This window comes from Lutra lutra, chromosome 5 (assembly GCF_902655055.1).
Source record: "Lutra lutra chromosome 5, mLutLut1.2, whole genome shotgun sequence".
Classification (NCBI taxonomy): Eukaryota; Metazoa; Chordata; class Mammalia; order Carnivora; family Mustelidae; genus Lutra; species Lutra lutra.
The window spans coordinates 46,609,917-46,898,274 of record NC_062282.1 but is presented as its reverse complement, the minus strand read 5'-3'; the positions used below and the strand labels follow the sequence as shown (position 1 = coordinate 46,898,274).

Genomic DNA, 288,358 nt, shown 5'->3' with positions numbered 1-288,358 from the left:
CTCTGCCTCATGGCCCTCTTCTTGCTGTGTCTCTGCATCTTCATGCGGCTTTCTGTGTTCTGTGTCTCAATCTGCTCTCCTCACTAGGACAGCAGTCACTTTGGGTTAACAGCCTACTCTGTTCCCCTATGACCTCATCATAACTGGACGAGTTACAACAAAACAACCAAAAAGCATCGCTTTCTGAGCTAGGACGGTCAGGACTTCAGCGTCTTCTGGGAGAACATATTTCAACTCATGACAAGTGGTTGGCTCAATCTTACCAAAAAGACTTCTTTCTAGAACTTTTCCTGGGAATAATAAGAAAGATCAACCTCACCCCAACAAGGTTTGAAGTAAAAATTATGTAAGACTAGAGCTGTCAGGGCCCGTCATTGTTGGAGAGGGACTGGCAAAAAGCAGAAAAGAAAAGAGCAATGGAATAAGTCCTCATGACATTCTCTGAGCCCCTGGATCCAGCCATACCTGATGTCCATCTCTCCAGTTATGCAAATAATCTATTATATACATATTATCTATTAATTCTCTCTGTTCATTGATCTAATATAATTGGATCGCTTAAAACCAATAGCCATAACTAACAGAGAAAATAGAACCAATAAGATCTGACAAGCATATGACAGCACTAAGGAGAAAGCCAAAGCTACCTCCAAACCTGAGTTATGGGGAAGAAATAGAGATGAGGATAGACAAAAGAAAGTCTATAGGGAAAGTGGATTTTGGAGGGAAAATAATGAAGCTAGTTTTGGATTTCACGAGCTTCAGATTCAGGGATAGATGGGGCTATATTCTCTAGGACATAGAAAACTTAAGATCAGGAGCCAGGAGAGAAACATTGTTACCTGTCTTAAGTATGATTTGTGCTAACACAGAGGAATGAGTTAGGGTTCAGGGCAGAAACAGAGATCACTCTAGGCATGTCAGGAAGAAAGATGTTTAATGCAGGGAATTACCTCCTGGGTAGGGGAGCTACCAGAAGTCTAGAAGGAGCCAAAGTAAGGGGGTCCCCCAGGGACCGTAGAGCTCAAGGACAAGCTACCGGAGCTACAATTCAGCATCAGGAACCTGCTGCTACCACTACCCCTTAAAGTCCTGGAGGCTGGTGGCCAGCCATTGGAATAGTAAATCCAGTCACCACGGCTATCCCCTACCACATCTCTACTGCCTGTGCAAGGATAGCTAATTGGTGGAGCTTATCTTGCATCGGGAATCCTCAATGCAAGGAACGTGGGTCAGCTTTCCAACCTCCCCAGATAGAAGTAAGAAGAAATGGCCATTGAGGAAGTCAAGTCACAGATCCCACCACAAGTCATCTGTATAAATACTGTGAGAGACCAGGTAAAGGAAAAATCCATTGCCGGTGTGATCACTGCACAGCCTTTAACAAGTGCCTACCACACTGAACCTCAGTTTCCCCATCTCTAAAATGAGGCAACTGACCCCTGAGGTTTGTAAGGGTCTCTTTAGCCCAGTTCTTTCAGAAGTCTGTGAGAGACACCCTAGCCCTGACCCAAAGATAAACAATTGTCTGCCCGGGAGTATTATCTTCACAGCCGACAGGCCAGCCCCACACATTAGAACATAATCATTAAACACCTAGCAAGAAGTGCCACCCCACGTACAGTTAATAATTCACATTCCAATCCAATTACTGCGAGTTTCATAAACAAGTGCTTATTAGAATACAGTCGTTTCCTCTGAGCAAGCAGGGTTTTTAGAAGGGAAATTACAATGATTATCTTCAAGATACAGGCATGAATAATACAATCATTCCTTCTCTCGCCTTGTTTTTATCATTTCCCTTCCCTGCTGGCATAGATGGGAGGCTTAACTCAGCCACTTCTCCCACTCCGGACCCTTTTATCCCCTTGGCATAAGGTCTTCACCATCTCTTCATCAAAACACATCTGTCCTGGGTTCTAGAGGGGGGTTTGCTAAGGATTCTACTACTTCCTTACTCATCTCTGACTCATGATTGCATGTGAAGTTGGAGGGGGTTTAGTGGGGAGACAAGCAGCAGACGGCCAGTGGGGTGACTATATGGCTTGGGCATTTGTGACCTCTGAGTCTCGAGTCCCCATGTCTAAAATGAGGGGATTGGTTTAGACCAGGAATTCTTAACCTGGGTACCTGGGCAAGCTCTGAGGAATTTAAGAATAAGCTTAAATTTTATGCAGTAAGTTGTGTGCATAAGGGACCTCCATGTCCCCAATTTCTATTTAGAAAATAATGTGGTCCCAGGCACATTAATTCTATATCAACTCCATGGCCAGACAAGTGACTGAGCTAAGGTGATCAGTGCCTCTATTTCCCGGCCAGGATACTGATACAGAGATGAACCATGTACCTAAAACTTACAATCACATAAAATCTTACAACCTTCGCTGGGAATACTGAAACATAGACAACTCTTTTCTGTTAGATGAGAACAAGTAGGAATGAAGATCCAGGAACTCCCACTAGCATCTTGGAACCCATAGGGCTGGGATGAAGCTGACACTGTAGGAGACTAAGCCTAGAAAGAGAAGAAATGAGAATCTTGGTGAAATTGTTGAATTGCTAGATCAAGCTTCACCTGATATCCCTAAAGCTTTAGTTACATGAACCTCCACTAGTTAAGCTGTTTTGAATAGGGCTTTCTGTTACTTGAAACTAAAAGCAACTTAATTGATAGTACATATATATGTGAGCTGTTCTGAGGGGAGAAGTCATAGGTCCTAGGAAAGCTTCAAAATATTTTTTGATCCTTAAACTAGAAAAATCTCAGTACAAGCAACTAAGAAACTTCAATACTCTGAATACTATTAGCATCCTGTAATCTTACAAATCTGTGAAGTTCCAAATTGTTGACTTGACTGATAATGTGATAATGTGTAACCCTCGCCCTTTTTTTTAAGAGTTTTTCCAACACAAAAGAAATACATGCTTATTAAAGAAAATTTATAAACTATGGTGGAAGAATAAACAGAAAGACAACCACTATTAATATTTTGGAAATTTCCTCCCAATTTTTTCATTTTCCTATGCATACTCCTAGGGAGGTTTTAATATAGCTGAGTTCAAACTATGTGTGCAATTTTGTATCATGCTTTTTTCACTTGACATTGTCATATAATTCCTACATCATTACAAAACCTTTGTAAACAGCCTTTTTTAAAGTGGCATCTTAACATTCTGTGGAATGGATATTCTATTGTTTCTTTTACCATTCCCCAAGTGTAGGACAAAATGAGGCTGTTCCCAGGTTTTGTTTTTGTTTGTCTCCTTGGTTATTTTGCCATTTTATTTCCTTATGTAACAAAGAACTCCTTGCCAATGTAATTGCAGATGTAAAGGAAGGAGGCACCAGCTGTGGCCCTCACCATGTCAGATCATGTGGGGAAGGAGGGAGGAGCACCATTTAGATATGGGGGAAGCCTCTGCCTTGCCATGGACACAACCCCTGGGGCCTACATCAACCCAGTGTTAAGCCACCTCCAGCCTTCTCGTGACCTCTATCAGGACAGAGCTCTGTTGATAGTGTTCCTGGCCTCTCTCCACCTGGAGGGTGAGTGCCTACCCTGATCGGTGGGCTTGGGAAGGAGCCCTCAATGGGGGACAGCACACCCCTCCATTCTTCATGCTGTAAGTTTAGTGGGGGGGCCAGGTCTGGGCAGCTCTACAATCACCCAGCTGTCTATGACAGAATGCAAAGTCTCATTCTGGGGTTCAGCCATATGAACTCCCTTCACTGTCCAAAATCAGCTTAATTGGTATAAAGGTGATATTTCGGTCACCTATCTTCTTAGGTTCTACCTTATTTTTCTACTGGTGTGGGACTCAGGCAAGAAAGGATACTATTTATTGGACACCTTCAAAACCACTGAGACGATAATATCTTCCACTGTTGCTGAATCTCTTCTCCCCGCCCCACAAGTAGTCTGTTGGACTTGGCTCAAGTCACCTCTGGATCTCAGCCATCAAGACTATGTTCAGGCAGATACAAAAGATAATAGAATCATTATTTATAATAGCCACTAGCACTTATTGAGCAGTAATAAGGTACCATGTGAGGTATTAAATGCTTTACCCAGTTCATACTAGCAAACCCTTTGAGGTGGATATTGTCACCTCTATACTGTAAGTAAGGAAACTGAGGCCCAGAGAGGCTGTGTAGCATTTAGAGTCACACTGTCGCCCATGGCCAGGTCAGGATTTGCAGTTAGATTAAGGTCCCTAAAAGCCTAAATTCTTAATCTCTCTGCACTGGTGCCGACAGTCTTGTGAGTTCCTCTGAAGCCAGAGAGGAAGGGCAGACAGAAAGAGGGAGGAGCCCCCCACACCCCCATAGCACTCGGACTGGCTAATTCCACCAGACTCAGAGTCCAACCATAGTCTTGATCTTTCCAGAGGCTACCTCGACAGTATCAATGTGGTTGTAAGGGACTAGGGTGAAGAGAGGGTATTTTTGGCTTCTGTGTTCTCAAAATTCGCATAACATAAAACTCACCATTCTGCATTATACAATTCAGTGATACTTAGTACATTCACAGTGGTGTGCAATCACCACTGTTATTTAGCTTCAGAACATTTTTACCACCCCAAAAGGAAACCCTACTAAGTACACACTTCCCATTTCCCCCCTTCCCCCAACCTCTGGTGATCACTGATCTGCTTTCCCCTCCTAGAGGTTTACTTATTCCGAATACTTCATACAAATGAAATCACCTGTAGGAGATTTCTCATGGGTGACAACAACTCTCACAAGTCAGTCATTCTGTAGACACAGGAGAAATTCTCCAAGCACAGGATGAGTGAATTCTCCTTTCACTGCCTACCTTGACTTCCTACTTGGCCATTGTGCTACCTCTTGGTTATTCTCTCCTTGACTGGCCATCAACATCTCTTTCCCATCCTCTCTCTTCACATTCTCTCTGAAAACTCTTCCCAATGAATGAGCCGAGGACTGTGCCTCCTCTTAAGCAGATAACCTTAGAAATCCAACGATTTTTAGATCTCTTTTTCCTTTCCTTTTCGCTCAAGAGGGTCAAAACCAAATGGCTCTGATTTCAACTGGAGTTCACCAGTTAAAATACTAACTGTAAGCGTGGGCTCCTACAGGAGTCCTCAGTCAATGAGCACATAATTGAACTGTCACCTCCCTCTACCTCCTCCTCCACTAGGCTTCCCCCTTGGCACAGGAGCCCTGAAAACTGCATACATCCTTATAATGTATCACCTTTTCTTTCGATGAATGCTGGCATTTCCCATAGTAGCTACAGCAGTGAGCAGTAAAACTGGTCTCTCATTCCCACCTGTGAATGTTTTCCCTTCTGGCTGGAGAAGGAAGAGGAGAACTTCAAAGCTACCCAAAATTCTATGTCAGAGTGCAGAATGGGAGAGGCAGAGAAGGAATGACTGACGGAGAGGCAGGACCAATGAGGTCAACAGGGGATTGAGGGATTCTGTACTGAAAAAGGACTCCTACAACTCTCAGCACCATCCTGCAGAAACATGAATTAAGACAGAGCCATCTGGCTGTCTTTGGGAAATATGGCCATAAGACACAACGCTGACAATATTCTCCTGGTCCTCACCGGACTCAAAGAAAGAAGCATTCACCAAGGGCTTACAAATCCCAACAATTTCCCAAGTCTGTTCCATTTTCTCTGTATCTCACCCCAACAAGAAAATACCTATATTCACATGACAGGAAAGGGGAAGGAGGAACAACTGAGGCATATGAGACACAGTAGCCCTTGCTTTCTGTCTTACCATGACCCCTCTTGTCTTTTCCAAGGGTGCTCTTGGCATTCTGTGGTCCTGAATATCCACTCATGATTATGAAGGCTCCTGGCTCTCATTAATCACGGCACTTGTGTCTACCACCCAACCAGCAAATGCACACATGTGCACACAGACACACACACAGACACACACACACACACACCCCTCTAGCATCACTAAGTCATTAGGCAAAGGTCCAGGCTTCTCTGGAAGGACATTCCTCAGCGGCTCTATTCATAAATAAGGAAATGAATGTTCTATAGCTACCAATCCTAACCATAGTTGCTCAGATGGGAGCCCAGAACTCTCCCGGCCTCCCCACCCCCAACGGATACCCTCTGTACTAGAGTCCTAGGGCTGCCATAACAGATCACAAAATTGGTGACTTCAAACAACACAAACTGATCATCTCAGAGATCTGGAGGCTCGAAGTCCAAAATCAAGGTGTTGCCTCGACCATGCTCCCTTCAGAGTCTCTGGGGAAGAAAACTTCTTGGTGTTTTCCAGCTCCTGGGGGTTGACAGTACCCTTGACCTTGTTTGGTTCACGGTAGCATCACTGCAATTTCTGCCTCTGTCTTCACATGGCGTTACCTGCCATGTGTCTGTGTACAAATTTCCCTCTTCTTATAAGGACACCAGGCATTGAATTAGGGCTCACATAAATCCAGGATGACTGAATCTTAACTTGAGGACATCTGCAAAAACCCTATTTCCAAATAAGGTCACATTCATAGGTACTGGAGACACCTGAATACATCTTTTAGGGCAATGCAATCCAACCTGCCACACTCTCATAAGGACCAAACCAGAGCCCTGTGGCACGTTAGCAATAAAAAGATCTTCCTATTGTCAGTTCCTGGAGCCCCGAAAATGTATTATCACCAAGATGACAAAATATCAATATTTACCAAGTACTTAACTGCCAAGCATCATGCTGTTTTGCACGGATTTTCTTGTTAATCCTCATATTTACCTTATGAAGTAGGAACAACTACCAACCCCAACTCACAAGGGAGGAAACTGAAGCTTTAGAAAGTTAAGTAACTTACCCAAGGAATGTAATGATAGATCCAGGATTTGAACTCAACTTCTCTGAACGCAAAGCCTATCGAAGTTCTTCCATGCTTCACTTTCAGGTAAAGCTGCGTGACTTTGAGCAAATTGGCACCCCTCTCTGGGCTTCGGTATCCTTATCCTGTCGGTTTCTAACGGCTCTTCCCACTATGAGTCCGCAGCTCTGTGAGTCTTTTCATCTAGGTAACCAGTAACTCTGGCCAGCTGATCTACATTTGATCAAGATCCACTTCCTGCCCCGTCCCTGCCCCAAAAGCAACCAGATGACCTGCATAGTATGTTTACACAGGATTCAAATACATAGGACTTCAAATACCTTTCCCAAATCCAACACCAGGCTCTCATGGCCTCATCGGAAGCGGTGATCATTTCCATCCAAATTAATGCTTCAGGAAGAGCCTAGGTGACCCACAGGGAAAGCCCAACTCTGCCAGCAACACACATCTTGATGGCCTTGGGGAAAACTCGCACTTCTAATTTGTTTCTTATCAGCAGTATCCTTCTGGAACTGAGTAACTGAGTGAGAACATCAAGTTCACAATGTCTTTCGCTGGACTTAAATGAATATTTCATATTCCAGATCTAGAGACCAGGTTAATGGAAGGGCCTTCCTTATTTCCTGACTCTCCCCCTCTCCTTCTTCCTAGCATGTTTCCACTATTTTTCATTGCATTTTCAAACAAAGCCACATTACGTGGGGCCCTAGACATTACGACAGAAGCAAGCAAGGGAAGGGAGTGGGCAATAACGAAAAGATTAGGGTCAGTAAGGGAACTGGTGGAAAGATAAAGAACAGTGCTTAGAGCAAGCTGGAGCCAAAATGATCACAAAATCATAACATGAATCACATTTATTGAATGTTACGAGTTTCAGGCACATTTTCTCTTCTAGTGCCCTCGGCAATTATGTGGAGCAGCTGTGTTATGATCCCACTTTGCAGATGCAAAAAACCAAGGCTCAGCTGGTAAATGAGATTCAGGACTAGGGTATGGGTGGTTCCAAAGCCTCTTTCCCCTAAAACCCAGGGGCCCGAGGATCACAAAGAATAAAACAGTCACCTCCTTCTTTGTAGAGTTTACACTACCGTGGGTGGTATAGCTGAGAGCTGCCAACTTCCAAGAGTAGGTACAATTTCTATTCTTTTCAGGGAGGAGGAGACAAGCTTTTTTTTTTTTAAGATTTTTTTTTAATTTATTTATTGAACAGACAGATCACAAGTAGGCAGAGAGGCAGGCAAAGAGAGCAGGGGAAGCAGGCTCCCCACTGAGCAGAGAGCCCGATGCAGGGCTCGATCCCAGGACCCCGGGATCATGACCTGAGCCGAAGGCAGAGGCTTTAACCCACTGAGCCACCCAGGTGCCCCAGGAGACAAGCTTTAATTCTAGTGATGCCGAAAATAATAAGACTGTCTTAGATGTGGCGTCTTGGACAGAATCAATGCTTGAGAAGAATGTAGGGGGAAGGGGGGAAGTGGCCCTCATCATCTTCATCCTCCTCCCTCCAGCTCCTGCTGCATGGTCAGAACCAAGGGCTGAATGGTTCTGGCCATCTCCCAAAGCTGCAAGACCTTCCTCCTTGGAGCTGAGTCCCACTCCTCCTCCCCACAGAGCACTCAAGTCACACAGACCTGGATTCCAGCCCTGGCTCTTGGAGCTTCCCTTCTCTGTAAGATGCAGGTGATATTAGTACCTATATACCTTGAATCCCACCACTTCTCCGTCCCTTCACCCTCCAGCCCTGTCGAACTCAGTCCCCTACACTCTCCCTTCTCCCACTCTTTGTTCCCCAGAGCCACCTTGTCTGCCCAGCAGGCAGTTATCTTTTTAAAATATAAATGAAATCACGTAAGTGTCCTGATCAAAACCCTCTCATCTCATCTTTCTTAGAATGTAAAAAATTATGCCTGCTCCCCCTACACTCTCCCCCTTGATCCCTCCATGGCACCACATAGGCCTTCTAGCTCCGCAAACATGCCAAGGTCATTAGTGTCTTGGAGCTGGTTGGTCCCTCTGGCCAATGTGCTCTTCCCCTCAACTTCACACTCTTCCTTCCTCACTTCATTCAGGTCTCTACTCAAGCGTCCTTTCTCCAGAGAAATTTCCTTTCCCTTCCCATTGGAAAAGCAGCTTTCCTATCACATTCTAGGACTTCGCTTACCTCATTTTTCTCCATAACGTTTATTACTACTTGAAATTCTACATGTGTTTAAATCGTTATTGTCTTCTCCACTACAATATAAGCTCTCTGACAGTAGCAACCTTATCTATCTTGTTTATCCAATACTTGTCAGACAGTAGGTGCTTAATAAATATTGGTAGGATGAATAAATGAATGAATGAGGCCATATAAGCTCTAGCAAAGACTGCTAATTGTCCCCAGTATCCATTCTCCCTTTCTCCCCTCCAGTAATTAAAACCCCAGGTTGTAGTTGGACACAGTACTGTCCGCCTAAAGACAAGGTTTTTCCAGACTCTCTTGAAGCTAGATGTGTCTATACAACGAGGTTCAGGATAATTAAGGTTGCCATAAAAAATACAGGATGCCTAGTTAAATTTGAATGTCAGATAAACAACCAATGATTTTTTTTGGTGTAAGTATTTCCCAAATTAAAAGTTCAACAATTATACAGCATTATTTGCCATAGTCAAAATATGCAAGCTGCATAAGCGTCCATCAATAGATGAAGGGATACAGAAGACGCGTCATAGGGGTGCTGGGGTGGCTCAGTCGGTGGAGCATCTGCCTTCAGCTCATGATCTCAGAGTTCTGGGATCGAGCCACACATGGGGCTCCCTGCTTAGCAAGAAGCATCCTTCTCCCTCTGCCCCTCTCCCTCTCAAATAAATAAAACCTTTTTTTCTTTTTTTTAAATAAAACCTTTTTTAAAAAATGTGTCTCATATATATGTGTGTATATATATATATATATATATATATATATATATATATATGCACACACACGCACAGGAATATTATTCAGCAGTGAAAAAGAATAAAATGAAATCTTACCATTTGCAATGACATGGATGGAGCTAGAGAGTGTAATGCTGAGCAAAATAAGTCAGTCAGAGAAAGACAAATATCGTATGATTTCACTCATGTGTGGAATTTAAGAAATAAAACAAATGAACAAAGTAAAAAGACACAAACCAAGAAACAGACTCTTAACAGCAGAGAACAAACTGAGGGTTACCAGAGGAGAGGTGAGGAAGGCCGGGGAAGGGCATGGGTGAAACAGGTGATGGGGATTAAGAGTACACTTACCGGGGCGCCTGGGTGGCTCAGTGGGTTAAAGCCGCTGCCTTCGGCTCAGGTCATGGTCCCAGGGTCCTGGGATCGAGCCCCACATCGGGCTCTCTGCTCACCAGGGAGCCTGCTTCCTCCTCTCTCTCTGCCTGCCTCTCTGCCTACTTGTGATCTCTGTCTGTAAAATGAATAAATAAAATCTTTCAAAAAAAAATTAAAAAAAAAAAAAAGAGTACACTTACCATGATGACTCCTGAATAATATGGAATGGAACCACTATATTGCACACCTGAAACTAATATGACTATGTTACTATATGTAACTATATATATATATATATATATATACGTTACTAATATGTTATAGTATACTATACTGTAATTAAAATAAAAGTTAAATTACAATTTTTGAAAGTCTAATCATTGTGTTAGTACAAATATGCCCTATTCAAAAAAAAAAAAAAAAAGTTATTAGTTGTGTTAAAATCAAATGCAGAGAGAGACCCGACTTGAAACCTCCCTGAGCAAAACTAGTCCCATAACCAAAGCTTCATTTAACTTATTTTGCAGGACCAACGGAGCTAACTTGACCTGGATCATTTCTTGCTCATGCCTTTGAAATCATAAGCAAAACTTAAATCGTTCCCCCAAAATGGATATGAGGTAACCACTAACTGATTTCCTGTCATTTAAGAAAATTCTCCCATTGGAACTGATCACTGTGGAAAACAGTCACTTCCCCACACCACACAAGCTGCTTTCTGAAACCAGACATCTCCCCTAATTCTACATTTTGGTTTCAGTACCCCTGCTTTGCAAATTGACTTTTTGGTGGGTGCACAATGAACTTTTACTAATTACTACTGCAGGGACCGATTCATTTTACTTGTTGGGTTTCTTTTTTTTTTTTTTTTCCTTCTGAGCTTCTGACCATTGTTTATCTGAAATTCAAATTTAACTATGTGTCCTGTATTTTTGTTCGCTCTATCTGGCAACGCTATGGCCTAACGAAGGATAAGGCAAAGTAACACATTCCAAGGTCACAGCCTTAAAATTACCACTCCAAGGTCACAGCCTTAAAACTAAGGACATGTCCTCACTTACCGGTCCCCTTCCCACAGGCAGGAAAGCCATTCTAAGCGGCAGTCTGAGTCCCCTGTGACCCCTGGCCCAGGGCAGCACTCTTGGATGGCAGGAAGCCAGAGATGGAAAGGAGCCAGTCCCGGGCGCACATGGTGGAACAGGGAGACTCTACTTCCCCTACTAGCTCCAATTTTTAGATGACAGGAAAACTACCTTCCACCTCATTAAAGACTCTGTTAGTTTGTTCCCCATTAAAGCAGTTAAACCAATAGCCAAACAAATGCAAAATTATAAATAAGTTTTGGTAATTTGGTAGCCTGATACATCAGAGAGCTTCAATCAATGTTTACTCCCTCTTGTCCTCACTAACCGAGTTGCCCCTTGGTACCAAATGTCACAGCCCTTTTTGGTAGGAGTGTGGCATCTGTGTCCTTCACTGGCAGCTCCTGACGCCCTCCCCGGTGGTTTCCGAGCACCGGGCCTGGGGCAGCAGAAATTCAGCTGCCCACAGAGGCAGGGGGGCCCTCTTGGCCTCTGAGGAGAGGGGCTCCAAGAGAGGCGTACTTACAGGGCCAAATGAAGCAAAGGGACCGATAAGATTTTCTGTTCTCCCAGCATGGATCTCCATTGGCCTGGAGATGCTCCAGAGTTCCATATCACATCACTCTGAGCTCTTGAAATATGGTCATCTCTGGAAACCCAGGGAGAAGAGAAGAAACCCCAGGTCTTTCTGCACTGGGGCTCCCCTGGCTCAGCCAGAGTCACAGAGGCCCAGGGCAGGGAGGAGCCTTCTGGGAAGTTCTTCCCTCCACTGCCCGGAGCACTCTTCCCCACACCTTCCCGTGGCTGGTACTCTCCCCCATTCAGCGTGGCCACAGTGTCACCTCTGAGGAGGCCTTCCCTGACCAATCCAATCAAAAGAGAAGCCCCTGTGGTCTCCCTCCAGCTCCAGGCCTGGTTTTCCCCTAAAGCATCTATCACTTCTAACTTATCCTTCTCTATCTCCAGGCTCATTGTCTGCTGAGCCCACTGAAAGGTAAGCTCCATGGGAGATCTGTCTCTTGTTCACTGCTCTATCCCCAGCACCTCAAACCATGCCCGGCAGGAACGAAGGTGCTAGATAAACATTTTTGAGTAAATAAACAAATAGGAGAGGTGGATACAGATATAGTTACGGATATGGACACAGACACAGAGATAGATCAGGGTCACCCACAAGTCAGGCAGATTTTACCAATGGCTTCCTTCCAGAGGGTGACAGGGAAAGTGACAAAACCTCCACGTGCACAATGACGCTGATGCTTCCCTGAAGAAAACTTGGCCTTTTAGCGTCAGGCTTGCCTCCCTGTTGACTTGGGAACCTCTGCTGGGTAGAAGTAGTATTTCTGCAGAATGTTAGCTCTAAAGCAATCTGAAGTTCAAGCCCTTGGTGGGGAAATGGACCCAGACAGGGGGTGAGCCGTGCAGACAGCAGCAACTGAGGCCTGCAAAGCACTGCTCACTGCAGCAAGCGTCTTCCCATCCTTGCCTGTACTTTGCTCTGCACAACAATTCTACTGGGCAAGTGGCAGCAAGATTGGTGGCATTATAATTACATTTAAATATAGTTTATTAGCCTCCCGAACTGTGCATTTAAAGACAGGCAAGATGCAAACGGTGCAAAGAGCCAAGATGCCCTTCAACAGACGAATGGATAAAGAAGATCTGGTCCATAGATATAATGGAATATTACTCAGCCATCAGAAAGGATGAATACCCAACTTTTGTATCAACATTGGACGGGACTGGAAGAGATTATGCTGAGTGAAATAAGTCAAGCAGAGAGAGTCAAGTATCATATGGTCTCACTTACTTGTGGAGCATAAGGAATAACATGGAAGACACTGGGAGATGGAGAGGAAAAGTGAAAAAAATGGGAAATCAGAGGGAGAGACAAACCATGAGAGACTGTGGACTCTGAGAAACAAACTGAGGGTTTTAGAGGGGAGGGGGATGGGGGGGTGGGTGAGCCTGGTGATGGGTATTAAGGAGGGCATGTATTGCATGGAGCACTGGGTTTTACATGCAAACAATGAATCAGGGAACACTACATCAAAAACTAATGACGTGGGACGCCTGGGTGGCTCAGTTGGTTAAGCAGCTGCCTTCGGCTCAGGTCATGATCCCAGCGTCCTGGGATCGAGTCCCACATCAGGCTCCTTGCTTGGCGGGGAGCCTGCTTCTCCCTCTGCCTCTGCCTGCCATTCTGTCTGCCTGTGCTTGCTCTCTCTCCCTCTCTCTCTGACAAATAAATAAAAAATCTTTAAAAAAAAAACAAAAACAAAAAAACTAATGACGTACTGGATGGTGACTAACATAAGATACTAAAAAATAATTAAATAATTAAATAAATAAATAAAAATGGGCAAGATGGTAAATTTTATGTTGTGTATTTTACCACAATTTTTTTAACATTTCCAAGTCTTTTATTTTATTTTTTATTTTTTTATTATGTTCAGTTAGCCACTCTACAGCACATCATTAGTTAATCGATGTAGTGTTCAATGATTCATTAGTTGCATAGAACACCCAATGCTCAGGTAATGGGTATTAAGGAGGGCATGTGTTGTGATGAGCACTGGGTATTTTACCACAATTAAAAATAAATAAAAAGCACCCGGCACATGGCACCTGGGTGGCTCAGTGGGTTAAAGCCTCTGCCTTCGGCTCAGGTCATGATCCCAGGGTTCTGGGATCAAGCTCCACATCGGGCTCTACATCGGTCTCTCTGCTCAGCAGAGAACCTGCTTCCCCTCTCTCTCTCTGCCTGCCTCTCTGCCTACTTGTGATCTCTGTCTGTTAAATAAATAAATAAAATCTTTTAAAAATTTAAAAAAAAATAAAAAATAAAAAGCATATATATATAATTTTTATATTTATATATTTATATATATACATATATATATGACATATACATGTATATATATAGTTATTAACAACAACCTTATTTTGCACATGAACCAAAGGCTGTGATTTATAAAAGTCATACAACTACAACTAGGGACTGGAGAAGCTAGGCTTAACATGAGGACTTCAGAGTCCAGCTTGGACCTCCTCTACAAGGGAGAGGGAATATTCACTCCACAAACATGCCAAGAACTAACCTCAAGCTAGAAGATCAGTGCCCTGAGCTTTCCAAGAAGACTTCTTTTTTTTTTTTTTAAGATTTATTTATTTATTTATTTGAGACAGAGAGAACGAGCAGAGGGAGAAGCAGACTCCCTGCTGAGCAGGGAGAGTGACTCCAAGCTTCATCCCAGGACCCCGAGATCATGATCTGAACCAAAATCAAGAGTTGGACACTTAACCGACTGAGCCACCCAGGAGCCCCATTCCAAGGAGACTTCAAATGTGCTGAGACCCATCACAGCTGGTCACGCCACTCTGCTGCAGAGGCCTGCCTCTTCCACGATACCATGCCGAGGGGTGGCTGATCCAACAGATAAGAGCTCAATACAGATCATGTGTCATTTACTCTCATTGTGTGATGATTAATTTGCTTGGGGACCAAGAGAGTTCAGTGGTTACATTAACGTGCAAAGAAAAATTAAACATTGATGCGTCCTTTATCTCTTCATTTCTAGACGGATAAGTCCTGTCAGTGTCTGCAAGAGATATTCTCATTGACATTGTTTATCTGTTCCACTTTACGTCAAATTACACTTGAGAAACAAGAACTAACACACTGCGGTGTTTTTATGCAAAGTGGTGACTGTAGGGGGCCAGACATTAAAGAAAAAAAATATCTAGCCTGAGATTCTAGCGTAGCATAAACTCGGTGCAATTTGACACCAAGAATCAGGCCCAAACAGGTAGGAGCTCAATAAAGTCTTCTTGGAAAATCCCTTCTGGGTTCCTTGAGCCCCAGTTTAATATGCAGCATTGTGCTGGGGCTGCAAAAGGGCTCCACCTCAGGAGCCAGCTTTGCTCTAATGTCCACATTCACTGTGTTGAAAAAGAGTCAGAAGCGGGGTACCTGGGTGTCTCAGTCAGTTAAGTGTCTGCCTTTAGCTCAGGTTGTGATCTCCAGGTCCTGGGATCAAGCCCCGCATCCAGGCTTCCTGCTCAGCAGAGAATCTGCTTCTCTCTCTCCTTCTGCTCCTACCCCCTGCTCATTTTCGCCCTCTCTCCAATAAATAAATAAGAATCTTAAAAAAAAAAAAAAAGACGGAAGCCTCATTAGAAGAATTACAGTTATAGCTCAGAGCAAATTATTATCAACTGCATGTCTTCCTGTCCTCCACCAGCTCTCCCACTTGACTTAGGTCATGCTTCTCTCGTTCAGATGGGCTGCCCTGTGCCCATGCAATACTGGGCTTCTCAAAGTAAGACAACAAAAAGATGCACTTTTGCAACCAGAGACCTGCAATGGAGTCTTAGCTCCATCATGTACTACTTCTAAGACCTTGGGAAGTGACCTAACATCACTGAGCCTGTTTTCCCATCTCAGAAAATGGGATAATAATATTGCCTACCGCAGAGGACTGTTGTGTGACTTAAATGAGATGATGTGTGCAAAGCACCAAGTGTGGAGTCTGGTGGCAATAAGAGTTCAGTACATGCGCTGATATTAATAGATGCCGCACAATGTGTAGCACTGTGTTAACCACATAGTACACTTGTAGTATTAGCAGTTATCTCACGGTCATGAGGATGAGGGATCTTTTCGTTGATTTTTACTATATTTCATTAAATACTAGTTAGAACTTATCAAGTACGTATAACGTGCTAGCCTCAGCCGCATGTGTTTCATGGGTCTTAACTCATCCGATTTTCATACACTTGTTGGGGGGAGCAAGAACGTGCACGCAGACAATCTGGCTCTACTACCATGACCCTCACTGCCACTGTCAAAAACAAGCTGTTACTTCTTAATTAGAAATTAAGTACTTAATTAGTAATTAGAAAAACAAATCACGAGGCGTCTGGGTGGCTCAGTCGGTTGAACATCTACCTCAGCTCAGATAATGATCCCACAGTCCTGGGATCGAGTCCTGCATTAGGCTCCCCGCTCAGTGGGGAGACTCGTCTCCCTCTCCCTACTACTTCCTCCTGCTTGTATGCTCTCTGTGCTGAAGAATAAAATCTTTAACAAAAAAGAAAGAAAGAAGGAAAGAAAGAAGGAAAGAAAGAAAGAAAGAAAGACAAATCACAAAACTTCTATAATCAGAAAAGCTATTTTTTAAATGATTAAGATGTTATATATGCATTTGTTCAATGATTATCAACTCTCATCCAAATCTGTAAGAACATCAAGACTGAGAGATTGACACTTCTTTTATTTCAGAGGAAAAGTTTTCATGAGAACTACTCTGCAACCCACAATTGCACTACTAGGTATTTATCCAAAGGATACAAACATAGCAATCCAAAGGGGCACCCGCACCCCAATGTTTATAGCAGCAGTGTCCACAGTAGCCAAACTATGGAAAGAGCCCAGATGAATATCAACAGATGAATGGATAAAGAAGATGGCATATTTATATATGTGTGTATATGCACACACACACACACACCTATCACACATACACATGGAATATTACTCAGCCATCAAAAAGAATGAAATCTTGCCACTTGCAACAATGTGGATGGAACTCGGGGGTACTGTGCTAAGCAAAATAAGTCAGTCAGAGAAAGACATATACCATATGATTTCACTCATATGTGGAATTTAAGAAACGAAGCAAAGGATCATAGGGGAAGGAAAGGAAAAATAAAATAAGATGAAATCAGAGAGGGAGACAAACCATAAGAGACTTTCAGCTATAGGAAACAAACTGAGGCCTGCTGGAGGGGAGAGTGAGGGGATGGGGTAACTGGGTGATGGACATTGAGGGCACGTGATGTAATGAGCACTGGGTGTTATATGCAATTGATGAATCACTAAACTCTACCTCTGAAATTAATAATACATTATATGTTAATTAAATTGATTTTAATTTTTTTTTTTAAAAGATGCTATGGAAAGTAGAAGAAATGATGTCTTCCCCGTAGGGCCTTGTACATGTGGAAAGTGAATTCTTATTGTTAATAGCTGGTATTCATTTACCACAGACCATGTGCCCAGCCACAGTGCTGAAAGCTTTGCCTACATTGTCTCACTCAATCCCCATAAGATATTAATGAGATAGGTACGATTAATATCCCCGTTGTGGAAATGAAGAAATAAAGCCTTGGGGTTCCAAGAGGGAAAATATGCATAGGCTAACTGCCACGTGGTTGCCACAGGCAGTGATTTCTGTCCATTTTTCTTTGCCCCACTATCTTAAAAAGCAGGCCCCTGGATAGGTACTTGAAACATTCCTGGCAAAGTGAATACCAACTTTTTAATCCACTCCCGTCACTAAAAAGCGGTGCACTTGCCAGACATTAAACTTTACATGCACACTTCCAGAGCTAGTGAGTTCTAAAGAATCCCACTCTCTGAGTTTATGGAGCTCTTCTTACACCCTCCCCCCGAGCACCTCCTTTCCCACCTGCAGCATTTGAAGATGGGCGAAGATGGGCCTGAAATGGAGAAGACATGCTGTCTCTCTGCTCTCGCCTGCTAATTTTCAATTTCAAGATGTTCTATTACACCTGATTTATGGCCTGACAGGGCTCATTCTAGCCCACAACCTTGAGCTTGTAAAATGCACTGGGGAAAATTTACTAACGACCATGTTCATCTTACTGCAAGGTAGGGGATTTTTTTTTTTTTTTTTTAGGGAAAAAGCCTCAAGAAGCAGGGACATTTCAAACCGCCAATTATGAATAACAATTGTTTGATAGCCGAGTGCAGTAGATCTTCCAGCTCATTCAGTTTTCATCTAATTAAATCTTTCATTTCCATGGGCAGCACGCCGCACATGCTTGTGCTTCCCTTTGTCAGCAGGATATAATCAATAGGAGAAATGTGGATGCGTTTCAGCATTTATTAGCAGCTCAATTGGAAGTTGTTTTATTTTAATAACATCCTTGCCTTCATTCTCTTCAGGGTAAATCGACAGCTTTGATGAATAATAGATGACAGAAAACTGGCTTATGTTATCCCATTAAGAGTAAAGAAATCAGAGAATGAAAGGAAGCTGAGTGAGAAATTGAAAAACACTTTAAGGCTGCATTTTCTTTGTTACAAAACAAAAGAAAAACAAACAAAAATGCCTTCCACTCACTCCAAAAGATCATCAAACCTATTTGACTTTACCTAGATATACCTCCCAAGAACATGGTGATAAATTCCCTTTCTGAAGCTTTCCACCACTTTTATTTGCAGCTCATAGTTAGTTGTTCTTGGTTAATTTCCCCTGGGAGTGCAACATGGACTCGAAAGGGGAAAACCAGTACAAAATGTTATTTGTTCACCGGAAGTGAATCCAAATACCCAAATGCTCCCATCCTCAAATAGAGATGCGTACTGGCAGAGAGAGGACAACTTAACAACAAACATGGAAACTCCACAGCAATGGGGTGTTCACAAGAGCCCACTGCACAGCATGATCAACAGAATTCAAAGTCATCTGTGGGTCAGTAGACCATTCTTTGGAAATCCTACCTGGTATGGCGAACCATTCACTTGACAGCACCATGTGAGTACCTCTCATCTAAAAATCTGAGTGTTTTTCCACAATGAGATACCACTTCACACCCATTAGGATAGCAATTATCAGAAAAATAAATAAATGAACAAGTGTTGGCGAGGATGTGGAGAAACTGGAACTCTTGCACACTGTGGGTGAGAATGTAAAATGGTACAGACACTGCAGAAAACAGTTGGGTGGTTTCTCAGAGTATTAAATATAAAACTGCCATATGATCCACTGACTCCACTTCTGGGTACAAGCTCCAATGAAGTGAAAGCAGGGACTGGAACAGATATTAGTACACTCATGTTTATAGCAGCAATGTTCACAATAGCCAAAAGGTACAAGCAATTCAAATACCCATGAATGGATGAATGAATAAATAAAATGTGGTATATACATAAAACAGAATTATTCAGCCTTAGAGAAAAAATTACAACACATGTTATAGCATGGATGAACCTTGAAGACAGTGCACAGAATGAAATAAGCCAGTCCCAAAAGGACAAATATTGTATGATTATCTGAGGTTCCTAGAGCAGTCGAATTCATAGACAGAGAGGAATGGTGGCAGCCAAGAGTTGCGGGGAGGGGAGCATGGAGCTGGTGTGTAATGGACACAGTCTCTGGTGGGGAAGATGAAAAAGTTCAGGAGACAGACGATGGTGATGGTGATGGATGGCACAACGGGAATGAATGCCACAGAAGTGTACATTTAAAAATGGTTGGAATGGTGAATTTTGTTACATATATTTTGCCACAATAAAGATAAACAATATTTTAACCCTCAGAAAAAGTTGTCCTTGGATAGTTACCACCTGAGCATACAGCACACCCATTCACCCAGTTGCTCAAGCCAGAGAAGTGAGAACCGACCGGGTACCTCTCCAAGTCCTGGCCACCCCCAGCAAAGTCTACGGCCTAAATGAAAGCCACATCAGTCTACTTGCTGCCATGTCCTGCCATCTCCCTGAGTGACTATCCTCTCTTACTTGGATTCTCTAATGACCTCCTACCTGGTGTCTGGGATCAGCCCAGGCCCCGCCCCCTCCAGGCCACTCTCCACCAGCAGGGGGGCTGAGCTTTTACAGACAGAAACCAGGTGCTGTCGTTGCTCATCTCCAAAGCTTCCTCTGCCACTGAGAACCAAGTCGGGTCTCCTCCCCAAACCTACCAAAGCCCTGAAGCCAGGGGACCCCACTCCCAGGGGTCCCCTTGTGTCACCGTCTCCCTCACTCAGTACTTCTGTGCCTCTCTGTACACAATGCACCTCCACTAGCTCCTCAAACTCATGATGGTCCATTGTCACACAGGGCTTGGCCCATGGCACCCCTTTGCCAGGAATGTTCTTCCCTCGTTGTTTGGTCAAACACTCCTGGGACCTCAGGCCTCATTACAAGTGGCATTCCCTCAAGGGTCCTTTGCAGACTTTGCATCGCAAAGAGCCCCCTGGTCTCCTCTCATGCACTTTTGTCTTTGTCCCCATGGCCCTTTTTACACTTCTGAATGTGTATCATGCTCCCCACCCAGGGGACAGTGAGATCCCTGAGGGCGGCACCCATGTGTGTCTTGATCCATATTCCCAGCCACTCAGTACGATATCTGGCACACAGTAGGTGCTCATTTGTCAGGTGAATGAATAAGTAAAGGAATGCAGGTTCTTTCAGGTCATGCCAACAATGGGAAGCAGAAAGCCTGCCTCTGACCCAGACAGCCTCCACCTTTGACTTTCCTGGAGAGCTGGGCAGGCCTGGGCATCTGATCTGAAGCCCACCTCGCCTGACGCCAACCCACATACTCACTTGCAACCACTTAGCGATGGACAGATGCACCCAAAGGTCCTCTGGCGAAAGGGTCTGACTTTTCCCCAAGAAGGGAATTGGAGTAACACTTGTCACATGTCGAAGACGAGGTAGCTGCTTGAGTTGTTTCTCACAATGACATAAATTCGTTGACAAGTGCCACAAAGCTGTTCCTGTTCCTTGGTTTTCCACGGCATGCTGCCTGCTGTATTAGTGAACAAATGCCTTGAAACAACATGACATCGGCAGTGTAGATGGAATGTGAAATTGTGTCGGCCATTGTCAAGCCCCCCAGGGCAGTCCCAAACCCTTTCCTCGGGGTGGCAGTGAGAAAGTCTCGGCTCCCTTAAGGGCTTTCCCCCTTTGGCAAGCCGTCTTCCCCTAGGTAACACTCCACCAAACAGTAGCTTGGGTAATGACCAATGCTACAGTGATTATTATTGTTATTATGGACTCTATTTTATTCTCATTTAATTAGTAATTATTTTAGATTATATGGCTGAAGAGCTGCTACAGTGAGTGTTTCCTGGCGGTCAAGGGCTAATTCTCCATCAAGGCAGAAATATGGGCTATTTTGAGTTCAGCCGTTGGAAGCTGTAGTGATAAACGGCTCTCGGTGCCATATGGCGCAGTCTAAACCCAGTGTCTCTCCACAACAATAGTTTCACTTCTATTACCATTAAGGAGAAATATGTAAAAACTGTTTTCCCTCCAAACAGAGCTCCCTTGCTGGCCGGCCCTGGAGTATCCGGAAGAAGGAAACCCAGCAATCCTGCCACACCTATCAGGGCTAGCCCCTCTTGGGGAATCCCCTAGGGTGGGGGGCAGGTTTCCAGCTAATGTTTAATTGACTATAAAACACACACATCTTCTGTTGGAGTCAACGCCTAACGAATCAGAGAACCAACCTGCGGTGACATCTGAAAGCCACGTAGCTACATGGTGGGTGCACACAAAGCCGGCTGGCGTGCCCTGTTTTTGCATTTCAAACATTTAGCCCTATTGCCATAAGTAAATATGCTGTCTTCAAATCACTGAATCCAGGATGAAAATAAGATGAGCCCGGAACCATCTTTTTGTGTCATGAAGTATGGAAGTGCCCAAACAGTGACAAAGAAATGTCAAGAGGACACAAAAACCAATGTGAGGCAGCTTCTACTGCCTGAGTCTGAGAAGTTGTGAGCATCTAAATAAATAATGATTGTAACAGATTAGAACCCCTTGGATAGAATAGTACCCATAAATCCAGACTGATAGAAACTGAAGCATAAATAAATGAGAAGAGAAAGCTCTTCTTTATAGCAGAAAGTTAGGTAGTTAAATGCAGGAGAAGTGATGAGGGTATTAGAAAATCACCACTTGGAAACCATCGTAGTAATCATCTATTGATCAAGAAACATCAATGGGCGCCAAACCCCAGTGGAGGAGAGGCTTATGCCTAAAGAGATATTTACATAGTTTCAAAGTATCTCCTCACCAGTTACTTATGAATCACAAAAGGACTTTATAGTGAGACACCTGGCCAGCCCCAGCATCATGAATGATCGAAGTAAAAACCACCAGCAACCAAAGAGACGTCGTGTGCCACCCCACAGGGCGTGATACAACAAAACACAGTATCTGTGACCTTCCAGCCCAAGCCATCGCCTGACTCTAACTAAACTGAGGGAGGGTCTACAAGATGACTGGCCTACGGTCTTCAACCCTGTCCATGTCATGAGACAGAATTACCAGATGATCCAGCAATTTCATTTCTGAGTAAATACTCAAAAGAAGTGCAAGCAGTGGGAGTCTGGGTGGCTCAATCGGTTAAGCATCGGCCTTTGGCTCAGGTCTGATCTCCAGGTCCTGGGATAGAGCCCTGTGTCGGGCTCCCTGCTCAGCAGGGTGCCTGCTTCTCCCTCTGTCTGCTGCTCCCCCTGCTTGTGCTCTCTGTCTCTGTCTCTCTCTCACAAATAAATAAATTAAATCTTTAAAAAAAATTAGACGAAGTGCAAGCAGGAACTCAAACAGGTATTTGTATGCCCGTGTTCACAGCAGCAATAGCCACAAGAGCCAATCAGTGGAAGCAATCCAAGCGCCCACCACTGGTGAGCGGATAAACAAAATGTGATATATACACACAAAGGAATAGTGCTCAGCCTTAAAAAGGAAAGAAATTCTGACACCTGCTAGAGCATGGATGAACTTTGAATTAATTGAACTTAATTAAATAAGCCGATCGCCAAAAAAGACAAATACTGTATGATTCCACTTGCACGAACTACCTAGAATGGCTCAATTCACAGACAGAGAGTAGAAGGGTTGTTTCCAGAGGCTGGAGGTTGGAGAACTGGGGACTTCACGTTTAATGGGAGCGGAGTTTCAGGTGGGGGAAGATTGAAAGTTGTGGAAATGGAAGGTGTTGGTTTCACAACAATGTAAACACAGCTAATGCTGCAGAACCATACACTTAAAAATGGTTAAACTGGTAAGTTTTGGGGCGCCGAGGTGGCTCAGTGGGTTAAAGCCTCTGCCTTCAGCTTGGGTCATGATCTCAGGGTCCTGGGATTGAGCCCCGCATCAGGCTCTCTGCTCAGCAGGGAGCCTGCCTCCCCCACTCTCTCTGCCTACCTCTCTGCCTACTTGTGATCTCTGTCTGTCAAATAAATAAACAAAATCTTAAAAAAAAAAAAAAAAGTGGTAAGTTTCCTATCATATCTATTTTACCAGAATTAAAAAAAAAAAAAATTCAAGCTTTGGAGTCAAAGCTTTTTGAGGGTGATGGGTAAGTTTGTGGCACTGACAGTAATATTGGTTTTGCAGGTGTATACTTATCTCCAAACACATCAAGTTGTATACACTAAATAGCTACAGCTTTTTGTATGTCAATCATAGCTCAGTAAAGCAGTTTTTTTAAAAATGTGGGTTCAAATTCTGACACTGCCACTTACTATGTGATTGTAGGCCAAGTATTTATTGTCTTTGAACCTCAGGTTTCTCCTTTATAAAATAGAGACAGGATAGGATGGGCATGAAGCTAATACCTTTAGCACAGTGCCTGGTACACAGCAGGCATTTGATAATATTAGTAAGTCTACAAGTGTCCAGAGACGCGAGATAACATGCCATCCGTGTTTAAGAGAACTAAAGCTAGTTTGGTGTGGTTGGAGGATGTGGTGACATGGGGAGATGCTAGAATGAAAAGTGGTCTTTTGTGCCAAGATGAAGAGTTTGAACTTTGCTCTGAGGCCGGTGAGGGGTCACTGGAGGGTTGTAAACAGTGCAGGAGAACATTAGAGAAGGAGATAGAGAAGGAAGGGGGTAAATATTAAGCTCAGTTTTAAGGACATGGACATCTGATCATTTCACTCAGCCTGTGGGTTTTCTCTTCCCAATTAACACCAGTAATTAACACCAGTGGCTTAAGCGAAAAGAAACCATGCCACATTTAACACTCTCACTTTGCCTCCAACACCTTATCAGAACAGGGAACTCAGATACAGAGGAGGAACTAGCCATGTTATGAAGTCAATTTAGGCTTAAATATGGACTCCAAAAAGCCTGCTCTCTCCTTATCTCCCCCCTTAATCACTGGGTGGAGGGCACGGGGGTTTCCCACTGTATTCTCCATCTGTTCTCTGCCCCGTGCCAAGCTTTCTTTAAACCCCAAACATCTGTGAGGAGCAGGACTGGGTCAGAAGACAGTTTTGCTCAGGTTACAACCTGCACATGGATGGCCCATGTCACACAGTTCCTCTTGTTTCCACATTCTAATGGGATCATTTCCACCACTATCGCTGCACGTCATTCTAAACAGTTGCTCTCCGCTGATTTTTCTCTCCATCCATAAAGTTTAATCTTTTATAGGAAAACTCAAAGTAATGAAAGTAGCCAAAAGCCTGCAATTCTCCTGGGTGAGCTGTATTGTTGAACTGGTTCTGTCCGGCCTTTTAAATGAGATTTATTTTGGATTTAACTGGGTGTTTTTTTTTTCTAATTACCTAGATAATATATATTCCACCCTGAAAATATCAAAAGTATAGAAAAACACAAAAAGTAAAAATAAAAGTTGCCTATAATCTTATCAACCCGATGTAAAATCTTAAAATCTTGGTATATATCCTTCTAATTTTTTTCTAGTTTTCTTTCTATGCATATATTACTTATTCTTTTTTAAGCTGGGCCTGTATATACACTGAAAAGTTTACATTTAAAATAATAGCTCTTACCAGGCAGGACGAGGGACGCAGCTGTAAGCTTCCTCCAAAGTTTCCCCAAAACTAGCTTGGCTGAGGGGCTCTGGCAGTAGCCAGATACGGAGGCTGTGCTGATCAGGCAGGGCCTGGACCCTTGGCATCTCTGAGAGCTGCCTGTCTTGGTTATATGGCTCTGGATTAGGCTTCTCCCTGGAACACCCCACTGTTAGTTTGCATGCAATGTCCAGGGATCTAAAATGCCTATCCATGAGAGCGTGCCCAGGTGCCCGAGGATGAACAATTTTAAAGGCTTATTAAAAATATGTATTCCTGGGCACCTGGGTGGCTCAGTGGGTTAAAGCCTCTGCCTTCAGCTCAGGTCATGATCTCAGGGTCCTGGGATCGAGCCCCGCATCGGGCTCTCTGCTCAGCAGGGAGCCTGCTTCCTCCTCTCTTTCTCTCTGCCTGCCTCTCTGCCTACTTGTGATCTCTGTCAAATAAATAAAATAAAATAAATCTTTAAAAAGAAATATGTATTCCTTTCCTTAAAAATGGCTTATCTGTATTCCTTGCCTATTCTGCTATTGGTTTTATTGATTTTAAGGGCTCTTTCGATTTCAAGAATGTTAACCTGTTATCTGCCATGTATTTTAAAAATATTTTCCCCAATTGCATGTTGTCTTTTGATTTTGCTTTGATACTTCAAAATTTGTATGTCATTTTTAATGTGAGAGTAGTTGAATCTATTGATCTCTTCCTTTATGGCTTCTGCCTTTACTTTGAAGTTTAAAAGGCTTCCATCATTCTAACTCAGATTGCACCATTTGCTCATTTTTTTATTAACCATCTCATATCTGTAACCTCGGTCCTCTTAAACTGGCCTTGGTTTATAAGATTCAGAGTATGATAACTTGTGCTAAGCCGTGTGACTGCTTTGGCTAGCAGAGCATCAGATTGGGAGTGGAGAATCACACTAGGTAATGGGAGAAATTAATCTTCAACAGACTTGGCCTCTCCGTGCCTAAATCCTCTGTGTGTAAAATGTAGAAAATTACATTTGGACCCCAATTTTACCTTTCTTTCTATGATAAAATGTGGTACATATACAGCAGGCTGCACAGTGATAACTGATCATAAGACAACCATCCATGTAACTATCGTCTGTATTACTGAGATGGAGATAGAGACAGAGGGGAGAGGGAGAGGATGGGAGGAAGGGGAGAAGGGAGAGACAGAGATTCCCGCAGCAGGTCCGTTCTCAAGGACACACTCCCCTTACCTCTGGGCAATCACTATCCTATGTATAATCACTGTGATAAGATCTTCACTTCCTTGTTGTGTTTTATGTTTTTATTCCCTGCGTATATTTCCTATATTTCCTATATTCCCTGTGTATATTCCTATATTCCTACATTTCCTGCATATTAATGGTTTGATTTTTTTCATTCATGTCCATAATCTATTTAGAAGTTATCTTCTTTTAAGATGTGAGAAATCAGAAGTTATTCTTCTTCAGATGGTTTGATGATGATTGAGGCATGGTGTATGGCACAACCCTTTCTTCCTTTGTTGTCACCACCAGGAGCGGGACATAGAGATGGAATATTCCCATCATCCCGCAAAACTCACTTGAGCCCTTTTGTAGTCAGCCTCGCACTCCCACACCCAGGCCCCTGGCAGCAACGCATCTGTTTGCGGTCCCTACAGTTTTGCCTCTTCCCAATGACCGACCCCATATGAGCACACAGCAGGGAGTCTTGAGTCTGGCTTCCTTCACTTAGCAGGATGCTTCTCAGGTTCATCGGTGTTGTTGCTTGTATCAGCAATTCACCCTTCTTACTGATGAGTGGTATTCCATTGTATGGATAGGTCATAATTTACAGGTTCAGTCTTTCACCCCTAAGGATGATGCTGGCTACAGAGCTGTGGTAGATATCCTTTATCGGAGCAAGGAAATTCTAGTTTGCGGAGAGTTTGTGAACATCACAAAGGAATGTTCCATTCTATCAAGTGCCTTTTCATGCACCTACCTTGCTCGGCATCTCTGTCTGTCTGCCCTGGGAGTGAGAGACTCCACCCCCCCTAGAGAGTGGAAGCTTTAGTGGACCTTCCAGGGAACATCTTCCAGTGAAGTGGGCAGGGCCTCGCGCCCCACCTCACTTTGAGTCCTGTGAACCAGTGAGTTTGCTGTCCTTACCCCTGGGAGCTAAGTCTTTTGATCCTACAAGAGAAGAAAGCAGGGAAGTACACGGCATTCTGTGTCCCCAACAGCCATGACTTGCCTCTTCCCTGCCTGCACCTCCAAGAAGGGCTTGGAGGCGGTCAGTCTGGCCCCAGTGTTACTCGCAAGCACCTGGTGGAAGTCTGTGGGAAAGTTCCCTGCTGAGTGTGAATTCCTTGGCTACCTCAGCTATTCTGGGTATGCATATAACACACTAGTGGATTTGACAGGGTTACGTTCTGCTGCTTTCTGGCCCCCACAGGGAGGGCTGTGCCTCCACCTCTTATGCTCCAGGGGAGTGTAGAGGCTGTGAAGCCCACCTCACCCCAGAGGGACTGGTGTCTCTTCTGAATCAGCTGACCCCTCCTCCCAGGCTCAACAGAAGTTGAGATTTTGTAGGTTATCTGTCGTGTCCTCATTATTAGGGCAGGAGTGATGTGCTTAACAGCTTTCTACATCTGAAGCAGAAGCTAAAGAACATTTAAATCCCAACTTATCCTGTACCAAATGTATATACTTGAGCCTCGTTGGGGGGCTATTTTTATTCTTACCCAAGAACCATGCTACTTTGATAATAAATCTTTCTTTCTAGCAGTGTAAGTCACCCTTCAATCTTCCAAAAATTCTTCAGCCTTTTATTAATCTTCCCAGGTGACCTTAGAATTATATTGTCTAGTTAAAAAAATACTTTTGACATTTTTATTAGAATTGAAATGGCAGAATTATTGAGTTATGCCATCCAAGAATGTGCTATGCCCTCCATTTATTTAAGTCTTCACGTCTCCCAGTGAAGTTTTAGTTTTATTTATATGGGTTCTGCATACTTTTCTTATGTCAAGTTTATTCCTAAATATTGTCTATCTTAATGTCTTTTTTAAATTGTATTTTCTAACTGATGACTGCTGATTTAAAAGATATGTGCTGATTGTGTATACTGGTTTTGTAACCAACTGCCTTATTAAACTCCTTACTTCTAATAATTTTTTGGTTGATTTTCTTGGATTCTCAGGTAGGCAAATATATGCATGTAACAATTTATCTCCTCCATTCTGAAGATTTTTCTCTTATTTCATTTTGTCTCACTGCTTTCACTCAGTTTCTGGGAAATATTAAATGACTATGGATAGAAGGCATACTAGACTTGTACTTGACCTTAGTGGGAAACACCAGAGTTTCACCATTAAGTACAATGATACCTGGGGCAAATACAGTAAATTTGCTTTCTCAGCAGCCACTCTGGTTCCCTCCAAGATCACACTTGAGAAAGAAAAGAGCAGCCTTTGACATTTGGAAGCTGGTCAGGCACTCAACAGTAAGCTATGTTGTTCTCCTGTTGGCCATAAACCATCTCACATAATACTAGCTCAGACAGGGTCACTCTGAGACCATGATTAAATGAGATAAAGGAAGTCCATACCATAATTTTGTCTAAACAGACAAAAATAAGGTCACTGTGCCACCCACAAAATACCAAACATATCCCTCTCTTGTCTAAAATAAGTGACTATTAATTCTTTACCAATGACCTCCTTTTATAGTTTGCCTGTATATAAAATTTGTTTATTGAGATATTCAATCATAAAATCCCTCTACACATAACTTTCCAATGGCATCCTACCTAGAGTGAATCTTTGGTTCCTTGGACCCTCCACAAATCACTCAACCAAAGGCCAAATCCTGTAATAGGTTCTATCTAACTCCCTCTTGTGGAGGGGTCCCCATGGTTCCATAGGATGTGTGTTCTCCCTCGCTGCCACAAGTCAGGAAAATCCACCTTGTGCAGTTATGACTGTGTTTACAGTAGTCTCTAGCTGGAGGACGGGGACATGCTTTAAGAGCACAGAAAATTAAAAAGTACTTTTCTAGACACCCTTATAGCTAGGGTTCAAGTCATAACATTCCTGTCCATCATCTATACCCATGAGAAATTCAGAAAAGAAAGAGAACAATGTGAAGAGGTGGTCAAAGACTGCGAGAATATGTATTTTAGAAAGCACAGTGCACTGACATCTGACCCTTTTAGGGTAGCTACAACGGATCCTGATATTGAGTCCCTAGCATCATGGGCCATCTTTCCACTAGAACAGTCCTGTTGTGGTAGAGGGAGTTTGTTTGTGGCTGGACCATCCAGCACATTCCTACACAGGATTCCTCATTTTCTCTGCATGCTTTATGCCTCTTTCTCATACCCATTTTTTCATTTGCATTTCTTAATAGGACTTACATGAACTGTCCATTTCAGGAATTTTTTTTTTCCTCTTTTCAAAGAACAAAGAGGAGTGTTCCATTATCAAGTAGATTATGTTTAAATTTTCTTAAAAAGAACAAAATTTCTAGTTTTAAGGCAGTAGGATTTTTAAAAGCAGTCTACATAATTCTTATTTTGGAGAATCTACTGAGGTCTTCTTTGTAATAGGCCTGGAATCAATTTTACAAATTGATTTCTAAATCAAAGCCATCTGATACAGATAAGTATTCTCTGTGGAGTACAACGTTTGAAATAGTTCTCACAGCTATTATTAGGTAACAAACCACCTCAAACCTCAGTGGCTTATACTGTAAGAACTTACTACTCTTCATGAATCGATAGGTCAGCTGTGGTGGTTTTTTATTGTCTCAGCTGGATTCATTCATGCTTGATTACCAGTTTTTGGTTAGGAAGAGAGCTGTGCTGATGTAAGCTGGGCTCTCTTGTATGTCTAGTGGTTGGCTGGCTGTAAGCTGGGGGCCCAGAACTCTTCCCCACGGTCTCTCATCCTCCCTCAGCTTAGCCTGGCCGTGTCACCATGGCAGAAGCAGAGATCTAAGAAAGAAAGAAAGGAAGCACAGAGGCCTAGGCTGGAAACTGCAAACTGTCACTTCTGGCACATTCTACTGCCTGAAGAAGTCACAAAGTCAGCCCAAGTTCAAGAGGTCACTTAATAATAAGAGGACCTGCAAAGTCACATTGCAAAGTGCACATATATAGGGAAAGAGCAAAGAACTGTGGCCAGATAGATAAACAAACTTAAATCATTCAAGTGAGAATTTCTTACCCTGGAGTCCACTATAGATACTTGGGATTTATCAATGACCATCGAGAGATTTAGAAATTCTCTCAAATTGAATGCAGAATATGTCCTCAATATGTGTTTTCAACAACCCTTTTAGTTTTATGTAATGCCTTTTCTTTATGTTCCACTTTGTTTAATATTAATATTGCCATCCCTTGCTTTCCAGAGTGGAATTTTCATGAGTCTCCTTGGGACATACGTGAAAATAACAATTCATTCAAGTCCCTACTGGACAAACGTTTAAAAAATTTTTACTTGGAAGGAGGGCTCTGGCCAGGTTGCCCACATGAAGTGGTGTAGGGACCTCTGGAGTCGCACTGGGAAAGAAGCTCTCCTTCCTGGAGTACATTTGGAAGAGGGTATATTGCCTCTCCAAGGACCAAAGACCCTGGAGGTGCCAGCAAACGGCCTTTCAGCGGCAGCAAACAAAGGCACATGCAGAGGCTGGATAACATGATAGCTGCTTTTGGTGGTGCCTCAGCATAGAATCCATGCATCATGTAGGATGGGGGCTGTCTTTTCTGGAACAAAGGGTGTTAGAGTCAACGAGCCTCTCACCTAGTTGAGGGAGCAAATCTGAGCAGTGTGGGCTCCTTTAAGATTTGGAGTTTTGAATCCCAGCCACTGGAGATAAATGCACAAGAGTGGGCCCTTACTTTCCTGTGATGGTTTCCTGAACTACATGGGGGTAGGTGGGGGGTATGAGATCCCCTGTCCAGGGAGAAGAGAGTGAGGTGGTGCCAATTTATGCATCTACCAACATGGTGGGACATCAGAGAGCAAATCAGCAGCCCCCAGTGGAGGTAAGAGCCGCTCAAACCCTGATCTTTCCCCCCTTCTCCGTCCTGGCTTGGCAAGTGCTGTTTTTACTGGGGCAGGATTGACTCTGAGCCAGCATAAGGGGCTTCCCCCCAGAAAGCAATGCAGGCAGCAGCCCACGCCCCATGTCTACTGGTCATACAGTACCCTAGAGCATCCCCTTCAGTTCTGGTGGAAATGGGATGAGGCTGGATTTTTTTTTTCTTTTTTCTTCTTCCTTTGGAATCAGGCTTATAGTTTTTTGTGTGTTTGTTAGTTTGTTTTCTCATTTCCTTCTATCTCTTTCTCTTTTTGGAAATAGACTTCTTTTTTTAATTTTTTTTTTCTTTCCTTTTCTTTGGAATCAGGCTTATAGTGTTTTTGTTTTTATTTTTTGAATGTCTGGTTTGTTTGTTCATTTGTTTTTTCATTCCCTTTCCTTTTCTCTTTTTGTTTTTAAAGGCTTTTCTTCCCCCCCCCTCTCTTTCTCTCCCTCTCTCTTTTTCCTCTTCCTTTCCTTTTTTCCCAGGCCTTTTTCAACCAGCAAATCAAACCACACCTAGATGAAGGTCCAGACACTCCCCACTGCAAGTAAGGAGGAACTCTACAGAGGACAGACCCATAGGAAAGAGCAGCCAAAACACAACAGCGGAGTGCACACAGTATACACAAGAAACACTTCCTGAAGTGCCAGGCCCTGGACAGTGTATGACCCTTTTTTAATATAACATTACTCTGAGAATAATGAATAACTTACAGGAAGTGTAACAAGCTTTAATGATACACAAAGGAAAGAAACTTAGCCAAAATGACAAGATGGAGGAATTCTCCCCAAAAGAAAGGTCATGAAGGTATCACAGCCAAGGACTTCCTGAAAACAGATATAAGCAATATATCTGAATAAGAATTTAGATCAACAGTCAAAAGACTACTAGCTGGCACAGAAGACAGAGAAACCCTGGCTATAGACATAAAAGACCTAACAACTGAAATTTAAAAAATGGTATAACTGAGAAGCAAAACTCACTGGATGTAATCTCAATGAAGAAGGATGAAGCAGAGGATCGAATAGGTAATATACAAGATAAAATTACGGGAAATACTGCAGCTGAAAAGACGAGGAAAAAGAAAACTATTAGATCACAAATATAGACTTAGGGAACTCAACAATTTCATAAAGCAAAATATATCTGTATCACAGGAATCCCAGAAAAAGAAGAGTAGCAAAAAGGGCAGGTTTATTTGAACAAATTATGGCTGGGGAAGGAAACAAGCATTCAAGTCCAAGAGACACAGAGAACTCCCATCAAAATAACAAAAACAGGTCAACTCCAAGACATATCCTGGTGAAACCTGCAAAATACAAATGTAAAGAGAGAATTCTGAAAGCAGCTAGGGAAAGAAAGTCCTTAAGCTACAAGGGTAGACACATAGGCTGGCAGCAGACCTGTCCAGAGAGACCTGGCATGCCAGAAATGACTGGCATAATACATTCAATGTGCTAAATGGGAAAAACATGCAGCCAAGAACACTCTATCCAATAAGGCTATCATTCAGACTAGACAGAGAGATAAAGAGTTTCTAAGACAAGCAAAAACTAAAGGAATTCATGAACACTAAACCAGCTCTGTACGAAATACTAAATGGGACCCTTTGAGTAGGAAAAAGAGACCTAATGCAACAAAGACTAGAAAGGCACAGAGACAATCTATAGGAACAGGGACTTTACAGATAATACAATAGCACTAAATTCATATCCTTCAATAATTACTCTGAATGTAAATGGACTAAATGCTCCAATCAAAAGATATAGGTTATCAGAATGGATTCAAAACAAAACAAAACAAAAACAAGACCCATCTAATGAGACTCATTTTAGACCCAAAGACACCTCCAGACTGAAAGTGAGGGAGTGGAGAACAATTTATCATGCTAATTGACATCAAAAGAAAGCTGGAGTAGCCATCGTTATATCAGACAAACTAGATTTTAATTTTTTTAAGATTTTATTTATTATTTGACAGAGATCACAAGTAGGCAGAGAGGCAGGCAGAGAGAGAGAGGAGGAAGCAGGGTCCCTGCTGAGCAGAGAGCCCGATATGGGGCTCCATCCCAGGACGCCGAGATCATGACCTGAGCTGAAGGCAGAGGCTTTAACCCACTAAGCCACCCAGGCACCCCTAGACAAACTAGATTTTAAACCAAAGACTATAATAAGAGATGAAGAAGGGCATTATATCACAATCAATCCAAAAAAGATCTAACAATTGTAAATATTTATGCCCTTGAGAACAGCCAAATATATGAGTCAATTAAAAACAAACTTAAAGTGGGGCGCCTGGGTGGCTCAGTGGGTTAAGCCGCTGCCTTCGGCTCAGGTCATGATCTCAGGGTCCTGGGATCGAGTCCCACATCGGGCTCTCTGCTCAGCAGGGAGCCTGCTTCCCTCTCTCTCTCTCTCTCTGCCTGCCTCTCTGTCTGCTTGTGATCTCTCTCTGTCAAATAAATAAATAAAATCTTTGAAAAAAAAAAAACAAACAAACTTAAAGAAACTCACTGATGAAAATACAATAATAGTAGGGAACTTTAATGCCCTACTCACAGCAATGGACAGATCTTTTAAGCAGAAGCTCAACAAGGAAACATGGGCTTTAAATGGCTCACTGGATCAGATGGATTTAACAGACATATTTAGAGCATTCATCCTAAAGCAGCAGAATATACATTCTTTTCAAGTGCACGTCTCCAATATTATCCAGAATAGATTGCATACTGGGTCACAAATCAGGCCTCAACCAGTACAAAAAGATTGAGATCATACCATGCATATTTTTAGACCACAATGCTATGAAACTGAACTGAAGTTAACCACAAGAAAAAATTTGGAAGGACCATAATACATGGAGGTTAATGAACATCCCACCAAAGAATGAGTGGGTCAACCAGGAAATTAAAGGATTTTTAAAATACATGGAAGCAAATGAAAATGAAAACACAACAGTCCAAGACCTTTGGGATGCAGTAAAAGCAGTCCCTAAGAGGGAAGTATATATCAATACAGACCTTTCTCAAGAAGCAAGAAAGTCTCAAATATATAACCTAACCTTACACCTAAAGGAGCTGGAAAAAGAACAGCCAAGGGAAAAAAAAACAAAAACAAAACAAAACAAAACAAAACAAAACAAAAAAAAACCAGACAAACAAAAAAAAGCACTTAGCAGAAGGGAAAAAATAAAGATTAGAGCAGAAATCAATGATTTTTTTTTAATCAAAAACAAAACAAAACAAAAAACAATAGAACGGATCAACAAAACTAGGAGCTGGTTCTTTGAAAGAATTAACAAGACTGATAAACCCCTAGCCAGACTTATCAAAAAGAAAAGAGAAAGGACCCAAATAAATAAAGTCATGAAAGGAAGAGGAGCAATCACAACTAATATCACAGAAATACAATTATAAGAGAAAACTATGAGAAATTTTATGCCAATAAATTAGGCAACCTGGAAGATATGGACAAATTCCTAGAAACATGTATATTTAAACTGAAACGAGGAGAAATATAAAATCCGAACAGATCCATAATCAGCAAAGAAATTGAATCACTCATCAAAAATCTCCCAAGAAACAGGGGTCTAGGGCCAGATGGCTTCCCAGGGATATTCAACCAAACATTTAAAGAAGAATTAATATCTATTCTTTCAAAACTGTTTCTTAAGATAGAAATAGAAGAAAAACTTCCAAAGTCATCCTATGAGGCCAGCATTACCCTGATCCCAAAACCAGACAAAGACCCCACTAAAAAGGAGAATTACATATCAATATCCCTGATGAACATGAATACAAAAATTCTCAGTGAGATACTAGCTAGAAGGATCCAATAGTACATTAAAAGGATTATTCACAACCAAGTGGGATTTATTCCTGGGTTGCTGGGGTGGTTCAACATCCGCAAATCAATCAATGTGATACACCACACTAATAAAAGGACAAGAATCATATGATCTTCTCAACAGATGCAGAAAAAGCATCCAACAAAATACAGCATCCTTTCCTGATAAAAACCTTCAAGAAAGTAGGGATATAAGGAACATACCTCAACATCATAAAGGCCATATGCAAAACGCCCACAGCTAATATCATCCTCGATGGGAAAAAACTGAGAACACTTCCCCAACATCAGGAACATGACAGGGATGTCCATTCTCACCACTGTTGTTCAACATAGTACCAGAAGTCCTAGCCTCAGCAATCAGAAAACAAAAAGAAATAAAAGGCATCCAGATCAGCAAGGAAGAAGTTAAACTTTCACTCTTCCCAGACGACATGATACTCTGTGTAGAAAAACCAAAAGACTCCAACAAAAAAATTGCTAGAACTGTTAGAAGAATTCAGCAAAGATGCAGGATATAAAATCAATGCACAGAGGTTTGTTGCATTTCTATAGACCAACAGTAAAGAAGAAGAAAGAGATATCAAGGAATTGATCCCATTTATAATTGGACCAAAACCCATAAGATACCTAGGGATAAAGTTAACCAAAGAGGTAAAAGATCTATACTCTGAAAACTATAGAACACTAGTGAAAGAAACTGAGAAAGACACAAAGAAATGGAAAAACATTCCATGCTCATGGATTGAAAGAACAAATATAGTTAAAATGACTGTACTACTCAAAGGAATTGACGCATTCAATGCAATCCCTATCAAAATAACACCAGCATTTTTCACAGACCTGGAATAAACAATTCTGAAATGTGTATTGAACCAGAAACAACCCTGAATTGTCCCAACATTGAAAAAGAAAACCAAGGGTGGAGGTATCACAATTCCAGACTTCAAGCTGTATTACAAAGCTGTAATTGTCAAGATAGTATGGTACAGGCACAAAAACAGACACCTTAACTCTATGGTCAACCAATCTTAAACAAAGCAGCAATAAATAGCCAACACAAACACACACACACACACACACACACACACACACACACACGACAGTCTCTTCAACAAATGGTGTTGGGAAAATTGGAGAACCACATTCAGAACAATGAAACTCAATCATTTTCCTACACCATACAAAAATAAAATTCAAAATGGATGAAAGACCTAGACGTGAGACAGGAAACCATCAAATTCCTAGAGAACACAGGCAGCAACCTCTTTGACCTTGGCCAAGACATCTTCTTACTGTAATTCTTACATCTTCTTACATCTCCAGAGGCAAGGGAAACAAAAGCAAAAATGAACTATTGGGACTTCACCCAGATAAAAAGCTTTTGCACAGCAAAGGAAACAACCAACAAAACTAAAAGGCAACCTACAGAATGGGAGAAGATATTTGTATGGGAGAAGATATTTACTAAATAAAGGGGTAATATCCAAAATATATAAAGAACTTATCAAACTCAACACCCAAAAAACAAAAAATCCAGTCAAGGAATGGTCAGAAGACATGAGCATCCATTTCTCCGAAGAAGACATCCAAAGAGGGGGGCACCTGACTGGCTCAGTGGGTTAGGCCTCTGCCTTCGCCTCAGGTCCTGGTCTCAGGGTCCTGGGATCAAGCCCTGCATCGGGCTCTTTGCTTGGCAGGGAGCCTGCTTCTGCCTCTCTCTCTGCCTGCCTCTCTGCCTACTTGTGATCTCTGTCTGTTAAATAAATAAATAAAATCTTTAAAAAAGAAGACATCCAAATGGCCAGCAGGCACATGAAAAATGTTCAGCATCACTCAGCATCGGGGAAATACACATCAAAACCACATGAGATACCACCTCACACTGATCAGAATGGCTAAAATTAACAACTCAGGAAACAACAGATGTTGGTGAGGATGTGGAGAAGGGGAACCCCCTTATACTCTTGGTAGGAATGCAAACTGGTACAGGAACTCTGGAAAACAGTATGGAAATTCCTCAAAAAGCTAAAACTAGAACTACCCTATGACCCAGCAATTGCACTACTAGGCATTTATCCAAAGAATACAAAGGTAGTGATCCCAAGGGGCACATGCACCCCGGTGTTTATAGCAGCAATATCCACAATAGCCAAACTATGGAAAGAGCCCAGATGTCCATCAACAGACAAATGGATAAAAAAGATGTGGTGTGTATATATATATATATATACACACACACATGCACACACATACACACTAGAATATTACTCAGCCGTCAAAATGAATGAAATCTTATCATTCACAATGACATGGATGGAACTACAGGGTATTATGCTAAGCAAAATAAGCCAGTCAGAGAAAGACAAATATCATACTTTATTCATATGTGGAATTTAAGAAACAAAACAGATGAACACAGAGGAAGGGAAGGAAAAAAAAAATAGGACAAACATAGAGAGGGAGATAAGCCATGAGAGACTCTTAACTATAGGAAACAAATTGAGGGTTGCTGAAGAAGATGGGGTAACTGGGGTAAGGGCACTTGAAATAACAAGCACTGGGTATTATATGCAAATGATGAATCACTGAATACTACCACTGTGACCAATAATACACTATATGTTAACTAACTTGAATTAAAATAAAATCTAAAAAAAAAAAAAATGTTTTACTTGCATGCACAAGTGTGATTCACCTAATGATATTTCTTCTCTTCCATCCAAGGTATTTCAAATTCACAGTAGGCTGGTTTGACTTAAAAATAAACAAACCTCTTTCATATAGAGATCTGACCCTTGACAGTTACATCAGAGACAGAGACCTAAGAAAAGGAACCTAGGGGTGCCTGGGTGGCTCAGTGGGTTAAGCCTCTGCCTTCAGCTCAGGTCATGATTTCAGATCCTGGGATGGAGCCCCATATCTGGCTCTCTGCTCAGCGGGGAGCCTGCTTCCCCCTCTCTCTCTGCCTGCCGCTCTACTTGTGATCTCTGTCTACCAAATAAATAAAATTAAAAAAAAAAAAAAAGAAGAAGAAGAAGAAGAAGAAAAGGAGCCTAATCCAGAAGTGTTAATAATGTCACCTACACAACTTTCTCCTGCTTTGGAATCTGTCTGAAAGCTCATCTACTCCAAAAACATTTCCTGTTTTAAACCTACATATGTGATTGGGCCCATTCATCTTAATCAACTAAAATCATCATTACAACCTCTGTATTAAAATTAAAAGAAGGAGTCAAGATGGCGGAGGAGTAGCAGGCTGAGATGACATCAGGTCACAGGAGTTCAGTTAGTTATCAAACCATTCTGAACACCTACAAATCTAACAGGAGATCGAAGAGAAGAAGAGCAACAATTCTAGAAACAGAAAATCGAACACGTTCTGAAAGGTAGGACCTGCAGAGAAGTGAATCCAAAGTGACGGGAAGATAGACTGCGGGGGGAGGGGCCAGCTCCCAGCAAACGGCAGAGCAACAGAGGACAAAATCAGAACTTTTAGAAGTCTGCTCCACTGAGGAACATTGGTCCAGAGGCTAAGTGGGGGTGGAGCCCTCGCAGGGACAGCGTGGTATCAAATCCCATGGGGTTACAAAAGGATCAGGGGTGTCTGAGTGTAGAAAAACTTGCAGGTATTAGAGCGGGGAAGCTGGCTACAGAGATGGAGCCAATGAGTGAGCTCTCAGCTCAGGGTTACCTTAAACTGATCCGTGGCACAGTTAGGACACTGATCTTTGAGCAGGGACCCCACAAGTGGCAGATCTGGAAAAACCTACCTTCCTGCTCTAGAAGCAGGAATTGGCTGGGTTTGGAGACTCCAAATGGGGCTGTGTGCCAGAAATAGAAATGCTCAGTCACAGGCCGGGTGAGCTCCGAGCGCGGCCAGAGAACAGGGAGACGGGAGTGATTGAGTGCTTTTCTCCGAGGGCACACTGAGGAGCTCTCAGCTCCTCTGGGCTGGATATTGGGAGGCCGCCATTTTCATTCCCATCCTCTGGAGCTCTACGGAAAGCATTTGGGGGAAAAAAGCTCCCGAGAGCGAACCCGAGCAGAGCAGATTACTTAGCCCGGCCCTAGCAAGGGTGGAGCAATTCTGCTTTGGGCAAAGACACTTGAGACTCACTACAACAGGCCCCTCCCACAGAAGATCAGCAAGAACATACAGCCAAGACCAAGCTCACTGATTAAGGAGAACAGTAGAGTTCCAGAGGGGAAAGCAAAGCATGGAATTCATGGATTTCTCCCCATGATTCCTCAGTCTTGCAAAGTTAATCAAATTTTTTTAATTTTTCTTTTCTTCTTATTCTATTTTTTTAACTTTTACTCTTACCTCTTCTAACATTTTTTAACTACTTTATCTTAACAATACCTTTCTTTAAAAAAAATTTTTTTTGAACCTTATTATACTCATATTTTATCCTTCATTGTATCTAACGTTATTTTTCGTATACATATAGGGTTTTTTCTTCTAAATATTTTGGGATACAACTTCCTCTAATAGATCAAAACATACCCTGAATCTAGCACAGGGCTTTGCTCTAGTCTTCAGCCTGAGCAAATTCTCTCCACTTTCTTTTTCTTTCTTTTCCCAACCAACTTATCAACTCCTTTTTTAGAATTTTTTTAAAAATTTTCACTTTACAGTCATATTCATCCCTTCATCGTGTTTACCCTTATGTGTGTGTGTGTGTGTGTGTGTGTATGTTTTTCCTTAAAATTTTGGGAGGTAGTTTCTTCTAAGAGACCAGAATATACCCAAAATCAAATGGGAGGCTCTGTTCTATTCACCAGTCTAATTTTTTTCTTTAATTTTTTAACTTCTTTTTACCCCCTATCTTCTCCCCACAATTTGGGGTCTCTTCTGATTTGGTTAACGCACATATTTCTGCGGTCTTTACCACTCTTTTAGCATTTTACTCTCTTGTTCATATATTCTTATCTGGATAAAATGACAAGGTGGAAAAACTCACCACAAAAAAAAGAACAAGAGGCAGTACCAAAGGTTAGGGACCTAATCAATATGGATATTGGTAATATGTCAGATCTAGAGTTCAGAATGACGATTCTCAAGGTGCTAGCTGGGCTTGGAAAAAGCATGGAAGATATTAGAGAAACTCTGTAGAGAAACTCTCCTTTCTGGAGAACTGAAAGAACTAAAATCTAACCTAGCTGAAATTTAAAAAGCTATTAATGAGGTGCAATGAAAAATGGAGGCTCTTATTGCTAGGATAAATGAGGCAGAAGAGAGAATTAGTGATATATTAGACCAAATGACGGAGAATAAAGAAGCTGAGCAAAAGAGAGACAAACAACTGCTGGACCACGAGGGGAGAATTCGAGGGATAAGAGATACCATAAGACGAAACAATTTTAGAATAATTGGGATTCCAGAAGAAGAAGAAAGAGAGAGGGGGGCAGAAGGTATATTGGAGCGAATTATAGTAGAAAATTTCCCTAATATGGCAAAGGGAACAAGCATCAAAATCCAGGAGGCACAAAGAACCCCCCTGAAAATCAATAAGAATAGATCCACACCCTGTCATCTAACAGGAAATTTTACAAGTCTTAGTGACAAAGAGAGAATCCTAAAAGGACCTCAGGACAATAGGTCTGTGACACACAATGGTAAAAATGTTAGATTGACAGCAGACTTAGCCACAGAGACCTGACAGGCCAGAAAGAACATTCAGAGCACTAAATGAGAAAAACATGCAGCCCAGAATACTATATCCAGCTAGACTGTCATTGAAAATAGAAGGAGAGATAAAAAGCTTCCGGGACAAACAAAAACTAAAAGAATTTGCAAACACCAAACTAGCTCTACAAGAAATACTGAAAGGGGTCCTCTAAGCAAAGAGAGAGCCTAAAAGTAGTAGACCAGAAAGGAACAGAGACAATATACAGTAACAGTCACCTTACAGGCAATACAATGGCACTAAATTCATATCTTTCAATAGTTACCCTGAATGTAAATGGGCTAAGTGCCCCAAACAAAAGACACAGGGTAGGGGCGCCTGGGTGGCTCAGTGGGTTAAAGCCTCTGCCTTCGGCTCAGGCCGTGATTCCAGGGTCTTGGGATCGAGCCCCACATCAAGCTTTCTGTTCAGTGGGGAGCCTGCTCCCTCCTCTCTCTCTGCCTGCCTCTCTGCTTACTTGTGATCTCTGTCTGTCAAATAAATAAAATCTTTAAAAAAAAAAATAAAGACACAGGGTATCAGAATGGATTTAAAAAACAAAACCCATCAACATGCTGTCTGCAAGAAACTCATTTTAGACCCAAAGACACCTCCAGATTTAGAGAGGGTGGAAAACAATTTACCATGCTAATGGACATCAAAAGAAAGCTGGGGTGGCAATCCTTATGTCGGATAAATTAGATTTTAAGTCAAAGACTATAATAACAGATGAGGAAGGACACTATGTCATACTCAAAGGGTCTGTCCAACAAGAAGATCTAATGATTTTAAATATCTATGCCCCTAACATGGAAGCAGCCAACTAATAGACCAATTAATAACAAAATCAAAGAAACATATCTACAATAATACAATAATAGTAGGGGATTTTAACACCCCCCTCACTGAAATGGACAGATAATCCAAGCAAAAGATCAAATAAAGGCCTTGACTGACACACTGGACCAGATGGACATCATAGATGTATTAATAACATTCCATCCCAAAGCAACAGAATATACATGGAACATTCTCCAGAATAGATCACATCCTGGGTCACAAATCAGGTCTCAACCATTACCAAAATATTGGGATCATTCCCTGCATATTTCCAAACCACAATGCTCTGAAGCTAGAACTCAATCACAAGAGGAAATCTGGAAAGAACCCAAATACATGGAGGCTAAAGAGCATCTTACTAAAGAATGAACGGGTCAACCAGGAAATTAAAGAAGAATTGAAAAAATTCATGGAAACAAATGATAATGAAAACACAACCGTTCAAAATCTGTGGAACACAGCAATGGCAGTCCTGAGGGAAAGTATATAGTGATACAGCCTTTCTCAAGAAACAAGGAAGGTCTCAAATACACAACCTAACCCTACACCTAAAGGAGCTGGAGAAAGAACAGCAAATAAAGCCTAAACGTGGCAGGAGAAGAGAAATAATAAAGATCAGAGCAGAAATCAATGAAACAGAAACCCAAAAAAACAATCAAACAGGTCAATGAAACTAGGAGCTGGTTCTTTTGAAAGAATTAATAAGATTGATAAACCCCTGGCCAGACTTATCAAAAAGACAAGAAAAAGGACCCAAATAAATAAAATCATGAATGAAAGAGATCACAGGGCGCCTGGGTGGCTCAGAGGGTTAAAGCCTCTGCCTTCGGCTCAGGTCATCATCCCAGGGTCCTGGGATCTAGCCCTGCATTGGGCTCTCTCCTTGGTGGGGAGACTGCTTCCTCCTCTCTCTCTCTGCCTGCCTCTCTGCCTACTTGTGATCTCTCTCTGTCGAATAAATAAAAATCTTAAAAAAAAAAAAAAAGAAGAAGAAGAAAGAAAGAGGAGAGATCACAACCAACACCAAAGAAATAAAACAATTATAAGAACATATTATGAGCAACTCTACGACAGCAAATTTGACAATCTGGAAGAAATGGGTGCATTCCTAGAGCCATATAAACTACCACAACAGAACCAGGAAGAAACAGAAAACCTGAGCAGACCCATAACCAGTCAGGAGATTGAAGCAGTCATCAAAAATCTCCCAACAAACAAGAGCCCAGGGCCAGATGGCTTCTCAGGGGAATTCTACCAAACACTTACAGAAGAATTAATTCCTATTCTCCTGAAACTGTTCCAAAACATAGAAATGGAAGGAAAACTTCCAAACTCATTTCATGAGACCAGCATTACCTTGATCCCAAAACCAGACAAAGACCCCATCAAAAAAGAGAATTACAGACCAATATCCTTGATGAACACAGATGCAAAAATTCTCACCAAAAAACTAGCCAAGAGGATCCAATAGTACATCAAAAGGATTACTCACCATGACCAAGTGGGATTTACTCCTGGGCTGCAAAGTTGGTTCAACATCCACAAATAAATCAATGTGATACAATTCATTAATAAAAGAAAGAATAAGAACCATAGGATACTCTCAATAGATGCTGAAAAAGCATTTGACAAAGTACAGCATCCTTTCTTGATCAAAACTCTTCAAAGTATAGGAATAGAGGGTACATACCTCAATATCATCAAAGCCATCTATGAAAAACCCACAGCAACTATAGTTCACAATGGGGGAAAAACAGAGCTTTTCCACTAAGGTCAGGAACACGGCATCAATGTCTGTTATCACCACTGCTCTTTAACATAGTACTAGAAGTCCTAGCCTCAGCACTCAGACAACAAAAAGAAATTAAAGGTATCCAAATTGGCAAAAAAGAAGTCAAACTATCACTCTTTGCAGATGATATGATATTTTATGTGGAAAACTCAAAAGACTCCACTCCAAATCTGCTACAACTTGTACAGGAATTCAGTAAAGTGTCAGGATATAAAATCAATGCACAGAAATCAGTCGCATTTCTAAACACCAACAACAAGACAGAAGAAAAAGAAATTAAGGAGTCAATCCCATTTACAATTGCACCCAAAACCATAAGATAACTAGGAATAAATCTAACCAAAGAGGCAAAGAATCTGTACTCAGAAAACTATAAAGTACTCATAAAAGAAATTGAGGATGACACTAAGAAATGGAAAAATGTTCCATGCTCATGGATTGGAAGAACAAATATTGTGAAAATGTCGATGTTACCTAAAGTAATCTACATGTTTAATGCAACCCCTATCAAAATACCATCCTTTTTTTTTTTTTTCAAAGAAATGGAACAAATAATCCTAAAATTTATATGGAACCAGAAAAGACCTTGAATAGCCAGAGGAATGTTGAAAAAGAAAGCCAAAGTTGGTGGCATCACAATTCCAGACTTCAAGCTCTATTACAAAGCTGTCATCATCAAGACAATATGGTACTGGCACAAAAACAGACACATAGATCAATGAACAGAATAGAGAGCCCAGAAATAGACGCTCAACTTTATGGTCAACTAATCTTCGACAAAGCAGGAAAGAATGTCCAATGGAAAAAAGACAGTCTCTTCAACAAATGGTGTTGGGAAAATTGGACGGCCACATGCAGAAGAATGAAACTGGACCATTTCCTTAGACCACACACAAAAATAGACTCCAAATGGATGAAGGACCTCAATGTGAGAAAGGAATCCATCAAGATCCTTGAGGAGAACATAGACAGCAACCTCTTCGACCTCAGCTGCAGGAACTTCTTCCTAGAAACATCACCAAAGGCAAGGGAAGCAAGGGCAAAAATGAACTATTGGGACTTCATCAAGATCAAACGCTTTTGCACAGCAAAGGAAACAGTCAACAAAACCAAAAGACAACCAACAGAATGGGATATTTGCAAATGATGTATCAGATAAAAGGCTAGTATCCAAAATCTATTAAGAACTTATCAAACTCAACACCCAAAGAACAAATAATCCAATCAAGAAATGGGCAGAGGACATGAACAGACATTTCTGCAAAGAAGACATCCAGATGGCCAAGAGACACATGAAAAAGTGCTCCACATCACTTGGCATCAGGGAAATACAAATCAAAACCACCATGAGATATGACCTCACACCAGTCAGAATGGCTAAAATTAACAAGTCAGGAAATGACAGATGCTGGCAAGGATGCAGAGAAAGGGGAACCCTCTTACACTGTTGGTGCAGCCACTCTGGAAAACAGCATGGAGTTTCCTCAAAGAGTTGAAAATAGAGCTACCCTATGACCCAGCAATCGCGCTACTGGGTATTTACCCAGAAGATACGAATGTAGTTATCCGAAGGGGGCACGAGCACCCGAATGTTTATAGCACCAATGTCCACGAGAGCCCTATGGAAAGAACCTAGATGTCCATCAAGAGATGAATGGATAGGGGCGCCTGGGCGGCTCAGTGGGTTAAAGCCTCTGCCTTCGGCTCGGGTCGTGGTCCCAGGGTCCTGGGATGGAGCCCTGTGTCGGGCTCTCTGCTCTGTGGGGAGCCTGCTTCCTCCTCTCTCACTCTCTGCCTGCCTCTCTGCCTACTTGGGATCTCTATCTGTCAAATAAATAAATAAATAAAATCCTAAAAAAAAAGAGATGAATGGATAAAGATGCGGTATGTGTATACACACACACAATGGAATACTATGCAGCCTTCAAAAAACCCGAAATCTTGCCATTTCCAACAATATAGATGGAACTAGAGGGTATTATGGTAAGAGAAATAAGTCAATCAGAGAAAGATAATTATCATATGATCTCTCTGATATGAGGAATTTGAGAGGCAAGGCGGGGATCCAGTTATAGGGGTAGGGAGGGAAAAAATGAAACAAGATGGGATTGGGAGGGAGACAAACCATAAGAGACTCTTAATCTCAAGAAACAAACTGAGGGTTGCTGGGGGTGGGGTGGGGAGGAGTGATAGGGTGGCTAGGTTATGGACATTGGGGAGGATATGTGTTATGGTGAGTGTGGCAAATTGTCTAAGACTGACGATTCACAGTCCTGTACCCTTGAAGCAAATAACACATTATACGTTAATAAAAAAAATTTTTTTTTAAGTAAAAATGAAAACAAAACAAACAAAAAACTCTATCATATGTTAGAAGTCAGGATAATGGTTACCTTGGGGGAAAGGAGGAGGGTAGTGACTGGGAAAGGGAGGAAGGGGACTTCAGAGTTACTATCATGTTCTATCCACTGGGTTACTTCAGCACGTTCACCAGTTGATCATTTACTGAGCTATATACCAGTAATTAGTGCACTTTCTGAATGTGCTACACTCCATCATTATCTGATCAAGCAAGAAGTTACAAGCATTCAGAGATTGCCGTTAAAAATAATTAACAGGGGGGCGCCTGGGTGGCTCAGTGGGTTAAGCCTCTGCCTTCGGCTCAGGTCATGATCTCAGGGTCTTGGGATCAAGCCCCGCATTGGGCTCTCTGCTCAGCAGTGAGCCTGCTTCCTCCTCTCTCTGCCTGTCTCTCTACCTACTTGTGATCTCTCTCTCTGTCAAATAAATTAATTAATTAATTAATTTTTAAAAAAAATTAACAGGGGTGCCTGTCTCAGGGGGTGGCACATACAACTCTTGATCTCAGGGTCATGAGTTCAAGCCACAAGTTGGGCATGGAGGTTTCTTTAAAAAATAATAATAATTAACAGACATTGTTTCTGAACTTATGAAGTTAAACTTTAAGAACCAAAGTGTTCGTTTATGTCAGAAAATGCAGTCTTGGCCATGGAAACTAACCAGAAGTACACTGCACCAGTTGCAATGGGAACGATTCATTGAGGGGATGTACATAAAGTTCTTACAACAGTGCTAAGTACATAGTGCTATATGTTAGCTCTTATTACACTTTTTAACACATCAAAAGCATTTCCAGATGAATGAAGACTTCAGCTCAGGTCACAGCAAATTTCCTTCATTTCCTTTGCCCTTAACCCTTTCAAAATAGTTATGGAGTCCACATCACCACCTGGTTTGTTTTAGTCATGCCTGAGGAATTCAGAAGTCCCAGGCTAAGAATCATGGAACATCTGCCTGAAAGAGAGCACAGAGATCCTCTGGTCCAATGATTCTCCAGTATGTGTCACTGGGGCACTGTTAAAAGTTCAAGATTCGTATTCACTCAGTATGAGAGTAGCACCTAGGAATTTGCATTTTTTTTAACCCGCTCAAGTGATTCTGAAGGTGATCTACAAGAAACAAGGAACCTCTTGTTTTGTAGATGAATAAAATAGAGGTCAGGGAGGGAAGAGACCTGCCCAGAGTCTTCTTTCTGGTTAGTGAGTATGCCAGGACTAGAATGAAGGTAGCCTTTTACCAGTCCAGTGTCATTTCCATGAATCCATGCCCCAATAACTTATGACCCAGAATGAATCTGTCCTAAGCCTTGGTGTCTTATTCCACTGAGCCCTCTGTCTTTTCACCCATGCATTTCGTTAACTAGATAGGCAAAACCACCCACCTATACATTCATTAGGTATACAGAAACAGGTACTTTAGAAACCTAGTTTCTAAATCAATCATCGCTCTGATATTTTTACACACTGTGTGACACTGAGATAGTTTTTTGAATTCTACGTGCTTTAGTTTCTTCCTTTATAAAGCAACAAAATAACACCTATGGTTTGCAGGATATTGTGAAGACTTAATGTAAAATACTAGCACAGAGCTTGGTAAATAATGAGGTTCCAGTAAACAGTAGCTATCATTAATGCCATCTTAAAACATGGCCCTACAGCCACATTCTTCAGACTAGAGGAGTATTCTCAAGTGTGGTTCCCTATAAACAGAACCATCTAGAAGTCCTCATTGTTTTTAAAATACAGACCTCTGATACGCACCCCTCACAAGACCTGGTGAATCAGAATCATGGGGGCGAGACCCAGAAGTCTGTATTAACAAGCAAAATACCCCAGGTTCTTCCTCTGTATACCAAAGTTTGAGTAACCCTGGACTAGGGCTGTGGACCAAACGCTTCTTGTCAGTGAAAACACTCTTTATCAATGAGAGCCAGCAAGCGGGGAACACTCACTCTAATACTAACAATTTTGTTAATAAGAGGTAAGTGAGTGCCACCTACTGTCTTATTTTAGAATGCAACCCTCAGACTGGTTCAATTCTCTCAGTAATTGAATTCACTCTGAAAAATAAATCAATCCAGAACAAGATATCCAAGCAATAGAAAGCATTGTTGGAAGGAGACATGAAAACAGTCTATTTAACTAGAAGAAAACTTTCTCAGTTAAAGGGTTCTTGGAGTTCTAGATTAATGTATCTAATAAACTTCTGTAATTCCAAGGTGAAAATATAGAATGCCTCACCCATTGGCCTATGCCAACAGTGAAAGCAAAAACGCAACTACAGAATACCCTAAAATACATGTATCTATGCTCACCTCCACCACCTCCTCCCCAATCTCAAGAAAAAAATCAAAGGAAACAAGGACAAGCTTTCTTACTCTGCAACATTCTACTCAAGGCCAGTATCTAAACTGCCACCTGCAGGTGGCAAGCTTACATCCCCTTCCAAAGGTACTCAAAAAAGCCTTCTGAATTATACTGTTTAAAGCTGATTTCTCCTTCCAAGTTGCAAATGCATAAATATACCCAAAGGTTCAAAAGGGACGGGCAAAGCCTTATAAATATTCATATAAAATTAGCAATTATACTTCATATTGCACTAACTCAGTACAAACCATAAAAAGCATTTGTCTTTAATTTCTGGTTTATAAGAAATAAATGGCAAAGTAGATACACTGCGGAGTCTGAAAGCCCATCACAGAGTGTGAATAATCGTCCGGTTGCGGAGCTCCTGAATATACTCTTTGGCGTGGGTGACTGCCGTCTTCGGTGCCTCACGTGGAGGTGGGGGACCTTCCACCAACTTCACAAAATAATGGCAAAAAACCTTCTCCATGATCCCGAAGCGACCTCTGCCATGGTATCGGATACGTTTCAGGTACTGGCCTCGCCCTGACGTCGACTCCGCTAGACAGGGAAGACAGAGAGAGTTACAGGAAATGACTGCATCCCCAAGACTATAGCTCATCACCTGAGCAATATCTGTCCATTCCTCGACCGGATTCTAAGACTCCATGAGTTCACTGGCTGATGAGAGCAGATCAGTCTCAAAACAAGTATCTCTGAAGTGCTTATTAAGGACCAGCCTCTATTCTAGGTGTGGAGAGAAAAGAGTGAACAAGACTAGCCAGGGCCTTGCCTCCACGCAGTGTACATTCTAGAGGAGAAAGAAAATAAACATGATCATTCCAGTTAGTGACAAGTACAATGAATTAAATAGTGATGTGGGAGGGGCACTTAGGTGGCTCGGTACTTAAGTGTCTGCCTTCAGCTCAGGTCATGATCCCAGCGCCCTGGGCTTGAGCCCCATTGGGCTCAGCAGGGAGCCTGCTTCGCCCTCTCCAGCTCCCCTGTGCTTGTGTTCCCTCTCTCGCTCTCTCTCCATCATAAATAAATTAAAAAAAAAAAAATCTTTAAACAGTGATGTGAGAGAGACTGATGGGGTGCTGGAGGCAACATCAGACCAGTGGGTGTCAAGAAGCATCTCTGAGGGGGCGCCTAGGTGGCTCAGTGGGTTAAGCCTCTGCCTTCGCCTCAGGTCATGGTCTCAAGGTCCTGGGATCGAGCCCCGCATCGGGCTCTCTGCTCAGCAGAGAGCCTGCTTACCCCCTCACCCAACCGCCTGTCTCTCTGCCTACTTGTGATCTCTGTCAAATAAATAAATAAAATCTTTAAAAAAAAAAAGGAAGCATCTCTGAGGAAGAGACATTCAATCTAACTAAGACCAAAATCCATGCAAATATCTATGGGCATGGTATTCCAGGTAGAGGAAAAGCAAATGCAAAGACGCAATGGTGGACTTTTTTTATTTTTTATTTAATATCTAATATCTAATGTGCTTGGCTTGTTTTATTTTTTATTTAGATTTGATTTAATTAACATATAGTGTATTATTAGTTTTAGAGGCAGAATTCAGTGATTCATCATTTGCGTATAACACTCATTGTGCATTACATCACGTGCGCTCCTTAATGCCCATCTCCCCATTACCCCATCCCTCCACCCACCTCCCCTCTGGCAACCCTCAGTTTGTTCCCTATAGTTAAGAGTCTCTCATGGCTGTCTCCCTCTCTGTTTTCATCTTATTCTTCCTTTCCTTCCTCTATGTTCCTCTGTTTTGTTTCTTAAATTCCACATAAGAATGAAATCATGTGATACTTGTCTTTCTCTGACTCATTTTGCTTAGCACAATACCCTCTAGTTCCATCCATGTCATTGCAAATGGTAAGATTTCATTTTTGATAGCTGAATAAAAATGCCATTGTATATATGTATATATATATATATTTTTTTTTTTCTTTATCCATTCATTTGTTGATGGACATCTGGGATATTTCCATAGTTTGACTGTTGTCAACACTGCTGCTGTAACACTGGGGTGCAGGTGCCCCTTCAAATCCCTATCTTTGTATTCTCTGGATAAATACATGGTAGTGCAACTGCTGGGTCTAGAGTAGCTAGGCTCTTTTTTTTTTTTTTTTTAGCTTTTTTTTTTTTTTAAGATTTTTTTTATTTATTTGACAGAGAGAGATCACAAGTAGGCAGAGAGGCAGGCAGAGTGAGAGGGGGGAGGCAGGCTCACCATTGAGCAGAGAGCCCGATGTGGGGCTCGATCCCAGGACCCTGGGATCATGACCTGAGCTGAAGGCAGAGGCTTTAATCCACTGAGCCACCCAGGCGCCCCTATTTTTAGCTTTTTGACAAACTACTCCATACTGTTTTCCAGAGTGGCTGCACCAGTTTGCATTCCCACCAGCAGTGTAAGAGGGTTCCCCTTTCTCTGCATCCTTGCCAACATCTGTCGTTTCCCGACTTGTTAATTTTAGCCATTCTAACTGGTGTGCTGACTTGTTTTAGAAACAGAAAAAATACCAGCCTGCCGAAGCACAGTAAACAAGGCAAAGAGTGGTACAAACAGGGGAAAGAAATCAGTGTGAAGACAAGGTTACCAAGAGCCCTAAAGGCTGAGGTAAGGAGTTTTTATTTCATTCCAACTATGATGAGAAGGCCCCTGGAACCAAAAGTTCCCAAATGCTGGTCCTCTGGCTACATCAGACTAACCTATGAAACATATTTTAATGCAGCTGCTGAGACCCCATCTCTGAAGATTCTAATTTACTGTATTTGGGGTGTACCTTGAAAATTACATTTGAACAAACACCAATCCTCTTCCCCAGTAACTCTGATTTATGGCCAGTTTTAGGAACTCCCACATCACAACTGCTCCCTCATCTCCCCTCCCCAATTCTGCGCATCAATGTCTGACCCTGTAAAATTAAAAAAAATTTTTCAAATACTAGTTAAAAAGAAATCTGTTCACCAGTTTTCACCCACAGTGAATCAGAGGAATATCCACCTTCTGCTATTTTCTGAATTTATTCAGTCAGTAACTCCTTGAGTTAATAAAGCCTTTTTAAAAAGCCAAAACCTATAGAAGACATATCAAATTAATCCACTTCAACACTCACCATTCTTATATTCTTACTGTGAAATAACTTTATAAATACAGGGACGGTGTCAAAGTATATGCTTGATAACCCTCTAACTACAGTCCTCTCATGAAATGGGATTCGGCAGAACCATCCTATCTTGGCCAGAGAGAAAACTAAGGATGAGAGTGGTTAAGAAAATTGCCTAGGGACTCTGTGAGATAAGGAAAGAGCTACTGTCCTTACACCAACTTCATCACTGGACACTAAAGAAATGTGTTTGAGGAATTACCAAAGAAAAAGCCAAATCACACAAATCACTTTAGAATGAAGTACCATTAGTTCCTCTGGATCCACCTGTCAGGAGGAAACTCACAAATAAGCACAATGACACTAGAAAAAGTGTAGAAATCCTCTAAAAGGCATTTTACAAACACAATGGCTGCTTCTATCCAAAATTGCAACTCTACTCAATTTGAGCCCCATTTCCAAATAGCCTGAGGAAAAGGAACACTACTCCAGTGAAAACAGTATCTGAATTAGCTAACTATGCAGTACTACATAACCTATCCAAGCACAATGATCGGCCTACCGGGGTCTGTGTTAACCACCATTTTCCATCTCCCCCAAATACGTAAGAGCAATCATCAATAACTGCTAATTGCCAGTCATGATTTCATCCTAAAGCCATAAAATACCATGTGCTTATCTTGGAGCACATAATGCCACATTTTCTTATACCAGAACAAAAGCATCAATTCTTCTGAACCACCAGGATTCTTTAATACACTGTAATGGTAATATGCAACACAGCCACCATGAGGTCAGAATGAAATCAGGACTTAGGAGTATAGATTGCAAATTGGTTTCTGGTCTACCCTCCTTTTACTAATTCTGTATGTGAGGAGTTTAAGTGCATTTATATAGAACCATTTCAATGAAAATGAAACAATAAATAGAAGCCCACCATGCTGTGGCTCTGTTCTAACCAAAACACGAGTAGGGAGAGATCCAAAACTGTGCCATTCATTCACTCACCAAATATTTCTAAGTTCCTGCCGGGTGCCAGGCTCTACCCTGGGCTGCACCCTTGCCCACAGCACAATTTAAAAACCACTGCTTTAGAGTTAATAGTCTTAAAACACTGCCTTAGTAACGTAAATCTCCTACCCCAAAACTTTCTGTGCATCCTCTTCACTATCATGTGAACCAAATTCCACAGCCTGCCATGCTCAGCCCTCTGGATCTAGGCCCAATCCACCTTTCAGTTTTATCTACTCAAGGTCAACCCTCTGCCTCCTTCAACTATTCTACTCACTGGACCACACAATCACGGCTCATTCCAACCTATGTGCATTAGCTCCTGTGCTTACTCCACTCTGAACATCTTTCTCTTTCAGATGCCCAAACACTTATCTTCCAAAGCTAAACTCTTCTAGAAAATTACCATCACTTTTCTAACCGACACTGACCTCCTCTTCTCTACTCCCGCTATTTACCTATATTACTCTTCTTGGTCTCAAACCATATGCTACCTTATCTGAATGTTCATGGTTAATCTGTGAAAGTGACTTCTTCAACCAAACTTCTGTATGTCTTTTGTATTTCCCCTAAAGTTCATATGCAACAAGGAATAGAAATGATTTTGAAATTACAACCTCTGCTAATTAATATTTTTTCAGTATAGCTATCTGATAAATTTGCTCAAATTCTAAAATAAAGTTTCAAAGTTTTCCAAGTACACACAGTACTAGTAACATGTATCACTTGTTCCAACTCAGAAACACAATTTTTAGATCCTTCCAAAGGCCTACTACTGTCAAAGAACAAATAACACTCAGTGTGCATTTCAAAGAACAAAACTATATGAACTAAATGTCTTAAGTTGCTTTAATAAGATAGACCATCACCTAACTGTATGGACAGTATGCACGTGGAAGGTACTCAAAAACTTTCTGAATCAGAGAAAAAACATTAAGACACCTCAGAAATGGGAACAGCCTAAAGATTATGCCAACTCCCTGCTCAGCAGAGAGGCTGCTTCTCACTCTCCCACTCCCCCTGCTTGTGCTCTTTCTCACTCAATCTCTCTCAAATAAATAAATGAAATCTTAAAAAAAAAATTATGCCCAAGATGATGCTCACCTAAAGATGATGCCCCATAGGTATCAAGAATATTTAAAATACTGTCAATATTTCCTATATACTAGAATTTAGGTAAATGTGAATCTTGACATTTTAAAATTGGAAACCCTCTTCCCCCTTCATCACTCTTCGCCCAGAAGACTGATTTACAAAGTCAGTCTATCACTTTCCCTAAAGTAAATCACTTTAGATGCTATGAATCACTAAGCAGTGACATTTTATTAGTCCATGTCCACTTGTTAAGGTCGGTTCACAGTGCCATTAGTCATCATTATAAGTTTGAAAAGGAAATGAATTTTCAAAATCTGTGGTTATGCTACACCAGGTATTAGCTTTAGACTGATGACAGGCATCTGAAGGAATTACCATATAATGAGAACACACACTACCAAAAAAGCACTTCCCTTAAAATGCCTATACTTACTTATGTCAAGAGACCGAGGAGCCACTGCTGAGCTGAAATCGTAGCCAACAAGTGACTAGTCTTTCAAAACTCTAAAAGACATTTATCCATAGAATGGAATGTCTAGGACTTTTCCAAGAATACGATGAGAAAAATCATTTTCTTGTATTTTATAGGTACAAATCACTGGGATTTTTATTCAACAAATAGCTCTCCAAGCCTCTCCCCTGAGGTTTCAGACCCAGTGGGTCTGCGGTGGGTCCTGGGAATCTGTATTTTTTTTTTACTAAGACCCTCACATGATTCTTATGAGGGAAGTTTGACAAAACCAAAGATAAAATGTCTGACACGTCACAGTAAGATACTTCATCTTCCTAAGGGCACTCCTCTCTTTTACCTTCATAAAAGAATTAGGCATCAAAATACTTAGCAAATGAGTTTTTACAATCATAAGACAAATCAAAATTTATCAGCCCTACTCGAGAAGAGATTTTTACACAAAACTAGATGAAAAAAAGGGCACAGGTACAGTAGAGATTTTTCAGTAGAAATGTGCATAAGGAGACGGATGAATTAAATGCCCATTCATGTAGGAATGGTTAAGTTTACTTTTGTGGACTTTGCTCCATTTGGGAAGACAAGATTAAGCTCCTCACCTTTTCTCACTTTACTAAAATTACTGAAAAGGATTTAAAGACAAATTCTATTTCATTTGTATCTGAGTTCCATTACAAAGTTTGTCTGTCAGCTAAGAAGACCATATTCCTATGGAAATGAATAAAAGTAATTAAGTCGGATTTGATATGCAGTCATAAAGCAGGAAAGGTCACCAAGAGGTTTGAAGCAAATGGTCTTGCTCTTCATCCATTTCATCTCTTCCAGTGATTCTGGGACCTCCCTGCATTATTTATTCATGCTGTTCTCAGAAGAAAAAGCTCATGAGTAACTACTATGGCCCTGCATCTTCTGAGATGCCATTTTGATTTCTCTCTGTATCTATTCATGTATCAGAATATCATCAGTTATACAACAGTCAGCTTTAAAATAAGATATTTCAATTGAAAATCATAACTCATTTGAATTTCAGGAGTAGGTATGGTTGCCAGCATCAATTCCAGGTGAGCTGAGGTTAAGATTTTAACTTCACCAGAATAAACATCTCCAGTAAGGTGGAATTGCAACAAAGTAGAAAATTAGATGATTTGTTTTTACCCTAATTGTTAAAAAATCATAATGCACAACTAATTTCTCCCATAATGATTCAGCCTTTTTTCCTCTATTTGGAGAGTAGCAGTAACCCCTATCTTCAATTTAAAATATCTTCAGTTCTCCTTACACATAGGTTTGGCAGACTGCGAAAATTTTGCGTCAACATCAACATCACTGTTTGATTACAAAATTGCTGAGGTTAGGAGTAATTGCTGCTGAAGTGAGAGGAAAACAGCAACTCCACCCACCGCTTCGCTTTACTCTGGTGCTGAGAGGGGGGCAAGGGAGCTTTGTAATAAGCTTTGTAATAAGCGTTCATCTCTTTAGAAAGAGCTGTACGAAGGTACGCGACAAAAAAAATCCCTCACATTTGTATGGTGCATCATGCTTCCCAAAGCATTTTCACTTACATTAATTTAATTTGATATGGAACAAGTACACAAAACCTGAGATAATGCTTCAGAATGTAGTAACAAAGGAAACCAAACACATCTGGATCATCTGAGCCTTGGGTTTTACAATTCAAAAGATTTCCCATTCTGGTGATTGGAAGGTTAAATTATGGGACACCTTATGGATTAGGCACCTGGCTTGGCCCATCATAAATAAATACTCTTTAAAATCCACCCGTGACTCTTTATTTACCTCCTTCAGGAATGACAAAGAATTTATTTTTTAAAAAATCACTCTGGGGTGCCTGGGTGGCTCAGTCGTTTAGTGTCTGCCTTCCACTCAAGTCGTGACCTCAGGGTCCTGGGATGGAGTCCCGGGTCAGACTCTGCTCAGCGGGAAGTCTACTTCTCCCTCTTACTCTCCCCCTCTTCTCTCTCTCTCTGCTCTCCCTCTCTCACCCAAATAAATTTAAAAAAAAAAAAAAAAAATCTTTTAAATAAATAAATAAATAGTCAGTTCTGTTCCTTCTTCGTTTTATCATGATTAAAGGACCCCTCCATGTACCATCATCTTGGTACCCATTATTAAGTAATTATTGGCAAAAGGTTTCATGGTCTCATTCACATTACAGGACAGGTTATTACCATTTATAACAGACTAACATTAGCATGCTGAAGGCAGAAGAATAAGCTATTACCAGCAATTTTCACTGGCAAACCCAGTCCTAAGTAGTTAGGTATCAAAGACTATTGTTAGATAATGAACTCAGCATCACTATTGGAAGACATTTCCCAATGCTAAGAATATTAAACATCTTACCTATATATAAATTGGATCTGAATTCCACATTGTGGTCTCTCACTGCCATATCTTGTGCTTCTAAGAGAACCTTAAACAAAGAAAAGACAGGCATTAATATGGCTGACCCTGAACTAAAATGGAATTAAATTTCTCATTTCTTACTGTTATCTCTATAATATGACCGCTAATCACATGCCTCTGTTTTATAGCCAATTTAAAAAAAAGAATATTAAATGATAACAGTACTAAGGAGAAGGGATACACTGAGCTTTCCTTCTTCAGACAAGAAATGCAAATGCAGGCAACACTGCTAAGTGTACATCCTGCTAAGTGTACAATGGAATGTATGAGCTGGAAAGGAGGAAACAGCAGCACTGGTAGCAGTACTGTTGGTGATAAGCATTATGCCTCTGAGTCAGAGATTGTCAAAAAGTTCAAGAAGCTTAAGAGCTAAATCATATGGAAAATTCTTAAACTTTGGATCCAAAATAATCATTAAACATCAAACAAGTAGAGAAAATCATACTTGAAAATTTTAAGAATTATTAAATTTACATCTAGATATTTTTAATTAAGTTAACCTGCTCCAGAACACATTTTTTTTTTTTTGAAGATTTTATTTATTTGACAGAGAAATCACAAGTAGGCAGAGAGGCAGAGAGAGAGGGGGAAGCAAGCTCTCTGCTGAGCAGAGCCAGATGCGGGGATCCATCCTAGGACCCTGAGATCATGACCTGAGCCGAAGGCAGAGGCTTAACCCACTGAGCCACCCAGGTACCCCATCCAGAACACATTTTTAAAAATAACAGAAACCATGGGGTGCCTGGGTAGCTTAGCTGGTTAGGCAACAACTCTTGATTTCAGCTTAGGTCATGATCTCAGGGTCGTGAGATCGAGCCCTCTGTAGACTCCGTGCTCAGCAGAGTCTGCTTGGGATTCTTTCTCCCTCTCCCTCTGCCACTCCCCTTGCTCGCTCATGTACGCAAGCGCTCTATTTCTCTCTCTCCTCATTCTCTCTCTCTCTCAAATAATAAATACATAAATCTTAAAAAAAATCAAAACCTAGATCTTTCACTCATTTAAAGATAAAGAATACAATACAAAGCTGAGTACACACGTACACACACACAAAAAAATACTTAGTCATTGCTTTCTGAACTAAATTAAATATAGGCATTACAACGGAACCTCTTGAAGTCTGAACCAATCGATCTCAACTGCTGAACTAAACTAAAAAGAGTCTCATTTTAAGTGAACTAAACTAAAAAGATCTCATTTTAAGTGAGAACTAACTGATATGGAGAAAATACTGCTGATATCCCCAGATGTCCTCAACCCAGCATTTTGAAATAAAAACACCATTATCCACATTGAGGAACGTAGGAAGTGCAGGGACATGGTTTAGGGTAGAAATGGATTACAGGTGCTGCAGAGGAGAGGGAGCCATTGTTGCAAATAGAGTGAGAGAAGAGTACATGGGAATGCACAAGAATGTCTCCCTACAGCCAATGGCTTGGAAAACAAGAGGGGCTGAATTTTGTAAGTTCTTACAACAGTGGGGCTTAATGCCTGTACTTTTAATGGTCATCAGGGTTGGCTGGGAATAGACCCCAGAGGGTACTGTACCACCCCTGGAGAGAAGGCAGGTAAACAACCCAGGGGAAGACATCATGGAAATAGTGATCTGAAGAGCACCCAGGGCACACAGTGGGGAGATTATTCACTTTTCTCAGAGCACTTCCCTGAGAGGCAGCATTCACAGAAAAATCTGTGAACAAAGGAACAAACAAAAAATCTGTCATTTTCCCTCCCCAACCCTCAGGATAAAATCAGAACCACCTCAGGGAAGCACTAAGCACCAACAATGACTGCCTAATTGCCTCCACCAAGACTCAAACCCCCTGTGATCTGGTGGGACTGCCCCTCTCAGTGAAGCTTGCCTCAGACCCAGTGGGGCAAGCCCCTCCCCAGAAGACCAGTACAAACCCCTGTCTACATCATGTCTCCCTGTATCGCAGGGACTTAGTTCCAGTGGAGATGGTGACACGTCTCATTTCACAAAGCAGACCAGAGCCATCTAGTTAAAACTTGCCACATTCAGGCAAGGGACCAAACACTGCCCACAACAGGCAAGGAGAACCTCTGCAGATGACCCAAAGGATAGGACAGCCAGAGCACAACAGAAGAAGGCACAAAGCACACACCAAAGACACTCCCTGAAGCACCAGGCCATGGGCACTACTTAATCTCTTCTTCATAAAGTCATTACTTCAGGAACAGGTTATGTGTTTCCTAACACATAAGAAACCAGAGAATTAAACAGAATTCAAGATGGAGGAATTTATTCAAATGAAAGAACTAGATAATAGATAAGGCCACAGCCAGAGATCTAAGCAAAACAGATATAAGTAACATGCCTGACAAAGAATTTAAAGCAATGATCATAAGGACATTCACTGCACTTGAAAAAGAATGGAAGACATCAATGAGACCTGTAGCACAGAGATAAGAGCTAAAAAAAAAAAAATCAGAGATGAGAATGCAATAAAGGAGATTGGAAACAGGCTTGATGCAATGAACAGCAGGCTGGAAAAATCAGAGAAATGAATTAGTGACCTAGAAGACAAAACAATGGAAAACAATGAACCTGAACAAAAGAAAAAAAGAATAATTAGGGGACATGAGAAACAAACTTAGGGAACTCGATAACTTCATCAAACATAATAACATTCACATTGTAGAAGTCCCAAGAGAAAAAAAAAAGAGGGGGAAGAAAATTTACTTCAAGAAATGACAGCAGAAAACCTCCTTTATCTGGAGAAGGAAACAGACATCCAGATCCGGGAGACACAGATAACTCCATGAAAATCAACAAAAGGGTGGCCAACACCAACACTTATTATAATTTAATTCACAAAATATAGTGATAAAGAAAAAAATGTCAAAAGCAGCAAGACCAAAAGAAGCCCTTAACTACATGGAAAACCCATAAGGTTAGCTGGAGATCTCAACAGAAACTTAGCAAGCCAGAAGAGAATTGACATGATATAATTCAATGTGCGCTATAAGAAAAATCTTTAGCCAAGAATACCCTTCTAGCAAGGGTATCATTCAAAATAGGAAAGATAGGTTCCAGACACACACTAAAGGAGTTTGTGACCACTAAACCAGCCCTGCAAAAAATTGTAAAGGGACTCTTTGAGTGCAAGGAAAGATGAGAAGTAACAAAGACAAGAAGGATCAGAGAAAATCTCCAGAAACAACAACAAAACAAGTAATAAAATAGCAATAAATATACATCTATCAATAATTACTTTAAAAGAATAAATTATTACTTTGAATGTAAATGGACTAAAAGCTCCAATCAAAGACAGGGTGTCCGAATGGATTAAAAAAAATCCTATTTATATGCTGCCTACAAGAGACCCATTTTAGTCCTAAAAACATCTGCAGTTGAAAGTGAAGGGTAGGGGCACCTGGATGGTTCTGTGGGTTAAGCCTCTGCCTTTGGCTCAGGTTATGATCTCAGGGTCCTGGGATCGAGCCCTCCATCGGGCTCTCTGCTCAGCAGGGAGCCTGCTTCCCCACCTCTCTCTGCCTGCCTCTCTTCCTACTTGTGATCTCTCTTCTGTCAAATAAGTAAAATCTTTTAAAAAAAGAAAAAGAAAATGAGGGTGGAGAAACATTTATCACACAAATGAATTTCAAAAGAAAGCCAGAGTAGCAATTCTTCTATTGGACAAACTGGACTTTAAAACAAAGACTATAAAAAGAGACAAACAGAGGCATTATATAATCATAATCCATCCAACAAGAAGATATAACAATTGTAAATATTTATGGACTGAATATGGGAGCACCCAAACACACAAAACAATAACAAACATAAAGGAACCAATGGATAATAATACAATAATACTAGGAGACTTTAACAGCCCTCTTACACCAATGGATAGATCATTTAAATAGAAAATCAACAAGGAAAAACAGTTTTGGATGACACACTAGAATAGAGGGACTTCACAGGTATATTCCGAACACTCCATCTTAAAGCAGCAAAATATACATTCTTTCCAAGTGCACATGGAAAATTCTCCAGAATAGATCATATATGAGGTCACAAAACAGGTCTCGACAAATGTAAAAAGACTGAAATCATACCATGCACCTTTCCTAAAGACTATAACATTATGAAACTAGAGGTCAACCACAAGAAAAGATTTGGAAAGACCAAAAATACGTGGAGGTTAAACAACATGCTACTAAACAATGAATGCGTCAATCAGGAAATCAAAGAAGAAATTTAAAAAACACAGGGAGAGAAATGAAAATGAACACACAACAGTCCAAAAACTTTGGGATGCAGCAAAAGCAGTCTTCAGAGAAAAGTATATAGCAATATAGGCCTACCTCAAGAAGCAAGAAAAATCCCAAATAAACAACTTAACCTTATACCTAAAGGAGTTAGAAAAAGAACAAACATGACTAAAGCCAACAGAAGGAAGGGGATAATAGAAATTAGAGAAGAAACAAATGATACATAAACTAAAAAAATAATAGAACAGATCAAAGAAACCAGTAACTGGTTGTTGGAAAAAATCACATGACTGATAAACCTCAACAAAAACAAAAAAACAAACCAACAAATGCCATGTGTCTAAAATGAGTCAGCACAAATGCCATTAGCACATTTGCACAAACTGATTCAGCTACATTCAGCTACATTCAGAGGTGGAAGGGTCTTCAGAAATCTTTTAATCCATTCCACCCAGTTTACAAATAAGAAAAACGGAACCAGACAGGTTATGCTTTGCCCATCATCACATTACAAACTGTCACAGAAAAGACAAGACTAGGTCTCCAGAGTCCCAAAAAGTGCTCTTTCCATCCAATTACATATAAATCATAAGCTCTCAGTTACGGAACTGGCCAAAACAAACAAATAAAAAATCAATCTTCTAAAAAATCTATCAAGTCTCAAATCACTAAAACAAAGATTTATCATACAGATACAGTAAAAAATGAATAAATGTCTGGTGCAAATAAAAGCATCTCCAGAAAAAAAAAAGTATTTAAGGTACAACATTCCTAAGGTACAAGGACACTAATAAAACTGAGTGCCCTGAATCTGTATTATATGAACTATGCCTTTACACCAAGGAATTCAGGATTTAGGCTAAGCTTACTAACACCAGCAAGACAGCTATGCACTCCTTCCCCACATATCTTAATTTACCTCTTTAATTATTTGGGCCCCCTTTTTGTCACTGAATTCTAGTTGAGCCAAAGCCTGGTCAATGGACATTCCTCGTATCTAGAATTAAAGGGTAACAGACAAGAAAGATGAATTAGTTTACAAATCAAATCTCCCTTTGCAATGAGAAGAAAAGCCTTACATAATACAAACAACTTCTAAGAATAGTTAACTAGTTATATGTCAATTACATCTCAATAAAAGTGGAGGGGGCACGATTTTAAAAATTAAAACAAAAATAGCTAACAAAATGTAGGCAGAGAAGAAGAAAACAAGTTTGAGAAGGGATGGCACCCTCTTTAAGTCAAAAATCAAACTTAAATATTTTAACCATAACACCTCGATTATAAATGTTTTAGTAATATTGAGAGAGCAGACATAACAGAAATCACAGAGTGGTGAGCACCACATTAGGTGTGAAAGTCATCTTCTTCTACGGGATAAGTGTATTTTATTTATCTGGGGCTTCGTCTTCTCTCACAGATTAATTTTATCCTCCCAGGAAAAATCTTAATAAGCAATGGTTTTGAAATAGGTTGAATCAACTTTTAAGATAAATGATCTTGCTTCCTAGATTCTCTTAGCTTACAGATTCCTGATGCTTTGGGCTAAATATCTATGTATCCAACGTGATTTGGTTTCTCAGAAGAAAGGTAAAAATTAAGCAAAATCATTCATCTCTGAGCAATCATTTGTGGATTACCTACCAACTGTCTAAACATGTAATTATATTCCTCACTTTTGGAGAAATCAGGACAAATTTTTTCATTTTTTAAATCCTGGGCAAGAATTCATAGCTTCTTTTCTTAAGTATTATAGGGTAATGTCATTTTGGCTTACCAATTTTGCCAAATACCACATCTTATCTTTGCTGTATTTTATTTGCCTTCGACAATGGTAGATTTCCTTGCGAATAGGGAGAAGAAAAAAAAGAAAGTTAGCAAATTATCAAAATAACAGTAACATACACTGTTAATAAAGCTTTAACTTTTTATGCCTAATGAAAATGCTGCCACAAAAAATAAAGACACTAAGTTGTATTTTTCCCAAGTCTCACTATGTTAAAAAGATTATTAGTCTCACTATGTTAAAAAGATTATTGGGGCGCCTGGGTGGCTCAGTGGGTTAAAGCCTCTGCCTTCGGCTCAGGTCATGATCCCAGGGTCCTGGGATTGAGCCCCGCATCAGGCTCTCTGCTCAGCGGGGAGCCTGCTTCCTCCTCTCTCTCTGCCTGTCTCTCTGCCTACTTGTGATCTCTGTCTGTCAAATGAATAAATAAAAAATCTTTAAAAAAAAAAAAGATTATTAAGGCAGTGATAGAAGCCACAAAATGCTACTTTGTGCCAATATTTGCAACATTTCTATCCAGAGGAATAATAAAAGATCTAAACGAAAACATTAAGCTAGATAAAAGAACAAAAGAAAAGGTACAAGAGAAAAAGTTTCCTATCAGTGGGGAAAATAAGAGAATATGGTGAAATTGGACAAAATAACTGGTTTCATAGGACACTGAGGTATTTGGTGAAGAGCACAGGTCCTAGAATCAGACAGCCTGGGTCTAAATTCTAATTTTCTCATCTACTGGCTACAGAACCCAAGCTCTTTAACCTCTCTGCCTAAGTTTCCTCTTCCTTGAAATGAAGATAATAGTACCAACCTCATAAAAATATACTGAGAATTAAAGAAAATAATCTATGCAAAGAAAGCATTATGCAGTGCCTAGTACCTGGTAAGATCTAGTAAATGCCAGTTTTTATTATCTTCTATTTAGAGTAGTAAGTATATCCCATTTCATTTTTTTAATCAATCATCAATTATACAATTTACAGTTAACAGAGTACTTTTCAAGCCCATTTATTTCATTTGATCTAACTCTAGAGTTGGGAGAGAAATCACTTTATGATCCTTTCACAGGGTCACCTGGGTGGCTCAAGCATCAGACTCTTGGTTTCAGCTCAGGTCACGATCTCAAGGGTCGTGGGATGGAGCCCCATGCTCGGCTCCACACTCAGTGCAAAGTCTGCTTGAGATTCTCTCTCTCCCTGTTCTTCCTCCCTCCTCTGGTCACTCACTCTCCTACTCTCTCTCAAATAAATAAATACATCTTTTAAAAAAAATAATTGAACATCATATCAAGAACTAATGATATACTATATGTTGGCTAATTGGATTTAAATTAAAAATAATAATAATCCTTTCACAAAGTAAAAACCAGAAATAAAAAATCAGAAAAATCAAATGACTTATCTAAGACCACAAAGTTTGTGAGAGACAAAGCTGCAAGTCAAAGTGCCATACAGGAAGTATACGAAGTCTCTAACACAATGTCTGACAAGTGTATCTTTAAAGTTTCCCTAGGACTATAAAACCCACATTCCTTCCACTACACCATATTGCCTCTTTAAAACAATTAGAAAACATTTGTCATGGCAAACAATAGCAAGGAGACCTCAGAACTTTCTAACATTCTGACTCCTGCTGGAAATTTTCAAATGCCTTAGAAACAGCAGTTTCGCAAGTGGCCATCTTTTAATATGTAGCAGATTTCATTTCAGTTGCAACAGAAGCTGACAGGCTGAAAACTGTAGCAACAGCCCAATTATGTTTTCAGCAATAAAGTGTCCAAGGGAGCACTGGAGAAGAAAGAAGAACTGTCATGACTGATAATATTCACCTGCAAAAATTAATATACACAATAAAATCTTTTATATAGAAACCCTTCAATTCTTGGTTTCCCAAGATGGGCTACCTCCAAACATGAACTGTATATGATTATCTTCAAATTCTGTAAAAAAGATATTGTACTCCTAGCAGGAGCATGGGGAAAAAAGGAATCAAGTATTTACCCGAAAAGAAGAAAGTTATCCGATCATATTCTTTTAAAACAAAAAAGCTCAACATTTCCTTTAGGCAGGTGCAATGTCTAAAGGCATTTTCTAAAGATAAACCAGACAAACCTATCATAGCAAATCAATAAAGTGGCAGAGCTGGAGGTCAGGAAGTCCAGTTAAATGTCACTATTAACCAACTTATACAGTAAATTAGATAAAGTTAGGATACAATATGCAAGGTAGTAATTCAAATGAAGTAAATTAAGTCTAAATTATGAAATGTCTAAACCAGTAACTTTTAAAGAAATTGATTTTAAAAAGCATATAATAACTCCAATGATTAAAAAAAAGTGTCACCTAATGGGGCACCTGGGTGGCTCAGTCAGTTAAGTGTCCAATTTGTGATTTTAGCTCAGGTCACTATCTCAGTGTCATGAGACTGAGCCTCATATGGGGCTCTGTGTTGGGCGTGGAGCCTGCTTGAGATTCTCTCTCCTCTCTCTAACCCCCTCCCCCACCCCACCCTCCACACTCCCACACTCTCTCTCAAAAAAAAAAAAGTGTCACCCAGGGGTGCCTGGGTGGCTCAGTGGGTTAAAGCCTCTGCCCTCAGTTCAGGTCATGATCTCAGGGTCCTGGGATGGAGCCCCACACCCCCTCTCTCTCTGCCTGCCTCTCTGCCTACTTGTGATCTCTGTCTATCAAATAAATAAATAAATAAATAAAATCTTTGGGGGAAAAAAGTGTCCCTAGTAAGAATCCAAACTAGGGCCTTATGGGATTCACATGACTTATAAGTATGACTTACTATCAGTATGTCAATCCATAAATTAAAAACATGCCTCCTACTGAAAGGGTTGTTGAAACAGTTTTGATATTGGCTCACTATATTTTTAGTTTATTTAACATAGCTTTCTTCATAGATATTGCAAAAGTAAACCCAAGCCCAAACTAACAAAGGCTGACTATTAAAGCCATTTAATTTCTCTCTGGCTCATTTTCTTCACCATGATGAAGCCGCAGGTAAGATAAAAGTCTACATGGGATTCTACATTGTTTGGAAATTGGGGCTAGCTAAATTGGGAAAATAATCTTAAAGATAACAGGAATGGCCTAAAACATGCCTAAATTGGTGACATTCATTTTAACTTACTGCTATAGATTTACTCATGACTGATCCACTGTTCTTCTTTTTTAAAGATTTTATTTATTTACTTGCGAGAGAAACAAGAGAAAGAACATAAGCAGGAAAGGGAGAAGCAGGTCCCCGACAAACAGGGACCCTGATGCGGGGCTCAATTCCAGGACGCTGGGGTCAGGACCTGAGCCAAAGGCAGATGCTTAACCAACTAAGCCACCCAGGCGCCCCTGATCCACTCCACTTTAACTGTATATTTCAATGCTAAAGATCAGAATGAGTTAGAATGGTAAATATTACCTGACTCCTCCTGATTTTTTTTCTAAGGTTTTATTTATTCATGAGACAGAGAGCACAAATCATGAAGAGGAGCAGAGGGGGAGAGAGAATCTTAAGCAGACACTCTCTGAGGGCAAAGCCTACTTCTGGGCTCAATCTCACATCCCTGAGGTCATGAACTGAGCCGAAACCAAGAGCTGGACATTTAACCACTGAGCCACCCAGGCGCCCCTGTCTGACCCCCTTCTAAATTAGAGATAAAACTAATTTTTAAAATGTTTGCAGTTAGCAGACTGTCAAGGTCACACTGCACATAATGACAGTATAAGAACCATGTGGCTAGGTGTGCAAACTACTCCATTATTAAGCTAGTATTTAATGAAAGGCATTAATATTTCAATCATAACAGGTATAAATGATGCACCAAGTCAATTTAACAAGCACTATTTAAAGTCAGAAAATGTTAAAGTATTTTCTAAAAGTCAGTTTGTTCCCAAAAGGATTATTCACACAAACAAAATCTGTGATCTACTGTTAACTACCTGAATTTGCCACTAGAGATATATCCTGAAGTGCATTTAGTTTAATATTCAAAAGGGTAGTATTATAAATACAAATTTTGCTTTTAGATTCTGGACCTGACAAATGTTGTTATGAATTCTTTCTCAATTAATATCTAAGTTCAAAGAGCTCAAGCAAGAAGTAAAGAAAGCTCATTAATAATAGGAAATATTTTTTATGGGGCGCCTGGGTGGCTTAGTCAGTTGGGCGGCTGCCTTCCGCTCGGGGCATGGTCTCGGGGTCCTGGGATCCAGCCTCGCATCGGGCTCCCTGCTCAGCGGAAAGCCTGCTTCTCCCTCTCCCTCTGCCTGCTGCTCTGCCTACTTGTACTCTCTATCTCTGTGTCAAAAAATAAATAAAAATAATTTTAAAAAATAATAATAGGAAATATTTTATTTATATTTGTAGAAATATGTAACTTTTCCTAACTTTGTTTAATTATAAAATGGAATCAATACCTAACAGCACACACTCTGTCACAAATCTAATTTTTAAGTTCTGATGGAAAATAAAATATGAAAGTTAGAAAGTTATTTGTTTAAACTATAAGCATCTCTATTCCCCCAATGAGGGGAGGGGGCTCTTTAAATCAATAAATTAACTCTCCTAAATAAGAAAAAAAAGAAAACATAAAACTGTACTAACTCAGACCAATACTTATCAATTGAATCCTAATGAAAGGCAAGCTGTCAAATCCATACAAAACTAAGCAAATGACATTACTTAGATGATACTGATTATACACCACCTTAAATCCCAAAGGCCCTTAAAAGATGTTTTCTGAACTGAATGATTTATAATTAACAACCACTGAATGTATTAATAAATTATTAATTATTCTATTTTGAAGCACAATTTATTTTCTTAAGGATTCAAATGCTTCCATCTTGTTTATGCTATCATTACTTATTTAAGCTTTTTAACAGACACCTTTGTATTCTACAGCAAATTCACATTAAGCTAGAAATTAGTCTTATATATCAGACTATAGCACTCACAAGCAGTTTGGAGAGGGTACAAGAATTCCAAGCAGCTAAAAATGAGATAAAACTCAGTATCTCTGGGGCGCCTGGGTGGCTCAGTGAGTTAAAACCTCTGCCTTCGGCTCAGGTCATGATCCCAGGGTCCTGGGATCGAGCCCCACATCGGGCTCTCTGCTCGGCAGGAAGCCTGCTTCATCCTCTCTCTCTGCCTGCTTCTCTGCCTACTTGTGATCTCCATCTGTTCAAATAAATAAATAAATCTTTAAAAAAAAAAACAAAAAACCCTCAGTATCTCTGAAAGGAATCCAATGATTAAATTCAACTAGACAAAAAAATCACAACTAAGTGTGTCTATATTCAATTTAAGACTTTGGAAAACCATATGATTTTAAACATGGTCAAGGGTTTAAGTCATCTTTGCCAGCTCCTCATGGTTCACTACCAATAATGCATTAGCAAGCCTCTTAAAGGTCAAAATCTATCAGTATGTCTCAAGCTATTAGCTTAGTTAGAGAGTTAAGGCCCCCAAACAGAAGGTTAAGTCAAGGCAAACAAGTAAAACACAATCTTTTAAAACTACCAAGAAGATAAATCTAGAACGTCTCTGCATCTCTAATGATCACACAAATGTGGTTATTTTTTTCCCTTTCTTCACGTAGAACAATAATCAATGCTAGCCACATAAGAGTAAGTGCTCTAAGAGATAATTTCTTTAAAAAAAAAAAAAAGATTTCATTTCTTTTAGAGAGAGAGGGCATGCGCTCAAGGAGGAGAAGGTAGAGGGAAAGGGAGAAAAACTCTGAAGCAGACTCTGCACCACGCTGGAAGCCCAATGCAGGGCTCAATCCCACAACCACGAGATTAACCTGAGCTGAAACCAAGAGCTGGATGCCCAAATGATTGAGCCACCCAGGCAACCCAAGAGATTATTTCTACCCACAAACTTACTGCTGGTCTCCGAGGTTCTCCAGGCAACTGTGGAGGATAAACAATTTTATTCTTCTTTTCCCATTTTCGAGAAATATCCAGAGACCCACTTGTGTGGATATGTGATTGGGGTAAAATATTATGAGATGAAAGAAGCCTGTAAAACAAGACACTCAGTCTTTTCCACAAATCTCCTGAACCACATCAGCTCCATTTTGATCCAAACTCTTAAGGATCAAAGTGGAAACAGTCTAGATGTTCATTAAGAGAGACCAATTTAAACATAAAATACCTGAGCTAGTTCACTGAAGCTAAGAGTAAAAGCTGATAACCAGCATAAGTCAAATAATAAACGCTATAACTCACGATCTCTTGCCCTGACTGGCCAAAAAATACTGACTCTCTAATATAAGCCAGCTTGGTCCTTAAAACAGACTTAAAGAAGCATACAGTGAATTCCTAACTTAATCTGTGGAGTTCCCGTTTTGTGGAGTAGGCAAGACAAATCACAGTATTTTGTAAACCCTAAGAAATTAATAGATAAAGCTGGCATCACATGCCTCCTGAGGAAAGAAATCACTACCCACCATCCACAAAGTAGTCTTTCTGCAAGAAACAAACCTGATTAATGGAGCTTCTAGATTCAATACAGGAAAATGCAGAGACAGGGAACGTGTTAAACAATATGAGACGCATACACTCAGCAAAATCCAGGCTGTACAAATTCTACAAGACAAACAGCCTACTTTCACCAACAAATAAACTACAAAGGGAAAAATAAAGAGCTAAATAAAGAACCTACTGATTAAGAGACTTAAAATATCAACTAATTTCAATATGTTGATTGCAATTTAAAAGTATAACAGTATTTAACCATTGGAAATTTGAACATTAACTGGCTATTTGATACTTTTAGTGAGATATATTGTGAAATATTTATGAATTAAATAATATGGTGTCTGGGATTTATTTCAAATATAATAGGAGATAGTAGGGGCCATAGAGAAAACAAGATTGGCCATGAGTTGAAGCTGGTTGATAAGTTCATCATATTACCTACTTCCCCCAATTGGTAGGGGGGGCTCTTTAAATGTCTGGGTATATCCAAATAACACACAGGACTTAGGTGTTTCCCTGCTGTGCAGAATACAGAGTCTAAATTCCTAGTAAGACACACAAGGCCTTTTCTAATCTAACCCTGGCCATCTTGGTCATTCAGCTTATGGGCTGGCCACACAAACCTTTCCTTGTTCTCTGAACAAACCACATACTTTCATATCTTTATACTTTTTGATTATATGGTTTTTTCCTCATCATCATCTCCTGAATGAAATGCTTATCCTGTTTTAAGCTCCAGCTCAAATGTCACCTGAATGCAAGGCATCAACTGATCCCTTCTCCCAGACAACCAACCATTCTCCCCACTATCTTCGTACTCTGTTCTTGCCAGCCGTGCAGCAGCGAGTTGGGACTATGGTACTAGAAGGTGGCTGTAGAAGAATGAGTTCCTGTAGTAAATGTGCATCTGAGCATTCTGAGGGCAAGTATACCATCCTCTGTAATCTAGCACGAAGGACAATATCCGGCACACGGATACCAAGTAAATATTCAACCCAGACTTAAATATTCAAAATTGTTGTAAACTGGCAGATTTTCACACAATTTATGCAATTGGATAATACACTTAGCAAGGCCTTTGTTTTTAGTTTTTAAACCATTCAGACTAAAAGAATTTTTTTGTAAGATTTATTTCTTTCATAGAGAAAGAGAAGGCAAGCAAGCGTGAGCAAGGGGAGGAGCAGAGGGAAGAGAGAGAATCCTGAAGCAGACACCCACTGAGAGGGAGCAGAATCACCCTAGGCTCCCCCAGACTAAAGAACTTTAAGATCTATTTTCCTGAGGCGCCTGGGTGGCTCAGGGGTTAAAGCCTCTGCCTTCGGCTCCAGTCATGATCCCAGGGTCCTGGGATAGAGCCCCACATCCAGCTCTCTGCTCAGCAGAGGCCTGCTTCCCCCCCACCCACCGCCTGCTTCTCTGCCTACCTGTGATCTCTGTCTGTCAAATAAATAAATAAAATCTTTAAAAAAAAATCTATTTTCCTCCTAGCTCATTTCTCCTGCTCTACCTCAAGTTCACCATTTTACAGTACCATCAAATACTGACAAAACCTTTGCCATCCACATTTAGGTTTCGCTATTTTAACTGAAAAGCACAAGACTAGGATACATAATGTTAGCAGAATTTCCTAAAAAAAACCAACTATAAGCCAAGGGATGAGAACAGAGACTGTGGAATCAAGTAAACCTGAGTCTAAATCGTTTTTTTTTTTTTTAGTTTAATTTCTTTTCAGTGTAACAGATTTCATTGTTTATGCACCACACCCAGTGCTCCATGCAATACGTGCCCTCCTTAATACCCACCACCAGCGTCCCCCAACATCCCAACCCCCTCCCCTTCAAAACCCTGAGATTGTTTTTCAGAGTCCATAGTCTCTCAAGGTTCATCTCCCCCTCCAATTAACCTGAGTCTATATCTTAACTCTAATATGATATAAATGACCTTAAGGAAGTCACGTAACTTTCCAGAGCTCTGTTTCTCATTGGTAAATGGAGTAATAACCATAATACCTCACAGGCTTCTTAGGAGCTCAAATAAGATACTTTAGTAAAATACTTAACCTGACACTTAAAAGGGCTCAATAAAATTGATGTTATTACTTTTAGGATGAGAAGAATAATGCCCACTTTATTCTGTCGGTGGTGGATAAATAATTAATGTACTGAACCCTAGAGTGCCCAGCACATGATAAACGCTGATTAATATTTATTTTAAATCAGATCCTCTGAAGAGTTCCTCTCTCCTGTTCTCTAAAAAACTAAACACTGTGAACTGTAAACTTTATATTACACAATTTCAAACCTTCTTCTCAAGTTTGTAATCATGACTGCTTGCTTCTGTGCTGCTGTAATTCAGGGGTACACTAAGTTCATCAACTCTTTGGGCCTCCAGTTTTTTATGAAAAGAGGAATTGGAGTACATCATCTCTAGGGGCTCTCTGAACCTTAATTCTATCTTGAATCTCATGGTTGACACAGGATTACAGGAACACAAATCCCGTGGCTTCTATTTAAGTCTTCTTCAGTGAAATCACAGTTACACCAACCAGTCTGAAAAAATGCTCGAGGGTAAGACCTGTGCTTTCTGTATCCATCATATCTAGCACAGTGTCTTATACTCAAATCAATACACATTCAATGAATTAAATATGGTGCTTAATAAATTAAATACATTATGAATAAATAAGGACAAAGATGTCTGAATACGTACAATACTTTCAGGGCTCAAATGGCTCATAAAATGAATTATCAAGTGAATACTAAACAACTATAATCAAATTAAATTAAAGTATTACTCCAGGGGCGCCTGGGTGGTTCAGTGGGTTAAGCCTCTGCCTTCAGCTCAGGTCATGATCTCAGGGTCCTGGGATCAAGCCCCGCATCGGGTTCTCTGCTCAGCAGGGAGCCTTCTTCCCCTCTCTCTCTCTGCCTGCCTCTCTGCCTACTTGTGATCTCTCTCTGTCGAATAAGTAAGTAAAATCTTTAAAAAAAAAAAAATTACTCCAAACACAGGACTTAATTCAGAAGTGTATTAAATCAAAAGCTCTCTCCTGATCAACTGTTGGAATAATACCAAATTAAAGTAGAAAATGAAGAAATTATAAAGTAAATCAAAAATCTTTAATTCAACACTTAACTACCTAATTCAAAACCTACAACTTTTGAGACCTTCTTAAGTAAGAAATACCGTGAAGACTCACTAGAGAAAATGAACTCAAGAAAGGAAATTTGGGAATTAACAAAGGAGAACCTGAGTTATTGCTGGGATCCATTTCCTTCTGTAAAATTTTTTCCAACAAATATTAAATTTTAAGTCTGCCTAGCACCCTAGTTCATTGTTGGCATTCTAAAGAATCAAACCTAGTTAAAACCTTTTTTAAAAAACAAAAGGCATCCAGGACTAACTTTTAGTTAGCTTTCATTTTGAAAGTCAAGTATCATTACTGATATTTATTATATCCTTTCATTTATTGGGAAGTTCAAGTCCTTTTAGCTTCAGGAAGGTAGGCCTGAACCAATTCTCCAAAGTCCCTGTACACACATGCTGTGTATACACACGGGTGCCCACACTGTGGTGAGACTGTCAGACCTCAAACAGAAAGTAGGTGGTAAGGGTGCCTGGGGGGCTCAGTGAGTTAAAGCCTCTGCCTTCAGCTCGGGTCATAGATCCCAGGGTCCTGGGATAGAGCCCACATCGGCTCTCCGCTCAGCAGGGAGCCTGCTTCCTTCTCTCTCTCTCTCTCTGCCGGCCTCTCTGCCTACTCGTGATCTCTATCTGTCAAATAAATGAATAAAACTTTAAAAAAATAAAGTAGGTGGTATACTGAGACTAGCATATGAACTTCCTTACTCCTGTTACTCTCATGTCTTCCATCTACCAATATTTAAGGATTCAGTTTGAGTGTCACTTTTCAAATTCTTCCCATAGTCATTAGACACGGAAAAGTAGCAGATACAAAGCCAACTTTAGGATTAAGAATTCAGATAAAACAGTATCTGAGTTTCTAAAGTCACAATTTGAGGGGCACCCAGGTGGCTCAGTCACTTAAGCGTCTGCTTTCAGCTCAGGTCATGACCCCAGGATCCTGGGATCCAATCCCAATCAGGCTTCCTGCTTGGCACAGAGTCGGCTTCTCCCTCTGCCTGCCACCATCCCCCCCCCCCTCGACAGCTCCAACCCACGTGCTCTCTCTTTCTCTGTCTCTCTCTGTATCAAATAAATAAAATTTTTTTAAAAAGTCACAATTTGAGAAATAATACTTCCTATCTATTGCTCAAAGTTCATTTTAACTTTAGTACAAGGTACACCCAAATCCCAAGTGAAGATAATATTGGCTCTGGCTCACATGAGAATATCATGTTATTGTTATTACATGCACCAGGTAAAAATTCTCCGTTCTCAATTTACTTCAGCTAACATTAAGTTAATTGCACACTTGAGAGTGAAATAAAAGAACATTCTCTATCTTGCCTCAGTTAGAATCTAAAATAAAGGACTGAAGTGATACATATATTGTCATAACTCAATATAATTTCATTTGTGAAAGTCAAGGACAATCAAACAAGGAAACAAGAGTTAGCAAACAAACCCAAAAAAAAAAAAAAAAAAAAGAAATTCCAGCAATTTTGAACCATGACAAACTCAGAAGTTTCTCAACCTCTCTAATATTTATACTGTGGGGCCAGATCATTCTTTGTTGTGGGGACTGTCCCGTGTCTTGTAGGATGTTTAGCAGAATTCCTCACTTCTAGACGCTAAATGTCAATAGCGCCCTCCACCTGAGTTGTGACAACCAAAAACGTCTCCAGACATTGCCAAATGTCTCCGGGGCTGAAGGTAGTGGATGGAGGCAATATTGCCCCCAGGTGAAAGTCACTATTAGCTAAAGTGACAGGAAAAAGGGGGGTCGGGAGGGGCAGACAAGGGATTTTGCAGTCTAAGGAGCATGAATTCTCTGTTCCAAAGGTTCTTGTTATCATGTCATACCCATGTGGATGGTTAATAAGCCAGATTTTCAGGGAGCCTGGGTGGCTCAGTCAAGTGAAGTGCCTGACTCTTGATTTAGGCTTAGGTCATGATCTCAGGGTCCTGAGATCAAGCCCCACCTCTGGCTCCATGCACCATGGGCAGTCTGCTTGGGATTTACTCTCCCTCTCCCTCTGCCCCTCCCATCTCTCTCTAAAATAAATAAATAAATATTTTAAAAAAGAAAGTCCAGAATAGGGATTCATAAAAGTATGTAACTTCAGGGCTAAAAAGAGCCTTAGGGATTATCCAGCAAAATCCTGTATTACATAGATAAAAAGACTGAAGACAAACTGCTTAAGTTGTTGCTCAGAGCTGCCAAGTGTAAGTCAGTGCAGGACAGTTTAAGCCAACAAACATTACCAAATATTCACTTTGTGCAAGACCCTAACCTGGAACTATAAAGAGAAACGAGAACTGTTCATACTTATCCAGGGTATACGAGCTGGTAAAGGGCACAAAAACATAACATGAAGCCACTATTCGAGACACACGTGCTAAAAGAAGAGATTAATTTCTTTCCTTTCCAATGAGATCTGAGATTATCTACATAAGAAACATATGAACAGGGTTTAAATAATTAGAACTCATATTATAGACAGGAAGTGAAGGTACAGCATGAAAGCCAAGAAGCAAATAAATAACAGCATATTCAGGTGAAGTAAGTAAATTAGCATAGCTAGGATGGAATAATAAGAGACAATCTTAAAAAAATGCAAAGTATAGACAAATCCTAAGGGGCATTGCCTCCCATTTTCTTCTTTAGCCCACCTCCTGGGTCTCCTGACCAAAGAACTGGAAACAGAGCTAAATATAATTGTGAACTCAGTAACAATTTATAATGATTAAAAACAGTAATGGCAGTTAGAATTTAGAATGGGATTGTTACATGCCATACACAATACTAAACACTTCATATGCATTACCTCATTTAATCCTCATAAAAAATCTATGACATAGGTACTAATATTACTCTCCTAGCATATGTATGTACTAAAACTTAGAAAAGAGAAGTAACTTTTCCAAAATCATACAGTTTAAAAAGTAGATACACACCCAATTTATCTGTCCTGGAAGCCTATGAACTAAACCAAAATAAATTCCAACAAATGCGCCGATCAGATAATTTATACTCAGATTATCAATCTCCAACTATCAATAGCTGTACTGCATAAGAGGGTAAGAGGGACAAGAAGGTGGCAGATAAAGACTCCTTGACAGTTCTAACTTAACTGCATTCCCTAACCTTAAAAAAACGCATTTGTCCTGAGGTCTAAGAATGCTCTAGAGAATACAGTATAAAGCTTTAAAACTTCCAGTGATTCGGGGAAACTTAGGAAAAGTCTTTTTTTTTTTTTAAGATTTTATTTATTTGACAGAGAGATCACAAGTAGGCAGAGAGGCAGGCAGAGAGAGAGAGGGGAGGAAGCAGGCTCCCTGCAGAGCAGAGAGCCCGACGACGCGGGGCTCAATTCCAGGACCCTGGGATCATGACCTGAGCAGAAGGCGGAGGATTTAACCCACTGAGCCACCCAGGCGCCCCAGGAAAAGTCATTTTGCTCTTCAATTTCCTTGTCGGAAAAATGGGCCCATCAATACCTACACTATGCAGATATTATGAGAATGAGATGATGCATATAAAGCGTTTATCACAATGCCAGGCACGTTGTAAAGCGCGGTGATCTACAGCACAGTCCCTGCTCAGGGAAGCAAGTAACCAGAGAGGTAACTGGAAAGGTCGGACGCTCCCAACACGGTTGGGAGGAGTGTAACCATATTCAGAGATTATTTAGAGAAGAGATTTACAATGTCCCCAAACAGGTTATCCTGATTCCCTCAGAGCTACGGCGATGGAATGATGGAGTGACCAAGCAGAGACTGCCTATCTCGTTGGCTTCTCCAGCCCCGGAGCCTCAATGCCCTGGGTGGCACACTGGCGCTCAGTAATTAACTGACAAACTGGGAAGGAGGCCTCGAGCCCTCTGAAACTCCGATGTGAAAGACTTACCCTAAGGCCAGCTTCCCCCTCAGATTCTGCATCCATAATGTACCTGAAACATTAACACAAGCGGTCAATTCAGACTCCCACCTCCACTCCCCTCTACCGCTCCTAAACCACTAAGAAATCCCTACCCATACGTTCCAGCACTGACGCCGCCATCTTTCTCCCTCCCCCGCTACGGGAGCCTCCGAGTTCACGCACTGTCTGGACAAAGCGCATGCGCAGTCCTCAATTTGCCCTCCCCCGCTGGAAACGCAGCAGTATTTACACCCGGGATGCTGTCATGGAGACGACCGCGAACACACCGCCTGCGCTTTGGGTGTGATGCGGCCAGCCTTGCATGGGAATGAATGACTTTAAGAAAGCCCAAAACTAGTGAGTTTCCGGACATTCATCGAGATGAAGAAAGATTGAGAAACCTCACCTCATAAATGGCCGGAAAGATTATAGAAAAGAGACGGTGAACCAGCCACCTAACCTGGGTGGGCCTCAGTTTTCTTCTCAACAAAACAGAAATAACTATCCCTACAACACAGGCTTGTTGTGAAGATCACTAGAGATAGTGTGGAAAGCTCTACAAAGTACAAACAGCTCAAACACAAAGTATGATTACTAATTCCCATATTAATCTCCAAGCTGACCTCCAAGAGATAAATTAATACTCATCGGCAACTTGCTACCATATATGCCTGGCAGGCGTTTCACTAAATCTATGTATTCCTCGTAGCAATCCAACAAGGCATGGATTACCATCTTCCTTCAAATGAGGAAACAGATTAGGATAGATTAAAGTCTCTCCAACAGCTGGCAAAACCACTAATTCAATCTGGGGCTGGATGCCTCCAAAATTGGTCCTCCTACCCACAGCCAAAATATATGCTTGACCTCTCTACATAAGGACAGCTATTTCAGGTTTCGTTCAGCTGCCTGTGCAGGAAGTGCCACTTACCCTATGCAAACAAGCAATACAGGAGTAGGAGAGTGCAAGCGCAAAATCTGAAACTTCCATTCCCTTTCCTCCACAGCAGTTAACCACATACAATTCCCTTCACAGAGTTGGCGCTCAATCAACAGTCACTCTGCTCTGCTCCTCTTCGAATAGTAAGACTTTAGAACCAGAATTTCCACCCACTTGCCGAAACTAACTCTTTCTTGCCTTTTGATTTGATTCGAACTTTTATCTTTTTGTTAACTGGCTTGTTGTAGATGCTTTGAATGAATCTCTAGAGCTGGCAAAGTGCCCTGGCACATAGCGTTCAAAAATAGTTGATGGGATAGTGGTTGAACAGGTCCAAAAATAAAACGTTTGTGCGGGGAGGTGACTCCACTAGTCTAAGCCCTTAATTATGTACTTTGCTGTAGGACCTGAGAATGCCTAACCCCCAGGCTAGGCTCAGGCTGCACCAGACCTTCTGGCCGCGGGTAGGCTGGGAGGCAGAGCCCAGCGCGCCCGACTGCCTGCCACCCAGCCCGGCGGCGGCGGGGCGGGGGGCGGCATGGGGGGAGGGGGGGAGAGAGAGCGCGCAGAGCTCGCGGTGTGGCCTGGACCTCGGCGCGCGCCGTAGCGGCGGGCCCGGCGAGGCGGGGCTCCGAGCCAACCCCACCCCCTTCCCGGCTACGGCGTGGGGCCGCGAAGGGTCTGTCCCTGTGGTTCATCCTTGGGTCATCTCTACTGGCCTGTGATCATGGGACAGGATCCGCGCACGCTGCCGCCCTCTCCTAACTGGTACTGCGCCCGATGCAGCGATGCCGTGCCCGGGGCCTCTTCGGCTTCGCAGCGCGGACCTCTGTGTTTCTTGTCCGCGTGGGCCCGAACGCCGGCGCGATCCCTGGGACGCCCCCATTTTCGAGGTAACCCCCCACCTCTGGGCCCCGGCCTTCCTGCCCTTCTGGGTTCGCCTGAGGCGCCCGGTCGGCGTTTCTAGCTACCTTTCTCTACAGATGGGCAAACTGAGGCCCGGGTAGGCGGAATGATCTGCTCACAGTCATTACTACGCCGAGTTGCGTTCCCGTCTCCAAGATTGAGCTACACCACGTTGTGGCTGAGCGGTCCCGCCTCCTGGCGCTCTCACGTAGGATCGCTCGCTCACCGAAGTTATCCCTTTGTAGACTCAGGCATTTACAACATCTGTGGCCTCCCTCCCCAACGCAGCGCGCGCGGGCCCCCGCGAGCCTTCCTGGTTTAGGGGCTGCCTACAGCTTCCAGGCCCTAAAGCAAGATCCTGGAAATACATACTTGTTTCTGTAAGATGAATGAGTTGAGCCAGATGCTTTCATGCTCTAAAGTAGGTTTGATTAAACTTTGGGATATGGCAAGCCAGGTGTTTATTCTTTCCCAAATGACCTCTGGCCATATCTAAACAAGAAGCACTTTTACATTCTTCATTTGAGCCACTCCTCAGCCTGTGAACTGTGAACATCAAGGGATATCAGCAGCATTTTACGGTTGAAAAGAGTGAGGCTCAAGGAGATAAAATGACTGGGCTGAAGTCTTGTGGCAGAGCCAGAACCAGCACTTGGAATTTCTGATTGTGAGTGCCTGGATACTTTTTGTAATACCGCAGGATAAGTGAGGTCCCACTCATCTAACTACAGTATGATTCTGCCGGGAATCTTAGGTAGCACTCTAACCTGAATTCTTGTTTTGCTTGAAGTCATAGGGGAATTGGTGGGACACACCGAAAGGGTCTCTGGCTTCACATTTTCTCATCACCCGGGTCAGTACAACCTCTGTGCCACCAGCTCTGATGATGGAACTGTGAAAATCTGGGATGTAGAGACAAAAGCAGTTGTGACAGAACACGCACTCCATCAGGTATCATGGCTTACTGGTTTCTCGGACCATTACTGTCTATCTGCTGGGGGTTCTTTTGTTTCAAGTATGCTAGCTCATCTGTGCAAGTTAGCTTTTATAGTCATGTTCCTTAACTGCATGACAAACTCTATATTGTAAGACGCCTCAAAACTTTTTTGGAAAAAGATACATATAAACCAGAGGTCAACAAGATACAGTGCTGCCTGTTTTTGCAAACTGCTTTATTGGAATATAGCCACAGTCATTCATTTAAGTATTGGCTGCTTCCATACTAAAACAGCAGAGATGAGTAGTGGTACCAGAGATAGTATGGCTGACAAAGTCTAAAATGTCTGCTCTCTGGTTCTTTACATGAAAAAGACTTCCTGATATAAACTGTAAATGAGTGAATGAAACTTCTTTTTAAACCAGGTAATTACTTGATAAACCTGCCTTTTGAGAGAATGTAGAAAAGGGAAAGACTCAATCTTAGTAAGAACTTTGCATTAAGCTATTAAAGGAAGGAATGTTTTTACATGGTTCTTCGATCCTTAGGAGGGTAAATTCTTCTTCCATTTGGTTTATGTGCGCTTGGTATTACAAGTGGCATTGGTAGTATTTATTAAGTACCTATCAATGTGCCTAGTATTGTACAGGTTAAAAACAAAGTAAAAATTCAGTACTGACAAATGAGAAGCAAATGTATTTTTGTCTTGTTTTAAAGCATACAATATCAGCATTGCATTGGTCTCCTCAAGTGAAGGATTTAATAGTATCTGGAGATGAAAAGGGAGTAGTTTTCTGTTACTGGCTTAACAGAAATGACAGCCAGCACCACTTTATAGAACCCAGGACAATTTTCTGTCTTACTTGCTCACCTCATCATGAAGATTTAGTAGCCATTGGGTAAGTACTGTATCATCTGTTCCGGTAGTTTATTTTAATGAGCATATTTGCATTTGCTTTATCTTCTCCTGTCCCCTTTATTCCTCAGAGGAAGCCATTTATAGGTATTAACCACTCCCTGAGCCCTTGGTAACATTTATTCCTGTGACTTCCAGGCCCTTACCATCTCTCTCACTTTCTGTTTTTTATTTCTTTAGTTTCTACAACAATGTACTTTCTTCATTCTTCACATCTGACTTCTTCAGTCAGCCTCCAAATATAGGAAATACCCTCATTCCCCCTTTTCCTCCCTCAGATACTTGCTCTTAGAGATAATATTTACTCCATGAGTGTCCGAGAACTCTGCTCTGTCCCGGTTCTCAGCCCTCCTTCTGGATGGGGAGAACAGTCTGGCATTGGGCTCTCTGCCTCCACCTCCATCACCAAGGAGATGTTTCACATAAACTGCCCAAACAGGCACCCCCCCCTTTCCCTCACCACTCCATCTACTTCTCTCCCAAAGATGTCTTTTCACTCTAGTTTGAAGATTTGACATAAGCTCTAGAATGTTGGAGGAGAAAGTCTGGCTGGAGTGGATTCAAGAAACTGGGGGTACAGTAGTCAAGATACACATGGAGACTTTTGTTTGTTGTACAAATGTGCATAGACAGGAAGCCAGAGAAGGTACATGGGAGTCAAAGGAATATTAAATAGAAGATAATAAAGGCATGTTTTTATATTGATGGAAGAGGAAGAGCCGGTTGCACAGATAGATAGTGATAAAGACAGCAGTGATACTGAGAAGTCAAGAGGGGCCTGGCTCCAGATCACGGGTAGAAAGGACAAGTGAGAATATGGAAACAGGTGCAGGTAGGTTTGTTGATCTGGTTGCAGGAGGAGGGTGTTTCATTCTGGTGGCTTCTGATTTTCTCCATGAGGCATAAATCAGAAAAGGTAGAGTCAAGGTCAAAGTGGGGCTGGGAGCACGCAAGAAGATGTGAAAATAATCATCTCAGAGAATAGGAAAACGAGCTTACTGAGAGAGAGTTTAGGTCCAGTGGTCCCTGTTGAGTGTGAAGCTTTATATCAAAGTCATGAATTCAAAATAAACTTCAGACTTATTGAGAAAGGGTATGGTTGGATTTGACAAGATTTGGCGTTTTGTGGAGTAAATACCTCTGAAAGAGACAGGACAAAGGAGCTAAGGGTGTTTTTAAAGGAATGATTATGAGGATGGATGGTGAAATCTGCAGCATGGGAGAAGGAGAGGAATACAGGTGTGGGTATGTAACAGTGAAAAGAGAAGGGGTTGTGGATCAGTGGTCTGCTGGTGAAGTGGGAGCGCTAGAGAGGAAGCAGATTGGGTGGTAGGCAGGGATCAGAGAAGGTTGAATCAAACTGACCTTGAAAGACCAGCAAGAATTCACAAGAAAAGGAGAAATCTTTCAGGTAGAAGGAACTGCACATTCAGACACAGGATTGAATCAGAACGATTTGTTTTTAGAGGATCTTCAAAATGGGGATCATTCCCTGAAGGGCTGATTAAAATTGCAGAACAGCTTGATCACTTGACTGTTAGGTTGCAAAACTTGATGGTTTTTGAAGTCCACGCCTGCAGAGATTGATATATGATTTTATTCCTTTAAATAAAGCTATAATGGGGGGGGATGTTTTTAATAAAAGGAGAAAAATAAATAGAGCTGTAGTGGTATGTTTCCCTACAGAACCATCTAGCACGTAGGAAATGTAAATAGGTACAGCCACTTTGGAGAGCACTTGTGCACTTTCTAGGAAAGTGAAGATAGACACATCTTACATTTTGGCACTTCCACTACTGTGCATCAAATCTGAAATTGTCTTAAGTGTGCTTAAGATTATTAATGGCATTTTTGTTTGGTTTTGTTTGTAATAGCCAAAAACGGAACCCCTCCAAAAGAGAAATTGAATAGACTCGTGCCATAGTCAAACAACGGAGCACTGTTCAATAGTATAGTGACTGATCGGGAACCAGGGTTACACGCATCAGTGTGGGTGACTAACGATAAGTGAAAAATAACAAGCTACAGAAAAACAGACTGCATGACACCATTTGTATGAAGTTTTAAAATAAACAGAATCATTTTCCATCATCTTTGGGAATGTAGACAAAGAAAGGCTAGGAATGACAGAACAGAAAATTCACAAATAGCAGTTTACCTCTGGAGAAGAGAGGGAGCAAGGTTTGATTGGGGGATGTACAAAGGACGTCAGCCACAGGGTAATTGGAGGTTTTTTTTTTTCCTTAAGCGGGTTGGTGGACTTCTTTATGTATATAAAGTACTTCATCTTTTTTGTTTAAAAAGCTATTCGAATTTTTTAGTGTCCTCTGAATTAAAAAAAAAAAATGATAGCCTTGGAATATCCAGATTTAGAAGCTACAATACTACAGCTTTTGTTAAGTTCATAGTTAGAGAAATACGATCACTTGTAAAAAAAAAAAAAAAAAAGGTGGGGAGGCAGGGGGAGAGGTGTAAGTGTGTTAGAACAAATTTATCTCTAGTCAGAGGGCTTGCTGGGCGCCACAAATAACCGTTCTTCTGGGAGGTCCCTTCGAACACTCTGAACTGTATGCCAGGCAATGTATACATTATTACTTAGTGCCAAGAGTTTGATTGGAGGGGCAGGGAGATCCATGTGTTAGAACCACCAGGAAACAGAAAATGAACATTTTGGAAAAAGGACAAAACAAGATTATTTCATGCTTTTTCCCCTTTTCCCTCATCCCAAATACACTTACCTTTTAGAAGTGCACAATGATAGTTCCTAATCCAAATGTTTATTGTTTATGTTTACTGTTCTGTCTACATTTTTCAATATTTCTAACTCTTGTTTTTTAGCTACAAGGATGGCATAGTGGTTATAATTGACATCAGTAAGAAAGGAGAAGTTATTCACAGGCTTCGAGGCCATGATGATGAGATCCACTCCATAGCCTGGTGTCCCCTGCCTGGTGAAGACTGTTTATCCATAAATCAGGAGGAAAATTCAGGTAGAGATGATTTAAGAGGGTCAAGTACTCCTCAGACTTAAAGAACAATGTGGGTGAAACTGTATCATTTGAATTACATTTAAAACTTCAGGTTTTACAGATCAGATCTATCGACATAATAGCTAAGTTTCAGGAACCTTGCAAACTAGTTTTTCTTTGACAAGTTCATGTTTCATACAAATTAAAAACAAAACAACCATCTCTACCCTAGAAGAACCTGAAATTCCCAACGGTAAAGTTATAGAACAAACTCCAGTAACAAAAGGCTGCTACTTAGCCACTGGAAGCAAAGATCAGACCATTCGAATCTGGAGCTGCTCTAGAGGCCGAGGTAAGACTGATGTTTGAGATTTCTTTTGTGATATAACCTACAGTGATTGGTAGAAGTAGAAACTTTTTTACTGTGTCTTGTTATCCTGAGGGTGTGTCATCATCTGCAAGAAGGCAGTTCTTTATTTTTCTATCCAGAAAGTTGCTCCTCCCAGTCTGGAGATGAGGGTTTCTGATGCATTCCTAGAAGGGGCACCGCAGAGAAGGCAAGATGTCCGTTATAAGAATAGGAATATTCCAGCTTAGCATGGTCTGGATCAGAGAAATGGAAAAGAGCTAGAGGTTTTAATGCACAAATGCAGGATAAATAATCTATACCCAGTGTAAAAGCACAGGTTTAAATGTTAAAGCTTAGTTTATCCAAACTACAGGGACCCTCAGTCCTTCAGTTTCCCAGGCTTCTCTCTTTGAACAAAACTTTCACCTTTAATTTACAAATTGAGAGGAACTCCAGGCAGAGTGGTCTTGAGCTTTATAGTGAAAATCGAGCCTTTCTCTTTATAGCAGTCTTCTTTCTCCACTTTATTTAAAAACCATGAAGGTTTTATCATCGTTAGCCAAGTGCACTAATGCATATAAAGCAAACAACACAGTACTGGCACATAGTTATAGCTTAGTCAGTGGTAACGAATAGTGTAATTCTGGAAAACAGAATTTTTTAAAGAATTGTGGGCTGCTTTTGGGCATACTATGGCTGATCCTCCCAAGTGGGGACAACATTAGGCCAGGAATCCCTCCAGAAGGGCCTCTAAGCCTATGGAAATCTTGATACAACGGTTTTCAATTCTAGTCATGCAGCAAAATCACCTGGAGAGTTTCTGGAAAATGTGGGTGCCTAGACCCCCACCTCAGATCTACTGAATCAGAATCTCTAGGAGTTGGGCCCTCACATATATATTTTTAGAGGCTCCACCAGTGAGTCGTTCTGATATATAATAGGGATTAAGGACCACTGGTGAGTAGCCTGTTGGGGGTGGAGGGACTTCCCACGTTGACTGCCAGATTTGCCCCTTGTGTTGCTTTCTTGCCAACTAGAAGAAGGAATCCCACTCTCGGGCCTGCCAACTTTGGAGAATCTGGAGTTGTGTTACCCCCTGGGTTCACAGTTCAGTTGAAACCTCATTTTCCCAGACAGACAATATTCTTAATGTGCTTAGGTTGCCAGAACAGCCTGTGAAAGCTTGTCTCACTTAAATTAGACTGTATTAAAACTCTGTATAATAACATTTCCATGAGCAAATGAGGTCTGAATTCTAAGTAACCAAACTAACAGACTTTTAAACCACAAACTATGTTGTGAACTGCTGGGGACTTACGTTGTTTCACTGTTTTGAGCACCCTCTGACCTTCTTTTAATCTGCAGGGGTGATGATTTTGAAATTGCCCTTTCTGAAGAGAAGAGGAGGGGGTATAGACCCAACTGTTAAAGAACGACTTTGGTTGACACTCCACTGGCCTAAGGACCAACCAACACAGCTGGTATCCAGCTGTTTTGGGTAAGTGGTTTTTTTGGTCACACTCTCTGACATACTTTATTTTCCACTCTAGCTTGAGGAATTTGTAGGCTTCTCTTTCTAGACAAGATGGAAAAAGAAATAGTTAAGGCTTTTATTACCATGGGCCATTTGTAATAGAAAAACCATGAGACAAATTCCTGTGCCGTCTATAATAATAGTGCTGAGAAAGAAAATCCAGTAAGCGTAGCCTGGTGGTTCAGAGCATGGACTCTGAAGTCAGGCAGAACTACATCTCAGAATCAGTCTCTTATCTTCTATGTGTTCATGAGCATGACCCTTTACTCTGAGCTTCAGTTGCTTCATATGAAAAAGAGGGAGCTTATAGGATTTCCTGTCTCGTGGGGTGATTATAGCCATTCACGGAACAAAACGTATTGGGTACTGGCTTCTAGCTACAGACAAGGAAGGGCCCTGCTTTTAAATGAAATGAGTTAAAGCATATAAAAATCCTCCCCCCACCCAAAAAATGTTGGTCTTGGCCCTACTCCCCCACACAGGCCCCAAAAAGAGAGAGTATGTCTTAAAGTTCCAGGGCTGTGCAAATTATGATGGCATTTTACAATTAAAGCTGTTAGGAAAGTCTGCTGCAAAGGTAATACAGTACATTCATGTCATTCAGAAAGAGCATAGGGAACTACTTACTATTCCTACCTCAATCTTCTCAAGTGGCTAGAGTCCCCTCTCCACGGTCAGTGGCTCCTTGTCTTGTGTGAGTTCTTTCTGAGCTATTTTGTGCATATTTCAGGATATGCAGTTTCTTCTCCTTAAAAGAACAGTTAGCAGATTATTTTGCAACAGAGGGCCCCTATGCCCTGTCCCTAAATCACTTGTTTTCAGATCGTTTGTGAAAGAGAACTCGTGCTTGTTTTTCCTTCACAGAGGCGAGTTGTTACTGTGGGATCTCACTCAGTCTTGGAGACGGAAATATACCCTCTTTAGTGCTTCATCAGAAGGACAGAATCATTCAAGAATTGTATTTAACTTATGCCCTTTGCAAACTGAGGATGACAAACAGCTGCTGCTTTCTACATCAATGGACAGAGACGTAAGAACTGCTTATTTTGGGGTGCCTGGGTGGCTCAGTGGGTTGAGCCGCTGCCTTCGGCTCGGGTCATGATCTCAGGGTCCTGGGATCGAGTCCCGCATCGGGCTCTCTGCTCAGCGGGGAGCCTGCTTCCCTCTCTCTCTCTCTCTCTGCCTGCCTCTCTGTCTACTTGTGATCTCTCTCTGTCAAATAAATAAATAAAATCTTTAAAAAAAAAAAAAAAGAAAGAAAAAAAGAACTGCTTATTTTGCATTCAGCATTGTAGAGCAGTGATTTATGACTTGGATGGGACTAGAGGGCTTTTCAAACCATCCATCAGTTCTCATGCCCCACCTTAGACCCTCGAACCAATCTCAGAGTTACTACTACTGCTCACCGCTAACTATGTCAACAGCAAAAGTTTGGGGAAAGGTGAGGAACCACCAAAATGCCTTTTTGTTAAAGCAGGTAGGATAAAGAATTGTACACGTGCCCAGGGAAGGATGTGTGAGATCATCAAGCTCTGACTTTAAAATATCTTTGTCTGTAGTTTAGGTAGAGAAATATCTGCTCTTCGTGAAATTCCAAGAGAGAACTGGCTCAATTGTTTTGCAGTTACGCTAGGCTTATTTGACACACAGTTTTCTCCCAAGCCCCTCTGTTCAATAAGTGAAGATTAAATATGTAGCACTTTCCATTCCCCTGGGTATAAGATACTTTGTTTTTTTGAGATAGCTCCAGTCATTTTCCAGTGTCCTGAGGCCACCTTCATTTTTAGTTAGGGTTTGCCAAATGAGGCGATTACCAGTACTATAATACTATAGAATGGAAACGCCAGTGGATTCTGGGATATGGGAGCCCTGGGTCTGGTTTATTCATTGTGTGACCCTAAATTCACTTGACATCACTGGGAGTAAATGTATTCTAAGGTCCCTTTGAGCTTTACAACTTACTGCTTTTTTTTTTTAATCTAAGAGGTACTTTCTCTAATACCTACTGGAATAGTTAAATTCCATTATTCTTACCCATTCTTGGGAGTCCATCCAATTTGAGATGTTAAGTCTTTTTCCAGTTTCTCTGATCTTTTTTTATATTTAGACCCTAACCCTTGATCTTTTCAGGTAAAATGTTGGGACATGGCCACCCTTGAGTGCTGCTGGACCCTACCTTCCCTCGGTGGGTTTGCCTATAGCCTAGCTTTCTCTCCTGTGGACATGGGCTGTTTGGCCATAGGCGTTGGGGATGGCATGATCCGCGTATGGAATACACTGTCCATCAAGAACAACTATGATGTGAAAAATTTTTGGCAGGGTGTCAAGTCCAAGGTTACAGCGGTAAGGATGATTTCTTTAAGCTTGCTCTGAACTTTTTTCGAATAAGTAATTCTTGTAGTAAGAAATTAAAAATGATCTGGATGTACATTCATAGAAGATATTTAAGTTATAATACAAAACATATTGAATGGTATCAAACTATTAAAATGTTAATGTGGCTCTTTCTTTGATATGGAAAGGTGTTGGTGATTCATGGAAAGTGAAAATTATAAAACATGAATTGCAGATTATACAACTATATATGTTTTTTGTTTTCTCTATTTAGTCTAAAAGCAATAAATGTTTTTGGTTAAAAGGAAAACCATTCAGAATTGTCAAATCACTATGTCGTACACCTGAAGCTAATTATAACATTGTATGTCAACTATACTTCAATAAAAAAATAATAACAGGGACTCCTAGGTGGCATAGTTGGATAAGTGTCTGACTCTTGGTTTCAGCTCAGGTTGGGATCTCAGGGTCCTGAGATCTAGCCCCATGCAGGCACTCAGCATTCAGTGTGGAGTCTGCTTGAGATTCTCTCTCTCTCAAACAAATAAATCTTTAAAAAAATAATAAAATAATAACAACATAGTAACAACAGAAAAAAAGAAAACCAAACTGTATAGAAGTGTAGATCGCAAAAAATCATCCTACCCTCCACTCTATTCTCCCACTTTTTTTTTTTTTGAAGTTTTATTTATTTATTTATTTATTTATTTATTTGTCAGAGAGACAGAGAGAGCATAGGCAGGCAGAGTGGCAGCAGAGGCAGAGGGAGAAACAAGCTCCCCGCTGAGCAGGGAGCCTGATGTGGGACTCAATCCCAGGACGCTGGGATCGTGATCTGAGCTGAAGACAACCGCTTAACCAACTGAGCCACCCAGGTGTCCCTATTCTCCCACCAGTATAAAGCAGAGAACCACTGTTGCAGATTATATTAATAGACTCCTATTTTCTAAAGTACTGTGGAATCTTTTCTCCCCACTCAACAGTGATCTTGCACATCATTTAAATGTTTGAGCCTATTTTTGTTTTTTTCAACTGTACATATTTAGCTTTATTCACAAAAAAAAAAAAACCTGGAAAGATACAAAATTGGCAGTGGGATGTTTCAGATGGTGGGCTTACCAGTGACTTTTACTTTGCTGTATTGCTTTGCTTCTATTAAATAATGAGAATTTGTTACTTTTAAAGTTAGAAGATACCAAGAGCAAGAAAGTCGTGCATTTGAATACTCGAAGGATAACCCAATGGTTCCCTTGACAGTGTTGCCCCTCTCCTCCTGTGTTTTGTAGCTGTGCTGGCACCCAGCCAAGGAAGGCTGCTTAGCTTTTGGGACTGATGACGGGAAAGTGGGATTGTATGACACCTACTCCAACAAGTAAGAAATAGAGTGTTTGACCCACTGACCATAATGTCATTGATGGAGTTAATTTTGATGCATAAACCTGGATGTACATCAGAATTGGCCTGGGAAACATCTTTAAGATCCTGGCTGTGAGACTTGACGCTTACAACTTGGATTTATATTTTTTAAAATTTTTTTCAGGTGATAGTGTTCAGGCTTTCGGACCTGTGGTTACCACGAAAATAAATCATTTGCTTCTGCTCTCCTTCAGCTTTTCTTACAGAAGTTTTCAGGTGTCCATAAACACTGGAAGCCTAGTACAAAGAAGAGCTCTGTGCCTTCCACCTAGACTCACCATTGGTTAACATTTTGCCATACTTTCCTTATCTTTGCACACTTAAAATTAATAGTAATTCCATAATATGATCTAATATCCAGTCCATATACACTTTTCTTCAGCTGAGCCAAAAATGTTTTTCCTAGCTATTTTTTTTTCAAATTCATTTCAATTAGGGTTCAACCCATTGCGTTTTGTTATGTCTCTTTAGTCTCTCTTACTCTAAAAGAGCACCCCCACTTCTTTCCATAACATTGCCTTTTCAGTTTGAAGATACCAGATAAGTTTTTGGTGAAAATATTCTACTTTTTGGGCTTACCTAGTTATTTCTTTGTGGGGATTTCTAACTCATTTCAGTATTCCCCATATTCCCTGCAAGCTGGAAGTTATATCTAGAGCTTCATTGTCCATTCCAGTAGTCTTTAGCCACAGGTGACTATTGGGCTGTGCTATAAGTGTAAATACACTCGAATTCAAAGACAGCCTCCCCCCTCCTCTAAAATGTAAAATATCTCAATAATTATTTTATTTTGATATTTTAAAAGATAATACTTTTGTATATTGAGCTAGATAAAATATACTATTGAAATTTAATTTCACCTATTTCTTTTGCTCCTTTGAATGTGGCTATAAGAAAGCTTTATGCTGCATATGTGGCTCATCTGTATGGCTCACTTTATGAGTCTATTAACACACAGCTATCCTAGATGCTTGATTAGATTCCAGACCTACGCTGTTCATTTTGGTAGCCCCAAAATGCTATTTATAGTTAAAATAATTAAAATTAAATCAAATTAGAAGTTACGTTCCTTGTTTCTCCTGAGCCACATTTTGGGTGCACAAGGCCCAGTGCTTATTGAACAGCACTGTTCTAAACCAGGGATTGGAGAGCCACAGCTCATGGCTTAAGAATGGTTCTACCTTTTTAAATAATTGGGGGAAAAAACCAAATGACTACTATTTCATGACATGAAAATTACACGGAATTCAGATTTCAATGTCCGCAGATAAAGCGTTATCAGAACCCAGCCGCACTCATTTGTTTACACCTTATCGGAGGCTGCTTTCATAGCACCAGAGCACAGTGAGAGGAGATGGGTACTGGCTGGCCCTTTTCAGGCTACGTTTGCCAATCCCTATTCTAGATCATTCATTTCTAAGTGAGAATTATTAGCTACACTGCAGAGGCAACCTTTTTTATATGCAGTTTTTTAAGTACATACGTAAACCTATATGCAGTCATTTACTGCATTTTCTGTTCTGCAGTTAACTCCATTTTTTAATTCTCAAAAAATAATAATATACTATCTCAAAGGGGCACTGAAAAAAGTAAAACCAGATTTCAATTTAAATAGCTCTGTGTCTTCACAAAATTGTTGACTAATTCTATTAAATTAATATCTTCTGGTTATTACAAGCTGAATATCCAAACACACACAGGAAGGGTATATAGTAGGAGGTATAGATACGCTGTTAGGCAGTATTCAGCCAGGACCACTTGTTCTATTTCTTTGAGCCCAAAGAAATTGGGGTTTATTGTCCAGAATGATGATGATGCATGTGTCAGAAATGTGGAAGTAAATAAGTCAACAGCTAGTTTGGTCATAGGTTCTGGACCCCAGGAATTCACACATCATACAGAGAACACGGTTTATGGTGAAGGTAACAGCCATACCGCCCTTTACTGACACTTCATGTGTCTTTAACCACCCCAGCCTTCCACATGACCCTCAAGAGCAAGATGTCTTCAGTCAAAAACTTTGAAATTAGACTTCTCTAAAATCTTGCCTTAGTTTAAGAATGTGATATTAATGACAGGGTAAGCCTAAAATGACTTCTGGTCTTTTACTTGAAAGTGAGGTGGGTCCATCTGTATGATGATAGCAGACACTTAGCAGTAACCTTAGTTCTGGGTTGAACAGTTCACATTTTCTGTCTTGTTCTGTTTTTCTCTAGTTGTCGTAACCTTTACCATACTTGTAACTACAGTAACATTAGAATATATGACATTTAAAAAAATATATATATGACATTTAAGTGAAGTGGGTAACTGGGGGGAGAGGGGAAAAAATCCCAAACTGGTCCCACAGTGAGGAGACGGAGGTAGCGGGGAGGGATAACCTATTTTTCTGGGTAAAGTACTTTTGGGACTTAATCATTTTGGTGGCAGATATCATTCCATGGTATGTTATTTAAGGGTTGGCTTCTCCAAAATCAGCTATTTAGAGAAGGATACTGTTAAATTGTTTTTCTCTAGTATCAGCAACTAGTAGGTAGGAACATTTTAGAAAAAGGTGGGTCTGTTTTCCACTGTGCCTTCTGTTTAAATTTCTGTTTGTCATCCCCTTCCCCCCCAGACCTCCACAAATTTCTAGCACATATCATAAGAAGACTGTGTACACTTTAGCCTGGGGGCCACCACTACCCCCCATTTCGCTTGGTAAGTACCTGAGCCATTCTCTAGCAAACATGAGTGCATCCTCTTTCTTTCAGTTTAATTGTAAGATACTCAAGCTAGAAAGCCATAAATATTCTAGTACAGTGACTGCTTAGGCAGGCTGCTATGTCTCCCCAAGGATCCATAAGGGTAGTCACAGCAGGTAATAAGTTAGAATCCATTCACCCATAATAAGAATCCCCAAATTCGAAAGCATCATTTGGTCTCTTCAAGCTGAATTTTTTTCATGGTGCATGTAGTTCCCTCATACTGGCTTCTGGCCCCCAGTCTAATGCTTTTTCACTAAAATTTGCTATTTCTTTTTAATTTTATCAGAATTACAATGTTATTTGAGTATAGAAATGGAGTACTGATAATCTGTTTTCACCTACAGTTAAAGCACACTTAGAATTCCTCAAATGATCTCTTTTTGGCATCACTGTACTCTGGCCCTTTACCTCTTCTTGCTTCTCAGCCTTATCTTTATTACCCCTAAAGTGATATCCATAGTAATGGCAGTACACAGAGAAAATAATGTAAATCATCAGAACCCAAGCAGCATTGCAGTTGGAGGTCATTCCTTCATTCATTCAACAACTGTTTTAGTGGATCCTTGATTTGGTGCCAGGCATAGTTCTAGCAGTGGTGAAAATAAAACTCGTCCTTAAAGAAACCCACAAGAACCACTGTTTGCTTCTTGAAAGTCAACAAGAGGATTGCCGGAATACTAAACCATTGCTTTGAGGACAGCCCTTTATAGTTAGTCACAGGAAACCCATATGTTTAAATGTGCATGGAATGGAGGGCTCATTTCTGAAAGGAAAGGTAAATAAATTCTTATAAACATTGCAAACATGTTTTTTTAACCCAGCTTTAATGCCCATACTATTTGAATAGCAGAAGAATGGCTAAAATAAATATTCTGTATTATAAATATTACTCTAGAATTAGCATATCTTTTTATTTCTCCCAATAACTGTGTTCATATGCAAGGAACAGTGAATTTATTCCAATGTGTTAATAAAATTCTTTTAAAACATCTCATAGTATGGTATAGCAACAAATAGTTAAGCTGATGAAATTCGAAACTAATAAACTTTATTATCTCCTATAGGAGGAGAAGGAGACAGACCTTCCCTCACTTTATACAGCTGTGGAGGGGAAGGGATTGTCTTACAGCATAACCCCTGGAAGCTTGGTGGAGAGGCCTATGATATCAACAAACTCATCAGGGACACCAATTCAATCAAAGTGAGTTCTTGTGGTCTAAAGTCTTCTCTGAATCTCTACATCATCTTGCTTTCCCATCTTGCATAACAATGCCATTATTAGAGATATGCATTATGCTAACAGATTTCTTAGATGTTCCTAAAAGCATTAGTGAATTTGTGATTTATAATACATAATGTAGAAATCTTAATCCCAGAGTAAACCAAGGAACTTAACCACACACACACACACACATACATACAAATAAAAGTTTTGTCTCAATTGCCATGGTGATATATGATAAATATTCAGATCTTTTTCTGGCCAGCATCCTTTTCAGGCCAGCCACTTCCTCCATAGTGAGACTTTGGTAAAAATTAATATGGTGGGCGCCTGGGTGGCTCAGTGGGTTAAGCCGCTGCCTTCGGCTCAGGTCATGATCTCAGGGTCCTGGGATCGAGTCCCACATCGGGCTCTCTGCTCAGCGAGAAGCCTGCTTCCCTCTCTCTCTCTCTCTGCCTGCCTCTCCGTCTACTTGTGATCTCTCTCTGTCAAATAAATAAATAAAATCTTTAAAAAAAAAAAAATTAATATGGTGACCAAGTGTGGCTGCAAAGTACTTTGTTCAAGACAGAATAACCATTTTATTTTTAATGTTTTGGTGAAATAATTATAGAATTTACACAAAAATAATACACATAGTTCCCTTATATCCTTGACCCAGAGGCCCAAATTTAATCACTTTTGCCTTACCATTTTATCAATTTACCTATGCCAGAACTGTCTTTTGAAGGGAAACCGTAAATGTTGAAAGTTCCTTACTCCTGCAAATGAGCATTTTTTTGAAAGATTTTATTTATTTATTTGACAGACAGAGATCACAAGTAGGCAGAGAAGCAGGCAGAGAGAGAGGAAGGGAAGCAGGCTCCCTGCTGAGCAGAGAGCCTGATGTGGGGCTCAATCCCAGGACCCTGGGATCATGACCTCAGCTGAAGGCAGAGGCTTTAACCCACTGAGCCACCCAGGTGCCCCAAATGAGCATTTTTATTGGCGCTCATTAGTTTTGAATTTTTTTTTAAAGGTTTTATTTATTCATTTGACAGATCACAAGTAGGCAGAGAGGCAGGCAGAGAGAGAGAGGAGGAGGCAGGCTCCCCACCAAGCAGAGAGCCGGATGCGGGGCTCAATCCCAGGACCCTGGGATCATGACCTGAGCTGAAGGCAGAGGCTTTAACCCACTGAGCCACCCAGGGGCCCCTATTTTTGAATTTTTGAATAACAAAAATAACATTTAATCAAACTGATTTTTATCAACTGTATTCTTTTATTAAATATTATCTCAGCATTAACATTCAGCAGTGAATAAAAAAGATAAAATTTCTGTTCTGAAAGAGCTTTTAGTTTTGTGGTTGAATGTGCATCAGAATTTCATGCAAGGAGGGGCACCTGGCTGACTCAGTCAGTGGAGCATGTGACTTTGTTTTTTTCCAAGACTTAATTTTTCTTTTCTTCTTTTTTTCAAGATTTATTTTTTCTTTGAGAAAAAAAAATAATAATAATAATAATAATAATAAAATTAATTATTAAATTATTAATAAAAATAATAAATAATAAATAAATATTTTAAAAAACACACACACAAGCAGGGAGAGGCAAACTCCCCGCTGAGCCAGGGACTCGGTCCCAGGACTCCAGGATCATGAACTGAGCCAAAGGTAGATGCTTAACCACCTGAGCCACCCAGGCACCCCCCAGAGCACGTGCCTCTTGATCTCAGGGTTGTGGTTTCAAGCCCCATGTTGGGTATAAAGATTACCTAAAAATAAAAGCTTAAAAAAAGACTTCATATCGGGCTTTCTGCTTGGCTGGGAGCCTGCTTCTCTCTCTCTCTGCCTGCCTCTCTGCCTACTTGTAATATCTCTCTCTCTGTCAAATAAATAAGTAAAATCTTAAAAAAAAAAAAAAAGACTTCATACAAGTAGTTTAGGCTGGAGTTAGAAATTTGGAATTCCTGGGGCACCTGGGTGGCTCAGTCAGTTAAGCATCCAACTCTTGATTTTGGCTCAGGTAATGATCTTGGAGTGATGAGATTGAGCCCTGCATCGGGCTCCATGCTGGGTGTGGAGCCTGCATGGGATTCTCTCTTTCCCTCCCCTCTGCCTCTCCCCAACTGCTTGAGAACTCACTCATTCTCTCTCTCTCTTTTAAAAAGAAAGAAAGAGGGGTGCTTGGGTGGCTCAGTGGGTTAAAGCCTCTGCCTTCGGCTTAGGTCATGATCCCAGGGTCCTGGGATCGAGCCCCGCATCAGGCTCTCTGGTCAGCAGGGAGCCTGCTTCCTCCTCTCTCTCTGCCTACCTGTGATCTCTGTCTGTCGAATAAATAAATAAAATTTAAAAAATAAATAAAATAAATAAAAAGAAAGAAAGAAAATTTGGAATTCCTTCAGATGAATGGTAGCTGAAGAAGCTGTGGGCATATATGAAATGGTCTAAAGAGATAAGAAGACAAGAGGGTGTCCCTTGGTGAAACACCAACAGTTGGGAGGGAAAAAAAAAAAAGAAACAAATAGGAAGAGAACCAGGGTAGTGTATATAAAGCTTTTGTTAAGGAGACATGACCCCTTGGGGCACCTGGATGGCTCAGTTGGTTAAGGCCTCTGCCTTCAGCTCAGGTCATGATCCCAGGGTCCTGGGATCGAGCCCCGCATTGGGCTCTCTGCTCAGCAGGGAGCCTGCTTCTCCTTTTCTCTCTGCCTGCCTTTCAGCCTACTTGTGATTTCTCTCTCTGTCGAATAAATGAATAAAATCTTTTTTTTAAAAAAAAGGAGACATGACCCCCATATTACCAAGCCAATGGACATGTACCTTCTCTGCTGTGGGATAAAAATCATTTTAATGAAGTTCATTTAATGAAGGTTAGATACTGTAAACTTTAATATTTAATATTTACTGGCCTCTCTTTTTTGTCCCAATTAAGCAAATTACAATTAGAATGCTTGCTTTTAGTAACTCTTGTGGTAACTCTATGTAGGTTATTTACAAGTTGCATAATTAGAACATTTTAAACTCCAGGGACTTTTTTTCTCATGCTGTCATCATTGATTTGTAAGATACGCAGAGAGAAGAACAGTGCTTTTAGTCAAGATCGGTTTGTTTTGCTTTCTAGTACAAATTGCCTGTACACACAGAGATCAGCTGGAAAGCAGACGGCAAAATCATGGCTCTTGGCAACGAAGACGGGTATGTGTTTGTTTCTTTTAAAAAAAAAAAAACAAAATTATTTTATGCTTCACAAAATGCTCATCTACTGCACTGGACTGTCTAAATCTTCATTTTTTAAATGTAAGCCTGGGCAGAAATGCTTTTTAGACCTCACTGTGCTCTTTCTGATGTTGATCATAGCAAATAGTCCTAATTTAGCCATTAGTTCATTAATTCTATTTTAGCTTTTCCATAGCACCATTTGTCACAAGAGGCTGAGAAACACAACTTTACAGAGATTGTTGGGATTTTCTTAAAGCTGAATATACTTGTCGAAAGAACAGCCTTTTGTTTCTAGTTCTCTGTAAGAGAACTTTGCAGTGATAGATAGGGTTACCCTATTCCATTTCACCTTTATTTGAGTGATGGAATGAGGGAGATACCTGTTTGCATTAGACTGTAATTTGATCATCTGTCTTTCTTCTCATGTGTTTGTTATTCCAGATCAATAGAAATATTTCAGGTTCCCAACCTGAAACTGATATGCACCATCCAGCAGCATCACAAGCTCGTGAATACCATCAGCTGGCATCATGAGCATGGCAGTCAGCCGGAGCTGAGCTACCTGATGGCCTCTGGGTCCAACAATGCCATCATTTATGTGCACAACCTAAAGACTGTCATAGGTACCTTTGGTTTCTTACACTGCTTTGCACTCTTTACACTCCAGCTGCTTTGCATTCTAATTTTTTTTTTTACTTGCTTTTTGGTATTAAAATGTTATCCTTGTTGTTTTTTTCTGCTTTTAAAAGTAACATACTCTTGGGGCGTCTGGTGGTTCAGTCTGTTAAGCATCTCCTTTTGGCTCAGGTCATGATCCCAGGGTCCAGGGATCAAGTCCTGCATTGGGCTCCCTTCTCAGGGGAGAGCCTGCTTCTCCCTCTCCCTCTGCCTGCCTCTCACCCTGCTTGTTCTCTATCTCACTTTCTCTCAAATTAAATAAATAAAATCTTTAAAAAACAAAACAAAAGTGGGGCGCCTGGGTGGCTCAGTGGGTTAAAGCCTCTGCCTTCAGCTCGGGTCATGATCCCAGGATCCTGGGATCGAGCCCCGCATCAGGCTCTCTGCTCGGCAGGGAGCCTGCTTCCTCCTCTCTCTCCGCCTGCCTCTCTGCCTTCTTGTGATCTCTGCCTGTCAAATAAAATCTTTAAAAAAAAAAAAAAATCCTTCAAAACAAAACAAAAGTAACATATTCTTCTTCATTAAAATAAGACAGGTGCCTGGGTGGCTCAGTCGGTTATACATCAGACTCTTGGTTTTGGCTCAGGTCATGATCTTTGGGTGGTGAGAGAGAGTCTGCATACATGGTTAAAAGAGCCGCTTTTTTAAACACAAAAGCAGTGAGATTACTTTTTTCCTAATTTCCTAATACGAAGAAATTATAATCGAACACTAAACTGTTTCTAGAATACTGCCAAGTGTGTGCTGTCAGCCATAGTGAACATAGTTGACATTTTTATTTTCTCTAGAATTTTCCATAGTTTTCTGAGAATCCTTATATGTAACAACAACCCAAAAAAACGATTCTAGCAGTGGTTCCCTCAAGTTAAAAGCAATATGGAAAAACTATTAAAGTATAGACAGACTTTCCTAACAATTAGTAGAAGACAGTGTACAACTAATGAGCATGACACATTAGACAGCTTTTCCTGGTCCTTATTATTAGTGGGATTCCAAATTAAGCATCCACTTTGGCAGAGGACATTAACTTAACTGTTCAGAGTGATGTAGATCTTTGTCTACTTTAACACTAACATCTCTATTTGTTTTTTATTTCATATCTACCGAATAACAGAAAAAGACCAAAAAATGGCCAGAATCAATATTACTTTATTTCAGGCTTAGAGGAAAGATTCAAGAATAATACGGAGAACTCTCATACACCCTCTCACACGTTCAATAACTGTTAACCTTTTGCCATAGTCACGTGGTTCTGTGTATGTGTGTGCCTGAGTACATATTTTTTCCAAACTGTTGCTGTTCCATGCATCATGCCCCATGTCCCTTAATATTTGTGTATTTTGTAAGAATAAGGATATTCCCTTACAATCTACAGTTCCATTATGAACTTCAGTTAATTTAACAATATGTATACAGTAGTTTAATCTACCACCCATATTCTAGGGTTTTCTTGTGGTTTTTTTTAAAGATTTTATTTATTTATTTGTCAGATAGAGTACAGGCAGGCAGATTGGCAGGCAGAGGCAAAGGGAGAAGCAGGCTCCCTGCAGAGCAAGGAAGCCAATGTGGGACTCAATCCCAGGATGCTGGGATCATGATCTGAGCCAAAGGCAGCCGCTTAACCGACAGCTACCCAGGCATCCCTCATATTCTAGTTTTGTCAGTTGATCCAGCGATGTCCTTTATAAAATCTAGAATAGTCTCTAAGCCTTTTCTTTTCTTTCCTTTTCTTTTTTAAGCCTTTTCTTTTTTAATCTTTTTAATACTGCCCCGTTATTTTATAGATGTCCCCTTAGTCTGGGATAGTCTGGTATGAAAATATGATTAGATTCACATTATGTATGTATCTTCAGCTACCATAAAAGTGATGATACATCCTTCTTGATATTACATGCAAAAGATACTATTTTCATTTTTGTGGCTTTTAGAAAGACAGAATGACAGCTGACGCTTCTTGCGGTAAACCCATGTGGGAGGCACTGCTTATGTGCCCATTGTCTTAACCAATAAATAATACGGCCTGCTGAAAGTCGTCTAGAAAGCACATGGCAAAATCTTGACTCTCCATGTTAACTCCGCTGTGTCTTTTTGTTGTTGCTATTGGTAGAAATGACATCTTCCCCTTGTCTCTTAGAGAGCAATCCTGAATCTCCAGTGACCATTACAGAGCCCTACCGGACCCTGTCAGGGCACACAGCCAAGATTACCAGTGTGGCATGGAGCCCACATCATGATGGAAGGCTGGTATCTGCTTCGTACGATGGTACAGCTCAGGTACTATTGTGTCCTTGATTCTGTAGGTGCTTTACTATGTATGCTAACTGGAACTCTTTCCTCTTTTCCCCCAGTTGTGTACATTTTTTCTCTGGCCATTATCTTCTACAGAAAGGGGTATTCTGAGCTTTAGAAGGCATTTTAGTTCATCCCACATATCTGAGCCCTTGGCAGGCTAAGATTGGGTTTTGGGGTTTTGTTTTTATTTTTGTTTTATTTAGATGACAGGGAAAGTATTGATAAGAACTGTTTTTTAACATTTCATTCTTATTGTCATATGATGGACTAAATTGATGTGAGAAGTACTTGCTCCTGTTTTTAAACACAGAAACGGGGGCCATAAATCAATAACAGATTTTTTTTTTAAAGATTTTATTTATTTATTTGACAGAGATCACAAGTAGGCAGAGAGGCAGGCAGAGAGAGAGGAGGAAGCAGGCTCCCTGCTGAGCAGAGAGTCCGATGCAGGACTCGATCCCAGGAACCTGGGATCATGACCCAAGCTGAAGGCAGAGGCTTTAACCCACTGAGCCACCCAGGCACCCCTCAATAACAGTTTTTAATGATAAACTGGTGAGTCGAAAATCTTCAAACTGGAAAAAATAAAGACAAGATGCCAAGCCAGAGCCATGAGGTAGGACTTTCAGATACCAGAACCAGAACAGACGTGAGTAATTAGAGAGCTAACCTCTGATGGATGTCCATCTCAGTGTTGAGTTGTGACTGAGCTATTTGCACAAAGCTAGGAACCAGGAAGGGCTGCCCTCTGTGAAATGGAGATGGGATAATTCAAGAAACAGTAAGGAAATTGATAATCTCACAGAGATGGGGACAAAAGAGTCACCTGTGAGAAATCAGAATCATACACATACCCTACACATGCAAGTATAGGCTCTAAATTAAAATTCTCTTCATGAGGGGCGCCTGGGTGGCTCAGTGGGTTAAGCCTCAGCCTTCAGCTCAGGTCATGATGTCAGGGTCCTGGGATTGAGCCCTGCATCAGGCTCTCTGCTCAGCGGGGAGCCTGCTTCCCCCTCTGCCTGCCTCTCTACCTGCTTGTAATCTCTCTCTCCGTCAAATAAATAAATAAAATCTTTAAAAAAAAAAAAAAAAATTCTCTTCATGACATCAGACTCCCAAGCCCAAAAAACAGAATGCTCATTTAGTACAGTGAAATCTGTAGGGCACCATTAGAAGCCCATTCAGAATCATCCTCATAAGAATGTCTGTATATCCCAGAGTGCATAAGCCTTCTACAAGAAAAAATATTTCTAAAATTTGAACTCCTAAGAGAAAATAATAAATCATAAGGGGAAATGAGAGTATACATATTTTTAAAAAATCTTTTTTAACTTAAATCCCCCAAAGTAATAGATTAACCAGAATTTATCTATGCTATCGTGTGACTTTGGGTTTTAGGTGTGGGATACTCTCCGAGAAGAGCCTCTTTGCAATTTCCGAGGACATCGAGGTCGACTGCTTTGTGTGGCATGGTCCCCCCTGGATCCAGACTGCATCTACTCAGGGGCAGATGACTTCTGTGTGTACAAATGGCTTACTTCCATGCAAGAACATTCCCGGCCTCCTCAAGGTCAGTCAGAACCAGGAGCCTGTAAATGCTTGTCTAATTCTCTTTCTCCCTTCCTCAGTAATTGAGTTGATCAAGGTCAAAAAAAGGACATTCCTATAGAGTCGCAGTGATAGTATGGCATGGGTTGCCTTCCTAACCAAAGAATGCAGCCATGAGGACAACATACAAATACTAATGAGTTATACCTAGCACCCAGGTCTTGGTTTCTGTGTATCATTTTCTGTTAAAAGAGACCAACCAGAGCTTCTTAGAGAAATGCCTAATTCCAGATTGGGAAAGGAAAAAATAAGATATGGGCCTGGAACATCATCTGGTGCCACAAAGGAAGGAAGTGTTCAAAAACTGAGATATATCAAGAGGACAAAGAAGCCAGCTCGGAGGGGCTCCCACTAACCAAATCTAGGACACTCTAAACTGGAAAATAGTGAAAAAAAGAATTCCATTTCTGGCAGTCAAAGATCAAGGTGCCAACTTGCCCACCTGCCATAAACAGCTAGAAAACTAGACAGAGGGGCGGGGCGCCTGGGTGGCTCAGTCAGTTAAGCGTCTGCCTTTGGCCCAGGTCAAGATCCCAGAGTCCTGGGATCAAGCCCCACATTGGGCTCCCTGCTCAACAAGGAGCCTGCTTCTCTCTCCGCTGCTCCCCCTGCTTGTTCTCTCTCTCTCTCTGTCAAATAGATAAATAAAATCTTTTTTAAAAAACTAGACAGAATAATATATGAGTAAAAATGATCCAAATAAATGAAAAGATATATCCATATTAAAAATTTATAAAAGAATGCTTATAGCAGGGGCACCTGGGTGGCTCAGTCGTTAAGCGTCTGCCTTTGGCTCAGGTCATGATCCCAGGGTCCCGGGATTGAGCCCCACATTGGGCTTTCTGCTCTGTGGGAAGCCTGCTTCTCCCTCTCCCACTCCCCTGCTTGTGTTCCCTCTCTCGCTGGGTCTCTCTCTGTCAAATAAATAAATAAAATCTTTTTTAAAATAAATAAATAAATAAATAAAAGAATGCTTATAGCAGCTTTATCTGTAATCGCCACAAACTAAAAACAACCCACAAGTCCATCAGCTGGTAAATAAACTATGGTCTATCCCTAGAGTGGAATTCTACTCAGCTATAAAAAGAAAGTAACTACTGATAAAAACAACAATATGGATGAATCCCCAGAAATGTTATACTGAGCAGAAGACACTGGGCACAAAAGACTACATGCTGTATAATGCTAATGTACAGTAGAAAATACAATCATATATAATACGAAATTCTAAAACAGGCAAAACTATAGTGACAGCAGATGAGTGACTGCCTGGGACTCAGAAAGTGCATCTTACTGCAAAGAGGCAGGAGGGAATGTTTTGAGATAATAGAAATATTTCATATTTTATTTGTGGTGGTGAGTTACATGATTATACATCTGTCAAAACTCACCAGAGCATTAAAAAGTGGGTATAGTATGTTAAACTATACCTCAATAAAGATGACTTTTAAAAAAGCAAAGGATAAAGGCCTTAAAACTTAGAAAGTAGGGGCGCCTTGGGTGGCTCAGTCGGTTGAGTGTCTGCCTTTGCCTCGGGTACTGATCCCAGGGTCCTCAGATGGAGCCTTGCGTCATCAGGCTCCGGCTCAGTGGGAAGCCTGCTTCTCCCTCTCCCTCTGCCCTTCCCTCCCATTCATGTTCTCTTTCTCTCAGAGAAACAAAATCTTAAAAAAAAAAAAAAAAAAAAAACTTAGAAAGTAAATAAGTAGGGGCGCCTGGGTGGCTCAGTTGTTAATCGTCTGCCTTTGGCTCAGGTCATGATTCCAGGGTCCTGGGATTGAGCCCTCCATCAGGCTTAGTGGGGAGCCTGCTTCTCCCTCTCCCACTCCCTCTGATTGTATTCCCTTTCTCGCTGTGTCTCTATCAAATGAATAAATAAAATCTTTTAAAAACAAAAGTAAAATAAGTAATAGCCAATTAAAACAAAATGGGAATCCATGAGTCCATATTGAGGGAGAAAAAAAATGAAGGTCTAAATAAATGGGGAGAAAGGAAAGCTCTTGTTCATAATAGAATGCCAACTAATAAATGTGGAATGAATGATGGAATCAGCAAATTACCATTCAGCAGTCATCACAGTAACAGTTTGTGGTCCAGAAACATCAATGGAGGGGCACCTGGTGGCTCAGTCGATTGAGCATCTGCCTTTGGCTTGGGTCGTGATCCCAGGGTCCTGGGATAGAGCCCTGCATCAGGCTCTCTGCTCATCAGGGAGCCTGCTTCTCCCTCTCCCTCTCCCTCTGCCTGCCACTCTGCCTACTTGTGATTGTGTGTGCGTGTCAAATAAGTTAAAAAAAAAAAAAAAAGAAAGAAACCTCAATGGATCCTAAAACTAGTGGATGCAAATACTTAGTAATTACAAAGGAAAATGATTTTTCAAGGAGAAACCTGTAAGACACCCCCTTAATCAGGTGGTGAAAGTAAACAATCCAATAATGAGACAAACAAATTTTGTGCTACCTCCAATGTTGTACTGACAGCATCACTCCTATGTATGCCAGCCCAAAATGCAAAACCTAAATTTAATCATGACAAACATCTGGCAATCGGGGAAATCAACAAAGTAACTGTCCTGTACTTTTTACAGGACAGGTTTCAAGGCATGAAAGTTAAAGGAAAACAAGCCTGTCTCAGGCTGAGGGAAACTAGAGAGGCATACCAAGCAAGAACATTGTGTAATCCTGGATTGTTTCCTTTTGCTATAAAAGACATTCTCTGTACATTTGGCAGAACTTGAATACAGTATGTAGAGTAGACAGTAGTAATGTATTGATATTAATTTCCTGATTCTAGTGGCTGTGCTGTAGTAATGCGGGAGAATGTCCCTCTGCAAAGAATACATAGTACAAATGTTCAAGGATAATTGGGCATCATATTAATGATTTAATGAAATCCTGCAAGGGTTTGGTTACCATGTTGATGATACAGCTCTAAAAATTTATTGGGAAGGAAGGGAAATGGTGAGAACACTATCAAAAAGAAGAGTGATGAAGTTTTGGAGATATCTCCTACAGTGCTTTTAACCAAGAATATATATTTTATCTACAGCCATCCAACCTTGAATGCACCCGATCTCCTCTGATCTCGGAGGCTAAGCAGGGTCGGGACTGGTTAGTACTGGGATGGGAGAATATGTATTTTAGTCTGTCCTTGTCTTAACTGTGATTCCTCTAGGTAAGAAAAGTATTGAATTAGAGAAAAAGAGGCTCTCTCAACCTAAGCCAAAGCCCAAAAAGAAGAAAAAGCCCACCTCGAGAGCTCCTGTAAAGCAAGAAGTGTACGATGGAAATGAAGACGAGAGCATCAGGGAGAGCTCAGGACCTGTTGAGAATGGCGTGTCAGACCAGGAGGGTGAAGAGGAAGCCCGGGAGCCAGAGTTCCCCAGTGGCGTTGCCTCAGTAGGTATGTGGCCAAATCCTGTGTTTCCCAGACTCTGGCAGGTAGCAGGCATGTCCAGCAAACTAAGCCAGGTCCTTACTCAGTTCAAAACTTCACTGCCTTTGACCTACTTACTGTCCCATCCCTTCAGAAACTGCATTAGTTTCTTAAAGAGTTGTTTTAAGCCTCTAAACCTCTGAAGTGTTAAAGGGAATCTGGTGGAAGCCTGGGATAGAAATAGTGAAGGTCTTCAGAAAACACTTCTTACTAACAAGGACAAGACTATGGGGCAAAGTGAAACCAGGGGCGTCTATCCACAGAAATGCATATGGGAGAAGTTTTCCCAGTCCCAGATGTCTAGGACATCTAGACAGTTACTGAAAGAAGCCACTGTTATATACAAATACCTGGCCTAGAAGCTACCACCACTCTGGAAACTCAAAAGTTCTCACCTTTCATAACTGGGTTTGTACCTAGTGTGTCTGTGTTGTTTCTGAAAAAAATATATGAGTTAGGTTCTTCTAGTTTGGTAAGCTATCATGGCAGTTAGATTTCTCACAGAACAGTTTTTCAGGGCTTTGTCCCTAATTTCTAATGTAGTCTGTTTCTAGTTTGAAGAGAAAAAGTGTTACTGGATGAAATTTTAGTACTTTAATTTTTTTTTATGTTTACCTTCAAGTTGTGGTGCCTATGACCTATTAAAATGATTAAAGAGCAGAAAGTATAAATAGAAGCAGTGACTCACGTTTAATCCTAAAATGGAATATTTGGATATGACAATTAAAATGGCCAAAGTCTATGGTACAGATACCTCCAGACCCTTTCCATCCCAAGGAATGGCTGTTGGACTCATAGTTTAGGAAAATAAAGAGCTAAAAGTTTAATGGGTTTTTTTTTTTTTTTTTTTAAGGCTCATCAGAATACCTCTTTATCACAAAATGGTTGCACAAAGTGTCCTTTACCCCTATAGATCAACAGCTGGGCTTTTTTTCTTTTTTAAAGTTCATGGTTGTGTGTTCTCAGGATTGTGACTCCATATCACATACCCTTAATATTCTCTATTGTAATTAAACATGCAATTAGTACTTTGTCATCTAAATAGATTAAGAAGTGTTGTGCCATTTGAGCAAAGTTTCAGAACTCCTGGGCCTGTGGTATAAAACTGTGGGAGCTAGAAACAACTTCTTCTTAGACCAATTAGTCAGAGTTCCTAGAATAGACAGTTTGTGAGGTGGGAAAAGGAAGACTACACGTTTCCTTTCCAAAGTATCTTCTTTTATGGAATACATAAAATCACACTTAATCCTAGTATACTTCTTAATTATTAAAAAGAACTAGATTCTGCATTGTCCTCCAAACTTTTTTTCTTTATCCCCCATGATGTAGCTTCTAGAGAACCAGTTACCTGCGCCCCGGTTTCGTTAGGCTTTGAAAAGTCAAAGGTCACTGTTAATAACAAAGTCACTTTACTGAAGAAGGAGCCACCTAAAGAGAAGCCAGGTTGGTGTCTAATGATTAAAATGTTTTGTGAAAGCACCCTCAAATACCACATGCAGCCACAAACTCCAGAGTGTTTGGTTCTTATTGTTGTTGGTTTTTTGTTGGGGTTTTTGTTTGTTTTTTTAGGTTTTACGTATTTGTTTGTTGATTTGATTGTTTCAGTTTTGGGTCATGTTTTTAAACAGCTTTAACACTTAAACAACTTTAAATACTTTTTAATGTTTTCCTGGCGAAGTGTCATTTTGCAGCTGTTGATAATGCTTCACAGGGTGTTCCCAGCGACGTGTGTGTGTGTGTGTGTGTGTGTGTGTGTGTGTGTGTGTGTGTTGTAAACACTGCCCCCAGCTAATTTAACTTGAAAGCTTTGTAAGCATAGGAATTTTTCTGATTCCCAGCAGTATCCTTTCAGTAGGTTACTGTCACTCAGTGGCCATCTAGTTTTATGATTCTGGTCAGCTCTTCTTCAGGCACTCTGTATTTTTATTACATTTCAGAATCCTTAACCAAGAAGCGAAAAGCTCGTTCCATGCTTCCACTGACTACCAGCCTGGACCACAGGTCCAAGGAGGAGCTTCATCAGGACTGTTTGGTATTAGCAACTGCAAAACACTCCAAAGGTACAAAAACAGACTTCCTTGGCCCATCTATAGTCTTCTGGGAACTAGCACATAAGAGGTGCTTGTGTATTTATTGAATGAATGTGCAAACCAGTGTCTAAAACTGTTTGTATTTCTACATTCTCTTCCAGGTTTCCCTCCCCACCCAACCGCAGTGCCAGACTCCCCATTCTGATCCACTGTCAGCACTCCCCAGTGACTTTGAGAGGCAGTGCTCTGATTTATTGTTATAAATTGAGTTGTTACCAGCCATCTACGTGCCAGAATTTGTATGATGGCTTAAATAGCTCAGCATGAGTCAATTCCTTCAACTGTGTTTTCCCCAGGAAACAGTATCTTCATGTAGGGGGAAAAAAAACAATCTTGCTTATTAGAAATATACCCAGAAGATGGCAGTTCCTTTTTTAGAATTTTGGTGGAAGTTTTTGTTTAAGAAGGTTTTTTTATTTTACTTTTGCAAAGCCCTCATTCAGTGCCTATTATTTTGATATTTGAGCAACTATTTTTTTTAATTTTGCATTTTACATATTAAAACAGGATGCATATGATAAAATGATACTCAGAGATTCAAAAAGAATGTAAATCTTTTTTATATTCCCTGATACCTACTTCTCCCATTTCCCCTTAAGGCCACACTATTACCAGTTTCTGTCTGTCTCCAGGAATATTTTATGCTCTTCTTATATACATAATCCTCTTTGGGGGACTTTTTGACGACTTCCTATAACTTAATACACCTAATATATAGTTTTAGATTATTAACCTTACTAGAAAATTGCTCATGTGACTTTTTAAAAAACAAAATGAATACTGCATCCCTCCGTGGTAGATCCTAGTGAATGTTAAGGACATTTGTTAGTTTTTTTTTGTTTTGTTTTCTACTGCATTTAAAATACATGTTGAATTTGGGATTCACTTTTTATATCCCTTTTTTCCCAAATCTTTATTTGAGCAATCTGTAAACTAAATTATCTCATTGGATTTTGCCAAGGCTGAGTTTAACAAGCTCAAAGTAGTCTCCTATTTTGCTACCCTTGTAACCAGCAGGGGTCTCTGTTAGGGTAAACAAGGTCCCAAGACTCTTCTTTTCACTCCTGAAATGGGTGTTCTGGACATACATTTGGAGAATTAGAGAGAAAACAGTAACCTCATTTTCTTTGTCTTTCTGAATTAGCAGAGCTAAACGAGGAGGTGTCTGCTGATCTGGAGGAAAGATTTCACCTGGGGCTTTTCACAGACCGGGGGGCCCTGTACAGAATGATTGAAGTCGAAGGTGAGGCAGATCCAGTCAGCATAACGCAGTCTGTCTTTATGCTTTCCTAACTCCTTATCCATATCTCTATTATGACTGTCATCCTGGAACATCCTAATGGCTCATTTTACATGTCAGCTAACTAGGTTTTGAGCTCCCTGGTCTGCACATTCCTATACACCCCTCGCATCTGTCATAGGTCCTGGAACATACAGCGGTCACTGTGAACATAAGTGAAAGTGAGCGGGTGGACGAGGGACTGAGTGGGCCTCACACCACATTATGAACACTCTGGGCGATGACTTTCCCATCAGCTGGCAACAGCCTATTCTAGGAGTTTGTTCCTCTTTCATCCGGCCTTTCTTACTCTAGAAGTCTGTGTAGACAGAGGTTTCTGAAACATTTTCCCAACATTCTCTCTCCTCCAAACAGGAAAAGGTCACTTGGAAAATGGCCACCCCGAGTTATTTCACCAGCTTATGCTTTGGAAAGGAGATCTAAAAGGTGTTCTTCAGACTGCCGCAGAGAGAGGGGAGCTGACAGACAGTCTTGTGGCTATGGCGCCAGTTGGTATGTTATTCGCAACAATGGTTCTTTCACCTTGAGGTTAAGTCCGCTAAAGATGGACACTCTTCCAGCGCCTGGGTGGCTCAGTCAGTTAAGTGTCTGCCTTCAGCTCAGGTCATGATCTTGGGGTCCTGGGATAGAGCCCCACATCAGGCTCCCTGCTCCACTGGGCGTCTGCTTCTCCTTCTCCCTTTACAACCCCACCCCCAACCCTGGGCTCATGCTCTCTCACACACACTCTCTCTCAAATAAATAAAATCTTTTAAAAAGATGAACCCTCTCTTGCAGGACAGTTTGGCCATGTCTAATAACCTTAACTTAGCAATTCTAAGTGTGGGGATTAACCATACTCACACATGCAAAATGGCAGGTATACACGGGCGATCATTATAGCAGTATTTGTAATAGCAAAAGATCACAAGAACCTCTCTGTCCATCAGGAAGAGACCGGTTAAATCTCATACCTCTAGACAGTAGGAGCTCCTATGAAAGAATGAGGCAACTCTGTGCATTCTAATATGGAACGGAGCTCCAAAGTGTAGTAAGTGAAAAGAGTCAAAGTGTAGATGCACAACAATATTTACTACTCTGTCATTTATATTTAAATGTGTCTTCACAGACTATTTCAAAAAGGTTTCAAAAGAAACTAAAAATAATGGTTTTCTTCAGGGAAAGAAATCTGGACGAGTTTGGGTGGGGAGATGCCAGGATAACAAGGAAAGCTTTTATGCCATGCCCAGTTTTTAACTGTATTCAAGTATACCATATAGAGAGAGAGAGAGAGAAGTACACAGGTCATTGTCGTGACTGACAATGAATTTCGCAAACTTGAATACACCCTTAAAACCGGCACCCATGGGGCGCCTGGGTGGCTCAGTGGGTTAAAGCCTCTGCCTTCGGCTGGGGTCATGATCCCAGGGTCCTGGGATTGAGCCCCATGTCGGGCTCTCTGCTCCGCGGGGAGCCTGCTTCCCCCCCCCTCTCTCTCTGCCTGCCTCTCTTACTGCTTGTGATCTCTGTCTGTCAAATAAATAAATAAAATCTTAATTAAAAAAAAAAAAAACCCGGCACCCATATCAAGAAGTGTAACACTACCAGCATGCTGTAAGTTTCTCTCATGCTGCTTTTCAGTCAGTCTCCACACACCCCAACAAGGGTAATCATTGTCCTGACATCCATACTCTTATACCTTTTGAATTTTACACTATTTTGTATGTGTTATATAATCAAAGAAAAAATTGATGGTTGTTTTTTTTTAAAGATTTTATTTATTTATTTGACAGAGAGAAATCACAAGTAAGCAGAGAGGCAGGCAGAGAGAGAGGAGGAAGCAGGCTCCCCGCTGAGCAGAAAGCCCGACGTGGGGCTCGAACCCAGGACCTGGGATCATGACCTGAGCCGAAGGCAGCGGCTTAACCCACTGAGCCACCCAGGCGCCCCCAAAATTGATGTTTTAAAAAGTGGAATTTGGGAAAGTAGATGAAGCAGGGGATCTGTAATGGCAACTCAATTAGAATCTAAATGTTGTACTTAATGCAGTTACTAAAACAAAAGAATTTTCGACCCAGATGTCTGTATGTACTTTTTTTTTCCCCCTTAACCTAATTTTTATTCAACCACCTTTTTTTTTTTTTTTTTTTTTTTTTTTTAAAGCCGGCTACCATGTGTGGCTGTGGGCCGTGGAAGCTTTTGCCAAACAGCTGTGTTTTCAAGATCAGTATGTCAAGGCTGCCTCTCACCTACTTTCTATCCACAAAGTATATGAAGCTGTAGAGCTGCTCAAGTCAAATCATTTCTACAGGTTTGTATGACCCTGCAGTTGAACCAATAGCTGGACAAAATGTGAAATTTATCTGCTAAACAGCTCTGCTTACTGATAACCAGCACAAACCTCGTTTTGTAATTAAACATCTCAAACATACAGAAATATGCATATACTAGTTTAACAAGCATTAATGCACCCACAACCTGTACTCAACAAATGTTAATTTTTATCAGTGTTTGCCACTGTTGTTTTTTCAGAACTTCTTTATCCCTAAAGTAACACAAATAGAGAAAACAGTGTAAGACAGGTGGGACAGGATCTTGCCAACCACCCCATAAAGCTCTCCGTGCCCCCAGTTTTAAGTATAACATTCCAGATTTGGTTGAATTGCCTTTCTCCAATTCTGTCCTCATCCCTTCTCTAGAAATACCACTCTCCTGAGATTGGTATGAATCCTCCCTATCCACGTTCTTACACTTCCACTATAATAACATTTGTAAGTAGTGACAAACAAAAGAAATGGAATATTTTTTTGTAAACAGCATACAACTGGGTCTTGTTTTTATCCAGTCAGATGGTTTCTTTTAATTGGAGTGCGTAAGCCATTTACAATTAATGTAAATATTAGTGCGATTAAAATTTACCATCTTGCTACTTGTCCCATTGTTTGTTCATTTTGTCTTTTCCTGCTTTCTTTTGAGTCAATTGAATATTTTTTAATCTCTGGTTTATTAGCTGTACTCCTATTCATTTATTTTATGGTGGCTTGATAGCTTGTGATGATTAGCATTTTTAATTTATCACAGTTCACTTTCAAGTAGTATTTTATTACTTCTTATAGACAATGTGTTTCTTTCCTTCCTCCCTGTCCTTTCTGCTGTTGTCATGTATTTGACATGTTACAGCCTCACATTACACTATTAGAAGTTTTGCTTTAACCTGTCATCTTTTTTTAACCATCTTTTTATATAATTTTTTATTAATTTTAAAATGCTTTTTTAAATATTTGCCCATATATGTATTTCCAGCATTTTTCATTCTCTTATATAGGTCCAAGGTTCTAATTGCTATCAGCTCCTTCTTGACCTGAACAAGATCTTCACTCTTGTAGTGTGATTCTTCTGGAAACCAATTCCATCAATTTGTTTGTCTATAAAAGCCTTTAATTTTGCTTCATTTTAAAGGATCTTCCTCTGGCAGTTTTTGTCTTTCACAGCATCAAAGATGACATTGTTTTCTCTTATGTTGGTTTTGACTTGACTATTGCATTTAATCTCACCTTTTTATATAGGAACTATGTTATTTTTCTCTTACTGTTTTTAGGACTTTCTCCATCACTGATTTTCAGTCTTTTGATGTGATGGCTTTAAAGAGACTTTCTTTTTCTTTATTCTGTCTTGGTGTGTCTTCCTTTAGAGCGAGTCGAACTCTGTTTTAGAGAGCATTAAAGTTGCTATGGACCTGGGGAGCCTGGGTGGCTCAGTCGGCTAAGCAGCTGACTTCAGCTCAGGTGGTGATTGTGGGGTCCTGGGATCGAGCCCCATGTCGGGGTTCCCTGCTCAGTGAGGAGTCTGCTTCTCCCTCTCCCTCTGCCCCTCCCACAGCTCGTGCTCGCTCACTCGCTCACTCACTCACTCCTTCAAATAAATAAATAAAATCTTTAAAATTTGCTCTGGATCAGCTTGATCTTTCCATGGCTTTCTTAGGACAAGTTTAGGGAAATCTGTACTCTAGAAGTGGTTTGTCCTTCTACCTTCTGCTGTCTTTACTGAATGCCTTGTGTATTCAACAAATCAGAACTCAGATGTCTGGCTGGTCAAAACACAAAAGTCCCCAAGGCCCCGAAGTGAGCTCTGGGAATTACTGAGCTTACACTTCCCTGGTTGGTCTTTGTCTAGCCTTGAAGAGTTTCCTACACATGTATGGCCTTTGTGTTTAGCCAAAGACTCCATGGGATCCGCAAACAGAGTTCTATAGACCCTTCTCTGGACAGCTTCTTCCTTCCTATCATCCTGGCCCTCAAATTCCAATTGCTTTGTCTCTCCTCCACTTGATGAGACTGCTGAGGCTCTGCTGGGGTTCCCTATAGGAAGATGGCTGCAGGGGGTCCCTGACAGGGCTCATGTCCTTGGTTCCCCTCTCTCCAGGATGACAGTCCTGTGCTGTCTGGTGCCCAGTGTCTGAAAAAAATACATATTTTGTCTAGTTTTGTGGCAGGAGGGTAAGTCTGGTCCCTGTTACTCCATCATGGCTACAGGTGGTTGTCTCAAAATACCTCTTGAACATCCCTCTGCCTAGATCAACTTAATCCAAAATATTTCAATTCCAGCTACAACTTTGTTGGTGTAACTCAGAAGTTGTATGTCACCTGGAAAATATTAGCTCACAGAATTATATAGATACTCCAAATGTCAACACATTTCATTATAAAATATCCCCCCAAAAAAGTCACATTCTTTAATATCACCATCAGTGTCTTCAGAATCTTTAACTTTTGGGAAGTGATCAGGCCACAGCAGCAGGCACCGATTTCCTAAAATTCTAGTTTTCACTTGAAAGCTCAAATTTTATCACTGGCAACAGTATAGGTGGTGGTTTTCTGTGAAGTGACAGGACTTGGGGACCCCCAGGAATCCACAGACCACACTTTAAGAACTGCTGACCTAGGGAAAGAAGTAAGCTCAGCATGTGGTTTTAATCTTACGTAAGGCAGGAAAACGGTTTTTCATAGGCTCTTGGAACTTTTGAACAATACAAGAGGGACAGTTTGTCCTATCTTCTAGCCTTTTCAAATTGGCCAATATCTGTTCTTGCCTCTAGGGAAGCTATTGCAGTTGCCAAGGCCCGACTGCGCCCAGAGGACCCGATCCTGAAGGACCTGTACCTCACCTGGGGAGCCATCCTGGAAAAAGATGGCCATTATGCTGTAGCCGCCAAATGGTAAGCCTGAGGGAACAGGCATGAATCTGAACTACAGAGGAGCAGGATAAGAACAGTAAGTGAAGGGCGGGTGGGGGTGGTAAAGTGACTAGAAAATAAAAAGGCATGTGTATTAAACCCAGCTTCGTAAGATTCATCAGGACCTGCCTCCTTAGTATTTCTTTGAATCGCCGTAACTATTCAGGAAACCTCAGTAGCAGACTCAGGAGGTCCCCTTCTTCTAGTGATGTCTTTACCATCAAACAGAGAAACTGGAAGGGAATGAAGACTCTTCAGTTCAGCAAATGTTGAGGTTCCTTTATGTCCTTATCACATGTGATGCTGTCACTCATCCTGTGTATGGCAGTGGAAGAGGGAACAGAGATCTGCTTGTGACACGTTGGGGTTTTCTTCTCTATCACAGCTATTTAGGGGCTGCTTCTGCTTACGATGCAGCCAAAGTTTTGTCCAAGAAGGGGGACGCAGCATCACTTAAGACGGCTGCGGAGTTGGCTTCAATTGTAGGAGAGAATGAGTTGTCCTCTTCCCTGGCTCTCCGCTGTGCCCAGGAGCTGCTTTTGGCCAGGAACTGGGTGGGAGCCCAGGAAGCCCTGAAGCTCCATGAAAGTCTAAAGGTCAGTCTGTTACTGTATCTCCTGGTATTTAAGAGGGAAGGGCCCCAAGTCCTTTTCTAGTTCAATTCCGAATTAATAACCCAGTTGAACAAGCTATACCAATTAGGCAGGTCTCCTCAGAAGTGTCTAGCAAGCCCTGGCCCTACTATCCCGTGGAAGTACCGTGGCTTGTCAGTTGCCGTATTCAAAGAGAGAACGTGATCATTCGCAGTGATTCTCCTCCCTTAGCAGTTTGTGTACAACGTGTATGAGTAGACTTGAGTTCGCTCAGCCCCTGGGCTCTGGTCTGGTGTTTCTTCGTTGGTGTCATCAGGTCTTCTTTGAAGAGGGAGTGGAAGAGGGATTAACATCTGACCGAAATCATGGCTCTGTCATTGCACTCCATGTTAGCTTTAACCCATAAAGAAGTGTGGTAAAATCAGTATTTTGTTAAGTGTCTACTTTATCCCTTTCTGGTTAAAAATGAGTAATTTACCACTCAAAACCGAGATTACTTTAAAAGCATCAGCACTCTCAATTTCCGAAACACATAAACATTTGGTCCATTTTAGACAACTTTGCTGGCCAGATACTAATATGAACTTTGTAAATTCCTCTTTCCCTAGTAGAGTTACTGGGCCTAAAGACAGTTCCTAGCTAAATATTCATAGCCCAAGAAAAACAGTAGCCTTCTGGGAACTGCAAAATAAAAACGGAGGCAAAAGTAGTATACCCTCAAAGATAGTGTCATTTGGTGTATTATTTATAAAGTGACCAAATCTTGAGAGAGTTTAATTTGTCCATTAAAAAAAAAAAAAAAAAAGGGACGCCTGGGTGGCTCAGTTGGTTAAGCAGCTGCCTTCGGCTCAGGTCATGATCCCAGCGTCCTGGGATCGAGTCCCACATCGGGCTCCTTGCTCATCTGGGAGCCTGCTTCTCCCTCTGCCTCTGCCTGCCATTCTGTCTGCCTGTGCTTGCTCTCTCTCCCTCTCTCTCTCTGACAAATAAATAAATAAAATCTTTAAAAAAAAAAAAAAAAAAGTTTCCAAAAATGGTTATTTAGCATTTCTTTTTTTCTCTTAAGCAGCATTCTTATCAAAGCAAGAAAACCTTCAACCTTATGCTAAATGCTGTTGTGATAATGATGAGGCTATTTTGGCTCATCAACAGAGGCCTTCCCAAGCCTAACTGAGAAGATATTATAAGGGTACACACGAATCTCGTGGAAACTGAAAGCCTAGCAAAAAGATTGATTTTCATCTAGGGCTTCTCTCTAAGCTCTAATCCTCTTCTATAAGAGCTTCTTCTCTTCCAGCTGACTCCCTCTTAAACCTGCTGAGACAGGCTGCCTTAACTACCCCAACCCTCAGAATTACACAGCTTATCTGCTCTAGCCCCTTCTGCCCATTACACTTTACTTCTGTATCCCTTAATCTAAAGTTTGGGCAGGGGCTAAGAACTGGATGAATTCAGGCCATCTTTTCTCAAACTGGGCCACAAGTCTTAGATGGCTGGCCAGCATGTGGTTTACGTTATAGTAGTCAGAGCTACAGTTGGGGTTCTGTGTTATAAAAATGTTTGCTTGGGTCCCGGATACTTCAAGGATCCCTGCAACGGCGTCTGGAAAAATGTCTATTAGATCACATCCTTTCCCCCCTCACTCATGACTCACAGTGGCCAGAGGCAGCCCACGAAGGGGTTTGGTTGCTACAGATGTAATGGGGAACACACTGAGAAACGGAGAGCTCTCGAGACAATCAGGCACTCCCGCTGCCTAACAGTTCCTGTCCTTTGTTGTTGGGTTCCAGGGACAGAGACTGGTGTTTTGCCTTCTTGAGCTACTGTCCAAGCACCTGGAGGAAAGGCAGCTTTTAGAAGCCAAAAGCTCTTCCTACAACGCCTGGGCTACAGGCACTGCAGGGCCCTTCGTGGAGAGGGTGACCGCTGTATGGAAGAACACCTTCAGCCTGGAGAGCCCAGAGCAGTACCAGGCAGCCCTGCAGCAACTGCAGAGTATCAAGTACCCATCAGCTACAAATAACACTCCCTCCAAACAGGTACCCTGTCTGCACTCCAGTAAGACTTCCGTAGTCCATGTCCAGCATAATAAGGAAACAAGCTGAATGCCAGTTTGTGGTTCAGAAAAGACCAAGGCAGGCCAGGCAACCTGGAAAGATCTCTCCAGACTGATGAAAGCCCTTTGGCTTTGAAGTTAGTCTTGCTCAATCTTCTCTTAAAAAAAAAAAAAAAAATTAGAAAAAGTCTAAAAATACAGAAAAGTGTAGAGAAAAATAGAATACCCATCAATCAGAATTAACAGATGGTCCCATTTTGTCAGTTTTGCTTCATAGTTTTCTGGTTTTGTTTTGTATGTACTAGTTTTTAGGAAAAGAAATACAGTAAGGTTGAAGTTCCTGGTACCTGTTCCCCTTTGCTAGCTCACCAGAGGCAGCCCCTAAGCCAGGCCATATGTATTTTGTACCTTACTTATTTCAGTGAGCCGTTGGTAAAATCACTCCATATTGATGGAAGGAGATAAAGTTGATCCACTGTAACAGCTGTACCCATGCTATAAATAGATACCAGTTTATCTACTTGTTCTTTGGAAAATGAGGGCACAGTATTTATGAGAAACAAGACTTCCTCAAATGATACATAGCACTTTGCGAAACAGTCTGGCAGTTTCTTATGAAGTTAAACATAGACATGCTCAATGGCCCAGCATTCCCACTGCCTAGATATCTCACTAAAAGAGAGGAAATCAGGTATCCGCACATACTTGTACACAAATGTCCGTTGCAGCTTAGTTCACAACAACCAAAAATGAGAAACAACCCAAATGTCCATCAGCTGGTGAATGGATATGCAGACTATGTTATATTCCTATAGTGGAATACTATGCAGCCCTAAAAAGGACCGAACTAGTGACCTACAGCTACTATCAGCAAATCCTGAGACTGTTATGACAAGTGGAAGAAGGAAGACACAAAAGACTGTATACTCTGGGGTTATATTTATATGAATTCAAGAAAAGACAAAATTTATATGGTCAAAACCAGATCAGTGGTTGTTGGGTTAGGGAGAGGAGAGTGCGTGCAGAGGGGTACACGGGGATATTTTACAATGATGAAAATGTTCTAGGTTTTGATGGTGGTGGTGATTGTAGCATTTATATCTATACTGATAGATGTATTTATCAAAACTCATCAAATTGCTCACTATAAATTTTAATTATACTCCACTTGATTGGTTGAATTATAGCTCTTAGTTCCAAAACTCAGTTTTTGTTTTAATTAAATACAAATGTCAAGGCATTTTTTTTTTTTTTTAGCATGAACAGACTTTGACACCAGACAAGGTATGTTACTATGCAACTAGGTAGGAAAGTTTCTCAGATACGGAAGCAAAAATGGGTGGTGGAGATATGAGGAGCTTTCTTAAACGTACATTGTCTGTACTTTGTCCAAGTGCAGTCGGTAGGAATATTCTGGTATCATCCCTGGAGAATGTTTAACTGAAACTCTGGCTCCTCCCTCCAGCTTCTGCTTCACATTTGCCATGACCTGACGTTGGCAGTGCTGAGCCAGCAGGTGGCCTCCTGGGACGCAGCTGTGGAAGCCCTGCTTCGGGCTGTGGTCCGGAGCTACGACTCGGGAAACTTCACCATCATGCAGGAAGTGCACTCAGCCTTTCTTCCTGAGGGTAAATGACCCCCACTTCTGCTGGGGCATGCCTACTAATGGATGATAAAACCACCACCAATGGTGTGGCACCAGCATGACATACATCACTGAAAGAGACCAGCCAGCTATGTCATTTAGCACCAAGTTTGAATTCTCTTACCCAAGCTCCCAAGAGGTAGCCAGAATGACTGAGCTGTCTTCCTTTACCTGGCCCTACCTGCCTTATCTACCACACTGTCGTCTATAAATTCTCCTACACAGTTTGAGAGAAATAGTAATGTGTTCACCAGTCAGTTAAGAATGGAAAAGCTCATGGGGTGCTTGGCTGGCTCAGTCGGAGGAGCATGCAACTCTTGATCTGAGGATTATAACTTTGAGCCCCACACTGGGTGTAGAGAAACATTTAAAACAAATAAACGAATGAATTTAAAAAGAAAAAAAAAAAGAATAGAGAAGCACAGCAGAAAGATATTCTTTGAGCTGCATAGTCACTAAACTAAATCACTGTGATTTTTCAGAAACATAGTGGGATACTACCCCCGCCCAGAGCTTTCATAGGAGGATGGATTATTTTTTCTATAATGCTTTGACACATAGACTACAGCAACAAGAATACTGTCCTAGGTCATGAGATGTTTAGCTCTGGTTGACTTTTGGTGACGGGCATGCGGTCCCATGGATCACGGCTGTCCTTTATTGAGATCCTCTCCGTGGGTGATAGCAAACATAAGGGGAGGGGCCAGATTTCTAGCAGATAAAGAAACACACAACCCTAAATCCTTTTCTTCTTCTTCTAGGCTGTGACCATCTAAAACACAAACTGGGTGAACCTCAGTCCCCCATCACACCAGCTTTCAAAAGTTTGGAGGCCTTTTATATTTATGGACACCTGTATGAATTTTGGTGGTCTCTCTCCAGGCATTGCCCCAAATCCGGTATTTGGGTAAGAGCTGCTCACAGAAGGACAACCTCTGTTGAGCAAAGCCAGCAGATAAACAATGCCACCCCTGAAGAAACGGACTCCAGAGATTCTCAGCCAGAGCCAAACAGGCCTCCAGAATTAGATGTGAGACTCACAGAAGAAAGCAAGCAAATGCTAATCACTTGTAAAGAGCTCTTTTCAGAAAAGCACGCCAGTCTCCAAAACTCACAGAGAACCGTTGCTGAAGTCCAAGAGACCTTGGCAGAAATGATCCGCCAACACCAGAAGAGTCAAGTCTGTAAATCTACAACAAACGGTCCTGATAAGAATGAATCTGAGCAGGCAGCAGAACAGTCCCTCTCTAGTCCTCAGAACGAGTGGTAAGTGATGAGTCGGTAAAAGGTGGAATTGGAAATACCCTGCTGAGTTCCCACATTATCATCAGATAAAAATCAGCACATGATGAGTCTGATGAGGTCACTTGCCAGCACCATAATGTAGCATGCACCGGCCTCCGAGTCCAACCTGGGGTTCTAATCCTGGCTCTGCCAAGTGACCTCAGGCAAGATTCTTAATGTTCCTGAACTTTCGTTCCTTCATCCATAATTGGGCGTACCTACTCCTACCTCGCTTGTTGGGGCAATTAAATGAAATCAAGAATAATGTCAGTAACAGTAGGACAGACAATAAAATCCTACCTTTGAGCAAAAAGTAGATTCCCCCCCCCAAAATTAATCATGTAAAGTGGGGAATTGAATTATGACATCATTAATGAAAACCAGTTTTTCAACCATTCTGTGCTATCCCAGAAAATACACAAAAAGGGTAGCGTACAAAAGTACATGCTGAATTGAGAAAATCCCAAGTGATCAGAATGCTGTAGCCCCCTAATTTCTTTTGAACACAGGGGCCAGGTGGATGACAGGAGCCAGTCACCAATCACTGTAAAGATCATCTGCACTGTTACAGGGCCTTCTGCCTTGGGCATTTGTAGTGATTAACAGTTACTGATTGGTTATTATACTGAGTGCCTTTTACATAGATAGTCTCCCAAACAAGGCTTAAAACATAGTAATCAGTACCGTTAATAAACTGATAACTGATACTTGTATTGGTAACTGAAAAAAAATTAAGTTTTGAATCCCTTATACCTTTATTGCTGTATAAACACTGCCGTGGGCTTGGGGGGAGGCTCCCACTGAAATCTTGAGTCAAGAGTTTTGAGTCACTTCTCCAGTAAGCCACCACACTCTAGGCAGCTTTAGGCTTGGTTTTAGTAACAAGAAAAACACTAAAAAGTTCTCCAGCCTTTGCAGCTCTTAACCTCTGAATCACGTGACTCCTTTAACAAGCTTAAGACACTCTTCCCGGAAAAATGTGCATCCATACACCTACGATTAGGAGCCCCAGCTATGTCTAACTGGTCCCCAGAGAAATCCAGGCTTTCTGCACTTGGCTGCAGAACTGAATCCCCTCGAGATCCTAAACTTTCATTAGAGCTATGTGTCTGAGAAGTGGGGATTTGGAAAATAGTGAGGAATGGTATTGCATTTTGAAAACTTAACATCACATTAAATTCCCTCCTCTTGACCTTTGTATTAAAGACAAGAGATAAGACCCAGATGACAAAAGAATTTTACTTACAGGATAACAGCTAAAAGTTCCGTGGGGCACGGCATATGACTTATACTTTTTTTTATTATTACTAGTAAAGAAGAAAAAAATCAGCCACTTTCTCTGCCTGAATTAACCAAAAGGCTTACAGAGGCAAATGAGAAAATAGCTAAATTTCCTGAGAGTGTTAAGGTAAGATTTATAGCAGTTCACTTGGTAAAACATGATTTTTTATATTATCAATTGACTATACCAAATTCTTTAAGGTCATCTGATTCTCTGTACCATTTCTGAAGTCTCTTCACATCTGTATATGCTTAAAAGTTTAGGATCTCATTGTGTCTGGTTAACTAAAATGTTTTGTGAGAATAGGATTATTGACAACACACGCAATTTTATACCTCATTCTTTAGCAAAATGGAACAAATTTTGGAATTGGGAGGTAAAATAAAAATTAGTACCATGTATTTGATAACTAACAGATGGACTGGGTGTATTTGAATGTGGCCGTGCCATTAAAGGAGAACCATGATTTAAATTAATTGAATAGGGCTCTAGAGACAGATTCTTTCATTTGAGAAAGGATATCCCAGTAACCATCCCAGTAACCATCCCAGTTTTGATTATCCTCTATCCTTAGAGTAACTGATGAAGAGCCTTATAAGGGAAATGGCTCAGTCATGCCTGAGAAGTACCACTAGATGAGACTTTGAATTGCTGGTGCCTCTAAGCAGGTATATGTGGCTCTTTTGTAAATGCTTCCTTCCCGTGTCATCTTTCAGATCTGGCCCTTCCCCGATGTGCTGGAGTGCTGCCTTATCCTGCTTCACATTGGGTCCCAGTGTCCTGGCAGCGTGACCCAAGACATGCAGCAACAGGCCCAAGAGCTCCTTCAGAAATACGGCAACACTAAAGTTTACAAAAGATACTGTGAGACCTTCTGCACGTGAATTTTCAAGGACCTCTAAGAAAACTGTGCCAAATTCAAAACGTATGACACCCTTCATCTCTACAGTTATACCATGCCAGACATTCACTCTCATCCCTAGGTGTTTTTGCAGTGATCGAAATAATACAAATGAGGGTCAAGTTTGAATGGACGCTGTTCTACCTTACACATTGTGGAATCAGACTTTGGACTCAACTGTGGTTTCCTACTGGAGCAAGGATCATGAAAAGCCAGCAGTAGGTTTTCAGAATTAACACCTGCAATGTGATCTTTGGTCAACTCTAAAGCCTTATGTAGGTTTCACCCAAAGAAGAGAAACTTTTTAATTACCCAAAGTGTTATGTTCTTAAACACAAGCTACCTTTATAAATACTTCACCTGATGGTAAACATGTCATTCTTGTTGGAGACAGAATTGCTACATTTTATGCCTTGGTATCATCTTTCTTAACTTTTTTGTTAATATGAGTTCTCCCCTTCTGTTCTTTTGAAGACTTCACTTAGAATGTGAAATAGGCCTTTACCCATCATGTTGACTCTACCAGCCATCTGAACTTTAGGTCAAAAATTTGGTTTTATTGTTTTTTGTCACTGCTTATTTGAACAAATCATTTACTAAAGCATTAGAAGAACAAATAACTAAAACAATGTGTCTTATCCCTTCAGTTTTATAAAACGAAATGGTGATCAAAAGAGCTCAGGAAGAAATTACTGTTTCAGTGGCTTGTAATCTTTTCTGGATCACAGGACCCTTTGAGAATCAAAACCACAGACAGTCTTTGAAGGAAAATTAATAATTCTGCATATATAACTTTTGGATCAGTGGACTCCAACTTCAGCATAATGGGACCCTATATACTATTTAATTATAAAACCTGTTCATTACCCCCCCTCCGTTATTGAGCATCCTCTTGAACAATGTCAGAAAGAGATGTTTCTGTAATATCCCAGTTGCTGGGGCATAAAAATCAGATAGTCTGGTGTAGGGCTGGGAGGGAACACTCTTTCCCAATAGTATAACTATCTTCTTTTGGGATTCATTGTGAAAACTTTTCTGCTTGAATGTCCGGTTTATTTTTCAATTATTTTCTAAGTTGGGATTGTTGTGGCAGCAAGAATAAAATTCATTAACAGAAACTCTTAGAAGGAAAGAGTTTAAGAGACCATTATTTAAAGATCTGGCTGACCAGGGGTTTTGTTTGTTTTAATTAGACCTACCTTTAGGGCGCCTGGCTGGCTCAGTGGGTTAATAAGCCTCTGCCTTCGGCTCAGGTCATGATCCCAGAGTCCTGGGATTGAGGCTCACATCGTGTTCTCTGCTCAGCCTCTCTGCCTACTTGTTGATCTCTCTCTCTCTCAAATAAATAAATAAAATCTTTAAAAAAAAAAAATTAGACCTAGCTTTAGAATTTAAAAATGCTAAACCCCAAAAAACAAATATTATAGAACTTAGATCCTCCTGATTCTTTACAGTTACTTGAACTTGAGGAAGAAGATGCATTGTTACTAGGGATAGAAAATCTTGGTTGCAAAGATTATACACAGGCATGGCTATGTGGCGAAGTAGATACCAGCTCTACAGTCTTCACTGAAATGAACAAATGCTTCACTTGCAGAGACAGAAAAATATTTATTCCCCTCCACTTAAAGAACAGTACTATTAAACTAGAAATTCTAAACTCCTTCACAGTTTATTAGAACCATCATCTGTTCTTAGAGGATTCATACATACTCCTCAATTACTGCTTTAGTAAGAACAAGAGTTACTACTAGACAACTAAGCAATAAACTACCCAGAACAGAAGTGACAAGATTCCATTTACTCCCAAATTCTTTCCCATATTAGATAATGTAGTTAAGCCACTTCCAATTTGAATAAATGGTTTTCATTTCTATCTCCCTAATTATCAGAACCACAAAGAGCCAAAGCACTGAGGAGGTCACTCAAGCTAAGTAGATGCCAATAGGCAAATGAAGAATTAGTGTTGGTCGTTTACCCAATCCAAACCTTCTAATACAAACCACCACCTCGTTAATCAGATGATTGCTCTCACCTCCCACTGCCTCTCAATCTGCTCTTATTACTGATTCTCCATTCTTCATATACCAATGACAAGTCCAAATTACAAAGCAAATTTTATCAACTTCCTGTTTTAAAAAATTATTTCACTACTGTCCCACTGTAAGTGGAATAAAAAAATTATTTCAGCACTTCCCTATTGTTAGTGGAAAAAAGATCACCTTGCAGGGCTTCCAAGGCCCTGCCTGATACTAGCGTTTACCTCTTAGCCTCTTTTTACACACTCCACCTTGTTTCTAGAGTCCTCCCACACGGGTCTCTTAGGCTGCAGTAACCTACCGGTTTTTCTTGTCATCTCAGTAGTTTTGCCCATGTTGTTCTTTTGCCTGGTCCATTCTTACCCATCTCTTAGATCTCAGCTTAAGTGTTCCTTCTCCAGAGACTGTCCCTGAACCTCAACCTAAAGGACATCAGTGTCCTGTACTTTACAGGTCACAAATTGTACTTTCGTGAATTAAGTACTCTTTGGCTACACAGACTGTAAACTCCAGCGAGGGTAGAGATTGTCTTCCGTGTGCTTTTTTATTCCTAGCTCCTATTTGCAGTGTCTCGATCTAGTAGGTGTACAGTGGAAACTTATGGACTAAGGAAATTGAAAGAATATTAACAGCTTAGATTTAAGACTCAAACTGAGCTCATTCATACTGGCACTAGCTGACAATTAGGCTTGTAGTTGATAGCCTTACTAGTAACCAGAAGACAAATTTAATAACTTTTGGCAATTTATGTGGAGGGGCTTGAATTTACCCATGATTAGCATTCCCTGGTTACCCTCTACAGGACCATCCCTTTCTGAGCATAACCACTAACAAAGTCCTACATGTGCTCATGTATACAAAGTTCTTGCCAATTCTACCGGAGGTGTGCCCTTTCTTTAGCAACACCTTAATGAACTGTCTTATCCCTCCCACACAGTGACCAAATCCCCGGCTCAACAATGAGTTAGTTCAACCATTCATCTCAACATTTCTCCTGACATACAAATCTGTCAACTGTGGCAAAGATAAATTCCCTATCTGAATCTAAATTTAGGACATCTGGGGGTGCCTTGGTGGCTCAGCTGATTGTCTGCTTTCAGCTCGTCGTGGTCCCAGGGTCCTCGGATCAAGCTCTGCGTCGGGCCCCCTGCTCAGCGGTTAGTCTTTCTTCCTCTGCTCCCCTCCCCAACACTCATCCATACTCTCACTCCCTCAAATAAAATCTCTTTTTTAAAGATTTTATTTATTTGATAGATAGCAAGAGCTGAACACAAACAGGGGGAGAGGGAGAAGCAGCCTTCCTGAGAAGCAGGGAGCCTGATACGGGGCTCGATCCCAATAAATAAATTTAGGCCATCTGTACAGGCCCCACAATCACCAGCATGCCAAAGAACTTGGCTGAGAATCTCTTCCTGTATGTGAACATCCCAATGAAAACTTAGATCTGCTCGTATACCACACTTTTTTTTTTAAAGATTTTATTTATTTGACAGAGAGAGAGAGAGATCACAAGTAGAGAGGCAGGCAGAGAGAGAGAGGGAAGCAGACTCCCCGTGCAGCAGAGAGCCTGATGCGGGGCTCGATCCCAGGACCCTGAGATCATGACCTGAGCTGAAGGCAGAGGCTTAACCCACTGAGCCACCCAGGCGCCCCCGTATACCACACTTCTTAAAACTCCTTGTTTTATGCCAGCTGAAAGGGTGGGAAATAGTCTGGAGCCAGTGCTACAATACCAGAAGTTCAATCTGTCTTAAAAATCCACTAATGAAAAAGCTAATCCACCAAATGTAATGGAGTGGTCCCAGGACAGAATTAAAACTAGTTTTCCTATTAAGGCTGGACAATCAATCGGGGCTTATGAAGTGAGGAGACAATTCCGTTTACACAGTTAGCCATTAAAAACTTCCTACAAGGGGACGCCTGGGTGGCTCAGTTGGTTAAGCAGCTGCCTTCGGCTCAGGTCATGATCCCAGCGTCCTGGGATCGAGTCCCACATCGGGCTCCTTGCTTGGTGGGGAGCCTGCTTCTCCCTCTGCCTCTGCCTGCCATTCTGTCCGCCTGTGCTCGCTCTCTCTCCCTCTCTCTCTGACAAATAAATAAAAAAAAAAATCTTAAAAAAAAAAACCAAAAAAAAAAACTTCCTACAGGGACACCTGGGGGGCTCAGTCGCTCAAGTGTCTGCCTTTGGGTCAGGTCATGATCCCAGGGTCTCAGGATGGAGCCCTGCTTCTCCCTCTCCCCCTACCCCTGGTTCGTGGTCTCTTTTCTTTCACTCACACTCTCTAATAAATAAATAAAATCTTAAAAGAACAACTTCCAAGAAAGTGAGACATTTTATACGCAAGCCAACTTGTGGGATATGGAGACAAGAGTTTGGGGGCAGGTGAGATGCTTCTAATCACTGATTGCAAACAGCTATCTTCTACAGTCAGCAATTAATAGCTATGAAAGATCAAACCTTCATGCCAGTGGTTAAAAAGAAATCTTTATTTTACAAAATTAAAAACATAAATAATATTTACAAGCATCTTAAATACCAGCTTATAATACTTGACATTTTCGAATCATGTGAAATTGAGTTTTCCATAAGCTTTTAAAATGTAAGACTATTCATCCACTTCAGTGAGTTACCAGTTTTCATATTTCAAAGGGGTTTTTGGTTTTTCTAAATTGTCCGTACTGTAGTCATTCAAAAAACAATATAATGTACTTTTTAAATGACTAGTTTAAGGAAAAAAAAAAAAAATCAGTCCTGAGCTTCCTACCCCAGTTGTGGGATATTACTCCAAGAGAACTCTAACCAAATTCCTTACTGCCCTGTTTACATGTACCACTATTAACTTTTCAAAGACTCACATTCCTGGTACTCACATAATCAGTCTCCCTAAGTTCTCCTCAGGTTCGCCGAAAGGAAAAGCAGGGAGAACAAAGAGACGTGGAAAAATACAAAAGACCATCTGAAATCGCATTACTGAAAATATAAGAGTTATGGTCCAAAATTCTGATCTTAATTCGTTCAGGAACAAATATAGGATATTTTATTATATTAAGATTTAAAATGATTGCAAATGATAGACATGTGACAGCAAATCTCAGTGGCACAATGGAACACAGACTTAAAGACACATAAAGTGGTTAACTTAATACCCATTACCAATTCTGGAGTTCCTCATGAATAAAGGGTAAACATATTCAGAAGAATTTTGTTTTTAATAAAAGTTTTCATTATCTGGTCTTCAAAATTTCAGCACTGATTAATTCATTTCCACATAATAGCATATAATGATAAAGACTAACAAAGTGTGAGGAAAGCAAGGACTATAGAAAGGTCCAAAAAAAAAAAAGAAGAAGAAGAAGAAGGAAAAAGACATCTATAAACCAATTCACAAAACACCCATTTTGTTCCACTTTCCCTGGAAACCCTCAGCTCAGCTGAGAATCCCATCAAAAAGTCTTCATCCTCAGAGAGTAGCAAGACTTAAAAGAAAAAGGATGACAACAGATAAAGAGTTATATATATTTTACTCGTCTTTCTGACTTGTCCTGGATATTTAAAAAGGTGTCAAATGAGCCATGGATGCTGGTGGCAGGAAGCAACTGGAGAGAGGCTTGGGGATGAGGAATAGGGAAGACTTGTTTACAAATTCAGAGTCAACTCCCCTCTTCTGGATCTAAAATAAAGACATCTTTTGTCTTCAATACAAAAGTCTTTCAACGCGGATGGTAGGTACAGTTTGCTCAAAAGAAGCGTTTTCTCTTGGGGAGGAAGGGAAGTACACAGTCAGCAGAGAAGCACCACTCTGGGATCAGGCCTGCCCTACAGAGCCTCGACGCCATCACTGCTGCATGTTGTTGATGATAGCCAGAATGCTCATCTTCTCCTGGGCAGAGTCCACATCCTCATTCTGCTTCTGGGCCACTCCTGTGCCTAGGCCATAGAGTCGCCCACAGTATTTGGCATCATCAATACTGTCCTCAAAAAACAACTGCAGGATAGGACAGAGAACCCACGGTGAGAATCCCGCCAGCAGTCATGCCAAGTCTCACACTACTACATCAGCACCTCCCAGCCGTCTCCAAGCCCTGACGATCTACCCAACTAGGAAGTAACTTCATAAAGAAAGGCTCCAAATCTCTCCTCTTACATAGTCTTTTCATGCTCCCTTCTTAATATATACGCTCTCCTTTCTGAACAGACTTCGACTCTCCAAGAGTTCTACTGCCAGGATCTGTGGGCTGCTGCCACTGTTTAGTACAACCATCCCCATCTCCGCCCTTCTCTTTAGCAAGCAGTGCGGTGCTTAGAAGCTTGGGCTCTACACTCTGTGTGATCTTCCAACTCTCCTTCAGCCACAGTTCCCTATCTAGAAAATGGGCCAATAGGAGGCCTTTACAAGTGAGAGAGTGGATATTACACACTTCAGTAGGGTACCTCAACCCTGGCCCTACTGGCTGGGTAGGGTAATTCCTTGTTGGGGGCGGGGTGGGCGTGGTGGCATGAGGGGAGCTGTCCAGTGTACTGTAGTACTGTAGAATGTTTAGCGATGTCCCTGGCTGGTAGTGGGCATCGCCTCTGCTGCTCCAGACTGTGACAACCAAAAATGTCTCCAGCCATTGCCTAAGCAACCTCGGGGGATCATGATGCCACCAGCTTTGTTCTTCTTTCTCGGGACTTCTATAGTTCCACACAAATTATAAGATCATTGTTCTACTTCTGTGAAAAATGCCACAGGAATTTTGACAGAGACTGCACCGAATCTGTAAGACTGCTTTGGAAAGTACGGACATTTGCAGAATATATATTCTTCCAGGGGCGCCTGGATGGCTCAGTTGGTTAAGCATCTGCTTTCAGGGGCGCCTGGGTGGCTCAGTGGGTTAAGCCGCTGCCTTCGGCTCAGGTCATGATCTCAGGGTCCTGGGATCGAGCCCCGCATTGGGCTCTCTGCTCAGCAGGGAGCCTGCTTCCTCCTCTCTCTCTGCCTGCCTCTCTGCCTGCCTCTCTGCCTACTTGTGATCTGTCTCTGTCAAATAAATAAATAAAATCTTTAAAAAAAAAAAAAAAAAAGCATCTGCTTTCAGCTCAGGTCATGATCCCAGGGTCCTGGGACTCAGACCTACATCGGGCTCCCTGCTCAGTCCGGAGTTTCCTTCTCTCTCTCTCTCTCTCAAATGGATAAAATCTTTTTTTAAAAAAATGGATATTAATTCTTCCAATTCATGAGCCCTAAGTATCTTTCCATTTATTTGTGTCTTCTTCAGTTTCTTTCATCAATGCCTTGTAATTTTCAGGGTACATGTCTTTTATCTTCTTGGTTAAAGTGGTTCCTAGGTACTTTATTGTTTTTGATGCAGTTGTGAATGGGATTCTTTCTTAACTTCTTTCTGACAGTTCATTATTAATATACAGAAACACAAGATATTTGTATACTGATTTTGTATCTTGAAATTTTACTGAATTCATTTACTCTAAAAGCTTCTCGGTGGACTCTTTCGAGTTTTCTGTGTATAATATCATGCCATCTGAAAACAGTGACAGTTTTACTTCCTCTGTTCTAATTTGGATCCCCTGTATTTCTTGTGCTTGCCTAATTACTCTGGCCGGGACTTCCAATACTATGTTGAATAAAAGTGGCTAGAATGGGCATGCTTGTGTTGTTCCTGATTTTAGAGGAAAACCTTTCAGCTTGTCATGAAATATGCTGGTTGTCAGCATTTTCATTTACAGTTACATTTGACAACTCACAGAACTTAAGCATAAAATAAGTGAGTGTACAAATGTGTCCATATTAGAGAAATCAGAAGAAAAGCAAATTACAACAAGAGAACTGCAAAGAACACCAAGTATATGCCTAGACTTGAATAAGCTGAGGGAGCCTCCATTTCAGGATAACTTTGCCTCCCAAACTGCATATAATATACTGAACATCATAACAAACAAACAAAATAACTACTTTCAAAGTGATCAACTTCCATCAGAACTATAAATTTTCAACAAATCTCAGCCCACAAAGATAACCCACCTCCCTTACCTCTTTCATCCTGAAGAACGCCATTCCTGTCAGCAGCGAGTCTGAGCCTGCCTGGTGTTGCCTTCCAATTCTCTGCAAATCCAACTGATCAGCAACTTCCTGAAGACCACCCTGTAAATGTAAAGAAAACAAAGAGAGTATTTCAGACCCACCCCTCCTCTACTGGAATCAACTAAGTCCACTTTTTAGTTTAATTCTTTTGGTGATAACAAGTGGGAACAGGTCATTTACTAAGGCCTTACCCCAGCAATATTCCCTTTTTAACCCTCCAAAAAATACACTGTGTTATATTTCACTTTTCATTCCTTCCTTTTACATATCATTAATTGTATCAGACCTCTGCCCCATTTTAAAGTCCTAATGGCTATAAAACAAGATTGAGGAAACAGTAAATACCAATCCAATTCTAGACAGAAAATCTCTTACGTCAATAACTTACTAGGGTGCTGAGTTGCTGAACTATCTAGGATTAAGAACCCCTCTGAGTCTGGTACACTACAGACCCCATCCCTAACAAACTACATACACACCTCATGCCGCCAACGATTTCACTAGGTTTGTGAGCCCTAAGTGACAAAGGCCTCCCCCAGAATAAGAGAAGCAGAGGGCTCCCTTCATCCCCAGATTAAATACATTCACCACACAAATCCCTGTGCCAATCAGCTCTATATACACCCACTTCAGTACAATGCTGGCACCTAGAAGGCACTGAAGAATGCGTAAGGAGCAATAAATAATAATAATAATAATAATAATTTCTAAAAATAGTGGTAAAGCAAAATGACAAGCCTGTTTTGTCTTTTTTGTTGCTATTTATATTAAGAAAAATATTGTGTACCTTAAGATTTTTGCAGCTCTTCATCAGGTATTTCACATCATAAATGGATGGGAAAAAAAGGTTCAGAATATGAAAGAATTCATGTTCCTCTTCTGGCAAACGAGAATCCGTAAGTAACTTTACCATGTAGCCAAAATCATAGCCACTACAAGAGAGAATGAGGCAATGAGCTGAAAAAGCAGCAATTACCAGGCCCCCGAGTTCAACTGCTTTATTTCTCAAAACTTAATGGTGCTACCTTGTAACTTTCAGTTTTCCATAATCTATCCTACTGTAATCTGAACTTTCCCTCAAATACCAACAAACCAGGGGCGCCTGGGTGGCTCAGTGGGTTAAGCCACTGCCTTCGGCTCAGGTCATGATCTCAGGGTCCTGGGATCGAGCCCCGCATCGGGCTCTCTGCTCGGCAGGGAGCCTGCTTCCTCCTCTCTCTCTACCTGCCTCTCTGCCTGCTTGTGATCTCTCTCTGTCAAATAAATAAATAAAATCTTTAAAAAAAAAAAAAATACCAACAAACCAGACTAATATGAGAGACTTATAAGAGAACCCAAGGGGTTACAAATGTGGGTTTTATTCATCATAAACTACAGGCCAGCCACTTACAGGACAAGAAAAAGATGATCAAGTGCTTTGATCCTCCCCACCCTCCATCTTTCCACCTGGAATGTACCTACTGATAGCCAGCCACATGACAGAGCCCAGTACTGTGTGAAACAAACCAATATAAGCTCCAAAGTCTTTTTTGAAACAACTGAAACATGGCTAAGTTACATTTGAACTCCGTAACTGCCAATAGGTAGTTTAAAAAAAAAAAATAGCCAATAGGACTGCAGCAGTAACTTAAGAATGCAATTTCCTGTTCCCAAAGCAAGGGAAATACACATTATCTGGGACTGACCTATGAAACGAAAGCCATTTGACGTTGTCACAGAGAACCACCCCTGATGTCATAAGCAGCTCTGCAAAATGCAATGTGTCAATCCCTTCCTCTTCATGCTTCTGAAATTGCAGTCCAGAGTTAGCGAGGAGATCTATGGAATCCTGGGAGTACATGTCCTCTCTAAAAAAGAAGGTATTCACTTCTTAATCTAAGAGAAGTAGTGGGCAGCAATATTAACATCACCTTGCAATTACAGAACAAGTATTCTTGAAATACTTTCATAATTTAGTAACAGATCAACTCATTCTTTCCAGTATTCCAGCAAGCAAGCAAAGTAGATAATCTTTTCTCTGTGGCCGATGGAAAAGACTTGCCCCCACAAAATAAATTTCTTAATTATAAAAGATCCACATTTCTCCCATTATTTATAGAAAAAGAGAATCAACCAATACAAAAATATTTAAAATACCAGAAAACTTTTAAAAATGTCCTTATGGGGGCGCCTGGGTGGCTCAGTGGGTTAAGCCGCTGCCTTCGGCTCAGGTCATGACCTCAGAGTCCTGGGATCGAGTCCTGGGATCGAGCCCCGCATCGGGCTCTCTGCTCAGCAGGGAGCCTGCTTCCTCCTCTCTCTCTGCCTGCCTCTCTGCCTGCTTGTGATCTGTCAAATAAATAAATAAAATCTAAAAAAAACAAAACAAAACAAAACAAAACAAAAAATAAATAAAAAAAATAAAAATAAAAATGTCCTTATGGGGCGCCTGGGTGGCTCAGTGGGTTAAGCCACTGCCTTCGGCTCAGGTCATGATCTCAGGGTCCTGGGATCGAGTCCCGCATCGGGCTCTCTGCTCAGCGGGGAGCCTGCTTCCCTCTCTCTCTCTCTCTCTCTCTGCCTGCCTCTCTGTCAACTGTGATCTCTCTCTGTCAAATAAATAAATAAAAATTTAAAAAAAAATAAAAAATAAAATAAAAATGTCCTTATAATATTATATCATAGAAACAACTGCTAATAACTCAGTTTATATATTCTTGAAGGCTATTTTCTCTACATACACATACACAACTCCAGCCTTATATCTACACAGCGCAGACCATCTTTCCAGACCAATGCTCAGAGATATACCACATCCTTTGCAACTCTGGCATAATATTCCCCTGCAAAGATACACCCATCAATTTAAACAGAGGAATATTTATAATGCCACACATCACAAAAGTAGAAAAATAAATTATGTAACTCCTTTCCCACTAGATTTCACTGTTATTTCACTTGTTCTTCACATAAACTTAGGACAACTAGGAAAAGAAAAACACAATCTTAAATTTTTTCTACTAAATTAAAACCAGTGTTGAATCATTCTGTTTTGTTTCACCTAAAATAAGCATTGTTTTAAACACACACATAGGGGCGCCTGGGTGGCTCAGCGGGTTAAAGCCTCTGCCTTCGGCTCAGGTCATGATCTCAGGGTCCTGGGATCAAGCCCCGCATCGGGCTCTCTGCTCAGCAGGGAGCCTGCTTCCCTTCCTCTCTCTCTGCCTGCCTCTCTGCCTACTTGTGATCTCTGTCTGTCAAATAAATAAATAAAAAATCTAAAAAATTTAAAAAAAAAAAAAATAAAATAAAATAAAAATAAAAAATGGCAGAACTGCAATTTATCTCCTAACTGGAGAATTAACTTTATTTTTCATTTTGAACAGACTTATTGAGCTGTAATTCACATACTAAACATTTACTCATTTGAAGTATACACTTCTGGGGCGCCTGGGTGGCTCAGTGGGTTAAGCCGCTGCCTTTGGCTCGGGTCATGATCTCGGGGTCCTGGGATCGAGTCCCGCATCGGGCTCTCTGCTCAGCGGGGAGCCTGCTTCCCTCTCTCACTCTCTGCCTGCCTCTCCATCTACTTGTGATCTCTGTCAAATAAATAAATAAAATATTTAAAAAAATAAATAAATAAAGTATACACTTCTGGAATGCCTGGGTGGCTCAGTTAGTTAGGCGTCTGCCTTCGGCTCAAGTCATGATCCCAGGTCCTAGGATCAAGCCCTGCAAGGGGCTCCCTGCTCAGCGGAGAACCTGCTTCTCCCTCTACCCGCCCCTCTACCTATGATTTCTCTCTCTCTTTCTCTCTCTCTCTTTCTCAGATAAATAAATAAAACCTTTAAAAAAGAAAATGAAGTAGGGACACCTGGGTGGCTCAGTCCTTGAGCATCCGCCTTCGGCTCAAGTCATGATCCCAAGGTCCCGGGATTGAACAGGCTTCCCTGCTCATCGGGAAGCCTGCTTCTCCCTCTCCCCCCTCCCTGCTTGTATTCACTTTCTTGCCTTCTCTCTCTGTCAAATAAATAAAAATAAAATCTTAAAAAAATATATATATAAATAAATAAATAAATAAAGTATGCACTTCAGAGTGTCTGGGAGGCAGTCAGTTAAATGACTGACTCTTGAGTTCAGCTCAGGTCATGATCTCAGGGTCATGAGATGTGTCAGGCTCTACTCTCTACACAGAGTCTGCTTGTGACATTTTCCCTCTTCTGCTACCCCTCCACCCCCAACTCTATACTCTCTCAAATAAATCTTTTTTAAAAACTTAAAAAAGAAAATATGCAATTTAATCACCTTTAGTATTTTCAGAATTGTGCAACCACCACTACAGTCAATTATAAACCATTTCATCACCTCAAAAACAAAACCCATACCCATTATGCAATCAATCCCCAGTACCCCATAATCTCACCACCACCTACACCCTGGACAACCACTAAACCTATTCTGACTCTATCAGTTTGCCTATTTTGAACATTTCCTATAAAAAAAGAATCCTATAATAAGTGGTCTTTTGTGTCTGGCTTCTTTTCCTTAGCATGTTTTCAAAGCACATCAATGTACAACATATATTACTACCTCTTCCCTTTAACTGTCCAAAAACATAGCATGGATATACCATATTTATTTTATCCATTCATCAGTTCACAGACATTTGGATTGTTTCCACCTTGGGACCTTTATAAATAATGCTGTTATGAATACTCCCATACAAGTTTTTGTATGGACGTGTGTTTTCATTTCTCTTGGGTATATGCCTAGAAATGGAATTGCTGGGTCACATGGTAACTCTACGTTTAACCTTTTGATAAACTGCCTGTTTTCCAAAGAGGCTACACCATTCTACTTTCCCAACAGCAATATAACGAGGATTCTAATTTCTCTACACCCTTACCAACATTTGTTGTGTCTTTTTAATTACAGCCATCTAATGGGTATGAAGTGGTATCTCACTGTGGTTTTGATTTGCATTTCCCTCATGACTAGTGATGGTGACCATCTTTTCATGGGTTTATTAGCCATATCTATATGTTCTTAGGAGAAATGTCTATTCAGATCTGATGCCCATTTCCAACTGGATTGTCTTTTTACTGTTGCCCTATAAGAGTTCTTTAAGAGGGACTTTACTTTCTGAGATTCCTTATTCCATCGTCTATTTGACTGCTGTGTCCAATCCTTACTTGGTTTCAATGGAAATAAAACTTCATATTAATAAAAACAGTCAGAAATCACAGTCTGCACAAATGTGGTAGATCTAAGAATAACACTGAGAATTTCAGACACTTACGTAAGATTAAATTTGAAGTTGAACTGCCAAGTGTTGATTCCAGAAGGATATTCTCCCTTTTCATTTGTGAATGTAAGGCCCAGCTGGATAATTTTTAGAAGGTCAACATTGCACCGTAAAAGCTGATACTGGTAATCTATGGAACTACGAAATTCACCAATTGGTCGTACCACAACACCTGGAAATTCTGTGTCCTAGAAAAGTAAAAGGTCTCTCATCATAAGGTTTCACAGAAGGATGCTGAGAATTGATAATTCATAAATAAAAATTTTATCTTAATTTATAAAAGTTATGTGACAAGACCCAAGCTTGGGCACAAATATTAAAATACTAATCTCGGGTGCCTGGGTGGCCCAGTGGGTTAAGCCGCTGCCTTCGGCTCGGGTCATGATCTCAGGGTCCTGGGATCGAGTCCCGCATCGGGCTCTCTGCTCAGCAGGGAGCCTGCTCCCTCCTCTCTCTCCGCCTGCCTCTCTCTCTACTTGTGATCTCTCTCTGTCAAATAAATGAATAAAATCTTTAAAAAAAATAAAATAAAATAAAATAAAATACTAATCTCATTGATACCTACACAAGGAGTACTAGAATCATGAAGTTTTGGGCAGCAAATTGGAAATCCTAGGCAGAATGTGAGTAAGAATATGGGGCACCTGGGTGGCTCAGTGGGTTAAAGCCTCTGCCTTCAGCTCGGGTCATGATCTCAGGGTCCTGGGATCGAGCCCCGCATCAGGCTCTCTGCTCTGCGAGGAGCCTGCTTCCCTCTCTCTCTGCCTGCCTCTCTGCCTACTTGTGATCTCTCTTTGTCAAATAAATAAATAAAATCTTAAAAAAAAAAAAAAGAATGTGAGTAAGAAGAGCTGACTAACTATAGATTAAGAACATTCTATATTCATATACAGTGAATTTAAAAACGTTTAGGTTTCGGGGCGCCTGTGTGGCTCAGTAGGTTAAGCCGCTGCCTTCAGCTAACGTCATGATCTCAGGGTCCCGGGATCAAGCCCCAGTTCAGGCTCTCTGCTCAGCGGGAAGCCTGCTTCTCTCTCTCATGCTCCCTCTGTGTGCTCACTCTCTCTCTAATAAATAAATAAAATATTTTTTTTAAAGATTTTATTTATTTATTTGACAGAGAGAGATCACAAGTAGACAGACAGGCAGGCAGAGAGAGAGAGAGAGAGAGGGAAGCAGGCTCCCTGCTGAGCAGAGAGCCCGATGCGGGACTCAATCCCAGGACCCTGAGATCATGACCTGAGCCGAAGGCAGCGGCTTAACCCACTGAGCCACCCAGGCGCCCATAAATAAAATATTTTTTAAAAAAGTTTTGGTTGAGAACATGTATGAATAAAAATACAAATATAGGGAAAGGAAATAGCTATTCAGAAAAAAACAATAGCTACATTTACTGTGAGTAAAAAGCCTGGAACAAGATCACAGACAGTTTTAAATATGAGGCTAAGGACTTACTGCTTATGAGTAATGCAGATTAGAGCAAACTAGACAGCACATGCCTCCTCTAGAAGAGACCCTCAATATCACCATGACACACATCTGCCTCTCCAGCCACTCAGTAACACGAAGAATGTGGATCCTGTAATGCCAGATCTTCCCATTTTTTTCCCAGAGATGTCAGAAATCTGGACTTTAAAGTTTTTTGTTTTTTGGTTTTTTTTAAGATTTTATTTATTTATTTTTTATTTATTTATTTGACAGAGAGAGAGATCACAAGTAGGCAGAGAGGCAGGCAGAGAAAGGAGAAGCAGACTCCCCGCTGAGCAAAGAGCCCGATGCGGGGCTCGATCCCAGGACCCTGAGATCATGACCTGAGCTGAAGGCAGAGGCTCAACCCACTGAGCCACCCAGGTGCCCCAGAAATCTGGACTTTAAAAGAGATCTCTTAATTTTTACATGGTGATAGCTAATTTTTAAAAACCATTTTTAAACACTGTCAAATTTACCCTATCTGCAGGACAGGACAGACCTGCCCTATGGACTGACATAACTTCTGCTTAAAAACTATTAAACACAAAGTAACATTACAAAAAAAAATCTAAGATATTGTAGGTTCTCAGACATACTGGCTACCATGTTTTATAAAAGCATCACAACCTTCCACCAAGTTTAATTTACCATGGGTTAGTGTTATCCTTTCTTTCAAAATCTCACATTGAACATTCCCTAAGTCCATAGAAGAAGGTGAGTCAAACAGAGCAGAGCTCTTTACCATAGCAATATAACTGTAACTGAGCACAATTTCTCGGATCTTCCTCATCTCTTCTTCTAGATTGCTGGCCCAGACTTCACAGATAACTTGGCTGTTCTCCACAAGTGCTGCAGGCATCTTGAAGAAACTTGGTAAGTCACTTTCAGCTGACTCTGTAAGAGGGTAAGCCGTTGGTTGATCTGATCTAGATTCAAAAACATATTTTGAAATCACATAAATTTACAAACTTGGATAATGTCAACAAAACAAAGATTAAAAAAAATCACTTCATCAGTTTAAGCTAAAACATTAAGACTATTTACATTAATTCTTCAGTTTATAAGGTAGGGAAATTTGCCTTTGTCAAGACAAAGACACACACACATACACACACACACACAATTTCTTTAACCCAAAGAAACTAAAATTAAGAAATCTGAAGGGGACGCCTGGGTGGCTCAGTTGGTTAAGCGGCTGCCTTCAGGTCAGGTCATGATCCCAGCGTCCTGGGATCGAGTCCCACATCAGGCTCCTTGCTCAGCAGGGAGCCTGCTTCTCCCTCTGTCTCTGCCTGCCACTCTGTCTGCATGTGCTCACTCTCGCTCGCTCGCTCTCTGACAAATAAAATCTTTAAAAAAAAAAAAAAAGAAAGAAAGAAATCTGAAGAAACTGGGGTGCCTGGCTGGCTCAGTTGGTGTAGAATGTGACTTCTGATCTCGGGGTTGTAAGTTTCAGACCCATGCTGGGTGTAGAGATTACTTAAAAATAAAATCTTAAAAAAAAGGAAAGAAAGAAATCTGAAGAAACTTTTACCCAAGCTGCCCTTTAGCACAGAAGTGAAAACCACTACCCTAAATCAGTATTTGAGCCCTTTTCAGACTATCTAAAGATTAAAATAGGCCCTAATGACCACAAATATTCTCTCATCTATGACTTTTACACTTTGCACAGAGACCAAATCAGGGAAACATTTTTAAGGAATCACTTTAGCCAGTTTGAAGGTATCAGGAACTCTGAAAGCCCGAAAGAATGTAGACCTAAAATCTCACATGTAAGTCTTTTTTTTTTTTTTTAAAGATTTTATTTATTTATTTGACACAGAGAGAGAGAGAGAGAGAGAGATCACACGTAGGCAGAGAGGCAAGCAGAGAGAGGGGGAAGCAGGCTCACCGCCAAGCAGAGAGCCCGATGCAGGGCTCGATCCCAAGACCCTGAGATCATGACCTGAGCCGAAGGCAGAGGCTTAACCCACTGAGCCACCCAGGCGCCCCTCACATGTAAGTCTTAACAACTACATCGTGAATATGGTCATGGGACTCCTCCCTCTGCCCCCTATAAAAGGGGAAATTCTTTTTCTCCACAATCCAAAAGTCATATATAAACTAAAGACAATTAACTAACTTAATATAGTGCCTCTTTAGATCTGTGGAAATAGATCATGAAGTGAGGGATTTAAGTGGTAAAAAACCAACCCCACTTGCTAATTTGAAATTTTAACCACCACAATGAAAGGAAGAATTGGAATTATTAATGTCTACTTTTAAACACATAATAATAGAAACTACACCATTCAACAAAAGGAACAGAGAAGATGGCAAGTATAAATAATTCATCTAGAAAGCATAATATGAGTTTAGTGCATATTCTGGGAGGAAACTATGGAGGGGCACAGTATTCTGCAAGATAAAACTCAACATGATTCAGCTTCAGAGTAATGCCATTATTATAATAATGAGATGCTTAGTTACAAAAAGACCAAAAGGAGCTTATCATAATGGCCTTTATTTAAAAAGGCGACCCCACCACATGCACCCTCAACGTAAGAGTGGGCTCCAGTACACAGATATATATTCAAAGGAAAATTCCTAGAAATAGTAAAATGAATCTTTGCTTCCTACTTTCAAGACAGGCAGATGCAATGGTAAGAATCTAGATCAAAACGAAACTGTCATCCTCAAATGTCATCATTTCTCTGAGAAAAATCTGAGAAACTGATCTTTTGGTTTGTCACCCTGGAAGATCCCATTTATTTAAGTACCCAACACTTTAACAGATGTTTCTCTGGAATTATAATAGACTGACTATAATTACTCTGAAACTTAAGGAGACAGTGGTAAGTTCCTAACAAATATGGGTGGATACTTCTCAAAGACAGAATCCATTTCTTCTCATTTCAGTCCTGTACATGATGGGCATGAATTTAAAGGCTTGCGAATGAATAAAGAACATCCAACAAGGGCAAAAGTTCAAGCTGAGTATGGAATAAATCCCATTATATAATCCTAATTAAGAAAATGTTAGTATTCTGATTAGATTATAAACTGTGTTTAAGGTTTTCCCCTGCAAGAGGGCACAAAGCCTTTTTTTAATGCCCATTAATATTAAATCAGTACCACTTCAATTCCTTATTTTTCTAACTTAAACAATGCACTTCCTTTTTGGTGTCATTTCAAGTATTACCATAAACTACTTTAGGGGAAGTGGGTATGACTGTGAAGACATTTCCATAAAAGCAAAGCATCAAAAAGGACCCAAGCAAAAAAATGCCTTTGGTCTCAAAGCAGAAAAAAGCAGGCTTATAAAGAAGACAATTGGGTATTTACACTAAATTCTTAGAACCAGCTCCCTAGTTAAGCAGCTCTTAAGGTTGTGTCAAAAGAACTCAGGAAATATCCTGAAGAGGCTCCCTCTGGTCGAAGAAGATATATAAAAGATAAATATATATAAAAGATTATAGGGTGCCTGGGTGGCTCAGTGGGTTAAAGCCTCTGCCTTCGGCTCAGGTCATGACCCCAGAGTCCTGGGATCAGGCCCCGCATCGGGCTCTCTGCTCAGCAGCGGGGAGCCTGCTTCCCTCTCTCTCTCTGCCCGCCTCTGCCTACTTGCGATCTCTGTCAAATGAATAAATAAAATCTTTAAAAAAAAAAAAAAAGATTATAATAAACACCATTATGAATAGTTACTACAATCAACGTCTTCAAACTTCTAAGACAGTGTACTATGAACTCACGGATTTTTTTTTAAGATTTTATTTATTGGGGCACCTGGGTGGCTCAGTGGGTTAAGCCACTGCCTTCGGCTCAGGTCATGATCTCGGAGTCCTGGGATCGAGCCCCGCATCGGGCTCTCTGCTCAGTGGGGAGCCTGCTTCCTCCTCTCTCTCTGCCTGCCTCTCTGCCTGCTTGTGATCTCTCTGTCAAATAAATAGATTAAAAAAAATCTTAAAAAAAAAAAAAAGATTTTATTTATTTATTTATTTATTTATTTTAAGATTTGTTTATTTATTTATTTGACAGAGAGAGAAATCCCAAAGGAAAGTTTCCTTTAATAGAAGTCATAAAGCTAACGAATACGGAATGATAGAATATCAGTTTTGTAGATCCTGAAGAATTCACAGATCTGGGCAATAATCATAATGGCATCTATATGGATTATTCAGAAAAGGGAAATCTATAAAGGCAGAAAGTAGACTATAGCAATGGAATGGGAACAGGCATTAACTGTCAATGGCATGAGGTTATCTTACCGAGGTGAGAGAAAGGTTACTAAACTCAACTACCTGATTACTGCACAACTCCATAAATTTACTAAAAATCTCTGTACTCTAGTTTTACAGTACTTAAATTGTACTTCAATAAAGTTGTTAAAATATCACAATGGCTGTAATAACCACAGAAAGAGACAACTAGGTATCATGTGCCTCCTGACAGAACACATCACCACTATGAATTACACGTGTCAAAAAAAAAAAAAAATCTAACTTGAGGGGTGCCTGGTTGGCTCAGTCAGTTAAGTGTTCCACTCTTGATTTCAGCTCAGGTCATGATCTCAGGGTCCTGGGATCCAACCCTGCAGCAGGCTCTGTGCTCATCAGGAATTCTACTTGGGATTCTCTGCCTTTCCCTCTGTCCTCACTCACTCCCCTGCCTCATACCCCACATGCTCACGCTATCTCTCTAAAATAAATAAAATCTTAAAAAAAAAAATCTAACCTGAATCTGATCAAACCTCTAGACCAATTTACAGGAAATAAAGAGGACAGAAGAACATGTTAAATGACACCACAGGAAGGCAATCAGCAAAATCCAGAAACTACTGTGGGAAACTACAGGATAACCCAGCTTCTTCAACAAACTGCAAGAAATAAAAGTAAAAGACTCTCAATAGACTTATCAACCAATCAAAATCTATAGACCCTAAATTGATCTTTAAACTGTTAGAAATTTTTTTAAAAAGTGGCATTTTCAAGACAAAAGTCTGAACAATGGCTGATTTTGGTTTATTGTATGGGGGTTTTGCTTTTTTTTGGTGTTACATTATCATGGGATTTTTTAAAAAGAGTCCTTATCTTTTAGAGATAATGTGACACAGGTATAGGTGGTAAGATATGAAATGTGGAGTTCTTTTTTTTTTTTTTTTTTTTTTTTTAATTTATTTGACAGAGAGATCACAAGCAGGCAGAGAGGCAGGCAGAGAGAGAGGAGGAAGCAGGCTCCCCGCTGAGCAGAGAGCCCGATGCGGGGCTCGATCCCAGGACTCCGAGATCATGACCCAAGCCGAAGGCAGCAGCTTAACCCACTGAGCCACCCAGGCGCCCAAAATGTGGAGTTCTGCTTCAAAATTAACAATGGAGAAATCTTACAACTTTGTACAGTTCCTTCCTCTACATTTTACAGATAAGAGAAGTGAAATTCAGAGACATAAATTTTATTTTTTTTTAAGATTTTTATTTATTTATTTGACAGAGACAGTGAGAGAAGGAACACAAGCAGGAGAGTGGAAGAGGGGGAATAGGGAGAAGCAGGCTCCCCACTGAGCAGAGTCCCATCCAGGGCTTGATCCCAGAACTCTGGGACCATGTCCTGAGCCTAAGGCAGAGACTTAACGAACAAGCCATCATCCAGGCGCCCCAGAGACATTAATTTGAAAAGGCACTATCATGACTTCCATTTCCAAGAAAAATTTTTTAAAAAAGCTAAGCCAGGGGTACCTGGGTGGCTCAGTGAGTTAAAGCCTCTGCCTTCGACTGGGGTCATGATCCCAGGGTCCTGGGATTGAGCCCCGCATGGGGCTCTCTGCTCAGCAGGGAGCCTGTTTCCCCCTCTCTCTGTCTCTACCTGCCTCTCTGCCTACTTGTGATCTCTGTCAAATAAATAAATAAAATCTTAAAATATGTGTGTGTGTATATATATATATATATACATATAAAATATGTACATATACATATAAAATATGTACATATACATATAAAATATGTTTTATATGTATATATATAAATGTGTGTGTGTGTGTATATATATATATATATATAATATATTAAAAAAAAAAATGGGGCGCCTGGGTGGCTCAGTGGGTTAGGCCTCTGCCTTCCGCTCAGGTCATGATCTCAGGGTCCTGGGATCGAGCCCCGCATCGGGCTCTCTGCTCGGCAGGGAGCCTGCTTCCCCCTCTCTCTGCCTGCCTCTCTGCCTACTTGTGATATCTCTCTCTGTCAAATAAATGAATAAAATCTTAAAAAAAAAAAAAAACTTTAAAAAATAAATAAATAAATAATAAACTAAGCCATGGGTGCCTGGGTGGCTCAACCAGTTGGGTGTCTGCCTTTGGCTCAGGTCCTGATCCCGAAGTCCTGGGATCAAGCACCACACTGTCAGCTGTCGCTGCTCAGCAAGGAGTCTGCTTCTCCCTCTCTCTCTGCCCCTCTTGCAGCTTGTGCACTCTCTCTCTCATAAATAAAACCTTAAAAAACAAAAATCTAAGCTACTTTCAAAAAGCTAACCCTTGTTACACATATATGATAAATATGGAACACAAGTACAGACCACTGGCAAAAATATATAAGACATCCTCACACCAAACCCTCATCTAGGAAAATTGTCGGGAAATTGCTTGCAAATCTCAAAATGTAGTGCCACTCAAAAATTGAAAAGGAATCACATTATGCACATTTAGCTTAGCATAAGAGGAGAGAAATAATAATAAATATACCAGTTTTGCCTGCCACTTTCCACACAGTGAGCACATGCTCCAGAAGGATCCTAAGACGGGAATCACAAACATATTGTTCTCCTTAGTTATTCTTCCTCCTTTTAAGCCTCTTAGTGCCAGCTGCACACAGTACACCTCACAATACGAAAGGACTATCCCATTCAAATATGTTCATGTGTGCAATACAGCCCCTAAATGTAAGCTAATTAATTACCTGAGTTGCAACCAGAGAAACAGTAACAAGTTTGAAAGTTGAAGGAAACACTGTGCTAGAATTACTGAGAAACAGAATGTCTATCTATAACTTTAAACCTTCCTAAGGAATTTTTAAGGATAACTATGATCACATGCAAAGTTTCCCTCACAGGCTGACATTAAACCTTGACTCCCACTTGAGTTACTCCACTCTACGACAATCTGACTACACACCAGTTACTCCTCTATATGAAAGCAAAAAACAAGTACTGATACCTATGCTGGAGGAGTTACTCCACTGTATGAAAATCTGACTACCACACGAGCTACCCTACTCCACTCCATACGAAAGCAAAAAACAAGCACTGATACCTTCTGTTTCGACTGTTCAAGAAGAAAAGGTCACACAGGAATTACTGAGGTCCCTGCCTTGTGCTGATCTGCAGTAAAATCTGTGCAGATCGCTCTTACTAACCTATAGTGTAAACTTCTCCAAAACAAAGCTCCTATTTACCCAGGAAAGCTCTAAAGCGCAAAGACGAATAAAGCCAACCGAAATCCTTCTCTGCAAGCAATCCAGAGTACCAGGTCTTGCTTAGGAAAAGAAAGTTGGGGTTTTCCGGGTTTTTTTTAGTTTAAGCCTAAGGATGCAAGGAGACAACATCACTTCCCCATTCCGAGAACTGAACAAAGGCTTTGCCGCGCAAGGATAAGATAGAAAAGGAAGTAGGAGCAAGTTAGAAGAAATGGCACAGCAGCTTCAAAGAGGGTCCTCTGTATACATCGCCGCGGTGGCCCTCGCCGTCCTCCATCACTCCCGCCCCCAAAACAGTGTCCGAGCACAACTACCATGGACTGAACCGCAGTTCAACCAGTTCTTAAAAACCAACCATGTGGTCCAGGCCTCCAGAGCAATAACTATGGTTCATAAACACAGAACGGCAAGGAAAAGTTGTGGGGCCAAAAGAACCGAGAGGCGAGAGGCCCGGAAGGATCCAAACTCAGGTCCTCCGCCTTACGCAGTCTCCTATCATCATTCTCTTGCCGTTCTAGATCACCCTCCCTCTCCAAACAACACTCATCCCGCCCCTTCCCTTGTAGCCACCTTTATTTCCCCCGAAGAAAAGACAATACAATTGGAGGCTTTCAGGCCTACATTCGAACCCATGCCACCAACTAGCTGTGTGGCTTTGCATAAGTTACTTAACCCCTCCGGTGCCTCAGTTTTCCTATCTTGTAAAATGGGTTCAATAACATACACCTCGGAGAACTGTAGGGGAGGATAAAAAAAAGAAGCATATAAAGTGCTTTATATAAAGTCCTGGCACATAACACTAATATTATTACTGTGTACTAGTGATTGGTATTATTACCACTATTCGATGGGCCCCTTTCTCCTTTTACACCCCCTTCCCCTCACTCACGCCCCCATTCCCCTTCTTCCCACAGGTCCCCGATGGCCTCCTACACTCTCATCTCACGCTCCTCTCCGGTAAGCGCAAGCCCGCTTACCCTGAGTAGCTGTGCCCGCAAAGCGCAGGCTTGCGGGCTGGCGGGTAGAGTCCCCCGGGAGCGGCAGCGGCGGCGGCGGCGGCGGCGGCAGCGGCCCCTGACCCGGCGCTCTTTTCCTGCCCCGGATCTGCTCCGGGAATCAAGCGGGCCAGTGAGATGGGCGCCCTCGTGCCCAGAGCGGCCTTACGCACTGCCCACCTAAAAACCTGGCCGAACCACTCTACCCATTGGATCCTCCCGACTCGCCTGCTCCTTTATCGTCACTCCAGACGAGCGCGCGCGCGCGCACCTGGTCAAGCCGGCTCCACCCCTTTTGCGCGCCCCGGAGACTCTGTGAGTGTTCGACCAACCCGAGCTCGCGGGAGAAACGCGCAGGCGCAAAACCAAGAGGGCGCCCGGAAAGCAGAGAGGCGGGGCGGCCTCGCAAGACGCAAGCGGAACGCGACCGGTGCTGGGCCTCGGCTCAGTTCAGTCAGCAACACCACACTGTTTCGGTTCTCCTTCCGCGCACCCAAAGGAGGGGCGTGGCCTAGAACTAGCCCCCGCTTGGGGGGCGTGGCCTAGACCCAAAGGCCGAGGATGGGGCGTGGACCTTCAGACCAAATCCCTCAAACTGTAACGTCCTCGCCATCCCGCTTTGATGGGCCGTTAAAGTCGTTGACGGGAGAGGATCCTCACCCCCTTCCCTGTACTAATGCAGCTCCCTGAACCCCTCACTTACAAATTGTCTATCTCCTGGCTTCCTTTCTGGCAGACAATTAGTTGGGGGTGGGGCAGCACCCCAAACCGAGTCTGGGTGACGTCCGGTGAGGCCCGCCTCCCTCCTCTCCGCCTCACAGAGTCGGCGAGCAGCGTTACCACAGCAACCGGCCCGCCGGGGCCTGCTCGACTTACAAAGAAGACGCGGCCTCCGGTGGGGAAGGAGCCCGGCCTCTGAGGAGCTCGGAGGCGGCGGACGCTAGGAAGGCTCTGCACATTTTCCTTGCGAGAGCCCTGGGCTTGGGCTGGGCTTAGAAACCCCAGAGCCTCCGTCCGTTCCCGCGATCCTCTGAATCCTGCGTGGACCGAGGGCCGTTTGCCAGCGCCTGTCCTCAGCAGCATTTGCGCCGGGCAGCCTCGGCCGCAGCGGGGCTTCGCGTTCTCCCGCAGTGGCGGAGAGGACAAAGCACTGACTTCCCGCACACAGCTGTCTATCCTCTCCCGCTAGAGCGCCACGCTGTCTGCGACAGGTGCGGGTCGGCCCAAAGCAGGGGTCCCTCATACCCTAGGTGCCTTCCCTTGAAGGGGGGCTGTTGGTAGCTGGATAGCAAATATCCAAGCTACTGGACCTTCTTGTTTTTTTGTTTTGTTTTGTTTTGTTTTTTATTTGACAGAAGTCACAAGTAGGCAGAGAGGCAGGCAGAGAGAGAGGGAGGAAGCAGGCTCCCCGCTTGAGCAGAGAGCCCGATGTGGGGCTCGATCCCAGGACCCTGAGATCATGACCTGAGCTGAAGGCAGAGGTTTTAACCCACTGAGCCACCCAGGCACCCTGGACCTTCTTGTTTTTAAACGTTTCCTCCTAAGGGGATTTTGAAAAATCCTGCTTCCATTTCCAAGTCCGGAGGGAGAGCAGGCCTTCAGTGGCAATTTCACGGGATTCCCAATACTTATTCTCTGGGGAGATGAACTCCCACCTCCCCTCCCCAGAGTAGAGCATCAGGTGCAGTTTCTGAACCCCACTCTCCTCCCCTCCAGTGTCTGTCTGGTGTGGTTTTGGAAAGCAGGTGAGATTGGGGGTGGGGGGGTGGAGTCCGGAGCCCAGGACCAAGAAATAATTCTTGAGACGTCTTTCGTGGGTGCAAAATGCTGGTTTATTTAAAACACAGGGACAAATTGCTCAAACAGAGCTGCTGCACTGGCGTTATGAGGGGTGGCTGATTATATACTATGGGGTTGGGGGAGTAAGGAACAGGAAGGTTTCAAAAAATTTTCTGAAGGAGGCCATGCCATTGTCAAGTTAAGGTTGTTTTCTCCTGTAGCAAGGCATTAACATTAAGATAGTTGGGAGATTCCCGGAAGAATGTCACACAATTCCCACCTCCAAGTCGGGTTGTAGGGGAGGTATCAGCCTTAGCTTTGTCCTCAGCCAGCCTTCAGCTCCCGCATCGAGTCTGCTTATCTGTAACACAGGGATGTAACTATCTCATAAGGTTGTTGCTGTATTAATAAATGGAAAAATCACACCGCACTGAGCATGTCAGTCTACTCAATAAACAATTGTTTCTGGCCTGTCTCTGTTGCTATCCCGAAGATCCTCGTTGTTTATTAGCTTTGGTGCAGGCTCAACAATCAGTCCATTGAGCAATACAGGCATGAAGAAAGCAGACAAAACACTCCCACACCCCACCCATCTCGTGGGTTTCTAGTGTCCTTTCATCCGCTTGTAATTAGATTCTAAAGAGGGCAGCCCTATGGGGAGCTAGTCACATGAAGAGCAGCCTCCACAATCCTTTCTTGGACTTTTGTTTCTTCCTGCAGCACTGGGACTGGTGTGCATGGAAACAGTCAAACAGGAAACACAGCATCTCCATGTCCCCAAACCCACCCCCCACCCCCACCCCCCACTGCCCTCTACCCAGAACTGGGTGTTCATTTCTCAGGTTATTGAAGAGAAATGAAAAACACACAGATGGCTTGTACTTCAGGAGGCATTGGAGTGTTTGTTGGAAACAGTTGGGGTTCATGCTGTACTTAACGCTACTGCAAAATTAGAACAATTGTATAAATCACTATTTCTCAAAGGGAGGGAGGCCCCAAACAAATGAGAGGGTAGTTGGAGAAGAAAATATCCGGTAATATAATTTACTGTTTGGGGAGAAAAATAACCTATTGTTTTTGGTCTACAAACTATAAAAAGTCTTGAACAAATCTTCTCAGCTAGGAGAGTAGAAAGGCTAAATGAACTGAAACACTGGTTGTGAAATGGTTCTCCTTAAGAAGCAGACAGGGGGAAATCCTTGGCCAGACAAGCCTTTCTGTTATTCTGAAATCTAAATACCAAATCTAATGGGATGCATTTCTTAAAGTATGTGTAGGAAGATAAAATTTTGTTTTATTTTTAAGATTTTTCATTTATTTGACAGAGATCACAAGTAGGCAGAGAGGCAGGCAGAGAGAGGCGGAAAGCAGTCTCCCCACTGAGTGGAGAGCCCAATGCGGGGCTTGATCTCAGGACCCTGAGATCATGACCTGAACCAAAGGTAGAGGCTTAACCCACTGAGCCACCTAGGTGCCCTAAAATTTTAAAAATATAGTTGACCCTTGAACAATGCAGGGGTTAGGGTATAACTTTTGACCCCCCCAAAACTTATACATGGATTTTTACCATATGGCACAGTACTACAAATGCATTTTCTCCTTATGAGTTTAACATTTTTTTTCTAGCTTACTTTATTGTAAGAGTACAGTATGAAAATGGAAAAGAAGGTAAATGCCTCCAGGTTTCGTTCCAATATATTCACCCTCTGAGCTCAAGTCTCAGAAACAATTTTACCAATTAGAGTGCTGATAATACCTAGATGTCTGTCAATTGATTCCATTGTTAAAAGCCACCAACACGGGGCGCCTGGGTGGCTCAGTGGGTTGGGCCGCTGCCTTCGGCTCAGGTCATGATCTCGGGGTCCTGGGATCGAGCCCCGCATCGGGCTCTCTGCTCTCTTGGGGAGCCTGCTTCCTCTTCTCTCTCTGCCTGCCTCTCTGCCTGCTTGTGATCTCTCTGTCAAATAAAAAATAAATAAATAAAATTTTAAAAAAAAAAGCCACCAACACAAACCACATTTAGCCAAGGTCTGACACTTTGTATAATGCCTTTTATCAGATAATACATTTACCTTTAAATTCAAATAAAGAATGCCTCCAGCTAGTTTTTTTTCCTTGGTACAGATGGAGTTAACTTCCTGCTTTTGAGGTGTGTTGTCCTTGCTTTGTTTACATAATAGAAAACCCTTCTTCTGACTCTTGGAAATCATCAAGATCATCAGACTTCCCCTAAATATAAAGCAAATGTCATGTTTCTTGACTAAGCATTTGAGTATTGTTTCAATTTTTTTATTTCAACCTGAAAAAAAAAAACCTCTGTTTTTTGATGATATCAGAGTTCTTTCTTCTCTGGATATGGACATCAAACCTATTTTATTCATATCTCATTTTATTTTTTCCTGGATTTTCTTTCCCCCTCAGAGTCTACTAACATAACAAAATTAACCCTAACCTTTAAATATCCAAATCTATGAGGGTCCATAAAGATGTTCTAACTAATATATTCCCCCAATTTAACAGAAAGTAACTTAAGTCACCCAGCACCCAGAGACAGGACCGAGATTTGAGTCCTCTGATTTCCCAGTCCAGTATGAGATTAGGTGTTCATCCAGTGGGCAATAGTTATGGTCCATTTGCGATGTGCTGTGTCCTTCGTTGATGCTGGAGAATGCTCTAGAAGCAGATGAGGCTCCTAACCTCATAAAGCTTAATATTTGGTGCCAGGGACTGACAGTAAAACAAGTAAACAAGCATTCAAGTAGGAAATAAAAGGATGATGAGAACTGGTGAAAGCTATGATGAGAGAAACTAATGAGGTAAAGTGACAGAATAATTGGATTGAGGGAAGATAGGGGAAACTACTGAGGGGTCAAAGAAGGACAGACTCAGAGAGAAACCAAGATCATATAGTTGGTGGGTGGTGGTTTGAACCCAGACCCACTTTCTTCCAGGATCTCTGGACCTCTCCTCAAGAGCACTTCCTTTAAAGGAGAGCACCCAGGAGGAGGATGTTTTAGGCAACCTGGAGATAACAAGAAAGCCCAGCAATTCCTCAAAGATAGGATGGAGAGAAAACCCAGGAGGACCAGAGAGAACATCTCATTTATGCAGGCCCTGCTGAGGACCTACCATGTGCCAGAGTTATGTCATGGAAATACATAAAGCTCCCACTTGAAATGATTATAGAAAAAAAGTGCCTGCTACTCTAGGGAAGCATTGATCACATTAGCTAAAAAAAACTTTAGAAAGAAAAGAACCAAAGGTAGATTAGTGGACAGGAACAGGAAGGAAAATCTGGATGGAAAGTCTATGAGCAGTGACACAGAGGTAGGGATAACAGAAAGTAGAAAAAAAATTTTTTTGCACATAGTAAGTGATCGGTAAATGTTTGCGCGTGACAGTGATGTGCAGAACATTAGAAAATAGGAAGTAGTGGGGAATAATGTTATATGAAAGGAACTAGATTAAAACGGGCACTGGATCAGGTAGCAAGGTTTGAGCAGTGCAGGAGACAGGCTTGGCCTTGGGGGAATATATACATTATATAAATATCTGGAATATTGAAAAAAAAAATACTGTTACCTCCAAAAGGAGAGAGGAAAGAAAACATAAGCAAGTTGTACAAAATGTAATTAATTTGGGATCAGGCATTGCATGTTACCTGAGCCCTTGCGTTGTGCCAGGAATTAGGTGAGGAAAGGAAACTAATACATGATCCTTTTTTTGCCAGATAATGACACATCTAGGTAATGGGACAGCATGCAGTCATTAAAAAGAATGTGGTAGCTCTGAAAGGAACTACCGGGAACAATTTCCATGTTTGTGTGCTAAGTGAAAATAGGAAGGAGCAGAAGAAGCATATATGGTGTGCTGTTTCTAAGGAAGCTGGGGAGATATGCATGCTTGTGTTTACACTGACAAGCTGGGTATACAAACACTGCTCAAGGTAGGGGTGTCTCAGGAGAATTAGGGGACTGGGGAAGAGTGAAAAAAGACTTTTTACTATATACTCTTTTATCTTTTTGTATTTTATATCAGCTGCACATAATACCTCTCCAAAAATAATATTTAGAAAATTACAAATAAAACTCAGCTCTTTTTCAAAGGTGTTTACCATTTCATGTTACGGATCCTCTATCCTAACGTTACCTGTTTCAGTTAACAAGCCCACTTAACCTCCACAGGTGTACCTTCCCTGCACCTAGATTCACTAATATAGTTGATGCATCTTTCCTCCTTTGCCTGCCCTCAGCAGCAACAGAAGTAATAAAAAAAGAGAAAATGAGATTCTCTGGTCCATGTAACCTTTTTATCTACTTGGACTGCCCATGACAGTATCTGATACCTGAATCTATCTTTTTTGCTGTTGTTGTTGTTTCTATTTTATTTTATTTCTTTTAAAGATTTTATTTGACAGACAGAGATCACAAGTAGGCAGAGAGAGAGAGAGAGGAGGAAGCAGGCTCCCCACTAAGCAGAGAGCCTGATGTGGGCCTCAATCCTAGGACCCTGGGATCATGACCTGAGCGGAAGGCAGAGGCCTTAACCCACTGAGCCACCCAGATGCCTCCTTTCTTTCTATTTTAAATTAATCTCCTTGCCCAGATCTTTTATTCTTTATTTGCTTATTTATTTAATCTTTGTCCACTTTACTTATTTATTTATTTATTTAAAAGTAATCTCTTTGCCCTAGGTGGGGCTTGAACTCAGGATTCAGAGATCTATAATTTCAGGCTCCAGGTGCTCCAATTTTTAAAATTTATTTTATTTACTTATTTATTTTTGATAGCCACATCTTTTAATGCACCTGCCTCCTTGAGACAGCAACATTTTCTTAAGCTGAGGAAGATGAAGGACGTTTTTAAGAAGAAGATTTTAAAAAGCTCGAAGTTTGGCCAAAGGCGCTCCTTCAAGCTCCTGCTTAAGTGTGCATTTCCTCTAGGCTTTAAGGAGATGTCCTTTGGCCAGAAGGGCTGTTTTTTTGTCTCCAGTCTACGCAGACCCAAACTTTTTCTCTCATCACGTGCCTGGCCCGAGCCAGTCGGCTGCTCCGTAACTCGATCACTGTGACTGGCCTCCCCGAGCCACCGAGGAGCCGCGAGGGTGGGGAGCCGCGCAGTGACAGCAGCCGCCTAGGTAGGGGCCGGGTAGAAGGGGAGGCGAGCGTGGGCTGTGGACCGGGACCTCGGAGGAGCTGGGACACCGGCCCCTGCAGAGGTGAGCGGGAACTGCCGGGGAGGGAGCTGTTCGCCACCGTCTGGGCGCTTCCGAGTTCCCTTAAAGAAAGATAAAGCGCGTTCTTCTCCCCTCTGCTCCCTCTCTGTCCTCCCCCATGTACAAAACAGGTGAGATTTGCCTCTGATCGTTGATCTGGGCAGTCTTCTTGCTGCCCAGAGCCCCCAACAAGGCCCTTGCTGATGTCTGCAGACTCTGCCTTTGTGCCATCCCCTCCTCTGTCCTCTTGTCCGGCTAGCACCTGAGAGTCTGTCCTGTCAGATGGGCAGGGTTTGGCTTCACAACCCTGTGTATAAAGGGCAAACTCTCAAGTCAGAACTCCAAAGAGGAAAAGCCAACTGCAAGTCTGTTGGGGAAGCCACAAACTGCTTCTCTGACCTGTCCGATCACCTGGAAGGCACATAGCCAATTTTAACGGTCTTAAAACAAGATCAAGGTGTGAGCTAGAGATGGGCAACCGTGTCTAAGCTGTCTTGTTGCCACATACAAAGATGTATCAGTGGTTTCAAAATTACTGGCCGTTCCGTAGTTCCCGGGAAGGACTCCCACAAAGCTTCCTGGGTGAGAGGATGCAGTCTGTGTGCAGCGTCGATTGGGATGAACAATAAGGCTGGTAGTTTCCAGGGGCTCATACGGGCCCTTTGGGGCTTCAGGCAAGCAAGACAGGATACAGACTGCGGTTTGCTTCAGTTCCATGTGCAGTTCCAACCACATCTCTTATGTTGAGAGATCATAATTCTGAAATCAATTTGATAAAATGGAAAAGCTCTGAACTTCAGCCTCTGGCCATGGAAAGAAAAGGCCTTAGTCCCAGGAAAAGGTGCTGATAGCTTGAAAGCAAATATTGGACACCTTCTGAGGGCAAAATACAGTGCTTTTTTTTTTTTTTTTAAGATTTTGTTTATTTATTTGACAAACAGAGATCACAAGTAGGCAGAGAGAGAGAGGAGGAAGCAGGCTCCCCCCTAAGCAGAGAGCCCAATGCGGGGCTCGATCCCAAGACCCGGAGGAGATCATGACCTGAGCTGAAGGCACAGGCTTTAACCCACTGAGCCACCCAGGCAGCACAACACAGTGGTTTTTATTCAGTTCTCCTTCTTTCCTTTATTCAACAGATACTGAGTGTCTGCCACATGGCAGGTTTGTGGACCTCACAGTAAACAAATAGGCAGGCTCGTTTTCACAGGCACGCTATCAGGCGGGACAGACCGTTCTTAAACGATACACATGCCCTGTAGAAAAGGCAGGGAAGGGAACCTCGGTAGAACAATCCTGAGTCTTTTGGCTCGGAGTCTCATCTTTCTTTCGGGCATTTCGTCTTCTGGGGTGAGAATCTTTTCATCTACAAAAGCCTCACTTGTGTGCAGACCTTGGTCACAGCAGCTCCTCAAATCTTCCTCACCACAGGCTTTAAGCTGGGCAACTACATTTCCGGTCAGTGTCCTCACCCCTAGAAACGGCCCGCTCAGCTTTTTCCAAGAGGATGAACAGCCTGAGAGCAGAGGCTGAGGTGGCGGGAGTTCTTGCCCTCCCGTTGGTCGCTCTCTCCCAATGTCATTTCCCACTTACGAGAGAGAATTTGTGCTCTTCCAAACACACACTCGGTGCCCAGCGAAGTCTCAGGAAGCCTGGATTTTCCCAGAAACTGTGGAGTTTGGAGTAGGTCAGTTCTGCTCATTGAGGCTAAGCTTTGCTTATAAAATAGAAGCGGTGGATTAGACAATCAACGAGGTTTCATTTGTCCTTTTTTCTCCTTTGAAAGTAAATAATTCTAATAATTTCACAGTATGTTTACAAAGAAACAGTACATAGTCATGTAAAGATGGTATATCTTACACCTATAAAATGGGAACCCTCATCAACCATGCAGAATATTCAGGGACCTAGAATCTGAGAGAGGAACCACCTGGGTGACTCAGTCTGTTAGGCATCTGCCTGTGGCTTAGGTCATGATCCCAGGGTCCTGGGGTAGAGTTCCGCATGGCTCCCTGCTCAGCGGGGACCCTTTTTCTCCCTTTGCCAGCCTCCCCCTGCTTGTGCGCTCTCCCTCTCTCTCTCTCTCTCTCTCTGACAAATAAATAAAAGCTTTTTAAAAAAAATCTGAAAGTGTCAGGCTGCAGAAAAAACTTAAAGTCTCTACCCCCCACCCTCACCCCATTCCTCTGTTCTGTCTCTTGTCTGTATTCAGATTCTCAAGGTCATGAACATCAGCTTTAGCCTCACTGTATCATTTTCCTAGACCGAGAATTCTGTAATAAATAGCTTGTATAGTCAGAATCAAAAGAACCATACTTAAAAAGTATCTAGTTTGGATAATCTGCTTTCAAAAGAACCATACTTAAAATGTATCTAATTTGGATTATCTCACAATATGTATCAAATTCCCTTTAAAGGGGAATCAGTTCATTGTTACGAAGTATTAGAATATTTTTCTTTGGTGACTTTCTTTCTTTCTCTTCCCTAAATGCATTTCCATCCTATGCAATTTCATATTCTCCTCCTACATACTTTCTCACTTGAAAAATCAAAGCTATACAGTATTACTTTATTAAATAGGGCAAGAAGCATCTCCTATTCATCTTTGTATCTATCCCCTATGGCTACCTTTGTATCCTTCATACAGTAAAGGTTTCTTGAAAGAATTATTACTATTTTAGAGAAAACATGTTCTGTTTTCCCTCTGGTATTAAAACACAGGCACGCGGGCTCACAGTAGCTAATCCATTATTCATGGCTGATAGAGGCTGATCTCATTCCTTTGTGTTCCTTTACAACCCTGATGCCCACCCTGCATGTACAACATCAGCACATTCTACACTTTTTGCAGACTCAGTTGGTATAATAAGCACTGAAATCAAGTTCTGCCACTAAATATCCATGTAATTTGAAGCTGAACACTATGCCCCCATGTCTTCCAGTGGAAAACAGTAGTATCTGACTTGAAGGGCTCTGAGATCACGTCTAGTTGTTAGATGGGAGACTTTAGAAAGGTAAAGGAAAAGGTCAGAGAGAGAAAGCACAATAAAAATGGAGTGATTATAGCACCTGAACATATTAAATATTAATAATTGTCATTGGCTTTATTTGCCAAAATCTCTAACTTGAGCATTCCTACTGGCAGTCAATGTTAAGGAACTTCTGTGGTTGAAGACACATCTGCCTACCATGTTTGGGGACTTTCCTAGAACCTTCCCACAGACTCTGTCCACTTAAAACTGAAAACACATCTGCCAGCAGGTAGAGAGGCACAGAAAACAAGCTGCTTTGGCATAAAATATTCAGCAGAATATAGGGTTGTGCAGCTTAGAGGAGTCAGTCACCTATGTAAATATCTTGGGAGATAGTATGTGGGCGTATTAGCTTAGCCAAAGAACACATATTCAGAAATGTTTCTTTGCCTCCACTGAGATCAGATGTGGACAGAAATATGTTGGGACTCCTGCAGCCAAAGAGGCCTTCCCAGCACCAGAAGATAAACAGTCACCTTTCCTTTGGCCAGAAGGTTTACCCAGAGCCGAGGGTTCCCAGGAAGAAGTTAGATATTGGCCTCTCATCACTCAGTCCGGTGGCACTCAGTTTCCATCTCATGGACACAGTGGGCATCAGCACTCTGCCTTTGTTTTTTGTTTGGTTGGTTTTTTTTTTTTTTTAAGACTGTATTTATTTATTTGAGAAAGAGAGAGTATGCACATGAGTGGAGAGAGGAGTAGAGGGAGAGGGAGAAGCAGACTCTGCTGAGCAGGGAGCCTGATGAAGGGCTCGATCCCAAGACCCTAGGATCATGACCTGAGCGGGAGGCAGACACTTATCCCACTGGGCCACCCAGGTGCCCCAGGACTCTCTCTGCCTTTGGAATCAAGCAGAGTTGCCTCCTTCCAGGGTCAAGCTCTCATGGTACAGACAGTCATCCTCATCTCTCTTAGTTCTTGTTTTTAATTTTAATATCTGCTTCTGTTTATTTATACTTTAGACCCAGTCTCCATCTCAAAAGAGTTTGAAATAGCTTCCAATAAAGGATATATATAATAGAACAGCTGCAAATAGGTAAAAACTGGTAAGAAACCATCCGGCACAAATAAATACCTTTCGTACTGTTCTGAATTGTGATCTGTAGAAAAAAGAACCAGAAGCTTTACTGCTATTGCTCTTCTTTGGGACCATGTAAAGTTGTTAACCTTTCTCCTGATCCCCTCTGCCTCCCCCTCCCTGTCACCGCAAAAAAAGGAGAAGAAGAAACAAAGCACTGTTTTTTTTTTTTAATGTTATGTTAGTCACCATACAGTATATTAGTTTTTGACGTAGTGTTCTATGATTCATTGTTTGCGTACAACACCCAGTGCTCATTGCAATACATGCCCTCCTTAATACCCACTGGGACTCCCATCCCCCACCCCCTTCCCCTCTGAAACCCTCAGTTTGTTTCCTAGAGTCCACAGTCTCTCATGGTTTGTCTCCCGCTCTGATTTCCTCCCCGCCTTCATTTTTCCCTTCCTTCTCCTAATATCCTCTATGCTATTCCTTATGTTCCACATAGAAGTGAAACCCTATAATTATCTTTCTCTGCTTGACTCCATCAGAGTTACCTTTAATAATCTAATGAAAGCTGTGGACCTTTCTATCCTGAAGAATGAATATGGAAAAAAATTGGCCTATACTTTCAGGGGAAACAGACTTCTCAAAGGAATTGAAATTAATCTGATTTTTGAGAAAGGGAAAGCTAATTAAAGAGAGAGCTAATTACTCCACAAATCTTCAATAAAATGTTTCCAACAAATGGGCATTGAATTTATTTTAAAAACTTTTAACAGTTCTGTAATTTTCTGAATAGGTAAAAACATACTCATGGTACCAAATTTGAAAGGCAGGAAACAGCATATAGTAAAAAGATAGCCTTCCTTCTACCCTGTCCCCCAGTGGCCCGGTTCACCTCACCAAAAGCCACCATTGTAAACAGTTTCTTAGATACTCTTCCAGCAGTAGTCTAATATTCTATGTATTATCCTATGCACACTTAAACAGGACACACACACACACAAATATTCCATGCATTGTTTTTTTTTCCCACTTAATACTTCTGGAGAGTACACACAAAGTTGCCTTATTCCTTTACTGGATGAAAATTGTTTCACCATTGGATGCAATATAATTTACTTAACCAGCAGCTATTGATGGACATTTAACTTGTTTCTAATCTTTAGCCATTAAAAACTGTCACATTGAACATCTTTATACATACATCATTTTTTATATAGGACTGTATAATAAAAAAAAAAATCCCCCAAAGTGTATTTGAGCATTAAATTTAACTCTGAGCTTAATCGGCAGCCGAAGCAAAAAGGCACACGTGGAGGGACCAAAGTGGATTGCCTCAGTTTTGTTTTGCATGTTACAAAAAAGCATACTACGTCTTCCAAAGAGGAGAACTGTGCACTAATTTCTATGTAGAATTTAGCATCTCTATATTCATACAAAGTACATGGCTTCCTTTGGAGAATGAAATAATGGAGTAGGGAATACTTTCAGTGGCAGTAGTGATATTCATGTTCATACATCTATCTTGATTTTTTAATTTTTTTTAAGGTTTTATTTATTTGAGAGAAAGAGTGTGAGCGAGAGAGAGCATGAGCAGAGGGGAGAGAGAGGGAGAAACAGGCTCCCGCTGAGCAAGGAAACCGATGCAGGGCTCAGTCCCAGGACCCTGGGATCAAGACCTGAGCTAAAGGCAGATGCCGAACCGACTGAGCCACCCAGGTGCTCCTATTTTTTTTTAAGTTTTTATTTAAATTCCATTCAATTAAAACAAAAAACAAACAAGTTCCAGTTAGTTAACATACAGGGTGATATTATGTCAGGCGTACTGTGTACTGACTCAGCACGTCATACAACACGTGCCCTCCTTCATGCCATCACCTGTTGCACCCGTGCCACACCTCCTCCACACAGCTCATTCTTGATAGCTAAGGGTCTGTTTCTTGGTTTACCCGCCCTCTCTTTTTTTTCTCCCTGTGTTCATTTGTTTTGTTTTTTACATTCCACATACTAGTGAAATCATATGGTATTTGTCTTTCTCTGATTTACTTCACGTAGCATTATACTCTCTAGCTCCATCCACGTTGTTGCAAATCACAAGATTTCACTCTTTTTGATGGCTAAATAATATTCCACTGTGTACACATATGTGTGTGTACATACGTGGGTATATATATATAGTTTATCTATTCCATATATATATTCCGTACATACACACACACCCCCACATCTTTATCCATTCATTAATCGATAGATGCTTGGGCTGTTTCCATAATTTGGCTGTTGGAAATAGCGCTGCTATAACCATCGGGGTACATGTATCCCTTTGAATTAGTGTTTTTGTGTTCTTTGGGTAAATACCTAGTAGTGTGATTTGCTGGATCATAGAGTAGTTCTATTTTTAACTTCTTTTCTTTTTTTAAAGATTTTATTTGTTTATTTGAGAGAGAGAACAAGCAATGGGGAGGGCCAGAGGTGGGGAGAGAGAGAGAATAGCAGACTCCCTACTGAGAGCAGAAAGCCGGATCCGGGGCTCAATCCCAGGACCCGGAGATCATGATCTAATCCAAAGGTAGACGCTTAACTGACTGAGCCCCCCAGACACCCCTATTTTTAACTTTTTGAGGAACCTCCATACTGTTCCCCACAGTTGATGCACCAGTTTGTGTTCCCACCAACAGTGCAAGAGAGCTCCCCTTTGACCACATCCCTGCCAACACCTGTTGTTTCTTGTACTGTTGATTTTAGCCGTTCTGACAGGTGTGAGGTGATCTCTCAATGTAGTTTTGACTTGCATTTCCCTGATAATGAATGATGTTGAGCGTCTTTTCATGTGTCTGTTGGCCACCTGGATGTCTTCTTTGGAGAAGTGTCTATCCATGTTTTCTGCCCATTTTTAAATGGATTATTCATTTTGGGGCATTGAGTTTGGTAATTTCTTTATGTATTTTGGATACTGACCCTTTATCGGATATGTCCTTTACAAATATCTTCTCCCATTCCATAGGTTGCTTTTTAGCTTTGTTGATGTTTCCTTGGCTGTGACAGAAGCTTCTTATTTTGCTGTAGCCCCAGTAGTTTATTTTTGCTTTTGTTTCCCTGGCCTCAGGAGACCTTTCTAGAAAAAAGTTGCTACAGCCAATATCTGAGAAATTACTGCCTGTGCTTTCTTCAAGGGCTTTTATGGTTTCATGTCTCAAACTTAGGTCTTTAATCCATTTCAAGTTTATTTTTGTGTGTGGTGTAAGACAGTGGTCAAGTTTCATTCTTTTGCATGTAGCTGTCCAGTTTTCCCAACATAGTTGACAAGATAGTCTTTTTTCCCATTTGGATATTCTTTCTTGCTTTGTTAAGATAAATTGACCATATAATTGTGGATTCATTTCTGGGTTTTCTATTCTGTTCTGTTGATCTATGTGTCTGTTTTTGTGACATCTTGTTTTGTTTTGTTTTTTTAAGTATGATGTAGGGGTGCCTGGGTGGCTCAGTCGGTTAAGTGTCTGCCTTCAGCTCAGGTCATGATCCCAGGTTCCTGAGATCGAGCCCTGCATCAGGATTCCTGCTCATTGGGAAGTCTGCTTCTCCCTCTCCCACTGCCTCTCCCTACCCCCCCCCCATCTTGTGCTATCTCTCAAATAAATAAAATCTTTTTTTAAAAAAGATTTAAGGGGCACCTGGGTGGCTCAGTGGGTTAAAGCCTCTGCCTTCGGCGCAGGTCATGATCCCAGAGTCCTGGGATCGGGTCCTGCATCGGGCTCTCTGCTCAGCAGGGAGCATGCTTCTCCATCTCTCTCTGCCTGTCTCTCTGCCTACTTGTGATCTCTCTCTCTGCCAAATAAATAAATAAATAAAAATCTTAAAAAAAAAATAAGATTTAAAAAGTATGATCTAGGGGCACCTGGGTGGCTTAGTGGGTTCAGCCTCTGCCTTCAGCTCAGGTCATGATCTCAGGGTCCTGGTATTGAGTCCTGCATTAGGCTCCCTGCACGGCAGGGAGCCTGCTTCTTCCTCTCTCTCTCTGCCTGCCTCTCTGCCTACTTGTGATCTCTGTCAAAGAAATAAATAAAATCTTAAAAAAAAAAAAAAAGTATGATCTAACTAAAACCCAGCATTCCTTGAATAAACTAAAATGAAATCAAGGAGGAAAAGCTTCAGTTTTGAGGTTGGAGATCATGTGTCTGAGTGCAGAGAAAACCTGGGCATTGTCCTCCTCTAAAGATTTCTTGGGTATGCCGGATGTCCTGCCCTGCTCAGTATTTTCTTAGCTCTGGTACGGACTTCTAGCCTAGTACTTTCCATACAGATTTTGGAATGATGGGTTTATGTAAATGAGGGTTTCTCATCTATCATTGCATCTACAGGGTTCCTTGCACAAAGTAAGCTCTTCACAAATGTCCCTGAAAGGAACAGATGAGTTTCTAAAGATCAGAGACCATGTCCCATTAGCTTCTCGACTTCTTAGCAAAGGTAATAGGTGATGCTAAGTGGGGGAAAAGCTAGGATGAGGCTCAGGCTTATAAGTGAAGTTCCTACAGCAGAGCAGTCCCGGAAGCTTACCAAATAAACCCCCAATCCTTCTGTTTCCTTCCCCAGAAGGGATGGTTATCTCAACAGGGTCAACAGAGCCTTTCACAGTTCCCAGCAAGAACTGAGGATGGAAATCCAAGGTGATAGAAAAGTTCTGCCCGTCTGCAAATAACTTGTACACACTGAGAGTCTCAGCTCAAGGTGTTTCCTTTGACCCTTGGTTCCTATCATTAAGACACTTGGCTGGCTCAGCCCCAAAGGTCCTAGAACCACTACCTTCCTCATGCTGAAAGCTCTGTGCTTTTCAGAATTCCAGGCAACAAGCTGCCAGATTGAAAAATTGCCCTGTCTTGTCCAAGAATCTATCCCCATGTAAAGGGTGACTTCTTGGAACGGGCCCCTAACCACATGCAAGATGTGGAGCAAACTTGGAATCAGGCCAACAGGAGCTGCTCAAGACAGGGCAGACAGAGAAAACTGTTATTTAGGGGAGAGTTTTTGAAAATGCTTTAACACCCGGATTATTAAGTAACATGTGCTGTCCGAGACGGGGTGCAGGGGTGTTCACTGCAGTTGGGGCTGACTTCCCGTCCTGGAGTGCCTGCTCAGCTATCCTTTTGGAAGCCTTGGGTGGTGAGTAATATGACTACAGAGCACCCACAAGCACGCAAGCAAGCAAAGGACTCCTGGCTGACATCCCGGGTCAGACAAGAGAAAATGCTGGTGGCTTTGCTCCAGTCCATTGCTTCTCTTCCATCGCTTTCCATGAGAACTCACAGTGAGGCAGAGTTCACACCTACAGGCCTGCTAACAGGCTCTCCTCTATCATCTGGAACAGAGGGAGCTGGAAGAAGGAGCCAGGGATGGCAAAAAAACTGGCCTCCAGTGGCCGGGCCAAAGCGTGGCTGAAACTCTTTCTCCTGCCTCTAGGTGGGGATTGGGCTGACACCACACTATGCCTTCTGGTTCCTTTCCTTAAATCAGATGCTGTCTCCCTGACCGGAGATGTCCCATATCAGATGTCCCAGTATTCCTGCCTGACAGCTTTTTCTCTGAGCTGACCGCATCCCTCCTGCGTACTGTCATCCCAGTGAGATGGTGAGGAGCTTGCATGTCACCTCCTCCTGCTGTCCTCATTCCTCAGACCCTGGAAGGCACTTCATAGGTCACTTCTGTCTTTCTCCAGCCTAAGTAATCTACAAGAAATGTGGATCAAAGAGAAGAAGTATTTCCTAAGGTCATAGTTGGTCAACATGCACCTAGAATAATACAAGCGAGAACAATCAAACTCAAAAGAATAAAATATCCTTAGGGACACTGAAAGCCAGGCTCTGATCCTGGCTGTGCCATTTATGAACTCTGGGAGGTTGTCAGCCCTCCTTTATTGAGTTTCCTTCATCCTCGTCACAGAGCAGGACCAGATGATCTGTAATGCTTCCCTTCAGCCAGCTTAGGACACCTTTCCACAAGGACAATAAATAGTGTTGGTGAGGATCTAAGATTAGAGCCCTCATACATTGCTGCTGGAAATGTAGAATGGTGCAACCACTTTACATTCCTGGAAAGGTTCAGTGTTGTGACTGTAGGGCCCAGCATGTCCACCCCTAGGCATGTATCCAGGTGAAATAAAAACATGTCCATGCAAAAGCTTGTGCATGAGTTACTATGAGAACTACAGAGTGGCAGCAGCCCAGATGTCTACCCACAGATGAATGGATAAGTGAAATACAATACATCCACGTAACAGAATGTTACTTGGCAATCAAAAAATGAAGTAGTGATCCATGCTATAACACAGATGACCCCTGAAGACATGCTCAGTGAAAGAAGCCGCTCACAAAGGGCCACATAGCATATGATTCCATTTATCCGAAATGTCCAGAATAGACAAATCCAGAGAGACAGAGAGTGGATCACTGGATGCTTAGGGCTAGAGTCGGGGCGGAAGGAGAAAAGAATTGGAAATTGATGAGTAAAGGGTGCAGGGTTTCCCTTTGGGACAATGAAAATGTTCTAACATGAATCATGGTGATGAGTGCACGACTCTATGAACATACTAAAAGCTGAATGAATGCACATTTTCAATGGGTAAATCATATGGTATGTGAATTGTGTATCAATAAAGACATATATTTAGGATTTTATTTATTCCTTTGGGAGACAGAGAGAGCACCAGCGGTGGGAGAGGTAGAGGGAGAGGAAGAACCAGTCTCCCCGCTGAGCTGGGAGCCCAACGTGGTGCTCCATCCCAGGACCTTGAGATCATGACCTAACCTGAAGGCAGATGCTTAACTATCTGAGCCACCCAGGAGCCCCAAGACATTTTTTTTTTTTTTTAAGATATTGTCAGAGAGAGCACAAGCAAGGAGAGCAATAGGTAGAGGGAAAAGCAGGTTCCCCACGAGCAAGGAGCCCAGTGTGGGGGTCGATCCCAGGACTCTGGGATCGTGACCCCAGTAGAAGGCAGATGCTTAACTGAGCCACTCATGCACCCCATGTTATCTTTTAAAATTTATTATTATTATTATTTTTTAAAGATTTTATTTATTTATTTGACAGAGAGAGATCATAAGCAGGCAGAGAGGCAGGCAGAGAGAAAGGAGGAAGCAGGCTCCCTGCTGAGCAGAGAGCCCGATGCGGGGCTCGATCCCAGGACTCTGACATCATGACCTGAGCCGAAGGCAGTGGCTTAACCCACTGAGCCACCCAGGCGCCCCTATCTTTTAAAATTTAAATGCCTTTATTGAGGTACACCCAGGTGGCTCAGTGGGTTAAGCATCTGCCTTCTGCTGGGGTCATCGGGCTCCTTGTTCAGCGTGGAGCCTGGTTGTCCCTCTTCCTCTGTTGCTCCCCTGCTGGTGCTCTCTCTGTCAAATAAATAATATCTTTAAAAAAAAATGAGAACAAATACAATTTTATTTTTTATTTTTTTAGAGGTTTTTATTTATTTCTCAGAGAGATAGAGAGAGCACATATAGGCAGAGGGAAAGGGAGAAGCAGGCTCTCCGCTGAGCAGGGAGCCCAACATGGGACTCGATCCAGGACCCTGGGATCATGACCTGAGCTGAAGGCAGCCACTTAACTGACGGAGCCACCCAGGTGTCCCTAAATACAATTCTAAAGTCCCCTCAGCCTTACCAGCAGAGCATGTGATCCAACTGTTGGATTGTTGCCCTGCTGATGGGTGAGAAATAATTTGTCATTGTAGTTTTATTTTTTTTAATGTTTTATTTATTTGAGAGAGAGAGACAGAATGAGGAGAGGAGCAGAGGGGGGAGGGAGAGGGACAAGCAGACTTTGCACGGAGTGAGGAGCCTGATGCCAGGCTCAGTCCCATGACCCTGAGATGATGACCTGAGCCAAAACCAAGAGTTCGTCACTCAGATGACTAGGCCACCTACGCGTCCCCTCTCATTGTAGTTCTAATTCACATTTCTCTTATCATAGAGGAGGTTCAGCATCTGTTTAGTTCAAAGTGCATTTACATTGATTTCCTTTTATCATATGTTACATTCCCATATATGTCTGTTTCTGGACTTTCTCATGCATTATATACGTCTGCCTGTTCATGTGCTAGCACCACACTTACTAGAGCTCTGCAATAAGACAGGTAGTGAGATACTCAACAAAATCAAGCTGGCTGGCAACTCAGGGCAAGCACCATCCCCAGCCACCCAAATACCAAATCCAGCCACTGTCCCAGGCTGCCATTTTCCTGGAGAAACCATGGCATTATTTCAGATACGGAGAAACGCTTTAAGTTTGTTGCAAAAACACTTAAGAGGAATGCCAGGAAGCTACTGGAAAAGGCCAAGATTAAAAAGGGCATTCAGGGGTGCCTGGGTGGCTCAGTGGGTTAAGCCACTGCCTTCGGCTCAGGTCATGATCTCGGAGTCCTGGGATCGAGTCCCGCATCGGGCTCTCTGCTCAGCAGGGAGCCTGCTTCCTCCTGTCTCTCTGCCTGCCTCTCTGCCTGCTTGTGATCTCTCTCTGTCAAATAAATAAATAAAATCTTTAAAAAAAAAATTAAAAAGGGCATTCAGAAGGGCACACACAAGTTGCAAGAATGCATACCAAAGACACAACCCATCAGAACACCCAAGCAATTTAAAAAAACAAGAACAAAACCAAAAACCAAGCAATTAATTTCTTGAGGTTAAGGCCTAAAGCTGATGCCATGGCAGCCTGGGAGCAAACTGCAGTGACAATGAGCAAAGGCAAATCTGTGGCAGGTGTCGTCCTCACTATGGGTGCCTCAATGAGGAGTATGAACGCGGACAAAAAAATTTCTGCCTGGAAGGATAAATAGCATAGATCTTTTGAGAGAGAATGAGATAGAGAGATCACTCACATTCACATCACTTATTGCAGTATTTTGTTATTACTGTTCTACTTTATTGTTACTAATCTCTTATGATGCCTAACTTACCAAGTAAGCTTTATTACAGGTATATACGTGCATAGGAGAAAGCATAGGACATGAATGGTTTAGTGCCACCTGCAGCTTCCGGCACCCTCTGGGGGTCTTGGAATATATCCCCCACAATTAGGAGGGGACTACTGCATCCAAAAATAGGATTTTACCTTTCTCTTCCCAATTCTTTACCTTTGCTTATTTTCTCTTGTCTAATTGTGTTGACGTATGCCCCATTGAATGTTAAAAGTAGTGCTGAAGGTGAACATAATTCTTTCTTTTTTTTTTTTTTTAAAGATTTTATTTATTTGTCAGGGACAGAGGGAGAGAGAGCGAGCGAGCACAGGCAGACAGAGAGGCAGGCAGAGGCAGAGGGAGAAGCAGGTTCCCTGCCCAGCAAGGAGCCCGATGTGGGACTCGATCCCAGGACGCTGGGATCATGACCTGAGCCGAAGGCAGCCGCTTAACCAACTGAGCCTCCCAGGCGTCCCATCTTTCGTTCAGGACTTTAATAGGCCTGTGCTATCTTGCATTTTGTTCCAGCTCCACCCCCGGTTCCTCTCTACTCCCATCCTGAGGCCTTTCCTGCCATTCTCTTCTCAGTTGCTGGACTTCAGCCTGTATTGCTAGGCTTGCTTCCAGCTGGACTATGAGCAACTTGAAGGCGGTGTCCTTCCTGTGGTTTTCCCAGTGTGCTCTGCAGTACCCATGAAAGGCCGTGGGGCCTGGTACAGAGTAGATCCCAGTGGATCGTGCTTATTTGATTAAATTAGGTGGGTTGGATTTCATGATGTCGTTGGTATTTCCCCCAGTGTGTTGACTTAGGGAACTTCCATTCTGTAGCAGTGCAAACTTCTAGCTTCTGCTTTCTGCCAAGAAGAAGGGATGGGAGTCAGGACTGAGTGAGAAGACATTTGCCAGAGCCAGCCTGTGCCCCATAGACCTCAGGTGATGGCCATTCCTTTTACCAACCCACAGCCCATAGCTTACGTAGCCAGGGTTGACAGTGAAGTCTTCCAGAACCACATCAGGAACGAGTCCAAAATGCAGTTTCTTTCTTTTTTTTTTTTTTTTAAAGATTTTACCCATTTATTTGACAGAGAGAAATCACAAGTAGGCAGAGAGGCAGACAGAGAGAGAGGAGGAAGCAGGCTCCCCGCTGAGCAGAAAGCCCGATGCGGGGCTCGAACCCAGGACCTGGGATCCTGACCTGAGCCGAAGGCAGCGGCCCAACCCACTGAGCCACCCAGGTGCCCCCAAAATGCAGTTTCTTAGCCTCTGCCCTAAGAGACTCTGATTTGGAGCATAGCCTGGAAATCCAGGTTTCGACCAATCCCTGGGTGACCGATGTAGGAGTTCCCGAGGTCCATCAGGGCCAACGCTAGCCCAACGAACCAGATCCTCTGATTCATCCCCTCAGTGTACATGGACTATGCACGTCCTGTGCGAAGGCCCCAGGAAGGGCACACCAGAGAGCCTGTCCTCATGGCCGTTACAGTCCTCCAGCAGAGATCACACAACCGGGGACCCCGTTGTTATTCTCATTTTATGGTGAAGGAAATCGAGGCTCAAAGAGAACATTTTGACCAAGGTCATAAAACCAGTAAGTGACAGACCCATTGATGATAGAACCTTGAGAAAGGTGTCAGATTTCCAGATTCACTGTCTAATGATTCCTGCATGTAAATACACCGTTCATTCAAATCCTGTTGAACAGGTTACAAAATGCTTCCATTTCAGTCAGTGTTACAAAAACAGCCCCTGTGTGTGGTAGCCTGAGTTCACAGAGGTTACACCAGCTGTCCATGCAGATCATGGGCCTGGCCCTGGCTTCAGTCCAGGTGCCTTGGGGCTGTAGGCCATCAGCAGTTAGGGTGCCATGGAGGTACAGAGGAAAGCTTTCTCCTGAATGAGACAGGGTTGTGCTGAGGCAGGGAGTAAAGCTATTCCAGGGGAGAATTTGCCACAGTTCCTCCTGTAGAGAACCCTTTCCTTGCCGATGGGAGTCCCCCACTGCCAACTCTGATTTATGTTACCTGTGCCCACACCAATTCCATCTCCAGATGTGGGAGCCCAGACAGAGGTTATCTGACTCCCCAGATGGTTTTAGTCAGTAGCCAGCTTTAAAAAACCACACCTAGCCATTCCCCTTGACATTCTTCAGTCAGTCTTTACACTTGCTTCATTGCCTCTGAACATGACCTCATGACTCACTGGTGCTTTCTTGTTCCAGATGAAGGGAGAAGCTGGAAGAATGCAACACAGTGACAAGCCAAAACAGGTAACTCCCAGCACCCCACCCACGGAGCTAGTGAGAAGGCAGCCACTGGCTCCTTCCATAGCTGCCCGTGCTATGTATCTGGGGTCTCCACCAAGGTCTAGGGGTTGCTGACACATTGGTGGTGTGCTCATTTCAGTAGCTGGGCAAAGACCACTGGATTCCCAGCTGCCGTTTAACTCAACTCCTTTGCCCATGCGAGGTAGCACGATGCCAGGAGAAGACCTAAAAAGCCTGATGGCCATCTTCCCATTGTCTCCTGGCCCCGAGGAATGCCCCGTCCCTCAGGCCTTTGAAACCACCCCTTTTTATAACTGCTCTGGAGATAGGAGAAGCCCACTGGGGGCTGGAAACTGGGATTGGGAACCAACCCTTGACCCCAGCTGACTTCTGAGCTGACTTCTGCCCTGTGCTCTTGCATGGCACAGAGACCTTTGGCTTGTTTATAGTCCTTTCACTTGGGCTGCCAGAGAGAGATGACACAATCTCACCCCTAAAAAAGTAGCTACTCTTCTATGTGAAATTGAGGTTTTTGATTTAATTTAGCTTGATCTGATTACACGCAAATGAAAAATTCCTAGCGAGTCTGGAAAAGTTCATGAAAAGGGTCCTCTGAATACTAAAAAAGGAATAATTGCCAAGCCCGAGTTAAATGTCTGGCAAGCTTGAGGGTGAGTGTTCCATGGCCTGCTTAAAAGAACAAGTTCCCCTGATTGGTCCATCCAGCCCTCAAGGAGAGAGGGGAAAGTTCATTTCCAGAGCTCAGGACCCTGAGGGGCACTAGTTTCAAAAACTTTTCACTGGCCACGGAAAATAACTTTGTTATTTTCAAAATTGTATTGAAAAGTTTCAAAAACTTCTCACTGGCCACGGAAAATAAGTTTGTTCTCTTTGGTCTTTCGATCAGAAGTGCGAGAAGGTAACGCTGAAGGTAAACAGACGGCTCAGTCCAAACAGCGTACTGCCTCAGAGCTCCAAAGTCTGAGTTAAAACATGGTGTCCTATTAGAGCAGCTTCCTGCAGCCAATGGCCCCTGCACCTGTGTCCCTGGTCCAGCTCGCTGACTGCAGGAGAACTTCGGGCACACAGCTGCAGGGACCAGCCAGCTCTCTCCCGGGAAAGGATATAAGCAGACTCGGTCTGGGCTTCGAAATAGGAGAGGGAAGGGACGGTTGTCATTTCTGTCCATGGTACAGTGGAAATTGGTGACACAGCCGGTAGCATTTTCCTTCTCCAAATCTGACAGTTTGCTTGACCATCAAGTTTGCAATGATCTCTACTTTAGACTTTTTGGAGGAGACTAGGTCAGGGACCGCCCAGTGATGGCCAGGGGTCCGTTCTTCCCCTTAGAACTGCTCGTTATCCTGGGCAGGGGCAACCCAGGCTCCTCCCACTAGAAGCAGAGGAATTATTAAAAGTCAGAACATGTGTTCATTCGTTCTTTTTTCTTCCTGAGCAAGAGGGGAATGGGGATGGGGAAAAAGGTGTGGCCCATGAACAGTTTCTGCAGATGTTTCTGTGCTGTCTCCGCCTTGCCTGTCCACTGGAATTAGCTGGGGAGCTTTAAAAAAACAAAACAAAAACAAAAACAACAAAAAAGAAACAGAGACCTAGGTCTCACCCTGGAGGCTCTTATGTAATCAGGCAGGGAAGGAATCTGGGGACTGGGATTTTTTTTAAAGCTCCCAGGCGATTCCAGTGCCCCGAGAATGGGCATCTGTATTCCACAGGAGGAGTGGTGCTGAGGCCTCACTGCTGGGGAAGGCTTACCTGTCCTTCTCAGGGTGACAGAACTGCTAGTTTCTCTGGAGTCGGGTTTATTATCTTCCTTTCCCCAGCCTTGAACTCTCATTTTCATGAACACACCCCTATACAGCCCCAGAGCTCTTAATAAGGAAGAGCCTCCCACAGAAGCTGGGGAAAGGTCAGCAGATGTGTGATGCTGACGTGGTTGAGATACTGATCCCACATCTTACCTGCCAGGACTAGCTGTGAGCTGTCTGTAACAGCAGGAGGCTCGCTGGGGCCTGACACTTTCTTGTCCTCTAGGAGGGACACATCTGGGGCTCCATGAGGAGGACAGCTTTCATCTTGGGCTCTGGCCTTCTCTTGCTCGTGGCCTTCTGGAACTCAGTCACATGGTGAGCTGCCAGCTTTCCTTCACAACCTGGAGACAGTGTGCTGGGGGTCCTGAGGTGGAGCGTGCGGTAAGAAACTGTCCACCCTCCTGTCTTCACCCGGAAACCTCAATGACTTCTCTTCCAAGGCATCTTCAGAGATTCTGGGGCGCTTCTGGCTATTTTTGGCAAGCCCAGTGGGAGAGGCTGCTGTCGACATTCGAAGGGAAGGAGTGGGCCCTCTACATTATAGGTGAGCCTTCCAGACCGCGAGTGCTTAGGGTTTGGGTACACGATCACAGCTTAATTCTTTGTCTGTGGTTTTCTTCTCTACTTTGAGATTTCTCAGCTCCTTATTCCAAGGAATGAAGACCTTTATGACAGTGGTAATCCCAAAGAGGGCTAATCATAGGTAGTCTGAAATGGCTGCCTAAGGATTTCTAAGAAAAGAACCTGAGACTCCCCTCCCCCTGAAAATAGAAAAATTTAAGAACAAACCGTGTCTGAAAATGAATGCATGTTTCGAGTACCAGTCCTGCTTCTGGATGTCGGGTCCACAAGCACAGAGAGCCGCTCGATCTCCTGTGAGACTGTGTCCTCATCCCTGGTGTAATCTAGCTCTTGGGGCTTGACAACAAGTGGTCACTTAATATTTACTGATGTTGTGAATGACTCACAATAAGCCAAAGAAAATGTGGTGGAAGAAAAAAGACATTTTAACAGGTATTTATATCAGCATTATCGACAATGGTGAATGTCCTCAATCACAAGTTCGTTCACACAAAGAGTGTTAATGTCACTCTGCCAAATTTTTATGGAGGATATAGAGATACTTAAGATGAAGTGTTTATCTCATTTAAAAAACTATGTCACAGGGGTGCCTGGGTGGCTCAGTCAGTTAAGCATCTCCAGTTCTTGACTGGGGCTCAGGTCACGATGTCAGGGTCCTGAGATGGAGCCCGGTTTCAGGCTCTGTGCCCCGTGAGGAGTCTGCTTGGGATTCTGTGCCTTTCCTCCCTCTGCTCCTCTCCCCACTTACCCTGCCTCCCACGCATGCACTGTCTCTCAAAAAAAATTTTTTTTCTAAAAAAATAGTAATAAAAGACTATGTCACAGTCTAGAAGGGGAGATAAAAAAAAAAAGTGCCAGTTGTCACAAAGCAAAAGTACAAATAAAATGTCCTTGACAATTGTTTTCAGCTGGAAGAACTCTGAAAACAGGCTAAACATTAAATATGACAGGTTCAGTGCAAGCTGTCATTGAAGAGTCATTGAAAAGAACAATGTAGATTGCAAACATATATGGGGAAGTAGTGAGAAAACATTTGATACATATACATACATATATACATACATATACATATGTATGTATATATATTTGTTACAGTGATGGGAAAATTGCCTTTCACCCCAATGATAAGCAAATATGAAGGAGATCAAATTTTAAGTGTTACATCTGGAAAAAAGTTCAAGATCTTATCTTGTTGGGTCTTTTATTCTGTATTCCTTCAGGAGCCTTTGGATCTACAAGGAGGCACTACCTTGATGGTTGGCCCGCTAGGCAACCACCAACATATTATTTTTTTCCAAATTAAGAAAGCATGTAATTTTCTGAGAATAAAAGCAAATACATGTTCGTTGTTAAAAATAAACATCAGACAATTCCAAAAAGCATAAAGTGAAAGTCACCCACTCATATCCAAGAAATAACCACAGTTAATATATTTGTATAAGTCGTATAAATAATGTGTAAATTAGTATAAATATAGAAGAGTCTATATTGGATATATGGTTGAACTTAGACAATACCAACTATTTTTTTATTCTTTTTTCATTGAATAGATTGTGGGCATCTTTCCATGTCAGTTCGTTTAAACTGACTTTACTATTTTAAGCTGCCCAGTCTAGTCCGTTATATAGAGATAACTCTAATCTGTTTAGTCCATTCCCTATTAATAGACACTCAGGCTCCTTAAGGGTTCTATTGTGTTTGTTGTTTGTTTGTTTGTTTTATGTGGTAATGGATATATATGTGTATGGACATGTGTGGCCTTTTTCTTTTTCTCCCCCCCCAACCCCCCCTTTTCTGTTGCTCTTCTCTTCTTTGGATACTGCCAGATTACCCCCTAGGATGCTGTGTTAATCCTGTTTCCCCACAGCACTGGCCAAGTGTTTTTCAGGTCCCAGTGGACGCAGGCACTGGGGTTTCTGGTGGGAGCAAGAAGGGTACAGGAAGAAGAATACGGAGACACAGAGTTAAGTAAAATGCCCTTGGCCCTTGGGATATTTAGAAGGAGGCTGCGAAACACAGACAAAGTTACTAGTTCAAGAGTTAGGAAAAAAAAAAAAAAAGAGTTAGGTAACATTGTATTGTTATTCCAATAAGAGGCAATCCTAGTGGAGAAAGTGCTTGTTTGTTTATAGTCAGAGATCAGAGATTCTCAGAATGACTTTACAGGAAAGTGGGATGCGGAGCAAAAAAAAAAAAAAAAAAGCCCTATCTAAATTTTGCAAGTGTGGATCACCAGTTTGCTAAAGTATCCTGCAGAGCATCAGTGCTGTGGGATGTGAATGGGTGGGGTGGACGTACAATTTTTCATCCAAAGAGGAACATTTGTGAGACTAGATGAGGTGGTGTTAATAATTATGCTAGACTGCCTGATGTAAATTCAAACTGTCCTGTGCAAACGAGTACAGGGCCATCATGTTCTTAGGTGTTCTGAGAAAATAGAGTTCCTGGGTGTAAAAAAAGATTGGGAAAGGCTGGGCTTAATTAACCAAGTCAAATGGGTTTCTCTTAGAGCCACTAGCAGGCTATTCTGGACCATGGCTTTCCGAGAAAGCGGGTATGAACACTGTTTAACCAAGGATGCCTTGAGAGATGAGTTTTCCACTTTGGGAACTGCGGGCTAGATACCTGAACTCCCACTGCTTAGCTCATAGGGTCATAGGGATTAAGGTTCTGACTGACTCCTAGTCTAGTGTTCATTAGGAACCCTGTCGTACCAAGCACTTCCTCTGCTTCTCCCTCCCTTGGGAATTCATAAAGTGTTCAGTAGGCACAGACTCCCAGCTGTCAACCTAAATTTATTTGTAGTTTGTTTATTCATTATTATATGGATTTTATATTTATTATAAATTTTATTTCTATTTAACAATTTTTTTTTTGTCTTCAACAACCTAGAAGGTTGTGGTCTCCATTTTACAACTAAGAAAATAGAGACACTCCTTAAGTGACCTGGCCAAGTTCCCCCAGCTAGTCAGTCACCCCAGGACTAAAGATAAGACCCTCTAGGGGTGCCTGGGTGGCTCAGTGGGTTAAGCCTCTGCCTTCGGCTCGGGTCATGATTCCAGGGTCCTGGGATCGAGCCCCACATCGGGTTCTCTGCTCAGCAGGGAGCCTGCTTCCTCCTCTCTCTCTGCCTGCCTCTCTGCCTACTTGTGAACTCTACCTGTCAAATAAATAAATAAAAATCTTTAAAAAAAAAAAAAAAGATAAGACCCTCTGGCCAGGAGCACCAAGACCTCCCCAGCAAGGGACTGCCTACCACACAGCCTTGGTCCCGTCAGGCTGTGTTCTGTTAATAGATGTGCCGTGAGAACCCAAAGTGCCCTGATTGTTTCCTTCTGGTCCCTATCCTCAGGTGCCACCCAAGTACCCGTTCTGCTCTTCTGGGCCTTCAACGGGCTTCTGCTGGTGGTTGACACAACTGGAAAACCTAACTTCATCTCCCGCTACCGAATTCAGGTTGGCAAGAATGAACCAGTAAGTGTGGCAGTGGCTTCTCCGGGTCAAAGCATAGAGGGCGCGAGCAAAAGCCACACTCACAATGCTCACCATGGGCCTGGGAGAGAGCACGGCCTCTGCGAGCCAAGTTACTGTGTAGAAGGTTGGAGAGAGGAAATAATCTGCCCCAGATCTCAGAGCCAGCCAGGCAGGACAAATATCCTGGTCCTCTGATTCCCATCTGTGGCTCTGCACCTGCCTGCGCTGCCCCACAGCACTGCGATCAGCATTTTGGGAACCAGAAGGTTGGGCTTAGCCTGGTACCTGGCTGAGTGCAGAGACAGCAGGCAGCTTCCCCCTCAGTGGCCAGGGTAGGGACGGCCATGGCCAGATGCCGAAAACACGGAGGACAGCTGTTGGCACAGTGGCTGGCCCAGGATGGATAGAGAGATGTGATGTGTGGGCGGTGGCTGCTTTTCAAGCAGGTCTTCCTTCCCAATCATTCACTTCAACTGTGGGTGTGTAGCTTATCCACAAGAAGCCAGTCCTGGACCCTGCTTACAGGGAACTCCTAACCCAGGACCCAGGTCTTCCACTTAATGGCACTGGAAGGGAGCCTCCCCCCACACCCGCACCCCTCCTACCCCTCCAACCCTCCCACCCCCAGCCCTAGACCGGCCTTCAGCCCGGTCTCCTGCTTGTGCTTTGACAACCTCCAGGAGCCTTTTCTTACACAACAAGTTCATTCTTAACTCCAGATTCTTTTCCCAGCTCCACCTGGAACCACACTTTGGCTCCCTTCCCAGAGAACACGTCTTCTAAATGCCTGCCCAGGTGCCTAGGTGACTCATCTCGGCATCAGGGCATTCTGCCACTGCCCAGCACTCCAGAAAGCAGAATGGGTGAAAAATAAGGCCCTTGACCCAGGATTTCAGAAGAGCCTCTTCCTGAACCAGAGCTACTGGCCATGTGCATTGGCTCCACTCATTTGAGACTGTCCCTGCTGGCTGATCCGGGGGCTTTCTCCGGGTCCAGCTTTGTAGGCATGGACTGGGACTGATGTCAAAGCCAGTGCTGGGCTGTTGAGAGCCCTTCATCTGTCAGACCGTGGTGGTCTCCTCATTAGGCACCACGGAGTAAATGCTCAAGGCCAGGGACTGTCCTAACCTTCATGGTTCAGATGAGGAAATAGGCTCTGAGGTGTGTCATGGGTAGCGGATGCACGCTCCAACTCTCTGACCCCAGGGCTCATGCTCTCACCCCCAGGCCACATGAGCTCTCAGGAGTATCACCCACCTTGACAACATTCATGGTGACAGTCTACAGTGGTTGGAGAGCAACACAGGGAAGGTCTTTTTGCCTGCTGCCAAAGCCGAGGTTCAGAAAGGAGCCATGACTAGCTTAAGGTCAGAGTGTCACTAGGAAACAGAGCCTGGGCCCCTCTCATCAGACTCCAGGTCTGGTGCTCCCACAGTGTGGGCCTCCACAGGCGCCCAGCCCCCTGCCCTGTTTGCTCTCCTGCTTTCCTGGACAGCTGGTTTGCATCTTCCCCTCCCTCCTCACATCCCCAACACTTCCTTCCCTGACCTCCAGGAGGAGGAGAGCCTCGCTTCCTCCTTCACTAAGCAGAAGAAAGATCCCACTGGCTCTCTCCACCTCAGCCCTCGAGCAGTACCTGCAACCAGGCTGTTTGAAAGAGTTGTCTGTAGGGTTTCCAGCTCCTCTCAGTCCACTCTTTTCACCCAGCATATTGTAATTACAAAAAATAGTAAACAGGGGCGCCTGGGTGGCTCAGTGGATTAAAGCCTCTGCCTTCGGCTCAGGTCATGATCCCAGGGTCCTGGGATCGAGCCCCGCATCGGGCTCTCTGCTCGGCAGGGAGCCTGCTTCCTCTCTCTCTCTGCCTGCCTCTCTGCCTACTTGTGATCTCTATCTGTCAAATAAAATAAATAAAATCTTTAAAAAAAAAAGTAAACATAGATACAGAAGTTGAAACAAAGCAGTACAATGATCACTCATTCACATGTTGCCTGGATTCACCACTTTTAAACATTTTACAGTATTTGCATTATGTAGATGTTAAATACAAATACGTACGCACCTGTAATTTTTAGCTTAACCATTCGAAAGTAAGTTCCAGACATTACAGATTCGCCTGCAGTGCTTCAGCCGGTATTTCCCTGATAACCGCAAACCCACTATCTCACCTCTTGTGTGAACCTGCTCAGGTCAGGCCCTCACCGCCCCCCCTCCACCCCAAGTGCTCTCGAAGGTTCCTCTCATTAGCCCTAGCAGGCTTGTCTTCACAGGGGCTTGTCTCTGCATTCGTGTTGTATATTCTCCTACCTGGCTTTCCGCTTCTCCTCCCATCTTAGTGGCTGCTCCTTCACGGTCTCCCTTCTGGTGTCTCCTCTTCTCCCCCGCCTCTTAATGCTAAGCATCCTGGGGTTCAGGCCTTGCTCCCCATCTCTGTCTTCACTCCCTCACTTTTCTCTTCCAGTGTCATGACTTTAAATACAGTCTATATGCCAACAGCGCACACATTTCTATCTCTAGCCGGGGCTCTCTTCTGAATTCCAGGCTCGGATTGCCAAAGGCCTCTTTGACATCTCCCATCCAGAATGTCCCCAAGAGAAATTCTGATCATCCCCTCAAAGTCTGCCACCCACATTCTGGAAGGGAGTTCATGTCAGGGCCGCCCTTCACTACCCCCACTGGTCCGAGTGGTCATTCTCTTCTGCCTACAGGACTGTTCTCACTCGTCTCTCTCGGTCTAGTCTTACTCCTCCAGTCTGTGGTCAGCGCAGTGACTGGAGTAATCCTGTGAGAGTTTGTCACTTCTCTTCCCATCATGACCCCACATTTCCCTTGTATGAAAAGCCAGTTTTCCCAATGACCTACAAGGCCATCTGTGCTCTCACGCCTCCCCACCATTTTGGCCTCACCTCCTACTTCTCACACTCCTCTCCGGTCAGAGATGCCAGAGAGGTGCAGACAGCCTTTCACCAGCTGTGCCCTTCGCCTGAAGACCCCCTGCAGCTCTCCTTTCCCTCACCTTCCTCCTCTCTTTGTTCAGATCTCACCATCTCCACAAAGCTCACCCTGACCATTCTATTTAAGATTACTGGCACCAGGAATAGAAACTCAAGGAGGGGAGGATCCTTTGTTTTGCTCATGCTTGCTTCCCAGCACACAGGACACCGCCTGCAGTGTCGAGGGTGCTCAAGACCTATCAGCCGAATCACTGAAGGAGTAAACATGCGTGACACCCTCCTCTGGGTCAGGGTTTCCAGAAGGTTGTATGGCTTCATCTACAGGTGCTCCCAAAAAAGGTTGGCCTGGCCTGGCTTCACCGTGGGATGGAACTGAAAGCTTAGAGCGTGGATTCGAGTCAGTTAGTCCATGCCGTGCCGGAGAAAGCTGGAGGAAGAGCAAAGCTGAAGCCTGACGACCACTCAGAACCCCTCCAGCTCATGGGGGCAACTCAGGGAGAAACCCTTCTGACCAGTCCCCAAACTAGTTTGTCAGGACCCAGGAAGTGACCCGTGGTCATGCGGCTATTCCAGGGAGCCCCAGTGCTCTGAGGAAGGGAAGGGTCAGGTACTGATTCTTGGGCAAATGCTGGCTAGAGTATTGAGGCCCAGTATTGAGGGTGATAGATTTTGGAGCCAGCTTGCCAGAGAAAACCTGGACAGAGTGCTCAGGCAGGTCCCCATCCTGACAGTCCCACCATGAAAACCAGGAAGACCAAGTCACAGGAAGTTTGGTCAGGACCTGGATAGGCAGTTCTCTAGCTCACCTTCTCTTCACTCTGGGCCTGGTCAGGGAGGCTGGGCCACAGGAGGGGGCAGGTGACCTTGATCTCTGCACCTGATATGGTCAAGCCTCTGTGGATGAGGAAGGGCTCAAAGGCTGAAAAAGGGTATCAACCTGAGAGTTGACAGCCTTCTCCAAGCACCCTAGAGGCACCCTACAGTGCCTGTCAGGAGCAGGTCTGGGCCTGGCTAGAGAAATGGGGAGAACAGTGGTGACACTTGGCAGGAAGAAGACAGGCTCAGGCTGACTTGGAGGCTGCTGAGAAGGGAGTTTCCAAAAGCAGGGTTATCACTGGATGGGCCACCCCAGGGCTTGGGCAGCAGCTGGGGGCTGCTGGCTATGGCCAGACGTCACACTGAGCATCCACCCCAGAGTGAGGGCCCCCTGTGAGAGGATCACAGCGAAGGCGTTTCTAGAATGGAAAGACCTCCTTCCTTACCTTGGGCAGGTGGACGCCGAGAAACTACGCCAGTCTGTCCGCACAGTTCTCTTCAACCAGTGCGTGATCTCTCTGCCCATGCTGGTCTTCCTCTATCCCGTCCTCAAGCTGTGGGGAGACCCCTGCCGCCGAGAGCTACCCACCTTCCACTGGTTCCTCCTGGAGCTGGCTATCTTCACTCTGATTGAGGAAGTCCTGTTCTACTACTCGCACCGGTGAGCTGGTCCCAGCCCAGACACAGCTGGCTGCTCACTCTCCCAGGGCTCACTTGGAAGGGAGGAAATTGAGGCCTCAGAGCAACATCACCTGGCCTCAAAAGCCACCTCTTAGTTAATGTGGACACCAACTATTTGTTCCACGACTGACAACTTGAGGCAACTGACAGAGGATGTCCAGCAAAGAAAGCCGCTGCATTCATGTGCAGTGGGGCGCTTCCCCATTTGTTTCCTTACTGAATTCTTTGTGGGCACCATTCCTGCCATCCCCACAGCTAGTACAGCTGAGGTAGAGGCAAAGAAACCCACCCCCAAATTATGCAGCATAAGAGGTGGGGTTAGAATGCAAAGGCAGGTCTGGGTGCCAATCCAATGTGTTTGCAACTTTGCTCCATAGGAGGAACTCTTAGCTCCTACCTTTGGTTTCTCATGGTCTGGTGGGAAAGGGAAAAGGGAGACTGGCAGATTATTAACTGTTAACTATTTTTCCAGGCTCCTTCACCACCCAGCATTTTACAAGAAAATCCACAAGAAACACCATGAGTGGACAGCTCCCATTGGCGTGATCTCTCTCTATGCCCACCCTATCGAGCATGTGGTCAGTAGAGGTCTCCTCTCCAGAGGCAAAGGGCAGAGGGCCCCAACCACCTTCCCAAAGGCCTCCCACAGAGAATTAAGACCACAGTGGCCCTTTCTCCCTTCTTCCCATTCACCAGCTACCATTTAGTGTTGACCCAGTCTGTGCTAGGCTTTGTGAGATGCCCAGCAGAAGTTATCTCAAACAGTAACTTGTCTGAAAGTTAAAAAGCTTAAGGACTCCAGTGAATCAAGGTCCTGCAACTCTTTCAGCTTCTCCAGATCTGAGTCAAAGAAGTCCTGCTGGTACCACCCTGGGGCAAAGTAGACACCCATTGGGTCCCCTCCATCTCCCTGGGACCCACCTTCAAAACAGCCCTCCCCTTGCAGGTCTCCAACATGCTGCCGGTGATGGTGGGTCCCATAATAATGGGCTCCCACTTGTCCTCCATCACCGTGTGGTTCTCCTTGGCCCTCATCACCACCACCATTTCCCACTGTGGCTACCACCTACCTTTCCTGCCTTCACCTGAATTCCATGACTACCATCATCTCAAGTAAGACCTCTTTCCCCACTGTGGGTCCTTGGGCAATAACCTTCACCTTCTCTCCTGGAGATTCCAGGAGCAGACATGACCCAGGTATCTTCAGTTTCCTTGTGATGGTACTAGTGGAGGGAGAGTTCTAGAGGTTGGCAGAATAAGGACCATGCTGGACCCAGATCACCTTGCTCTATTCCTTCTTCCTAACACTGGGTCTTCCTGCAGCTGTGGGTTTTTAACCTTTACTTAGGTCCTGGGCCCTTTGAGTATACCTAAGAATAGGTGTACCTTTGAGTACACCTAAGAATACTGCACACAATTCAAGGGGAATTGTCCATTTCTGCAGTGTAGTGGTTATCATGTCCGCCTCACAAGGGGAACTGTCCTCTCTGAAAGCCTCCGGGCTTTTGCAAGTGTGGTCTACAAACCTCCAGCGCCATGATCACCTGAGATAACCTTGATAAAACACAGGTTTGGGGGTTCTGCTGCACATTGCTGAATCAAAGTGTGTGGGGCAGCAGGACTCACAAACTGCGTTTTAGTTAAATGTTCTGGGGGATTCTGATGGAGGTGGCCCCTGAACCAACCTGAACAAGCCAAGCTCTGCCACACATTCTGACTTGTGTGCGGCGGAGTCAGATAGCTTTTCAAAAGAAGAGCGTAGGTTGTCAGTCCAGAGTGGCCCCAGGCATGTGCACAACTCCCTGGGATGTTCTGATGGAGGCGGTCAGCATGTTGGGGATGGGTGTTTGGGGTAGGAGGGCTTAGAAATGTAAGGCTAGCATGAATGAAAAGAACAGCACACCAGTCTCCCGCACCATCCTCTCTCCTCCAGGTTCAACCAGTGCTATGGGGTGCTGGGGGTGCTGGACCACCTCCATGGGACCGACACAGTGTTCAAGCAGACCAAGGCCTACGAGAGACACATCCTCCTGCTGGGCTTCACCCCACTGTCTGAGAGCATCCCAGATGCCCTGAAGAAGATGGAGTGAGACAGGGCCCCAGGGCCATCCTGGCTGTCCCCCTCACTGGACTGCTCCGGTGGCCTGAGTCATTCTGACTGCACCAAACTTGCTCCCCCAGCCATTCACTAATGACAGCACCACTGGGGCAGGGGGTTAGATCATCTTCCCAGAAAAGTAGGCCAAGGATGGGGCCAGGGCTCCCCCAGCTGCCCCTATTGTCCCTCAGAAGGAACAAGAAGGAGTTGGCTTAAGGAAGGGGGTAAAACAGCTCCCAGAATGGAGGCCCGTGAGAAGAAACCACTTTTAAGAGCGGTCCTGGTGAGTCCCCCTGGTCGTTTTGCTGCAGAAGGGGAAAGATGACCCCAGATGACCTTTTTATGACCTAGACAAGACACAGAGAATGCAAAAGTGGTGGTGAGATAGGAAGCTACTGCCAGCTCTGGGAAGTCTCCTCCGGGTGCCAGGGGGTGAGGGAACCAGAAGGTATTACTTTGCCCCTTCCTGTTGCTAAAAGCTTTTCTCATATCCTACTCTGGCCAGGGCTAGGACACCCTCATTTCCAAAACACACACACATACACAGTCAGCTAACACAGGCCCCATTTCACCTCTACCCCATTGCAAACATCATCCCTCTATGAAAAGAAAAAAGCCTATCACAGAGCGCCCCTCCCTGGATGAAAACTGGGATATCAAAGAGATGCACGCCAACCCCCACCTTCAGCCAGATGTGGAAACACAGAAACCACAGGCCAAACCCTGCTGACCTGCTAAGCTGGAGGTCCTTTTATCCACAGAAGGGAGGGTCAGAGTTCCTGACCTTTGGGGACACCCAACTGAGGGGGCTAGAACCCTCTCAGAAAAGGCAAGAAAAACATGGCTGACCAAAGGGCAAAACCCTTTTCCTTCCCCCAGATGATTGACCAGTTGTCTCAACACCATTTATTTCCAATGAAACTTTGTCAGGAACCTTATTATCTGAAACAAAACCGAAGACCTGCGTGGGCTGCAGCAGCCCCCAGCCTGGCCTTCCCTCAGCAGCCAGACATTGTCAGGAACCCTGCAGCTCCCAAGGACAATCTGAAGACCACCATTCTCAGTTACTAAATTCTTGTTATTTGGACTTTCAGCTGTCAAGAAAACCATCCGTTGTTTTATTAACCACCTTAATTAATACTGGATAGGGCCAAGTCTCCAAGCAAATCTAAGACTCCTTCCTTCCTATCAGCGCTACAACTCCAGACCTGCCCAGTACACCAACTGGGCACTTACCAGTGTCCTCCTTGGCCTTCAAAACCCCACCCACCCCATCCCCTAGTCTGGCCTTGGTGGGCCTGGCCCCATCCCCAGAACACCCATGCCCTGAGTTTAAGTCTAGCTTCTGGTGCACCCATGGTCTGAACTGCCGCAGATGCTAGCCTGCACGCACAACCTATTCTTACAAGTAAACACTTAGGAAACAGCCCATCTTCAGTATACTTAATAGGGTAGGGAATGAGGAATGTGGAGGAGAAGAATGGATGCCTTTTTTCCCGTGAGGGCTTTAGACTTTGAGGTATTGTAGAGGGTCAAGAGGCTGACAGTCTCTCATACCTTTTGGCAGCCAGGTGGCTGGGCTCTGACAGAGGGGCCTGAGCCCGTGCTCTTCTTCACCAAATAGAATGGCCCTGAGGTTGGGTGAACAAGTGAGGCTTACGAAAAGGGAGACGTCACTAAATTCCCAACAGACCTTGTGAGGGTGAAAGTGGAAGGCATGGAAAATAAACTGATCTCTTAATTCCAGTAGGGGCTTCCATGTTTTCTCTGACTAGTCCGGACACTCCTAACCACATGACATCTGGGAGCCACAGCCGTGCAATAACCATCAGTGGCCACTCTGAGCATCCTTACCAGGCTGTGGAAGTAGGGTATCTGCCTGTCCCCAGATCCACCTACAGAAGCCCCGGTTGCCACCTTCTCGACTCTTCTTCAGGCCACGGAGGCAAACAGTGGTCCTAAAGCACCTGCCCACGGAAATAATGGTGGAATTCTTTGGAAAACCACTTCTGCTGGGATGCTCCAGTGCTAGGCATGAGAGAGTGGTCAGATTAATGAGTAGGGAAGGCCATGCCTCACTTCCAGTTTTTTAATGCTACATCTAGGCCAGACTGGCATTCCAAACGTTTCTTCTGCCAGTGCCCGGCCTCACGGGTCAGGGAAAAGCCACCGACAGCCCAGGAGCCGGTCATGGGTGGAGTGGGGTATAGTCATCATTCCAGCTTCAACCTTCAGGGCTCACTGGCTGGCCTGGATTTCCCTAAGGCCAGAGCACTGACCGATTAATCCTCTACAACCTAGCAGGGGAAGTCTTCAGTGAGGGGTGGTGCTGGCTGTCCATGAGGCATCCCAGCAACCTTCCTGGCTGTCTCCTTACAAGATGCCAAGCCACAGCCAGAGGACAGAAATCCCGGGAGCCGTGCAAGGGGGCAGAACCCCCAGAGCTGCTGCCCGGCAGCTCCCTATTCTGTGGCACCGACTACCGCTGCCACGTCTCACCTGAGCCCCAAGGTGGCCGTGAACTCGAGGCTGGCAGGAGCCCTCAAAAACCACTGAGGACTCCTCCTGGAACCATTCAGCAGCAGCTCCGGGAGTCTGCTCCCTAGGCAGACTCCTCACAAGTCCGACAGCAGAGCCCTGCAAAAGCTTTTATGTGCACATTGCACATTCCGACTACAGGACTCCCTGGATCTGAGGCTCCATCCCTCAAGAGCTGTACCCCAGATGGGAGACCAGCCAGTGTTTTGCCTTTTCAAGTTTTTATTTTTATACATTTTTTTTGTATTAAAAAGAAAAGCATAATTACCACAAATTACAAAGGACTAAAGCAGGACTAGAATAATGAATGAATCACTTCAGCCTGGAAAGCAGATGCTCTCAATAATATTAATGTTATAATACAAGCTCATTCAAGTATTTTACATTTTTTTTTTTTGTCCTTTTAAATGTGATATCCTAGCACATGGTAAAGATAATGTACTATGAGCGTAAGGTGGAACCTTCTCCGCAAAGCCAGATGACAAGTTTTCCTCGCCAGTGAGAAACGGGCTAGAAGTTCTGATCTTCTCTGCCTCTGCCATCGACATGGCTGAAGGAGAGGGCAGGGGCGGGGGCAAATCCAGGGGCCCTTCCACACAGGACATACTTTAGGTCCCACTCACAAGGGCACCAGATCATCCACACCGCTGTACTCAGGCTTTTTGGCAAAAACAAAAACAAAACCCACGCCCACTGGCCCTTGCCCCTTGTCTAGTCATCTTCCTTGCCCCTGCTCCCCACTTCCAGGGCCTGCTGAGCAGCTTACTTTCTTTTGTAAAATCAATCATCAGGGAAGGGGGAAAAATGAGCTACAATGGAACAAAACAAAAACGTAACAACTTTGACATGGGGGCTCAGCACCTAGGCCTGAGCCCCAGGGGTCCAGGCTGGGGCAGGGCCAGGCAGCCACCCTACTGGGAGTGAGTCTGCCGCCAGGTTCAAAAGAGGGCAAGAGAACCCTGCCCCTTAGCAGGGCTGAGGCACTCAGACCTTGTGATGTTTGATGCCCAGAGGTCATACTGGCATGGACCACTCGTGGAGGGGTACAGGATGAGTGGAAGGGTTTGGGCAGGCTGCTTTGTGTCTCAGGTCTTGGGACCCCCACGGGAGGGTGGTGGGTGTGAAGCGGCAAGCCCCTGATGGCTCCGGCCGCTCCTGGCATGCCTGTCACAGATACGTCGGTCCTAAATTCAAGTGTCTTCAGAAAGTGAAGATGTAAACTACTCTTTGCAACATTAACTCCTAACATGTTACAAAAAAGAAAGAGAAAAAACCCCTCCCCCCATCCTCAGCCTGTGATGAGATGAAGTCCTCACCTCCCCACCCCAAAGGGGCTTCCTCTCTCTGGGGTGTCTGTGGGAGAATCAGGGAGGGGATGGCAGCCCCCTGGCCTGGGAGTAAACTCTAGGTAAGAAAAGCCTTTCCGCACACCCCCAAGGCTTCCTTGCGCTCCCAAACCCAGCAGAGGACAAACACTGAGGTTCTATGGTGCTGGATACAGTACAGGGCTGAGCAACCCAAAGAAAGGGGGTAAAAAGGGAAGAAGGGATGCAGGAGTCCAGCATCTGATACAACGCAGGGCAGGCACCAAACAGCAGGGGAAGGCCTCAGATCCCACTTACAGAGCAAAGACCAGACACTCATCCTTGACTTTCGAGACAAACCAGGTCACAGGAACTGAGGTGGGCTTCCCACATACTAACCACTGGGAGCGCAGAGATGGGGAAGGGTATAGGCCGAAAGCGGTGAGGTGCCCGTAACAGAGGGCAAGCCCTTGCCAGTCTGGGATACTGTCTCCTGCTCCTGATCTTTGGGCCCAACAGAAGAAACAGTTAAAAAGAGGGCCAAGGAAGTGTCAGCAATGGAGCAACACTACCATCAACTTCTCTGTGCTGCTCGGTCCCCACTACGGGGGGGACATGTCGTCACGCCCGCACCCGACACACAGCTCAATCTGTGTGGGTCAGTCCTTCGTCACCCTCCCTAGTTTTGGGTGCCAGCGGACTCCAACCATGCCATTGTCGCTCAGCCCGACCCCAGCAGTCAGTGGCTGGAGAAGAGAAGTCAGGTATACTCTATGTCCACATATACCTTCCTGCCGCGGGGCTTCTCCAACTGGCAGGATTCCCCCCAGCCCTCAAATCCTCCTCATCCCTCATTCCCAGGCAGGGTCAATTGGAGGGTGGGCAGAGATGGCTTGCAGAGGGGGGATGCAAGATGGGGAGACCCCACCAGACCCAAGGGAGGAGAATGGCATCCTTCTCCGCCTGTTAGGAGACAAAGCCTCCTTGAGGTCTCAGAGCTTTCCGGGCAACACGTTCCCCAGCCTCGTCTGCCAGGCGTTCACCTTTCCCCTTGGAGGTGAGGGGAGGCGGTCAAGCTGAGGCCAAGTGTGTCCCAGATCCAGGCCAATGCTCTTCTTCAACAGTTTGAAGCCAACCTGGCCTTGGGGTTCCCAGGGTAGGATGAAGGGTGTCACGGCAGGACGGGGCCTGTCATGAAGCAACAGCAAGCAGAGCAAGGGCACAACAGCGGCAGCAGTGTACGGACACAGGACGCCAGCTTCAAACGATGCAACAGCAGGGGTATTTCAGGGACGGCTCTACGTGAGCCGCCCCCAACTCTCTTGCCTACAGGCAGGAGGCACTGTACATGCAACTCAGTCCAGAGGAAGATCCTAGCCAATCCAGCCCAGGCACATCCAGAGAAGGTGTGAGCTCTTCGAGTTGACTCCACCGAGGAAAACAGGCATTTGGGTATTTCAGATTCCCGCTCCACAATAAGGCAACTTTTAAAAAAATATTATTTCCAAGAACAAAACAAAACAAAAAACAAAATCCAAGGGTAGGGGAAAGACATCACTTTCTGTGGATTAGGTGGGGGTTTTCTGATTTATTTTTTTGGTCTTTTGTGGTCGATTTTGTCTTTTTTTTTTTTTTTTTTTTTTTTCCATTTTTCCAAGGATGGAAAGGTCAGAGAAAAATAAAATAAATCATCTTTCAATAGTCTTTTCTGGTATGAGCAGCGTCTCTGGGCTGGGGAGTAAGGGGTATGGGGAGAGGGGGGTGGGGAGAGGATGAAACCTTCCCCTGCCCCCACTTCTAGATCCTTTGGTTTCCTTCTCCCAGAAGATGGCAGAAGGGCATGGTGGGGACAGCAGGGGGAGAACATGGTGATGACAAGCCCCAGATGATCAGAGGGCTGATGCTTGTGGGGCCCAGGGACGCTGCCAGAGCCTTGCATGGGACAGTGCTGGGCAATGGGGCCCACAGGGCCTTCTTGTGGGCTGCATAGTTGGCTTGAGGGGGAGCAGGAGGCTGTGGCTGGGAACCAGGGTGGCGGCCTACCAGCCGCGGGCAGGGCTACAGAGTGATTTTGGTAATCCAGACGAACTATCAATAATTTAAAACTTGATATATATATATATATATATATAAAAAAAATCTCCCCCCTTTCCCTCCCCCCCCTTAGAAGAAGCTAGGATGTGAAGAAGAGTCATGGAGAGAGGAAGGGGAAGAGGGTGTGTGGAGGCTCCTGCCCAGGGGTACCTCTGATAGCCCAAATGGTATACACGTTGCTACTCAGCACGAAGGCCCATTCTAATGACTCGAGGCCTGTCCCTTCTCTGTCCCCTCTCCTGGGACTGGGCACCCCCATGGACTCTTGCCCACCCCATCCCCACCCCCCAAACCCCAGGGCTAATGGGCTTTTCACTTTCCCAAAGTCTGTGTGTCCGAGTGCTGGCTCGTCCATTTGGCATCTTCCCGGACAGGCTGGCCAGTGGGTGGTGTAGGGGGTTGGCTGATCATGGTGGCGGGCCTGCTGGAAGACTGGGAGGGGCATCGCTTCCTGCCCTCACCGCTGCCACCTCCTGCCGCCACTGGGTGTCGCTTGTGGTTGCCCTCCTCACCCATTGGGGGCTGTAACAGAGGAGGGGATCATAGTGATTAGCAGCCACGACCCAGACGCCCTTCCTTGCCAGGCCTCTCTAGAGACTTACCTTCTTACCTCCAAATGTAGATAACAGGTGTAACCTTAAAAACCAACTACCTGTTTTACGAAGCACATCTCTGTATCAAGATGCCAAGCCCCATGCTGTTTTCTGCACATTCACTCATGGGGTCTACACTACCCTTTGATGGAGACATGATCATCCCCAAAGTAAAGCACAAAAAAAATAATTTGCCCAGGGTCCCATAGCTTGTAACCGGTAAAGACAAAATGTGGACTAGACCCATCTACTTCTGAAGCCCAGGCCTTCACCTACACAAGTTTCTGCTCCCCTTCTGAGAAGGGATTGCTGCAAAAATGACGACGCGTGGAACATGGCCTGCATACTCTGGGACGTCTCAGCTCAGAAGGCCCAGATACTCCTGGGGATTGCCTCATCTCCTACCAAGCTCTAAAGAGGACACTGACCTGGGGTGCCTGGATGGCTCAGTGGGTTTAAAGCCTCTGCCTTCAGCTCAGGTCATGATCCCAGGTCCTGGGATGGAGCCCCGCATCGGGCTCTCTGCTCAGCTTCCCCCCGCTCTCTGCCTGCCTCTCTGCCTACTTGTGATCTCTGTCTGTCAAATAAATAAATAAAATCTTAAAAAAAAAAAAAAAAAAAAAAAAGAGGACACGGACCTAAGAGTCAGACCATGATCCAGTCTGGACTCATGGCTACCAAAGGTGACCTCGACGACATGTCCATTTCCGGGTGTCAAAACTCAGCCCTTCTTCTTGTCCCACCTCCACAGGTTTTCTTACTACATGGCTTCTCTGCACATGTGCCTCCCTCTAGCCCCCAAACGAGGAGGTGCTCAAGGATGGAAGACAACAGATTCCTCTTATACTGGGAGGGCTGAGCAGCACTGCCACCATCTCACTGGGTGGTCATGGGCTCCCATTTACCCACTGGTTCAGCAACAGTAACAGCAAATCCTACCCCCTTCACCACATTATAAAGGTTAAAGGAGATCAATATAAAGTGCCCAGCACAGTGCCTGGCACATGGTAATCACTCAATCAATGGCAATTTTTTAATACATTTGAGGAGTACTATTGTTACTTACTTATATTTATCTTTTTGCTAAAAGGCTCCAAAGGGAGTAAGATGATTAGCATACCTCTAATATATTACAAACTCTGTGAAAGAAAAAGTTTCATTTCTGGAGTCCCTGAAGCACATGTAAGGCAGATACATCCATCACTCTAGTGCTTCCCGGGATCTGCCTAGCAGCAATAACTCTGAACCACCACTGGATGTCACCATTGAGTCACTGCTCTGAGAAGACCAGAGCGTGGCTGTGGTGGTGGGGGTATTAAACAGAATTTATAAACTTCTAGGGCTGGAACTGGCGTCTTCCAGAAAAAACGACATTTACTTGAGTACTCACCCCAGTCAACTAGTTATGGCTGACTAGGGCTCACCAGTAAGGAGGGGTAGAAGATAAAAGGGAGAGGGCATTAGGATATTTAGCTACTAGAACATGGGAGGGAAGGAGGAGCAACCATAAAAACCCCTAAAATTAGGGGTCGGAGTCCACTTCTCACCCTCTATTTTATAAGTGAAGACACCAAGGACCCAATGGGGGTAAGAGTCCCTAAGCCAGTGGCACAGCTGGGACAAGAACCCAGGTATCCTGATCTCTGGTCCAGTTTTCTTTCCAGGACAGCGGTGAGAAAAAGGAGAGACTTTCACTTACATCCACTCGGAAGTCCTCCAGACGTCGGAATTTGCCGAGGTATTCTTGAAGTTTGGGGTCAATGTCCAAATTTTTGGCTTTGGAATATTTCAAGAAGGCCCAGAACTTCTCCAGTCCATAGAGTTGGCCTACAGAAAAGAAGAGGCAGAGTCAGAGAGAAGCCAGGCTGGTGAGGAGTTGAGAATAAAGAGGCTCAGAAACCAGGAGGTGGGATGTGACCTGGGTTGACCCAGGGAGGGAGAAGGGAAAGAAGGCCTGAATGACCAGGCCTTGCAGAGCTCCAACTCCAGCTCTCACCAGCTTCATAGTCCTTCACCGTTTCCTCCTGAAAATCCTTGAAGATATCCAGCCGGAACTTCTTTTCCAGGCCATAACTGTAGTATCGAAAAAGGCACTCCAAACCATATCTGTAGAACACAAGCCAGTAAAATTGGGACACGGTTTCTGTATTTGTAAAACAGGGAAATGTACCTGCATCACAAATGAAGTAGGAAACCATTTAAGCATACGGATTTTCAAGAAAATGCTAACTAATCTTCAAGAAGACTAATATTTAATGCTAGTCTAAGTGGGGTCTAGCAGTTTATGGTTTGCCAGGGGTCAGCAAACTCCAGACAAATGAACAACGGCCCCCTGCCCACACTCATTTGTTCATGAAATGTCACTGGCTTCTTTGTGCCAGAGGAGCAGAGCCGAGTACTTGTGACAGACAGCTCCCCCTCCAATGTCTGGCAAAGCCTGAAATATTTCTCATCTGTCCCTTTACAGAAAAAGTCTGTCAGCCCTTGGGATAAGCTCTCCAAAGTCATGTGGTCATGTTAGTTAGTAGGTTTGCTTATCTGACTTCAGAAACTTTACTTCTGGGGCACCTGGGTGGCTCAGTTGGTTAAGCGTCTGCCTTTGGCTCAGGCTGTGATCTCGGGGTCCTGGAACTGAGTCCTGTGTCGAGCTCCCCGCTCAGTGGGAAGCCTGCTTCTCCCTCTCTGCACACTCCCACCCTTGTGCTTGCTCTCTCTCACGCAAATAAATAAAATCTTTTAAAAAAATAAAAATTTTACTTCTACGAATATGCCAGGGAAATGACCAAAAATACATTTTTATATTTTACAGATATATAAAACTATTCATAACATTATTAAAATTTAAATGTCTTAGAAAAGCAGTTAAGAAAAATCATGGTAAAATCTGTACAACAGAATATAAATTGTTAGGAATTATAACCTGGGGTACCCACATGGTGCAGTCAGTTGAACGTCCGACTTTTGATTTCAGCTCAGATAGTGATCTTAGGGTTGTGAGATCGAGCCCCGTGTTGGGTTCCATGCTTAGCACAGAGTCTGATTGTGAGTCTCTCTCTCTCTCCTCTGCCCCTCACCACCATGTGTGCTTACATTCAGTGCTAACTCGCTCACTCTCACTCAAATAAATAAATCTTTCAAAAAAATTATAACTTAAATCTATACCAAGGGATACGGAGATGCTTATGATAGATTATCAAGTGGAAAAAACATGTTTCAAAATGTTACGTGATAATTACAAATATGTAATTTTCACATCTACATAGGTATGCAAAATCTGGAAGGGCACATACTTTTTTTTTTTTTAAGATTTTATTTATTTGACAGAGAGAGAGATCACAAGTAGGGAGAGAGGCAGGCAGATACAGAGAGGGAAGCAGGCTCCCTGCAGTGCAGAGAGCCCGATGCGGAGCTTGATCCCAGGACCCTGAGATCATGACCTGAGCCAAAGGCAGAGGCTTAATCCACTGAGCTATCCAGGCACCCCCTGGAAGGGCACATACTTAAATATATTAACACTGGTTATCTCTGGGAGTTGGGATTTTCAAATTATCTTATCTGTATTTTCTGAACTTTCAACAAAAAGCATGTAAGAATTTCTGTAAGAAGACAAGAAAGTTAAATATTTTAACGACATGGAAAAACGCAATGCTTATAAATGATAAGACATAAACAGGAGGGGGGCCTGGTTGGCTCAGCTGTTAAGTGTCTGCCTTCAGCTCGGGTCCTGATGCCAGGGTCCTGGGATCGAGCCCTGCACTGGGCTCTCTGCTCAGCAGGGGACCTGCTTCTCCCTCTCTCTCTGCTGCTCCCCCTGCTTATGCTCCCTCTCTCACTGTCTCTCTCTCTCTCTCTCTGTCAGATAAGTTAAAATCTTTTTTTTTTTTAAAGATTTTATTTATTTATTTATTTGACAGAGAGAGAGAGATCACAAGCAGGCAGAGAGGCAGGCAGAGAGAGAGGAGGAAGCAGGCTCCCTGCTGAGCAGAGAGCCCGATGCGGGGCTCGATCCCAGGACCCTGAGATCATGACCTGAGCCGAAGGCAGCGGCTTAACCCACTGAGCCACTCAGGCGCCCCGATAAGTTAAAATCTTAAAAAAAAAAAAAAAAAAAAAAAAAAAAGATACCAACAGGGACGCCTGGGTGGCTCATGGGTTAAAGCCTCTGCCTTTGGCTCAGGTCATGATCTCAGGGTCCTGGGATCGAGCCCCGCATTGGGCTCTCTGCTCATCAGGGAGCCTGCTTCCTCCTCTCTGCCTGCCTCTCTGTCTACTTATAATCTGTCAAATAAATAAATAAAATCTTTAAAAAAAAAAAAAAAGATACCAACAGGCATTCATGTGATGATCTAAATGCATTAAATATGGCAGGACATTAACACTTGTAATCTCTGGATTGAAGGGTTTCTCTCCCCACAGCTTCTTAAACATTTCTGAGGGGCGCCTGGGTGGCTCAGTCATTAAGTGTCAGCCTTTGGCTCGGGTCATGATCCCAGAGTCCTGGGATCCAGCCCCGCATCGGGCTCCCTGCTCAGCTGGAAGCCTGCTCTCCCTCTCCTACTCTCCCTGCTTGTGTTCCCTCTCTCGCTGTGTCTCTGTCAAATAATAAATAAAATCTTAAAAAGAAAAATTCTGTACTTTTCAAATTGCTTACAGAGAGAATCTTTTATTTGGGGGGAAGAAAAGTATCTTTAAAAGGTATCTGGTTTTGTTTTTAAGATTTTATCTTCTTGACAGAGAGAGCGAGCACGGAAGCAGGGGGAGCGACAGGCAGAGGGAGAGGGAGAAGCAGGCTCTCCACGGAGCAGGAAGCCCGACCTGGGGATAGATCCCAGGACCTTGCGATCACAACCCAAGACGAGGCAGACCCCTGACCGAGCCACACAGGTGCTCCAGGCATTTGTTTCTTAATAGCAAAATACTGAAAACAACCGAAGTATCTATTAACAGGAGAATGGTTAAATAAGCTGGGATAGGGGCGCCTGGGTGGCTCAGTTGGTTGAGCGGCTGCCTTCAGCTCAGGTCATGATCCCGGCGCCCTGGGATCGAGTCCCACATTGGGCTCCTTGCTCAGTGGGGAGCCTGCTTCTCCCTCTGCCTCTGCCTGCCATTCTGTCTGCCTGTGCTCATTCTCTCTCTCTCTGACAAATAAATAAAATCTTAAAAAAAAAAAAAAGCTGGGATACATCCATACAGCGTAAGCCTGTACTGGCTATAAAAAGGAACAAGAAAGTTATTTATATATGGACATGGAATGATCTCTAAAATACAGTATTAGGAATGCCTGAGTGGCGCATTTGGTTAAGTGCCTGCCTTCGGCTCAGGTAACGATCTCAGGGTCCTGGGATCAAGTCCTGCATTAGACTCCCTGTTCAGTGGGGGGCCTGCTTCTCCCTCTGCCAAACACTCATGCTGCTTGTGCTATCTCTGACAAATAAATAAATAAATAAAGTCTTTAAAAAAAAATTATTTTAAAAAGTGCAAAAAAATAAACAGCAAAATACTATCTAATAGAGACTAATCTCTGGGTAAACAATAGGGACCTGGCGGGAGACTACGGGGATATCCTTGCTTACTCAAGTGAAATATTTTTAGGAAAGTCCACAGGCTTCTGACCATGCTCACTGTCTATGGGGAAAGGAACTGGAGGCAGGATGTGGCTGAGGAGACCGCTCATGATATAATCTTTGACCTCTCTGCATCTGAACCATGTCAACATTATTACTCATTCAAAAATTATCATCTTTTTATAAAGTATATTTGGGATACACACCAGAGATTTTTGGTTACAGTTCTGGAAGCAGACCCACCAGGGATCCCTCACCACCCTCCCCCAAGCACCAGCCAGCCCCCACCACTCACCCCACATGCCGCTCACCTGTAGCCTTCTTTGGCATCCTCCAGAGCCAGCTGCTTGAACTCCTCATACATCTTCTTGTTGAAGTGATCTCGGAGGAAGAAGGACCAGAAGCGGAAGAGAGTGTTCATCTCCTGAGACTGGCCAATGCCCAAGCGTTTCCGCTCTGATGCGGGAGGAAGGAGGAAAGACGTGTCAGGGCCACACTGCCTGCGATTCAGGGGACAAACGTTCTTGGGCTCAAGGACTTGGTCCTTTCTCCTCTACCCCCTTCCCCGCCAATTCCCTGGCTCATCCTTGTCCTTCTGGTGAAGAGCGTTACTGAACACAATCCTGTGTCAGGCCCTGCTGCTGGGCGCGCAGAAGCAGGTGGCATCGGTTTCTAAACCGAGTCACTGCAGCCTAGCTTTTCACCTCACATACGACTGCTCTCAAGCGTAGTTGAACAAGGAAAAGCATCAAGAAATAATTTGGTAATCTAACATATTAATTATTCATTACCAATTATTATTTCAGGAATCCTAGATATTAACAATTACAAAAGAGTAATATTAAAAACACACACCATAGAACAAACAACAAAAGAGAACATAAATTTAGTATCATTAAAAAAAACCACAGGCGCCTGAGTGGCTCAATCAAGAATCTGCCTTCAGCTCAGGTCTTCGTCCCAGGGTTGTGGGATCGAGTCCCACATTGGGCTCCCTGAGCCTGCTTCTCCCTCTGCCTGCCACTCCCTTCCCTGCTTATGATCATGCTCTCTTGTTCTGACAAATAAATAAAATCTTTAAAAAAACTACTAAAAAAAAAAAAATAAAAGAGATTTCCTTAAAATAAAAATAAAATAAAATAAAAACCTCTGTGCTTCAAAGGATACCATCAACAAAGTGAAAAAAAAAAACAGCCACAAAGTGGAAAACAGTACTTGCAAATCATGAATCTGATAAGGGACTTGTACCTACAATACATAAAGAACTCTTATAATTTAATAATAAAGACAAATAATCTAGTTAAAAAGTAGGCAAAGAATCTGAATGGACATTTCTCCAAAGACATACAAACGGCCAATAAGCCCATGAAAAAAATGTTCAGCACGAACAGCTATGCGGGGGGCGCGCAAATATAAACCTCCAGGAGGTATTACTTATCACCTCACACCTACTAGGATGGCCATTACCAGAAAGACAGACAACAAGTGCTGGGTCAGGACTCAAAGCCATCAGAAGCCTCATGCTGTCAGGAACAACAAATGGCGGCCCCTTTTTGGGAAAAAGTCTCACAACTCCTCCGAAAGTTAAACAACAGAGTTATCACATGACTCCTATCACATGAAAACCTACGCCCACAGAAATATGGACATGTTCATGGCGGCATTATTCAGCACAGACATAAAGTGGAAACCCAAAGGCCCATTGGTGACGGAGAGACAGATATGACATTACATGTCCCTCTACTGAAGTGCTAGCCGGCCTCGGACAGGAGTGCAGTACTGGTACCGTGCTACACAGAGATCGAGTGTGAGAACAGCACGCTCGGGGCAAGAGGCCAGCCACAAAGGACCGCTGATGAGATGATTCTATTTACAGGAAAGTCTAGAACAGGCAAATCCTTAAGACTGCGGGTTGTGCAGGCCTGGGAGGAGCTGCAGGGGTGGAGGTGGGAAGTGACTGGTAAGGCGCACAGGTCTCTTCCGCGGTGCTAATGAAAAATGTTCCAACATCGATGCCGGGGACAGACACACAATGCTGGAATATACTAAAAGCCACTGCACAACACCATGCACTTTAAATGGGTCGACTGTGGAGTATGTGAATTCTATCCCAAAAAAGCAGTCACCACACCCAAATACACAGGGGAGTAAGGCAGATGAGCGAAGCACTCAGCAGCCATGTGCTGCTAACTGAGAAGGGGCGTGAGGGGGAATTAAAGTAAAGACTCCGTGGGAGTGCTGAGACTGCTTCTGAGCATCTTCACAGCCAAACCGACAATCTACAGTTAAAAGACGTATCACTGTGTGATAAAAGGAAACACATGGGAGTATCTAGACAGTCTCTCCTTACACCATCTTCTAAAAGCAGGGGTCAGCAAACTTTTTTCTATAAAAGACCAGAGTAAATATTTTAAGCTTTATAGGCTTCATGTGGTCTCAGTCGTAGGTTCCTCCTTTTTCCTTCAACCCCTTAAAAATGTAAAAACTGTTCTAAGCTCAAGGGCCATACAAAAATAGGCAGCTAGCTGGATTCAGTCTACAGGCCACGGCTAAGCCGCCCCTGTTCTAGAGAATCTATGCCGCCCCATGCACACCCTTTTATGATCAACAGTGGGCCACACTGGACAACAGCTGACTTAACAGCCATGCCAGAAATAGGTAAACTTTTGATACCTTTTTATTATCAAGAGAGGAAGATCAAGGAACAGAAATGTTCTGAGTATCAGATTCTTTTAGCTTCCTGTATTCCAAAACTACGTGGCCTGAGTCTAACTCCAGTCCTCCTTGCTCTAAGGTCAGAAGAAAGCAGAACCACCTGCTCCACCAGCCCTTATACCCTGGCCCCCGAGGCTGCCCCTCTGTCCCTGCGCTTCTTACCATTAAGGCAGCGCCTACGATACTTGTGGTAGACGTGTTGTGTGAAGCCATTTTCCTTAAGCAGCTCATGGGAAGGGTGCTGGAACTTGGGCAGAGACTGTGGGGTACAGCCATAGCTGCCAACTGCAGGTGTCCCTTCTGAGGGGCTGGAGCTAGAGGCCAGGAGAGAGACAGTGTCACCAGGTTCCCTGGAGCAGCTGGCCATCAGGTAAGGAGGGGCTCCTCTGGTCCATCAGCCAAGATCTAGCCTCTCAAAGGGCAACAAAGAGACCTAAGTACTATGGTAGGCCAACCAACATCCTTCGGCCCGATCACTCTTCAAGTAGACCTTTGATGGCTTTTACAAAGTAGCCACTGAGGCTCACAGAAACTGGGAGACTTGTCCTGGGGTCATGGACTGTTTTACATCCCAGATCGGCACAATGCCCAAACCTGAGCTTATAAGCATTTATTTATCCCAAGTTCACATTTAAGTTTGTTTGATGAACTATTATGGGGTAATCCACTGTATTTTTAAAACCACAGCTATTCCCAGTCTGTGCCATCTGTGCAGGGAGTAGAGTGCACAGGTCAGTGGCTTCCAATGTTGCTCTTGAACAGGGAAAACTGGGGCAATTTTCCTGGGGGTGGGGTGGGGGGGACCTGAACCCTATCCCCAAGAAGCTGAGTCAGTAGGTCTAGAGTGGGGCCCAGGAATTTGTATTTTTCTTTAATGACCTGGCTATCCTGAGGCAGGCAGCAGGTATCTACCTCCAAAAATCAATTCACAGATACTCTCTAAGAGCCTCTGGTCTGAGGGGCTGTGACACCACTTCTTTGGGAAAATCTTCCCAGGCCCTAGATTTACTTCTCTAGACTTCTTCAGATTTTTGGATTTAGGTAAGGGCCCCTTCTTTAATTTACAGACCAAAGAGGTTCCTTCTTCTTGGTCCCATCTACTGCCTGGCTTTCCCGCCCACCCTGCCGTCAGCCTCATCTCTCCTCTCCACTGCGCCAGCACCTGATGGATGCCGTCCGGGGCCTGTGCTCTCGGGAATCCATCACCCAGCCCACGTGACTCTCCAGGGGTGGGTTTGAGCTGTGTCTTGTCTTCCTTTTTCGAGGCATCTGCAAAGGTCAGTCCAGAATATGTTATTAACTCACAGAACTCTGAGAAACACCAAGCATTTACAGGACTAAGATTCCTTCATGTGTGTGAGCTCTTCACAATTTACAAAGAATTTCTGTTATCTAGTCTCTCACACATGAGGTCCACAGCTCTGAGCCAGAGACTGGTCACGTCTATCCCACAGGTGAGGAAACTGAGGTTTGGGAGCCCAAGGAGCCACAGCTCGTCAATCCTCCTTGGGCCTTATCATGGTGACACGGACATGGCGACACTCTCACACCCAGTGCCTTCCTCAGATGTGGCCACTCGATCCCGAGGCGGCCCACCATCCTAAAAACACAGGGATTTGGCAGTCTCTTGGCTCAGGCAAGGGAACGCAGCAAAGCACTGGAATGCGGTAAAGTGAGCCCAAGACTCTTAGCCACGCAGCAGAAGCCCCTCACCTTGGCATCTAGCGTCCGTCCTTCTTTCACTACTGGGTAAAACCGTGATGTCTGACTTGAGTCTTTGAGCTGTGGTGTCCGGGGAGTGCGGGGGGTCCTGGCATTGCGGTAGTTTGGCGACTCTGGGACAGTGGTTGGTAGAGAACGGGCGATGGTGGAGGGCTCAGGAGCTCCAAACAGTTTGTTGGCCAGGGCGTCGGTGGGGACTGCAGAGAGAGAGAGTGGGCCAGTGAGCAGGGGTGGGCCTGTGACTGACTGCATCTGGGAAGCCCCCCCGTCAGAGGGCTGTACTCTCCCACCTAGGCCAGGTGGTACCCCTCTCTCACCTTGTTGGAAGCGGGGTGGCCCAGGAGGGACCTCCTGGTTGGGATCCACGGGGGGCTCTGGGGTTAGTGTATCAAACTGCTCCCGGCTGATCATGTTGACTTTCTTGAAGTTCTCGACTTCTTGCTGTGGAGGATACAAAATGGGTGGGGTGTTGGTGTTAGTAAGAAGACTGCCCCAGCCTGTTTAGGAATCAAGACGTGCAGGAAGTTGCAGGGGGCAGCTCCCACATCCACATACCTGGAATTCTGGTCCCCAGGCTCTCAGCTGCCCCACACCATTCCCTAGCCCCAGTTACCTGGACACCAGCGTGCTGACCCAGAAGGGCTGAGTGCTGGCCCAGCCCTCTTTGCAGCAAGGCTAGATGAGGAGCTCCCCACAGGCCGCTGACTCTCCTCTTGCCACTGTCTCCTCACCTCCACCAAACTCCCTGCTGCTTACTATCGCACAGGCTCACCTCACAGCTACTCTGGACAAACCTGCAAGTTTTGACTATTTCCAGTCAGCAGTGATTTTTTTTTTTTAAAACCTGTCTTTTCTCTAATTTCCATACTCAAAACAGGCTCCTGAAAACTTTTATATAGGCCTAAATTCTTAAGAAGAGAAGTAACAATCCTCTGTTCTTCTCTTCCCCACACGTGTGGCTGTCAGGACATTAAACATGGATGCTGAGGCAGCACAGTGATTGCCTCTCACAGTGACACAGCTTACAAAGTCTCTCTCCATCTCTCCTCACTCCATGCCCCAGCAAAGTGTCAATTACCACCCTCTCTTCATACACAAGGATACTGAGACTCTTCCCCAAGGGCACAGAGTGAATCAGCCTGCCTCTCTCCCGCAGATTACAGACACCCCAGGCTCCACCCCCACTGCTGTGTCCAAGCCTCACCTTGATCTGGGAATACTCAGGCTCAAACTTCTCGGTCCACAGGTCCTGCTCGTAGTAGAAGAGCCCATCGTTAATGACCTTGGCCAGCTCCGCGCTCATCTTGGCACGCGAGGTATGGTTGCCTGTGCGGTCCCCCCCAGGGTGCCGACGCATGTAAGGCGGCGTCTGGGTGACAATGAGGATCTTGTTTACATCCCGGTCATCAATCTCATAGTCAGAGTCCTCATCAGACCAGGCGGTGAAGGTGTTCTTCCGCCCATCCATTTGCTCCATCTCCTCGTCAAACAGGAAATCGAGCTCCTCTTGCTCCTCCTGCTCCTTGGACATGAGCTGCTGAGAGGGCAGCTGCTGAGGCAGAGAGGTCGGGTGGAGGAACCTGGGTTCCTCGGACTTCTAAAATGGGAAAGATGAAGAGTGCGGGGTGAGATTACCGGGGGTCTTGGACTAGCCTCTGTAGCTGTCGCCGAGAGAGAGGCCCTGGCAATGCCAGCAAGCCACAGCTGCCAGCCTTGCAGCCTGTCCCCTACGACTCTAGGCTTCCTCTCTCCCAGCTGACATCACAGTCATTCTCAAACGGCGAGGGGACAAGGCCCTGCAGCCACCTATGCTCTCATTTACCTAGCCTGGGAGTGAGCACACGATTCTACAGGTTGATCCATCCATTCCATCTATCCAAAATCTCTCCAAGAAAAGGAGAGCTTCATCAGACAGGGACCACAGCTGCCTTGCTTTCCCTCATATCCTTAGTACCTAGACAGGGACTTAGCAATAGCAGATGCTCAACTCTTTTTTTTTTTTTTCCCATTTGACACAGAATGAGAGAGAGATAGGGAGAGAGGGAACACAAGCAGGGGGAGTGGGAGAGGGAGAAGCAGGTTCCCCACTGAGCAAAGGGCCCGATGAAGGGCTCAATCCCAGGACCCTGGGATCATGACCTGAGCTGAAAGCAGACGTTTAACTACCCCAGATGCTCAACTCTTTGATGAGTTAACAAGAACCCACTGATACCAGGCCCTAGAAGACACAATCCTTGAACTTAAGGCAGCTCACAGTTTGGCGGGAGAAAAGTCAAACCACCAGCCAGCCAAATGCAGTGTGGTATTGGTCAAGAGTAAAAACAGAATTTGTGGAACTACACAGGGATTGGCACTTAACCAGCTAGAGGTGAGAGTGAGGACAGTCAGGGAAGGCTTCCTGGGAGATGTAATGACAGAAGAAGGAGGAACATAAGTAAGCCAGATGAAGGCAGGAACAAAGAGTGTACAGAAAGGACAGCATGTTCTAGAGGCAAGAGAAAATAGGCTGCTTCTGGCAAAAAGAAGTATTTCAGAGTGTTGCTAGGATGAATTTATCTGAGACCTCAGGGCAGAAGCATTTGTCTACCTTACAATTTCTATCCAAAAGGTCAATTCCCTCCTATGCAAAAAACTTCCCATATAAACTCCAAACCTACTCTCTCTTAAGCTTCAGGATAGGCCCGGTGGGAACAATAGGGCTCTAATTGTGGAATGGGGGCTAAGCCTGCCTGCCTTTCCAAACCTCAACAGCCTATAGGCCTGGAACTCATAAGGTCCCTCTCCAATGTTCTCCTCATGACTCTGGCCTGATCCCTGACACTGTGTGAAGGATCACAGGCAGAACAGAGAGGGAAGTCGGGATATGAACAAGAGGGAGGCAGTCTCAGTGGCACAATGGAAAAGGGGACACAGCATTTCAGACACCCAAAGTCCAAGGTCATCTGTGAGGCCTCCTCACAAGCCCTAAACCAAAGAGATCTCCCAAGAGAAGGTAGGGAGTGGGGCAGATGGAGCACACATTTGCTCCTGGAAAGGGAGCACTAGTTTTAGTTTGAAATGGAAACACTTCTCAGAGTGGACTCAATGTGTACTACTGGCATATTGCTTTACAATTTCTAGAGCAGTCTAAGCCCTTCTTTCTTTCCTCTGAAGATGGGAACACTGAAGACTTGAGATACTAAACAACAAGCTTCCCAAGGTCAACAGCCATCAGTGATAGGAAACCTGTGTTCATGTCTAGACTAACTCTACATCCAGGCTGTGTGTCTGCTCTTTCCCTTCGCTCTTCAGAGCCTGAGTGGCTTATACAGGGGACAGTGAGGACACGCTCGGGCACTACGGCAGCCCCAGTGATTTCAATGGGACAAAACAAAGAGCCAAACACCAAGAAACCAGGGACACTGCTGCCAGGGGCCATATGAGTTCCTCCTGTGAAGAAGGGCACTAAGGAACTCACACAGCGGGGGCGGTCCTGAGAGGTGATCCTCACTGGAAGGGGACACGAGCCCAGTGGCTTTCCCACAGTCACTGCTGACCTCGGCTCGCGTCACAGCCAAGAGCCAGCCAGCCTGTGGGCTTAGCCCCTCTGAGGCCCAGCCCCACCCACCTTGGGCCGTGCTGGGGACGGCCGCGGCCTCTTCTTTACTTCGATCCAGTTCTCAGAATCCAGGTCAGGCAGGCTGGCAGACAGGCCCTTGGGCAGCGTCTTTAGGTTGCTGACCTCCTCTGTTTTGGTTGGCACTGGGGTGACGGCCCGGGGAGAACCAGGCGCTGACTCTGAAGGGTGGAAAGGTGAGGTCCTCAACCTTCTAGTCCTCCTCCTGACACCAGCTCTGAGGAGGAGTGCTGGCTGAAGGACAAGGACAACAGGAAGGCGCCCACAGGCCAGCAGTACTTACCTGTCTCCTTCTGGTAATGCTGACGGGTACAAACTCGGGGCAGTTGAGAAGCTGGGAGAAATCAGTCTGAGAATAATCCACTATTGGGGGACCAGGAAGAGGCCATTTCTCTGGCTCCTCCCTCCTGCGGACTTTCTCATCAACGATCTCCACCACCTTGCTGTCCTTTAGGGCCTGTGGGGGAGAAGGAAGGAGATGATACAGAGGAATGATTCGGACAGAATGAGGTCTGGGCGGCTGGCAGATGGATGACTGGGCCCCACGAGCTCAGTTAAGAGTCTGGTGCTGAGGGGGGTATAAGAAAACTGGCACCATCTTCCACAACTGGCATCGGATTACGAGATGTTCAAACTTATAAGAAAGGACCAACATGAAAAACATACCTGCCCTGTGACCTTGCCATTCAATATCTAGCAATCTACCCCCAGAGAAATAGGGCCATAGACAGATTACATTATGTGTAAAGATACAGATAAAAAGCCATTCACAACATCATCTGTAATATGGAAAACACTAGAAACTACCCAACTTGCCACACACCAACAACTTAAAATAAACGATGACACACCCATTCAGTGCTATACGACTCAGACATTAAAAAATAGCTTCGCATGTGCTGAGGGGGAAAGAGCCATAAAAAAGCAGGCCTAGGTCAGTGTGTCTAAGATGCCACTGGTGTTTGAATTTTTAAATAAATACAAACAACTACATACACATTCTTCTAGGATTCACAGGTAAACGCCTATGGGTGTTCATCTCTAGGAAAAAGGGTCAGAGTGGAGAAGGGAGGAGAGTTGTCTTTAAGAATCTTTGCAGTGGAAGGCAGACATTTCCACAGTGTGACACAGGACAACACACTCTGTCGGTGAGGCTACAGCTAGAGGCGCTCTGCTATACTGCTGGCGCGTGTCCCTGAGGAAAGGGAACCCAGCAATTTGCCCCACAGTGCAGCCTTCTCACTTCTAGAAATCTACATCAAAGATACACTGGCAAAAATACGGCAAGATATATACGCAGCTCTAAGCAGGAACGACAAACATCCTTCTCTTATGTACTACCATGCAGTCAGCTCCCAAATGTATTAAGTGAAAGCAAAAGAACAGGTGAAGAAACGCATGCATTACATGGTGCCATCTAACTAACACAGGGAAAGGATACAAATACACCGAGTGGCATTTGCTAATTTTTTTTTAATGGAAGGATTCAAAACAAGTTGCCTATGGGGAATAAAAGGAAGGCAGAAGTGAGAGAATTTTAAATCGGACTTCTAGGAGGATACCATGTTGACTTTAGAACCATGTAAATGTTTTACCTAAATGCAAAACAAATTAGAAATTAGAGGGGAAAAAGCAATCCCTAAAACTTGAGAGCAAGATGAAACTAACAAAACAAATGTATGTCAAACTAGAGACAAAACTACACAAAGATTATTCCAAGTATTTGAGAATACAGTCATTTGAGGTATAAAGTAGCAGCCCCCCCCACATTTTTAGTAGTAGTAGAGGTATTATTACGAGAATAAGGTATATAAACTATCGAATAAAACAAATGAGTAATTACGTTGAGGTCAACAGCAATGAGGACTTGGGGTCTAGGAGAAAGGAGTATTAGACATAAAAGATCATTGGTATTGGGCGCCTGGGTGGCTCAGTCGGTTAAGCGACTGCCTTCAGCTCAGGTCATGATCCCAGAATCCCAGGATCGAGTCCCGCATCGGGCTCCCAGCTCCATGGGGAGTCTGCTTCTCCCTCTTGCCTTCTCCTTACTCATGCTCTCTCTCACTGTCTCTCTCTCAAATAAATAAAATCTTAAAAAAAAAAAAAAAAAAAAAAAAAGACCATTGGTATTAAGTAAAGACTGTGTAATCCTGAACTTTAATAGAAAATATCAGTATAATTTCCTGATGTATTAAAAAAAAAAAAAAAAAGCTCTAGAAACAATGACCAATCAAAGCAGCAACAAACATCCCTATAACTCAGACTGTGTGGTACATAAACACCATTTCCCCAAAAGAGAGGACTTAGAGCGCCTTGAAAAAATGGCCTATTCCAGATCTGAGGCAGGAAGTGTACGAGATCAAGCGGGGCTCCGCTAGCCGCAGAGGGACAACTGGGTTCAGCACAGGAGCTGCAACAGGCTAAGACCGCAGTAAGGCTGCATCCGCAGGTCTGGGATGCTACTAGACACTAAAGCAAAACAAAAACCAACCAAACCAACCCAAGCCCTTGAAAGTTATTAGGGATCAACTCATAATTCTGACAACTGGTTAACAAAGGGAAAGATCAGGCTTTTATCCGCCCTTTCTGTACAAACCATACCTCTTTGTAACTGAATAGCCGATGAGGCAGAGTCCCCCCTTAAAAAGGTATTCCGGCTAACAAATGAAGACAGAGCGATAGAATTAGAATTTCACCACTCCACAGTCCCTACTGAAGTAGCAGGCAGTGATGGACAGCAGCTTGCCTCACAAGGGAACAAATGAAATGCTCTGTGCCACCGAGAGAACATATCATTATCTATAAAGGAGTCTTGACAAAAAGGGGAGGAAAACCCCCCAAACCTGAATCTGATCAGGCCTCTGCATCAGCAGTTTACACAAAATTTGGAATACAGATGAACACGTCAGATGCCACCACTGTGTCCCGTGAGAAATTAGGCAAGATACACAACCCAGTTTTATCCAAATAATGAGTTGCAAGGAAAAAGACAGGGGAAGAGGACACTTAGTAAGACAACACATGGGTCTTATTTGGATCCCGATTCTCATCAAGTACAAAATTTTTTTCCCCCCCAAATAGGGTGAATTGCAATGGACGGTTTGGACATATTAAGGAACTGTTAATATCTTTATATGTGATAATGATACGCTGACCACGTTTGTTTGTTTGTTTTAACCAGCTATTTATCTTTTAGAGATTACTGAAACATGGATGAAATGTCAGGTTACCTGAGATTTTCTGCAAAGTAATTTGGAAGAGGAAACAGATGGGGGATAGATGGAGTAAGACAGGCCATGAGTTGACAATTGCTGAGGCTGGGCGATGGTTTCATCATACCATTCTGTCTACTTCTGTAAATGTCTGCAATTTTCCATAGTAAGAGGGAGAGAGAGGAGAGAAAGAGGGAGGCAGAGAGGCCAGCCAAGTCTTGAAACTTTAGCAGAGGTCATCAGATGACAGGGTTCTCTGCGGGGGCCCACACTCCAGCTCTGTAAGTAAGGACCTTTCCTTCCCCTGCACCCCAGCCCCAGGGAGGGAGACCTACCGCAAAGATGAGTGAAATGTCAGTGGTAAGGGCCTGCACTCGGTGGAAGGAAGCAATAAGGGTGATGGGAAGGAAACCGTCAGCATCCATTTTCCGTCGCAGGAAGAAGTCTCGCTCTAAATTGTCCACGCTGAAGTAGTATTCGCTAGGTGGAGGGGAGAAGATGGAGGGTTGCTGCGTCACTTAGAGGAGACTGCCTTTCTCATCCTGTACGCCCCGGCCACCTCACATAGCCTCTGACCGACCCTGACCCTATCGTACATATGTACGGTATTACAGGCTGAAAAGAAATGTTACCCTGTTGTGGCTCCCTAACCTTGGTCAGACCCATTCCCCCAGCCCTTCAGCCTCGCTGGCAAACCCCTCATCCGCCTTTACAACCCAGTTCCACTGTTACCAATCACCTTCTCTTCTCCCAAAATACTGTCACACTCTCCTGAAATGATCTACTTCCTTGTATGGCTTCCCCACTGGACCAAGGGACAATATATGGGAGTGGCTAGGAGCTAGGGTTTTGCCATCAGACAGAAATGGATAAAATCTGTGCCTTGTTGTTTACCAGCTGTGAGACTCTGGGCAAGTTCCAGGGTCTGTCTGCTCATCTCCGAAACGGAGGTAAGACCTAGCCCACAGGACTAGTGCAGGACTAAATAAGATAATCCTGTAAAGCACTTAACACTGCACCCCGCCAACAGGGGGAACCCTGCACGTGTCTGCCAGCATTCTGACCATGCCGCCATTACAAAGAGAGCTGCTGAGCGGGTAGACACCGGACATTCCCTCTCCTTTTCGTTGGTGGTATTTCTAATTTTCTTAGGGCAGATATGGTATTACTTTTGCAATAAATATTACCTTTATGAAAAATCAGCTTTTAAAGGATAAGCAGCAGTTCCCTCTCTCCCAGTTCCAGCCAGGGGCAGCCTCTGGGGCTAGCAGAGCACCAGGAGGACCTGTGCATCGCTGCTCTGCCCACCAGCCACCCTCTGACAGGTCCCGACACCCTACGCCTCTTCAGGAAGAAGGCTCCCGTCCACTCACATCTGCCGCTTGATGTAGTCTTTGAGCAGCTCCTGGTCCACACTGTAAAGCTCAGTGCTGCTGACATTGTCAAAGTAGTAGGTGATGTTGTTCATGTACTTGGGGGTGCGAGGCCCCTCTGCACCGTCAAACTTTCGGTAGCCAAATTGGTAGTCAAAATGGGCTACGGGGCAAATGGGTGCCATAAGGGAGGGGAGATCCCTGCCCACCGCCCCCGCCACACTCCCTCGGACATCCCGGAGCCCAAAGGGGCCTCACGTACTTCGAGTGCCACCCCGGCCGCGTCCCCGGCCGCGACCACGCCCCCGTCCACGGCCACGGAAGGAAGCCCGCGCCCCACCAGCCCCATCACTCTTCACACTCGATGTCTCGTCCTGGTCGTGCCAGGCAGGCTCCGGTTTGGTCTCTGGTTGCCAGGCTGGGGTTGGGGGGGCCATGGGTACGGGCACGTAGGTGGCAGGCTCAGACCCTATGGGGAGAGGGGCACTGGGTCACGCCAGAGGGTGACCCCCGTGTCCAGGTGCTCCACAGTGGGCGGTGCATACCTTTGATCTCCCCTCGGTTGGCAGCTGTGTGCCGTGGCTCTGGTGGGCGAGCAGGGCGTGAGACCAGTTTTTCTCTGGGCACCTCAGGCTTCATGTCTATTTGCAACGGAACCCACTTGTGTTTGTTCCCTGGAGGACAGCATGGGGACATGAGGAAGTCTTGAAGGAGAGGTCCCTTCTAGCCATCTCTACCTCTGTTACTCCTCTGTCTGGAGCAAAAGGTCTGATTCCAATCTGATGACCTTGGGCAAATTCCTCCTCCCACACTGGACCTCATTTTTAGCTCTAAAATAAGGAAGCCATGGACCTCAGGGTGACAGTCAGTCCTGGCTGACTCCTAATATCTATTTCTCCATGGTCGGAGAACCCCCTTCTGAGGCCAGACACATGGGGGCCTAAAATTGAGACTGCGCTTCCAGGCTCCCTTTAGACATGTGCCCAAATCCTGTCTACAAGAGCTACGTTAAAGTAGGCAATTCCAGGCTGAGTCCTTCAAAGGGAGCCACTCTCCCCCTTTTCCACTCCTGCTAGTTGAAATGCGAAGCAAAGAGTGAGCCACCCTGGATGAGAAGAGCCAACACACCACAGCAAGAGGAAAGGAAAACGAGATGAAATGGTCGCCATTCTAGAGCTGGCCTACTTACACCCAGCTGTCAGGTGAGAGAAAGAACCTTCTATCTTGTTTAAAACACTGTTACTTTGAATCTCTGTTAGAGAAGCCAACCCCTAACCCTGAACACCTTAGCCAAGGAAATGGGAACTCTTGCCTTTAAACAAAATCTTACATGGGACAGCAATACAGCGAAATACACTGATTATTCTGAGGCGGGGACCTCATCTGTTCTGTGCACTGCTAGGAGCCCAACTGTTGAGAACAGGGCCTACCAATTCTTGTTAAGTAACACAAGGAACTGACAGACGGAAGGCAGAAGTGAAGACTGCGGGCCCAGAGGGCTACGTCAGTCAGCCTCCCAAGGAGTTCTCGGGGCTCCGGAAACCCATCTGGCAGCCCCAAGTTCTGATGCTTCACAGTTCTGCCTGCCACTTCTCCCAAGCCCTGCCGCCAAGTCACTCACCTTTCTTTTTCTGGCCCCCTCGCTGGCAGTCCTCGTCCCCATTCTTCTCCTCCCCAGATTCATCTGATTTGGTTTTCGGGCTCTCTTTACTATCGCTTCCCTCTCCTTTCTCCTGTTCCTTCATGTCTTTTCTGGGTGGCAGCTTCCGGGCAGGCTGGGACTTGTGGGACTGTGGCTGCAGCAGGAAGCAGAGTAATAGGGAGGTGAGGTGTACCTGAGAGCCTCCTGGGATGGGAGAGGAGGGAACCCCTGCTACTAGAGAGACAGGGCAGGAACTAGGAACTGAAGCATGTGACGAGTTGAACTAGATGTATTCTTAGGTCCCGTTTTTAAGCCTGAGAGGCTTCCACTGGGAAGCGTGGTCAGGCAGGCAGCAGGTGGGAGACAATCTGTCTCTCCATCTTCCTTGAGTCTTGAGAAACAACCCTCAGGACACAGGGGCTATATATTTACTCCCCACAAGACCATACTGTCCTGGCAATCTGTGGTATGGAAGAGCTGCTGGCCCTCAGCTTGTCCACAGCAACCCTGTCTGTGGCATGAAGGCCAGAAGTCGCAGCTAGTGAGGAATCTAGGCCATCAGCCCAGCACAAAAACACCAGAAAGACAGGACTGATCTGGAGTTCCTCCTCTGCTGGGACTAGAGTGTGCTACAAAAGCTTCCCTAAGACATATGTTCTAGAGGTGGGTACTTGGCCTAATGGCCAGTCTCCTGCTTCACTCACTAGCAACCCAAGTACGGCTGATGGAAAACACAAGCTCTGGAACAACATAACACACTTGACTTCCAATCCCCACCTGACCATCAAGGGCTGGTTATGAGCCTCTCCCAAGGGCTCACAGTTATTATCTTCAGTGGCCTCATCCGTAAAACAGGAATTGCTAAAGGACCTGTCTCTAAGTCACCGTGAGGGACAGGTGCAATGGTAAGCAGCACTTGGCAGTTCCTGACATACAGCAAGGGCTCAAATGATGATGATCCTTAGCTACTTCAGCGCTGCCGTAGTATACCAACCACTCCTCCTAAAAAACCGAATAAGGTAAGATCCAAGGCTCTGACAACTTAAGGAACCAAATGTGTGTATGTCCAGAGCATCCAAACCTGCCCATTCTTCCCCACAGACGTACCTGTACACTCTTGTGGGCTATCTCTCCAGGTGTGGGCCAGTTGATTGCATCTCCAAAGTCACCAACCTGCAAGACACATTCTATGAGGGCCCTGGGGTGGCCTTGTCTCTGCCATTCAGCCCCTCACCCCACATACCATTCCCCCAAGAGATCAGAAGCCATAATCAGTCTGTCCACTACAACCATCCACACTGGAGGCCCAGAGGGGCTCCACCACTACTGAGAAGATCCAGAACTACCCAGAAGCTCAGAAGAGGCCACCCCCTCTTTCTTCAAGAAAGTCCCCTTCGGTTGCTTAGGTCTCCTTACCTTGCTGCCTTTGCGCTGTTTAGGAACTGCCGCCCTCACCACTTTGGCTGGAGCAGAATGTTCTGAGGGAACAAGAAGGGAGAGGTGGTTATGCAAAACCCATGGAGGGGGGCCACCACTAGTTCCTCACCCTTTTTACCATCCCTACACCATCAAACAACCTGCAGGTTTCCAAAGGAGGAAGACGTGGTGAAGAGGGGAAGGACACAGCAACAACTGTACCAGCCTCTCGGAAGCAATCACAGAAAGTGAGATCATGGACACAAACAGCGGCCAACAGCCCAGGAACTCAACACTGAAGCAGAAAGGCCCTCCTGGCTCTGCACCCTCCATAAAGAGGGCCCTGAGTCCTGGGGAGGGTAAAAGTCCATGACTGAGGCCATGCCAGAGCCGGCTCTATAGCGGAAGGCTGCCTAATCCCAGCAGATTCCAAAAAGGAAGGATCTGAAAGGCCTTCTCGGGCTCTAATACTGTGGAAGCCTGTGTGTGAGCAGGCCCAAGCTAGTGATCACGGGGAAGGCAAGATAAAAACCCTGAGCTGGCAAACAAGTCCAGGGCTCTCTCTTCTAAGCTTCCCCATCCCCTCACCCAGGCCAGCTCAGTCCTCAATGACTGCAGTCAACAGAAGGGTTAGCCACTCAGGAAAGACTGCTCTCCAAATTCCCAAAGCAAAAGTGAGACCCACTTGACTCAATGGTCCCGCCTTTAGGAATTTATCCTAATCATACAAATTAGATGCGTGTTTAGAGTTAACGTAAAAACCTGTAGTACATAACAGAAGTGCTAGGTCTAACTTTAAAAAATTGAAAACCTTTCATGTCCGACAGCAGAAAAATGGCTAAAGAAATTAGTTCAACAATTTTTAGAGCAGTCATTAAAAAAGAAAATGCTCTCTGCCAGAGATAAAGGATATGAAAAGATAAACGCAATAAATGAGAAGAGTTGCAATATTATTTATTTTTTAAAGATTTTATTTATTTGTTTGACAGAGAGACAGCGAGAGAGGGAACACCAGCAGGGGGAGTGGAAGAGTGAGAAGCAGGCTCCCCGCTGAGCAGAGTCCCATGTGGGTCTTGATCCCAGGACCCTGGGACCATTACCTGAGCCAAAGGCAGACACTGAACAAGTGAGCCACCCAGGCGCCCCTGCAATCCCATTTTTATAAAGCAAATAAAAAGCATGTATATTTAGGGGCACCTGAGTGGCTCAGTAAGCTGAGCACCAATTCTTGGTTTCAGCTCAGGTCATGATCTATCTCAGAGTTGTGAGCCTCACACGCTCAGCAAAGTCTCCTTGAGATTCTCTCTCCCTCTCCCTCTGCCCTTCCCCCTGCTTGCTCAAGTTCTTTCAACTATTTTTAAAAAGCCCCATGTATATGCACATACACACCAGTAGGAGCATCTAGAAGGCCATATAACCAAATATTAGCAGGAGTAAAGTAGTATGTTAACAGTGATTTAATTCTGTTTGGAATTTTCCGGTCATTTCAACAAAGACATGGGCTTTTTATAAAAAGAAAAAAAAAATTTTAAAGGAAGTAACTCTAAAAGGTCTGGTCCCTTCTACACCTACGCTTTTTTCCAAACACACTTCTGAAGAACAAGGGTTTCTGAATCTTGCCACCCCCAGAGAGCCATGGGAAAAGGTACATCCTGGGGCTCTGCTCACCCACTTCTCTCCAATCACCTTGACTCCACTGTTGGCCAACCATGCCAAGGCAAGAGCTGCCCCCAGTCCCTGAGCAAAGAAATCTCCCTAGTTGGCCTCAAAGGAATTTTTTACTCTTTTTTTTTTTTTTAAAGATTTTATTTATTTATTTGACAGAGAGAAATCACAAGTAGGCAGAGAGGCAGGCAGAGAGAGAGGAGGAAGCAGGCTCCCCGCTGAGCAGAAAGCCCGATGTGGGGCTCGAACCCAGGACCTGGGATCATGACCTGAGCCGAAGGCAGCAGCTTAACCCACTGAGCCACCCAGGCGCCCCAATTTTTTACTCTTTGAACAGACCCATGTTCTCTTAATGAGTAGAAAGAGCCCGTGACTATTGTGAGGCCACAGTATTCTTGACTTTCAAACCCTACCGGAGCCACTGCCCCTCAAGATACCAGACAGACCTTCAGAGAGCTGGAGCTGTGGAACCCAGCCCACAGCCTCTTCCATCCTCGGTGCCGGACAGGGGAAACCCAGAAAATCTCTCAGTCCCAAGAGGATGAAGCTTGTAGAACCAGGGAGCTACTATGCACCAACTTTCTTGCCAATCCTGGGTGGCCCCGAGAAGCTTACCACCACCCAGTTCCCCAACTGGGCTGCTGCTTGAAGCCAGAACCCGGCAGAAGCAGCTGGTACAGGATCATCTCCCTTGACTACACCTGAGTTATGGCCGTAATCACTTCTCCAAGAACCCATGCTCCAGCCCCCAAAACACTCCCTGCATGCTATCAGGACAAGAGCAGGCCAAGGGCCTGCAACTTCAAGTTCATTAACAAGGAGCAGGAAAAGAGAATCAGGCTCAGAGAGCAAGGTGTTCCTGGAGACTTTCCTTGAAAAGGTGAGGAAAAGTTCTTCAGGTCACGGTTTCTTCTAATAAAAACCCTTAAAATTGGGAGGAGTCCTATCCTGTGATCACCCTGCCTGACATTTCACCCACCAAGATCACAAAGGGACATGTAATGTACTGAAAGTTGGGGCTTCAATTAATGGGAGAGCCATCTTACCACTACAAGACCACAGTGAATCCCTATTCCCTCACCAACCCCAAGATGACTTGAGAAAATAAGGCTGATCTGGACATACACAGGATTATTCTTCAAGGAGTCCTATGTGCAGTTTATTGAAAAAACCTCATGCCTTAGCTAGCCCCCTGCTGCCCCCCAAGACCCATAGTGCCCTGCTCTTGTTCTGCTCACAGCTAGAACTTTAGTCTCCCTCTATTCTAAGGAAAAACAAAGTCTCCTAGAGACATAAGAGTGCACTAGGGAGAGAGAACTACTTCTGCTGTTATGTAAAATTCCTAGATCTGTTAAAATCCTGTGGGGGCCTAGGAGAAGCCGGTAAGGCTTGAATGCACTGCTGTCAGGCCCTGTGGGAGACCAGAAAAAAAGACTAGGCTTTCTGACTTCAGAAATCAGAAAATCAGAAATCAGAAAACACATTCCTTTCCGGGTCCCCATCCTCCCCACCTCCCAGCATCCTCCCTCACCAGGCAACCAACCAACACACTCTTCAGCTCCACAATATATACAGGGCTTGGCATCTGAAATGGCTCCCAATGAAAACCAATCTTTTGCACAGGTGCCAATCCCCACACGTCCAGTATCATCCCAGCCAAAACAGGGAATAAGCCCCCTCCTTCCGCCTCTGCGTTCGGGACACTTGGGCCAGCTGCCACTGACCCAAGCCCAGCTCAGGAAACACTAAACTTGCCACCCTGCACCTGCACAAGAAAACAGTCATAGAAGGTTAGAGCAGCAAAAAGGACCATGGTTTTCTAATCCCTTCTGTCTGCAGATAGGGAACCGAGCCCTGAAGGTGCCTCCCTAGGAACAGCCAGGATGAGAGCCAGAAGTCCCAACTCTCTTTGTTCAAGTGCTCTTCGGGCTTGCCATGAACCCCAGGTGTCCACCGGTAGGTTCAAAACTCCTTCCTGGTGCCATCTTGATAAAAGAAGGAGTTACTGAAGACAGAGATAGGTTCTCAGATACTGGAGGTACAAGTGTGGTGAGGCAGGCCCTGCTTGAGGCCCACCTTTCTAAGGAAGCAGGATGGCACAAAGGGGCTGCAGGAGGACCTTCCTCCTTGATAAAGGCAAGTCAGGAGCTACCAGGTAGCTGGAAAAGGAGAAAAGCCACTTTCCCACAGGACCATCCTCAGCAAAGAAGTCGGTAATGATTCTAGTTCCAGGGGGTGAAGGGGCTTCCTAAATATACACCTGCATTTGGGTCTTAAATGAAGCCCACCAGAACCTCTCCTCTACGTCTGGTTGTGGTCGTCGGGGTGGAACACCAGGAGACTTTGTGAACCTAGATCCGCATGGCCAACTCACCATTTTCATTCAGGTTACTGAGAGCGGCAGGCAGCAGGGGAGCTAAACCACCACGGCTAATGTGGGATAGCAGGGAACAAGGTGGGCAGAGGTGGGTGCCGAGCGGGGGAAGGGCAGAGGGCAGCTCCCCTGCAAAGTGGAGCGGCTGACTGCGTAACACGCCGAGATTTGCTCTCTCAGCCTCAACTGCAGTCCCTTCATCCAAACACAGTCGAGGAGAGCAGACAGCCCATCGTAACCACACGGATTTATTATCTACTACACATTCTCTGCCCCCGGAGAACCCCTCTGAACTTGAGTTTCCTCATCTCTAAGACTGAAGTCCTGATTATCTCACAGCACAGCCGTGATGGTTCCCTGAACAGAGCAGCAGAGGGCCCAGCACACAGCAAATGCAAAATACTTCAATTCAGATTCACACACAAAGTTTACTACTTCCAAGTAATCTTCATCCTCATCATTAAAAAGGAAAAAACAGTCTCTCAACATGAAAAGAATCAGAATGTGTGGAGAAAAACTCCTCAGGATCAACCAGCTCAATTCCCTGATTCAGATTACAAGTGCCTGCCCCGCTCCTGCCAACTCCAGCCTGGCCCTTCTTCCGGAACCGCCCTGCATAGACAGGCTGGGCTCCAGGGCAGGTTTCCCCAGGAAAGAGGAAAGAAAGAGGGGAAAATTCACCAAAGGTCCCCGGGGGAGGCTTTGGCATAAGCCCCTGCCACGCCAGAGGAAGGAAGAGCACAGGGAAGGCTTGGAGTTCTGACTTTAATTACAAATCCCTTTCTGGGTCCCCTCCCCACCAGCCTCAATTTTTTACATAGCATGGAAGGAAGAGAGCCTGGCCCTCAGGAGTATCTCTCAGCCTACAACGGGACCAAACCCATAAACACCTGGTATAAAGCCAGATAAAACAAACAAACACACACATTTTCTATACTGTCTTGTTCTAGAAAAATCCTAATGCTACTGACCCTTTGCAGTAAAAGCAACCCAGAGGGGCCAGATCCAGGAGACCTCAAGAGCAAAGACTGGTCTCCCAGTGAGAGACTAGAGGCTTTCAGGGAGAAGGCACAAGGGTGAGTCGAACTCATCAGGTCATGGAGAAAAGAACTGGTAAGAGGGAGAAGCTAGAAATGAAACTGGGGGACAAACGTGGGTAAAAGGTGAGACCAGGCGGGGCCGGATGGTAGAGACGCTGCAGGCCTGAGTGGGTGGCCAGAGAGTTCAGCCTCAGTGCCAGCAGAACGGACAAGACCTAATGTTTATGTTGGGGCTGGTACCACTGCCTGAAGATTGGCATCTGAAAAGGGTGTTTACCCTGACTGGAAAGAACTTCTACCTGGGAGAACAGGGGAATTTATTAGGTTAAAGAAGGGGCTGCATTACCCGAGTTCATACTCATCCACCTGTGGACCTTCATCTGGCCATTAGGTCACTCTCCCTGGGGAGCCCTCCCAGACCCCCACTCAAGTGCCTCTGCTCCATGCTCTCCCAGCACTCTAGCCCTCACCCCCTGATTACGTGGCTCCTTGAGTGCCACATAATCAGTAATCCCAGTGTCTAACTCAGGGCCTGGCAACATCTGTTGAATGAATGAGTTCACAAACCCATCTCCTCCATGATTTTATACCGAAGAAAAGAGGCTTTGCTTTCCAAGTGCTAATTCCCAAGGCTACAGTCTCACCCTCCCACCTTTAGTCAGAGCTCTCCCCAGGCAGAGAAACAAGAAACCTAGGCACTTCTGGCTTCCAGAAAAACCCCACACCAAGCCATGCCTTGACTCTGAGGTACCCGATTACCTGCAATCAGGGCTGGGTCCTAATCCAGACTCTGGCACTTGTATAACCTTGCCGGGGAGTGGGCACTACCTCCCATCCTGCCCAAGCCTCACCTTCCTCAAATGAATGGAAAGGTAGTAACATGAGGTCTAGAGGTATGAAGGGAGAGAAGGCAAGCCCTTGACCACTGAGATTTCTCATGCAAGCAGAAGAGATGCTAGCAATCAGCTGTGGTCAGAATAGTAACAAGTGCTTATGAAATGCAGTAAGCCCTTACTAGATGCCATGCATTGCTGGAACACTGAGCTAGTTTCTCTAATTGGTCTCATTTTACAAATGAGAAAACCAAGGCACAGGGCAGAAAGATTTGCCCAAAATCACAAGCACCAAGCAGGACGACAGGATTTGATGCCAAGCAGTGTGACACTAAAACCTGTGCTCTCAACCACTAGGAGGGCAGTCCAAGTTCCCTGCTCACTGTGGCCAACAGGGCAGGCCCTCAGTAGCAGGGATGTGGGGTTATCATTCTACACACTGGGGAAAACCAAGGCTTACTGCAGAAAAACCTAAGGTCATAGAGCAGGGCAAGTCACAATCCCATGACGGGACGCCAACAATCTGACAATCCCCTTCTCCCTACACAGAGACAGGCAAGGGAAAAATGCCACCACGCACCCAGCTGAAGTCCCTACTTCTGGCACCCCAGCAGCCCTGGTGCGGAAAGAGGCACTGCTTCCAGGCCCAACTCCCAGTTCTTCCACTCCTGCCTCTGCCCCAATGTAATGAGGTTCTGGTGGTTGGGGGTTTCCAGCTAACACGGATTCTACCCCCACCTCTAGCCTCCCGATATGGGGAAGGCCACCACTATCTGCATAAGCTGCAGCCTGGAACCATGAATGCAGAAGGCAGCAAAAGCAGCTAAGAAGAAGGTGAGGCAGGAAGAGTCTGGGTGACGTCGCCCACCTGTGCTCATCCCTCCTATGCCAGCCCAGGGGCAGAGTCTGAAAACCTGGTATATTCTCAGCTATCACCCACCCCGGAGATTGGGCTAGGGTCACGGAGGAGTTTGTTGACCACAAGCCTCTCATCCCATCTCCACTGACCCTAACAGCTCTTAGGCAGAAACCTTCCAGAGTAAAAAGGATGCTGAGCTAACTTCCTCCCCTGCTCACCAGTTCTTGCTGCTGCCATTGCCACCACTCCTCAGAGACCTCTCTCTGCCCAGCCCTCCCATCCTGACTCCACCAGACCTGTGGATGAAACGGAGAAAGGGGCTGGAGGGCATCCCTGTGTGGAGGTTTCGGGGTGTGGGGAGCCTTCAGAATATCAGACCATCCTGAGGCTTGGCTCAAAGGAAGCTGCCGGCCACAGTCTGTGCCCCTTGGCCTGGGAGGAGGGGCAGGGCCACTGGGCTCCAGTCACATGGAGCTGCCTGGCCTGGCCCAGGCCCATCCCCAATGGACTATCTTTAGCCTGTGGTGACCAGGCAGCCTGGCGCCCCCAATCTCCCTGAACAGACATGGACCTTGCCCCTAAGGCTGGTGCTAGCCCCTGAAGTCCTGCCCACAAACTAATAAACATCACAGCTGCGACACACAAGCACCGAGCGTCAACACCCTAACTTTGCTGAAGAGCACATTTGGTTCTAGGTTCGAAGAGCTGTAATAACAACTCCTGTTGACTGGGTGCTAGTCTAAGTTGCTTTGTAGGTGTTGACTTTACTAAGCTGCCTCAAAAAGACACTACTATTCCAGTTGCTCAGAAAGCAAAATGGCCTAGTATATATTACGGATGACATTACTCACAGACCTCAGCATTAATTTCAGATTTCTTCCAAGGAAGTCTTCCCTGCGAGTGCCCAATGTAAAGAGCTACCCAACTAGGAACTCTGGAGAAAATTCTAATTCAGTCTGTAACTTGGGGTCTTCAGAGCCACCCCCAGAAATGACTGCAACTATATCTCAACCCCACTCATCACTTACTGAGGCTGTATTACGTCCTTGCAAGGTGCCAAAGTTCCCGTCTCTCTTGTTTTTTCTAAGATTGTATTCATTTACTTGACAGAGGGGGGGGGGCAGGCAGACAGGGAGGAGCGGGCTCCCCGCTGAGCAGTGAGGTCGATGTGGGGCTCAAGCCCAGGACCCTGGGATCATGACCTGAGCCAAAGGCAGACACTTAACCAACTGAACCACCAAGGCGCCCCTCAGATGCCAAAGGTCTTTACATACAGCAGCTCATTTGTTTTTCACAACCACTCAGGAGGTAGGGTTTGGATGATTCCCAGATCACAGATGAGGACACTAAGGCTGAGAGGCTAAATGACTTGTCCAAGCTCAGCAGGCTACCAGGTTCCAGAGTGGGAGAGAAATCCTCATACAGACTGACCCCCTGGGCTTTGTCAGCCTGTGATACACTTTTTGTGGACAGTGACCACCAACCACATGGGCTAGGGATCTTTTCTACCTTGCCTGAAGACCTGTGTAACCCCAGACTGAGCACATACATGGCAGGCCCACAGTCAACATTTGACTCAATGAAGGAATTTACCTAAGTATGGGTGCTTCTCAAAGAACTCCCAAAGCGTTCTCCTCTGGGAGGAAAGGTGAGTGACCCCTCTGCATCACGACTGGATAGCACAGCGGTACGGTCCAGCACCAGCAACCCCTGTGGAGTCTAGAGCTCTGTTCTGTTCTCAGACTTGGAATCGGTGAGCTTTAACCCAAACCAGTTTGTGGAAAAGAGAGGACAAGAGAGGGTATGCAGCAAAAAAACACACAGCACACGAACCTCCCAGACGTTCAGCCTCCAGGCCTCAGGCTGTAGCAGAAATCCCAAGGCGGGCTGACAGCCTTGGCAAGCCGGGAGGCACATGTACCAGCTAAGGGGGCAGCAGCAGCACCTGCTCAGAAGCAGGCAAGCTCTCCCCTCCAACGACCTGGTGTTGCCAGGGCTTCTGAGTTTTCCCAGAAAAGCAGAAAAATAAAGTAGAATTTCCTGCTTTATAAATACTGCTAAACAGTTCACCTTAAAAAAAAAAAAAATCGTCTACAAGCCAAATTCCACTTCTGGGCTCCCGCATGCTCTCCTAAGCCCTGGATTTCAGGAGCCACCCCTCTCGGGAAGGTTCTGAGGCACAAGCGATGCTCTGCTGCCTGCCTGACTCCACCATCCTGATGTGGGAGGCTACTAACCTGAAAGTTGATTTTCCCATTCCCTAGTACTCACCCACCATCTCAGGTAATACAAATTCATTTTTTAGAAAGATTTTGAGAGGAGAGAGAGTGAGCTTGTGCACTAGCAGGGGAAAGGCAGAGGGAGAGGGAGAAGAAGACTCCCAGCTAAGCAGGGAGCCTGAAGTGGGGCTCAATCCCAGGATCCTGGGATCATGACCTGAACTGAAGGCAGATGCTTATGCAACTGAGCCACCCAGGTGCCCTTCATTTTATTGTCTTAACCTAATTGTCTGCTTCAAGAGGCTTCTCAGCCTCCCCCGTCCCAATTACTTCGATTATCACTTTTATTGGAACCGAGAGGCTCTGAGACCCAGCCAAGGCCAGAAGGGACTTGAGAAGGCATCTCCTTGTACAGACAGGAAAAGTGAACCCAGGAGGGGCCAGGCTGTGCCCACCGTGGCCAGTGAATTGTTGTGGAGCTGCCGCTGAATACCCAGCTCCTGCCCTCAAGTCCAGAGCTCTCCCAGCTGGTAGGGAAGCCAGTTTCCTGCCGAAACAGACTATGCTCTATGCACCGGACACCCACTCATGGGAAGGGGGCAGGGCATGCGTGGGTGCTGGAGGGCAGGCTTAGGAACCCAAGCGTTAGAGAAATTGCCCCCGTTTTTCAGAAAACAACTTCTCACATGGAACTGGAACACATGACAGAGGAGGAGTGCTCTTGTTGAAGCGGATCTAGGAGGCAGAGGTCATTTCTACCTCCAACTTTTTTCTTCACACCTCCCCAGGGCTCCCTCTGCAAGACAGGATGCAGGCAGGCAAGACTGATCCCTTATCCGTGGGGCAAGGTAGGGCAAGGCACCCCCGCCAGTCCTCAGTTTCCTGCTCTCTGAGATCACCGAGCCCTAACAGCTCCAGCAGTGCAGGCTGGGTCTACCTGGCAAAGCGCAACTCCATGGCAGTGGAAGAGACCTGCCGGGAATCCCGGAAGCGGATGGCAAGCTGGAGTTCTTGGGTAGGAACGAGTTATCCCAACCCAGGTCAGCCGGTCAGCCCTTGCTTCCCAGAAGCAGCTGATCTGTCTCTTTTGAGGATTTCGGGCCAGGGGGCCCCTTCAGTGCCACGTGCTCCACCCCCGCTGGGAAAGAGCAGAGCCCTGGGAAGCCATGGGTGAGGAGAGGGGGCTGCATCATGGGCAGACTTCCCACCACTGCTCAGATGCCCTCGAGCCAACGGCAGGCCCCTTCCCCTTCAGCAAATGAAGAAGGTGTCTACGCTCTACCCAAACCCCACAGCATCACCAACGTACTAGGCTGGGTCCACCCAAAGCCGTTCTAGCCATCAGTTGGGATCAAGAAAGAGAACCCACAAGGCCGGGGGCACGGCCAGATCGGACTAACCTTTCACGCACTTGTAACTTGACAGGCATTAACCACGCCACACAGGAATGAGGGCCAAACGAGCAGGTCCGAGATGGAGGCAAAAAGGCAATATATATGGGAGATCCCAGAGCCAGACAGGATCTCTGACTGTGAGGTTTATGACAGCTGCTAGCTCACACATTTAGCAGCTTAAATGAGGTCCTCATTAAACACACAATGCATAGTATTTTTTTTTCTCTCTTTGAGATAATTCTTCTGTCTGGTGCCTAAAAAATAAGTGAGGTGGATTATGACTGCCAGATTTAAAAAAAAAAAAAATCTCAGGACGTACCTAATTAAATTTGAATTTCAGATGATCAGCAGGTAATCTCTCAGAATAAGTATGTCCTATGCAATATCTGGGACACTTTATACTAAAAAATCATGCACCATTTATCTGAAATTCAAATTTAATTGGGAGACTTGTATTTTTACTTAGTTTTACTTGCTAAATCTGGCCACCAGGGGAAGGAAACACCAGGAAAGAAGGTCCACTGCCCCATGTTCCAGGACAGTGGGGATGGTGAGCAAAGCCCTGGGCTGGGAGTCAAGGGGTGGGAGGCCAGCACCAAGGCAGGTACTAGAGCCCTTGCTGTGTGAGCTTCAGGTGAATTCCTATCTGGGGGTCTTCAGTCCCTCCATTCAGAGGCCTACGGTTAGGATGGACGGGATCCTGTTATCTGCAGTCCTTCCACGCCTAACATCCTTTGGCTTTTATTCCTACATTCACTGATCACCCTAACTACAACTTTAGATGAAGCTAGCTTCCCAGGGGAACAAGCTACTATCAAAACCGCTGCTACAAAGGATATCAGCTCTAGGATTTCATTTTTTAAAAGATTTTATTTATTTATCTGAGAGAGAGATAGCATAAGCACAGGGAGGGGCAGGCAGAGGTGGAGGGAAAAGCAGGGCCCCCAGCTGAGCAGGGAGTCCGGAGTAGGACTCGATCCCAGGACCCTTGGGATCATGACCTGAGCCAAAGGCAGACACTTAACAGACTGAGCCACCCAGGCGCCCCCTCCCTTTTTAAAGATTTTGTTTATTCTACTAGCTAATTCTAAGGTAGGTCTTCTCTGGACACATTTAGGAGTTATTTTATTGAACCCAAAGAGTTTCAATTGTTAAATTCTCATAGGGGTTACCCAGAACTACAACACCGCATCTAACATTTTAAAATCATGGCTGCACTTCTTAAACTGGTAGTGGGTACATCGGTCTCATTTTTATATTTTATGTTATTTTTTTTAAAGATTTTATTTATTTGAGGAGTGAGAGAGAGAAGAAGCAGGGGTAGGAGTAGAGAGAGAGGGAGAAACAGACTCCTGAAGCAGGGTTCAACCCGAGAACTTTGGGATCATGAGCTAGACCAAAGGCAAACACTTAACTGAGCCACCTAGGTGCCCCTATTTTATATTAATTAAAATTAATATTACATCTACTTATTCATCATTAAATTGAACATACTTAGATTAAAATTAAAACATTTAATACTTCTACATTTATGTTTTTTTAAAAAGTATGTTTAATAATTTTTCTAAAAATATTTTAAGTAATCTCTCTAACACCCAATGTGGGGCTTGAACTCACAACCCTGAGATCAAGAGTCACATACTCTGACTTGGCAGAGCTGTTCTGATGGATGTGTAACCCAAGCCCCCTCCCCCTTTACCTTCTGCTCAGCCAGAGAAGCCTGTATGAAAAGCCCTCACGTCACAGCTGTGGAAACTGGGACCAGGGAGCTAGCAGGCTTGCAACACCACTTGGTGGAGAGGGAAGACTTGGTTTAAATGCACATTCCTGGATTCCCTCGAGCTCTAGGAATCAGTTTGAGGAAGACAGAGCTTGGGCATCTACAGTTTTAGCAAGCTTCCTATGCAATACGGGTGCCAGTTAATGTTTGAGAACCGAGCTGCCTGGGAACGAGAGTGCTGGGAAGGAACCCCGGTCTCCGACCCTCGGACCAGGGTCTCCTGTCTGCAGACAGGAATTAACAGGCTCACAAGAGCAGGACATAGCATGAGTTCATTACACACACAAACAGCAGCCACAAGAGGGATGCACAAGGAGCACAACCCCTCCATTTACCCACGAGTTCAATCTTTAGCATTAGGAACCAAGACTCATCAGGCCAAGAAGCCACGGGCTCAATGTCTTGACAGACGTGAGGTCACAAAGGATCAGTCTGGGCTGGGCTTGGGATTCAGTTTCACAACGAGCTCCAAACTATGGCTGTGCCAGAAGGAGAAGAATGAAGGCTCTTTAAGGGAACTGTTTGCCTGCCCCCCTCCTTCACAGCCAAATAATCTCCCCTCTCTTAGGCTAAGCCTGTTCCTTGCTCATCCAATGGCCCCAAGGTCTGGGTCTGCTACATAGTAACGGCTGCCACTTACTAAGCTTTCACCACGCAAGCTTCCTGCTGCAGGTTTTCTGTGCATCATGTCTCCTGATCCTCACAACGGTGGAACTCAATCCCGGTTTCAGAGGCTAAGTGGCTAGCCAAGGTCACAGTGAGAAGACATCTGACCCTAAGGATACGAAATCCCAGGCTACCCAAGGCCTCTTCTGGCAGTGCAGGAGACAAACATTAGGTTCCTCAAGTCCCCAAAGGGCTCCAGCTCATGTGTGCAGGCTGAACAAGGGACTGAGGCCACCAGCGCCGGAATCTGCTTCTCTGAGCCTATTAGCCTGCTTACCTGCCACCAGGTGGGGATGCCATCACGCAGTGTAAGGGAAGAAGGGCAAAGCAACGTCAGGAATCATAGCACTGTTTATCGAAAGGCAATGCTCTAAGGCCACCGGCAAACCAAAGGCCTGAGCTCCACCAGCGCCAAGCCCAGGATTTTGCCGCTTCCAGCAGATCAGAAAGGAAAGGATGGAAGAAAGTGGGAACACCTAATAGGAAAATGGGCAGGCAGGAGAAGGGAAAGGGAGGTGGAAAAAACAGGGACTTTGTGCAGGCCCCGCTCTGGGGCACAGAAGGAAGCTGAACAAAGCATACACCACCACCCATTCAGGTAAACTCTCCTTCCCCTCCTGGCCAGGACTAATGAGCTTGTAAGACACTTCCTCAGCCATCACTGTGTCGAAGTCTCAAACAGTCTGAGGAAGGGCAGATGTGGTTCTCCCCGTATCACAGAACAAGAACTGAGAAAAAGAGCTCCCTGACTTGTGCTAAGAATATCAACTTGTTTTCTGAGGTCCCTGTCCTGAGTTCCCACCACCCTACCATGACACCTGACCACGGCTAACTGGGTTATGGAGGGGCCTGTGTGCCAGGCACCGGGGAAGCAGTGGTGAGTAAGACAATCCCTGTCCTTTGAGGGTTCGCTTCGTACAAGGGCTTTAATCTTAACCTCCACGTGTGACTGCTTCACCTCCACTGCGTGGGATGCAGTTAAATGGGCTCAACATCTGCTGTGGGCATCCCGTTTGCAGTGACTGAAAAATGCTCAACAACAAGGCAACGCATACTACCGACTGTGGATACAGAAATTAGGTAACACTGCCAAGGGTCCAGCCCATGAAGCTAGCAGCTGATGCTGGGAGCAGACATGGGCGCCGTGGGGTCAATGCTCTTTCCCTCCAAAAACTGCTATGTCCCTACCTCAGAAAAGATCTACAAAAACCCTTAGGCTTGGGCTCTTCTGGAGGCATTAAGGCAAGTCCCAGGAAGAACAAAATGCAGAAACACAAGTGAGAATTATGGGAAGGGTGCCTCTGTGGGAAGAGCACTGGGCTAGGAGTCAGGAAAACTGCCTACCTCCCCCCAGCATCAGCGTGGTGCAATGGTTAAGTGCCTGGGCTCCAACACCTGTTCCCCCTTGGTGACTCCGGTTTCTGTAAATGGGAACAGTTTCTAACCTAATGGGACTATAAGGACTAACTGAGCTGCTATTTGTGAAGTGCTCAGAAAAATGCCTAGCACACAGTAAGCACCAAACACTTGTTAGCTACTATCTTGGAACTCTTTTTTTTTTTTAAGATTTTATTTATTTATTTGACAGAGAGAGAGAGAGAGAGAGAGATCACAAGCAGGTGGAGAGGCAGGCAGAGAGAGAGGAGGAAGCAGGCTCCCTGCTGAGCAGAGAGCCCGATGCGGGGCTCGATCCCAGGACCCTGAGATCATGACCTGAGCCGAAGGCAGTGGCTTAACCCACTGAGCCACCCAGGCGCCTCTATCTTGGAACTTTAGAGCATGTCTGTGTATCCGAGCAGGCTTCATCCCTGGTTTGTCCCATTACAAAGCATGCCTGTACAACTTCAGTTTATTTTTCATAAAGGAATGCCTCTATGAATTCAATAAAAGTCGCTGCAGAATCAATCTTCTGTAGAAAGGCCACTGACAAATATTTCTACACCCCCCCTGCTCAGTTTCTGAAGTGAGCCTCCTATTAGGTACTTAGTCCTGGAAGCTTGCGCAGTGCCTCCAGTCTTCCCGGAACCATGTGTTGGGCTCTATCTTAAAGAGCTCACCGGCAGGGCAGAGTATAAGGGTGGACCTGTTTCCAGGAAATGTAGAGCATTTCTGGGCAACACCTCCTGGCCTTCTGAGGGCTCAGGGTGTGTCAACGGCTGGCCCATGTGGTGGGAGGGAAGAGAGCCGAAGGCTCATTGCCTGGAGGAGCAGGAATGACAGCACGCAGGTCAGTTTTGGGGGCCGGTGCTGCCGGACCTAGTCCTCTTCTCATCTATGCTCCTGTAGCTCCTGCCATGCAAAGGGGGCTCCCATTTTTCCTTCCTTGAAAGAACAAAGCAGGATGAAAAGAGACCAAGCACAGGCATCATGATTCCCTTAGTGCCATGTGGGAGACTCTGGCCAAGAGACGGCCTCAGTTTTCTATAAAATGAGAAGTAACCTGATGGCTTCCAAAGTCTCTTTGGATTCTGGCCTTCCTTGAGGATCTTCAAAGTGCTGCCGCCTCGGAAGGGCAGTGGCAGGATGACGCAAATCAGGGGTGGGGCCGAGAAAGCCTAGAATGGCAGAGAAATGGCAGAGAACATTCGAGAGCAACGAAAGCCCAGCAGCAAATGGGGACCCTGAGCAGCCTCTCCACTCCCAGCCAGCGGTCTAGCATTCCCAGGCGGCGGCTGCCCTCGAGCTCCTGCCCCAGGCCTGGCAGGAGGGCCTCCAGCTCAGCGGACAAACTGCTGTGCTCACTGCTCCTGGAAAGATGGGTGGAGTCTAGTATCTTTTTTAAAAAAGTGTTTCTGGAGCTACTATTGAGCCCTTAGTATGAACTCTGTGCTAAGTGCCGCCCTAGCAATATCTTACTTAATAGGAAGACGGATACTTATCTTTTCTTTATTAGTTGTTGATTTAAAGGGGGAAAAAAAGAACAGACTGGCCTCACAAGCTTTTAACTCTGACCCTGGGCAGGTCCCTTAATCACCATAAGACTATGGAAAAGGAATTTCTCCTTAAGAGGGGGCCAACCACCACCCCCTGAAAGGCACTTATGAGATACGAATAAAGAAATGTTACGTGCAGGGGAGCCTGGGTGGCTCAGCGGGTTAAAGCCTCTGCCTTCAGCTCAGGTCATGATCCTGGGGTCCTGGGATCGAGCCCCGTGTTGGGCTCTCTGCTCAGCAGGGAGCCTGCTTCCCTTCCTCTCTCTCTGCCTGCCTCTCTGCCTACTTGTGATCTCTGTCAAATAAATAAATAAAATCTTAAGAAAAAAAAAAAAGAAAGAAAGAAATGTTACGTGCAGTCTTCTAAAACCTTAAGGGCGAGCCCAAAGGCAGTACCAACTCTTACAATCCAAGAGTTAAGTAAGAGTTGCTGAGTAAGACTAGACCCTAGATGAACTGATGGATCCTGGCTTCAAATCCTTGGCTTCGGCAGGTGCCCCCCTGGACCGTATCCTACCCCTTAGGGCAACAGAGCTCCCAAAAGCGTGCAGACCAAGTCACCTCCTCATCTGCTGGAGCAGGCTGCACCCAGCCTGTGCAGACTTGGCTCAGCGTTCCCAGGTGCCATGGTAATGGGGGAGAAGGCCGGATTCCCTGGATCTATCTACCCAGTCTTCCAAACCTCAATCATCAGTAATCCAGTTCCCTTTACCTGAGGGCTAATCCAAGGTCTGCTGCTTGTCCCCAGCTATCCTACAAAGGGGCGGGGGTAGCCAGCAGCATGTGATCTACTTAGAAAGGAACCCCATCTTACAGTCTGAAAAACTGAAGCACAATTTTGTGTGTATGGGGGGGCAGGGATTGAAATCAGGCTCCTACAAATCTCAGAGCTGCTAAAGAATGAGGTACCTGCCGCAGAAGGGGCCTGGTGTGAAGCACACACATCCCTGCAATAGCACTGGGGGGGGGGGTTCTTGACAAAAAGTTCTTTATAGAGATTTCTAAGTCTAAACCCCTTCCAGGTCAAACCACGTCTCTTTCTGCACCCACTATGACCTAGCTCGTCTCTTCTCCATGGGGCATGTACTATGGGGCTTGGGGAAACCCCGGAACAAACCTAAGTGAAAGCCTCTGCCCCCGCCCCACGGCACTGATTTTCCTTCTGAGCTCTGGCTAGTTGCAAACCAAGCAGTAAGCTCTTGGAGGGCCAATTAAGTGTGGTGGAAAGAGCACTAACCTGGGCATCTGCGTGCTTGGGTTTTAAACCTTGCACCCCTGTTCGGCAGCCTTGGTCAGCAGCCTCCCCTGTAAGGGGCCTGCTTCATTCAGCACAGGGCATTGTGTGCGGGCATGTGCACGTGGTGTATGTGAATTCTGGACTGGGCTCAGTGGGCTTGGGTCCACTCCAGGTGCCTGCAGGGGGGCAGTGGAGCGGGGGGGAGCTTCAGGGGCAGCAGAGCTGGGCTGTGTGTGTGGTAACACAGAACCGGCCAGCTCCTTAACCCTTATCAAGAAAATACTACCACCTTCCTTACCAAGAGTTGCTCTGAGGATTACAAGCAGATAAGTGCCCTTTAAAGCTTATGTTTCTAAGTGTTAGGAGGGGAGATGGGACATAGGTCATGAGATATTATGATCCTACTTTTTTTAAAAGCAGAGATATACACACACACACATACATACACACACACACACACACACATATATACTCACAGGCAACAAAAAAAAAGTATAGAAATGTGCTGTCCAACGGTCACTAGCCACATGTGGATGCTGAGCACTTGTAATGTGAGTAGTCCAAACCAAGACCTGTTTTAAGTGTAAAAGACACACCAAATTTCGAAGACTTAGTACAAAGAATATATTTCACTAACAATTTTGATGTTGATTTTATGTTGAAATGATACTCTTTTGATTATCTTGGGTTACATCATTTTAATTGATTTCACCTATCTTTACTTTTTTAAAACTATGGCTACTAAAAAATTTAAATTATACACATAGCTTGTGTTGTATTTCTATTAGGCAACACTAGTCTAAAAGGATGTGGTTGCTTAGTAGTATTGATGGTGGTTGGTGGACATTTTTCTACAATCAATTGGTGTTGCTTAAGTAAGTTGAAAAGATTTCCCCTTTGAAAAGAAGTTAAAAGGCCCAATACCTAACAGTATTTTCCTCTGAGAAGAGCCAGAGAGCCTCTCTGTGCCTGCAGAGAGCCACCCCCCCAACCACGACTGGCCCCGAGGCCACGCCTGAGAAACCACAAGGTCAGCACGGCCCTTTCCAGAGGGATGCACGTGGCCAGACAGAGCTGAAGAGGAACATCTCTGGGGGGAAGAAAGAGAAGATCAGAAGTTCCAGGACCTAGCTCACGCCCATTAAAGGTGGTCAGGGAAAAGAACTAGGAAATCCAGGCTGCGGCACGAGGGTCCTGTAGATTCCTGCTGCCTGAAGATTTGTATGGGTCCTCTCTCTTCCAGAAAGGTTTCCAGGTAGGGTACGTATACGTCTGTGGTCTGGAAGGATGCACAGCTAGATGGCAAGTACTGCACCAACTCTCGAGTCAGCATGCCAGGAGCTGCAATCCCAGCTCCTCAATAAATGCTGCGTACAGGGCACCTGGGTGACTCAGTGGGTTAAAGCCTCTGCCTTCAGCTCAGGTCATGATCCCAGGGTCCTGGGATCGAGCCCAGCAGGCTCTCTGCTCAACGGGGAGTCTGCTTCCTCCTCTCTCTCTCTGCCTGCCTCTCTGCCCACTTGTGGTCTCTGTCAAATAAATAAATAAAATCTTAAAAAAAAAAAAAAACCCACGCTGCGCACACTTAGGCAAATTACTGAACCTCTCTGAACGCTTCTATTTCCTCATCCATAAAATGAGGATTAGAAGATTGTAGCCAGATCCCACAGGGGTTTTGTGAAAATGAACCTAGATAATGAATGAGATGGTGTGGTGGCTCAGTTTGATAATCATGTCAGAAGTGGACGGTCTGGGGCAGTCTGCCCTGGCCCCTTGAGACATGTGTCCTCAAGGCAAGCTACCCATGAGGCAGATTCTAGGACACCTGGCTATGCCCAGACACATGATAAAGGCACATTAGTGACAGACGAGCAATGTGTTCATAAGCACACACCCAATCCCTTCTTACAAGTTGCGAGAAATGAAGGTCCAGCCAGGAGAATCAAGAGAGCAAGGCTAGAAAGAGAACTTGGATCCACAGATTTCAGCTTGCTCTGACCCACCCTGAAGATCTTACCTGGAATTAGAAAGCCCCAGGGCCAGAAGAGTATTGGTGTTTCCCTGCTAGGCGGTTTCCCTTGGCCTATCTCAGGCCCCAGGTCCCAGGGTAGAGGTGGAGGGAGAGTGTGGGTAAAGAGCATGGGGGCACCAGGAGCTGGGGCTGGGATGGTAAGGCCTGGGGGATGGGGAATGAGCCCCAGGCCTCCTTGCTATTTACCCACACTCTCCCTCCACCTCCACCCTGGGACATGGAGTCTGAAAAGCCAAGGGAAGCCACCTGGCAGGGAAACCCCAATACTCTCCTGGCCCTGGGGCCAAGAGACCAGGAACCCAGGTAAAACAGCTGCCTGCCTCAGACCATCCTCTTCTTGTTAATGGGCACCATACAACAACGATTTGGCTTCTGGACAAACAAGAGGAAGTAAGAAACAGCAACCAGAAAACTTACTCTTTAAGTGGCCTAGTCTCAAAGGAAAACTGTGAGGTAAAAAAAAACAGGCCCAGTCACCATGCCATCGTCCACTCCTTTCCATCTCTTCCCTAGCTATTGTACAAGTCTCCAAGGGCTCTCCCTGCCCCCCACATCAGTCCATTCTACAAAGGACAAAGTAACCCTCAAGCAGAAATCTTATCACACTACCTCTCTCAACGCCTTCAGAGCAGAATCCAAACTCCCCAGGCTGGCCTCCCAGGGCCTCTCGCTTCTGAGTTTTGGGGGCCCTCACCTCTCATCCTCACAGCCTCTTGATCTATTCCTTGCCTAGTACTTGTTGTTCCTCCAGGCAAGAATGCTCACCACCATGCTCCTTATCAGTCTCACCTTGGCTCATCCTTGGAGGTCTTCCTGGACACAGTGTTTGAAGCTGTCCCCAGCCACACATCCCCACCTCTCTAGCACACTGCCTTACTTTCTTTCACAGCACTTAACCATGACTGGCAGCCACCATGTAGTATTAAAGATGGCTGCAAGCTGGCCTTCCTCCCACTGAAAGGCAGGGCCCATGACCCCTCCCCTTCATCTCAGCAGGGTCTGTGGCCTCTTATCATCACACCGTGGTGAAAGTGATGATGTGCTAGTGCTCAGGCCCAGACCTTAGAATACTGACAGCATCTAGTTCTCGTCTCTTGAAAAGCTCCGTCAGGGAGCACTAAAACACTGCACAGTAAGTCCTACCACTCTGAAACCACCAGGCTGGAGAGGGCACCTGAGGGCACTCCAGTTCCAGCTGAACTCAGCCTTCCAGCCACCCCTGCCAAGGTACCGAAAATGTTAGTGAAGCCCTCCAGAATGAACACCAGCGACATCCATCACTGCCATAGCGAAAGACACACCTGGCTGAAGCCTGTCCTAATCCACACCCACACACCAATCAGTGAACAAACAGTTGTGTTTTTTTATGTTACTAAGTTTGGGGTGATTGGTTAGGCAGCAAGAGTTAGCAAGAACTACCTTGTTGTTTCACTGTGTCTCCCCACTAGAAGGTAAACTATGAAGGCAGCCCCCTCCTCTGTCTTGTTCCCATCAGTACTCCCATGGTCTAACACTCAGTAGGTTACTCAAGTATGTTAAATGAAATGATTTTCACTTTGCTGGCAGCCAAGTTAGTTCCTTTCACACAAAAGGGTAGGCTCAAGCCCTGGTGCTCCTCTTGATTAGCCTGTGGGTCTCTTGAGATGGACCAGCTTCCCTTCCACTGAGCTGGCTGACACTTTGACCCTGGCCTCCACAAGACACAGGTTCTAAATCTCAGAGCCAGAAGCAGGGGGTGGCCTCAGTAACAACCCAGCACAGCCAGGTACAGGATGGCAGAATCTTCTCAACAACACTTCTGTCAAGAGACGGGCCACCACGGTTTATACACTGCGACGGGTACTCATAACCTTCTGCGGCAGCTCATTTTAGCCCAGCATTTTCCAGAAACCTAAGCCAGAATAGCTCATGCCTAGGTAGAAGAATCCCAAAGCCTTGGGCAAGCTCTTAAGTGTAACCCTAAAACCAGGCCAGTCGGGTGGGGGAAAGCAATTCCCCCTACATGGAATCTTTCTCAATCTAATGTAGTCTTCACCTCCAATTTGATGTATCAAACTTAACCCCAGCAGGAAAGGACCTTGAAAGATTTTCTGGCTTAACCATTTTCATTTACAGAGAGGAAAAGGAAACCCAAACAGGCTCAGTAAATTGCCCAAAGTGTCTTAGCAAGTGTGCCAAACAGCTGGGACTAGAAGCCTGGTCTCCAGTTTCCTGCTCAGAGTTCTCCATCCTACCCCTACTACAGGGCTTACACCAACAACGATGTGAGGAGCAGGCGTGCCTTGGGGAAGCTTCTCTCCAGTGTTTCTTCCCCCAGAGAGAATTCAATGCTCCAATGACACAGGACCTAGTCAGGATCTTTCTCCTTTTCAGCTGAGAGCTAGTAACACCTGCCTCAACCACCCTCATACCTAGTGTTGGAAACGGAAGGGGCCTGAGAGACAGAGACCAAAGATAAAGATGCCACACCCATTTCAAAGAGGAGGGGAGCAAAGGCTCAATGGGACCTAACACAAGCCAGTTTTCCCATCCCTTGGCTCCCAGATAGCTTTCTATCACGGTCCTGGGGTCTCAGGCCACAATGCCCAGTGCTGTCAGGTCTCCCCGTGGGTAAGGAGTCCCCCTAGAGACTCCCAATTCCTGCCATAGGCCTTAAAGTCTCCCCTCCTCTCTCAAACTCCTCCCATGAGGATGCTCTCAGCTTGCAGGATGGACAGACTGCTGCCAGTCTCTGCTTTGTATGATCAAACACGCGAAGTCTGGGCCCAGGTGACGCACACTGGTGTCCCAGTCTAAAGTGGGGCGGGTACTGCCACTCGATAGCACTCATCAGCACGGGTCAAAAACCAAGTCCTCAAGAACACAGATTCAGTGTGGCCAGCTCTTCTCATTTTTTTCTCTAACAGCTTTACTGATATCATTCACATACCATGCTATTTATCCATTCAAAGTACAAAATTCAATGGGTTTTGCTTGTTTATTTGGGGTTTTTCTACATATCGAGTCTGCCCTCTTAAAAATAAGCTGCAAAGTTCTGGGTTTTCAGATTTTAAAATATAGGTGATTACTCTAAATTGTGTTTTTTGTTTGTTTGTTTTTTTATAAACATATAATGTATTATTGGCCCTAGGGGTACAGGTCTGTGAATCGCCAGGTTTACACACTTCACAGCACTCACCATAGCACATACCCTCCCCATGCTTTAAATTGTTTTTAAACTGAAGGCCAATCAAAACCCATCAGTAGGTTCAAACTTTAAAAAAGGGAGGGGCGCACTTGGGTGACTCGGTTGGGCACCTGACTCTTGATTTCCGCTCAGGTCATGATGTTGGGGTCACGGGACCAGGCCCCATGTCAGGCTTCATGCTCAGTGTGGAGTCAGCTTGTCCCTGTCCCTCTGCTCTTCCCCCACTCCCATGCGTGTTCTCGCTCTAAAATAGATGAATAACAACAACAACAACAACAAAAACCTCAAAAAACCTGTCAGCTGGAATGGGCCTCAGGATGTAAGATGAGGAATACTATTTCAGGACTTCTCCCTTTCAGAATGTAAGCCCCATCATGACAGCCCCTAAATTGTCTATCCCTGAATTTCAGGGACTGGCACCTACAAGTACTCAAAAATTTCTAAATGAACAAATCTGGGCAACTACTTTTGCAAATCTGCAGCTGCAGGCCCCTGGAGCACATCACCAACCAACCTGTTTAAGTATTATCACCACATCAAGAAATTCAGTACACCTCATAAACAGCTGAATGCATCTGGGGACACTGCTGAAAGTTACTTCTTGACCTTCTAACCCCCCAATCTGCATTCAGAGCTTTACCCAATAGGGACACAGGAAGCAGTTCTATTCAAACACTGTAATTCAGAACAGCCAGCATTTCCACCCACCCCAAGCTTTGATTCTTTGGACAAAATAATCCTAGTTCCTTCAACCATTCCCTCCTCACAGAAAGGTGCAAGCATCCCCGTGAGCTGCTCTGTGTTCCTGATTTCCTGTCTCCCTCCCACATTCCCTATCGGCAGCATGGCTGCCCACACCCAAGAACCTTGCTCTTATCACGTCTAAACTCGTCTAAACTCGACCCCTACATTCAGCTCCACGTGGGGCAAAACCCAAACCAGGCTGTTCTATACACACAATAGGTATCTCTTTCTCAGGCTGCTGTTAATACATATACACAGAACAGGAAAAGCAGAGACCTCCACTCCCCCCAAACCAACCCAAAGCTGCAGAAAGACATCAAAGATGGAGTAGCACCAGAGTCCATTTCTCACTGACACAACTACTAGTGCCTCCTAAGCACCACAATGTGGGCTTCCTGCTGCAGGATTATAGCCTCCAGTGACTCCTTAAGTCCCCCCTGCTCTCCAGCTACCTGACAGCCAGGACAGGGTCTGAAGAGCTGGCTCCAAGAGGCATGAGCTGCCTTCCTCAGGACTGAACAGAAGGGATTGAGATGCAGAGGATCTAGGAAGAGACAGAAAGGTTGGCTTTGGCACCTGACCTCTGTCAGCACATGAAGACACGGGTCAAAACCAAGCCCTTGACACTCTCAAACTCTCACTTCTTATTGAGAGTTCCAGCTGAGCTCTCATGTTCATCCCCCTCATTTTCAACAGGGACTCCAGAGTGTGAGTACCCTAGATAGAACACATCACATTTACTGAAGCCTAGACGTTACCAACCTGTCCAAGGGCACTCGGCTGCTAAGTGGCTGGCATGACCCCAAACTATGCTCAACTGACTCCCAAGTTCCTGATCAACCACCCCATATACCTCTTCCTCCAGAGGTGGAGTGAAAACAGAACTGGGGTGGGAGCCAAGAAGACTGGGTTCAAGTCTTGGCGTTCCTTTCAACTGTGACCCTGAGCAACTCCCCATTTCCTTTCTAGGCCTGAAGCACATAACCTGTAAACAAGGGGTTTAGATTCAGTGACCTCTGGGGTCCCTTCCAGCGCTATATACTCTTTCCGCTCAAAAAGAAGGGAGCAGTGCCTGGGTGGCGCAGTTGGTTGAGCTGAGTGTTCACTTCTGGTTTCGGCCCAGGTCGTGATCTCAGGGTTGTGGGATCGAACCCCACGGTGGCTCCGCACTCAGCATGGACTGCACTTAAGACTCTCTCTCTCTCTGCCCCTCTGCTATCCTATCTAAAATAAATAAATATTTAAAAAAAAAAAAAAAAGTAGGGAAAGAGCACAGTAGTCAGGACAGAGCTGAGCTGCCAACTGGGCACTGGGCTGGGTGAGCCTGATGAGAGTCCCATGTTCTCAGCGACACCTGATAGCAGTCTATCCATGGGCCAATGCAGACCCACCACACCCCCCCCCCCCCCCCCCGCAAAGAGTCAAAGTAAGCTGAAGTAAGCTGAGGGGAGGCGGCTCTGATGGAAGGGAACCTTGTGCACGCGGCTATCTGTGGAAAAGCCTACAGAGCCAAGCTGCAGAATGGTTGACAAGAGGCAGCACACCGAACCTAGCAAGTTCTGCCACAGAGGTGCCTCGCTGGTGGAAGTAGGAGTCACCACACCAGCCCACCAGCCAGCTTGTCCCCTGCTACTACTTCCAGGGCTTCCTCTTCTTCGTGCCTGTGCTGCTGCATCAGGGTGAAGCAGGCTGGTGGCTCCAAGCTCCAGCGTGTACTCAGCTGAGGCCAGTCCATCAGAAACTGCTTCTTCCGGCAACTGAGCTGCATTCCAGCTAATGTGGCCTTCTGAAAGGTCAGAGAAATCCCATAAACTGGAGCGGCTCCCTATGCCTAAAGGATGACAGCTGATAACTGCCCAACACTTCAGCTATGACTTGGAAATCTGCTCCCTTTTGTAATCTGGGAAGCTTGCCCCAAAGGATCAGACAGGAAACCCCAAACCATCTACTCTTAAAAGGTTCTCACATGGCCAAAATAATCTTTCAAAATAAAAAAATCTGACCACGCCACTCTCCCATTTAAAATCTTTAATGGCTTCCCTCTGCCTTCAGTTAAAAAATCACAGTTTATCTAAGTCATCTACACTACGCCACAAGGAATTTACTTAATTCCCTGAACACTAGGGCCTTTGCATCACCAAGCATGAGCTCTATTTCCAGGCTTTTTCTCAAATAACTCCTACCCATCCTTTCCATTTCAAGGGGTTCAGCCATTGCTTCCTCCAGAAATTCTCTGACCTAGATTTGAGTGGGTACCCCTGCTATCCACACTCCCAGAGAATCCCATCCCTTTCTTACACGGCACCTTTTATACTGGATTGTGAGTGCATGTGCTCCTTCCCAACGCAGATTTTTGTTATTCACCGTGGCATTTTCTATGCCAAACTCAAAATGTGCTATGTGATGCTGTCAAAGTATGAGATTTATCCACTCGTTCACTAATTATCTGAACAGGAACCTCAATAAAGTGACGGTGTGAACCATATGGCTATCTGGGTAAAGAGCATTCCAGAACTGGACCCCTGAAGCAGAGAGAACACAACATAATCTAGGAAACGCAAAGACCAACGCTGCTGGGTGGGAAAAGGGGTGAAAGAGAAGATCAGAGCTTGGTTGGGGGGGATATGAATGGGTGGTGTGGGGAGCCATATCAAGGGTAGATTAGAGAATACTCCAAGGACTTGGGGCTTTATTCCACAATGAGAAGCCATGAGAGGATCTTGAGGGAAGAGTGACAGGAGGCCAGGTGGAAGGCTGCTTCAGCAAGGATGACCCAAGACTCTTAGTCCACACAATTAGAAGGGTAGTTGCTTACTAATTTGAGTCTCACTTTCCTCATCTGTGAAGCAGGGTACTACATGGGCTAGAACACATCAAGTATCCAGTAAGCGGTAACTACAGTATCACCATGACTTATCTTGGGATCAGCAGGAACTTAAGTAAGCTGCGGTATGTGAAAAGGAGAGCGAAAACCATACAGAGCCCAGGTGGACCATTTCTGCAGATGGCTCCTGGCCACGGTGGGACTCTGCTTCTCTGAGAAGCTTCCTGCAAGTTCACTTTAAGGCAGAGAAAAAAGGCTGCCTCGAGTTACTGGAATGGATGTCTAGAGTTAGGTAAGGTGGTTATCAAAAGTAGGGAGGATTATTATTACAAGTGTCTGCCTTCGGCTCAGGTGATGATCCCAGGATCCTTGGGATCGTGCTCTGCGCTGGGCTCCCTGCTAAGCAAGGAGCCCGTTACTCCTTCTCCCTCTGCTACAACCCCCACCCACCGCAGCTTGTACTCTCTCAAATAAATAAGATCTTAAAACAACAATAAGCCAAAAAGCAAACAAACAAAAAACAAAGGGCCCTCTAAACAAGGCCTCTGATGGAAGGGGTCAGCTGGATTTGCTAAGAGTACCTCATACTGAGATGGGGAAGCCCCTCACTACACTACAATCTATGTGGCTGGCTTTACAAAATTCATCAACAAAGGCCTACACTCCTCATACCCCACACCTATGGCTTTGCCAGTCCAAGGTGCAGCCAAAAGAAAGATGCCAAGTCAACACTGTCCCTGTGATTCTCAGAAAATCCCTAAGGGAGACACCCCTAGGCTATCTGCCATAAGAAGTTGGCCAAATGGCCCTGGTAACTTCCGCAAATAGCGCTACTTGAAAATTAAGCTAACTCCTGATTATCCATCCTCACTTAGGAAAGTTATGAATAACCGCCCAGAAGGGATAACTGAAACTACATATATCTGGCTTTGGAATGCATCTTCTGGAACATAAACCACTTACACCTGCGTGGGACATTTTAACTAATGAATGGGGCTACCCCATACTCAATTTGATCCTCCAAACAACATCAGCACAGGGATTAGTCCCATTCTGAGACTAAGAAAAACAGAGGTTAGGTAGGCTAAGTCACCAAGTGAGGGCAGAGGAGGTACTCTGCCCATGTTCTGATTTAAATCCTATCACTACCTATCCTTCTGCTCCCTCACTCAGCTGTTCCCTATGCTTTCATCAGCCAGATATCAAAACTTACTCCCTTTCATGAACCCCCAGCAAGGTAAGGCCATCCTCTCTCCTGACCACTCCACCAGATAACTCTGGACCAGCGAGGGATGTTTGTGAGCCCAGACTGAAGGACCTGTGAGCCCTTCGAGGCCCCAGCACCCTAATTACCCCCTTTGTGAGCTTGTCTTGGATTTTGCAAACAGTGGCACTCCCATCTGCCAAGCTCTCCATTTTAAAGAGGTTTTTGTGGTTTCAGACCCACTCCTCCTCTCTCTCCCGGCCTCCCTCTGGGAGGGAACCCGAGTGCTGAGTAACAGCTCTAAAATGCTTACTCTAGTCTTGGTCCCACTGCAGACCGGGGGTGGGTCAGCCAAGACACTCCACCCCTCAGGAGGTTCAGGGTTTCAGACTGCAGAGACCACCCCGTACCCCCCCAGCCTGAATGGGTATAACTCTCCCTTCCTAGCAGGCACTCATTTCCCCAGGGAAGTAGAAAACTCAAAACACCCTACCCTGAAGTTTCAGGGACAGTCAGCCTCCTCCCACCTCCCTTTCAGCGGGTCCTAACTGTGTGCTTTCTTTAGAAGGGGAAAAAGTAATCTGAAATGCAGGAAAACAGCTTTAAAGCCTCATTTATGGAGGCTAACCTAGCAGTTCTTAGCTGAGGGTGCGCCATATAAACAAGGGGCTCATCACGCCTGACAAGCAATTCCTTTATCATAATCAAAAGGGATCAGATTTCCTCCATTGTCACCAAAATGTCTTCTTGAAACTGGTTCAAATCAGGATCCACACAATGCATCCGACTGATGTCTCAACTCTTTTAAAAAAAAATGTCATTTATCGATAACCTGTCCTGCAGAATTTCTCACATTTGGAAACTGGACTGCTACCCCAAGGTCCATTAACTTGTTCCTCCATGTCCACAGATCTAGGGCTCTATTAGGTTTGGGTTCAATTCTTCTTTGGTGGGGGGAAATGTTCACAGGCAGTGGTGCTGGGTACTTTCTATCACGACACTGCAAGGCATATACTGTCTGCTTGCTCCACAGTATCTGATATGCACCCCAAGTGATCCGTCTAGGTTCCTAAAGCCAGAAGAGAGTCTCTCCAGCCCTCACAGAACTTGTATTCAAACTGAGTTCTTAAATGCTACAGCAAACAGAAATAAACACATATTAAAACCTCTGTTTTGGTTTCTTTCTTGTGTGTGTGCGGGGGGTGGTTTATTGAAAAACTTTTTTTTTAAATTATTCTTTTTTTTAAAGGCATTTATTTATTTATTTATTTATTTATTTATTTATTTATTTATTTTTAAAAGATTTTATTTATTTATTTGACAGAAATCACAAGTAGGCAGAGAGGCAGGCAGAGAGAGAGAGAGGGAGAAGCAGGCTTCCCGCTGAACAGAGAGCCCGATGTGGGGCTCGATCCCAGGACCCTGGGATCATGACCTGAGCCGAAGGCAGAGGCTTTAACCCACTGAGCCACCCAGGCGCCCCAAGGCTTTTATTTATTTAACAGAGAGAGAGAAATCACAAGTAAGCAGAGAGGCAGGCAGAGAGAGAGGGGAAGCAAGCTCCCCGCAGAGCAGACAGCCTGATGTGGGGCTCCATCCCAGGACCCTGAGATCATTACCTGAGCTGAAGGCAGAGGCCTAACCCACTAAGCCACCCAGGTGCCCTACTGAAAAACTTTTGATAGGAAAAATACTTTAACGACATTTAGACCTAATTGGATTCCCTCATTCTGAGATAAAGAAACAGAGGCAGAGGAAGCCCAGGGCGTGCTGGTATCCACAATGCTATTCAATAACAGAATCAGAAGTGGAATGACCATGCTTCATAATGGTCATCATTTATTATAAAAATTTTAAAATAGCAATTATTGGGGACGCCTGGGTGGCTCAGTTGGTTAAGCCGCTGCCTTCGGCTCAGGTCATGATCCCAGCGTCCTGGGATCAAGTCCCACATCGGGCTCCTTGTTCTGTGGGGAGCCTGCTTCTCCCTCTGCCTCTGCCTGCCACTCTGTCTGCCTGTGCTCGCTCTCTCTCTCTCTCTCTCTCTGACAAATGAATAAATAAAATCTTAAAAAAAAAAAAGCAATTATTGGATAAGTAGCACCTATTAGATGGTCTGTGCCTGGCACTATGCTAAGGGCTTTATAAACATTATCTTCTTCAATTCTCACAACCTTTAGAAGTGGTAACTATCATTATTCTCATTTTGGGGATGAGAAAATGGTGGCTCAGAGAGGCTGAGTAATTCACCCAAGATTGCACAGCAAGTTAGAATCAAAACTCAATATATACACATATTGAAACATTATGTTGCTGATCTGCAACTAATAGTCAATTATACCTCAATTTTTTAAAAAAGCAGCAACAGCAGCAAAAGAAGCGAAGCTGCGACTAAAAACTGTAGACTGTAGGATTCCAAGGCAGAGGTGTTGCTTCCATAGTCCAGTTCTCATGGTGGGAAAAGGAAAAGGCAAGGGTCTGACGAAGATCTAAAAGCTATACTGAAAATTGATACCCCAGATCCACACAGATACCCCTCCTAGTGACTAGGAGGAGCCTGAAAAAGGGCCTAAACCTAAGAAGAAAAGTAGAGAAAGCAGTAGAGATTTATTTGGGGCCAGTTCCCTGTGGTGAAGGATTCCTAGGGTTGCTCTGGGTTAGCTGAGACTTTGCCTCTTCTTTACTTTGTGCCATCAGTTAGCGACACTTCAAACGAACACACAAAAAAGTGATGCCCAGAACACAAATACTCATGTCAGAGTATTTGGCTGGATTTCCCTTTAAAGTCCAGAACACTGTGATGTCTGTATGGCTCAGTCAGTTAGGTATCTGCCTTTGGCTCAGGTCATGATCCCAAGGTCCTGGGATCAAGCACCATGTCGGGCTTCCTGCTCAACGAGGGGATCCTGCTTCTGCCTCTACCTGCTGCTCCCCCTGCTTGTGCCCCCCCACCCACAACAAATAAATTTTAAAAGTCTTTAAAAAAATAAGAGTAAAGAACACTATACCACTGCTTAATTTTGTTACATGAAGTTAGAAGTCCTACACGACCAATCCACTGATTCCCCCTGCTGGGGTGGGCAGAAGCTTGTGGTGATGATACACTCCCAGGTCTCAACCCACCGCACGTGCACTAGCCACAGCAAACTTAGTTCAGTTATGGTCTTTCCCCACAGCCTTGAGAGCGTATGTGCACTCTACCAAAGGTAGTTTTTACAAAACGCAAATAAACAAATTGGAATTTATTTTTAAAACATTCATCATACCACATTCCAAAGCAAAAATAGCCAATTCCTTGGGTCAGCAACCTTTAAGATTATAGACAATATGCCTTTCCTGTCTATGGATAAGCGAAACTCCATTTTCAAGGAGATGGATCCCATATATTTGAGTACTGACACAATACCAGAAAAGGAAAGTACTGCATTCTCCACCCCCCTCCTCTTCCAGGTGGAGAAAAAGAAGACCCATAAAAGTCCTGGAAAGCCCCAGTCTCCCAGACATGGTAGAACAGCTACCACATGCTAAGCATTGGGCTATCCCCACAGTCAATGCTCACAACCCCATGAAACAGATAAACCATAATTTAATCCTTTTTATACAAACCAAGAAGCTGAGACACAGAATGGTTAAGTGCCTTGCCCAAGGAGGCACAGCCAGCAAGTGGTAGAGCTGGCACTGGAGCCAATGCAGTTTTAACCCCAGAACCTTTGCTGTGGATCATTTCCCATCCTGCTCCTTTCATACTCCTAAGAGTTGTGGCTAGAATAAGAAAAAAACTTAAAGGTCTTCAAAATAGTCTAGGGGAGGGATATACAAAAGGCCAAAATGCAAATCCTGACTTAAAATGAAAACTACAAATCTAAAATGTGGACACTTAAATCAGAAGAGAGGACCCCACAAGAATGGGGGGGGGGAATACTGAAAAACATCTTTTATTACTAGTTACTGCATGTGTCCCTTAAAGCACTAAAATACTAGCATGGGAGCCAAAAGGAGGGCTAAAAATAGGCATTTGCAGCAAGCTCTGGAAAGCTTTTAGCTTGCTTATGAGGCACTCATTTCTGTAGACTCCCAAAAACATATGCATCACAGAACACAAAAATTCCCAAGACCACACCGCCACTCCACTGGTGTCACATTTAAACTTGCCCAAGCTCCAAATAAAATCAGGGCTGAAAAAACGGCCTTAGCAGTCCATGCACTCTCCAAAAAAAGAGCCTCCATCTAACCTTACTAGACAGATGATTCAATCAGAATTCTCCCTCAAAAAGCAACCAAGCCCTAAAACAGACTTACACAGAGAAGCTACTGGATCAATTCAGAGTCAGTCTGTCAAAAACTAGTCCTAAGGTTCAAAAACCAACCAGCAGACAAGACACTTTGTTGCCTTAAGACTCCTGAAAAACAAGAACAGAGCAAAACTACCAGACTCAGAATTTTGCTTTGGGCACTTAAACCAAGCTGGCTTCTCCACTCAGGGAAGGCGAGATGCCAGCCAAGCTGTCTTCTTCCCACGATCAATAACCCCAGTGACGCACCCTATCAAGGGCCCCTGCACTTGCACAAAACGCCAGCTCAGGCACCCAATACCACCTGATGTCATGGCTGATTTAAAACCCACAAGGCAGGTTCACCATTAGCTAAGCAGCAGCAGCCAGGGTGAGTAGCCCCATTTAAACTTCTGAGGAGTGCTCTCTCCTAGGGATGATTATACCCCTTTGAGTTTAAAGGGCGGGAGGAGAACTAAAGAGTGTCTTAAAGTTACATTCCCTCCCTCTGTGGGTGGATCAGGAGGAATATGCAAGAAAATGGAGGTTTCAGCACTGCCCTTTGCATAATAGAGTTCTGGAAGGGAAAGGGGGGAAGGGGGAGAGGGCAGAAGGAAGAGAACACGGTTTGAGGTATTATTAGTAAATCCCAAATGTCCCCTCCGCCAAATGAAGCAACCTTAAAAGAAATAAAAATTGCAACATGATATTTTCCGAATTGGCTGTTCTAGTTTCCCTAAGACTATGAGTGATCCTAATCCCTCGAATGTAAAAGCATTAATAAGCTCCCTCTTCAACTTTCCCCATTTTGATGGTTTAAACTAGTCAGTCTCAACCAGCGACTACAGAAGGGGAGTTTTGAAAAGCACTAGGGCTATGGCCACAGGCCCAACACTCTAGCTGCAAGCGGGTTTTGATACTGGTCCACTTCAAAAGGACCCAAAACAGAGCCGTTGAGCCTCCACGCGCCGGCAAAGGGAAGCAGCAGGGCGCGCCCCCCACCCAACCGACGATCTCGTCTCGGCGAAGGGAGGCCGAGACGAGCCTCCATATTCTTCACCGCCTTTCCCCGCAAGCTGACACGGCTCCGCCGGGATCTCCCAAGGGACGGGGTCCACAGGACCGAAAATCCGAGCAGGGAGAGGGAGGGCGCGAGGAGCGCCGGCCGGCGGTCACATGTCGCTCCCCGCGCGGGGACGCACCACGTTGTCCCGGCTGCGGAGGAATGCCGGGAAGGGGGGCCGCGCACTCACACTCGCGCACACGCACACTCCGGGACGCGCCGCCGGCCCGCACCCGCCTTCCACCCCGAGGACGGCGGTGGGGGCCGAACGCACAGGCCCAGCGGCCGCGAGCAGCCCGCGGGCCAGCGGCGCGGCGCATGGCGCCCAACTGTCACCCGCCCGCCCAGCCCGGCCACTCCCTCCCCCGCCGCCACACGCCCCTCCTGTTGCCGCATGCCCCCTTCCTCGCCTCACATTTTCCGCCAACCCCTAACTGGATCCCCGCACACTCGCCATCCGGCTCCCTCTCAAGGCGGAAGGTCCCCGGGATCCGCAAGGGAAACCACCGAATTCAATGACACGTTGGGTTTCCTCTTCTCATCGTTCTCCCCGTAACCGACCCCTCAACCCGTCGCCAATGGCGATTCCACCACCTAGTATCATCTACCAGAGAACAAAACTTGTTAACTTTTAAAGCCCGAATCCGTGTGGTCGGTATGAACTCATCACCGCGCGCTTCGCTGCCCGTGACATATGCTCATTAAACATTTACAACATGGGGACGATCGTAACGCTACCAAAACGGGGAACGTGGGGCGGGGTGGGAAGAGGTGCTTCCCGAGAAAGGGTTAAGCTAGAAACCGTCTTCGACACCAGCACGCGGGAGGGAGGGCGAGCCCTTTTCACCGAAACCAGCGCCCACCCTCTCCCGGCGAGGTAGGCCCGGACCACGCCGTTGCCCACTAACCGCTGAGGCCCAGGCGGTGGCCATGGGCTCCCGGGGGCTGGGCCCTCCGGCAGGGGCGGCTTCCCGAGTGTGTGAGAGGGAACCGCGACCCAAACGAGCCAGGAGGCAATTAAAAAAAAAAAAAAAATCCCGAGTCACCACGACCAGTGGCGGACCCCCGGGCTCTAAAGGCCGCTGGGGGAGGGGACGCCCAAGTCCCCGGAAGAGGTCCCCGGATCCAAGAGAGCAAGCAGAGAGACCCACCTGGAGGGGACTGTCCGTTCACCGTGGCCAGGACCGGCGGCAGCGCGTTCTTAGTCCACGGGTTCACCTTGGGCGGAGGGGCCTCCACGAAGTCACGACGCCCGGCGCCCGCGGCTCCAGCCGCTCCTCCGCCAGCGCCCGGCTCACCGCCGCCGCCCTCCTCCCCGTCGCTGATCGCCAGGCCCTCGGCGCCCGGCGGCTGCGGCGGCCGCGGGCTCTCGCGCTCCAGCTGCCCGGTGCCCTCCTTGTGTGGCTTGGCGCAGGGCGGCCGAGGTCTCCGGGCGCCGCCGTCCGGCTCCCCCCCTCCGACGTCGTTCGCCCCGGGTTCGCCCTTGCCCTCGGGCTGCGGCGGCGGCGGCTTCTTCCTCACCAGACCCCCGTGCTCTTCGGCCTGCAAGAGGGGGGCGCCCCCCGGCAGCAGCGGCTCCACCTGAGTGGCCATCTGCGCGCCCGCCCCCCCGGAGAAGCCGGGCGCGCCCGAGGCTGCCTCCCCCGCCTCGAACTTGGCTTTCAGGGCACCCGCGACGCCTTCCTCCGGGGCGCTGGGCCCCAGTCCCTGCGGAGAAGGGTCGGGGTTCACGCTAGGCGCGGCCCCCCTCGCGGTCGGATGCAGCCGCCGTAGATCCGAGGCCCGCTGGCGGGGCGGGGGGGGTAGGAAGGCCCCCCACTCTGCGGTCCAGGCCTCCTCGGCGCGCGTCCCCCCCCGCCCGTTCCTCGCAAGGCGCCCCCACCCCGAGCCTGGCAGGCTTCTCGTCCCGTCCCTCCCTCCCCCCCCGCCGCCGGGGCGGCCCGGGCTTCCCGGCTCGGGGGCTGCAGCAATATGGACGGACGGGGGAGAGGCGCGGCGAGCCGAGGCGACCACGCGATCCGCGGCAGGCGGCGGGCGGGCGCGCGCCTCGCGACGCGGCGGGCGAGGGGAGGGGACGGCGCAGCGGGAACGCGCCCGCCGAGGCCGGACCTTGGCCACAGGCGGGCGGGCGAAGCCGGCGGGAGCGCGCGCGCACACAACCTCGCGGCCCCGCCCCTCGCCCCGCCCCTCGCCTCCCAATTCCTCAGAGCACCTCCCGGACTGGGGGGTGAGGGGTGCTCTGACCGGACGGGGGCGAGCACGTGCCTGATGCAATTCGGAAGGGAGGGCAATGGGGGGGGGCAAGAGAGATGGGTGGGTGAAGAGGGGGAGGTGTCTTAAAGGGCCAGCGCGTCAGGGCGTCCGCAGGTGGAGCACATGGGAACGGGCCACGCGGCCGACCGGGCCTGGTCTCATTCTTTAGGTTGGGTGCGCCAAATTCGGGAGAAGGAGCCATTAATGTCACCCTTGATTTGCAGGGTGAAAGAGAGGGGTGCCCATCCACCTCGAACACGTATCGATACTGCCGGCTCCCTGGCGCCCCATGAGCCTGGCCCCTCTGGTCGCCGCCTGGGTGACCTTGGGCGAGCCGCCCTCACCTCCGTGGGCCGTGCTCGGCTCCTCCCCGCGGGCTCTGGCCGGGACACTGCCCTGAGTTGGGTTCGACGCCGGGCCCGAAGGCAGGCCCTTAACCCTTGGGGACAAGGGTGACTACAAAGTGGGAACGAATTACCAACGGCCCCCAGCCCGGCCAAGCCCCCTAAGCCGAGTGTTTATAGGCAGGAAATGTTTTTTTCTTTCAACTGCATTTCGGTTTTTCTAAATAATTGCTTTGGGCGGAGTTAAACCTATGCCCAATTGGGACTCAGAGATCTGAGATTTTATCCAGGCGCTGGCCCTGCGCCTTACTAACTCTGCAGCAGTGGTCTCCTCAGTGGGCCTCAGTTTCTCTTCTGTAAAAGGAACCAGTTGTGTAGGACAGTGATTTCAAACTTGGGTGCACATTCAGTAAATACTTACTAACCTTGTACTGTGGGGACCTGCAGAGTTCTAGAAAACGGGGTTCAGCAATCAGGCAAGCTAACAAGGTCTCCATCGTTATGAAATTTACACTCTGAGGTGGAGAAAGAAACTGGTAAACAAGCGCTTGTCTAGTATCTATGAAGACAATAATTACTACAGTGGCAGCTTGGACTCGACCAGCTACTTCAGTTTGGATGATGAGGGAAAACTCTGAATGCAGATTCCAAATGTTTTAAGGATTAAGTATGTATAGGATGGACTTAGAAACATGCGTGTCTAAGTAGCCCCCTTGGGTGCTTACGGATCAGCCGGTCCTACACTTCCCTTGGAGAATTCCTGGCCTCTCTGAAGGGCTGTGATCCCACCTGCTCAAGACATAACAGCCTGGGATGTTGGCCATCTCTATGGCAAGAATTAGAGCACATGATGGTCTGGGTATGGGAGAAGGCTTATTGAATAGCCTCTTGGAACTGCCCCAGGGGATAAGGCTGGTTGTAGGGTGACTGTAACCATGACTACTGGGGAGAGGAGCTGTTGGGGACAGCCAGGCAATCTGATGTCTAGTCCCAGCTCTTCCCTAACTTGCAACTCAGCCTCTGCACCATGGTCAGTATTCCACTCTTTCCTGGGTACACTTTCCTGGCAGAGAAATGGGGTAAATTATGCCTGACTTGCTTCTACCTTCCCATCTTTTGTAAGGAGTCAAGTGAGACAATGTTAGTCAAGGTGCTGTGTAAATTATAGAGACTGAGGCCAGTGCTTCAAAAGAGGTACTAAGAAATGGTACCTCTTCCTGTAATGATTACAGGAATATCAATAAATTTAAGCAGGATTCTTCATAATTGCATTATATATGCCCTTAATCAGAAGGTAAATTATTTCACCTTGCCACTCAAATGCACTATTGTTTTTATCATATTTACTGATAAGTATTTCCTAAAGAGGTAATTCACACTAGGCCTTATTTGTTAATAAGGGGCATTACGGTCACTGTTGGTCATTCTGTTCTATATTCCTGTAATTGGAGGTAGAAAGTAGAGTTGCCCCCATACAACTTGTAAGGGAATCCGGACTGTGGATGAGTAACCTGTTCACACCACCCAGCACTCAGTCTGAGCTGAACAAGCACCTTCAAGATTGCTGTTCGGAGACTAGAGGGGCACTGGGATCTGCACACCCTGGGCCTGCTCTGTCGCAGAAAGAGGCTCTTAAATATCAGCATGCCATTTTATAAACAGGCAAACTGGGGCCAGAGACAGTAAAAGAAAAGACTACATCTTAAGCTGAGGCTGTTAGAGCTGGAAAAAGGAATCTTTTTTTTTTTTTAAAGATTTTTTTTTTTATTTATTTGTCAGAGAGAGAGGGGGAGAGAGCAAGCACAGGCCGACAGAATGGCAGGCAGAGGCAGAGGGAGAAGCAGGCTCCCCGCCAAGCAAGGAGCCCGATGTGGGACTCGATCCCAGGACGCTGGGATCATGACCTGAGCCGAAGGCAGCTGCTTAACCAACTGAGCCACCCAGGCGTCCCTGGAAAAAGGAATCTTTTTTTTTTTTTTAAAGATTTTATTTATTTATTTGACAGAGAGAAATCACAAGTAGGCAGAGAGGCAGGCAGAGAGAGAGGAGGAAGCAGGCTCCCTGCTGAGCAGAAAGCCCGATGTGGGGCTTGAACCCAGGACCTGGGATCATGACCTGAGCCGAAGGCAGCGGCTTAACCCACTGAGCCACCCAGGCGCCCCTGGAAAAAGGAATCTTAATGATTACTCAATTTCCTCGTTTTGCAGATGAGGGCAGTGAGGCTCAGAGAAGTGAAGTTACTTAACCAAGGTCACACAGCTAGTTCAGGGCAGAGCCAGGTCTCACAGCTGAATTTCTTGACCCTAAATCCAGTAGTTTTTTCAATATAAAATGATGGAATTGGGATTCAAGTTCAGGTCTTTAAAATTCCTGATTCCCTATGACATTTAATATTCAGTTTTAAATATTAATAATGACTAAAACCAGTTAAGAGTAGCTGCTTTTATTGAGTACCTACTCTATGCTAGGTACTATGAGAAATCCTTGACATTCATTATTTCAGTTAATTCACACAATAACCCAATGAGATACATATTAATTCTTGCCACAAATTATCCATTGAGTCCCTACTGTGTGCCTGGCATGACGAGGCCCTGTGGCTGTACTCTTCAATCACAAAAGGTCACTGAAGTTCAGAAAAGAAAGCATGGTGCGTTGGGGTGCCTGGATGGGGCAGTTGACTAAGTGTCCAACCTTTGCTTTTGCCTCAGGTAAGGATCTCAGGGTCATGATCTCAGGATGGTGAGACTGAGCCCCGTATCAGGCTCCCACTCAGCGTGGAGTCGGCTTGAGATTCTCTCTTCTCCTTCTCCCCCTCCCACTCATGCTCTCTCTCTCTCAAATAAATAAATATATCTTTTTAAAAAGATTTTAACTTTATTTGAGAGAGAGAGACAGTGACAGTGAGAGAGAGCACAAGCAGAGAGGAGAAGTAGAAGGGCTCCATCCCAGGATCCTGGGATCCTGACCAGAGCCAAAGGCAGCCGCTTGGCCGACTGAGCCACCCAGGCTCCCCAGATGAATAGATCTTTTAAAAAAGGAAAGTAAGGAGGGTGCCTGGGGTCACGGGCAGCAGCTAAATATCAGAGTGACCTGTTTCAGGGCAGTGTAACTTCCCAGGCCTTGTTCTAACTCACACCACACTGTAAGGCCTGCCTCTCTCTTCCTCCCACTGTGAAACCCACAAGTAATTATACAGAAACCATCAAATATATTGTCCTGGGAAAGATGCTAAAAATGTTGAATCTTGTCTCCACAAAAGGCAAACTCCAATGACAGGGAGAGGGGCAAGCAATTAAGCAATATGTGACCCTAGGCTAAAAAAGAGGTAAGACAAGATTTGCTTTGGGCAGAAAGTGACAGGGATCAAACTAACTTGTGTGGTTTCAACACACCAGTGCTTGAAAACAGAGACAAAGCGTTAGAAAATCAAACTTAGGGGCGCCTGGGTGGCTCAGCGGGTTGAGCCGCTGCCTTCGGCTCAGGACATGATCTCAGGGTCCTGGGATTGAGCCCTGCACCGGGCTCTCTGCTCAGTGGGGAGCCTGCTTCTTCCTCTCTCCCTGCTTGCCTCTCTGCCTACTTGTGATCTCTCTCTGTCAAATGAATAAATAAAATCTTAAAAAAAAAAAAAAAAAAAGAAAATCAAACTTAAAAAATAAAAATTGTCGGGTGGGTCCAAATATTTATTTGTATTTAATTATTGCTTTGTTTGCCCCCAGTGCTGACAACTTCCTGAAGAGAGACAAAGGAAGCCACCCCAGGGACGGAGGGACCCCAGAGAGCTGGGAGACCTAACCCGTCTCTGGCTTTGCCCAATGACTTTGGACAGCCTCTCTGTCTTCCTGGGCTTCCATTTCTCCATCCACAAAATGGGAAGCGTAATCCCTATCTATATGGCTTATGGATGTGAAAGGTACAGTTTCCACGAAGCTTCACTCTTGTGGGGAACAGAGGGAGAAGGTAGTGTGGAGGTTCCTCCACTCATCTGTATTAGCAAGAAAAATTTTAATACACGTAGGTATACAATTTTACTCCTCTTTCAGTTTGATTTTCCAAATGAACTTGTGTTTCTGGAAGAACTTGGGCTGCATAACTTATCTTCTGATATCAGGGGCTCCTGGGCAGGAGGCCTCTAGGCAGACACGGAGTAGTGGGTGGGGTCAGCAAGGGAGGGGCCTGGGCCAGTACGAATGGTGCCGGCGACGGAGTGCTATTCCAAACTCTGAAAACTCTTGGGTTCTTTGGCACATGCCAAGAAATTTATTTCAGTTCGTGGGAGGAGGCTCAGCCTAGACTTCTTCTTGTGAAGTTAGTACAAACAGCAATAGCTCAGTGGGGTGAGGACAGGGGGGAATACTGATTGTTTCCATAAGACCTGGTTAACCCCCAGAGCAACACTTTTGTGTAAGTAGGATTATCCCCATTTTACAGATGAGGAAGTAGGCTCAGAGGCAGCCCAGCCTCCCCAGGGGGTTAGGAAAAGAGGAGAATGGGTTTGTAATGAAGGTGGTCGGACAGAGAATTTAACTTCTAACATAGTCACCATTTTGAGTTAGAGACCAGGCTCATACTGGCCTCATCCCAGCCTCCTTCTCTTCGATACTATCCTCTTTCCCCAGCCCTGCCCCCTCCCTGGCATGGCTGCACTTCTCAAATGGTCTCATGATGAGCTTGCCCTCTAACTTCTCCCCACTGCAGGGCAGCCTACCACACTGCCTGAGCCAGTTCTCTGACTCTTTCCTGGACTTTGATGAGCCCTGCCTCTGCTAAAAATCTCCCTGCTCACACCCCACCCTGTCCTGCCACCTCTACCACACCTTATATTCCAGCAGCAGGGGACAACTCACTGTAGCTTTCCTTTGACAAATGTTTAAGCATCCATGATGTGCCAGGTACTGCCCAGGCCCTGGAGCTGGACAAGTGAGCAAGATACGCAGGTTTCCTGCCTTCGGGAAGCTCCTGGTCTCACCCTGTGGGCCCCATGCTTTCCCACTCCAAGTCATGGAATTCCCCTCACTGTGTTGTTCCTGTTGAGAGCGAGGTCCTGAGTGCAAATCCCAGCTCAACTATCTGGTGACTTCGAGCAAATATTTAACTTCTCTCTAAGCCTCAGTTTCCCCATCTGTAAATTGGAGATGATAATAAACTACTTATCTCATAGAGCTTCAGTGACCTTTAAAAGAGAAAATGTGTATAATTTAATAGCACGATGCCTGCACATAGTATGTGCTAAGTAAACATAACCTTTCATTACATGTATATTGCCAGTAATGTCATCCCATCTCCATTTGTCCAGAATTCTACTTGTCCTTCAAGGCTCAGCACAAAATGCCAACTGCTTCACAAAATCTTATTTAGTTTCCACAAGTAGAATAGATATCTCCCCACTCTTAGTTCCTAGTGGCAATTTCCCTAAAGCACATGGTATTTTTTACTTTCTTTCTGCCCTCAATCATGGTTACTTATGAGTATGGCTTATTCTCCATCTAGATTACAAGGTTTCTTGAAGGTAAAGATTGCACCCCATTCTTCTTAGTGTCCCTTACGGCACTCACCAGTGGTGCCTTCTGCACAGCTGGCCCTCAGTGTATTTTCTGGGCAAAAAGAAAAAAAAAAAGAATTAATGACTACAGACTCACTCCTGATCACATCAATGTTTTGGTAGTTAGAGTGACTCTGTCAAGGGCCAAGTGCTAAATTTTATAGATACTTAGTATATATTATATATAATAAATATATTAATTATATATAACTAAATTACATATGTACTTTTAAATGATAAAATATGAAAATAAAATGTGTTAACTTTAACAAACAGAAAGTATGTTAAGTCTAGCAAAGCAAAACCCGCATATAAGCCCACAGTCCAAGGGCAATCATTGGCAACATGTTGGTATATTTTCTTCTAGTCTTTTTTCCTATACATATTTTAGATATTTTAGATATATTTTAGATACTTTAAATAACTGAGATCATATTGCACATCCAGCAGCTTTATTTTTTTGTTTCCCCACCTTAACACTGTACTATGATCACTGTCTATGTACTATGAGCACTGCAAATTCCCTACCCTCAGTAACTTGTGTCATCTATTGAGCGCCTATGTTTTGCCTTACTTCACAGCTGTCTGCCTTCTGTTTGTGCTACACTGCATTTCCCAAAGGGCTTTCATGGAGAAGGACAGGTATGACTGTCCCCAGTTGGCAGCTGAAGAACCGAGGCTCCCAGAAGTTCGGTTAATTGCTTCAGGATGCTGGGGCAACAGACTCAAGGTGAGAACCCAGGTCATACCCCTCCCATTCCGGACCCTTCCACAACCCCACAGGAGACACAGCACACTTTGAAATGCACCCCCCCCCCCAATTAGACAAACTCAGACAACCATGTGCAATCATTCCAGGGTCTGCAAATATCCAAGTTCATGGAGAGAGGTGGAAATTAGCAACTAAAATGAAGGCAGGAGGCAATTTTCCTGGCAACATGACTGTAATCAGTCACAACTACTGAGCTCCCAGAACAGAAGGGCCCTGACCTAGGGACTAGAGTGGAAACAATAAAGGACAAGACATGTTCTCTGTCCCAGGGAACAAAACTCCATATACTAGCAGTGTTCTTGTCACAGACCACTTGCCTGTCCTTTACCTATAGCATGGGGGAAAAAAAGGGGTAAAGGGTTTGAGGTCAAAAGAGTTAGGTTCAGATTCAGGTTTGCCTACTTCCTAGCTATGTGATGTTAGGCAAATTCCTTTCCTTCTCTGAGTTTTTCTGTCCCTATCTATAAAATGGTGAAAGGAAAATACTTGCCTGAGAAAATTCATTATGCCTTTGAGAAAGTTCCCTGGCCTCTGTGTGGGTTTTCTCATCTGTAAAATGGAGATGATAACAGCACTGACCTTTAGGGTAATTGTGAGGATTTAGTTAGTAAATACATGCAAAGTACTTAGAACAGTGCCTGACAAATAGTACACACTGAATGAATGTTTGCTATTATTATCATTGGCACAGAATCAAGAGAAACACTCTTCGAATCCCACACACAAAACACAGAACAAGTGTTACCCTGATCTGTAGATGAGGAAACCAACTCTCAGAAAGATGAGGCATTTATCTGGAACCCTGATGCTAGTTGACAGTAGCTCCAGGACTGCTAGATATTCCAAATGCAATGCCTTCCCTCTCCAGATCATATTTTAGGTGTCGGAAGCTGTCAGCCTTCTGACCAATTTCAGCCTACAGGCATGTTTAGTTTGGCCCACACAGTATTTTTTTTTTAATTGAATTTAACTGTGATTTGATGGGCCTAGTACACACTAGTGAGCGTCAGGCCTAACCCTTCCTCTGGTGTTTGTTACTCCCAGCCAAGCAGCGAACGACCCACATTTAGATCCTTGCACAGGCTCTTACGGTACCAGTCACTAAACACATGGCATAGACAAGTTGTGGAGACTAAAGATGAGGCAAAGAGGGGCACAGGCTGGAGGGACAGGGAAGAGGTAGTCAGGGAAGCCTTCCTGCAGGTGGCTGTATGTGGGTTACAACTTAAAATTAGGGAGTGGGCTTTGTCCAGAATGGAAGGGAGGGTAGAGGTAGGGAAGATTACTTTAGCATTTGGTGACCTTCAGGGATGATGAGTTTCCTCCCCAGCACTTCCCCAGGCTTTTCCCTTAGTGGAGAAAAGAAAAGAAATAAGCTGCCTCTTATTTCATGAGGCCATGTGACTTAGGAGGTCCAGAGTCAATACACATTGTCTGTGTTTGTTGATTAATTGATCTGTGTCCTCATCCCTGAGTACTCAGCACCGTGCAAGATACCTGGAGAGAGATGTGATCACACGAGCCGAAGTATGAACTAGGGCCCCTGCCCGCAGTGATAATACCAAGAATAGCAAGGATAATGGCAGGGTCTACAGACAGGGCATTTCCCTTCTTGTTGTTTAGGGTGGCACTTCCCAAGGTAAATTCTCCAGAATGTAAATAGATAGTCCACTGGGATGGAATCTGTCACCACACCATTTGAGAAGACACTGGGTTTAAGCAATGTTAAATAATGGGGCGCTGGGTGGCTTAGTCGTTGGGTGTCTGCTTTCAGCTCGTGACGATTCCAGGGTCCTGGGAGCAAGCCCTGCATTAGGCTCCCTGCTCATCGGAAAGCCTGCTTCTCCCTCTCCCTCTGCCGCTCCCCCTGCTTATGTTCCCTCTCTCGCTGTCTCTCTCTCTCTGTCAAATAAATAAATAAAATCTTAAAAAAAAAAAGCAATGTTAAATAAATGTTTTGCTGTGGGATAGATCGGGGCTTTTACCATTCATGGTGAATCTCTCAGAAAGAGCGCATTCCTCAAACTTGTGTAATACAGAGCAAATCTGAGCTGGGTATTTGTGGAACCCCCTTTGAGAAACACTGACTCCCTTTCTGCTGGGGTGGTATCAGACAAAGAGGTATAGGAAGAGGTCTGCCTCTCAGCTCTGGCTCCGTTGCTACTTCTAGGTTCTATGGAACCTAGAAAAGTCTCTTTTCTTCTCTGTACTTTAGTTTTCCATTAAAAAAAAAAAAAAAAGTCTGAATGCCGTGGAAGTTTCTTCGTATTCTAGCAGTCTTGACAGCAGTTTCTAACATTTTTTTTAAAGATTTTATTTATTTGGGGCGACTGGGTGGCTCAGTAGGTTAAAGCCTCTGCCTTCTGCTCAGGTCATGATCTCAGGGTCCTGGGATTGAGCCCCGCATTGGGCTCTCTGCTCGGCGGGGGGCCTGCTTACCCCTCTCTCTCTGCCTGCCTCTCTGTGTACTTGTGATCTCTGTCAAATAAAAATTTTTTTAAAAGATTTTATTTATTTATCTGAAGAAAGAGAATAGCAGGGAGAGCGGCAGAGTCAGAGGGAGAAGCAGACTCCCCTCTGAGCAGGGAGCCTTACATGGGGCTGAATCCCAGGCCCCTGAGATCATGACCAAGCCAAAGGCAGATGCTTAACCGACTGAGCCGCCTGGTGCCCCAGTTTCTCACATTTCATACCTCTCTGACAAAGAGGATGAGTGCTGGTCACAGGAATGAGGTGGGAAAAGCCCACGGCAAGCTGATGAAGCTGCCTGATTACATGTACCAGCAACCATCACTGGATCAGAGAGGTTTTCCAATTCCCACAAGGTCCCCCAGCACTTGAGTTCTAGATTTGCAACACATGGTACGAAGAGAAAACCTCAAATGATGCGAGTGGCCTAATTACTTAACACGGCTAAAGTGCACAGAGATCACCAGATAAAGACGAGGAATAGCCAGGCTCATTTTGTATGAGTAGCACTGCCCGATGTGTTTTCTGCAAGCCTCCAGGGTGACGGGGACCCCTCAACCAAGAAAAGCAGGAAATGTTGGGGCATGCCTGCCACTCTTCTGCAAAAGACCCTCCAGGGGCACCTGGGTGGCTCAGTGGGTTAAAGCCTCTGCCTTCAGCTCAGGTCATGATCTCAGGGTCCTGGGATCAAGCCCTGCATTGGGCTCTCTGCTCAGCAGGGAGCCTGCTTCCCCCTCTCTCTCTGCCTACTTGTGATCTCTGTCTGTCAAATAAATAAATAAAATATTTATTTATTTATTTGAGAGAGAGACAGTGAGAGAGAGCATGAACGAGGAGAAGGTCAGAGGGAGAAGCAGACTCCCCATGGAGCTGGGAGCCCGATGTGGGACTCGATCCTGGAACCCCGGGATCATGACCTGAGCCGAAGACAGCCGTCCAACCAACTGAGCCACCCAGGCGTCCCTAAATAAATAAAATCTTAAAAAAAAAAAAAAAAAAAGACCCTCCTGCGACTCTGTATCACAACAGGAATGAACTCCAGACCTGTCACCTTAGCCCGCAAGACCCCATGTGCTCCCGACTCCATCCACCTCTGACTCCCTATCTCTGCTCCTGTTCCCTGCCCTTGCCCTGTGCCAACTTCTCAATCACACAGAGTTCTTCCCAGTCTGAGGGCTCTAGGGCCCAGTTCCCACAGCCCAGAACACATGGCCCCCAGCACACACACACACACACACACACACACACACACACACACACACAAAGGCCACACATAATCTTCCCGTCCTTCTAGCCTCAGCTTACGTTGACCCCCTTCTCAGAGAGACCTCCCTTGATTGCCTTGGCTGAAGTATTCCGTGTTCTCCATACCACAGATCACAATCTCTGACTTTATGGGCTTATCTTCTTTTGCCCTTTTCTCCAATAATGTATAAACTCCGTGGGCCTAGAGCTTGTGGCTATTTTGTTCACCCTTCATTCCCAGTCCCAAGTAGAGTGCTTCACACAGTAGGCACTTAATATTTGGTTGAATGAATGCTGTGTGGCCTCTGGCAAGTGAATTCCCCTCTCTGGGCCTCTGTCTCCCCACGTGTAAAAAGCGGTGTTTGAATGAGGTGCTGCTGAGTGCCTAGGCAGCTCGGACTGTGGCTCTGTGACTAATACCTGGGCTCCGGGCCCAGGAGAGAGCCTGGTATGTTCTGTTGCCACAGCACTGCACACAGTGCGCTGATTTAATCAGGTGGCAGACACCCTGTAATTTTGTGTTTTGCTGTCCCTCCTCCCCTGTCCCTGGGCTGGGAACCATGCTATAAGATTTCCAGCATGATCCCTGCACAGCCACCTGGGAGAGGATGTTCAGTCTGGAAGTTCAAAGGCCAAGAAGACTTGTCACTGTCCCCATAGGAAAGACTGGACTCTTTGGGCGTGTTCAACAAATCCTGTAATCTCTGGTTAGAAAGGACCCTCCGGGACGCTTGGCCAGGCCATCTGCCTTAAACATAACTGCCCTCTAACCCTTGCTCAGTAGTGAGCATGGTCACCTGAATTCCCCTTGAAGTGCTTGGAAAGAGGGGACTCACTGACTTTCAGGGCCACTCGTCTGACCAGTGAAGATTTAGGAAGCCCTTTCAGCAGCGTGATGGAACACGAGGCAGTGGAGTGTAGAGGCAAACAGTCTGGGCTCTAACTGGCCTGGGCAGAATCCCAGCTCTGGAACTACTTGCTGTGTGAGCTTGGGCAAGTCATGAACCGTCTCTGTGCCTCCATTCGTCTTTTGCAAAATAGGGAGAACCCTTGTTGGGCTGTTGGGAAAACTATAAGCATTAATACTCAGTGCAAACGCAATAAAGGTCTATTTCTGTTAACTGCTACCTAGAAGTGTTCTCCTTGTTATTATCGTTTTTCGATCTCCTTCGACTCTGTTCTTGGGGCTGGTGGATTTGTTTGCAAAAAGAGACAGTGGGGGCCAGCCCAAAGATACCGGGCTGGGAATCCAGAGTGGTGGGCTCGCTTGGGACTATGAGAATTGACTTTACCATTCCAGGCTTCAGGACTTCACCTGAAGAAAGGAAAGAGAACAATCCCTGTCCTGCTTCCTGTCATAAAACTGATGTAGATCAAATGAGAAATAAACAAGAAGCTTTGGAAAGTGCAAAAATGGTCCATGGATGTGAGAGATTTGTCTTATTTTGTTGGAGAGTCCTGTCCTCTTTTAGCCAGGCCCATTAGCTCCCACACAGCAAAATAGCTAAACTCAACCTATTTGGCAAACAATGTGTGTTTGATACTTGCTGTGAATTTGAAGCTAATCCCTCCAGAATCTTCTTTCATTAATGCACTGGAGCAAACAAATTTGAGAAGGATTTATTTATAAGCATTTGGTACATTCCTACAGGACACAGGGCTTGGTTTGACTGATTTCTGACATCTTTGTTTATTGTCATAATTATTTCTTACCTTTCTCTTGTTTGGGAATCTGATTGGAAGGATCTAGGTTGGGTGTACTCACTTTGTAAATGTAGGCAGGACACAGGAGCTCTGCATAATTTCAGGAAGCCTGGGGTGACTTCTGGTCAACACCTGTCATGTCATGTGGGGCTACAGCGGGAAGAGGCCCCCAGAATGTGTCTTACTGTACAAATCAGAGACAGAGGCTCAGAAAGGGGAAGGCACTCACCCGAAGTCACACAGCTTGTTTACGGCAGAGGCTTGACCAGGTAACCAGGTCTCCTGACTCCAAACTGTAACACTTAAAACCTGAACAGTACTGGGGTTAAATTTAACTCAGTTTTTTAAAGTGATAAAATGGTGTGGCAGAGTTCTATTTCATGAGGGAGTCAGTGTCTAAGGCCAGTGTTAAGGCAAAATTAAGCCCTTCTGAAGGGAACACGCTGAGGCCAGCAGGGTCTCTCAGCCGGTGTTTCTGCAAGCACTGTAACAGCCTGCTGCTTCTTCAGAAGGTCCACATTGGATGCCTGCTGCCACGCAGGGGGCAGGCTGTGAGAGAAAGAATGTATCTCTACAAAAGGAGGCTATGTGGTGTGGTGAAAGGCACAAGTGCGAACCAAGACTGCTAAGGGAATGGTAGCTTTTGCTACTGCAACACACACACACACACAGGGTTCCTGGGACCCAGCATGTGAGTTAAGTCAGGAGAATTTCGGAGCTTCTGAGGGGCAGGGCTGAGGGTAAGAGGTTGGAGGAGGGCTGGAAAAAGCTGACACGATGGAGAACCTCTCATTCAAGAAGGGAGGGCTGTGGTGGGAACCAGCGGAGGAGAAGGAGATAAAAACAGCTGGAGGACATCAAAGAGAGGCTTTGGAGGTAGCCTGGTTTTTGAGGAGAAAGCTAGTTGCCTAGGTTGACCTGCTGCACTATTGCACAATGAGTAACTATCTTTTAACAAGTAAACACCCCAAAATGTGGAGGGATGGAGTAGGAGGAGGTTAATCCACAAAGTAGATAGAGTGTGTTTAATGAGATTAGATCTGATATGCTTCAGAACAGTTTGTTAGTTGTTTATGTATAAAAAGGAAGATTCCAGGCTGCTCAGTGTCAAAAAGGTTTGTTCTTTTGAGGACTTGGAACATTTTTCTTAGGGCTGTATTAAAATGATACATTTGTTCACCTCACACCCCTTTGGAAGGCTATTATCAAATAAGAAAGGAAGGATGGATGGACAAGTGTTGGTGAGGATGTGGAAAAATTGGAGCCCTGGTGCCCTGCTGGTGGGAATGCAAAATGGTGTGATTGCTATGGAAACCAGTATGTAGCTTTCTCAAAAAATTAAAAACAGATGGGATGCTTGGGTGGCTCAGTCGGTTAAGTGTCTGCCTTTGGCTCAGGTCATGATCACAGAGTCCTGGGATAGGGTTCCCTCCTCAGTGGGGAACCTGTTTCTCCCTCTGCCTGCCCCTCCCCCCACTAGTTTTTTTTTTTTCCTCTCTCTCTCTCCCTGACAAGTAAATAAATAAAATCTTTAAAAACAAAACTAAGGGGCGCCTGGGTGGCTCAGTGGGTTAAAGCCTCTGCCTTCGGCCCAGGTCATGATCCCAGAGTCCTGGGATCAAGCCCCGCATTGGGCTGTCTGCTCTGCAGGGAGCCTGCTTCCCCTTCTCTCTCTGCCTGCCTCTCTGCCTACTCGTGATCTCTGTCAAATAAATAAATAAAATCTTAAAAAAAATAAAAATAAAAACAAAACTAAAAATGGAGTTCCTATATGACCTAGAAATCCCACGTCTGGGTATTTATCCAAAGGAATTGAAAGCAGGGACTCGAAGAGATATTTGTACACCCATGTCCGTAGCAGCCATATTCAAAATGGCCACGAGGTGGAAACAATCCATGTGTCTAGCAATGGATGAATGGACACACAAATGTGTTTACCTATAAAAAGAATATTATTCAGCCTAAGAAAGTAAGGAAATTCTGCCACATAGGTGAACCTTGAGGATCCTCTACTGAATGTAAGCCAGTCACAAAACAACAGATAGGTATGATTCCACTTATATGAGGTATTTAACACAGTCAAATTCAGGGGCGCCTGGCTGGCTCAGTAAGTGGAGCATGAGACTCTTGACTCCATGTTGGGCACAGAACTTACACTAGAAAAAAAAAAAAAAAACAAAACCAGAAAAAATAATAGAGCAGTCAAATTCATAGAAATAGAAAGTAGAATGGTGGGTTCCAGGGACTGGGGAAACGGGGAGGAGGAGCTGTTTCATGGATATAGGGTTTCATATTTGCAAGATGGGAAAGCTCTGGAGATCTGTTTTACAACAACATAAATATACATAACACTACTGAAACACACACTTTAAAATGGTAAATTTTATGTCAGACGTCTTTATTACAACAAATAAACAAGAAACCAATACATTTGCCTGTAGACCTCCCTTTACTCCCTGAAAAACTGCTGGTTATAAAACAGCCTGTTCAGTATGATCCTATTTTTGTCAAATGTCCCTTTTCATTCTAATACATATTCATTATTATCATTCAAATGTACACCAAATGATTAACAATGGCTACTTCTGAGTACTGATTTTGTTCTTTTTACCATCTGTATTTTCTAACTTTTTTTAAAAAAATATTTTTATTGGGGCACCTGGGTGGCTCAGTGGGTTAAGCCTCTGCCTTCGGCTCAGGTCATGATCTCAGGGTCCTGGGATGGAGCCCTGCATCGGGCGCTCTGCTCAGCAAGGAGCCTGCCTCCTCCTCCTGTCTCTCTCTGCCTGCCTCTCTGCCTACTTGTGATCTGTCAAAAAAAAAAAATAAATTTTTTAAAAAATTATTTATTTATTTATTTATTTGAGAGAGAGACAGAATGAGAGAGAGAGAGACCATGAGATGGGGAAGGGTCAGAGAGAGAAGCAGACTCTCCGCGGAGCTGGGAGCCCGACATGGGACTCTATCTCAGAACTCCAGGATCATGACCTGAGCCGAAGGCAGTGACTCAACCAACTGAGCCACCCAGGCGCCCCTTTTCTAACTTTTTTTAGGGAAGCACTTTGTTCCTTACTGAAACAACAGCAAAAACTTTATCCCATTCTGGCCCTTGTCTTTATGTCCACAAAATTTTCATAAGCCAAACTCACATTCCTGAGGTTTTATTGTGTATATAATTAGAAATCACTGCTAATAATTTTAAGAAAACAATAGCAATAGTAATATTTCCTATGTAGGGCAAACTTATTCTGTGTTCAACACTTGGGCTTCTCACGAATTATCTCAGACAATCACCCTTCAAAGTAGGTACCACTATAAACCCATTCTGCAGAGGAGGAAACAGAGGTTAAGTAGCTGGTACAAATTCATTTACAAACGTCAAGGCTGTGTTGAAACTCACAGCAGTCTGATCCCAAAGCCTGTGTTTCTGATAGCCTGGCTATTCTGCTAGACACACATGATGTACTCACCTGTCACCCTGTGCATGGGTCCCTTCAGCAGCCATGAACATACAATTTATGTGTTACTTACAATGTTCAGTCAGCTCTCCCACCACTCTCCTGGTGGTCGTAGGATGTTTGTTTCTCAGACAAGGCAAAGGTCAACCTCTCTCCAGAAATCCCAAGCCACATTACATTCCAGATAGGTCCACAAACAGCAAATAAATGAGTCAATCCTAGGGACTCTGAGTGGTTTGGGATTGTGGGACTGTATCCTGGACACTCGGCTTATTCGTGTAGATATTAACTCCACTACCCACTACAACGAGGCAGGACACACACCCACCTCCCAGGACCAACTTCAACCTGAGGGGAAGGCAATGGGCAGACAGGAAAGAAAGGCTGTCAAAGATGGTAACTATAATAATATGATTTCAAAAGAATGATTATGATTATGTAATTAACACTTTATATTCAAACATTTTCATCTCTAAGGATCTCTGAGAGTCAGGTTGTTTAAATATATATCACATACATTGTTGGAGACAAAATTTATAGTTTTGTTTTTTATTCATTTTAATTTTTTTTAGACAGAGTGTGTGGGAGGGGAGGGGAAAAGGAGAGGGAGAGTCTTTTTTTTTTTTTTTAAGATTTTATTTATTTATTTAACAGAGAGAAAGATCACAAGTAGGCAGAGAGACAGACAAAGAGAGGCGGGGAAGCAGGCTTCCTGTTAAGCAGAGAGCCCAATGCGGGACTTGATTTAAGGACCCTGAGATCATGACCTGAGCTGAAGGCAGAAGCTTAACCCACTGAGCCACCCAGGTACCCCGGGGAGAGAAAGCATCTTAAACCAGCTCCACCCTGACATGGGCTTAATCTCACTACCCTGAGATCATGACCTGAGCCAAAATCAACAGTCAGATGTTTAACTGACTGAGCCATCCAGGCACCCCAAAGTCTATAGTTTTAGAGTTTTAGAAGATAAATAAAATTCCTTTGCATTGTAATTAGGAGAATTCCCTGTGGGATGAATATGACACCACTAGACACATAAATAGATCTAAACTCAGGAGAGTTGAACTTAAGGCTGGAAAGGATCTTGACAAGCAGTTTATTTTATTTTATTTTATTTTTTTTATTTTTTATTTTTTTAAAGATTTTATTTTATTTATTTGACAGAGAGAGATCACAAGTAGACGGAGAGGCAGGCAGAGAGAGAGAGAGAGAGGGAAGCAGGCTTCTTGCTGAGCAGAGAGCCCGATGTGGGACTCGATCCCAGGACCCTGAGATCATGACCTGAGCCGAAGGCAGCGGCTTAACCCACTGAGCCACCCAGGCGCCCAACAAGCAGTTTATTTTAAAAAGACAAATAAATATGTAATAAACATAAAATCAACTTCAGATTCCTGCTCATGATGGAAATTAATCAATCACAGCACTCTTTCTCACTAAGCCTAGACTTAATCTCAGAATCTTTCTCAACATAGCACTCTCAGCAGCTACCACCACCTAATCAGAGTCAAATCCTATTTGCCCTCCTGGAAATTGGTCCATTCCCATCCCTCCCATGTGACAGAGAGGGGACTGGAGTTCAGAGAGGTAAATTAACTTGCTCAAAGTTATACCACTGGTAATATAAAGCTGAGGTTTCCAAATTCTTTTTTTTTTTTTTTTTTAATATTTATTTCTTTCACACACAGAGATGTACAAGCAGGGGAAGTGGCAGGGAGAAGGGGAAGCAGGCTCCCACAGAGCAGGAAGCCTGACGTGGGGCTAATCCCAGGACTCTGGGATCATGACCTGAGTCAAAGGCAGATGCTTAACCAACTGAGCCACTCAGGTGCCCCTGTTTCCAAACTTTTGCTTTTTTCTTAATCTCCACCCTTGCTTTTTTGCTCTGTTCAGAATATACTTGGTAGATCATATGTTTTGCACTAGATTCCTCTTTTCTGGCTGAGCTGTTTAGAACGCCCCTACCAGTGATTTGCCAAGGTAGGCAACCTATCCCTTTAAATCTTTGTGTGTTGGGTGTTTTCAAGTTGAAAATGGAGACAGTTGTCTGGATTCATATCCTTGCCTCTCTTACTGGAAAGCTGGGTGCTCTATTGAGAAATGTGAGCTATTGCTGAAATTTCTATGACTGTAGGCAAAGGGTCAGATATTTTGAGAGCACCTTCTCTAGGTGCAAGGTGTTTTTGCTCCAGACTACAAAAATGAAGTAAGACATTGGCCGGCTACAGTGATCTGGCCATGGTGAGGTTACTTGGAAGGAGATGGCATTTGAGTAAGACTTTGGAGATCAAATGGACTAAATCGTTCTTCGACTATAAAAGTAATATATGGTCATTTCACAATTATTTGAAAAGACAGACTATTGAGAGGTAAAATCGCTCCTAGTTCCTTTAGCCATAAGGTATGTCAACATTTTGTTTTATTTTTCTCTTCTAGTATCTTTTTACTCCACACATAGATATTTGGGGTTTTCCCCCTCCTTTCTTATGGTTGTTAATCTATGTGTGTCATTTCATATTTTGATTTTTATAAAGTGTTGTTGTTGTTGTTGTTGTTGTTTTAGTGGAGCATGGAGTCCAATATGGAGCTTGAACCCACAACCCTGAGATTAAGACGTGAGCTGAGATCATGAGTCAGATGCTTAACTGACTGAGCCACCCTGGTACTCCTTGATTTTAAACTTTTAACATACTATGAGAGTGCTCCGTAACCCATTAATTCTAAGAATAACCAATGTTAATTCTAAGAATAACCAAACGTGTACATACCTATGTTCACCAAAAGAAGCAGCACTTTTCAAAACAGACCCAAACCGGAAACAACCTGAATATCCATCAATAGCATAGATATAGAAATTGTGCTATACTTCCCAAATCGAAAAGTATACAGTGTTGAAAATAAACAATAGCTACACCTAGCAACACGGATGCATCTCACAGATATAACGCTGAGCAAAAGAAGCCAGGCACAAAAAAGAACATACCTTACAATCTGGTGATATAAAGTGCAAAACCAGGCAAAAGTAACCATGATGTGGTTAAGACATCAGATGTCAGATGATAAGATGTCAGAGCAACCCAATGTGACGAGCCCTGGGTGTTACACGCAACTAATACATAATTGGACACTGCATCTGAAACTAATGCTGTACTATAAGTTGCCTAATTGAATATAAATTAAAAACAGATGTCAGGACACTGTTTACATTTGGGGGCATGGCTCGTGACTGGAAGGGACCGTGGGGGTAGGTATCTGACTGTAGGTAAGACCATATAAACACTTGGTGAAATGTATCAAGCTGTACATTTCTGGCTATGTGCTTTTCTACATATGTTCTACAAGTCAATTAAAACATCAATTAATTAGAGCAAGCCCAGGTAAATACATCCATCAGGTAAAGAAGGCCAAGGATATCACTTCAGGCAGCGTAAACAGCACAAAGTTGCAAGAATGTAAGATTGCAAGAAGCAGTCCAGCTTGCTTGCAACATTTGGATTACAACATTTTGCCATAAACAGAAGACCCTAAAGCTTAGGGCTTAAAAACAATGACATTTATTTGCTCAGAATTCTTTACGTTGACAGTATGGGCTGGGCTTAGCCAGACAGTGCTGTCTCCTCTAAGGTCACTCAAACGACGGTAGTCAGCTAGACTGGGGCTAGCTAGCTCAAGACAGCCTGTGATGTTTACCCTTTTTGCCTGCTCCAGGAAAATTCATCTGGGCCCTTTCTAAATTTGTTTTCTTTGGTAGCTGGCAGGATGCCTCCCTCTTATCGGTAGAGGGAGCTGGGGAGACATTTAAGTAAGAAAGCCTTTTGCCTCCTGGTTTTCATGTGCCATCTCACCAGCCTCCTGGGGTGTGTGTGGGTCCCCATGCCTAGCTCCTGCAATGTGTGGCTTCTCCAGCATCAGGCTCTGGCAGAGCACAGGGGCCAGCAGCATCTGGCAGCCAACAGCTTCCCTAGGAATCTCTCTTCAGTGATTTGTAGCAAAGTCTCTGGAGAGACATTTCCCTATGAATGGCTTTCCTGGAACATGAGAGGACACAATTCCAGCAACTTCCAGGGGATCGCCTGGCATGGTACCACGGGGACCTCTCTGCCATTTAGAGGCCACAGCCACATCCTCTGTGATAAGAGCTGGATCTCAGCCGTGGGGGTGGCAGGGGAAGCTCTTCTTCGGGTGTTCTACGTACCCCTAGAGATACTAGCTGCCCCTTATTTGCTGTTCTTGAATTCTTTAGAATTCTCTTTACTTCTTGTTAGTCAGTCCCTTGTTACTTCAACCTCCTTTACAATGAACAATTCTTTAAACTTTTCCTGTTTGACGTACTACATGGTTTCTCTCTCCTGGTTGGACCCACGCCTCACTTATCTGTCTGGCTATTGACTGTGCCTTTTTCTCCAAATGTCTCCAGCAGGATAGTCTTGATTTATTATTTTTTTTTTAAACATGGCAGCTGTGTCCCAAAAGGTGAATGCTGAAAATGTAAGGCCTCTTGAGGCCAAGGCTCATATGTCCCATAACATCAGGTTAACTGATATCTATTAGTCAAAATAAGCCATAGAGAAAGCCCAGATTTAAAAGGAGGAAAAATAAATCCTATCTCTTGATTAGAAAAATGGCAAAGTCACATTGCAAATGGGCATGGGCACAGGAATGGTGGGACTGTTGCAGCCATCATTGCAATCAGTCTACCACAGTCCAACAGCATCAGAGACAGCAGAACACTCTTTGAAAGTCTATTCCTTGACTCTGCTCTAGAACTGCTAAATCCAAACATCTGGGGTAGGATTTGGGAGTCTAAAATTTTAACACGCCTCCTCTCCTCCCACTCCAGCCCAGGTGATTCATACCCATAATAAAACTTGAGAACCATTAACCTATGCTCACGCAGTATCTGTTCTCATTCACCACTTTTGAAGATGCTGTTCCATTGCCTTCTGGCTTTTATTATTTCTGGTGAGAACCTGTCAGTTTCATTATTGCTGCCTTCAAGATTTCCCCTTATCTTTGGTTTTCAGCAGTTATACCATAATAGGCCCTAGTTTAGTTTTCTCTTTTTTGATTCTGTGTGTGGTTTAAAGTGATTCTTAAATCTGTGGCTTGATGTCTTTCATCAGGTTTGGAAAATTACTATCATAAAATGTTGCCTCCAGTATCACTTCATTTCTCTGAGTCTCTCTTCCCTTCTCTTCTCCCTTCCCTCCTTTTCCTTTTTTTCTATCCCTGTACCTGATTTGTTCCCACTCTCCCTTAGGACTTCAATTATACATAATTAGACATTTTCACCATGTTCCATATGACTCTCTTCTTTATTATATGTGCTGTAGTCTGGGTACTTTCTACTGACCTATCTTTCAGTTCACTAATTTGATCTTCAGCTATGCTTAAGATACTGTACTGTTATATCCATCTAGTGACTTCTTAATTTCAGTTGTTGTATTTCAGGCTTAGAATTTTCACTTGATCAAATTTTATTTGACTCTTCCTTGGTAGATTCCAGTTCTCTGATGAAATTCTCCATCCTGTCAGTTAATTTCTTGATTACATAAATCACATTTTAAAGTTCACATCTTTAAAAAAAAACAGTCCATATCTTATAAAGCCAGTATCTGGATCTTCTGTGGACCTATTTCTATTGTCTATTTTTTCTTCTGGTTTTTGGCCATGTGGTTTGCCTACTAAGATTTTTTTTTAAATTTTTTTTATTGAATGCTAGATATTATATGTGAAAAAAAATTATAGGAAAATTTTACCTTCCTTCAGAGAAATTTTTACTTTTTGGCAAGCAAGAGTTTTAGAAGTCCTGTCAGGGACTGAATTGATTCTATGCTTGTCTCCAGTTTTGTGGGGTTGGTCTATTTCTGATTTGTCTCTTATCCTAGGGTAGAATCCTTCAGGGGTTCCATTTGAAAGCTTGGGTGTTTACTAGGGATACTCCTACTTGGTGGACACTGAAATCCACTTTTTATATCTTAGTTTTACAATGCCTTCAGATGTTCAGCTTCTGCTTAGCTTCTTAGTCATCTCTTGAGAAACAGCGTATGCCTTGAAGGGCAAAGTGGCCCCTGAATATGGACTATACCTCTCTGCATTTCTCTCTTTGGAATCTTGAACCCTCAGGTCCTTGTTGCTTTGGTAGCTCTCTAATGCTAATATACACACACACATGCACACACACACATGCACACACACACACACACAAACACACACACTTATTTTGTTCAGCTCATTTAACAATTCTCAGTGTAAGGGCTGGTCTTCAATAAGCTATTGGAAATACAGAATTATTCGTAATTATTGGAATTACAGAATTATTGGAAATATGGAACCCTTGCTCATCTAACATTTATGTTATATTTTTAAAGGGGAAGAAACCATGCTTTACTCCACTCTGTACTGCCACAATAGAACCTATGTCTTCAGATCCTCCCTTTCCCCACCTTTGCCCACAGCACCCCTAAAATTTCTCCTACTCTAGGGTTAAGGCATTATTTCCCAACTTTCCCTATCGCAGTACATGATAACATTTGGATACCACCTAGGCTATGTTAATGAGGCTATTAGAGGCCTGCAGGTGACTGTCTCATCAGATTTGGGGGCTTTGGCTGCCCTAGGCTCCACCTGGCCACTCGAGACCTGAGGGCTCTATATTTCAGCATACTTATAACCTGTCTGGGGCCCTCTGCACTAAGAAGTTGACAGCCCCACATAAGAGCCAACACTGCAGTGCCCAAAAGTGACACATTAACCCACTGTTGGTAAATCAGTCCTGGATCAGTTACTCAGTCTTCTGGTAGGAGTCCAGAGGCCAGAGCCCAGAACATGGAGATTGGGAAGAAAATCAGATGTCAGCTCCAGTCCCGGCTCTGCTCAGTCATGTGACTTCGGGCAAGCCATTACCCTTCTCTGGGCCTTACTCCTCCATCTGGAGCAGAAAAGAATTGGACTAAAGACCTACCTGGTCCCTTTTGGCTCTGACATTCTACGAGTCAGGTATTCTGTGAATTCCCCATCACTCAGCAGTATTCTTTTCCTGGTAACCTGGTTCCTGCCTCTGGTTCAGATAAGTGTAGCAAACAGTAGACTCTCTCCGACTGTGCAGGTGCTTGCAGCTCTCCCAGCACGTTACTGGCTGGTCTCTGAAATTAACCCCTGCCTGGTCCTGACAGAGGGCAGAGCCACACCTGTCCCCGGCCCCCATCAACAGAACTCCCCTGAGCCCTGTGCATGTTCAGCTTCCTCCCGCCCTCCCGATCAGCCTCTGGGAGAGAAACACTCTAGTTTCCTGGACCTTCTCTTCTTCCCACAGCTCCCAGGGCTTGGGAGAATCAGATGGAAAAGGCAGAGAAGACTTCAGCGGCAGGAGCATAACAGCCTGCCAGCAAGAGGAAGGAGGGGTGCTGGGGGAATGGGGGGAGGCTGGAGGTAGATTCCGGAAAAAACTGGGCTATGACTCTCTGGAGTTGGCCTGGTCTGCAGGGAGGAGACACCAAGGGCCTTGAAGCAGAAGAAGGTCATGGACACAGTTACTAAGTGCTTGGGCTCCATGGAAGTGGGGGCAGAGAGAGAGAAAGAAAAAGAGAGATGGGGGGCTGTCTGAGAATGCAGGCCAGAGACCATGACATGGCAGTAGGGCCAGTGAAGGGGAGGAACTGAGGAGGTCAGCTGGCAGACTGGGTGACTCCTGATCTGTGGTTCAACCACAAATCTGACTGTGCCGCGTCATTACATGTTACATGTCAGTTATGTGTTACATGTTACATGCCAGTTACATGTTACATGCTACACTGCCATGAGTCACAGGCACGATCTGCTCTGTCAGTATGGGGAACAAGACCTTAAGGAAGAGTAGAGAAAAGAGTCTCAGGCTTAGAGACAGACACATTAAAATCCCTTCAATAGCCCTTTATGACGTTTTCTTAAGGAAATGTTTTCTCATTTGGCCCTCCCAACACTTGTCTGTTTTGCAAATGAGAAATGTAAGGTAGGGGCACAATTAGAACCTTAAATTCAGGTCTCCTGACTCTTGGCCCCATGCTTGTCCACAAAAATGGCTTCCCTGAACTGACTGGCAGGCAGAGGTGGTGGGAAATTTGCCCTTGCCCAGCTGCTTCCCACTGCCTCCCCTGCACTCCACAGCCCCAAGCCTGCTGCCAAAGGTCAGCATTCTTCCAGCACCTTCACACCCTGCTCAGGCTTTGCTCTTTATCATATGAAGAGGTGGGTGGAGCCAAATGAAGGTTCTTGACATTCAGACATAAACAGGTGAACCGCCCCCTTTTTTTTTTTAAATGAAGGAATCTTACGGATCACTAACCTGAACTCAAATAAAAAAGAACCTTCTCAGGCTGAGGCAGAGGTGGCTATTTGGTTGGCTGGTTGTCCTGACTGCCCCCACCATCTGGCACCATCTCCGTGACACTATCAGAATCCCCAGGGTTCCACGGCCCCCAGTTTGTGAACCATGGACTGGAGGCCTCCTACTTCAGCATCCTAGAGTGAGGGATTCTCCACCTGGATCCACAAATAGAATTCTCCAAACTTGGAAGGAAAACTTTCCATCTTTATTTCACTGACCTCTAACTCAAGTTAAATACTTGGTTCCATTATAAATGTCAGCAGTGACCGCACTGATAGAGACCGTTCCTGAGACTCTGTCACTAAGAGAAATCAGATATTTTTGTATCACATTATAGTTGTCATAGATCTTTCAAAACATCATTTATGCTCATTACTCGAAAATGACAGTAGTTATTATATCAGCTGCCAAATCTCATTTTAAAGTTATTAATAAAGAAGTACATATTATTATGTATACAATTAAAAATTTTCTTGATGCCTATATATGCTCTTTTGTGCATTTAAAAATGGTCTGGAAAGGGGTCCTTCCGGCTTCACAGACTGCCAGAGGAGTCCGGGGCATCAGTAGGTTACGAGCCCCTGTTCTAGGACTTCTCTTCCAGAATGGAGGGGGTTGAGAGCTGTTGCTGCCAAAAGAGGGCATGTAGGACCCAGGGTCCCTGGAGGCCCCAGGCTCCAACGTGCACACTCTGAGCCCGAGGAAAATGAGACAGGAAAGTGGGGCAGGAGCAAAGGGACTCCGAGAAGTGGAGCAGAAGCCAACAGGCCAGGATGGCAGGGCTCACTCTAGTGGGACAGAACTGAATTCCTCAGCCCTGACCCCAGCCAGACTTCCGGGGGAGCCAGGACTCATGGGTTCGAATCCTTTTTCTCATTTCCCTGCCCAGTCTCAATTGTCTTCTCTGAGCTAATATAGCAGAAGCAACAGTGGCCTCAAGGTGAAGAGAGACCTGTTTCCAGATGGGACCCATGGGATCCTTCCTTGCCTTGCTGAGTGACTTTGGGCAAGTCACCTCCCTCGCCCAGGCAGTTTTTGGGGCAGTGTATTTGCCTTCCTAAGTACGGTTACAAGCCCTTGCCATGCCCACAGTAGACATTGCTGACAGATCTCAGCACACGATCATTCCATGGTCACAGGAAGCTTCAGAAGCCGTCTCAACACTCTACCAGTTGATTGGAATTAGCAAATGAATCATATCTGGTATTGCTGGACCAGATCATCTACACATTTCCATCTGGACTAGTCCGTCCATGAGTCTAAAATCTGATTCCAGGAACTCAAGTAAGACAGTAGCTAGAAGTGCAGACCTCTCAAGCATGGCTATTTCTCACTCAGACACGTGTGTGTGTATGTGTGTGTGTGTGTGTGTGTGTGTGTGTGAGAGAGAGAGAGAGAGAGAGAGAGAGAGACAGGAAAGAGAACATTCTTAGCTGGGCTATAGATTTTCTCTTGTACACTCTAGAGCAAAAATGGGGTCAGAAGAGGACACTCAGATGTTGAAATCTCAATCAGGCTTCCCAGAACAGATGAGCAGAAGCACATGGAAGTCGAACTCTGAGCAGTATTGGGAATGGGCATGACGCCAGGACCATTGCCGCCAGGCCCTACCTGTCCCCAGATGTCTCCTGTCACAAGAAGCAACAGACACGTAGTACAGCAGAATGATGATGACAAAGAATGAATAACACCCACCACTCCTAGTGTCATTTACAGGGCCTGAAATCATGCACAGCCAGGTGGTCAAGAGTGGCTGTGCTGTAGATACGTGGTTTCTCTCCCAAACGGCACAAAAAGCCAGTTAGAAAGTCATTTCCGAGTGTTCACTAGCCTAGGTTACAGCTAAAGCCCAGACAAGTGTTATAACTTACTTAAGGTCACAGCCAGTTCAAGCGCTAGGACCAGGGCCCAGGTCTCTGCAGAGAGAGTGTGGTAGGTAGATAGTAGGGAGTGATGGGAACTGTGACAAATTAGAGGTCACATGTTCTGTTGCGAGGCAGCCGCTGATTATCAGTTTAAGTTGATGGTTGGCATGGGAGGGTGTGGACCTAGAGGGCCCCATTCTCCTGATTTTAAAGAGAAGTCAGAATCGAGATTTTTTTTTTTTTTTTTAATTAAACAACTCCATTCTCAAATGTTGGTGTCTAAATTTTAAGAGGTTAAAACAAAACAGGGACGCCTGGGTGGCTCAGTTGGTTAAGCAGCTGCCTTCGGCTCAGGTCATGATTCCAGCGTCCTGGGATCGAGTCCCACATTGGGCTCCTTGCTCATCAGGGAGCCTGCTTCTCCCTCTGCCTCTGCCTTCCATTCTGTCTGCCTATGCTTGCTCTCTCTCCCTCTCTCTCTCTGACAAATAAATAAATAAAATCTTAAAAAAAAAAAAGAGGTTAAAACAAAACAAAACACTGGGTAGACCAAACAGATTGGATCTGGGGACTTTAGAATTTGGCCTGATTTGCAACTTCTGGGAGAGCAGGTGAGAGCCCAGTCTCTGAATTCAGCAGTACAAAGACCTGAGTCACGGTTCTGGCATTTTGTTAGCTGAGCAGTCTTACTCAAGATCTGTAGCCTCTCTGAGCCCCGCAGCTTTCATCTGTAAAATGGGAATGCTAGAATGGACTAATGGATTAAGGGAGGTGATGAATTGTAAACAATTAGCCCAATCATTCGATCATAGTAGGTGCTCAAGAAATGTAGCTCCTCCACCAAAGTGCCTCTAGGCTTCACAGTGATCGGATGAACCCCACAGCCCATCCACCTCAAGCTTATTTCTGCAAGGTCTCGGAGCTCAGTGCCCAAGGAACTCTAACGTAGACACGCAAGGCCCTCAAACCTGCTCACACATACCCTGCACACACCCTCGGGAGGATTTGGAGATGCCAAGTGTGGTTACCAAGGAAAGATGTTTAGGAGGCTTCCCTGGAGTGCAGCCACAACCCTCTAGTGTTGTTTAGAAGAGAGGCCTATAAAGAGGGTTGGCGAACGTGACCTGTTGGGGATCTTCACAGCATTGGAATTTTTCAACTTGAATTTTGTTAGCTCATGTGCACCAGTACACATGCACGTACAGACTCTCACACACTATCTGCTCAGAGCCTGGGCAAGAGGGGCTGCCTTTCCTGTTCCTGGGAAACTTCTATTCTAGCTCTCACTCCTCTCTCATTCTCCTGCAGGCTCACTGGGAAGGGAGGTACCATCCTGACCCTTGAACCAGCATTCTCTGAGACCGATTTGCTCAGCAGGGAGCCGTGGGAGAAGGGACAGGGCAAAGAAGCTCAAATGACTCAATAGAAGGGCCTTGGAACCTAGTCTGGGCCTCCGAAACAAGAAGCAACAACAGCCCTCAGGACTCAGGGGAATGGGCTGGTTCCAAAGACCCGCCCATCCAGTGTCTCCAGGAGTCTCCTGCCACCCGCAGATGATGGCCCGACTATGAGGGGCTCTACTTCACAGATGGGGAGACAGACACGAATGTCTTCCTCTGAGTCAGTTTATCCAATCCACTCCAAGGATCAGGAGCCCTCCCGATCTGGGACTCTCTAATGGATCAAGTATGTGTGTGTTCTGAGTCCTTGTCCTAAGCTGAACCTCAGCTTAACAACAACATCGCTACCACTTAGCCCGCAACACTCTTGATATTCCTCCACTCACACCTCATATCAGAATCTAGAAGACATCGAGGCAGAGAAAAGTGACTTATACCCAAGGTTACCGGTAGGTCTTAAAGTCTGTATTTGAACTCAAGATGGACTCCAAAGTGCATGTTCCAACCACATATCACACCACCTCATGCATTAAGGCCACGTTTCCGGCCTGGGGTTCAGTTCCAGGAGTCATTAGAAAATACCATGACTCAGTTGAGCTGTTTCCCCCTGCTTTGTGTTTATATGAGTCTGTATTTTAAAAAAAGCCCCAATAAATGATATTGTAAAAAAGCAAAAGAACTTAATAAGCAACCACTATCCCATCATAATTGGAATACTTCTTTATCGTGGAAGTCACATTTTATAAAACTTCCATTACTCTATTTTGTAAATTCTAAAATGCATGCCTGTGGGGTTTTTTGTTTTCAACCTTTGAGTTTGGGAAGCACTTAAAAATCTGTGGTCTCTGAGCTTCCATGAAATACACTATTTTATTTGGCCTTAAGAATAATCCTGGTAGGCAAGCATTGCCAAGATTACAATCCCCATTTTACAGCTGGGAAAACTGAGGTTCAAAGAGGTTAGGAAACTTGCCTGAGGTTACAAAGCCAGCCAATGCAGATTAGCCCTGTATTCTGATTCTCAGTACAAGCTGGGTCCACCTTATGCTCCTGGACTCCAGATACTGTGCTCACACCTACCTGTTTCCATCACCCCACTGGCCAACCCCTAGCAGAGGACTGAGAGACATCTCAGCTCTCCCATCCAGGGTTGTCCATCCGCAGGCAGAGGGGGGATGAACCCACTGTGGGGTCTCCTAGGAGTAGTCCAGCCCCATATAGGAAATTTTCAGGCCACAGGATCCCTCTTTCAAGAACACATCCCACGTGTTGTAGAGACCAAAGCTGGGCTGGGGTATGAAGGCAGTATTTCTTCCTGGTTCCCTCATAAACCATGTAAGCCAGATCTAGAGGCTCCCACCTAGGTTCCCCATTCCCTGAAAATTGCCCTATTTCTCGTATTTCAAAAGGCCAAATGAAAAGCAAATATTGACTCTAGATAAGCTCGCACAGGCAGCCCAAAACACCACATTTCTTTGCTTTTGGTTTAACTTACATCAGCTCAGCGGTATCACCGCAGCGCGTTCCTGCTGCCCAGAAAACAGATCGGCTAGTATAGGGTCCCAATTAATGACATTATGTAACAGGTACAGCTTGGCCCACAAAAATCTTTCAAAACAGGGGGTGTGACAGGGGAAAATAAGAAAAGGAGAAAGCTGACATGGAAATTTGAGCTCCTCATTCTCCCAGATGGAGAACATGAGGCTCAGAAAGCTGGAGTGATTTGCTCAAGGTCACACAGCAGGGCCCGAACCAGCACCCAAGGTTTCTGCCCCTCGGGAGACACATCTTCCCCCCAAGACCCTGCTGGGCTGAGGCTCAAGAAACCCAGATTGTCCGGACTCACCAGGGTTGCTGCAGGGGGTCACGACAGGGAAGTGGCTTCTCCCTCACACCTGTGGGCTCCTTCCTGCCCGGCAGTTGCCAAGGCCACGCTGTCTTTCCTCCCTGGTTGTCTGCCAGGGCAGCTAGGCAAGGGAGCCTCCTGGAAGGCCAGCTCTGCGCAAAGGCGAAGGTGGCCTCTCTGAAGACAGCACCCACTAGGACACCACCAGATGACCAGGCCCTGGGGTCACGGCGTGGCCACAGAGGGCTTAATTACACCTAGCTGGCACAGCTGCCTCTGGCCCCCCACCGGGGAGCTCTCCAGGTGGCATGGCTGGTTTTCCTGCCAGTGGCTGGGTGCCTTTAAGAGCATGACTGCAGTTCATTGGCTGAGCAAGGCTCCCCCTACCTCTTTACCTGAGCAAGTGAGAGAAGCAAGGCTAGGGGAAGGCTGGGGACTCAGGTGAGAAAACAGTGACAACGAGCTGGCTCTCCCTTCCTCCACAGACAGTCCTTCCTTCCTGGGCTTCCTTCTTATCCCCGCCCCCCACCGCAGGACCCTTGGGATTCCGTAAAGAAAGGGCAAACATCCTGCAAAGTGCCTAGTGCCATTCAGTTCCCGAAGCTTTACCAGCTCACAGTAACCCTAGGCCAGAGTTACCTGTATGTCTTCTCGGTCGACGGAGAAACTGTCCTTGGAGATATGAAATGGCTTGTCCAGCTCACGCAGCTCTTGGAAGGAAGGGGGACCTAGTAGGAAGGTGTGAGGACCCAAACGTGAGTCTCCTGCTTTTGACTTTCCATACACTGCTCCTGGACCACACCACCTCCCTCTCAGTGAGGCCTCTGGCAAGCCACTCACTGCCTCAGTTTCCACATCTGTAAGATGGTACAGTCATGGTTGTATGTAAGTCTCTACTCAATTTATTGAGTGTCTCAGAGACTTAGAGCTTAAAAGGACTCAGGAGATGATCTAGCTCATCCATTCATACAGCAGGCATCCCCTCATTCTGCAGGCATGGTTCTTCAGCGACTATTAGTGCCACACCTGTTTTAAGTCCTAGGGCTACATCAGTGAGCGGGAAAATCAAGAACCTTATTGAGTTTGCACTCTAGAGAGAAGACAGACATAAACAAGTAAACAGGCTAGATAGGTAAAAGTACCATGAAGAAATAAAATAGGTTGATATGATAAAGTAACAGGGAGGCTATTTTAGAGTATGTAGTCAGTGAGGCACTCTCTGAGGAGGAGATATTGAAGCTGAGACTTGAATAATAACAAGGAACCAGTTATTAAAAGAGCTGGAGCAAGAGTGTTCCAGGCTTTGGGAACTGCAAGTGCAAAGGCCCCGAGGCAGGTGTATTTGGAGACTACAATGAAAGCTGCTATGGCTAGAGCATAGTCCAATCCCTGCACTCCCTTTTTAATAGATAAGGAAATGATTCAGAGCAATGACTTGCCCAAGATCCCCTCTTGCCCATTTCTCCTTCCTTTCTTTATCCTCATTCATTATGGAGGGAAACTGAAGTGTGGAGTTCATCAGCATTTGAGTCACCAATAAAACAATCATTCCATGAGCCTACACTGCTTTTACTCCATGTTTCTTCCACTCTGTAAACACATGTAAGCTCCCAAAGGGCAAGGGCTATGATTTCAGGAGTTTCCCACATTGAGGAATCAAATCCTGACCAACAATATGGGACTAAAAATCGCAGCAGCAATGCAAACTGCCATATGGTGACACAGGGCTGGCATAGCCCCTTCCCGTTCAATGCCTTTCCACTTTTGTTTTCAGAATTTTTTACTCTGATTTTTATTTTTATTTTTTTTTAAGATTTTATTTATTTATTTGACAGAGATCACAAGCAGGCAGAGAGGCAGGCAGAGAGAGAGGAAGGGAAGCAGGCTCCCCGCCGAGCAGAGAGCCTGATGCAGGGCTCAATCCGAGGACCCTGAGATCACAATCCAAGCCGAAGGCAGAGGCTTCAACCCACTGAGCCACCCAGGCGCCCCTTACTCTGATTTTTAAAAAGGGCTGCCTGTTTTCAGCCATCATGTTTGTGGTGGGAACACTGGAGTTGTTATGGTTGTTATTCTGAAACTGTTGGTTGGGTAGTGTGGGCTAAAACAAGTGGGTTTCATGTTGGTAGTGTTGAGAACCAGGACTTTTGGTGTGAGAGAAAGGAGAGACAAATGAAAGACAAAAGGGGTGAAGTCATGGGGCGCCTGGGTGGCTCAGTGGGTTGGGCCACTGCCTTCGGCTCAGGTCATGATCCCAGGTCCTGGGTTCGAGCCCCGCATCGGGCTTTCTGCTCAGCAGAGAGCCTGCTTCCTCCTCTCTCTCTGCCTGCCTCTCTGCCTACTTGTGATTTCTCTCTGTCAAATAAATAAATAAAATCTTTAAAAAAAAAAAAAAAAAGGGGTGAAGTCAAAATTTTACAATCCTGGATTTAAATCAGAAGTCCCAGTGTGAATTTTTGATGTTGCCGATCTGAAAACAAGCACCATGTTCCCTAGCCATGCCTATTGTTGTCAGGGGGTAGAAACAACAACCAACATTTGAGTGAGCACCTCCAGTGCCCAGACTGTGGTCTCTAAATATGATGTTCTGTAAAGGAACCCAGGCTCCTCAAAAAAAAAAAAAAAAGGTGATTCCAACTTTGGGGCAGAAAATGTACAACACATACATTAACTCTTGATGCCACAAATCAAGGAAACTGGAGTCACAGCAAAGGGACTCAGGAGACAATCAGAAGAGACTCCCATTTGCCAAAGTCCAGACAACTTCAGCATCGGTAAAGAAAATAATTGCAACAAGTAGAAAACATGGAATATATTTCAATCTGTGAGTTCATAATGATATTTTTAAAATAAGCAAAAAACCTCACTGATCATCTCTGGAAGGGATTAGGAAATCAACTCATTATATTTTGAAACCTGGTAAATAAAGGGAGACAATTAAGCACTTATTCTGTCCTTCCTGTAAGAACAGTGCCTCAGGCAACCAAAGAGTAGACCAGAGGAAAGTGCTTTTTTTTTTTTTTTTAATTTTTTTTTAAAGATTTTATTTATTTGTCAGAGAGAGAGGAGAGCGAGCGAGCACAGGCAGACAGAATGGCAGGCAGAGGCAGAGGGAGAAGCAGGCTCCCCGCCAAGCAAGGAGCCCGATGTGGGACTCGATCCCAGGACGCTGGGATCATGACCTGAGCCGAAGGCAGCTGCTTAACCAACTGAGCCACCCAGGCGTCCCAGGAAAGTGCTTTTTATGTAAGCATTCCAATGAATTAAATGAAATAGGAATGAAGAAGGATTAACTCGGAATATCAGCATTTTGCAACTCCTTACGAATTAGTTGATCTAGCTGATAATCCTCCAAAAAAAGAAACAACCAGACTTAATGGGCCTCTTGGTGGAATTAACCGCCACCTCCTAGGAAGAACTCGGGCCCCAGGAATCAAGCAGGAGTCTGATCAAGCCTTTGGAGTAGGTAGGTACTGGCCAACTTTGTCTTCAATGGGTCAGGTAGTTTAAAACGTTACAGGCTATGTCTGGTCTCTGTGGCAACGACTTTGCTGTTGGAGCACAAAAGGCAGCTGTGGACAATAGCCAAACAAATGGGCAGTTTGTTCCAACAAAATCCTGTTTCTAAAAAAGGGTAGATGCTAGATTTGGCCCATGGACCATAGTTTGCCAACCCTTGTTCTGAACCCCACTACCAGTTTACAGGAAATACAGGGACGAGAAACACATGAAATAACACCATCGGGACACAATACACAAAAGCCAAACTGGGGGAAAGTCTAACGGGAAAATCAACCTGATTTCTTTAACAAATGAATGTCAAGGTATTAAAGATGTCTTGAGGGGCGCCTGGGTGGCTCAGTGGGTTAAAGCCTCTGCCTTAGGCTCAGGTCATGATCTCAGGGTCCTGGGATCAAGCCCCCATCGCATCGGGGCTCTCTGCCTAGCAGGGAGCCTGCTTCCTCCTCTCTCTCTGCCTGCCTCTCTGCCTATTTGTGATCTCCGTCTGTCAAATAAATAAATAAAATCTTTAAAAACATATCTTGAGAGAGAAGAGTACCTCTAGAGTAAAAGAAACTTAAGAAATACTAGCCAATCACATCGTATGGACCTTATTTGACTCTTAATTCAAGCAATTATTTTTTTTAAATATGGGATAATTGGATACATGTGGACACTGACCTGAATATTTAATAATATGGAGGAATTCTTGTTAACATTTGGAGATATTTGATGATACATCGTGGTTATGTTTAAAAGGGGGAGTCCTTATCTTTTAGAGCTATGTTAAAACATTTAGAGATGAAATGGAGTGATAACTCAGATTTGGTTGAAAAGAATGGGTGGTGAAATCTAAAGGAAACAAAATTCGAAAGGGGTTGGATGGATGGTTGACAGGTACATAGAAATTTGTTCCCTACTCTCTCTGATATTTTGTAAATACTTAAAAATTTCTGCTATGAAAAGTTAAAATATATTTATAACATTTCACACTTAACCAATTGACAAAATTTTTTAAATCTGACAAACTCGAAGTTTGGAAAGGATACAGGGAAGGGAGCTCTCACAGAGGGTGGGAATGTAAATTCCTACAATTTTTGACCCATCCGGGTCTATACTCAAGAGAAACTTTAGTCCATTAAGAGACATACAGAAGCATTTCTAAAATAGCAAAAATGGAAAACAACCCAAATGGATAATTTCTGACATCTTTGGACCACGAGAGGTAGGGGGAAGATATGACATGTAGGGATTGGAAATGGCAAGTCTATGTGGACACAGGAGCCAGGGCCCCGTCGGTATACACTTGGCTCAACACGTTGACTTGGTACCAACTCCTGGGCAGGCCCTTTTCTGAGTGCTGGGAATACAGAGGTGATGTCCCTCAAGGGTTTTAAAGTCTAGATATAAGAGCTAGAGGGGGGCTGACCCTGACATATCATTGAGCCCAACCTACCCATTTTACAGATGGGGAAAATGAGGCCCAGAGAAGTTAAATGACTTGCCAAGGCACACGGTTGGTTTGTGGAGGAACCAGGAATTGAAAGAGGTCTCTGATGCTCCGCAGAATCAGATCTTGGAGACATACATTCTTCAGCGGAATCCCAGCTCTGTAACTTACTAGCTGGGACCTTGGCCAAGTTATTCTCTTTTCTCAGAAGTATAGAAATACTTACTTCATAAGTCAAAGTGAAGATTAAATGAAATGATATACATAAAGCACTTAACCCCATGACTGTAAAGGAGTCAGACCTCAGTGGGTAGGTTATTTACTTTTAGTATTATGGATAGAAGGAAAGACACTGGCAAAAGGACGAAATGCTACATTCTATGTTGCTCTCAAGTGGTTAGATCTGTGTGGGTTCTGCTCCACCATCCTGAAATCCAGTTCCTTGTAAAATGAGGATAATAATAGAACCTATGTCATGGGGGCGCCTGTGTGGTGCAGTCGGTTAACCGTCCAACTCTTGGGTTTCGGCTCAGGTCATGATCTCAGGGTTGTGAGATCGAGCCCCATGTCAGGCTCTGCACTCAGCGCAGAGTCTACTTGAGATCCTTACTCCTCCCTCACAACCCCCTCTACTTCTCCCCCTGCTCAAACACTTCTCTCTATCTAATAAGTAAATAAATATTTTTTTAAAAAAAAGATTTTATTATTTATTTGACCGAGAGAGATCACAAGTAGACGGAGAGGCAGGCAGAGAGAGAGAGAGAGAGAGGGAAGCAGGCTCCCTGCTGAGCAGAGAGCCCGATGCGGGACTTGATCCCAGGACCCTGAGATCATGACCCGAGCCGAAGGCAGCAGCTTAACCCACTGAGCCACCCAGGCACCCCAAGTAAATAAAATCTTAAAAAAAAAAAAAAAAAAAGAACAAATGTCATGGGGTTGTTGTCAGGATGAACTAATGCCTAGCACATGGTACGCCCTCAATATATAGGAGCTATCTGCTGACGATGAAAGACATCTATACCAGGGTGTCAGGCTCGGGAGACACAGAAAAGAATCAACTGCACTTCCTTCCCTCAGAGTGCTTCAGTCCAGTGGGGGACATGGTCAGAGGCCACTCCTTCCTTTCCATCTCTCCCCACGCTGTTATGTTTCAGGCCTGGATCACGGCCCCGGGGGCCAAGTGATTCTAACTATTTTATCCTGCAGGGAAGCTGGCTCTAAAAATGACCAGGCTAGACCTGCTGGGTCTGGACGCACGCACACAAGTGCTCACGTCTGCTGCTGAGAACCCCATTCCCCCAGCTCTGCAGATTCCCTGACTGCCTCGGGCTGCCAGAGCCAAAGCATCACATGCTCTGAATAATAAAGCCATCCAGAAAGTTCCCTGTGGTGAGCTGGGCACCACACTCTGGTCTGCACTCTTGGGGCCAGGCAGCCAGAAATATCACAAAAGCCTGCCCTCAAAGCTGAGCTCCTGTCCCCAGCTTGCCGGAGCCACAGAGCAGAGGGAGTTTCAATACCCAGTTCCTTCCCTTTCCTGATGCCTTCTCCTCTCAGGGAAACCATGTGTATTTCTCACCCAAGACCCCATTTTCACAGAGCCCAACAAAACATTCTTGGTGTGCTCAGTGACCATTGGTCCCAATGCCCCAACCCTACAGAGTGAAAACCACTGAGGGTCACAGAAAGACACAGTCAGACCAATGTGAGGCGAAGGGAACCGGTTAAATATATTTGGCTCTGTGGAAGCAGGAGTGAAGTTGTCATTTTGAGCAGATATCAAAGTTGTCACCTTGCAGCTGCTCACAGGCGGCAGGCTGGGGACACAACCTGTCCGATGGTGTGGGTCTTGTGCACAGTGATCTCCTTGTGAGCAGGGGCTGGACCTGGTTCCCTACTCTGCCCAGCACTCAGCATCAAACACAGTGCCACAATGAGCACTCGATCATAACAATCCTAACAACCCGAACTGTTCCCTCTCACTGCTTATCATGCTTGTAATTAAATAATTGCATGTGCAATTATTTATTTAATACGTGCCTCCCTGACAAGACTGTCAGCAACCTGGGGCAGAGATTGCCCCTGGTATCGTTCATGATTGTATTCCTGGTCCTTGGCATGTATCTGATACTCAGTGTTTGTTGAACGAACAAATGAACACAGATGGCAAAGATGGCCATGGCCACTGGGTCAACTCACATGCCAATCTTGAAAACATACACTGCTCTAGGTGCTGAGCACACTACCAGGCCAAAGGAAGCTGCCCTTAGGCCCTTCACTTCAAAGACCGAAGAGTATTATGGGAAAGTGGGGTGGGGAGCAGTGGAGGGGTTTGCTAGCACCAAGGCTCAGCTGCTCTTAGAAAGAGCCTGCCTCCTAGAAAGTCTACCCATTTACAAAAGAGACAAAATGGAGGGGAAGCAGGCTTGTCTGGTGGTTAACTGGGGCCTTCTCTTTTGCCTCTAGTGGTGATTTGGGACAGTTGGCCTGGGAGCAGATGGATGATTCCAGCCCGGAGTTCATGGAATCTGTTACAGGACACAAGGAGTAAATCAATGTGTAATATTTACTATAGGACCTGACAGTGCCAGTGCTCAGGAAGGCTCTGTGGAGTTACTGTGGTTGCTCTCAATCATCTGCCCTCCAAGGCTGCCTAGGGATGAAAGGCACCTTGGAAGGAGCACTTCAGGGCGTTAGTTTGGCGCTAGGTGCCAGGCTTCCCCACGGCATCTCCTGGGGCCAGCGTTGACAGACCACAGGCAAGAGGGAGTGAATCATCTAAGGGACAGAAACACGACTCAAACTGACTTAGACAAAGCTGGCCCACACATCCCTTAAGCCCAGACAGCAGAGCAGCTTTGTGCACAACTGGATCCAGGAGCTCAAACACTTTCAGGACGTCTCCTCCCTGACTCCATCCCCCTATACTGTCTTCTGTGTGAGCTCCAGTCTCAAGAGAGGTTCAAGCTTCCAAGGTGGCTTCCATCCTACCTCAGATCCACAGAAATGAGAAAAGGTCTCCCCCACCCCAATTCAGGTCAACCTCCCAGAACTGAGTCACATGCCCTCTCCAAAGCATCACTGTGACCAGGATTTGCAAGGCTCTGATTGAGGCAGAATTGAGTCCCATGCGCACCTCGGGCTACCGGCCTGAGTCCACTCTGCAGACACGGAGGGGAGGATCTGCAAGCAGCCCAGAGTTGCTGTTGCCAAAGAAGGGAGAATGTTGCTGGGGCAGCAAAATAAATATGCACTGCAGATTCCAAACCTCTCTTCAGGTCAGATGACAAGAGCAATGTTACAGTGACGCCAAACAAGCCTCAATTCTGTCAGACAAACTGACAGGATCTGGAAGGATTCCCAGAGAGCAATGGGCCATTACTCAGCCACGTGCCAAAACACTTGTTTTATCGGGACCCATATCAGGGTGCCTCCGGCACTAATTAAGGGACCCCCCCCAAACTTAGTAACCTAGATAAATAACATGCAAATGCAATATTTAAAAACCAAATTAATGCAAAAAAAATCCACAACAAACAAAATTAGGGGTTTAACACCAAACTTGGTACACAGTGCTTGATAGAAGGTTTGCCATCATCATTTTCATTCTGAAATTCCTAAGTTTACTGATGAATCATGCACTATAGCAACATACTGTCTTCATTCATTCAACAAATGTTTAATGGGTATTTAGTATCTAAATTTGGTACCCTGAGAGAAACCACAGTTGATCTGGATCCTACCCCAGGAGTTCATAATCTGTAATCTGAATGGCAAGACTCACTGGTATACATCACCTCCGTATATTTAGATTCATGTTTTAATGAAGGTCCAAGGGCACCTGGGTAGCTCAGTTGGTGGGTGACTGACTGCCTTCTGCTCGGTTCATGAATCCCAGGGCCTTGGGATGGAGCCCCACATCAGGCTCTCTGCTCAGCGGGGAGTCTGCTTCTCCCCTTCCTCTGCCTGACACTCCCCCTGCTTGTGCTCTCTCTCTCTAATAAAATAAAATAAAATAAATAATGAAGGTCCAAAACTTCGCCATGGGAGCCCAGGAGAAGGAGCATTTAAAAAAACCTTTTTATAAATAAATAAGTCCTAGGGCTATACCATACAGTATGGTGACTGTAGTTAATAGTACTGTATGCTTGAAAGTTACTAAGAGAGTTAAAAGTTCTCATGACAAGAAAAAAAACCTGTAACTGTGGGGTGATGGATGGTAACTAGACTTATTGTGGCGATCATTTTGCAATATATGCATAGACCAAATTGTTGGTTGTACACCCTGAAGCCAATCTCAGTGAAGACTCTTTTCATTATGGAAATGTGGAAACATACAAAAAAGTAGATAGGACTGTAAACTGAATACCTACATGTTGATCACACAGATTCAACAACTGTGAATATTTCACCGTATTTACTTCATCTCACTCTATGTTAAATTTGTGGCTAAAACATCTGAAAGTTAATTACAACTATTCTGGCACTTGAGCCCTAAACACTTCAGCGTGCATTTCAAAAAAAAAAAAAAAAATCTCCTCCATAACCACAATATACTCACCTCAACCTCACAAACCTAACAATCATTTTCCTTACATCATCTGATGCCCAGTTCACAGATTTCCCCCATTGTCTGAATACATGGTCTCAATAACTTAAGGGAAAAAAAATGAACAAAGATATAATCAAGAGTCACATCTTTCTTAGATCTCTTTCAATCCAGAATCTCCTCTCCCATTGCTTTTGCTTTTGTTTTGTTCTCATGACATTGACTTTTAAGAGAGATCCCAACCGTTGTCTTATAAACTGTCCCACGTTCTGGATGTGTCTGGCTGCTTTTCTGGGTGTTATTCACTATGTTCCTTTGCCCCTGAAATTCCTGCAAACTGAAGCTAGCTTTAAAGACCTGATTAGATTTAGGCTCAACATTTTTGGCAAGAGCCAAAACAGGTGGAGCTGTGGATTCTATTGCATCCTAATCAGAAGGCAGGGAATGCTGGCTGTCCCATCACTGGCCATGCTGTGTGGTCCCTGGGTTAAGGAGGTAACAGACACATAGAGAAGAAAGGAACTGGGAAGGGTGGTTAAGTCTTCCCAGTGACATTTGAATAGGGCTTTATAGAGTCTGTAGGAGGCTACTGGATGGAGACAAAGGAAGAGGAAGGGTTCTCCAGGCATACATGGAGGCACAGTGTTGGGGAAGAGAATGACCGGCTTTAGGAAGTAGGAGGTGGTAGCTGAATGTAGCTGAGAATAGTTATAAGGACACTAAACACCTAAGGTGAGTTTACTGAGTTCCAGGAACTATGCTAAGTGACTCATTTTAATTCTTCACACAGTCCTATGGAGTGGGTGCCACCACCTCCATTTTCCCATTTTAAGGGTGTGGAGTCAAGGTTGAGTGATACGTGGTAACTTGTCTAAGGTTACATAGCTAGAAACAGGCAGACTCAGGATTTGAATCCAGTTGCCTGACTCCTGAGCCTCTGCCTTTAAGAAGCACTAAGCTCCAGTGTTACGGTGACAGGGGCAACAGAGTTGGGGACAGGCTGGGGACAGGTGGAAACAGGTCTTCTCAGTCATCCTGAGTTTGAACGTTATTCCAGTGGCAAGTGCAGGTTTCCTGGTCTGGGTGGCAGGGCTGTATCTGGGAACATGCACCTTGGGAACTCAGCCCTGTGAAGGATGAGTGGATAGCTGCTGGGGTGAGCTCTCAGGGGCAAGCCAGGTGTCCCTTCAGGACCTGGCGAACAGAGATGGAGGGAGAGGACTCCCAGGCCTGTGTGCTGATTCTTACTTTCCCGGGCATCAGGAGGCCTGGGAGGGAGAAAGGATTTAGGGGTGGGTTCTGAGACACCTGCAGCCTTCCCAGGAAGGTGGGCAGACACCAGGTTAGCCCCGCACTCTGGACTCCCCAGAGCCCTGCAGGCTGCTTTATCCCAGCCTCATCCCAGACATCAGCAACCTGTGGGCCGTATCCCAGTGAGACGTGGTGAGTGGCAAAGACCTGCTGCAGCCCCAGCCTTAACCTCCGAGAGCCAGAGAGGGGAAGCGACTGGCCCACGGTCACACGGTCATGTCTCAGCAGAGACGGGACTAGCGGCACTGTGTCTCTTAATTCCAAGTCTGCTACTCTTTCAGGATGGAGTCTATTTCAGAATCAAGGAGGGACCAAGACACAACCGCTTTGGATTAGCCACCAGGTTACCCCATGCTCTGGGGAATACTTCATTTTTTAATTTATATTTTCCCATTTTGGGAATCCTCTCTGAGGGACGGGGCGTCCTCCTGGTTGGTTTTTGTCACACAGCCCTTCAGACAGGGGGCCATCCCCTGTCCCGAGGCCCCATCCCCAGCTGGGGGTGCAGACTCCCTGCTCCCTTGCCATCCATCCTTCAGCCTAGGCACGGAGGGCACACAGATGGAGTGACAGGAACTGCTCTGGGGCCATGCTGCCTGTTTTAAATCTCTGTCCTCACTCACCAGTTGTGCAACCTTGAGCTGCTCACGTCCCCTCTGTGCTTCTGTTTTTTCATTTTTAACTCGGTGTAAATAACAGTGCTTCATAGGGTTCGGTATGAGAATTAAATAACATAAGTAGCATTTAAGGGCCTAGTAAGGCACTTGCCACATGATAAAGGCTGGTTATTATGATTAATCTGGGACTCAGGAAGCATGGGTACCTGCCACTAATTTACTTACGTATTGGACAAACCTTCTAGATCCGGAATAGAACCTGCCTCCTCTACGACGTCCCCCAGATTAACTGCACTCAGTTTAAAGGCTTCCTTGATTTCCAGTATTTAAAGCACAGCTGTACTAAGACTGGGGTGGGGAAGAGCATCCTGTGGACCCCTTTCCCCATGGCACTAACTTAGACTCAGAAGGCTTGGGGGTTGTCGTTTAGGCACTGCCTCCCCCCACCTACTTGGGTAAATCACTTCATCTTTGTGATTCAGTATTCTCTGTCAAATGGGGATAATAATCCTTCTTCTGTTTTGAGCAGATTCCCGACTACTTTGAGAATGGAAGGAAACAAACATACAAAGTGTTTTTTCAAAGCATATTTAATAACCAGGAAAAGTGATGCCAATATATAAGGCTTACTTCCCTATTGTGAATTTCTTATTTAAGGATTTTACACAAAGACGCATAAATATATTCTCATGGTAACACATTGATGGTATAACCTTCATCAGAAAAGGGTGATCCAGTGTATACGAAGTGCGACCCCTACTACATTTTTAAAAAGTGTAAATACACTGAAAACAAAAATAAATAACAGTAAGGAAACCCACGAACATGTTAGGTTACCTCTGGGTAGTAGGGTTACTGATAACTATTGTCTTCATCTTGATTTTACTCTATTTCCCTCTTTCTAACAAGTATACTATTTTTATAAATAGAAGATGACGACAGTGATTTTTAAAGAAAAATAATGTGCTTGAAAATAGTCAAGGCTAAGCTGAAACAAGGTAGAAGTCACCTGTCCGTGAGCAGCAGAGCTCTTTAGGATGACAATTCTGCCTTTAGCAAGCACCCGTCCCCCAGCCGTGGGTCAGTCCTTGTTTTATTTTCTTTGAAAGCCCCATGCAGAGCTCCCCACTCCTTCGTCTTCCAGAACTTCACCAGCCTCCTCGGCCCAGAGTTTCTGCTTCTGAAGTCAGGCCTAGCCTGGCCACGGCAGCTGCGGGCTGTGCCCCGGGGAGCTGGAGATGACCCCCAGGTCCCTGCAGTTACCAGCTTACTTGGTGAGCTGAGGAGGCCTGTTATTTACCAGTTCAAACAAAAACCCCACTGGGGCATGGGTTCTCCCCCACTCTGGGTTATTATACTTCTTCGTGTGTTCTTTACAGGCCCCGAGGACCTTCTCGGAGTCCCCCCCAGCTTTATTATGATTTACAGTAAAGGTTTACAGCTCTTAATCCTTCAGTGACTCCTCACTTCCTTCAGGGTGGGCATCTGCCAACTTCCTTAGTCTGGCCTGTAAGTGCCCCTACCATCTGAACCAGCTTCCCGAGCATTTCCCATGAGCTAATCAAACGGTCCCCTAGCCAACAGGACCTGTCACTTCTCAGGGCCAGGCAATGGTCCTTTGGTGGTATCTTCCAATTTCTTTTAAAGAAAATCCGGAAATCTGGATCTTTATGAGAAAACTCCTGATTTTTTTTTTTTTTTTAAATACTGGCAGCTAATTCACCAAACACATTTGGCCAGTCGGCTGATTGTAATTTGTGACTTCTCATAGGAACACACTGAACTTTTCTCCCTCTGTACCTTTGCTTTTGCTATTTCAACTGCCAAGAACACCCTCCCACTCATCTGGGTCCCATCTCATCTACCTATTCTGTCAGACCCAGTTGGGACACCACATCTTCCGTGAGCATCCCTGGATGACCCTGGCTAGAAGTGACCTCTCCCTCCTTGGGGCCACACCAGGCTCTGTGCCTGCCCATCTCATGGCACAGCTGATTTCAATGAGTCCAATCTCCCCTGGTAGACAACGAGCTCCTGGAATATTTGACAAATATTTAAGAAGCACCTGCTCTGTTGCAGGCATCAAACGAAGACTGCGGCGTAGAACAAGACAGATAGATTTTGCCTTGATGGAATGTAGAGTCTACTGCAGGGGACAGAGCTTAAAAAAATTATTCCCAAGATACCTAATCCAATTGTGATGTGTTTTGTTTGTTTGTTTTTGGGTGATTCATTTTTTTAGGAGTTTAAGAAAGTTTGTTAAAAGGAGCTTAATCTAGGCAGGAGGATTAAGCAGGTCATGAGGCAGCCTGGGCGAGGCAGCCTGGGTGAAGCGTTAGCACTCCAGGCTGCCACATAAGGTTTGCACCAGTCTGTATACTGCACAAAGGTAACCAGCTGAGAGGGCAGACGAAAGCTGAAGTCCAGATCCCGCTTGCTTGCCCAAGCTGTGCCCCTTTTCTACTTTGCAGAAATGCAGGGGCAGTGTTTAGTTTCTCTGACCACCCCCAACTCCCCCTAAAAGCTGCTCTAAATAAATGTAGAATCGAAATTAAATGGTGACTTCTCTATATAGACACAGCCTCAAGAGAAGTCCCCGCTTTTCCTTTCTACCAGAAAATATCCCCTAAATCCTATTCAGAGATTCTGGGATCAAGGTGGGCATCTCTGAGGAAGTGATATAGGGATATACAGGCAGGTCGAAGTATGGGAACAACAGCACATACCAGGCCTCTGAGGACAGAAAGTACCATGGCTGAAGGGCCGAATACATGGGTACCACGGCTGCAGCGTGGACAGAGAGGGGAAGGGCAGCAAAGGGTGGGCCGGGTAGTGACCATCCCATGCAAAGCCTGGAAAGCCATTATTAGGGGGTTTGATTCTTATCCTGAAGTATCTTCTCTATCCCCCTCCCTGACCAGGTTGCTGTTGGGGGTCACTGCTTCTGGGCAGGCCTAGAGAGTGCACGGTTAACAAAAACTACCTTTGCAGAGCACCTACCACGAGCCACACACTGTGCTGGGGACACACGTCTAGCCCATTCTTCCTCTCCTATTCTCCTAAGGAAGTATCCTTTGATTCCAATCAAACAGATGAGAAAATTGAGGCACACAGATGATAAGCGGGCTGCTCAATATCACCTGGCTACTAAGGGGTGGGTGGGGACCCATGCCCAGATCTCTGGGATTCTGAGCCCCTCCTTTGGTTGCCAGGTAGAACGACCCTCAGGAATAAACTAGAAGGCACAGGGAGTATGGCACCTTGCCACTCAGAGTGGGGTCTGGGGGCCTGAGGTTTTGGTATCACTTGGAAACTTGTCAGAAATGGAGACTTTCACGCACCATCCCCGTCCTACTGACCTCAAATCTGCATTTTACCCGACTCATGTACACATCACAGGCTAAGAACACCGAGACTAATCCAAGCAATGACTGCTTTTGCAACCCTTACACAACAGTCTTGAGTCTCACAGGCAGGACTCCAGTGACTTGAAAACAGCTTATTCTAACCAAATTTGCCGGCAATTGCAACTGCTCCATCCATCCACCGCCTCAGTTTTGCCCTCTGTTGTGACTCCAAAAGAAAGACCAAGAATGTTCCATCAACTCCAGGGAGGGGCCGCCTGAAACACTCTGCTTCCGCTCAATTTCTTAGTATGATCTGCCACTCATCCAGGAATAAATGTGAAGCGATTTGACCCTTCTCCTGGTTAATTACTGCTCCAAATCATCTTCCATTTGGGGTGCACTGACCCCCAGATCATGTTCTGGGACCCACCTTTGGCAAGACAATTCCCTTCTCAGGTCCGCATACCAAAGGAGGCAAGATGGTTTGCCGGAAGAACAAGATGAGTGGGTGAGAAAAGGCTGGGTTCTCTTTCCCCGTTAAGGCCACATGTTCGGTGACCCTGGGAAACTCCCAACTCCACTTCCTCATTGGCGTCTGAGAAATGGGTAGGATGGACAGGGCAGGAATCACTAGATCCAGGGCTTGGCGCGTAGCCCCAAGGAAGTTTAGGGGCCTCGGTGAAATAGGAAGGCGTCGTGGGGACTGTGGCGAACGAGAGGATGCATTACCTTGACTAAAAAAGGCGGCTTCACTCAGCCTTAGGCTATTGTACTGGGAAATAGGGGACCGGTGTCGCCCTGTAATTCTAATTTTTCAAGGGTTGGGAATCTGGTGTTCCCCCTACGGAATATCACACGGTGTTTAAATACGGGCATCTGCTTCAACTTAAACTACACTCTGTGGGTCAAACGCAGATCAGGTGCAGGGGAGATGTGCCCGTGGGCCGCCCGCTCGCGCTGCCCGGCCTGGATGCCATCCTAATGGTGTAAGCTCATGACTCCATCCTACGTGAAGCTCTTTCAGAATGCCGCACAGCGGCTGCTGCAAGGGCGGCGGAATCCGCGCCCTCCGGGACCGCCCGCCCCTCCCTGCCGCGGCGCCGGCGCCCATCGGTGCCCCCTCCCAGGCCTCTCCCGCCGAGGGCCGTGCGCAGGGACTCGGCCCCATCCGTGGTGGCGGCGACAGGCGCACGTCGCTTTCTTCGCACCCCCCCTACCTGCTAGCCCGCCGTCCCCGCAGCGCCGCAGCGATGACTCAGCCTCTGGCGGTCCGGGCGCGGCGGGGGAGGGGCGAGGGCGAGGGCGGGGAGGGGAGAGAGGAGGGAGGAAAGACGGGAAAGGGAGGGGACGAGAAGCGGCCACGGAGGGAGGAGAGAGGAGGAGAGGGAGGCGGAGAAGGGAGGGAGGGCGGAGAGGAGGGCCTGGGGGGAGGGGAGGGCGAGGAGCTCGGGAGGGAGGAGGAAGGAGGGGAGGGGCTGGGCGGGGGGGAGGGGGAGGCCGAAGCCCCGCCCCCCCTGCTCCAGCAGCCCCTACGGACGTCGGGCTGGCTGGTGCTGGGGAAATGGGTGGGGAATAGCGGAGGGGCGCGGCTGAGACGGAGGAGGGAGGTTCGTACGCTCCCCGCAGTGGAGCCCCACTCCCGAATGCGCGTGTGGACGCGCGCTTCCTAGCCGCACCGACAGGCCCGCCCTTGCCGTTGATGGACTGGCGAGAGGGAATGCACCTTTAGCCGTGGACTTTTATGGAGCACCTCCCGGTGGGGGCCTTGGGTCTTGGGCAGTTAGAGACCGAGATGAAGGAGCCTGAGCTCTGCGTCGGGGGTTGGGGGGCGGGCGGGGGTGCTTGCGGGCGAGAGATAGCCCACACTTCCTATCCTACAAGTGCAAGTTTAAAGGGAGAAATAATCTACTGGCTCATTTTGGGGGGCTTACACAAATAGCTGTAACACAAAGTTGAATTTGGAGGGTGCCCCAAGGAAGTTTCCTTAACAAATTTTTGATAATATAAATGAATCTATGAATGAATGAAATGTGCAGTGGGAACATGTATGCGTGTATATGAGGGCAGTTATTTTTAAATGCCTTTTTATATGAACGTGTGTTCTTGTGTGTTTGGGAGGATGTATAGGAGTGTGTGTGTGTGTGTGTGTGTCTTGAATGATATATGCATATGCGTGCTTATACATGTAAGCATATTGATAGCTGCGTATGAGTCTGTGTGCCTAGAATGTATCTCCGTGGATATGCACAGGTGTTTATGTGCCTCAAGGTTAAACGTGTGTACATATGAGATATACGGGCATCCCTAAGTTTGAATGTAAATATATATCTGCACATGAATTTGTACGTTTGTGTATGTGACTACATGTCCTTGGGTATGTATTGCTTTTATGTGCTGATGTTGTGTGTGTGTATGGGGGACTGCATGTGTCTTGGTGAGATTGTGTTATGCAGGTGTGTGTGTCTGTAGGAGAATACATCTGTGAGTCTGTGACCTAGGCTGGAGTGTGTCTTAAGGTGGCATGTGTGTGTCTGTGTGTATAAGTGAGAACACATTCGTTTTTCAGAGTCTGAATGGATACAGTTGCGTACGTGTCTTGATGCCTCTCTGTAGTCATTCTCCTGATTCAGTCTGAGATTAGGGGCATGTGATCCTTTCCAGTTTTATTGAAACATAACATACATCATTGTCTAAGTGTCAGGTGTACAACGTGATGGTCTGATGGTCTGATTTACGTATATCGTGAAGCGATACCACAGCAGGCTCAGCTAACATCTATCTTTTCATAGATACAAGATACAATAAAGGAAAAGAAGAAAAAAAGGAAGAGAGAATTTCTCCTTGTGATGAGAACGCTTAGGATCTACTCTTAACCTTCCAACGTATCACCGAGGGTGTTAGCTATAGTCCTCACGTTGTGCAGGACCTCTCTGGTGCTTACTTACCTCCGCGCTGGAAGTTTGTGTTGTCTGACCACCTCCTCCATTTTCCCTGACCACCTCCTCCATTTTCCCTTCTGTTCTCCCTCCGGCAACCACACCTCTGATCTCTTTTTTTATCACTTGTTTTTAGATTCCACATTTAAATGAGATTATACAGTACTTCTGTTCCTCAGACTGATTTCGCTTAGCATAAGGCCTACAATATCCATCCCCATTGTGGTAACTGATAGGATTTCCTTGTTTTTTTTTTAGGGCCGTGTGATTCTTAAGGGTTGGGTGCCTCCTGGAGGAAGAGGCCCTTGGTGCGTGTAGGGGGGTGGGAACTGTGGAAGGAAGAAAAAGCCCCTGTTGTACTGGCCCAGGGGCCATTCAGAGCAGTGGGAGGCTGGGGGAGCAAGGTAGGCTAAAGCAAGACCTCGAATGCCAGCACCAGCTTGTAGCCTCCTCTGGCTTCCGGGGCCCTCTCAGGGCAGTCTCTTTGTCTCCAGGCCTCCTCCCAGGTCGGTTCATCTTGTCAGCGAGTGGCAGTGGTCCTCTGAAGAGCTCATGATCTTGCTAATGAACAATAGCAACGTGGGGGCTCACTGGCTGTGTGAGCCCCCACGAAAGCAGCGAACTGGCATTGGTTCAACTTTGGGAGGCAGAAATCTAGTATCCCCCGTTTCATAGGGGAAACTGAGTTGGTCAAGTGCCTGCTGCTGTTTCCATAGCTAGGAAGGATGCCTCCTACTCCAGAGGCTGGCGTGCTTTCTCAATGGCTAGTCCACGGGCTTGCAATCTCAGCACTACTAACATGGGAGGCCAGAGAATTCAGTGACGTGGGGCTGCTGTGGGCACCGTAGGATAGTCACCAGCCTCCGTAGTCTCTATACTGGATGCCAGTCACACCTCCTTCCCTGGTTGTGACAACCAAAATGTCTCCAGACAAGTCCAAATGCCCCCTGGGGACAGAATCACCCCCTGATGGAGAATCATTGTGCTAGACCTGTCCTGCCTCCCTGGCTAAATGTTTCTTGAGGGGCTGTACCTTCTCCACCTGGTCCTGTGGCTTCAGCTGCCCCCTCTTCTTCCACAGGGATCATCGCTTTCATGCAGGTAGCCCCTCACCTGTGCCACAAACAGAAGGTTGAGCAGCTGGGCCACCTTGCTCAGCAACTCAACCTCTCTGAACTCCAGCCACAGAACACTTTGCACTCCACAGCTTTTACTGTTATCCTGCGAGTCACAGGGGTTCCCGGGGGTCAGAACGTGGAGAAAGAGGGGCCCAAGCCAGCCAGCTCTCTCTGGCCCAGAGACACTGGTGGATGCTGCTGGTTCTGCGAGTTTGCTTTCCTGATTCGGTGAGAATACAATGCTAGAGTGTTGAGCCAAAGCTGGTCCCCTTTGACGCTGCATAATTATCTGTTCTGTTTTTGCAAATAAAACAGCTTGACTTTCTCCACCAGCAAGGCCTGATTTTAATGAGCAAGAGCTGCCTCACAGCCAGAGCAGGTGCTCAGGAAGGGCAAAGTGGAGCCATGTGCAGGGCTGTCGGCGTGTCCAGGCCTGGGCAGGGTGTTCGTGCTGCTGGGCGGGCCTGGGTGGCAGGTGGAGGGAAGAGCTATAGCTCTGTCACAGGAGCCGGAGGCCTCAGGCTCCTGCTATAGACAAGACAGAGCGGGCCACGGTCGCAGAGGACCTCCACACCACTGCTGTCTCCGCCGCCCCCGAAGCTCTCTTCTCCCAACGGTGTGTTCCTTTGCTGCCCTGGCTCTCCCTCTGCTCCTTCCATTCTCCCGCAACCTGTGCGGCGTGCCTGTGTTTGCAAGGCCTTGTTCCATTTCTTCTTGGGAGGCTGCAAAGTGGTTCAAGGTGGGGATTCTGAAATAAATAAAATCTTAAAAAAAAAAAAAAAGGTGGGGGTTCCGGCATCTCATCACCTGAGTCTGGGTGATCTTGGGCGAGCATTTCACCTCCCCATGCCTCAGCTTCCTTGCTTCTAAAGTGGGGATACTGAGAGGCGGGTCTGGCAGGACTAGATGAGG

The 288,358-nt window shown here is 44.5% G+C and overlaps 5 protein-coding genes and 1 long non-coding RNA gene across 16 annotated transcripts; 2 read left to right on the top strand and 4 right to left on the bottom strand.

Moving 5' to 3' along the window:
* Positions 1-47,983: 47,983 nt before the first annotated feature.
* MRPL22 (mitochondrial ribosomal protein L22) lies at positions 47,984-75,599 on the bottom strand. Of its 2 annotated transcripts, XM_047731634.1 has the most exons (7): positions 75,505-75,599; positions 75,380-75,422; positions 67,750-67,885; positions 61,850-61,915; positions 60,992-61,069; positions 55,774-55,843; positions 47,984-48,282 (listed from the first exon to the last, which is right to left on the bottom strand). In XM_047731634.1, exons 1-7 carry the CDS (start codon positions 75,590-75,592, stop codon positions 48,071-48,073), a joined length of 693 nt encoding a protein of 230 aa, XP_047587590.1. In that variant the 5' UTR covers positions 75,593-75,599; the 3' UTR covers positions 47,984-48,070. The 2 variants fall into 2 exon arrangements, with proteins under 2 accessions (XP_047587590.1, XP_047587591.1); XM_047731635.1 differs by lacking the exon at positions 67,750-67,885 and having other exon boundaries at positions 75,505-75,561.
* A 1,364-nt stretch (positions 75,600-76,963) lies between these two features.
* On the top strand, positions 76,964-120,368 carry GEMIN5 (gem nuclear organelle associated protein 5). 6 transcript variants are annotated; one of them, XM_047731620.1, is made up of 28 exons: positions 76,964-77,224; positions 78,028-78,188; positions 78,892-79,073; positions 81,929-82,080; positions 82,295-82,411; positions 83,774-83,906; positions 84,807-84,972; positions 86,073-86,285; positions 87,563-87,648; positions 90,310-90,392; positions 91,504-91,640; positions 94,764-94,837; positions 95,303-95,484; positions 97,674-97,813; positions 99,233-99,404; positions 102,617-102,844; positions 104,207-104,320; positions 104,815-104,937; positions 106,112-106,210; positions 106,622-106,759; positions 108,410-108,557; positions 111,342-111,461; positions 111,865-112,075; positions 113,863-114,111; positions 115,594-115,756; positions 116,535-117,039; positions 118,369-118,465; positions 119,056-120,368. In XM_047731620.1, exons 1-28 carry the CDS (start codon positions 77,059-77,061, stop codon positions 119,221-119,223), a joined length of 4,527 nt encoding a protein of 1,508 aa, XP_047587576.1. In that variant the 5' UTR covers positions 76,964-77,058; the 3' UTR covers positions 119,224-120,368. The 6 variants fall into 6 exon arrangements, with proteins under 6 accessions (XP_047587576.1, XP_047587580.1, XP_047587577.1 ...); XM_047731621.1 differs by having other exon boundaries at positions 76,965-77,224; positions 106,115-106,210; XM_047731619.1 differs by having other exon boundaries at positions 76,965-77,224; positions 82,292-82,411; positions 106,115-106,210.
* A 3,376-nt stretch (positions 120,369-123,744) lies between these two features.
* Positions 123,745-143,662, bottom strand: CNOT8 (CCR4-NOT transcription complex subunit 8). 4 transcript variants are annotated; one of them, XM_047731627.1, is made up of 7 exons: positions 143,424-143,662; positions 134,856-135,039; positions 132,638-132,831; positions 129,045-129,206; positions 128,147-128,291; positions 127,309-127,419; positions 123,745-125,265 (listed from the first exon to the last, which is right to left on the bottom strand). In XM_047731627.1, exons 1-7 carry the CDS (start codon positions 143,504-143,506, stop codon positions 125,116-125,118), a joined length of 1,029 nt encoding a protein of 342 aa, XP_047587583.1. In that variant the 5' UTR covers positions 143,507-143,662; the 3' UTR covers positions 123,745-125,115. The 4 variants fall into 4 exon arrangements, with proteins under 4 accessions (XP_047587583.1, XP_047587586.1, XP_047587585.1 ...); XM_047731630.1 differs by lacking the exon at positions 143,424-143,662 and adding an exon at positions 143,251-143,380; XM_047731629.1 differs by lacking the exon at positions 143,424-143,662 and adding an exon at positions 142,530-142,810 and having other exon boundaries at positions 134,856-135,007.
* A 5,672-nt stretch (positions 143,663-149,334) lies between these two features.
* FAXDC2 (fatty acid hydroxylase domain containing 2) lies at positions 149,335-182,770 on the top strand. 2 transcript variants are annotated; one of them, XM_047731633.1, is made up of 10 exons: positions 149,335-149,543; positions 159,102-159,215; positions 164,765-164,812; positions 166,859-166,950; positions 167,076-167,179; positions 170,570-170,673; positions 174,917-175,122; positions 175,615-175,720; positions 176,089-176,255; positions 177,076-182,770. In XM_047731633.1, exons 2-10 carry the CDS (start codon positions 159,213-159,215, stop codon positions 177,230-177,232), a joined length of 987 nt encoding a protein of 328 aa, XP_047587589.1. In that variant the 5' UTR covers positions 149,335-149,543; positions 159,102-159,212; the 3' UTR covers positions 177,233-182,770. The 2 variants fall into 2 exon arrangements, with proteins under 2 accessions (XP_047587589.1, XP_047587587.1); XM_047731631.1 differs by lacking the exon at positions 159,102-159,215 and having other exon boundaries at positions 149,349-149,543; positions 170,570-170,691.
* Positions 182,565-239,391, bottom strand: LARP1 (La ribonucleoprotein 1, translational regulator). The gene is given in 20 exon segments (XM_047731626.1): positions 182,565-183,698; positions 185,469-185,596; positions 185,766-185,875; positions 189,645-189,789; positions 192,211-192,362; positions 193,211-193,317; positions 193,762-193,967; positions 194,088-194,211; positions 194,975-195,367; positions 197,378-197,547; positions 197,670-197,693; positions 197,696-197,843; positions 200,934-201,078; positions 201,972-202,134; positions 202,234-202,440; positions 202,517-202,645; positions 203,593-203,767; positions 204,721-204,786; positions 205,030-205,091; positions 238,506-239,391. Coding segments are annotated over 20 exon segments (3,306 nt in total). The 5' UTR covers positions 238,948-239,391; the 3' UTR covers positions 182,565-183,488.
* Positions 239,392-239,636: 245 nt separating this feature from the next.
* LOC125101024 (uncharacterized) lies at positions 239,637-284,651 on the bottom strand. Its single transcript, XR_007127732.1, has 5 exons — positions 284,610-284,651; positions 278,130-278,222; positions 246,755-246,817; positions 245,510-245,548; positions 239,637-240,466 (listed from the first exon to the last, which is right to left on the bottom strand). It is a non-coding gene; the product is annotated as an uncharacterized LOC125101024 (long non-coding RNA).
* Positions 284,652-288,358: the final 3,707 nt, after the last annotated feature.

What these genes read in the sequence shown, in the direction of transcription:
- MRPL22 (XM_047731634.1), bottom strand. Translation starts at nt 75,592, where the DNA reads ATGCGCTTTGTCCAGACAGTGCGTGAACTCGGAGGCTCCCGTAGCGGG. An exon ending in GAGAACCTCGGAGACCAGCA is followed by an intron (nt 61,916 to 67,749) that starts GTAAGTTTGTGG and finishes CCTATTCGCAAG; the next exon opens with GAAATCTACCATTGTCGAAG. An exon ending in GGGCCCAAATAATTAAAGAG is followed by an intron (nt 55,844 to 60,991) that starts GTAAATTAAGAT and finishes TCTTTGTTTAAG; the next exon opens with GTTCTCTTAGAAGCACAAGA.
- GEMIN5 (XM_047731618.1), top strand. Translation starts at nt 77,059, where the DNA reads ATGGGACAGGATCCGCGCACGCTGCCGCCCTCTCCTAACTGGTACTGC. An exon ending in AAATCAGGAGGAAAATTCAG is followed by an intron (nt 82,081 to 82,291) that starts GTAGAGATGATT and finishes TCTCTACCCTAG; the next exon opens with AAGAACCTGAAATTCCCAAC. An exon ending in AATTTCCTGAGAGTGTTAAG is followed by an intron (nt 118,466 to 119,055) that starts GTAAGATTTATA and finishes GTCATCTTTCAG; the next exon opens with ATCTGGCCCTTCCCCGATGT.
- CNOT8 (XM_047731627.1), bottom strand. Translation starts at nt 143,506, where the DNA reads ATGTGCAGAGCCTTCCTAGCGTCCGCCGCCTCCGAGCTCCTCAGAGGC. An exon ending in GTTACAGTTATATTGCTATG is followed by an intron (nt 132,832 to 134,855) that starts GTAAAGAGCTCT and finishes TTACTTTTCTAG; the next exon opens with GACACAGAATTTCCAGGTGT. An exon ending in AAATGGCTTTCGTTTCATAG is followed by an intron (nt 128,292 to 129,044) that starts GTCAGTCCCAGA and finishes TCTCTCTTGTAG; the next exon opens with TGGCTATGATTTTGGCTACA.
- FAXDC2 (XM_047731631.1), top strand. Translation starts at nt 164,765, where the DNA reads ATGAAGGGAGAAGCTGGAAGAATGCAACACAGTGACAAGCCAAAACAG. An exon ending in CTGTTCTACTACTCGCACCG is followed by an intron (nt 175,123 to 175,614) that starts GTGAGCTGGTCC and finishes CTATTTTTCCAG; the next exon opens with GCTCCTTCACCACCCAGCAT. An exon ending in CCCACCCTATCGAGCATGTG is followed by an intron (nt 175,721 to 176,088) that starts GTCAGTAGAGGT and finishes CTCCCCTTGCAG; the next exon opens with GTCTCCAACATGCTGCCGGT.